Here is a 288358-nt window from a genome sequence, read left to right on the forward strand (position 1 = left end):
TGAAGTTGATGTGTTAAAACCCTACCCCCCAATATGTCTGTATTTGGAGGCAGGACCTTTAAAGAGGTCAATTAAATGAGGTCATATGAGTAAAGTCCCAGTTCACTAGGACTGGTGTCCTTACGGGAAGAAGAAAAGACACCAGGGACGTGTGTACACAAAGAAAAGGTCATGAGAGAAAAGGACATAGAGAGAAGATAGTGTCAGAGAAGAAAAACCTTTTCCCTACCCACTTTGGTTTGGTGATTGGGGCCTGCAAACTAAACAAGCAAAAGAGAGATTAACAGGAAAAAAGCTACACAATTTTTAATAATATTTACATTCAGAGAAAAGTTTAAAGAAAAGAAATAAAACAAAAAGTAGTTAGACTTGGAGCTTATATACTGTCTTAACAAAGGAAGGGGCATTTTGGCTTCAAGGGGTGGTAAATAGCAGGGAAGTGACTAAAAAATATATGGGAGAGCTAATGGGAGATAAGAGTTAGATCAACAAGATCTGTTTATGAAGACTCATGTCCACTCACTTCATGGAAAACCAGGAGGAAATGAGGAAATGCAATGGAATAAGAACTTGACGCTTAGGGACACTGCCGAAGTTATAAAAGTAGAATGGATACTTGTTTAAAGATAAATATTTTTTAAATGGGTCTCCACTTAAAGATGGGGGAAATGTTACAGAGTCAAATCCCTTACCTACACTATAGGGAGTGAACAGATACAGGCTAAATCTAATAAAATCACCAAACAGAGGAATAAATACGTGCTTTCTCATTGTTTTAGAAGAACAACAAACACGTAAACACGTCTGTCTGTGGGGAAGGCTACTGTGTGTATAGTGTGGATTCAAGCTAAAGCAAGATATCTTGATTTTTTCTTTACTAGCATTCTATTTTATTGGATTTTTAATTAATGATTTGCCCTTATTGCTTTCATAATTATAGTCTTGTTTTCTAAAAAGAAAATATTCACCAAATGTTAAGTGGAAAGAACAGTATCTAAAACAGAATACAGTCGCCTTTGAACAACACTGCACAAGTGTTGGTTTGAACTGTACAAGTTCAAGGTATACACAGATTTTTTCCGATAAATACAATACAGTACTATAAACGTATATTTTCTTCCTTATGATTTTCTTTAAATTTTTTCTTTTCTATAGCTGACCTTATTGTAAGAATACAATGTACAATACATATGACATACAAGATATGTGCTAATTGACTATGATTTTATCAGGAAGGCCTCTGGTCACCGGTAGGCTATTAGTAGGTAAGTTTTGGGAGTCAAAAGTTGTTTTTTTCTTTTTAAAGATTTTTCTCACTTATTTACTTGACAGAGAGAGGAAAAGCATCAGCAGGGGGAGCAGCAGAGGGAGAAGCAGACTCCCCCCCCTGAACAGGGAGCTCGATGTGGGTTTCGATCCGAGGACCCCGGGATCATGACCTGAGCCCAGGCAGATGTTCAACTGACTGAGCCACCGAGGTACCCTAGGAGTCAAAAGTCAGATGTGGATTTCTGACTGCATTGGGAGGGGTCGGCACCCCTAACTATCTTGTGTTGCTCAGCAGCCAATTGTACTGTATAGTATGATTCCAGTATCCTTTACATATCTGATTATAACATGTTACAAAAAATATTTGAAAGACATAAAACACTGCTAATAATGGCTACTTCTGGATGGGGACAACGTTGGCATGTTCAATTTCTGAAAGTAAAATCAGAAAAATATCACGTTGAGAATCAGAAAAAGATTTTTATCTTAAGAGCTAGTACCAGAATTTCTCTCGAGGAGAGAAATTTTCAGTGTATGAGATTTTTGAATTAGGTTTTTCATTTTCATTCCAATATTGTTCACATACAGTGTTATATTGGTTTCAAGTGTACAGTATAGTGATTCAACAATTCTGTACATTACTCAGTGTTCATGGTATACACACTTCTTAATCCCCATCTCCTATTTCTTTCATCCCCCCACCACCTCCCCTCTGATGACCATCAGTTTGTTCTCTATGGTTCTTGGATGGGAGTAACGAGTGATAACAGAGCCAGGGCATGGATAGCTGCCAATACCCAGGCAGTGGAGAGAAATCACTCCATACCCCCTCTCAAGCTGTAGAGCTCATGCTTGAAGGCCATGCCCTGGTCACAGACACATGTCAAAGCTTTGAATGACTACTTTCCCATGAACTCCCTTTCTACCAAATTCCTAGACAATAGGGTCCCCACTGTGGTCTTTGTATCTCTGTAAGAGTCTGCAGTCAAATGCTCTACCACTGAGCTATACCCCCTCTCTGTAAGAGTCTGAAACCACCCTGACTGGAGGGATGGGTGTCATGGAAGGTCTCCATTATTGATGAGGGAAATCAATGTGTGTCGATCAACATTCGACAGCTGTGTAGCTGTGGCAGGTGGGATGGGAGGTGTTGGTTCTAGTTCATAAGAAAAGTTCTAGTTCCAGACTCTTTCATCCCAAAAGTCTCCAGAGGAACCACGAAGTTTTCATGCCAGGAGGGTGAGTAGGCTAGGCGTCATTGTGGGTGGGCATGCATGTTTTGATCAACTGGATGAAATCAAAGCTGTGTGTGCAAGAAAGCCTGCCGGCAAGGCGCCCAGGTAGCTCTGGGAGGTTTTGGAAGCAATTAACTTTCTGTCCCTGTTTTGTGTGTCTCTTTGGAAGGTTCTCAGACCAAATTCATTACTAAGTTTACAGCCTTAAAGAGCGCGTCCAGGGGTTGCAAACTCATATGCCCCCAGCAGCTAGGCAGATGTATGAATATGAAAAACAGACTGCTTAAGGCAACCCGGGACAGTGGCAAGCCTCTGAGCTGGACAGATAGAACTACAGAAGCCATGGGCAGCAGGGCTCAGTCCTCTTGCTGTAGATAAGCAGCCCTGGAGGAGAATCCAAGACCCGTCTGATCAATTCAGATCATGAAGTCACTGGAGAACCGTGCCAGGACTGGAGGCATTGGCTCCAACAGAGCAAGTCAAGATTTCCAGACAACACCTTGGGCAGAAACTAGCTCTACAAAATCAGGTTACATCCGTCAGCCCTTTGCTCAATTGTTTGCTCTACTTTTTCCCCTCCTCCCCTCCCTCCTACATTTTTATTTTCAGTTTAAGCAAAACAGACCTTGAGTTTCTTGTTTAGGGAATGTTACAGAAAACAGCTTACTCAGAAATCTTGCTTTCCATAAATACACTGCTTTCCAAACGAGCGAAGATGATAACTGGAAAGTTGCAGACATTCCTAATTTGTTTTTCTTTGTTTGCTTGACTTTCTCAGGGACATGATTATCCAATGGGCACATTCTTTTTCAATCTGCATAGTTATAGAGAATTGAGCACAATTCTTTAAGCCAAAGCAGTTTGCAATTCACGATCCTTCCAGAGTCCACTGACAAAGGAAAGAGGAAAAACTATATATTACTCACATAAAGAGCACGGAGTTGATGACACTCATATTTAAATTCCTCTTTTTGCTTATGCCAAAATATGACAAAACAAAAGACTAAAGCAGTAAAAATGACCTCATTTACCCATTTACCATGTGTTGTTAGCACATTTGGAGGATAGAAAGCTCCAGAATAAAGAACTAATTGATAGAATTCACCAGTGAATGTCCTGGGCTTTTCTTCGTTGGGAAGTTTGTTGATTATTGATGCAACCAATAATTTATTTAATTCAGTCATTGATCCCCACACTAGTTACAGGTCTGTTCTGACCTTGTATTTCCTAGTGATTCAGTCTTATTAGGTTGTGTGTTTCTAGGAATTTATCCATTTCTTCTAGCTTTGCAATTTGTTGGCATATAATTGCTCATAGTACTCTTTTATGATCCTCCTTATCACAACTACTCCCCAAAAAATTGAAGAGAAGGAAACATTTCCAAACTCATTTTATGAAGCCAGTGTTACCCTGATACCAAAGCAAGAGACAGAGATGCCGCAAGAAAATTACTGGCCTATATCTCTGATAAATACAGATGGAAAAACCCTCAACAAAATTCTAGCAAATCTAATTCAAGAACACACTAAAAGGATCATACACCATGAGGTAGGATTTATCCCTGGGATGTAGGAATGACTCGATATATGAAAATCAGTTAACGTGATACATTACATTAAGAAAAGAAGGGTAAAAAATACATGATCATTTTAATACATGCCAAAAAGCCACTTGATAAAATTCAATACATTTTTTATGACAAAACTCTTAACAAACTAGAAATAGAAGGGAATTATCTCAATAAAATGAAGGACATATATAAAAAGTCTACTAACATCACTTATATTCGTGAAAAACGGAAAGTTAGTCCTCTAAAATCAGGAATAAGGCAAGGATACCCACTCTCACTATGTCTGTTTGACATAGTACTGGAAGTCCTAGCCAGAGTGATTAGATAAGAAAAAGAATCAAAATGCATTCAAATCAGAAAAAAAGAATTAAAATTGTCCCTGTTTGCAGACATGACTTTATATATAGAAAACCCTAAAGATTCCATTCTTAAAAAAACTGTTAGAAGTAATTAAAAAATTCACTAAAGTTACCGGATACAAAATCAACACACAAAAATCAGTTGTTTTGCTATACAGATGGTCTCTGACTTACGGTCCTTCGCTTTATGACTTTCAACTTTATGATGATGTGAAAGTGATATGCAGTCAGTAAAACTGTGCTTTGAATTCTGATCTTTTGCCAAGCTACTGATATATGGTATGATCCTCTCCCATGATGCTGGGCAGCAGCAGCCAGCCACAGCTCCCTGTCACACAGCTCCCTGTCAGGCCCACCGCCACAAGAGTAAAAGATCAATACACCTACAACCATTCCATATGTAGGCCACCATTCTGTTTTTCACTTCTAGTACAGTATTAAATAAATTACATGAGATATTCAACACTTTATTATAAAATAGACCTTGTATGAGATGATTTTGCCTAATGTAGGCTAACGGAAGTGTTCTGAGAACGTTTAAGGTAGGCTAGGTTAAGCTATGATGTTCAGTAGCGTAAGTATACTAAATGCACTTTGACTTACAACTTGACTACGTTTTGACTTATTGGGACATAATTGTAAGTGATAAAAGATCTGCATAATAACAATGAACTATCTGGAAAAGAAATTAGGAAAACAATTTCATTTAAAATAGCACCAAGAAAAAAAAAAGAATAAAATATCTAGGAATAAACTTAACTGAGAAAATTAAAAACTTCTGTACCAAAGCTACAAAACATTGATGAAAGAAATTAAGCAAGACGCAAATAAATGGAAAGACATGGCATTTTCATGGATTGGAAGATTTACTATTATTAGAATATCCACGCTACTCAAAGCAATCTATAGATTTAATGCAACCCCTATCGAAATCACAACAGCATTTTTTAAATAGAAAAAAAAATTCAAAAATTTGTATGGAGCTACAAAAGATGATGAGTAGCCAAATCAACCTGGAAAAAGAAAGCAAAGCTAGAGGCATCACAATTCCTGATTTCAAACTAAATTACTAAGCTAAAATAATTAAAACAATGTGGTACTGACGTAAAAACAGACACATGGATCAATGCAGCATAACTTATAGCCCAGAAATAAACCCATGCGTAAATGGTCAACTAGTACTTGACAAGGGTGCCAAGATCACTCAGTGGGATAAATGTTGTTTCCTCAATAAATGATGTTGAGAAAACTGGATATTCACACATAGAAGGAAATTGGACCCCTATCTTAAGCCATTCACAAACATAAACTCATCATGGCTTGAAGACTTAAAGCAAGATTTTAAACCATGAAATTCCTAGAAGAAAACATAAAGAAAAAGCTCCTTGAGGCTATATCAAACTAACAGTCTCCTTCACCGCGAAGGAAACCATCAACGAAGTGAAAAGGCAACCTATGGAACAGGAGAAAATATTTACAAATCATTGATTAAAAAAACAAAATCTGACCAAGTCAATTTGAAGATCTTACCGGTTTTATTAAGATTCCTGAATCAGGCAGAATCCCATCTAGAAAGCAGAGGGGAGCTGGAAGGAGCTGTACACAATGGAAGGTTTTTAAAAGAAAAGAGGAGTCAGAGAAAAGGAATTTATTAGCAAGGAATGCATTGTTTCAGGCAAGTTGCCTTCCTAGGGAGAATGGAAGGGGGAACTGCCTGCTAGTGTTGACCGGGAAATTCCAGTTTGGCTGGTTAGAGATTGTGATGTTTCTGGCTGGGGTGGGGTGGGAGGGTGGGGGGGAGGTTAGATAGGGGAAGAGGTTGAAACTATAGTTACATTAGGTAGTAAGCCTTGGTTTACTGCCATGGAGCCTTACCTAAGCGACACCATTTGCCTCCTGTGGTTTTCTTTTTAACACCATATATCTGATAAGGGGTTTATTTCCAAAATATAAAAAAACTCCTGCAATGCAATAGTAAACAAACAAAATAACCCAATTTAAAAAAAAAATAGGCCACAGAGCAGCACCTGGTTAGGCTCAGTCTGTTAAGCATCCAACTCTGGATTTTACCTCACGTCATGATCTCAGGGTCATGAGATCGAGCTCCGTGTTAGGCTTTGTGCTGAGCGTGGAGCCTGCTTAAAAATTCTTTCTCTCCCTCTCTCTCTCTCTCTCTGCTCCTCCCCACCACCACCCCCCTCACATGCTCTCTCCCTCTCTCAAAAAAAGAAATGAGCCACAGGCTTGAATAGGTTTTTTTTTTCCCCAAAGAACATACACAAATCGGCAATAAGTATATGAATAAACAATTAAGGTCACTAATCATGAAGGAAATAAAATCAAAACCACAATGAGATATCACCTCACATCTGTCAGGATGACTAGTATTTTAAAAAGAGAGAGGAAGACAGAGAGAGAGCAGTGTTGGCAAGAAACGTGGAGAAACTGGATTTCTTGTACAGTGTTGGTAGATACACCTACCAAGGAAAACAGCATAGAGGATCCTCAAACAAATAGAACTACCATACGATTCAGCATTCCACGTCTCAGTATTTATTCAAAGGATTGAAATCAGGATCTTGAAGAAATATCAGCACTTCTCTATCCACTGCAATACTATTTACGATAGCCATTGTGTGGAAGCAATCGAAGTGTTCATCAACAGATGGATGGACAAAGAAATTGTGCAACAAATGGAATATTACTCGGCCTTAAAAAAGAAGGGACTCCCGCCACATGTGACAATACAGTTGAAGCTTGGGGACTCGACGCTAAGTGAAATAAGCCAGTTACAGAAACACGAATACCCCACACTTCTGCTTGTATGAGGTAGCTCAAAGAGTCAACTTCATAGAACCAGTGAGTGGAATGGTGGTTGTCAGGGGCCGGGAAGAGGGGTTAACTTATCAGCAGGTATAAAATTTCCATCAAGCAAGATTAATAAGGTCTAGAATCTTCTGTACAACATTGTACCTCTAGGCAACAATACTGCATTGTACACTGAAAAATTTGTTAAGAGGGTAGGTCTCATGTTACACATTCTTACCACAATGAAATGAAAAATTTTAAAAAAATACCGAACTGAGCACCCAGCTTATCATGGTAAGGTGTGTGGTTTGGTACCAAACAGGGAAAGCCTGACTTTTCTACAGATTAGCTGCCTTTTCCATCCTGGATTGTAAAGCACACGGAAGTGACCCCAGCCACGCTGCTCAAACTCGTCAATGGCTGGGTGCCCAACCTTTTCTGCAGAGACTGGTTTTTGAAAGAAAGAAATAAGATGTTTTCATCTTGTTGTTTTGCTTTTATCTGATCTCCTTCCTCTACATCCTGCCAACCCTAAGGGTTTTAAAACCAATGAATTTCTTCACAACGGAAGACAAATGGTGACTCCTTGCTCAAAGTCTCGCTGATTCCTGACCAAAATAGAATAGTAATTCAGGATGCCTCTTCCCTCATGATTTTTTAGGACAAAACCCGACGATGGTGAAAACACAGGGTAAAATATTGTGCATTTTCAGAGTATGTGTGTCATACTATATACTCTTACTAAATTGCTGCCCTGTTTTTTGACACAACACAAAACCACACAAGGGTGTGTGGAGAAAGGGGGACTGTTGGGTTAGTCCTTAACCATACCCTTAGTTAGAAAGGTTCACTATCTCCTTTATCTTTTTGACTTCTTCTTTGACAAGCAGCCTCATCTTCTTGCTAAGTTAACGGTTGGGGAGTTTAATAGAATTTGCTTGATACATCTCATTTTATGGTTACCTTGTAAATCAGGAAGAGATGGCTCTGGTCCCACTTCCTCCTCGCTGTACATCTTCCATTTCTTTTTCTTACTCCCTCACCTCCCTCCCTCTGTTCTCTCCCCATCCTCTCCTCTTCCACTCCCACTTCCTCCCCCACATCCTTTCTTGGTGCTTCTCCCCTCCACACCTCCACTTCTTCTCTTAGAATTTAAGTCCACAGTTCTCCTCCTGATGGTGGAGGTCCAGCCCAAAACGACTGCTAACCTCTTCTCACCACCCACCCCTCACCACCCTGGGTAAAGGGTCAGTTCTCTGTGCTTCTGTTAAAATGTCTTCACTGCAGTACCAGTCAGATGTTGAAGACTCCGTCAATGCCAAGGTCACATCCTGTGTGTCTGGAGAGTTTCACCAGTGAATTTGTGGTGCCTTAAAACCTTCCATGTTTTCATAAGTCACTATAAAGTGACTTAGAGATTAAGGCCTCTGGTCTTACATAGGGAAGAGACTCAGTTCAAGGGGAAGTTAACAAAATATAGTAACATCTTGAATTTGTCAAATGTCACCAATTATTTTTCAACTTTTTTCGTTCAGCAAAACCAAATCTCTCCCTTCCTGCACTTACTAATTCATGTGTACTTAAGGTGAAATATAACCTCTGTGTTTCTAGTACATTTGTACTTAATACAGCCAACTTTGTTTTTTAATGTTCAAGAAACTTTCTGAGATTTTAATAAACCTCTTTTAAAAGTCTTTCCTCCTCTCAGTCCCTACACAGGAAATCATATTTTACTAAGGGTAAGTAAATTTTATTATCGCCAAAGTTCAAGTGTGGCTTCATGCCAGCTCCCAACATGATTAAAGAGGCTTCTGAGTTTGACAAAACTGCTCTGTTCCCTCTGGTTCAAAAGTGTGCATACATGAAATTCCCAAACAAGTTTATAATTATCTCGATTATTATATACATATATACATAATTATATCTTATATATAATATGCATACATGTATAGCATATAAATAATTGTATACATATTATGTACATTATAATCATCTCTGTATACATAAATATATTACATATATTAAATGATCAATATATTATACATAATATATATTGCCTGACGGAGACCATTCCCTTAGATCTTGCATGCTGGGCAGCTCAATACTCTCCTTGCCTAACAGTTCCACAATTTTGTTAACATGTTACAATTACTCAAGACCTATGTACCTAAAAACTCAGATTAACAATTTTCCTGCATAGATATACAGATCCTTGTCAAAAACCCTCAACCCTCTTTTCACCTTTCATGGTGTCTTTGGAGAATATAAAAAGCATGACTAAGAAAAGGCAGCTAGATCATCAGATACACAGCCCATCAAGACTGTCTCCTAATGGCCCTTTGCTCCCTTCAGTATTGTGATTTAATTGGAAATCTTTGTGCATCTAATTGAGTGGAGGTGGTTGTTACCATAAACTCAAAGTCTTGAATCTAACTTTACCCTTCTTTAACAATCCAGCTGACTGGCTAGCTCCTTCCTCCACAGCTCATCTCTGAGCTAGGACAGGACACACTGTCATCAGTTCAGTCCTTCTGGAAGATTCTGAGCCTCCTCCAGCAAGTGTATTTTCCTGCCAGAATCCCGTGGCTGGCAGGTTCATGGAAAGTGATTTTGGTCAAAATGCTCTTTTTATGTGTGCCAACAACACACTTAGGAAAGGGTTCATACTTAAATCCTGAGCATTCCTTTGTACTCTGGAGGCGTGTGTGCTTAGACACATGTACAAACACACACACACACACACACACACACACACACACACACAAGTACATGCGTACACCTACAACACATAGAACTTTTTCTATCCATTCCCATATATCCATGAAACCAACATGCCTTTCCCTTGATCCCACAAAAGGGCTAAAACCTGACTTTAAAATTTTAGCACAATTACTCCAATTTTTTTTTAAAGATTTTATGTATTTATTTGACAGAGAGAGATCACAAGTAGGCAGAGAGGCAGGCAGAGAGAGTGAGAGGGAAGCAGGCTCCCCACCGAGCAGAGAGCCCGATGTGGGACTCGATCCCAGGACCCTGAGATCATGACCTGAGCCGAAGGCAGCAGCTTAAACTACTGAGCCACCCAGGCGCCCCCACAATTACTCAATTTTAAGAAAGAGGAATGTTGTTGTGTGACCTGGGGCCCAGGACTATCCCCAGGTAGTTCAAATTTTGTAATCCCAGGGAGGATTTTGTTCTCCAGTCCTCAAAGAATCTAATTCTTGTCCTCTTATCTCCTCTTTCTGGTATGGCTAACAGCCAGATCTCTGTCCTCTGGAGCAGTTATGAAAAAGGACAGGCAAGGCAAAAGATGGAGAGGAGTCCAAGGAAAATCATTCACACTAGTGCTTCATTATTAACACTTGTTTCCTGAAAGTCCTGAGAGTCTTTCCCTGGTGCTTGGCAACTTTTCACCTCCTGTGTGTCTTGCCGATGACCCTGCCCTGAAGATAAACACCCTTGCTGGAAATGTCAAGAATAGAAATATAGGAAAAGGGTGAATGGCCCTTATGATAGCTGTCTGAAGATAGGAGAATAAAAATGAAGTGAAGAAATACAACTCATTTTTCAAGTTGATTTTGTATCCTGCAGCTTGACTGAATTTCTTTATTAGTTCTAACAGATTTTTGATGGAATCTTTAGGATTTTCTCTAAGATCCTGACATCCACAAACAGAGACAATTTTATTTCTTCCTCTCCAATTTGGGTGCCTTTCATTTTTTTTGCCTAATTGGTCTGGCTAGGACTTCCCAAACTATGTTGAGTTTCTAGACTCAAACTCTCTGAGAAAGAAATAAAAGAATCCCATTTACAATAGCATCCAAAACAATAATAATTCAGAAAAATTTCAAACAAGGAAATTAAAGATCTATACACTGAAAACTTTATGACCTTGATGGAAGAAATTGAAGACAGAAATAAATGGAAAAGTATTCTGTGGTCATGGATAGAAAGAATTGGTGTTGGTAAAATGTCTATACCACCCAAAGCTATCTATAAATTCAGTGCAATCCTTATCAAAACACTTATGTTATTTTTCACAGAAATAGAAAAAACAATTGTAAAATTAGTATGAAACCACAAACACCTCCAAATAGCCAAAGGAACCATGAGAAAAAAGCTAGAGGCATCACACTTCCTGGTTTTAAATTATATTACAAAGTGGAAGTAATCAAAACAGTATGGTACTGACAATAAAAACAGAGTCATAGAGCAGTGAAATAGAATTGAGAGCCTAGAAATAAACCCATGTATATACAGTTGGCTAGTATTTAACAAGGGAGCAAAGAACACTCAATGGGGAAAAATATCTCTTCAGTAAATAGTTCCGGGGGAAATGGATATTTGCATGCAGAAGAATGAAACTGGACCCCTACCTTACACCACTCACAAAAATTAACCTCTAGGGGCACCAGGGTGGCTCAGTGGGTTAATCTTCTGCCTTCGGCTCAGGTCATGATCTCGGGGTCCTGGGATCCAGCCCCGCATTGGGCTCTCTGCTTGGCAGGGAGCCTGCTTCCCCCTTCTCTCTGCCTGGCTCTCTGCCTACTTAAAATCTCTCTCTTTGTCAAATAAATAAATTCTTTTAAAAATTAACTTATAAAGGCTTTGAGGAAATGAAATCATTATCTCAAGTTGACACCTGCACTCCCGTGTTCATTGCAGCATTATTCATAACAGCCAACACATGGAAACGACTTAAATGTCCATCAGTGAATGAATGGATAAAGAAAATCAACATAAATGACCCTTGAGGGTATTTCACTAAATGAAATAAGTCAGAGAGAGAAAGACAGATACTGCATGATACCACTTTAATGTGGAATCTACAAAAGCTAAACTCATAGAAGCAGAGAAACAGAGAGGAGATAAATTGATGGTTGCCAGCAGGCGAGGGAAAGTGGGGAGATGCTGGTCAAAGGGTAAAAACTTCCAGTTATAAGGCAAATAAGTCCTAGGGATCTAATATTCAACATGGCAACTATAGTTAACAATACTATATTTCATGTTGGAAAGTTGCTATTAGAATGGACCATAAGTATTCTTACCACACACAAAAAAGACAGTCATATGACGTGATGGATGGGTAACTGATCCTCCTGTGGTCATCATTTTACATTCTATCAAATCATCACATTGTATACCTCAAACTTACACAATGTATCTATGTTAATTATATCTTAATAAAGCTGGGGTGGGGATGAAGTAAGGATTCACAGTTTTAAAAGGAAATGAACAAAACAGGATACCAACATGGAATAATAGGCTGAACAAATAAAGACAGACATTTCTTAATGGAAACTTCTTTTGTTCAGTCCATGATCATTGGGGATGTTGGAGATCAGATCATGGGTCAGGGTTATGGATCATAGATTCGGTTGTTTTTAAAACACTTGCCTACCCACTGCCTGACTTCTTTCAGTCCCAGCCCTACATCATGGGCTTATAGGTTATAGGTTTTGATGTGTTGAAACCTAAAGCAAATATATGGTGTGTTAAAATTAGTGACCACAATTAGAGGAAGTGGTTCCAAGTTTCCAATTAATGATCCAAGTTGCTGAGATCCATTTGACTCATACTCTCTGAAATGATCCAAATACTGGTTCTACTTGACTAGATTCCCTACTGAGGACTCAGTGAAAAATCTGAATGAGAAATACGGTTTTCAGGATGCCTGGGTGACGCAGTTGGTTAAGCATCCAACTCTTGGTTTTAGCTCAGGTCCTGAGCTCAGGATCATGAGATTGAGCCCTACATCAGGCTTTGCGCTCAGCGTGGAGTCTGCTTGGGATTCTCTCTCTCCCTCTGCCCCTCCCTCCTTCTCTTTTTCAGATAAATAAATAAATCTTTAAAAAGAAAAAAAAAGAAATGCAGTCTTCATTTTTAAAATGCAAGCCTGGTGACTGTGCAATTACGACATTAAGGTGGAAAACAGCATCCAAACGCAAAATCAAGGCATACCATCTGGTTGTTAAAATACTGAAATTCCTTATCCATTGGTGACAGAAAATTTGGTAGCTCCCCAAGTGTCTCCCTGCCTTCAGGTGCTTAGGCGCTCCCCAAGAATCTTCTGACTGCCACCTCATCCAATCAGCTGGGCAGTAACACAAGAGGATCCTAGGGACACACTTCTATCTTGGTTGCACAGCCATTACCGCTAGTGTGGCAAACCTTTAATATCATTCCTGCACAAATCCTGGTGAATTCTGTCTTTGGAATCCTAGTTGTTCAATTCAAAAAAAGACTCAAAAAAGAATTGGAATCAGGCAACAGGGAGGTTGCCACATGAAGTAGAATACAACAATTAAGAATTTTCACCAAGAGAGATAAAAGTTGTTTTTAAAAGATTCAGTTTTTAAAATGTGGGCATCTGGATGCTTGAGCACAGATCATTAAGGGAAAACTGGATGCTGGGCAATAGGGTTGTAACCATTTTGGGGGCTGATGTCAAGGAAGATAGCGGCACCCTCCAATTATTAGCTTGGTACTTCTGTGAAAGCAGAATGTTGTGCTGGGAATGATGTGTGCACTTGGACGGCAGACACTTTTGCCATGTTGTTGTTGTTGTTATGAGGGTGTTCAGAAGAGGATGGGGAAATTTTTCCTAAACTAATGACTGGCATAAACTGGCAACCATTCATCCTGTTTTTCATCATGGGAGCTCCAGAAGTTTCTAGCGTAGCATACTTTACCTCCCACCATACTAATCACTCAGAGGCAACCTAAGGTTTTGGGTTGTCGATGGAAGGTAAAGCAGCAGTGCCAGAAAATGGGGAAAAGGTTGGACAGAATCCAGGAAGTAGATGTTACATTCTAATCCAGCCACTGAATCTCTATGAGGATTTATTATTTGATTAAAATAATTTTCCATTTTTTCTGATCAAAAAGTATATGGGCTCATTATAAAAAAATAAAAACCCAGAAAAGTATAAAGCATAAAATAAAAACTACCTAATTTTCCATCTTCTACAGAAAATCCACTGGATTGAATGTTCCCATTCTACTGGACCCATCTCTGGACAGCTGTCTCCACTGGACACATGGAAACACACAGCAGAGAAGACACTGTTACATCAGCAGAATCTTGATTTTCATCGTATTTTAGAATATGCTTTTTTTACTTCATATATGTTGCTGATATATATATATCATATATATATAGAGAGAGTATATATAACTCTATTTCATCTTAAGAACTGAATTATGGGGGCCCCGTTGGTTCAGTTGGTTGGGCAACTGCCTTCATCTCAGGTCATGGTCCTGGAGTCCCAGGATCAAGTCCCGCATAGGGCTCCTTGCTCAGCGGAGAGTCTGTTTCTCCCTCCTATCCTCCCCCTTCTCATGTTCTCTCTCTCTCTTCCTTTCTCGAATAAATAATAAAAATAAAAATAGTATCTTTAAAAAAAGAACTGAATTGTGTTCAAGCTGTTACATTGTTGATGTGTAGTAATTCATTTAAATAAAACTCTTGATGAGCCTTTTTAAGTTGTTCCTTCCTTTTTTCTACTTGTGGGTAAGTCTATGATGAAAATCCTTGCATCAAGATCTTTTCAAAATGATCAAACATCTCCTTAAAACAGAGCACTAGAAAAAGACTACCTACACTAAATGGCATCTCGTGCTACAGCTTAACATTGTTAAACTGCTTTCCAGAACTCTGACCTGATTTCTACTCCCACCCACAAAACACAGGGTTTGCCATTTCATTCTCATGCCATTGACACTGAGTCATGCCAACTTTTTTTTTAAAGATATTTATTTATTTGACAGAGAGAGACACAGCAGGAGAGGGAACACAAGCAGGGGGAGTGGAAGAGGGAGAAGCAGACTCCCCGCTGAGCAGAGAGCCCGATACAGGACGCCATCCCAGGACCCTGGAAACATGACTGGAGCCAAAGGTAGACACTTAACGACTGAGCCACCCAGTTGCCCCCAACTTTTTTTTTTTAAAGACTTTATTTTTAAGGAAACTCTACCCTCAGTGTGGGGCTCGAACTCACAAGCTTGAACTCGAGCATGTCACGCTCCACAAACTGAGCCAGCCAGGTGCCCTAAGTAGGACAAACTTTTGATTTTTTCCAGTCTAATGGAGAAACATGACATATCCATTTGGGTTTTATTTGCATTTCTCTTTGAGGAGTGAGTTCAGGCACGTTTAATAATGCTATCGGCTCTCCCTTTGTTGTTGCGTGGTCCATTACCAGCTTTATGGAGTTGACCCACTCTCCTGTTGGACTGTTTACCCTTTATCATATTAATCTATACAGAGTCTCTTTTAAGGATATCAGTACTTTGTCATATTGATCATAAATATTTCCTTCAGTTGGTGTTTACCTTTCAACCTCCATATATAGTGTTTTCTGCCACTCAATGTTTTCTTCTACAGTTTCAATTTTTCATGTGTTCCCTTATCTCGATAGTATGAACAGAGACCTCCCAGATGAGTTTCAGCACCCAACAATTAGTTGGACATCCAGCTTTTAAATTCAAAAACTGTGTGTTTTGCTTGGTAACTCACCATTCATTCTCTTCCTTGTCTCTTGAAACCAGTCTCCACTCCAGTCTGTAAATTCTCTTCATAGCGCTAAGCAGATCAAAATAAACCTATTCCTCTTGCCATAGTTCTAGAAGCCCGCCATCAGGGCTTGGCCAGGCTGGTGCCAGGGCCTGGGGTCACAGATGCCAAGAGTGACTGCAACATGGTCACAGAAAATAAACATCAGTTAACAGAGCAACAGCTGTTGAGTTGTGTTTCCAAGACTTCTTTCCCACTTGGGTCCACACATCTCGAACCACGCACATGTGTTGAGCACAAGATGATGTCCAGGATGGCAGTCTGAAAGGTTAGCACTCCTGGGACTTTAAAGCTGCCAGTTCAAAGCTCTTTGCTTCTTGGTTAGCAGTTTCGGCTACTTGAGATGATAGTTTCCAAATGAGACTAGACCAAACTTTTCATTCTATTCCACCGAAGTGAGAAAGAGTGAATAAAGAGAAAAAAAGAGAAAAGGTGATTCCAAGTCAGTCGGGGGTGGGGGTGGGGGTCAGGAATGAATCACTAAAAATGGATTTCATCTGGAAATTTCTCCTTAATATGGCAAAAACAGATTTAGAAGCTAAGAAGTCACTGTGCAAAATGAGTGCGGAGGGTCATGTGTAACGACATAGCAACATGAATGAATTTGTTGAATGAATGAACAAATGACTGAAGGAACAAAACACTCCAATTATGTTACTATTGGATACATTAAGGCTTCAGTAATGTACCTACAGTAGTTCAAGATAAAGGAACACGAGGGATTCTGCTCTATAGTTTTTTCTTACGCAAGGATTGTTTTAACTGCCTTTGAGAGTAGTTCTCTGATGGAGAAGTTGAAGGTGGCAGCAAAGATTCATTAGAACCACCTTAGCAGCTTTTTTCAACTCAACATACTCTTGTTCCTTCCAGAATCATGGTCCCACCTCCCTGTTCCTCCCTAATTTGGGATACATTTAGCTAATTCCTCCCACAAGGTACTAGTCACTGATTAGGCTAAGAAAGGGACTGGCCTTGTCGAAGCGTTTCTCTCCTGTCTTGCAGAAGGAGGAGCTCACTTAAATAAGAAAAAATAAATGAGGTTGGCTCAGAGGACTGGGATACATTTTTAGTTAATTTGTCCAGATATTTGTATATAATGAGACTTTAGTTAGCAGAAAATGTGTGTCCTCCTCAAAACAGTTTAAAAGGCCCAAGTTGGAAAGCAGAATCTCCATTAAGTAATTTCAACAGAGGGAATATAATGCGGAGGGCGAGGGAGGAGCTGAGACTGGACTGGGATGGGGGGGACGAAGACGCCGTGGGCCTTTGTAGGGCGCAACAAGAAGGCGCCCGGGAGCTGCAGACGCCCAGCAGACGCTGGGACAGAGAACAAGAGCTGCAGCTGCTGCCTTCACAGGCATGGGGGAGAAACACCTGCTCTCCCTTTCCGCAGCCAGCTCCCCCTGCAGCCGGCTGCCCCCACCTCTTCCTGCAGCCGGCTGCCCCCACCTCTTCCTGCAGCCGGCTGCCCCCACCTCTTCCTGCAGCCGGCTCCCGCCTCCCCCAAGCTGAGCCCCTTGAAGCAGCAACAACCATAGACAGGAGCTGGGAAAGGCCCCTCGAGAACTGGAGTGACCAGCTCTGGTGTTGCAGAACAGAGCTAGCAAGGGAAGGGTTGAAGAGTGGGCCTGGGCATCCAGCCCCAGCTCTTTGCCTGGACCAATGCGGACAACAGGCTGTGGGGCGCTGAGACCACAACAAGCTCCCTGAGCTTGGGGCCAGGGCTCCTCCCGGGTTCGGGTTGGGCCCCTGGACCTAGCAGGGGGCCAGAGAGCACTCTGTCTGTTGGTATGAAAACAATGGCGGTCTCACCTCCCTTTGCACAGTACTCACGTAGGCAAGGTCTTAGAAAGAATGCCCCTCACGGTGTGTCTTTAAACAAACTGATTTCTGTTCCCTAACTGGTACTGGAGACTTCAAGGTAGGGAAACAGTCTCAAAACATCCCGTCTTCTAACAATCCTCCAAACTGGCCCACAAAGGTGGAACTCTTCTGATTCTTAAATTATATGCATGCATGTTTATTCTAAAGACTATGAGATTGGGGTCTGCGGGTAGCTCGGTCAGTTAAGCCCCCGACTCTTGGTTTCAGCACAAGTCATGATCTCAGGGTCCTAAGATCAAGTTCCACATACGGCTCTATGCTCAGTGAGGATCTGCTTGAAAATGTCTCTCTCTCCATGTCCCCCAAATAAATAAATAGATAGATAGATAAGTAAATATAAGGAGTATGAGATGACTTAATGAAGAAAACAAATATTTACCTCATGCCACCCAAGTAGCCATCCACCAATGAGTCGATGGACAAAAAGTGCTCTATCCATACACTGGAATGGTATTCAGCCTTAAAAAGGAGAGAGATTCGGATGCCTACAACACAGATGAACCTTGAGGACCATATGCTACGTGAAATGAGCTGCTGTGTTTGTCCCCCAGCTCTTTGTTCCCTAAAACCCTTGTCATTTCTAAGTGATACCAGCTAAAGGAGCATCTTTCCTTATTAAATTTAGTTTTTTGCCCTCAGTTCCTGAAATAGCTCCTTTGAAGCATCTTTTTTTTTTTCATAACCAGTCCCTTTCAACCACACCTGAGTTCAAGTCAATGAGGTGACTTTTGGAAAGCCCCTAAGGATGGTGGGAGGAGGGGAGCTAGTTGCCAGGGGAACCCACCAGGGGTTAGTGGGTTAGAACTTTAAGCCCCACCCCCAACCTCTGAGGAGGGGGGTGGGCACTGGACCTTGACTGAATTCCCTAGGGCCATGATTTAATCAATTGTGCCCATATAACAAAGCCTCCAGAAAAATCCAGAAAAAGGATGGGGTTCAGGGATGTTCTGGGGTGATGCACACGAGGAGGTGCTGGGAGGTTGGTGTCCCTGAAGAGGGAGGGCAGGAAGGTCTGTGCCCTTCCCACACACCTTGCTCTATGCATCTCTTCCATCTGGTTGTCCCTGAGTTGAATCCTTTATAAGAAAGGGATAAACGTTAAGTGTTTCCTTGAGTTCTGTGATCTGTTCTAGCAAATTCTAGAACCCAAGGAGAAGGGCATAGGAACTTCTGAGTTACAGCCTGTGGGTCAGAAGTTAGTAGGTAGCCCAGCCTTGTGACTGGCATCTGATGTAAGGACAGTCTGGTGGCACTGAGCCCTTAACCTGGGGGATCTGGCATTAAATCTGGGTGGACGGAGTCAGAACTAAATTGGGTTGCGGGACACTTGGTGGGTGTTACAGAGAATTGGGGGACTGGTTGGTGTGGAGAAAACCCTACCCACCTGGTGTCAAAAGTAAAGTGCTGTGTGAGCATATAAAGGAAAAAAACAATCAGTTTGTTCCCTCTAGGCAGTCGCTATAGGATTCTGTTTGTATGAGGTCCTGAGTTCAGGAACAGAAAGAATAGGGACAGAAAGAACAGTGGCTGCAAGTGTTGGGGGAGAGGAACAAGGGGCGGCGGGGAGGGGCAGTGGTGGAGGTCACTGTTCAGCCAAAAGTTCTGGAAGTAAATGGTGGTGATGTTTGTACAACAAGGTGAGCCTTGTCCACTTAAAATGGCAAATTTCATATTATGTATATTTTGCTACAGTAAAAAAAAATTAAGATTGAAAAATATATATTTAATGTCCACAATAACCAACTATGGAGAGAGCCTAGAGGTTCATCAACAGATGAATGGATAAAGAAGATGTGGTGTATATATATACAATGGAATACTATGCAGCCATCAGAAAAACCAAAATCTTGCCATTTGCAATGACGTGAATGGAACTAGAGGGTATTATGCTAAGTGAAATAAGTCAGTCAGAGAAAGACAATTATCATATGATCTTTCTGATATGAGGAATTTGAAAGGCAGGGCAGGGGATGGTGGGGAAGGGGGGAAATGAAACAAAATGGGACTGGGGAGGGAGACAAACCGTAAGAGGCTCTTAATCTCAGGAAACAAACTGAGGGTTGCTGGGGGGTGGGAGGAGGGATGGGGTGGCTGGGTGATGGACATTGGGGAGGGTATGTGCTGTGGTGAGTGCTGTGAATTGTGTAAGACTGATGAATCACAGACCTGTACCCCTGAAACAAATAATACCTTATATGTTAACATAAAGCCCTGCTGGAACAATATACATATTGTCCCTGCAGGGAGATACGTATATATATATATATATTTTTTTTTTTTTCTTAATCTAGTGGTTTTCCCCTGGAACTTGCCTCCATAAATCCCAGCATTGGGACTTTTCAAAATAACCTTTGGAAGTCCAGTATGAATCCAGAGGGTCATCGTGCTTTGAGTGACTCATAAAACAATCTTGCTTTACAATCGATGGGATACTTTGGCCTTTTGAAATAAGGTGACAGACACTCCCCCGGACCCCAAGGAAGGCAGACCCACTCCGGTAGTTCCGTCGCTCGGGACCAGGAGAGCGGGCACACTTAGACTGACGCTGCGTTGATAACACTAATAGCACATTAGTCATCTGGGAAGGGAGTGAGGGAACAGGAGACAAATGATTCTTTTCCTCACTTCCTTTGTGCTGTTTAGTTTCCACTTTATGAGTGAGCAGCACCCAAGGGTCGGCCAGCTCAGTGATGGGAAAGTGAGCGTCTCTCCACTGAGGGGTGGGTTGGCTAAAGGTCCGTTGTCTCTCCCCTCTGCCTTTTCTGCCCGGGAGTCGGGTTTTACAATGTCAGTCAAGAAAATAGAAGATTCCCAGGGGCCTGGGTAGTGTCCGTCGACTCGCCAGCTTCCTGCTCTTGGAAACCCCTGTCTTTGGGGCCAAGCTGGATCTGCCTACCAAGTCTCAGATTCCTGCAACTTAGAAGCCCCCCCCCCGCCCCCTCTGGAGGAAGAAGAATAAACAAACAGAGTAGCATAACTGTGTAGTACTAACATTGAACATTAACCCCATGCTTCCCAAAGATTAGTTTACCGTGACAATTGTTAGAGGTGCTCCACATGTCCACCAAGAGAAGGGGACAGACAACATGGCATTTGCAATTGGGGGATGTGGGTTTCAAGGCCACATGTTCCCTGCCCCATCTCTACCACATTCCAGCTGGACCCCTGCCCCATAGACAGTGTCTCACACAGCATAAGAGCTCCACAAATGGCAGTTATGTTATGATTAAAGCATGTGAGTATTGAGGTCTAGAAAGGCAGGTTACAAGAAATATGGCCTGATCTGCCTTAAAAACAACTTCATTAGGATGCTGGGTACCCACTGTCACCGTCCCTTGGCGTTACTGGCTTGTCCCCTGTCCTTCATGCCATCAGAATCTGGAAGCTTCTGTGGCCCACGCCGGGAGTGCCAGACAATCCTATCCTCCAAGGCAATCTCTTGGCCACATTGGTGGCAGCAGCACAGAGGTCCCCCCACCTCAGAGAACCCACATCCACACCCCTTCCATTCACAGCTTCATGGGGTAAGGGCTAGGGGTGGGATACGGAACTAAGTCTCTGTCTCTAATGGCTTTCAAAGAATTTGATCTGTTCCCTCTGCACGTGCTGGGGACCCACTGGGGATCCAGGCAGAAAGAGATGCCACACCCAACCAAGGTAACTGGAGGAGAGTTTTAACAAAGGAACTATTTACCAAGGTATGGGCAGCATTTAGGGAAGCTGCTGAGAGATGGTGCAGAACCCTGGAGCCGGCAATGGTGGGAAGTCACAATGCCCTTCATCCTTAGGTCAAGGACAAGAAACTGCTACCAGAGCCCAGAAAAAGCCCCAGCAGGTGCTATGGCCTTTCCTAAAAGGGAGACAACTAATCCTCAGCATCCCTGTGGGGAAGATCCAAGCATCGAGGACCTAACCTCCCTGTCCTGTCTTCTGATGTCTTGCTGGTTCCTTCTATTAGCCAAACCCAAGCCGAAGCCAGAGAACAAAGAAGCCCTTTGATACTTGCTCACATCAGCCAACTAGATGATTCTAGAATCATAGGCTTGCTGGCTGGATGACAGCCCATTACCTACGGCAACAGATAGAGCACCCCTGGGCGCGGCTTCACGTATAGATACGGGGGCTCAGAAGGCCCCCTAATTCTCCTTCAGCTTCTAATTAAGACTCGACCTGTCACTGGTTAAAGTTTTGCCCCTTTCATTGAAAATATCGATCCCTACCGGAGCACAGGTAACTTTAGGCAAAGAATAGCCAAGCTGTTCTTGACAATGTGCGCCATGGGATAAAGATGCCAAGAGCAGACCTGCTAGGAACTTGGGGGAAAGAAAGCAAGCACACGGCATCTGAAGTGTGGGGGGCGATGCCAGCCTGTCTCCCGGCACTGTTGCGCTGCATTCTGTGTGTATTTTTGTCATGTGTCTTGAAGCAGAGTGATGGGCTGGATCCAGGGGATCTTAGCTGAGAAGAGTGCAGGCTGGTTCTCAGTCCCCACGTGCTTTCTTCTTGCACTTCTGCGAGCCGATGGGGCCCTGAGACCCTAGTCGCTGCTGCATTCGCCTCCTGACTGTGTAACTGGGTTTCTTCCAACATCCAAATTCGTTCAGCATAAGCCAAGGTCAGAATGAAGAGAGGCCTGGACTCTATCACTTCAACAAATGGTGATGCTATTTTTCAGGTTGAAACTTTGCAGAGCCGTTTGCAGATGTATTTATACCATGGGATGTTTCTGCAGCCTTTCTTGCCTGTTTACGATTCTGGGAAGTGCAGACGGAATGTTTATGTAGAGATTTCAGTGATAGCAAATGGAGTAGTTAGAACACGAAAAGTATTCATTTGAAAACAAGGACATGGTAGCCCGTATCAGGCTCATCAGCCTTGCTTCTGTGGATAAACACTTCGGAGGCAATACATTTCCTAAACCACTCTCCGTTGAACCCCTGACACACTGAGTCGGCATCTGAGGGCATCTCACGATGGGAAAACAGGGGTCATTCCCCCTTGCTCTTCCCAGCTACAAGAGTTGATGCTGTTCTGTGCTCTCTCCAGAAACCGTTCTCTCCAGACTTCTGCCTCTCCTGACCTGCTTCTTTGTCTCCTGATCTCCTCGTCCTTCTCTGGCTCCCTGATTAGCTCATCTTCCTTGGTCACAGAATCGACTAATCCAACAAGGGAAAAATCTGTGGGGGGTGAAAACGACTAGCTCTCTCCAGCTAGAGGCAGGTGCTTCTGCATCCCGTGCCTTCCCACCCCAGGGAGGGTGAAGAGGAAAAGGCAGTTCCAGCCTCAATCAGGCTAGGGGGGCCTCACTGGCCCTGCTCACACCAGAGGCACATACTTCCTGTTCCAGGCTCCACAGCGCCAGGCTCAGCAGCAGGGCACATCCCACTTACAAAACTCAGCTCTAGTAAGCTCCAAGAGTAGCAGAACCAGCGTCACAGAAAAATCGAGCTGTCTAACATGAAGCAAGGAACACTGGTGACGATGACTGTGGGACAGCACAGGAAATGACATCTACAGTGACCAGGAGGGGAAAAAGTTCCAGATTCAAGGTCTAGGCTCACATGATGTGTGAATACAGCACATGATAGACTGCAAGCTCCTCAAGGTTCTTCTATTTTGTCCAGAGCTGAGGCTCTCGGATCTAGCCATCAGGCTTGGAACACGAAAGAACTTCAATGAATATTTATTTTCTAAAAAGAGAGAGAGAGATTAAATAGTACTGATGGATGAATGAGTTTTCATGACCCTATGTGCAAAAGCCCTGTAAGCATGGATGAGGGAGCTGAGATGCCCTCACCCAGGCTGGTGGCCCAGGGACAGCTCCTAGAATGCCCAGGCCATCTGGGGTGCTCCCTTCTTCTTTCTGTGCCTTCCAGTTCCTGCTTCCTGAGAGGAAGACTCAATGCCTATTTGCTGAATTGAATCAAAATGTTTGTTCCAGATCCATATGTCCTTTGGTTTGGCTCTCTGAGTTTTTGGCAACAGGACCGAGAACCCCCTGTCAGCCTTTTCTCTATGCTATTGTGGAAGAGAAGCAAGGCTTGCATCCATGACAATTCTCCCAGTCACACCTAGTCCTGACTGCAGCCCAGGTCCGGGGCCACAGCCCCCGAAAGCAGATGCTGTTCCCACCTACACATGTCTGCTTCGTGGGTGGCTGTCAGCAGGCACGGTACACCGTGTCCCACCCACCCCAAGACCGCGTGCTTGCAGTAGGATCCTGTGATGGGCGGGGTGAGTCAGCACGGAGGCAGGAAAATGTCACGCTGGGATGCTTCCAGCAGCTCTTCCTGCAGTTCAAGGGAGAACCCCACAGACGGGTGGGCCCATACACCAGCCTTGACAGGCCACCTGTTATGGGGGCCTCAGTGCCTGGCCTCAGGCTGGGCTTTGTCCAAGCGTAGCCCCTTCAAGCCTCCCTTGCAATGACCTCTTCCCTTGTGTAGGGAAACTGTATGCCCCCACACCGGGGCAGACCTTTTCTATCCAGGAAAATCTCTGGCACCCCAAGTTCCAAAGAACAGTCCAGAGAGTTGCTGAGCCTTCAACTCCAGGCTCTGTCCCTGGGTGATGTTTGATATAAACAGCAAAAAGCTTTGAAGCTATGGCATCATGGGCTATCAACCAGGTCATATTCATAGAGGGGACACCCCCCATCTAGTGTTTGGATGCAGAAGGGTAACCATTAGAGCATTAGGGTCCTTCTATATACCTGTAGCCCTGGGAGCCCAGTGGGAGGGGAGCCTCTCTTCCAATTGTACCCATCAGTGGTATGTGCTCCCCTATCGCATACTCACGGTTGGAGGTCATTCCTTAAGTCAAATGTAATCAAAAAGGAAGGCATCTTCAGGACATACATATTCTTTAAATACACACAGAGCCTTTTTTATGTTCTGGCCAGAGCATAACTTGGGGCACGTTAGGACAGATAAAGGTATGTGATCTGGGTATATGGGTATTTTCTGTCACCTCTACTCCTTAAATTTTCTTATTTCAGACTCCTCTCTCTCGTTGTGCTTTTCTTTTCTTTTCCTTTCATTTCGTCTCTTCTTGGCTTACCTTTGCCTCGACAGGAGCACTCAGGACTCCATGAGCCTTCTACAACATACCGTTGATATTGGCATGAGGGAAAAAAAAGCTGCTAACCCCAACATGGGTCTTTCCAAAGCCTGGGGAGACCCCCAAAGAATTCTGTAATCTTAAAATAAATGTGGGTCCCTTCATGAAGAAACACAGAAAGTTCTCTTCTGAGTTTCAGAAACTTGGGTTTTCAATGAAATTAATGTTCTTATTATAAAAGCAATGCAAGATCATTGAGAGTAATTTAGAGATGACATATAAGCCGAAGAAGAAAATAACATCAGCCATAATCCCATCAACCAGCCAGAAGCACATTTCCACACCTGGACGCTTATCCTTTCAGAGTGTATGTGGGAGGGAACTATGTGTCCATCGAGTTTCCCTTAAGGTTGATCTGCATTTTTACTACCATTTGTCATAATATGGTTTCTACGTTATTAAATATTCTTCTATGGCATTCCCAAAGATTGCAGTGTTGCCTTCATGGCAACACTATTCCTCGTTTTACCAGTCTCTGTTGTTAGTCATTTGGGTTGTTTTCAACTTTCTCCAATTATTGAAGGAGCTGTGAAAGTTGTCCCTGGAGTTGTATCTCTGCCCATGTTTCTGATTCTTTCCTGAGAATAAGTTCCCAGACATGGAACGTCTGTTGGTAAAGCAGACAACAGTTGCCAAACAGCGGACCCTGCTTGGCCCTCCCCCCCTCAACCTCCAGTCACGGATGCGGTGCATTCCAGAAATAAGAAATTGAGGGGTGAATCAGGAATGGCAGCTCCCACAAATTAGCCTTCTGTCTCCCCTTCTAGCATATGGTTTTATTATTTTTTAAAATATTTTATTTATTTGAGACAGAGCACAAGCAAGGTGAAGGGCAGAGGGAGAAGCAGGCTCCCCACTGAGCAGGGAGCATGACTCAGGGCTCGATTCTGGGACTCTGGGATCATGACCTGAGCTGAAGGCAGACACTTAACAACTGAGCCACACAGGCACCCAAGCATATGGTTCTAAAAAGCTCCGTAAGAGTTCTGTGATTTGTAGCCCCAAAATCCCCCCAATCATGCATGAGCGGGGAGAATGGGGAGAATGGGCATCTCCAAGTACATTCCACTCCCAGCTTCCCTGATGTCCAGCATGCAGCCAATCCCTTAGAATCTTCCCTAGAATCTTTTTCACCCAAACAAATGCCCTGAAGCCTGGGTAGAAGGTCAGCGTGCTCCTTCCAAGAGGCTGTTCTGAAAATCCACACCACACCACAGAGGCCCTGTGTGGGCCTGGGGTGAATTTCCTCCCCTTTCTGTGCTCAGTGCCAGCCTCCTAATCTGAGGGGCTCCCTGCAGTGAAGCCATGGGCAGCCCGCCCAGAAGCTCTGCCACTTGTCTGATCAAGTGAGATCCCTTCCCAGCGCTGTGGTTTTCCCCTTCCCCGGCTGTTTGGGATAGCTGGAGTATGTGTGAGGCCTGCGATGTCCTTGAGGCAGGCAGGCCAAATGGGGAGCTGGCAGCCCCTGCCCATCTGGGGACCGAGGCTCCTTTAATTTGGATACCTTAAAAGGCTCTCGGGAGCAAGGGGCTGAGTTCTTATCTCCAGAGCTCTGGACAGCGCCTTATTTATAGCCCTGCTGACAAGAGGCGGCAGCTGGCCAGCAACTGCATACACAGAGTGCTTGGCCCTGCACTGCCGCTGTCCTCTTTGGTCCGGCTGGAGGGCAGAAGACCGGGCAGGTAAGCTTCCTCCTTTCTCTGGCCAACCTTCCTTCCCTGCATCTGCACAGGCTTCGCGGCCAGCTGTCAGACTTTGTGCTCTGGGAGGGAGCTCTCTGGCACTGTGGACCTGCAGGCCCCAAGCACAGACCCAGGTGACCCAGGTAGGGGGCTCCTGCTGCAGTCAGTTCCTGCCCCATGGCTGCGGGGTGAGGGGGGGGCGGGGTGATAGAACCTGCCCTCTGCAATGCTACAACAGGTGCCTCCGGAAATAGGAAGCACCCGGAGAGGACCCTTTGTTCCCCTGACCCTCTCTGAGTGCGAATCAGCTATGACACTAAGTTATGAACCCCAGAAAGCTTCGTTTTTAAGAGGAAAAAAAAATTATAAAATGAACATTGGAAGGGGGGAAACCACAGTGCTTGGGAGCTTTTGCTCCCTGACAGAATTTCTGGATGACCTGGGGGTAAGAAGTCAAATTACTGGTGGGTCTGCTTATGCTGGGAAAGTATGTTTCTACAAGATGACTTGTTCCGGCTGATGGTTCAAAAGGGCGGACAGCTGTTGTGTGCTTAAAGGAAATGTATTAATAATTCACTAATTTCTAGAGCAGGATATGAGCAAAGGCACAGTACTGAGTAATTCTAGGGCCAATTGCGTCATAACATTAATACCGATAGGATGACATATCATACATAAAAATGTCCTCTAGACCTACTCTCTGCAAAGCACCTTATCAGGTCCAATCATATATATATATATATATATATATATATATGCATATATATATATATATATGCATATATATATATATATATGCATATATATATATATATATGCATATATATATATAAAATAGATCAGTTATTTTTTAATAATTCTGAGGTCAAAAGATAGTATCAACACCTGCGTTATTGGCTTGGTTGACTGATGTCGTTTTATCACGTACTTGATCTTATAGATTTGTTCTTGTTCTGTTCCTTTCTTGAGGAATGTTATTTGAATTTTGTTTTATTGCTAGGTTCATAACCTGTGCTATCACCAAATATATTACATTTTGAGCCCCATCCAATCTTACAGGAGTTTTTGTTTTTAATGAAGGAGCCAACTACTCAACTCACATGATGATGTTTGTCTTGTCTAATATTAAGAAAATATTTCAATGTATAACCTCCACGAAGAGTTGCATCGTCTCCCCAAAAGATTCCCTCAATCTCACTTATTTTTTAATACATTTTGCACTATTAGAGTTCATCGCCCTATTTAGGGCTTCCAGAGCTCGCCATTGGTTCCAGATCCCTGAGGCTGGGCCATGACATAGTTCTCTCTGTAATCTCATAGCTCTTAACACATTATCTACTGGTATCTAAAATATTTCATATTTAAAATAGGTGGCCATGAAACTGAGTTTAAATTGTCCTCTCCCAGAGCACAAGGTGGCTCAGTCGGTTAGGTGTCTGCCTCCAGCTCAAGTCATGATCCCGGGGGTCCTGGGATCAAGCCCCATGTCAGGCTCTCTGCTCAGTGGGGAGCCTGCTTCTCCCTCTCCTTCTCCCCCTGCCTGTGCTCTCTCTCTCTTTCTCTGACAGATAAATAAAATCTTAAAAAAACATAAATAAATAAATCGCCCTCTCCCCACTGTCAAAAAAAACAAAATTCAACTGAGTAAATTGGGAAGATATTACCGATTCTATTCAATGATTCATGAATTGGGCAACATTCCATCCAGCAGGTAGAAGGGAGCTCTGAGATGCTGTGCAAAATGGAAAACTTTCATAGACAGAAGGGGACAGGAACAGGGAAGTTACACCAGACAGAAAAGTGGACTGGTTATTGCAAGGTCACTTTCCTTTAGAGAATGGCAGGAGTCTCTCAAGCAGATGACCTAACGCTGATCAGGTGATTCCTAGTTAACTGGTTCAAAATTCCATTTCTGGAAAAGACCAGAATTATAATGAAGTCAGGTCTGTATGGTGACACAGAGTTTAGTGTAAGTGACTCCATTTGGGCCCTGTCATCTTGTTTTTAACACCACGCAAGAAAGGTGAAGTTATATTCATAATGTTTATATTTTCTTTTATTTTTTCTTACTGTACAAATACATGCTCGCCATAGAAAATACAGACCAGCAGAGAGAAGAAAATGAAAAATTATGTGTAGTCTTACTACATTTATTGTTTTAACTATTTATTGATTCTAAGAGGTCCTTGATTTTAAGAAGAACCATTAATTTAATACTAGCTTTATAAGGGTGGGAAAAAAATTCTCATTATATTGTCCAGATTGCTGTGTTTTAAGATGAACCCAAAAGCAAATTACATGGGGAACTACAATTATAATTAAGAAAGAAATATATATATAATCAGGTTATTTGTTAATAATCTACTTCTTGTTCAAACTGTAATTCTTTGAAAATTAGTTATCTTTATATGACATTGTAACTTCCTTCCTTTAGCCAGAATACTTACAGACACGTAATAGTTGGGAATAATACTGATGGGATGTTAAAAAACATAAAACTGAGCTTTAGATAGCAATTTTTATCAGAATAAAACTAGTTTTAAAGTACAATCTGCTAACTTCTACACTATTAATGCGATCTACTGCATAGTAAAAATTACATGACCGTTTTGTGCCTTGACCCACATGACCCCTACAAACTTATTTTTCTGATCTTTTTCATTATCACTGATTCATCAGCCTTTTATCATTTAGTCTCCAATATCCCAAAGCAAGGATGAAAAATAGAAAGGAACTAACATAAGTCCTGAGCAATTTGATATTTGACAGCTGTATTTCATAAATATCATTAATTATCTTAAGTGTAAGCTTGCAAAAATCAATTTTTAACTCTGAGTACATGTTTGTAATTCGGGGCTTTGTTGAATTTAAAAGATAAATTTTAGACAGAGAGAAGAGGAATAACAATTCATTCTAACAGAAGAGTTTGGTTACAGTTAAAAAGTAATACTGAAAAGTTACACTGAAGTGAAACCATACCAAGCCAAGGACTCATAAAATATAGTCCATGTGTTTTACCGAAAAGGCGTGTATAATTAGATTTTAAGGGGAAAGTGCAAGAATTTTGTGTTGGTTTTTAGGAAGTGAGCCTTCTTTCCTTGCCCGGACCCGTCTAATCAGCATGAATGCGTAGGGGTATCTGAGGGGGAGGTTGGGGGGGGTGTAATCTATTTTAACCTTAAGCAAAAGGCACCAGAGTGCTTTCGGCCTGGGCTCAGTTTTGTCTGATAAATCTAGGCAAATTTCAAATGTTAGTTCATGGTTTAGCATGAACACCAAAAAGGGAAATCCGTGATGTTGATTATTCTATTTCTCTCTAATTCACATACCTTGTAGTAAGACCGACTGGCTCATAGGAGGCACGAAGGGGAATTGATAACATGTGTCTGATTAAAGTGATGGACATTGCAACTGCTCGAGTACAGGGTGGGTAAAAATAGTGATACAGCCATTGTTGGAATACATACAATCACTGGAAATAAAGGTTGCAAAGAATTTTTAATTTTTAAACACAAAGCTATATTTATAATATAGGATCTTCACTGTGTAATATACATGTATACATACATATAGAAACAATACACCAAAATATACAAAATTGTTGTTTTTATGGGATAAGATTACTTGTAATTTTATATTTTCCCTACATTTTACAAATATTTTTCAATTTTTTAAAAATTTATTTATTTGGCAGACAGAGATCACAAGCAGGCAGAGAGGCAGGCAGAGAGAGGCAGGGAGGCAGGCTCCCCGCTGAGCAGAGAGCCCGATGCAGGGCTCGATCGCAGGACCCTGGGATCATGACCTGAGCTGAAGGCAGAGGCTTTAACCCACTGAGCCATCCAGGTGCCCCAATATTTTCCCTACATTTAAAATAGTTTGCTAAATTCCTATACAGAGACAAATCATGGACTTTTTTTTTTTTAATTGCAAAAGTCCATGCACAAATAAAACACTGTAATTTTTGCTGCTGATTATAAAAACTATAAATAAACAACCAGAAGGGTAGCCTTTCAAAAAACAATAGCTACAATCTATTGAATGAACACTCTCTCTGGGAACTACTATTAGTTCAAATAACATTCCCAGCCACCCTTCAGGCATTATCCCTATTTTCAGGGGAAGAAACTGGCTTAGAACACTGCTGCCCATGGCAAAAGGTGCAACCGAGCTTAAAGGGGTCTGGCTATCGAGACCCTCCAGTTGGCATTAGAATAACAAAACAGCAGTCTTCCGGCCATAGGCAATGAACAGTGTGGTCTGAATGGCAGGTGTGCACCCTATAGGAATGAATGGTGAGAGGTGTTCCTATAGGAAAGATATATAGGGGTAAAGTTTGTACTGACAAGTGTATGGAGCCAAAGGAAGTAAGGAATTATGAAAGTAGACTCCGATAAGAAGATGGACATAAATGGGATTCACCCTCAGACTGAAGGGCGTGTCCTAGAGTACAAAATGAGCTAAACGTGTGTGTTGGGCAAGGAGAGGTCACAGTAATGATTTAGGGACCATGCTTCTCTTTGTTTTCTTTGAATATTTCTATAAACCACATGTTGTAAGAGGAAATGAAGATGTGTCCTGGGGCGCCTGGGTGGCTCAGCAGGTTAAGTGTCTGCCTTCAGCCCAGGTCACCATCTCCTGGTTCTGGGATTGAGCCCCGAATGGGGCTCCCTGCTCAGTAGGGGAGCCTGCTTCTCCCTCTCCTTCTGCCTGCTGCTACACCTGTGCTTGTGATCTCTCACCCTCTCTGTCAAATAAATAAATAAAATCTTGAAGAGAAAATGAGGAAGAGGTATACTGGCTCCTGAAAGTAAAAAAAGAAAAACAAACCTCTCTGCAAAGAATCTGAATTGGGACTAATGTCAATTCCAGTCTTAAAACAGAGTGAAGCTCTGGACTAGAGAGGTGCTAGGAGCTGATGTTGGGTGCTCGCTGTGCGCGGGCTTGTTGTAAGTACCACACGTGTGTGCACACGCCCGTGTGGTCCGGGGAGCAGCTCCGGGAGGAGTGCTTCTGGTTTGCGGCTTAGAGGTGAGGACAGCCAGGTGCTGAGAAGTAAAGTGCTCAGAACCAATAGGTGGGGAAGCTGGGATCGGAACCCAGGCAGTACAGGGCCAGGACTGACAGACATCCCACCCGAGATTGCTGGAAAAGTCCCCACTATGGAGAAAGAAACTTGTCTTAAAAATGAGTGAGGGAGGGGCGACTGGGTGGCTCAGTAGGTTAAGCATCTGCCTTCAGCTCAGGTCATGATCCTGGGGTCCTGGGATCGAGCCCTGCCTCGGGGATCCTGCTTCTCCCCCTGCACCTCCCCCTTCCTACTAGAGCTAGCTCTCTCTCTCTCTCTCTCTCTCTCTCGCAAAAATAAATAAAATCTTTAAAATAAAATGAGTGAAGGCTTTCCACTTACCTCTTATTTTTCTTTTTAAAATTCTTCCTTTATTCCCAGCACCTTCGCAAGAACACGGGAAAGGTGTTAATCTCCTTAGTCAGACCCTGAAGGCTAGCACGGTACCTTGCACACAGCAGGTACCTAATAAATATTTGCTGGACTAAATTGCAATGTTTAATTCAGGAGTAAGAAGTGTTAAGATACATAGGAAGGGAGCCAGAAGTTTTCCTTGTTGGCTAGTACTTTTCCCTTCTGTGGTACTGGCTTGGAAACAAGTTTGATAGTCCTTTTTCATCCTTGATACACAGCACAAGGACATAACTCGTGATTCAAATGATGCCTCTTTAAATGGGATCGTCATTGGGCAATAAACACTAATATTTGATGAAAATACATCCTTAAGGAGTAAATTCTTTGATTTGGAAGTTCTTATTCACCACAGTCTGTGTGGTGTGTGGGTGACGAGAGCACGTGTGTGTAAGTGTCTGGTGTGTGTGTTGAGGGAAGGGAAAGAGGACTGGAGATGCTAAATGAATTCTAGACATAAGGTTCCTTCTTCGGAATCTTTCCAAATTTGATCAGAATCTCATGATTAATTTATTGGGAAACAACAACAATTCTGCTCACTTTAAATATAATTTAGTGAACAAAAAGTGGGTGAAGAGAGAACCTTCTCCTGACTTTATTTACACTGAATAACAAACCGTTTATTATGCCCTCCAATCCCTAAATCAACAGAGACTCTCCAGTTAGGTCCTGTGAAAAATAGAGTGATATGCAAGCAATATCAAGAAAGCCCAGAGATTTTTCAAAGTGCCCAAGACAGACTCCTTTAAGGCACCCCTCTCTCTACTCCTGCAAATTGAAAATATAAAAATCCAATGAACAGTTTTGCTCATGTGTGGTTGCTCAAATTAATCAAATTAATCCTGGGTAACCAGGATCACCCAGGTGAGGGAAGAGATGCTCACAATGTCATGTCTAAAATACGCTCAGATGGAAAACTCAGACGGCAGCAAGGAGGGCAGACTGAGAATGTTCTCAATAAAAGAGAATTCTCAACAAGCCAGAAGATTTGGAAATTCACAGTGGTGTGTCCAACATCAGCTAAAGAATTGAATTCGGGTAGAAGTATTGATAAACCCTTCAGACACCATTATTAAGAAGCCGCAGTAGCGAACCTCCAGTCTGGCTGTGAATGAGCTCAGGCAGGATCCTGGCAGCCCGCCCTGAGCTGTTTCTACTTTCGAACGCGGCACTTCACTGTTTCCTGGGAAACATCTGCAAACCTCCTCCAGCCTCCGGCAGGAGCAGCTCAGGCAGTTCCCGAGGCCAGCATGAGCTCACTTGGACCACGAGGCTCTTTTTAAAATTTATCTTTTTTTGTAACTTAAATTAGGCCGTGTCTCTTGCCTGCCCAAAACCCTCTGGTGGCTTCCCAAATCAAAATAAAATCCTGTTGCTACTTAACCTACAGAGCCTGGCATGAGCCGGGCCCTGAAATCTGACCTCATCACCTGCCTTTCTTGCCTCCATGGAGGATGCTCCAGTTACCCTGCCTTTCCACAACTGCGCCAAGCAGCTGCCCCACCCCAGGGCTTTTGCACTAGCTGGTGCCACCAATGGGTCAGGTGCTCCTCCCAGAAAACCCCACACCTCCTTCCCACCAATTCCAGAGCCACCCCTGAGCAGCCCATCTGAAATTATACTCTCTAGCTTATTGCCCTGATTTATTCCTGATTGACTTTTTTCTTTTTTAAAAAAGTCTTTTTAATGCATTTTTATGTATTTGAGAGAGAGGAGGAGTGGGGAAGGGGCAGAGGTAGAGGGAGGAGCAGACTCCCTGCCGATTGAGGAGCCTGACCCGCGGCTCCATACAGGGCTTGATCCCAGGACCCTGAGATCATGACCTGAGCCTGAAGTCAGATGCTTAACCGACTGAGCTACCCAGGTGCCCCTGATTTACTTTCTTTGCAAAACCCTTATCATCTCACACATATACACACCCACAAAAGGCCATGGATATTGGTGTCTGTCTCTCCCCTAATACCACATGAGCTCCAATGAAAGCAGAGGCTCTTCGTTTCGTTCACTGAGGTAGCCCCATCATCTGTAACAGTAGGTGGTATACAGTAGGTGCTTCATAATTGTGTGTTGAAGGATGGAGTCTCCATAACCCCATTTTATGTATTTCATTTGAATGCTTAGAAATGCTTTCACTGTAATTCATGCCATTAGTCATCATCAAGCGTTCATGTTAGGGGTTAAGTCTAGTTCTCCGGGTCCACAGTTTATACGTCCTTGCAAAAACTCCCAGCACACCTGCATTTTGTTAAGGGAGGAGAGCAGGTGCAGGGCAGTCAGGCTGACTTTGCTTGGCTTTTAACTCCGCCCCTTGCAAGGAGCTCAGGCAAGATTGCAACTCCTGAAACCCCCTCTGTAAAATGGGGCTAACAGCAGTTAACTTCTTAAAGTGCTTGTAAGGATTGAACAAGGCAATAATAATAGTAACAGTGACCATTAATTGAGCACATACCATGTGCCAGAGAGCAGACCGTGCATCTGACTTGCTTCATGTTGTCCTGTCTTCACAACAACCACGTGGTGTGGGCAGTTTACAGATGAGAAAACACATTGAAATTCAGATGAAAGTTGATGTATAAGTTTCTTCTCGTTGCTGTAACAAATTACCCTAAGTTTATTGTCTGAAAGCAAGGCAAATTTATGATCTCACTGTTCCAGAGTTTGGGAGTCTGATGTGGGTCTCACTAGGCTAAAATCTGGGTTTCTGCAGGGCTGTGCTCCTTCTGGAGACCCGAGGAGAGAAATCTGTTCCTTTACCTCTTCCAGCTTCTGGAGGCCGCCTGTATCCATCTGTTCATGGCCCTTCTCTCCACCTTCAAAGCCAATGATGGAACATCTTCAGTCTCTCTTTGAGTCTGACTCTCCTGCTTCCTCTTCCCGTTATAAGGACTCTTATGATTACACTGGGCTCACTTGGATAAGCTGGGATAATGTCCCCATCTCAAAACCCTTAACTTAATCATAATCTGTGAAATCCCTTCGTATATTCTGGACATTAGGGTGTGAACAGGTTCGGGAAGCCATGATTCCATGTACCAGTTACAAAGCAGCAGACCTGGGATCTGAATCCCAGCTGATTTCTTGACCATCACCCTAATACAGTACATAGCAAAGTCTTTGGTATTTAGCAAAACTTTTTCCTCTGCTGTAATGAGGGGAAAATGGGAAGTTTGGGGCCCAGATTCAGGTTTTGTATAGGACATGAAACAGGAAGGTTTGCCCCCTTCTGCCAAGCTCCCCTGAGATGTAGGATGCCAAAGAGTTCACTCTAGTCATTTTCTCTTAAAAATAATCAGTCTCACCTCGTCCTCAAGCATATTATTGACTTTCAAGAAACCACAGACATTTGATAAAAGTAGGTTGCAAAGTGGAAATGAAAGTCTTGAATGGAGACAGGCTGAACCCACCCCATGGGGATGAGGGCCCCAGGCAGTTCAGGATAGACCTGGAGCCAGGACGCCCCACAGTAACAGGGCAGGTGAAGAAGAGCCTATTGACACCCCACAGGTGCTGGGCAGCCAGGGGGGACCAAGCTCAGCGTGCTCCAATGAGGCACACCCCGCCCATGACACAGATGACCTAGGACAGGAAGGGAGGTGGCCCAGGTCTCAACAACAAGGACCGTGGAAATGTCAGCAAGCAGCAGAGCACCAGGAGGCAAAGGGACAGGCCAGTGAGACCACGTGTCAGCCACACGAGGAAATCATGGGCAGGCCCCCAAATAGGGCTGGTGGCCTCTGATAGTTTCTACCTCTCAGGGTCTGGAGGGAGCTGGCAGGCAGTTCCACGGCCCTGCAAATGAGACAGTTCAGGACACAGCCCTACTCCACCCAGGAGGCAAGGACATGAGGCAGAAGCCTTCTGTGGGGAACAGAAGCAGCAGCATTGCGGGAGGAGACTGGACGTTGGGAACGGATGGCAGTTTGGGGAAGATGAGGTAGCCACAGCTCAGCAAGACTCCCAAATCTGTGGCTGTTGAACTATGTCCAGACCTCACCTCGGGGGGCACAGGGCTGTCCCTAAAATATACTGCATATTCCCTCCTTCCGCTTGAGGCCGGCTCAGGGGCTGTGATGGTAGGAAGGGCCCAGGGCCTCCAGGTGGGCAGGACTGAGGAGCAGGCCGCAAGCACACTTCCACATGACAGGTCGTGACCACCATGACCTTGAACTTTAGAAGCAGGTACCCATTTGCATTATTCTGACACTTCAAATACACTTAAAGTATACATCACAAGTTAGAAATCAGTGGTGAATAAACACATAGACTCTATGGTTTTGTGACATCATCATCATCATCATAATATAAATTATCCATCTTGGGCTGACCGTAAAAATTATGGTCCAAACTGGGGCACCTGAAAGGGAAAGAGAGTGCTTTTACTGAGCACACCAGGTCAACAGCTGTAAGAGAGATCCAGCCTCTGAACCCCAGGCTTCAGTCACATGCACCGAGGTCCCTGTGGGAGCTGCCTTAGCTGGAAACATAACCCTGTAGAGGGATTATTCAATGTGGAGAGGCTTCCTGAAACCTCAGACATTTTTATTCCTTTCACCGGGAAGATAAGAAACCCCAAAGTGGGATTTCTTATAAGGTACCAGGATGTGGCCTAGATACAGCCCACTGAGTTAAAGTCATATGTGTTTTTTCTTTTCTTTTTTTTTTTTTTTAAAGAGAGAGACACAGCGAGAGAGGGCACACAAGCAGTGAGAGTGGGAGACGGAGAAGCAGGCTCCCCACTGAGCAGGGAGCCCCACAAGGGTGGAGCTCAGATCCCAAGACCCTGGGATCTTGACCTGAGCCGAAGGCAGATGCTTAATGACTGAGCCACCCAGGCACCCCAGTCACAGGTGCTTCTTTCTTCCAGAGATGATTAGCATTTGAGAGCCCCAGACCCCACCTTGGAGCTTGATTTCCCTTTGTGACATTTTCCTAAAATGAGTGCCTGTCTTCTCTGTTGTCACTCCCCAAGTTCATATGAGAACCATGAGTTCACAAGAAATTCTCCCTTGCGTGAGTGTGCTCTAAATGCAAGTTGTCCAAATGAGGGTCCGTTTCATAATTTCATAGCGAGTCATGATACCTTTGTAATGGATTGAGACCTGTATATTCCTAACAATGACATAACGTTGACGAGATTTAAAAAGAAAGAAAAAAGCAAAAGAAAAAGATCATCTCACATCATGAGGATAAGAATTATTTCATGGCATACTTTGTCATTTGTGGTTAGGACTTAGAAATGCACTTCCTAGTGTGGGTTGTTATCAAAGCCTTAGAGATTCACTGCTGTAAACCATATTTGCAGAATTTCCTTTCTCTTACACCCTCGCAGTGCCCAGGGCACCTCCTTTCCTCCTACCAGCCTCTCAGACATCCTTCTCTCTCTGCAGATGGCTACATAATCCCTTACGCTAGAACCAATGAAATGGTTACCTACCAGATCAGTTGTACTAATGTGAATCCTTGTGAAATAAAAGAAAAATGAGGGGCGCCTGGGTGACTCAGTAGGTTAAGCATCTAAATCTTGATTTCAGCTCAGGTCATGATCTCAGGGTCATGAGATTGAGCCCTGCACTGGGCTCCACGCCCCCCCCCCCCACATCTGTGTCTGAGTGAGGAAGTGCAGATTGTTCGTGCAGTGTGGTCAAATCCCCCGCCCTTCCCTGCCACAGAATATGTAAGACAAATCACAGCCTGAGGACCTGGCTCCTTCTGCCTTGTTTCAGGGTCTCTGCAGCAGGCCCTGGGCTTCCAGCCTAGTCCTGTAATTTGGCGGAAGGGCTGGGGGGTGGGTAAGTGGTTAGCCCCACATCAAAGGCTGCTTTTCATGACTGCTGCCTAAAGAAAGGGGGAAGAGGGGATGTTGGTGCAGAGCAGAAGGAAACCACTCTAGGCAGGATGTCTGGAAGGAGAGATAAAGCAAATTGCGAAGGTATTTTAATAGACGTGCTGTTTCCATTCTCTGCCATATGTTTTTCATTCTGTTTTTGGTTACTTTTGACTTGAATTATGGGACTCTGTCTCTTGGTGAAGGGAGCCTAGATGCCGTTGCTTTCATACATCAGTGTGAATACTGACTTTTTTGGGCGGGACCCGGGATGATGTTAAGTGGCCAAGACAGAAAACATGTTGGCTTGAAACGTTTTCTGTTCCCTCTTCCTTATGGGAGTGGAGAATGTCTGTTTCCAAGAGTCCAGAACACCATGCATCTGTTATGAAAAGGCAGCGCGAAGCATAAAATGGTGTGGCCAATTTACTGCCCAGGAGGGAGCAGACGGAGGGACAGGACGTCAGATAACCAGTCTTCCTGCTACAGAACGCGGTAGATTCATCTGAGCTCAGCAGCAAGGATTTCCTCTCTTTGTACCGCAATCTCTATTCCTCTAACCCGCAGATAATTATACTGGAAAAAAGCTATTGTGAGAGGTTATGAAAACTGCTCTGGAACTCTTCCAATGGCGTCTAAATACTGAAACTGAAATAACTGAAAGTTAGGCTACCATTTCCAATCATTCAGAAGCTGTCCCCGGCCTTTTGCTGGAGCTGTGTGGCTCCGTTGGCCCTTCTCAACATCTGGGTACCACCCGCTCCCTCCATGCTGTCGTAGAATACAGAAGAGTCCTCCTTCCTCTGTGGGCAGAGATCAGAGAGAGAAGGGGAGGGGAGGTCCTAGGCTTGGGTCTGGCCCAGGGCAAAACCTTACCTCGTCCCCAACTTGGCGTCAGCCTACAGGGGGACTCCGCGGGCTTCCCAGGTCATCCAAGCAGCAGGAAAAGTCAAGAAGAAAGAGAAAAAGATCAGTGCCCCAACACTGTTAACCAAAACCATTATTCTGGTTTCCTAGTTGTCGGGGAAGCATGGCGTCTATTGAGTGAGAAAAATCAGAATGAAGAAGAGTCCTTTTGCAATGGTTTTGGTATTTGGCCCTGGCGACAGACCAAGACAATTGTTTTCTCAACCAATCAATCAGTCCATCAAGCAAAGAGGACGCAAACAGCAACCTAAAGATGTCATTTGGTGTCAATATCACATTGCAATCTGTATTTCATCTCATTGAGATTTCTTTCATCTGGGCCATTAGGTTATCAAAGATAAGTCACATCTGTCAGGACAAAAAAAAATAATCATCAGAAAAACTGATTTTACTAGTCTTGATGTTTTTAATTGGCTTGTGGTTCAGTTTCTAGATTCATGTCTAATCTAGTGTTACAATCCCATAATAAAAAAAGAAGTAAATCAAATCATGAGGAAACTATAAATAAAAAAAAGATCATGCTTGTCCTTGTATGTGACCCATTGTTCCCATAACAGTTTTACTCTCTTGGTAGCTTTATGTTATCTGAGAAGCACCTGTCCTCCATCTGCACTGGGCCCCAGCAATCCCCGAGCACGTGGCCGTACATATCATTCATCTCTACACCCCCCTGGCCAACAACCTGGGAAAAGCCAGGAATTAGCTATAGTTCAGAGGACTCTGTGTTATTCTCGCCAGAGACATGGGGTCTGAAAAAGCCAAAGGAAGGGGGCGCCTGGGTGGCTCAGTGGATTAAGCCGCTGCCTTCGGCTCAGGTCATGATCTCAGGGTCCTGGGATCGAGCCCCCGCTCTGCTCCGCAGGGAGCCTGCTTCCTCCTCTCTCTCTGCCTGCCTCTCTGCCTACTTGTGATCTCTCTGTCTGTCAAATAAATAAAAAATAAAAAATAAAAAAATCTTAAAAAAAAAAAAAAAGCCAAAGGAAGGAAGCAGGCAAGTCATACATGTGAGCATACCAACATGACTTTAAGCCAAGACAGCCATTTCTTGCTATCGCCTGTCCTTTTCGATCCTGCTGGGCCTGGCCCACTGCTGGGCCGACCTGGGGCTAAGGACATTGCTCCCGTGCTGGGAGGAACAGCACTGTTGTTCCACGCTGGGGCAGGTCTTCTGGCTCACACTCACTCAGCAACAGGGCTCTAGGAGAAGCAGCAAGCTGATGGTAACAAGAAGATGGAGTATCTAACTCTGGTCCAAATATAAAAATAGTGTGGTGAGGAAACAGGCATGTATTTTCCATTAAATCAAAGAAACAAATCTGGAAAATTAGATCCCAGCACGTTCAAGTCCTTGGTGACAGGGACTCTGGTTTATGAGGCCAGCACAGAGCCAGCCTTCTGCACGGTAGATATGCATCATATCCAGGGTGCCTGGCTGGCTCAGTTGGTTAAGCTCAGGTCATGATCCAAGGGTCCTGGGTTCAAGTCCCACGTTAACCTCCCTGCTCAGTGGGAAGTCTGCTTCTCCCTCTCACTTTCCCTCTGTGCTCTCTTTCTCTCTCTCAAATAAATATATAAAATCTTAAAAAAAGGTATCATATCCACATAAGGAGGTACGGATACGTTTGCCTGCTGCTCAAATGTACTGGCTTTCTTTGAAGTTGCTGTGACCGTTCTCACCCAACAGCCTCCATCCAATGACCAGGCATGCTGGTCTCCTCCTTCTTAAGCCCCCTCCTGTAACCTCAAGGAGAGCAGACCACCACCGAAAAGCTCCAGATCACCAGTACCAAATCAAATTTATGAGGACCCTGTCCGAGGCACTCCATGTGAAGCCGCCTGTTGTTCCAAGCTGCTAACAAGCTAGCTAACTCTGGGACAGGGGGACTACACGGATTGTCAATTGAGAGCCTTGTTGATCAGTGGAGCCCACACCACGTGGATTGTTATAACCAGAATCTACAACTGGCCCATGAGTGTGGCCACCACTAGCTCTGCACCACCCCAAGAGCCCCATTCTTTGAGGCTCCGCAGCTGGGGGGCTCATAGCTCTGGGAGAGGCATGCCTTCCCCTTTTTTCCCAAACTCCGCCCCTCTAGCTCCTCCTCAGCCATTCTGCTTTCTGCCCGGGTCCCTCCAATTCTTCCTCATGTTAATATTAGTTATGAGCAATTTGCTCCTATTATTAGTAGAGGTGTTACCCATTGAATTCCGTCCCTCCAGAATTCATTGCCAAAGTTCCGAACCCTGTACCTTCAATGTGACCTTGTTTGAAAATACCTTTTTTGCAGATGTGATTAGATAAATTAGGGGTAGGCCCTAACTCAACAGGACTGGTGTCCCTATTTTTTTTTTTAAAAGGCGTATTTGGACACACAAACACATACACACAGAATGCCATGTAAGCACGAGGACAGAAATTAAGGCAAAGTGTCTATAAAGCACAGGACACCGAAGATTACCAGCAAAGCACCAGAAGGCAGGGGAGAGGAAAGGGACGGATTCTCCCTCGGAACTCTCAGAAGGACCCCACCCTGCCAGCACCTTGGTCCTGGGCTTCCAATCTCTAGAACCCTGAGACACTAAGTTTCAGCCGAGTGTGCAGCTCAACGTGCTCCACACATCAGCCTAACTACAATGAACAGATAACAGGGTCTGGTTTTATGGACCCAATTCTCTTGATAACTGCAGCTCTGACCTACCTGATCACCAGATCCTATTGTTCTCTTGTTTCTTGCTGGTGTTATTGAACCCAGGGGTCCCTAGGGCTTATTTTCCATCGGAAGAAATTAGGTAGCTTCCGTCAAGGGGATGTATCTCCTGCTTTCAGAAAGAAAACGGATCTGAGCATTCTTTTTGCACCTGTTCTTTTCCAAGTGCCTTTGGCTTAAAATACTCCTTATGCGAGAGTGGTATATTTTGAGCGATTTATTCGGCCACCCTTCAGACATTAGGTCTAATCGTGAGATGGTCCACCCTTATTCTTACCCTGAAATCTATGTATTTTGGCCAGTGGTGAGGAAGCAGCACGTACTGAAAGCTGGTTCAAAGCATACATTGTACCCACAGGACAACCTCGCAGACAGCAAGGTGTTTGCTCCCACCCAGGGTCAAAATTGAGTCTTTACACGTAAGAAGATGTTCACCACCAATTATCATTGGGGAGACACAAATCAAACCCCCGGTGGGATATGACCTCAACCCTGTGAGCGCGGCTACTATAAAAAGATAAAACATAAGTACTGGCAAGGACGTGGAGAAAAAGGAGCCCTCGTGCGCGGATGGCGGGAGTGCAGACTGGTGCAGCCACTGTGCCGAACAGTATGGAGGTCCCTCCAAGAATTCAAAGTAGAGCAACCCTACGGTCTGGCAATTCTACATCTGGGTATTCATCTGAAACAGACACATTAATGCAAAACGATAGATGCACACCCATGCTTATTGCACGATTATTTACAATAGTCAAGATACGGCAACAACCGAAGGGTCCACTGACGGATGGATGGATAAAAAACTATGGTCTATATGCACAACAGAATCTTATTTAGCCATAGGAGAGAAGGAAACCTTGCCATTTGCAACAACATGGAGGGACCTTCAGGGCATTTTACTAAGCGAAGTAAATCAGAGAAAGACAAATACCATATGATCTCTCTTATATGCAGAATCTAAATATATATATGTATATTTATTATGTTGTAATTTATTTTTATATATTATATTATTTATATGTTTTGCATACATCTGAGTCTGTCTATCTGTCTACTAAGCTTATAGACACAGAGAACATACTGATGCTTGTCAGAGGTACGAGTAAGAGAAATAGGTGAATTGCTTTGGGTTTTTTTTTCTAGTTTAAATAAATAGAATTTAAAAATATTTTTGCATTTGGCTTTGTGTACAATAAATATATACCAGTACAGCCTTCAGGTTTAATATATGTAATATGACATCCCTTGAACTACAGTTGTATCACAGAAAATTATAAGCTGGAGGCTACTGGACACTTAGGAAGTTATGGTCAGCAGCATTTAGCTTAGTTGTTAACTGCTAGAGTGTTTCCAGGGAGACTGGATATTCTTCTTTTCTTTAAAAAGCAAGTGGAAATTTTGGGGCGCCTGGGTGGCTCAGTGGGTTAAAACCTCTGCCTTCGGCTCGGGTCATGATTCCAGGGTCCTGGGAACAAGCCCCGCATTGGGCTTTCTGCTCAGCGGGGAGCCTGCTTCCCCCCCCCTCTCTGCCTGCCTCTCTGCCTACTTGTGATCTCTCTCTCTGTCAAATAAATAAATAAAATCTTAAAAAAAAAAAGCAAGTGGAAATTTTTTAGAAAGAGTGGAAAGTTTCCTTCTTCTGACAAGTTTTTTAAAAAAAACAGATTTTATGCTTCTTGATCTTGGAAACTTTGTGTCCATTTTTGTCAAAGGGTGAAGCAAGAGGGAGAACCTGGAGAGAAAGGGCATCATGGAGAGGTTTTGCCTTTCACATCTGAGAGTTTGTTTCTTGTGCTAGTTAAAGAGGAGAGACTCCGAGGAGGGGTTGTGAGTGTTCAAACACTGCTCAGAGCGAAATGACTTGTTCAGGAGGCAGTGGGATGAAAGCCAGAGGACAGGCAGGACCTCAGTCAAATGTGTTCCTGATCTGAATGCCGGCCACCCCATTGTGTCCGACTTTGGGCACATTAGTTAGCCTCTGGGCCTCAGTTTCCTCACCTGTGAAACCCACCTATGTTGTTTCCTTTAGTCCCATCAGACTTTTTAACACTGACATCTCCACATCCTCAAAGGCCATCGACTGTACTAAAGCTTGGCTTTCTTGTCACTCTGTGGAAATGGATTTCCAAAGCCACCAACAGTCTCCATATCGCCTTGTCAAGCGGACCCTCGGCAGTCCCTAGCTAATTCAACGCTGTTGGCCTTCCTCCTAAAAATACTTCCGCGCTCAACATACCTACCTTCTCCCTGCCCCTCCCCGCGGACACCTCCCTGAGATCCTTTCTCAGTCTTTACCGACCTCCTCTTCTGCCTACCCCTTAAACCTGAGAGGCTGCAGGAACTTGATTTTTAACCTACTCCTCACAATCCACAAACCTTCTTGGGTGACATACTCATTCTACTTTGCTTGTCGATTATTTGTTCACAATGACCTTTTGGCTGATGGTTCTTATGTCCATATCTACAGTTCTCACCTTCCTCCTTGAATCTCGTGTCCATACACATTTTAAAAAAGCTCTTTGTATGGCTGCCCCCAGAGAGCCTCAGTTTTAGTAGGTCAAAAACAGAATTCATCAAATTTGACTTTTTCTATTTTCCTGGAGATGATGGTAGCTACGTCAGGAGGCTGAAATTATCTTGTGCTCATCTTCTGTCGCTAATCATCTATATCAATTTCTGCTGCTTTGACATCTTTAAAATATTCTTGAAACTGAGACTGTCTCCCCATTCCTACTACCTGAGACTATCTCCCCATTCCTACTACCCTGCCTTCTTTTAACAAGACCAGCACAGCAGCCTGCGGTCCTAGGTTGGGTTTCCTAGGAGCAGAGTCTTGGAAGAAGTGGGGAAATGGGACAGGGAAGAGGAAGAAGGTAGAGAAGGACATGGTTTCAGGTTGGTGCCGGCCTCAGCCTGATCCCACAGAGGCGCTCTTGAGTACAGATTCTGCCTTGGGTTTGACCCAACTTAAGGAAGGGACCTGGGCTTTCCCATTCCCACACCATACAATTGTTGCCAAGGACACACTGGGAGAAGGAGTAAAGGGCCCCAGTAGCCCAAGGGTAGCCCACACAGAAACAGTAAAAGGGATCCAAAGGGATCCAAAGGGACCCAGCATGGTCTAGGCAGAATACTGACACCGTCACCTTATGCCACCTGAATGAGCCAGTGGCAGATTTATAGACTTCAACAAAATTTATATATCAAAATCAAAGAACTGGCCAGGTCAGTCTTCCACTTAAACCCTTTCAGTGACTTCTAATCTTTTGGCAGCCCTCTGTGGAAACTGGCTTACTTCACCATCTTAGTAAGTATCAGAATCAGACAAGAGGAGGGTGTCTGTGTTAAAATACAGCATGGTCTCCTGAAGATTCATGCTGCACACCAGCTCATTAAAGCCTCTGAAAAGTCCTGCAGTAAAGAAACCCATTCACTTGTTCAGCCAGGGAATTACTAGTCCTTTCTGACCTTGACCTGAATGTTTGCTTGTGTGTCTTGTAAGAAGTACCTCTTACACACCTCTGTCTGCAGACCTGGGTGGGAAGTGTAGGTCTATAGGGTAAACTTCCTCAGCATAGCTCATAAGTCTCTCCATGGGCTGGCCTCACCTCCTCTCAGCCTCACCACTGACTCCAGTAACGCCGAAATGTGTCCCAATCCTTGATATGCACCTCGACATGTCACAGGGGCCTCTGTGTCCCATTTGTGCTGTACAACTGAGGTTTCTGCCAAAGCTCAGGCCTACTGAGACCTCTTCTAGGAAGACTTCCTAAGACCCTGAACCAGGCAGGGTTGTCCAGAGAAACTGAAGCAGATTACGGAGGCTGAGAAGTCCCAAGATTTGTAGGGTGAGTAGGCAAGCTAGACCCTTAGGAGAGCTGATGTTTCATTCCCCATTCAAGCAGGGGAAGAACAAAAAATCCTGAAGAAAAAATTCTCTCTTACTCTGCAAAGAGTCAGCCTTTCTGTTCTATGTAGGCCTTCAACAGATTGGATGGGGTCCATCCCCCTAGGGATGACAATCACTTTACTTAGACTACTGACCCACAGGTCAATCTCATCCAAAAACACCCTTACAAAAATGCCCAGAATAATGTTTGACCAACTATCCGGGACCCCGTGGCCCAGTCAACTTGACCCATGAAGTTAACCATCACAGATCTAAGGGCATTTCTTGTATTCCCAACACTTGCGGCACCTACGATTTCTCTATCTTTTTATTTTTTTTACTATCCTCACCATTTCCAAGTGTACAGTTCCATAGTGTTCAATGTGTTAAATGTATTCACATTGCAACCGATCTCCTGGACATTTCATCTTATAAAACTGAAACTCTGTACCCATTCGACAATAACTCCTCCGTCTCTTTTCCATCTGCTCGCAGCCCTGGCAACAACAAAATGTTTTTTCCATTTTGTCTATGGATTGAATGACTCTAAGAACCTCATGTGAGTGAGATTATTCAGCATTTGTCTGGCTTCTTTCATGTAGCTTTAATGTCTTCAAAGTTCATCCATGTCATCGAATGTTTCCTCTTTTCTCCTCCTTTAAGGCTGATTAATATTCAACCTTAATTTCTCCTCCTTTAAGGCTGAGTGACATTCCATTGTGTGCATACAGCAGACACCAGACCCTGTTTCCCCATTCATCCATTGACGGACACGCAGCTGCTTCCACATTCTAACTGCTGTGAACCATGCTGCTGTAAACACACACACGTAGACATGCCCTCGTACATGGCTTTCAATTCTTGGATATACACCCAGAATTGAGATACACTTTCCATACCTCAACTCAGACCAGATCTTACTGGAATGTCCTCTTGACCGAGCTGGCTCCCTCCCTTCTGGTCACACTGGACTTTAAGCTTTGGAAAGGAGGGGCTGAGCTGGAATCCTGCTGGTAGCATGAGGGTGAATCACTCAGCAAGTAATAATTTCCTGCCCAGGAGTTTCCTTGTGCCCACCCCCCATCTGATTTCTCTGAGGCGGAACGACATGGTGAGTTTTCTATATCAGAACACTCCCACATTCCAGGATCATTCACAAAGTCTCCATGTCAAAGACTGGGATTCTGGGTGAGCTGGCAAAAAGGATTCTTACTAAAACCATGAGGGAGAGACAGGGGCTATTAAGATGCGCTTGGAAAGAATTGGGGGGAAAAAAGAATGTTGCATCTTATACTTTGTTTTCCTTAAAAGTTGCTCTAAGTGGGACAGCATTGGTCTTTGATAATTCTCTTTCCAAAGTTATAATATGTTTTTATTTTTAAAAGTTACATCTTAGAACTTTAACTTAAAGACACTAGTAGGAAATTATGCCGATGGCCTCTCATTTGGTCTACGGTTTAGGACACAAAGGGAGGTGGCTGGCCTTAATTTTAGGATCAGCTGCAGTGAGCAAAATGAGAATGAATGAGTCTGAGCATCTAAAGGGATGATGAAAATATGCACACCTGTGCTCATGTGGGTCCATTTGTCAGTCTTCCACTGACATTCATATGACTGTTCCCCACCCCCTCACCACCCCGCTTTCAATTTCATGAGGATTTCATCAACAAGACCCAGGTTCAGGGCCAAAATGGTAGACGTTTTATAAATGATGAAATGGAATTTGGGAACCTGAGGATAAAAATCTCCATTGCATAACCGCGAGAGCTTACCCGATGTTGGTTTCCTCTGCAAAATGCCACTTCCCCAAAGAACGAGGCTTGCTTCTATTGCGTAAACTTTTTAAAGGCTTGAAGCTGTGACGAATGCCTCCGTGTCTGGCTGTGTAGCACTGTGGGTTTCTAGCCCATTGAATGACTCCCTTCAGTGCTCCTCTCCTGAGGGCTTCAGCCTTTCCTTCGTCCTGCGGGGACGCTCTGGTTGCCAGTATAGCAGAAGCACAAGCCCATACGAGAAGACACACATACCGTAAACCTCACTCTTCTTACCTGTGCCAAGAAATCCTTCTGGTCTGAGTAAGACAATCTAGCATGTCAGGCTTAGACACCAACATCAGCTAGCAGTGTCCTAATAGGTGACATGTTCCCCAGAGATGCACAGTTAGAATAGACTTCAAAAGGCGTCGCCCTCAGAAATCCGCGGGCCAGTGGCTACCATCTTTTGAAGGACCAGACCCACCAGACACACTCACAGGCTGTGTGGCCCCTGGTCTATCTGGGGTTATTTCCTTCATCAGCGCACATGCCCATTATTGTCAGGACCATGAAAGGAGGCCGACGGGCAGGGCTTCTAGAAGGTTGAGGAGTTGCCAGGGTTTAAAACCCCTCTGGTCTCCTTCCAGTGGAAAAGCTGTTTCTGTTTGGGAGACAAAACTCTGATGCCACCCTCCCACTTCCCTGTGTCCTGACCCTGCTGTGAGCATTCATCTCTGGGCTCTGCCCCCCAAACCACACATGCGACTCCCAGCCCCGCCTGGGGGTCCCCAACCCAGCCTGGTAACCAGGCCAAGGATCCTGGCGTTCCTCATCCTCTGGAATGTCCCTTCATTCTGGTTAACTTGGCCTCAAGCCCTTGTGGTCGGAATGAGGCAGGAGTTGGCTTGCTGTCCTGGCAGAGACATGGTGGGGGGGTGGAGGGGGGGTTGAGGCTCCTGCTGAGCTGTGGCTTTTGGCTTTCTTACCTGTTCCCAGGGAAAAGTGAGCTGCTCCCCGGGCAGCTCCGGGCCACCAGGGGAGTCCACGACCAACCAGAGGCAGCTCCTGGGGGACTCTGCTCTCACCCCTCAGCCTCCCCTTCCTGGAACCAAGAGCCTCAATAGGTGTTTAAACTATAACGTCTAATTATCTACTATACATTATAAGTTGGACTTTCTAGGGCAGTGGCTCAAACGGTAACTTTTGCTAGTCCAAACACAACGACTTGAACAAGCCTTGAACAAACTGTGCAATTTCCCATCAGCTCAGGGGCTGACCTACGAAGCCTCCCTCTGCCCTTCCCTGCTTTGCTCCCTCCCTGGGCTTGTTGTGACGTATCCTCCCTCCGAACGGCCGAAGCTAAGTGTATAGCTAGCTCATGGGGATAGTTTGGGGGTAACCTCAGCTTCTTCCTCTGAAACCATTCCCGACTTCCAAGGATTAATAGCCTGAGCGTTACTTGCCCACATGAATTAACCAGCCAAGTGCCTGTCCCGTGCCTGTTTCCCCGGTGGAAGGAAGCCTGCTTTTACTGTCTCTTTCTTCTTCTCTCACTCACTTCTCTGTTTTCTTAAGGACAGTGTCCTTTTGTTCTCACTGGGACAGTCCCTCCCCCTCTGCAGCCTCTTGTCTCTGTCCCAAAGCTTCTTTGCAGAGACATTCTCTTCCTTTGAGCCACAGCCCCCTCTCTGCCTCTTTGGCCCTTGGGGAGGTGCCCCCCACCCCCCTGGGGGCTGCCACAGGCTCTCCTCACTCCCCATACCACATGGGGTGCATGTCTCCTCCTAAAGTCTGAGACAGAAAGAAGAAATGAGTCTTCCAAAGTCTGTATATCTAAATCCACGCCCACCTCGCTTTCCTACACACACAAAAATGCCACCATATCAGCCATCAAAAACAAAAGACAGAAAGAAAAGAAAACATTTGTTGTAACAGTGATAACGAAGGATAGCTCCTCTGAACTTTGCATTCCAGAATCCGGGATGTCAAGTTGACATTCATTAACTATCAGCCCGATTCGTTCTGCTCAAGCAAGGACTCTGTCCTCCCTCTGCTTGTGCATGCCCCTTGCAAGGGAGCAAGAAAAACCCATCCAAAGGAAAGGAGTCCTCATGCCAAGCCCACCCGGCCACGTGAAACAGTGCTTCTCCCAAGTGAAAGCGTGATTCTGCAAGAACAGTGTGTTGGTCCCCATCTCGGCCCGGAGCGGGGATGTCCCCTCTTACCGCTCAATGATGTGCACGTCAAAACTAGGACCGCATAACTTGGAAAGCTGCATGGTCGTGTCTGGAAGTGTGGACGGCCAGAGTGAAGGCAAGTACAAGCTTGTGAATCTGGTCTACCTTTGGGAATGATGATCTGTTGACAATATGAGTGAATGAGGGAAATAGACTAGTTTTTCTTTCTAAGTGACTCCACCGTAAAACAGCTATGGCTCCAAAGGGATGAGCTGTGGGTTCCTATGTGGACTCATCTCTGCAGCCTGCAGATCTAGGGCCTGCTTTGGGGGGTGAGGACACCCCTCTCAAAAGCTACAGCAGAGCTGTTATCCCTAAAGAGGCTCCCGCAACTGGACCCGCCTTGACAAATAGCCTGCCAGACGCGCTCACACAGCTGCAGAGGACAGAGCCTTCACCAGCTTCCCTGGGAGACAGAACCTTTGTTTTGTATGATCCCTTTGGGGTAGACAGACCATCTTAAAGCATTTCGCATGCCTCAGCCATATTTAAGACATGAATTCATCACATTTGGTTGCTGAAAACGAAGGCCATGGTTTCCGTTGGCATGACCACTTCTAGGTCGCCCCTCAGTGAGTTGCATTCTGCATGGTTGAGGAGGGCGCAGGCAGGGGGTGGCAGGGACAGACCCAGAGCAGCAGCCCACTTCTCAGGGAGAGCTAGGCACTCAGAGGCAGAGGCGCTACCCCAAGAAGGTCCCCAGGGAGACTCCAGCTAAAGCCTGGCTCCCATCTCCTGCTGCCCTGCCCGAGAGGACAGACCCTCCACTTCGCTTTTTTTTTTTTTTTAAAGATTGTATTCATTTATTTGTCAGAGACAGAGAGATTGAGAGAGAGCGAGCGAGCGGACAAGCACTGGGAGCAGCAGGAAGAGGGAGAAGCAGGCTCCTTACTAAGCAAGGAGCCCTATGTGGGACTCGATCCCAGGACCCTGGGATCATGACCTGAGCCGAAACCAGACACTTAGACCAACGGAGCCACCCAGACGTCCCCCTCCTCTGAGCTTTAACACAAGTCGCTTGCAAGCCAGATCTCCGTGCAAAGCCCAGATAACAGAACCGCCCAAAAGGGCAATAGGGTTGATTTGTTTGGTTCAAGTAGGCCCACATGAGCCGTGTAGGGCAGCCTTATATTTGTTTGAGCATTTTCAGGTTACCCGAATTGAATCCAGTGAATACTGATGGAGTTGCAGAGAATACAGAAACGGAAGTGTCCATCCTGGCCCAGAACAGGCTCCCACTCTTTCCTTTGTTGTTAGGAACAAGGAAAAGGTGAGACATATGGAATAATCAAAAACAAGGCTAGGGAAGGGTACTCACGCAGCCTTCCCAAGGGAGATGCTTTGTCTGTGTTTCAGGAGTTCATGGGACAGAACAGAGTATCGAAAGCCATCTTTGCTCAGAGGGGAAGGCAGAGCAAGTGGGAACCAAGAGACCGGGTAGGAAGGGGTTTGAAGGTTCTCCTGACTTAGGTGGGAAGCCCCTATTATCCTGACTTGATGACTTTCCAAACATACTCTTCAAAACAGAAAACCTCCAAGCATTTCCTTCCTCTGCTTTCAGCCTGACCTGGGAACTCAAGGGACCTGTGACAATATAGGGAAATAGGCATGCCACACAGACAGGGTGGGAGACAGAACCGGGTCCCTAACATGCTAACAAGGTCAGGGAGCCAGGTTGTGGTAAGGCCATCGGCAAGAGGAAAGCATAATTTCAGATTATTGATAGTTGATATGAAAGTGGAGAAAGACAAGAGGAAGGCAGGATGGAAGAAAGAAGGAAAGAGAGAGAGAATGGGAGAGAGGGAGGGAGAGAGAAAGAAAGGTGGCCAGGCAAGCAGGAAGGGAAAGGAAGAGGCATTTACTGAGTTTAAAAAGACAGCTAATGAACAATTTGGGTTTCTGACAATGATTTGCCCCTGGAGCCCCTCCATCCCTGCAGGAGGCAATGACTAATCTGGAACAGTTACAGAGTCATTCCTCAGCATCTCTAACTGTGCAGAAGTTTCCAAAAATATGTGCGGTTAGGATGGCCCACAATTTGAAAAGATTCTTCGGGGGGCAGAGTATTGCCGGCATCCTGAGAAGATCAGACGTTTTAGGAACATGTGTCCCAGGAGTCAAGGACCATTGCAAAGCTGTCCGACAAAGCCTGGCTGTCCCAGAAAGCCCAGTCATGACTCTCAGGTCCCATGTTAAAGCACCTTCTGAAACAGGTAGAAGACAGTCTTTCACTCGTGTTTTTAGGAGAGCAAAAAGCCACATAAAATACAGCTCATTGTCACACACTACCATCACATACCACACTTGCACAATCGTTTTTATGGTATGGGAAATTTTAGGAATTTTTCAGGGATGGATGAACCATAAAAATGACTTGAAGAAGGATTAAATAATTTCAAATAACCCTTTAAGGTGAGAGGAGAGGCCATCCTCTGTTTCAGAGGTTAGTAAAGAGGACGCACCAAGGTGGTGTAAGGAGTGCCTGGGCTGGAGCCCTTCCCTCCCCTCCTGGTTGCGGGGGCTCTTCCTAGCTAGACCACAGGATTTTCTGTTAAGGACCCTGATCCAAGTGGAAATAGCACCGAGAGGACTTGAGTGGCAGGGAGGGCGCACTGGGGATTTAAAAGTTACGGTGCTGACTCATAAAGTTAACTCACAAAGAATACTTGTGACTTCAGCGTGGTTCAAAACCCGCATTCTGAGAACCAAGTGGGTATGAGATGCTCCCGTTTTAGGCGCTCTGGGAAGAACCAGCAGAGGTCACCCGGAAAAGAGCTTCAGGGACTTTACCGGCACCGAACACGGTTCATTCAAAATAGGATTTTGCTAAGTTTGAGCAGACCTCAGGCATTTGCACTTCTTTTCAATGGTTTTGGAAGAGCGGACAGAGGGAAAATAGAGTAAAACTGTTGGCAAACAGAGAAGCGACTGGGTTATTGCAGACAAGGGCAGACATCAGAGACAAAAGGATCTCAGAGAAGAAGCAAACGTTTCCAGGGACCCCATGAGAAATTGTTTTCATCTGCAACAGTCCAGCAACGTTTCCTGATCCACAACTGGCCTCCCAGCCTCCCAGAAATGCACCGCAGTGTGAACAGTTTCATTTCATTGGCTGTGAGGCTGCCAAAGAGAGCCTTTCTTAAATGAGTTATCAAAGCCGCAATGGAAACTTTATGAAATGCTCCAAATCAGCTTTCGCCAGTGATGGTAAACTCAGAAAATCATGGAGTTGTTTGTGGCTTTGGCTCAAAATCAGGCATGTTTTTGAGGTTTGAACACGGTGACTATTTGCATCCATTAAATCAGTTTGTGAAAAAGAGAGAACAAAGAAATGGGATATGGAAACTCCGAGTCTTAAGAAAGAGCCAAGCTTTTCCCCCCTAACTGGTGGGGGGGGGGGCAGGCAGGGAGGGGAAGGGAAAGAGTTTGCTTATCCTGAAGGGCTGGACTTTTCCTGAAAGTCTTAACAGCCACAGGGGCAACGTTTGGGTACCTACAAGAACAAAGCTGTACCCAGACCAAACTCCTCTGATTTGCTCCAGGAGACATGGGCACCAAGCTCAGGGTCCAGGAAGTGAGCACCCTATCTGCAGGTCATCTTTGATAGAAGTGTTCCCTCTCCATCCAGGCAAATCATGCTTTTAGAAAAAGTGAGCCCAGGTTGTCTGAGACAACATACTGGGGTGGTGCTGTATCATGGGGAGGCGTGCACAGGCCTGCCCCCCACCCGGATCCCTTCCCGGGAACAGAGCAATAACTCAGGGTTTACCGCCAGTTTTTATGATCTTAGACACTCACCCTCCAACCATTTGAGGCAATTAAGAATGTTTACCTCTGAATCAAGGGCAAATCATCCAACAGCTTCCTGCCCAGGGTTTGAGTGGGCAGAACTGCCTGTGAGAAGTTCTGCTTCTGAAATGGGAGGAGGGCTGTGAAAAGCCTCATTGTAATGGTCAGTTAGGGTAAGGGACATAGGGAGGTCTGAACTTCCGCCCCTGTTTTCATGTGTTCCCTTTCTTCCCGGGTGTTGGTGCGGTCTCCTAGGACCCGCGAGGTGGCCAAGGTCAGGAGGAGATCCCGGCCTGATGTCCCCCTTGCCCACCAGCTCCCCCCCACACCAGGTCTGACCACACCAGCTCTGCCTTCCTCTCTGGGCTTCTCGGAGGAGAGAATTAGGTTTCAGCATTGGTACCACGGAGACACGGGCTGCAAGGATTTGCCTTTTAGTTTTCTAATTGGTGCTTCCCCCCATGAAATACAGGGCAGAGTAATACTTAGGATTGGATTTTAGAGTTCATTTCTACCTGTGCTTCCCTCTGGTGAATTACCTGGGAGAGTAAGTAATACTTATAATTGGATTTTAGAGTTCTGGAGCCCAGTCTGTGTTTAGTGTATCGTTTTCCATTCCCCCATCCTCCCTAGAAACTAACATTTTAGGTTTCTGGTAAATTACTGAGTCCAGAGTTGGTATCCTCGGGGAGTATTTTACCTCAAAGCACTATTAATCATCAGAACTACCTGCGGGGCTTGTTAAAACACAGGGAACGTTTTACTTTAATAAGTTTCTGGGTGATCCTGATGCTGCTGGTCCAGGACCTCACTTAGAGAAACACCAGCCTATGCCATACAGCCATCCTTTTCTTTCCCTGCTTCCTAGCTACCCCATCCCTGTAACCGCCCCCCATAAGAGAGGAAGAAATCAGGCTGGTGCTGGCTGCTGAGGGAATTACAGAATTGAAATTAACAAGAGAAGCTTGAATTACCTGAATTTCCTATCAGAGTTTTCTCTATGCCTTTCCCAGGAAATAGGATTTCTTAAATTCTGTGCTTCCACGAATCAACGTTTTACCCATAGTAGAGAATTCTTCTGTCAAAAAGACAATCTTTTATCTTTGGAATACAATCTCAACATTAACCGTTCCTTCTGATGAGAATTAAGTCTGTTTCTTTCCCTTTTTTATTGAGATACAGTGAACATATAATAGTATGTTAGTTTCAGGTACACACCATGATGATTGGATAATCGTAGATATTGCTAAAAGATCACCACAGTCAGTCTAGTTAACATCTGTCACCGTTCCTTTTATTTTCTTGTGATGAGAACTTTAACGATTTCCTCTCTTCGCCACTTTCAAATACACAATACCGATTTATTAACTACAGTCACCATGTTGTACATCATTTCCCCAGGACTTACTTATTTTATAACTGGAAAATTGTACCTTTTCACCACCTTCACATTTCCCTCTTATTTTGAATTCATCTCCCCTTTACCATCAAACAAAATACCATGGAATAAAAGCTCATATTTACTGAGGGCCTACTATGTGCGAAGGACTTTACTAATACCATTCAGTGATTTACATGAGCCATATCAAAGGATCTTCCCAAGAATTTTGCAAAGTACATGTTATTCACCCATTTTACATACAAGTAGATTAAAGGTTAAGGAGATTTTGTGGTTGCCCAAGGTCACCTCAGTAAGTCCTAGGTAGGACAGAGATTCAAATCCAGACCTGATTCCAGAGATTAAGTTATATTGTCATAGGGTTCTATTTTCTATAATAGTCTATCTGCTATACTATAAAATAGTCAATTACAAAATGAAAGACTTGCCATATATTAAAAAAGCCTTCTGTGATCCCTTCATTCATTACCTGTTTTTATTAAATACATACTATGTGTCATGCTCTATAGTCTGGCCCTGTGAATACAATGGTATAAAACAACTTTTCAAAATACATTTTACCAGACTAGCTTATAAAAATTTTTTTAATTTTATTTTAAAGATTTTATGTATATTTTTATTTATTTGAGAGAGAGAGAACAGTGGGAGAGGGAAAAACAGAGGGAGAGGGACAAACAGACTCCTGGCTGAGCAGGAGGAGCCTGTAATGGGGCTTGATCCCACTATCCAGATATCAGGACCTGAGCTGAAATCAAGAACCCGACACTCAACCAAATGAGCTACCCAGATGCTCCTAAAAATTTGTTTTTTTAAAGATTTTCTTTATTTATTTGAGAGACAAAGAGAGAGCATGAGCAGGCGGAGGGGCAGAGGAAGAGGGAGAGAAAGAATCCTCCAGCTGATGCACCTCTGAGTGAGGAGCCCACAGGGGCTCGATCCCAGGACCCTGGGATCCTGACCTGAGCCATGACCTGAGCTGAAAGCAGATGCTTAACCAACTGAGTTACTTAGGTGCCCCAAAACTTTAATTTTAAAATAGTTTGTCCTCGGGGCGCCTGGTGGCTCAGTGGGTTAAAGCCTCTGCCTTTGGCTCAGGTCATGATCCCAGGGTCCTGGTATCAAGCATCAGGCTCTCTGCTCAGCAGGGAGCCTGCTTCCTCCTCTCTCTCTGCCTGTCTCTCTGCCTACTTGTAATCTCTGTCTGTCAAATAAATAAGGAAAATCTTAAAAAAAAAAAATAGTTTGTCGTCTGATTCAAAGTCTTCCAAAAAGTACATCCATTCAGCTCAGAATCGTATTCCTCCCGCCTATATTTCTAGCAAACTTCCTCGATTTTCTTTATTTTTTTCCTCGATTTTCTATAAAGTCAGTTTAACAAACTTTGTTTCTTATTTGTCCTGAAGAAGCATGTGTTGCTTTAATTTTTAAAATATTTTTATTTTTTGAATGAATGATACATAGCTCGAAATTTAAAAGAAACAAAAAGGTATAGAGTAAAACTTAATCTCCCTTTTACTCCTGGCCCCCAGCTCCCCAGATCTCCCAGACGCAACTACTATTGTATGTATACATTGTCTTCCTCCCTTCCTTTCTCAACACAAATCCTTGGTTACTATCTACTTTTTTTTCCCATGGACATAACTTGGACATTATGCCAAATCAATAAATATAGTTACTTTCTTCTTTTTAATAGCTGCATATAGAAATAACTCTAAAACGTACCATATGATATTTAACTCATCCCTGTTGATGAACATATAACACGCTCCAATATTTCTCTGTGATTAAGAATTCCACAAGGACTGCCCTTGTATGTATATCAATTCACACATGAGCAAATCTATTCGTAAGATGATTTCCTGTAAGGGGAAGTGGTGGGTCCAAGTCAAATGGTATGTGCATCTGTAATTTAAAAGTGTTCCATTCCAGAATTTTTCAAGCATTACTAAAGAAAAGAGACCAGTATAATGAACCCCCACACGCCCATCACCCAGCTTGCACACACCATTACTCCATGGCTGATACTATTTTATAAATATATCGGCCCTATTCATTCCCCTCACCTCAAATTATTTTGCAATGATTTCAAACAATGTTATCTTACTGGTAAATATTTTGGCACTATTTCTGAAAGCTAAGGGATTTAAGAATATGTGTGTGCATGTGTGTGTGTGGGTACCATTTCATTATTACACCTCAAATAAATTCATAATAACTTATCAATGTCCTCTACTACCTTGTTAGTGTCATACTTCCCCAAACTCTCATGAGAATTTATTTTTGAAAGTCTGTTCTTTGTTTCAGAATCTACTTAAGTCCATCTTATTCACTGCAGCTAGTCGAGTCTTTGGATTTTCCCCCGCATCTCTCTCTGTGGGAGATCATTCTGTAACTTGCAACTATACAGACAACAAATCCAGAGAACTGTCAGAGGGAAGAGGCTTGTCTCCACACACTTTGCTCAAGATACTGGCCTGCTTTGACTATCAGTGGGAGTACAGGTCTGGAACCCATACTTCTGTTCTTGGTGAGAACCTGTCAGGTTCAAGGAGGAATGGGGGGGGTGGCAAGAAGTCTGGATTCCCCACATCCAGTTCTAACTGGGCTCACTGCTGTGGCCGGTCTCAGCCTTCTAGAAGGCAGTGGAGTGACTAGTGGGATGAGGAGCCTTTCCTGTCCTGCAAGCACCTGGCACAGCTTTGCCATCCGACACACTCCAGGTCAGATCTCAGCTGGTATAGTTAGTCTCAGGAGGCCTAGAGCCAAGCTCTCTGAGCTGAAATGTCCTCACCTTAAAACTGAGTGTTAATCCTTATCTTCAAGGAGTGAGAATCAAACGATATAATACATAGAGCTAGTGCTCAATGAGTGTAACTAATATGATTCTCCAATCCTGTGATGCCATGATGGAGACTCACGGAGAGGCTCCAATACCCCCAAACCAGAGAAAAGAAACAGCTCTTGTTTCTCCGAGGCCCATTGATTGTTAAATATAGCATGCCTATCCACGGTATCCTAGCTCTCTTGCTGTCGTCCCATCAGCTCATCTCTCCCCCGTCCCCAGTCCGCAGGGGAGCCTGGCCACCCACTCAAGACCAAGCATTTCTATCCTGGTGCCATCTGTCCCTACTAAGTGTGGATTTCAGGCACAGGGGCTGGGCTTTCAAGGCGGGAGACACTCTCTCCGGCTCACCTTTGTTTCTCGCCCTGAAGGGAACAACAGAATCACTTAAACAGCCCCCGGGCCCTGCCTAGTGGAACAAAGAGCCTGGCATTATCTATTCTTTCTGGCCAGCTGCTCCGCTCATTTCGCTACGCAGAGGGGTCCGCAAAGCCCACTGTGCAAATAGATCCCAGACGCGGGGCTCCCGCCGCTGCCAGACCCGATCAGCGGTCCGGGATCCGCACTCCAGCCCACCCCCCACCCCCCACCTCTTCAGGCTTTGGCTGGCGTCGTGTTCCCCGGACCCCCGGCGGAGAGTGCGGGCGTTGAGACCCCTGTCACTCCGCCCTGGCGTGGGGCCCCTGGCCCCCAACTCGGCCCTGTGAGCCCACGCCGGCCACGGAGCTCCGGCAACCCTCGCGCGTTAGAGACCCAGGGGGATCGGAGCCCAAAGCACACAAAGGGTCGGGGTCCGCGAGGGCCTGGGCCACCTGGAGGCCGACGGGCGCCCGCCCCCCGCGCCCCCACGCCGCTGCCCGCGCGCCGAGCCCGCGCCGCAGGCGTCACGGAGGCGTGCGTCTCCTTATATGGTCAAATGACACGGCGGGGGTTCTCTCGGGCGGGAGCAGCCGCGCTCCACCCGGCCCGCCGCCCCGCCGCAACCCTGCGCCGCCGCCGCCGCCGGCCCGGACGCCCGCCAGCCGCCCGCCCGGTCCCCAGAGCCCGCCCGCGCCGCGCGGTGAGTGCCCTCCGCCCGCGCCCCCCGCGGGAAGCCGACACCTTGGGGACCGGGGGAGAGCTAGCCGCGGGAGAGCCGGGGAGACTGGAGCCGAGACGTGGGGGAGACCCGGGAGAGGGGAGAGGAGATGCGGGCGAGACCCCGGGAAAGGGGGACGGAGCCGAGGGGCGACAGGGACGGAGGGGAACAGAACCGTGGGGACACCTGGGAGGGGGAGCCAGGCCTTGGAGGCGACCCGGAGACCGGGGAGACCCAGGAGAGGGAGGCTGAACCTTTGGAGAGATCCGGGGAGAGGGGATCGCAGCTGCGGGGTGACCCGGGCAAGGGGGGTAGAACCCCGAGGACACCAGGGAGAGGGGAGCAGAACCTTGGGGATACCCAGGGAGAGGCGAGCGGAGCGTCTCGGGAGACCCGGAGAAAAGCCTGATAGAGGGGAGCAGAAATGTAGGGACACCTGGGAGAGGGGAGTGTAGCTGCAGGGTAACTCCGGGAGAGGGGAACAGAACCGTGGGGATACCCAGGAAGAAGGGAAGACCCACAGCCAAGAGAGAGACCCCTAGAAGGCAGGGGGAAAGGGAGCTGAACTGATAGGACACCTGGGAGAGGGGAACTGGCCTTGGGGACACTCGGGGAGAAGGGAGGTGAGCCTTGGGGGTAAGCCCCGGGGAGGGGAGCCTAACCGTGTTGGGGAGAGCTCAGCTGGGGCGGGGGGACGCTGTAAGTCTGGAGGGACACACCACCGCATGCCGCATGCCTGGAGAGAAGACCAAAGTCTGGGTCTTGGCCAGGCTGGTCACCTCGGAGTGGAAACGGGGTCACTGCCACCCACGGGAGAGCCCTGGGCAAAGGCTGGCCAAGGGTCCAAGCACGGGGAGGTGACTGCCCCTGTCCTCCCTGGGGGCCAGGACTTGGGAGTGTGTGAGCAGGGGTTGCCATCTGCCTGGGGGGGTGTTGGGGCATTTCCCTTGGTCCAAAGATATGGAGCTTCCCATGTGGCCTGGGGCATTGACTGGTGTAGAACTTAAAAGACTGAACTAGCAGATTTTAAAATTGGGTCTTATTTTAAAGGAGAGAAATTCTGATCTTCTTAAGTGACAGATGGGTGATATTTTAACATACCTGCAGTTTGGGGAAGAAAGGGTTAAGTGTCGTTTCCTATTTAAATCAAGAATCAGTCAAGCTTCTTTTCAGATCCCAGTTCGGGTTTCCCTGGAACTAGTCTAACCCAGGTTAAATGAAATGTATGTGGCTGCCTTCCCTGGTGTGCGATGTGCGCCTGCCCTGTGGAGTCCCTTGCCTTTGGGACAAAATAAATCACAGATGGGGCTTATAATCAGGAAAACTGTGTTCGAAACACCGGCCATATACTTCTTGCGCTTTGGCTAGCTCTGCCTACCTGTGTTTTGTAATAATATGTTAGAGGGGGAAAGCTCTGATGTCCTGAAGGTGATTTACACCAAGCCACATCTGAGGCAGGTACAGGGATTTCTAGTCTGACTCTTAAACTTCCATAGAACCAATCGCAATGAAGAGCAGTTCATTGTGCATTTTTGTAAAAATTTTTTCAGTGTTTTCTTCTGAATTTGCTCACTCTGAATTTTTAAGATGATCAATTAATACATTTGACCCGTGAACAACGTGGGAGTTAGGGATGCCCACTGCCCCCCACCCTGTGCAGTTGAAAATCCAAGTATAAGTCTTGGGGTGCCTGGGTGTCTCAGTGGGTTAAAGCCTCTGCCTTCAGCTCAGGTCATGATCCCAGGGTCCTGGGATCGAGCCCCATATCGGGCTCTCTGCTCAGCAAGGAGCCTGCTTCTCCCTTTCTCTCTCTCTCTCTGCCTGCCTCTTTGCCTGCTTTGTGATCTCAGTCTGTCAAATAAATAAATAAAAATCTTAAAAAAAAAAAAAAAAGAAAATCCAAGTATAAGTCTTTACTCCCCAGAAATGTAATCACTGTTGACAGGAAGCCTTACTGATCGCATAAAGTTAATCAAGACATATTTTATGTTATATGTATTGTACGCTGTATTCTTACAATAGAGAAAAGAAACCATTATTCAGAAAATCATACAATACATTCATCACATTCATCACAGTGATGTAGTTATGTAAAAAAAAAATTACATGTAAGTGGACCTGCACAGTTCAAACCCGAGTTGTTGGAGGGCCAACTGTATACAAAACTGGGTTTCCACAGTGTTTATTATCATGCTGTGCTATAAAATGCTTTTTTACACAGCAGCATATTAATAACGGCTGAATGGGCTTCTTATAGACCAGGCACTGTTTGGGGCACTTACATTCACAGTCTCATTTAATCCTCACAAATACTCTATGAGACAGGTGTGAGAGGCTAGTGGGCATGCATGCCTGGAGCAAGGCTGCCTGACGTCACATTCCTCCACGTCTAGCTGTGCAGACTGAACTCAGTCACCTGATCTCCGGGTACCTGGGTTGCCGTTGGGAAACAGGGAGATGATCATGGCTTGCTTGAAGGGTTGTCATCAAGCCTGCATGTTATAAGTAGTATACATATTGATACCATCCTTGTCTTTGCAGAGAAACTGAAGCACAACAAAAGTAACTTTTGTTCAAGGTTTCCCAGCCGGTAAATGGCAGCTTGACTGGAAAGCCTCAGTGCTGATCACTAAAATACTGGGGATGTAACTGAATATTTCACAGAGGCCTTCTGCTGCATATTTTGACCCACAATTGCTTGTTGAACCTCCTCTGGTCCGGAAAGAGTTTGTCTGAGTTTGTCTGAGTTGCAGACAAAGCCCTATAGGATATCGGAAAATAATTAGGCCGTACGTCTGGAGGCCTGGGGTCTTCCCCTCCACCACCCCCAAGATTTATTTATTTATTTATTAGAGAGAGAACGAGGGGAGGGAGGGACAAAAGGAAATGGAAAGAATCTCAAGCAGATTCCCTGCTGAGCCAGGAGCCTGACATGGGGCTGATCTCATGACCCATGAGATCATGACCTGAGCTGAAATCAAGAGTGGGTTGTTTAACTGACTGAGCCCCCCAGGTGCCCTGGGAGGCCTGGGTTCTATCCCTGTTCTGCATCTAAGGATGCACTACCCAGCCTCTACGGCTAGGGCAGCTTCATTTGTCAACAAGGGGTCTGGAGTAGGTAAGCTTCTCTCTGCCTCAGAGGCCAGGAGATACGAAGTTCCTTGAGCTTGAGTGAATAGGTAGAGCTATTGGATACTTCCTGTGTAGTTTTCTTAGGAGAATTCCATCAAAGCTCATTGATCCTGTGGAACTATACTGAGAAGCCACTTCTTGAACATGACCACCTTGAGCAAAATGCCCAAGATCATCTCTTGGTGACCAAGAGCCTGGTCTTCCAGGAGACCATGCAGGCATTGTGACTTTGGGGTGAGTCACCAGGCACTTCTGTTATCTTGAACTGTGGATTTTTGACTTTGGCCCCTGTGATGGTTTATTTTATGTCAACTTGACTGGGCTGCAGGATGTCTAGACAATTGCTCAGATATTACTTCTGGGTATATCTGTGAGAGGGTTTCTGGATGACACAACATCTGAATCTGTAGACTGAGTGAAGCAGATTGCCCTTCCCAATATGGGTGGGCCTCGTCCAATCAGTCGAAGATCTCACCATAAAGGCCGAGCAACTGGGAGTTCCTCTTTCCTGACCGCTGGGCTGGGATATCAGCCTTTACAGCCTTCAGCCTCAGACTGAAAAGGAAAACTTCCCCAGCCTGACTGCAGAGCGGGGACATCGGTCCTTTCTAGCCTTTGAGCTCGAACTGAAACTCAGCTCTTCTTGGGTCTTGGGCCTGCTGGCTTTTGAACTGCTAATTTACACTACTGGCTCTTCCGGTTCCCCAGCCTTCTGCAGATCTGGGGACTTCTTAGCTTCCATAAGAGTGTGAACCAACGCCTTGTGATAAATCTCTCTCTCTCTCTCTCTCTCTATATATATATATATATATGTATGTGTGTATATATGTATACATATGTATATATCCTGTTGGTTCTATTTCTCTGGAGGACCTGACTAATAGAGTTCTCTAATAACCTCGCTTAAAAATTCTCCTGCCAACAGGGCACCTGGGTGGCTCAGTCAGTTAAGTGCCTGACTCTTGGTTTTGTCTCAGGTCATGATTTCAGGGTCGTGAATTTGAGCCCCGTGTCCGGCTCCACTCTCAGCACGGATTCTGTTTGCGATTCTCTGACTCTGCCCCCCCCCCCCCCCGACTCGCTTACTCTCTCTCTCTCTTTCTCTCAAATAAATGAAATCTTTTAAAAGAAATTCTCCCACCAGCCATCAGTCTTGCCTTTTAAAGATGCCAAGACTGCTTTGCCATTGGTGGCATTGCCTTTCCTTTTAAGTTTAAGAAATGTAGCTGCCTTCCTGGAGATCTAGTGAGAGGCCCGGGCAGCACCTGGTGTCTCTGCCGTCAGCGCTGTTGTCCTGAGTGGTTCTCACACCAAGTCTGAACTTGAATGTCCGGTGTCATCACACTCGTCCTTGGCCCTCGTACACCGTGCGCTTACTTCCCTGAGTCAGTCTGTGACTTAAACAGCCTCAGGCTACGGTACTAAGTGAGGCAGGTGATGTCTGCGCCAGTGAGAGAAGCCGCTGCCCTGTTTTTATGGGTAAAGAAAATGAATGTCACAGGGCATCCTTGAAGTCTGGAGATACTTAGTTTTCTAATCAAAAAGAAAATGGATCTGTCCATGCTCAATGATACGACTTTTGGAATCACAGACAATTAGCGAGTCAATGAAGAAGGAAGCCAGGGATGTGCAGGACGGTCCTGACAGGATCCCAAAGCAGCACGCTAAAGCAACACCATGAAGGAACAGGACCGGGAGAGAGAAGGGGCCAGTCCCTCAGGGATGTCGGGCGTCACCATAGGAAGAGGCCAGTTGGGACTCTTGATGGAAGGCCAGGCAGACAGAAAGTAAACAATGAGCTGCCTTTCGGAGATTGGGGGAGACTGCTGAGAGAGAGTGAGCTGATTTCATTTTGTTTCTGTGGAAACAAAGAATAAATAATGTGTTCCCATGTTCCCAGGAAGGTGGTGGGTAGAGCTATAGGGTGGGGGTGGGGGGCCTTCTCTAAAACCCCCACACAGGTGAGTTACCAGCCTGAGTCAGCCCGCCATGCTAGCCCGATAATTATACTTATCTTGCGTTGACTGAGTTGACATGTTTTGATATTAAGTGACAAGAGAGTCTCTTAAAGGTGATTGAAATTCTTTGGAGCTAGAACTATTCTGGAATCCTTTTAGAGATCCTATGTTTTTCCCCAGTCTCCCAGGGCCTAGAACAATATGCAGAGAATAGTGGTCACTCAATATCTTCTTACTGACTGGTTTTAAAAGCCTATAGGACGTCAAACCAGCTTTATCATTCTTGTATTCATGGACGTAAGGTGGGAAACCTTGCATTTATTATTTTCCCATTTCTTGTCACTATTCAGTGTTCCAAAGATAATTTGGAAGATAGTGGTTTACATTAGTCAAGCATTGTCTCTTATACAGAACATTCCCTTTTTTTTTTTTAAGATCTATTTATTTATTTTAGAAAGGTGGGGGGTGCCTGGGTGGCTCAGTGGGTTAAAGCCACTGCCTTCGGCTTGGGTCATGATCCCAGGGTCCTGGCATCGAGCCCCACGTCGGGCTCTCTGTTCCGCGGGGAGCCTGCTTCCTCCTCTCTCTCTGCCTGCCTCTCTGCCTAGTTGTGATCTCTCTCTGTCAAATAAATAAAATATTTAAAAAAAACCCAAAACCATAATTTATAGAAAGGGGGGCACTCAAGCAGCGTGGGGGACAGAAGGAGAGGGAGAGAGAGAATCCCTGAGCAGACTCTCTGCTGAGGGCAGAGCCCAGCGATGCTGTGGCTGCATCCCAGAGCCCGGAGATCATGACGTCAGCTGAAATCAAGAGCAGGCGGCCCAACTAACCTAGCCACCCAGGCGCCCCTCCCACAGAACGTTTCATAAAGCCATCAGAGACAAATCAAGATTTTTTTTTTAAGGTTTTGAAAGTTACCTGTTTTTCTGCATCAGATTATGAAACATCCCAGACTCCTGCCCATATACTCAGTAAAGGCTCATTAAATCAATCCAGAAGTTTAACACATAGTAGTCGGCCTAGCCAATCTTGCACCTTACCAAACACCAAAAAATCAACTTCTAGGGGCGCCTGTGTGGCTCAGTCTGTTAAGCATCTGCCTTCAGCCCAGATCATGATCTCAGGGTCCTGGGACCGGGCCCTGCATTGGGCTCCCTACTCAGCGGGAAGCCTGCCTCTCCTTTCTCCTTCTGCCTCTTCCCCCACTCATACTCCCTCTCCCTCTTTCTCTCAAATAAATTAATTAATTTTAAAAAATCCATTTCGAATTGGTTCTAAGTGCATACCTATATTCTTTCAAATAGCAAACTCCTTGAACTTGCACCTCTCTTTCATGCACCGGAACTTTTGTCTAAAAGAAACAGTTGAGCTAGACTAATGGAGTGTTAGTGGTGAGCCCTGTGTGTGTGTGTCCATACTTCTCTGTGCAGGAAAGCAAAGTGTGCAGGGTGCTCTCTGGCGACAGTCACAGAGGGGAGAGCCCGAGCACTGAGACAGAGGGTCTTGGACTTCTAGGCAAGCTGTGTCCGTGCAGGGCCTGTCCCAAATACCTGGAGCCTGTGTCAAGGGCTCTAGCACGTTCTTCGCAGAGATGCTTGGAAGCATCTGCCTGGTTTTTGCTCCTTGGGCTGACCAGGCCTCTCGTGGACGGTGCAGCTGTGTGTTCCCCAGGGTGCAGAGTCCAAACACAGTAAGAGAGAGCCTACCTGCTGTGGAAGCAGCAGTTTATCTGGAAGAGGGAAGAGGCCAGAGACACAGGAGAAGGAATGAAGCTCGGGGTCTGTTACATGAGAAATCTGCAGAAGGTCGGACGCCAAACCACATTACATTGCGGGTTTGGTATGCAGAGGGGACGGTGCCCGTAAAACATGCCTCGTTTTCATTCTTGATTTTTGCCCACATGTTTGTACTCCTCCTCCATTTGTCCTTTCATTCCCCAAGTATTTGTCAAGCGGCTGACCCTGCGTCTGTCAGCGGGTGGTGAGGCCACAGCAATGTGCCCACCTTCATAGGGCTTCTGGTTCCGTGGGGGACACAGGTGGTTGCCGTGTCACATGGTGTTGTAAAAACGTTGCCTTTTTAAATACATTCTTTGAAAAGAGCCCACGTGCAGTGGGCCGATTTTCTGAATTCTCTCCGAAAAGTCCTGACTATTGATAAGCAATGGAATTTTCCACCTGGGTCATTTATTTATTTTTTAAAGATTTTTATTTCTTTATTTGACAGATTGAGAGAGAGTGAGCACAAGCGGGGGAAAGGCAAAGGAAGGCAAAGGAAGAGGGAGAAGCAGGCTCCCTGCTGAGCAAGGAGCCCGATGCGTAGCTCAGTCCAGGACCCTGAGATCATGACCTGAGCTGAAGGCAGAAGCTTTAACCCACTGAGCCACCAGGTGCCTCTCACGGGGGTCATTTAAAGATGGTTGTGGTTTGGGGCGCCTGGGTGGTTCAGTGGGTTAAAGCCTCTGCCTTCGGCTCAGGTCATGATCCTAGGGTCCTGGGATGGACCCGCATCAGGCTCCCTGCTCAGCATAATAAATAAATAAATAAAATCTTTTTTTAAAAAAAAAGATGGTTGTGGTTTTAGCAGAGACTGACTGGCGGATTCTGCTGTTTGAGTTGTGGGAAGGAGTTGGGAATATTTGCAGATTTCTCTTTAAGAACTGACTATGTTAGAAATGGCTTCTAAAAACAGGTTGATACGGAGAAATACTTGCATCTTTTTTTTTTTTTTAAATATTTTATTTATTTATTTGACAGACAGAGATCACAAGTAGGCAGAGAGGCAGGCAGAGAGAGAGAGGAGGAAGCAGGCTCCCCGCTGAGCAGAGAGCCCGATGTGGGGCTCGATCCCAGGACCCTGAGATCATGACCCGAGTCGAAGGCAGAGGCTTAACCCACTGAGCCACCCAGGCGCCCCCGAAATACTTGCATCTTGAGGAGGAGAAGAAAATGGCCTCTCTGGGGTCAGATCAAAGTCAGTATCTGAATAAAGGGAGCTGTGAAGATGATGCTTAAGGGAGACCTCTTTTGCAACTCTGGCCTGTTTAGGCCAGCCCCTGGGGCCCACCGGGCTTCCCTCTGGGAAGGGCAGGGCAGGTACCTCACAGTCATGGGCTGGCCAGCTTGCTAGCCTCCTCCCTGTATACCAAGACATCTCTTGGGTTTAAAGAAAAAGAAAGAAAGAAAGAGAGAGAGAGAAAGAGAGAAAGAGAGAGAGAGAAAGAAAGAAAAAGAAAAGGAAAGGAAGAAAAAGGGAGTGCATGAGCTTCCTGGCTCCTTAGTGTGCTTGTGTTTTTCTACCTTCTTTACCCTCCTTTCTTTCTCCTGCCTCTTCCCATCTCTCAACTTCTTCCTCTCTCCTTCCCCCTCCCCTTCTCTGTGATTCTCTTCTGTGTTCCCAGCTCGACACTTCCTCCCTCTTGAAATTTGTTTCGCGGTTTTTAAATCTGCAGAGATAAAAATAACCTTCATTTATAAGCCTGAGGACTTAAAATAATAGTAATGTCTGTAGGTGAGTCTATGCATCACAGTTCCAGGGGTCCGGGAGTCCTTCTTTTCCTACCTGCCCCAAAGCTGGGCCCACAGGAGACCCTGAGAAACAGGCGCCTCCCTGCCTGCAGCCCAGTCCTCAGTGCCCACCCTCCCAACCCCCACCCCACCCCTCCACTCCCCCACCCCACCCCTTCACTCTCCCACACCCCGCTTCCCCCACCTCACCCTCCCACCCTGCCCACCCCCACTCATCTCACCCAGACCAGAGCCAAGCCTGTCCCCTACCAGCCAGCCTTGTCAAATATCCTGCTCACTCAGAGCCGAAGGGGGAATGACATCAGAGAATGAGTTAGTCCTGTGCAGGGAGTTGGGGGAGGAGAATTCCTGGACACAGTCATTTGGAGCCAGTTCAAGGAAATAGCAAGTCAGCAGCCACACCTCGCCCTCAGGTGGCTCCTTGCCCGAGGTGCCTGCTCACTTCTCGAAGCCCTTCTGGGTCCCAGGTGATGGCCAGTGATGGCCAGGAGCCAGGTCTAACCCGTGAGGAGGAGGCAGAACTTCGGACGGGCGAGGCCATAGCACCGAGTAGGTTGAAAGAGAATCTTTACAGAGCCAAGATGTCCGATTTTTATTGAAAGAAATGACTCAGACGTAGACCCCGACACCCTGGAAACACCCTGAGTTTTGTCTTCCTCACCTCCACATGGCAAAACTGGAACTTCACCCCGTAGACTCTCAGCTGAGCCTCACTCATGATGACACCCACTGCCTACAGGGCAGAGCCAAGTCCACGGTCAAGAGTACAGGCCCTCTTTTCTTTGACTTTGACTACCGTCTCAGCTTCCCCGGGCTCACCTTCCTCTGCTGGTCATCAGGCCTCCGCCGTCTGCCCGCTGGCCCGCAGCTTCGCCTGGCTTATCCTTGTCCAGCACAGGCAGATACCTCCGGTGAGCCTGCCCTGCCTTCCCATAGGACCCTCTCTGTCTCTCCCTCACTGCCCTGAGTGTGGAGCTTTATAAGTTATCTCACACAGCGCTGATCCTTCAGCAACAGGGGCTTGAACCATGCGGGTCTACTTACACACAGATTTTTTTTTTCCAGTAAACATAGTACCCTACAGTAAATGTATTTTCTTTTCCTTGTGATTTTTCTCAATGATATTTTCTTTTCTCTAACTTTATTATAAGAAAACAGTACATAAGACACATAATATACACGTACGTGTTCATGGACTGTCTGTGTTTTTAGCAAGATATCTGGTCAACAGTAGGCTATTAGCACTTAGGTTTTGCGGGGAGTCCAAAGTTACACGTGGATTTTGGACGGCTTAGGTGCTGGTCTTTCAAGGGTCAACTGGGTGTCTGTCTTCCTCCTAGACCGTGTTCATCTTTGTATCGCCTGCACTTTGTGCACCATCTGACACACAACTGATGCTTCTGGAATGAATAAATAATCCGGTGTTCTATAGGATTAAAAAAGGCTAAGTTGTGGGGACCTTCTAATGTAGCACTATAGATAGTTTCTTCCCATTTAAAAAAAAAAAGCTTAAGATCGATAGTTTACGTTTCAATACACACTTTTTGAAAAAGGAATGTTCTGTTTGGTAGACTTGGTGTTAAATATTTTGTGATAGAAGGGAAGGGAGACTTGGTGTTAAATACCCTGTGATAGAAGGGAAGGGAAACCCTTCGTTTTCTTTTTAGCTTTTGGTCTACTTCTTTTGACTCTCAGGGTCTGTGCTTCGTAAAGTTCTGGGAATCCGGAAGAGGACCTTCTCCGATCAAGCATATTCTGCTCTGTTCCTCCTCAGGAACGGGTGCTCATTTTACACCTTAACCCTTTGGTTTGGCAGGAATGCTCTCCTAATCCTTAGGGTTGCCGTGACTTCTTGGAGAAGACAAGGAACCAGATGGGGGAGAGAGCCACCGTCATAAGAATCTCATTCAGCTCCTGAGGGCAGGTGGCCGCCACAACACCAAGTCCTGTCAGGAGTGATGACATTGGTCCCCGGAGAGACTCCATCATACTTTGACCAGATGCAGAGCCTTCCTTGTTCTCAGAGTTTACTCCCATATATTATTTCTGTCCCGGCTCCGTGGAACAAGGAGGTAGAAAACACACGTATGCCGGGCACATGAGCAACATCGTGATCATGACGTTGATGGAAAAAGTTCCCCGTTTCACTGGCTCGAGAACGTAGAAATGGTCACTGAAGAGATGACCATGTACAGTCTGTATCCTTCCCCTAGCAGGATTTGCACTTTGTCTGGGTCTCTACGGAACCGCTTGTTAGATCTCGGGTTTGTGTTTTCTAAACAAGATGACTTTTGGGGGAATGCTCACGTGGGTCTTCTTTTTCACTAATATTCTTGGGCTCTGGTTTCTCCATCCATTGTCGTGGATAATCTTGAGAATGGTTTCCAGCTTTTAAAATTCCACTTTATAGTTCTGTCTCCTTTTGTTAGTCATAGTTCAAATTCTCAAATCATTATTTATGCATTTTTGTGAGAAGAACAGGCAATCAGCATCCTGTTCCCCAACAGGTAAATGGCGATCTTTATTGGAAAAATATATATGGTGGAAAGAGAGCTCTCAATTGTGATGACATAAACAATTGCCACTTTCAAGGGCCAATAACTAGGGAATGACAGGAAAATATTTGCATCTTCTGACAATATAGCTGCAGCAACCCAAGATGGCCTGAGTACAAAGGATATTTATATGTTGGGTTTCAGAAGGATAATTCAAATACACAAGAGCCTCATCTTGTAATGTTATCACAAGAATATCCAGACAATGTTTTCTTTAACTCCGGGAAGAGCAATTTAGAAGGCCGGATCCTGCCACATGGGTCCAGCTGCATGTTTAATACTCTTGGAAAAGAAAAAAATTGTTCTGTAAACACAGAAATCACCAAGTACCGAAGCCTGAAGGATGTTTCTTTCTTTGCTTACCATTGTCAGGACCTTGTAGACACAAGAGCACACAATTAATAAACACTATCAAATTTGCTCTTGTCATTAATCGGGCAGCCATACTTTATTTGCACCACGGGCTATCCTGGAATTCACTCTTAAATGGTTTGAAAGCACTGAACATCGAACCGAGTGTATTTAGAGTTCACGAAACATGGCTCAGACAGTGTCCCTAGTTAACAAGTTCTAAAAATTTTCACTTTTAGCAAATGAAATATTGCCACTTGAGAACGTATTCCTGAAGAAGACTGAGTCCGTGCTTTGAGCACGCGGAGGCCCGTTTCCACACCAGGTACGCCCACGGTGGCCTCGCTCTTTCCACCTGTGCCAGCATGTTTGCATGGGGACAGCACCTGAGACTGAGAAGCTCCTCCCCCTTCCCTTCACCTCCTTCTCATATCCCCTCCCCCACCCAAATGGTGCACACCATGCGCACACTGGAAAAAATGCAGGGTGACTGGCACGGAGATGCATTCCTGTTCCTCTCTGAAAGGCTGGAGGTTTTGCCTCAAGAGCCATTGACCATGGTCACTGCGTTTCCCCCTGTGTGATAATCTCTGTTCTTGGAAGCCAGCCTTCCCCTTTATCCTGTATCTGGACACCTGGGCAGCTGAAGGGTCATCTTTTCATAGAGAAGAAGTGACCCGCCCCCAGGGACATACAGCAGTTTTTCTAGTGCAAGTGTAGGTTGCACTTCCCAATGTCACATCAAGGTCAAGGGTAATGTTCTTTTGGCCTCTCAGATTTACCAACTCCAATACCCCCTCCCTCTGGACACTGTGGTCTTTTTACTCTTCAAACTTAAGCATCATAAAGGGGAGCTCATGGAAAATCTTTTTATAGAAATGAACATATTGTTTCTATCCCGGCCTTTCTATTTTGGGGACAGGGAGAAAGGGAAGATGTAAGGCAGGGTCACATGTTTGAAGAAGACACACAGCCCTGCCAGGATGAGAGCTCTGGAGCTGGTTCTCCCGGTATCCAAAGTCCACAGCAGCCAGGCAGGGGATGGACTTTTAAGGAAGTGAAATGCATGCAAAGCACAAAACTGCCCCCAGGCTAGAAAAATTTTTTTTGTAAGTATCACTGAAAAATCACAGCTAATGAAAGGGTGAGTTTCAGTTCTTCACCCAGAGGGGATCCCACCCCTTGGCTAAAGAGGACAGCAGACAGCAGGACAACATCCCCGAGTGCTCACCGGAATGTTCTTTCTCTTCTTGCTGATAGGCTGTTGAAGAGCTTGGGCGTCAGGATGACGGAGCGCTTTGACTGCCACCATTGCGAAGAATCTCTCTTTGGCAAGAAGTATATCCTCAGGGAGGACAGCCCCTACTGCGTGGCGTGCTTTGAGGCCCTCTACGCCAGCACTTGCGAGGAGTGCGGGAAGCCCATCGGCTGTGACTGCAAGGTACCCCCAGGCCTCACCCAGGCAGTTCCCACTACTCCAGGGTCCCTCCGTGCGCCCCAGAAACCACGGGCTTGTGTGTGGTGTGTGCCAGAGCTCTGACCCTTAACGCCCATTGAAATTCCGTGTCTTGAGCCTCCTCTGATGGGCTTGTCCCCTCTGGCCAAGAAGCCTTTCTGAGCCTCCTCCCTCCAGCTGCTCTGTGCCCACTCCTAATCCTGTAATGCTTGGTGAGTGCATTTCCAAGATGCCTACTCTGTGTCCTGTGCATACTTCTTACGCTGTGGCTGTTGGTATCCTGATCAAGCACTGCACTCCCCCACCCCCACCCCACCTCCCAGTACTGTGACTTTCCAGACAGCAATGCTGTCTCACTCGTGTTTGCCCCGTGCACTGGGTGAGTGAATGGGCACATGAATGGCCCGGGACAGATTCCCAGATAAATGGGCTTGTAAAACACTAACTTCATTGGAACTTTAGGGGCTCTTTTCTTCTCAATGGGAGAAGATCAGGATTGGTAGTGTTTCTTTTTCAAGGGAAAAAGCTCATGCCTGAGGGCTGATGGCCAGCTTTCCCACTGTGGATGACAACAACAGGTTCAGTGGAGGCCACGGGTCATTCATGCTGATTGGCCGGAGCTGAGCGCTGAGGACCCTGGCCCGTGCTTCTCAGCCCCTCTTATTCCAACCTGGACCACCCAGAAGTCCCCCTAGAGGTTTACCCAAGTTGCTAAGTTCTCCGACATCTTTACCTGCTAACCAGTTGCTAAAACACTTTACAAGACTTTAAGGGACTGTCCTCCTCAGAGCCGTGGAATTGGTACATACTGGGGTCCCTTGGGGACCTCCAAAGGAATTTGAAGCTTAACGGGCTTCAAGGCGATGCGGGGCATCTTGGGGTCTCTCTCCCACTCTTTTCCCTTGCACTCTGCGGGGGGCTTTGCCTGTCTCCTCCGTGGTTACGAACATCAGTTCGTAGCTGCTGCCAGATCGGGTCGGGCCATGCCTGCCACAGGGAGGCGGGTGTGACCCAGGCAGTGCATGGGTGTGACATTTCTTTCCTCTATCCCGTCATTCCCAGGAAAGGCGGGAAGCGGAAGGCAGTACAGTCCTGTTTGTGCTGCTGGGTATTTGGTGATGGTTGGGGAATGACTTCCATCCTGTGTGGAGGGAAGCCTTTGCCCAGAGCAGAGACAAAGCTTCTGCAGAACAGGCCACCTGCAACCAGGCTGCAGCCACGGAACTTCTGGCTATGGAATAGGGGCGGCCTGGCTAAAAGAAACCGAGTGGCAGCAGGCCTGCCTAAACTTCAGAAGGTGCAGAGGCAGGGCCCCCTGAACAAGAGGAGGCCGATCTTGCTTGTCTAAAAAGGAGGTACCGTCTTATCTCTAGCATTGTCTGATAAATGATTCGCTCTCCCTCATGGGTTGTTCGAAGGCTCTTAGTGCCTGTTTCTTTATTTACGAGGCCAGGCATAAGTGTTCCGACCCCAAACTGCCCCGTTCAGTCCCGGCTCTGTGTCTCACTAGCTGTGTGAGCTTGCGCTGATTACTTGACCCCTCTGTGCCCGTCTTCCCCTTTAGGAAAGGCAGATAAAACAGGTGCCAGCATGATGGGGTTGTTACATACTGGATAGGAGCCTCAGCACTCTGAATAGCAGCTGATGATCTCGTAAACACCATTGGACTACTTCCCTATTCTTTCTGCAGCACGTTCCCTCCACACATACCCTCCAGGAGCCTTGCCCTGTCTCTCGGTCTGTTTGCATTATGGGAACATCAATAAAAATGTCCGGTTGGAGGAAGAACTGAGAAACAGAGAGGGGAGAAATGATCCCTTATAAAAATTTAACCTGGAATGGGCTTAAGTAGGTGAGAGGCTCATGTATAATTTGGACAAAGAACGAGGCTGGTTTAGAGGACAGGATTTGGATATCTGGGGCTACTCATCCTTGACCAGCGGCTAAAGCAAAAACAAAGCAGCAGTCCCTTCTCATTTCTCCAATACGATTTAGTGCCGAGACCCTGAAAACTAGTTCCCTTCGACACACACTTGATGAGCAGATAAACAAGAATCCCGTGATCGGGGCCAAAATCAACAAGACTATTGCAAAGCCAGGCGTTAATCGTGCTGAACTTGTCAACCCTGATGCACGGTTACTATACATGGAGTTAGGCCTTGTGGTTTTCTGCATTGTGGAAGGAGAAGAGATGCTTTCTTGACTTGGCTTTTCAGGGCTCTTGAATATTTGGGATGGTTTGCTTGACTTTCAGAAGTCATAATGTCGTTGACTTTGGGGAGGGAGCAAGGATAGGAAAAGCATTCCTGTTATGTCGCGAAGCAAAGCCGAAAGTCCTGGCAGGCGGGGCGTTCTGCGGGGCCACGGAGCTGTCAGATCTGTTGGCCCTTCCCTTGGCTTAAAACAGCAGAGGCACCGGGAGCCCCGCTCAGCTCCTCTTCTGAAGGACGTGCGCTTGCGTAGAGATTTGAAATCTTGGCATGCGGATGGGAATCAGGCTCAGTTTGCCGGCATCGAGAGAATTTTATATTATATAGATGGGACTTGAGGACCCATTCCGGTAGTTAGCCTACATAGGTTTGAAAACGTTTCTACGCACTCACTCTGTTGTATTTGCTATTTCTATTTAGTAACTCTGAGGAAATATGCTCTCAAAGTGGAGAAATCTTTCTTTTTAGGACCAGTGGAATAGGTGAGAACAGGTCATGCAAATAAAATTTCATGCTCCTCTAATATTACCCTGTTCCTGAAATTTTTCTTGGACATTTGTAGATACGAGCAAAAGAAAAAAAAATTTGGTCTGATGACAGATATTTTTGGATGGGTCTACTTAGGTTCTGGGCTTTAAAAAAGTCGAGAAACTAAGGACCATGTATGGGGGGCCCATAACTCAGAGATGGCTGCCCGTACTGTTTGCTTCACAAATCAGGGACTTGAACAAACTCTGGGATGCATGGCTAGCTCAATGTGTTTCCAGGACATACTTTCCAGCTTTTACATCATTACATGGGAAACATCGAATGGATACTCAGTTTGGCACGTGCCTACCCGCCGAACTATAAGTTTCTCTGTGGGCATCTATAAAGTTCTCAAGGATCAGAAAATCTCTGGGTTCCTTGGGCAGAAAGCAGCCAGGGCGCTGAGAGGGGACTCTTCCCCCTCCACGTGAAATCTAGCTGTCTGTGCTGTACTTCTCGAAGGCTCCTGACCACAGCCAGTGCAGGAAGCTTGAGGTCTGATTGGAAACACCTGTTCATCCTGCCCTGGCACAGGACGCAGGCCTCCCCCGCCCACCGATGTGGGAAGGGCTGCTCTTCCAGACATGTTCCAGACACGTTCTCACCGTCCAACTCCCACACCCAGCACTTTCTTACTTGTTGAGGTGATTTTTAAGTGCTTAGTGAATGACTCATCTTTGTAGAGTTTCCATGTAATTTGTCCGCAGAGTTTGGAATGAGCACTGAAAATATGTCTATGTCTTTGGATTTCCTCCCGTAAGAGACAAATCTGTTTCTCGAGGGAAACGAAGGAAGCAGGATCCTCAGAGCTGGGAACAAGGCTGACCAGGTGGGTCACGCAGAAAGGACCGCTCAGGCCGTGAAAAACCAAAGGGGTGTGAGGGAGGCACACCCCCAAAGGCACCCCACACTCAGCAGCAACACCTCAGCAACACCTCCCCCTCCCGAGGGTTCACCTGGGTTCACCTTCCGCCAGCTGAGGTGTGGAGACATTTATGTCGCCATGAGCCTCTTTTCCCTCTTCTGAAAACGGGGTTGCCTGCTTTGCGACTATGGCAGAAATTGAGTTACCACGGCTGGGACGCCTGAGATGGGGTTCCGCACAGGGAGTGCTGTCCTTTCTGCCACCGTCCGTTCCTCGGGACCTTTGTTCTTAAGTAATTGAAGAAACATTCGGTTGAAAACATGACACCCTGGTGGTCTCAAAGCATAGGACATCTGTTCAAACTGCAGTGTGTGAAGGGCTCTGAAAATCCATTTATCAAGTGAAATCGCGTGGATTTGAGAAGGGGTGGGTTTGGGAAATCCGCCCCTGAACTTGCCCCCAGCCCAGGAGGGGTGGCGCCAGCATCAGCCTCAGGGACAGCCACTGTGCTGCCTGGGGCCACCTAGAGCCAGTTGAGGGGGCGGGGGTCCCGCCAGGCCACCAGCCCCTCCCGCTGGTTCAGCTGGAGTCTCAGAGAGGGCAAGTTCAGAGCCAATGAGCGCTTCCCATATTAGGAATGTTTCCGACGTGGAAAAATAATGAAATCACAAAGGAAGTGTTTGGGCCTAATCTTACATTATCAACATTTTACTGCAATTTATGACATTTCCGTGAGCACAAAATTAGCCTTGGTATGTTTTCTGGGATGTGTAAAAGATCTATCCTTCTTTCTTTCTCTCTCTCTCTTTTGCTCTCTTTTACTGTCTTTCCTTCTCCTTCCCTCTAGAGGACTTTAGAACCATGATATTTCTAGGACATTTTGAGGTTCTTCAAAGTCAGTGAGTCTATACGTCTTAACCTTGTACCAACAGCATTGAAACCTCTGGGGACCGCACAACGTACTCCACAGGTAAGAGAATTAAGCTAGATGGACTAGGTTGGTCCTAAGAACCAAAACTCTTTGTCTCTTTGAAGCTGTGTACACAGGAAAGGAGACGGGCCTTCGGGTACCAAGGCTTTGAGAGAAAGATTCAGTGTGACGTGAAGCTCAGGGCCAGGCACACAGAAGTGGTCCAGGTCTTTAGGTGGTAGTTGCCAGCCCACCTCTCAGCTCTGGGGACCCCTGTAGCTTAAGTCCTGCCCCACGCCAAGAGTCAGAGGAGAATGTCGTCTTGGCTGGAAACCTCAGCGTGCCCTCAGAAAGCCAAGCCGGCAGTGTTGAGTTACCTTCCTCTTGCCATAAAGTCTTTTCTCACTTCCTATGTATTGTGGGCTTTCTTAAGAAGTGAGTCCAAGAGGAAGCTGTGACCTGAGTTTATTAGCTTAGCTCTGACTTCCAAAGAGAGCCCAAGCCGAGAGCCCAAGGAGAACTACAGGGAAACCTGATAGCATAACGAGTTAGATAAGGGTTTCCATGCAGGATTTTGAAAATGGTGTGGACGCAGGCTGGCAGTCGCAGCGTGCTCGCTGGGGGGGGTGTGTGACATCCCCCCTGTCCCGGCTGGGGCAGCTCACGGAGCAGGTGGCCCACCAGCTGGGCCATACAGCTGAGCAGGTTCCGCCAGCTGGAGAGGAGGCGAAGGGCCTTCCAAGGCCAGGCCCGGCGTGGGCCATGGCGCAGAGGTGTGATGGTTTGGGCACCAGGCTTTGGAAGGTCTTGCGTTGATGCGCGAGGTCTAGTGAAGCCACGTGGCTGGCCCCCCGCGTGGAAAGGAGCACGTTTTAGTGTCTCGTGACTGTCAACCCATCCGTTTACCTGTAGCTGCCATGCGCTCCGGTTCGCTGGAGGAAAAATGGGTTTCTGCAGTGCTTCTCACCCATGGGAGCGTGGAGACGAGCTTCTCCACGACTGTCCATGCACACTGCCGACCCTCCGCTACTCTTTCCTTCCATCTGGGGCCTGGCTGAGCAGGGTGGTGGCTTTGCTGTCACCGTATCGCCCGCTGAGCTTCCTCTCTCCGCTTTTTTGAAGATCAGCCTAGGAAGGCTAGTTTCCTTGAACCCGTATTTCCTTTCCTTCTTGTTTCGCTAACAGGGTGTGTAGCCGCTGTCTGTCGATGCCAATGTCCTGGGCAGAGCCCACACGCAGGGCTGGGCCCGGGACAGTCTCCCCTCAGGCCTCGAGCACTCCCTGGACTTCTCCACTCAGCCAGGCTGTGGGCGAGTCACAGCATGGAAAATGCTAGCAGCTTTTCCATAGGGGCCGTCCTTCTGAGGTGTCTGGTCTGCACAGAGGGAAGCCACCTACCATCGGCAAAGGCTTTCCCACCTGCTGCATAATAGTCAAAACCTATTTTTTTTAACTGTGGTGAAATACACATAACCTGAAACATACCAACTTCGCCCTTCTGAAGAGCGTAGGTCAGTAATGCTACACGCATTCACCTTGTCCCGGGGCCAACCTCCCGGAGTCTTCACCTTGCTTTTGAAACTCTGTCCCCAGGAAACACTAATTCTGTCCCCGTCCCCCAGCCTCTGGCTCCCACCGTATGAGTGTCCTCCTAGAGCATTTGTCCTCTTGTGTCTGGCTTAGTTCACTGAGCGTAGTGTCCTCAGGTCTCCTGCACGTCAGAATTTCCTCTCCTTTGTGGGGCTGATAATATTCCCCCGTAGGTATGTACCATCTTTTTCTTATCTGCGCATTCTTTGATGGACATTTGGGTTGCTTTCTCTTCTTTGGTGACGGCGAATAATGCTACTATGGACACAGGTCTGATTCTTTATGCAAATGCCCAGATGTGGAATTGCTGGATCATATGGTAATCCTATTTTTAATTTTTTGAGGAACTGCCAGTACCGTCTTCCGTAACAAAAAAATGTTAAATGCCTTTATTCCGTAGTTCAGCAGTATCACAGTGATAACGATCAAAACCTCCCAACTCTTCTCACAGGAGGCTGACTCCTGTTCCTATCGCACAAGGAATTAGTGGCTTGTTTGACTTTATTCAAAATCTCAACAAAGGCAATGCTGAGCTGCATTCATTTACGTACAAAATGTGGTATTATTTCTGAATGTTTTCAGTGGATATGTATAGATCTCATCAAGGGTGCGGTTTTTGAAAGGTCGACCACGGGTTCGACCAGGAGTTTACCTGGAGTAGCTCACTGCCAATAGCTTCTAAATCAAAGGGACGTGAACTTGAACCTTGCTTGGCTCAGCTACGTGCGCATGTGTGACTGTGTGCCTGTCACTGAGCTCCTCTGAGCTTCCAAAATAATACTTACCTTGCAGGGCTGCAAAGTGCCCGAACTCACAGTGTGGCAATGAGTATCCCTGACTGGTGTCCCAGAAAGAGAGAAATAATGATTTCTTCCTGGAAAAATACAGGCTTCACGGTTTATAATGAGTTTGCCTATACAGTCTCTAACTCGAATTATAGCAATTTATACTTTGTTCCATTTGTCAAAATAACCAGTCAGGCACAGGGTGATTTTCCCCCTCCCATTTAAACAGTTCCTCCCCTCTCTGCTGCCTTCAGAACCATATTAATCTCTGTGCAGAATTATAAGGGCCCTCTGGCCCCCAGTCTGGGCTTGGATTCCCCTGCTGGGCCCTGGGCTGTCCCTCCAGCCTGACCACACCTGTCAGGGACCCCTCTCTCTCACCTCTCTGCTGTGTTCATGCTCTGTCTCTGCCTGAAAGTCCCTCTCCGGCCCCTCCACCCACCTCCCTGCTGTCCATGGACCATACACACTCAGCTGGTGTACCAGAAGTGTCTTCTGATCCCCTTTCCTCCAACCGAAACCAGAGTCCTGTCCCTGTCCTCGCAGCTGTTTCTCTGTCCTGCCCGGTGTCCCTGTGATTCTGCTCTCACACTTGCTTTTGCTGACTTCCTTCCGAGCTAAGCCCTGCGCTCTGTTTCTCTCTCACCACTTTGCCATGAGAAGCAGTAATCAGTCGCATGTTCTGTGTTCCTCTTTCTTACAGACCACACCTAAGGGAAATCCATGTGTTTCTGGAAAACATGTCTTTCTGACACATAGACACACACCTCCCCGCATCTCAATGGTTGTTCCAAAATGCAGCCAGAGGAGAGCCCTGCCCTCCACGTTTCACAAGCAAGGTCATGGTCCAGGCAGGCCCACGAGCCTCAGCCCCTCTCTGCTCCCTCTCGGCCCTGGGATGTGTAGGACTCCCCGGGGCTGTGGGTTAAGCAGAGCAGCTGCGACCCCCTCCCCCACCCTCTCACTGTGTCACATGCTCTGGGTCTACAGGACTTGTCTTACAAGGACCGACACTGGCATGAGGCCTGTTTCCAGTGCTCTCGGTGCAAGAGCTCGCTGGTGGACAAGCCCTTCGCTGCCAAGGAGGACCAGCTGCTGTGCACGGACTGCTACTCCCACGAGTACTCGTCCAAGTGCCAGGAATGCAAGAAGACCATCATGCCAGGTCAGGAACGCGCCCTCCTTCCTCACGGTGCCACAGAGCATGCTTACTCTTTTCTTCCCTTCCACTTGCCGAATTCGTCCTCGCTGGGCTCTTTCAGCAAAGAGGCACTGGGCCCCGCTGCATGCCTGGTGCTGGGCTGGGAGCTGGGAAGTCGCGAAGTAGTGCGCCCAGGAGGCACACCCCGTCCCCTGTCCTCCTGGACTCCGCGTGCTAGACAGATGTTCCTTCTGCACGCACGCAGCCTTGATCACAGCCGGGTCAAGTGTTAAGACAAGTAATAAGGAGATTGGCTGTTACAGGGGAGGATGGCATGGTGTCCTTTGTTTCTTGGGCGAAGTTGGCTGGTTCTGTTCTGTGGGAGAGAGGAAGCTTTGATTTTAAAAAACTGGGTGAATGAAAGTGTATAGTATTTTTAAATGTGGCAGCAAAAAGTCTTGATAGGCACATCTAGAAATGAGGGCGAGGAGACTAACCACCCAGAGAAGGGCCTGAGATGTGAACCATGGGCAGGTGAGAGGCAGGCATGATGGCTACACCTGGCTCACCGGCCACGGACGACCCATGGTCTCTGTCGTCTGCGTGACCAGTAAATGCTACCAGAGGGGAGATTTGCCGGAGTCAGCAAATAAAAATACAGACTTGCGGTTCAGTCTGAGTTATAGGTAATTTTTTAGTCTCTGGCCCACGTGGGACGTTTTGAAGCTGGCATCCCTACCAGGGTGTCCTAGGGACCCCGAAGAAAACGCTGCGCAGTGCACATCTGCCAGAGATGTGGTCCTCGCCAGTGGCAGAGTTGCATGAAGCATTGGCCAGGCCCCTGGAGTCCAGTCAGGTGGCTGGGGACCCAGCCGTGAGTAAACGGAGGGCTCGGAGAGATGCGGCCCTGAGGCCGCTGGTCGCTGGGCACCGGCCTAGCTTCTTCCATATCAGGCTCACGGGGGCAGGAGGGGCACCGGTCAGGCCCAGCCTTCCAGCTGCTGAGAAGCTCCAGTCAGTTCGTCTGGGGGTGAGGTGGGGGTGTCCACTCACAGGGCCATCCCTGAGGACGCAGCAGGGAAGCATCCTTCATCCCAAGGAGGCCTGGAATTAAGGGCGGATGTCGGAAGAAATCAAACCCACAGTAATAGGGTGTTCAATCTGATGAAGCAGGTGTGAAGGTTTAAAAAAAAAAGTGGTCTAAGGAGCAAATTAGAGTGTATGTGATTTAGGCTTGTGATTTCGAATGGGAATTTCCTTAATTTACCGCCTGTCGTGATGTTCAGGGTATCTGATGATTTGTCTTATTCACAAGCTTAACTTGTTTCAACAACAATCACTTAAGACCTTGAGGTTTGGTTTGTTGGTTGAGGTTTTTTTTAAAGGGGTATCAAACACGTGAAGCTTTCAAGTGTCGTTTTAAAGGAGTTGAGGTCTGGAGGCGCCTGAGTGGCTCAGTCGGCTGAGCATCTGACCCTTGATTTGGGCTCAGGTCGTGATCTCAAGGTGATGAGCTCGAGCCCGGTAAGATTCTCTTTCTCCCTTATCCTCTGCCCTCCTCCCCGACTCGTGCATGTGTACATACACACACTCTCTCTCTAAAAAAATAAAATCAGGGACACCTGATTTTATCGGTAGGTTTAATGTCCATTTCTTGGTTTGGGCTCAGGTCATGGTCTCGGGGTTGTGGGGTTGAGCCCTGCGTCAGGCTCCAAGCTCAGCGGGAAGTCTGCGGGAGTTTCTTTCCCTCTCCCTCTGCCTCTCCCCATGCGAGCGCATGCACTCTCTCTCTCACTCTGTGCCTGCTCTCTCAATCTCTCTCTCTCTAAAATAAATAAATAAACCTTAAAAAAAATTAAGAAAAAGAAAAAGGACTTGAGGTCTGTACCTTAATAAATACAAGTAAACACAGAGGTCCCTTAGGAGTGATTTTTAAAAATTCACCGTTTCTGTGCATGCCGTGATGGATGTGTCAGAGGAGCTGGGGTTGAGGGTTTTGAGCTGGTTGCATCATCAGATTGAATGCTGATTTTTCAAAACCCCGGCAGCTAGCGGAGCCACAGTATTTCACGCAGTAGCTGGGTTCACGCCGACGTGTGACAGGAATTGGGGCTTCCCTGGTCATTTAGAGCCACACTCTTGAGCGGAAGCTGCTTGCCAGGGCCCAGAATTTTCCTTTGATTTTCGGTTTGCTTGGTGTTTGGCAGTGAAGAGATGCTGAAGTGTTTTTGAGCGAGAGACTGACGTGCGGGAAGTGTTATTTTAGGGAGGTAAGTTGGATAACAAAGAATACGTTTCGAAAAGGCAAGGGCATAATTAGGCCTTCAGTAAGACGGTTTCTTATGGCCCTACATTTTGCTGCCGAATACATCTTAAAGATAACTGACTCCACGCTACTGCAAGGAACAAAACCCCCCAGACCAAGGCCTCTCAGCAAGGCGTAGGACAAGGGCCCAGCGTGGGGGCTGTGAAATGGAAACAAAAGCTGGGCTGGGCCCTGGTCCTGCCCCACAGGGAGTAACCCAGAGACAGAGTGGTCCCGATATAGTGAGAACCACAAAATTAATTAAAAGCAAAGTAAATCTTTACCGAGTTATCACGACACGAGCCCAAGGGAGTTTCCATTCTGCCTCACAGCGGACTCTCTCCATCCCCTTTCACACCTCCAGGCTGCCAGAGACTTCTGCTCCCCAACAGTGGGCTCTTAGGGCCCACATTTTTCTTGCTCGCTGTTTGCCTTTTGTTTGGTTTTTGTTGCTCGCCCGTTTGCTCCCCGTCAGCAGTGCATGGCCTTTGGCAAGGAGCCCTTCCCTCTCATCTGCCTCCCTCTTCTCTCATTGGCAGACCCGGAGGACCAGGTAGGGACAGGCTCCCACCCCACTAGAGCTCTGGGGGGCAGTGGGAGGTCATGCGTATCCCTGACGCCTGCACCCTTGGGGCTGGCCCAGGACCCTTCAGACACCTGAAGGAGCTTATTGTTTGGACAGTGCACCATGGGGTCCTGAAGCCTGCCCCCCGCCCCAGCTCAGGCACTTGTCACCAGAAGCAGCTAAATCACACACCACGGAATTGTAAGAGCATTGACAGTTTTATGCTTAAAGGACCTTAAAGTTCACCTTTCTTGTCTCGGCAGTGAAGGACCAGAAGGTTTAGGGGTGGGCCTCTGGGCTACTGTCAGTGGCCCAGCTAGGATTAGGACCTTGTCCAGGACTCTGGTCTCAGAGCTTCGAGCTGCCTTCTCAACTAGATAAGAGAAGGTGGGCCAGGAGCTGGCGGGTACGGGTGATGGTTCATTCACAAGGTGGGATAACAGGACACACAGGATAAGCCTTCACGGAATGGGGTGCTCAGGGCCTCCCTAAAGGAGGACAGAACATCAGTGTTGGCATCATCCCCCGTTCAACACCTTCGTGCAGTCCAAGCGAGTTGGATGCAGGCATCCAACAGGCAGGCGGGGGGTTGGAGGGGGTCCCTCTTTGCTGAGCAGTAGCTGGGTGAGCACAACCACTTGGGAGCTGGGGGCCTTGTTTCCCCGCCCCCACCCCTGCGGTCTGCGTCACTTTAAATTCAAAAGCAGCCCTACAGATGTCATTTTCCTGCTGGTGTCACTTCCTGGCTCCCCCCTCACTGTGGCACTCCTTCCCTGAACCATTTCTCAGGGAAAACCTAGAAACTGACAGGTTGGGGTTTCAGCCTTCCCGTTTCCTGGCTGTGACTTTTCACCAGTCGTTGCTCCTCACTGAGATTTGACTAGAGAAGACCGGCTTGTACCCGCCATGACGGAGGCAAGGGCCCAGGGCACGGTCGGGAAGGGACCCTGGGGCGGTCACACTGGCGCAGTCTCGGACGATGAGCTGGGTTTCTTCAGCCAGTGAGGAAGTCTCCAAGGGAGGGCCTCTAGCAGAGGACATGGGCAGACTGGGTAGAAGAAGCCTGGTGAGACAGACTGAGACAGAGAGAAGCTGGGCAGGGGAGGGAAGGACGGGGGAGGGGGGGAGCGGGGAATGGAGAAGGAAGGGCTGGGAAAGAAAAGAAAGGAAAGGCAAAGAAAAGGGGAAAAAATGTGCTGAATCATAGCATGTGCTCCTTTTCTTCCGTCTGATTTTTGGAAGGGCTACCAGGAAGTCACGATGTGTGGGCGCGCAGGTCGTGGGCTTGGCTGTGGCAATGAATTTAGATAAGACAAAACAAGAGGCCTGTGCTGAGTGACAAACTCAAACCTGACAAAAGCCCCCAGAAGTAGCCAGGAACCTAGAGACCGCCACAAGCCATAGGGTTGAGGCCCCCCGGCTTCTCGGCTACTAAACGAGCCTCTGTTTGCAGAGGACCCTTGCAGGAGCACTACTTCCTCTGAGCAGACTCACAGGAACTCACCCTTTACCACTGTTGTCGGTTCCTCACTTGTTTGTTTGAAACAGAAAAAGACCCCTTCATCAGGACCCTGTACTCCCATCTGCCGGAGAAGCGGCAAGGTCTCTTAGAAGAAGGACCTTTGCTGCCCCCTGCTGGCCGTGTCGTACAATAAACTCTGCAGGTGTCTGGAGTCTGCCGGAAACCACCCATAAGGGCCCCAAGTGACATCACCCCACCCCCCGCCGCTCCCCAGGGTTCCTGACTGGTGTTGATAAAAAACCATTATTCCCCACCACGCCAAGAATGAATTCACGCGATCTTGCCTGCCGTCTTCAGGGAGCGTACGGTTGCCCTGTGTTCATTGACAAGATCCTTTGGTTTTTGAGCTGCTTTATCATGGGAAGGTCAGAGAGTAAAAGAGCAAGGGGCAAAAATACGCATGGGGAGATAAACCTCTGGAGACAAAGAAAATCATTCTAGGTTTAGATCACTAATATTCCACTATTTTTACCTGACATTCCGTTGCTCAGTGTAATTCTCCTTGTGTCAGGGCTCATCACCCCGCGACTGGACTCCGCAGCTTTGAGGACCATTATGTGCCTCCCCCACCATGAATGCCCCCCCATCCCTAGCTTCCAGCACCTGCACACAACCTGAGTATTGTACGTACCCTATGGGAGGTGGTGCCCAAATGCCCTGGCTTGGAAATACAGGAAGCGGAGAAAGTGACCCAAAAGTGACAGCGACTAAATAATCTTGCGACGATTCTCTGCACATATCCTAATTTCTCGAGAGATGGACAGCTCTTTGTCAACCTTGCAAGCAGACAAAATGCAGCCCATAAGCCCATCATTTTGACCATATATATCATCTTTGGACTTAAGCTAAAGTTTGGCGCATTTCTAGACTGTTTGGCTGCTTGCGTTATGCCAGGCAGCCCTGGTTCAAAGCCGGCGCTCCTGCTCGCTGCCTCACTCCCCCATGGCCTGATCCCACTGTGACGTCTAACTGTTGGGTCTTAATGCCTCAGCCCCAGACTTGCAGTGAGCCCATGGGTTGGCTAACATGTTTCCAGAAAGAACCAGACAAATATTTGGGGTCTCGAGGGCCATGGTTTCTGTCCCAATGACCCATTCTGCCATCATAGTGTGAAAGCAGCCACAGACAATTGAAGTAAGGGAACAGGTGGGGGCTGTACCCCAGGAAAACCCTGATTGTAACACGAGGTAGTGCAGACCGTGCATGGGCCGCAGGCGAGTGCCTGGCCCGGAGCCCACTCAAGTATTTGGAGAACTTTTGGGTTTTTTTTCACCCCTTACCCTCCTTATCCTCCAACAAAACTTGCCTTGTGTTGCATGCAAAGGGGGGTTGCACACGGACCTGTCTTGAACCATTTCTTTCTGTAAATACACATACTTTTATTCTCTTGAAAATGTATGGAAAAACATTAACAAATACTGAATACTGTGACTCCAGCTTGGTGGTGGGGGATGAGGTGAGCCAAACAGCATTTCCGGTTCTCTAGGACTTCCTGAGCTCCTTGAAGAAATCATGTAAACATATTAAATGATAAGTTACTCAAAAGGAAATGCGATGTCACAAGATCAGATCAGAAAATTGCTAAATGGGATGTCTGAGTCACATGTGGCTTTTATTTATTTTTTTTTAAAGAATGTATTTATTTGAGAGAGAGAGGGCATGCAAGCAAGGGGAGGGGCAGAGGGAGAGGGAGAAGCAGACTCTCTGCTGAGCAGGGAGCCCGACACGGGGCTCAATCCCAGGAGCCTGGGATCAGCACCCGAGATGAAGGCAGACGCTTAACAGACTGAGCCCCCCCAGGCGCCCTACATGTGGCTTTTAATGATAGCACTCAGTCATCACTTTTAATGATAGCACTCAGTCATCACTTTTAATGGTAGCACTCAGTCATCACTTTTAATGGTAGGGCTACAACACATCACGGCTTGGTTTCCATGGCAGGTCACATGAAGTGCCATGTGCCATGGAGGCTCCTCGCGGACTCTGGCTTGCGACTCCAGGTTCATGTATGCACCACCGATTTCCATCCCATTGCAAAACAGAAGGGTATTCACTAATGGTGCACTGAGCTCTGGAATTCCCACTCTGTCCGGACGGTCTGAGCCCTGCCAGAATTCTCTGTCTCCGGAGAGACAGAGACAGATACTTTTTCTACTTTATGTTCCTAACCTCCTGCGGGACAAATTACATACTGAGTACACACAGAGGTTGTTCTGGAAGCTGGTGTATAGCGGCGCACCCAGAAACACAGAGTCCCTGCCCTCTCCAAAACAGGCCCATTTCGAGGCAAGCCTTTGAGAGCTAAAGGGACTTGCTGGAGTCATCAGACTAGCCTGGGCAGGTTCTCGATGCGGACGGCAGGGACTCTGAGCCAGCCGTGTCATCAGCTCTCTGCCCTTTGCTGCTTCCTCCCAACTCTCATGACAGGTACCCGCAAGATGGAGTACAAAGACAGCAGCTGGCATGAGACCTGCTTCGTCTGCCGCCGCTGCCAGCAGCCCATCGGCACCAAGAGCTTCATCCCGAAGGACAGCCAGAACTTCTGCGTGCCGTGCTATGAGAAACAGTACGCCTTGCAGTGTGTTCAGTGCCAAAAGGTATCTCTCATCCTCCCTTGGACCTTGTCCGCTACAGTCCATTTGCCTCCACAGCCCTTGGCTTCAGCCCTCCTTCCCCCAAGCGACACCTGTGGTACCTGAAGGGTACAGGAGTCTTGCCGGGCTGGCCCCCCCACCCCAAAATTCTCTTGCACGCGTGCTCATTTACCCCCGGACGGACCCCCCACTCCAGGCCTTCTTCCCACAACGCGACCAGAGATAAAATCCTGTGTCCCTCCCTCCTTCTAGAACATTGCCAAATATTTGCTCCTGTTTATGACATAAGTTAAAGCCGAGGAAAACCTATATCCCAAAGCGGTCCCGTTACCCTGCACTCCATCAGTGAACAGGAAAACTCCGGGGAGGGAGGGAGGGAGGGATGTGAGGAGCAAAGGGAGGCTGTGCCCCACGGACAGGGCCCAGGTTGCTAGCTGCACACTTGCCCCCTCGGTCTGGTGCCGTCCTGTCTCGGCTGTTGGGTTAGAGGGAAAAGGAGCCCACTGTAGAGCGATTGCACACTATTTGGCTCCGGCCCTATTACAGACTCTGCTGTTGGGCCTGTGGGGGCCCAGCCTGGCCTCTGGCTGCTGTTCCGCGCGAGGGTCAGCGGGCCGTCAAGTGCCCGTCCTGCCAGCACCTCTTCCAAGGGCAGAGTGGTACACGAACTACAACCTTAAATTCCCCTTCCCCAGTTCCCGCGCTAAGATTATACTGTTTATCTACTGTGTATCCCTGCCTCCTTCAACGAACCTCCTGCGTTTATGTCAGCAAGCCTCTTCTCCTCTCACTCCCTTTCATCAAGAGCCAAGGAAAGTTCATGTCATTTGCTTTTCTTCCACTGTGTTCCTCCCAACCTTATGGCCGCCTTGCTTGGCCGCGGAAGTGAAGGTAGTGCGTCCTCTGAGAAGCATGGCCTTGTGTGTGTTCATCGGGACGCATGAAAGCCTTCATGCCAGAAACATCCACTACCCGCTAAGGGAGGGAGGCCCGCTGGGCTACTAGGGTCTGGGGGGAAATGCAGTCCAGTGGCAACATTCAAATGCTTATCAACGAGTGTGCCTTGGAGGAGAACAGAGTCAGCAGAGTGCATACGGGCATGATCTGTACTAATTGGGAATGGGAGCCAGGCTGGTGTTTAGGGAGGGATGCTCTGAGACAGTAACACCCAGGAGCAGGTCTGAGCTAGCCGGGGGATTGGGGTGGGGATGGGGGACATGGAATCCAGACACAGGGAAGACAAGGGCGTGTGCCAGGCAGAGCAAACCTCTTATTATACCCGCCCTCTGTATCCAGCAGATACTTTGCAGCCGAATTTATTTTGCATACATTCTGATACAAGGGGGATATTTATAGGATGATCATTATTACTATATAGTTTAATGAAAAGAATATACAACAGAAAGAGTCCTGAACCCTGGCACCTGCTTTGTCTTTAGCTATGAATTCTTAGGCAAGTCCCTGCATTTCTCTGGGTCTCAGTTTACTCACCTATAAAATGGAAATCATGTCTATAAAATGTAAGGGCCTTAAATAGTCAACCCTTGAACAACAGGGGGTCAGGGGTACCAAGTCTCCTGCGCAGTTGAAAATCCACATCGAATTTTGGACTCCCACAAAGCTTACCTACTAAGAGCAGGTTGTTGGGGTGCCTCAGTGGCTCAGTTGGTTAAGTGACTGCCTTCAGCTCCGGTCATGATCCCAGGGAGCTGGGCTTGAGCCCACAAGGGCCTGGCTTTTCCCTCTCCCTCTGCTGCTCTGCCTGCTTGTGCTCCCTTGCTCTGTCAAATAAATAAATAAAAACTTTAAGAAAATTAAGAGCGGGCAGTTGACTAGAAACCTCGCTGATGGCATAAATAATCGATGCACGCATTTGTGGTAGGTTCTGTGTATCCTATACTGTCTCCTTACAATACAGTAAGCTAGAGCAAAGAAAATGTTAGGAAATTATAAGAGGAAAACCACCAGGCAGTCTCACGCTGTGCTTAGTGTAAGTGCACGCAGGCGGCCTGTGCAGTTCAATCCCTCGCTGCCTGCGGCTCCGCGGCACCCTCTGCACGCACTAGGGGCAGCCATGCAGTTTCTCCGTGCCTTTTCCCACACACCCGTCGGGTTCAGGAAGGGGATCTCGCGCCACCCAGAACCACCCCTTCCCCGGGGGGGCCCTGGAACGCTGACTGTGGCCTCCTTGCCTCCTCCAGCCCATCACCACCGGGGGTGTCACGTACCGGGAGCAGCCGTGGCACCGGGAGTGCTTCGTGTGCACCGCGTGCAAGAAGCCGCTGTCCGGCCAGCGCTTCACGTCCCGCGAGGAGTTCCCCTACTGCCTGAGCTGCTTCTGCGACCTGTACGCCAAGAAGTGTGCCGGCTGCACCCACCCCATCAGCGGTGAGTGTCCCGACCCGGGCTCCTGGGCGAGGGTTCCCGCTGGGCTCTCGGGGCAGCAGCCCTTCCCCATGGGGCCACCGCCAGGGTTGGACCAGAGGCACGACTGCAGCCCCTGACTTTGCCCCTGCTCCGAGACTGAGACTCAGGGGCCTCCCTGAGGTTCCCGGTGGGAGCTGGTGTTTCTGGGGCCGCGCTCGCGCCACGCTCGCCTGGCCTTGTGACTTGGCGGGGGGACCGCCGCAGCAGGTAGCACTGCCCTTCTAGCTCAGCCGGTCCCTGGAAATCACGTGGCCTGTTCTCAAGGGGTCTTGTTTCTGCCCTCGGCTGGGTTTTCTCCAAAACCAAGATCTGTGCGCATATGGCCCGCAGGTGAGCACCCTGGAACTGGCATTTCCAGGCTGAGCCACGAGACCGCGTTTCTAAAGGGGCTTCCTAGGGGCTCCCGACTCCTGCTTTTGGCTCTTTGGTTTGGCGATCTCATGGTGGTGAGATCAAGCCCCATGTGAGGCACCACCCTCCGTGCGGAGCCCGCTTTAGATTCTCTCTCTCTCTCCTACTCGTGCTCCCTTTCTCTCTCTCACTCTCAAAATCAATGAGTAAATCTTTTTAAAAAGGATAATAAAGGCGCTCCCTGCCATCTTAGAAGGACTTGTCGACCACAAGGCCATAGCTACATGAGGGCAGAGGACAACATTTTAGGCGATTCTCTCTTATCCCCCCAAGGCTGGGGCCGACCAAGAGCCCAAAGCCTGGTTGGTTGCAGTCTGGTTGCAGACCGGGTTGCACCAAACTATTGGACTTGCCAAGAAATCGAGCGTGGAGGGCAGACGGCTGGTCAGACTCCAGCCCTGTAAACGTGCACCACGCATCACCACACAAATCCGTGACTGGGCCAGAAGGAAAAGAGAATTCCGTGAGGACACAGGAAGAGTCTGGGCCGTGGATTCCCAGCTCTGCCACTTTCAGGTGACTGGCTGATCCCAGTCAATGGCAAGTGGCCGACAAGTGTCATCTAAGCACCACAGCCTGGAATGCCTGTGTGGCGCCACTGTGTGGTCACACAAACATTTTACAGCCCGTGTGTGCTTGTCCCCGACTTTCTTTCTCCTGGGGTCTAGAATTGAGCGCATTCACCTCAGCCAATGCCCCTGATGTAGGAAGCCCCAGGTCACTAAAATCATCCTTTCCTGGGTAATCCAGAGCTCGTATTTCCATAAGGAATTAAAATACAAAGAAAAGAAGCACAACATTTAAATTTTTCCGTTAACCTGATTCCAGCCATTTATATACCAGACTGGAATCATTCAGGGGGAAGAAATGCAGTCTTTTCCCCTAACATATGCTGTTTTCATGGTAATGCCTATGAAAGTAAATGTTTATACAATTAAACCTTATAAAGCAGTGTAATTTAGATAAAAGCACTTTTAAATGTAAAGTATCAGATATGTGTTATTCCCGTGGTAGCACTAAAAAAAATTTTAAAAGAAGAAGAAAGAAAACAACACAAGGAAAACAATGGACACTTTCCTCCAAAAGAGGAAAGTTACTTCTCTGAAACGCAGAGATTAATGTTCTGGAACCTACAGCGGAATTTTGAAATTGCAGTTAAAATGTACTTGTAGCCAAATCCCCAATTATATGAGATCTTGACTTTAGATTGGATTTTTAATAGATCCTTACTTAGCACTTTCTCTTTAGCAACATTTAAATGATTTTTGTAAGTAAATCTGAAGTTCTACTTTCCTGCATTCTGTGCACAGTGATGTAAAATCCACACACAAATACAGTCAGTCTTCATTACTCAGAGTCCAGACCTGCAAATTCGCCTACTCACTAACATTTATTTGTAACTCCAAAATCAACACTCGAATTGCTTTCTGGTCATTCCCAGACACCCACAGAAGGGCAAAACATTTTGAGTTGTCTGACACGTACGCTCCCGGCGGAGGTGAGGCGAGGGGACACTCTGCCTCCTCATTTCGATTCTCATCTTGTAACCAAGGGTCCTCTTCACGGACTATTTACTGCCACGTTGTTTGCATTTTTGTGCTTTTTGTTGGCAGTTTCGCTGCTGAAAGTGGCTCCCAAGGGGCAGTGCGGACAGGCTGTCTGTGTTCCTAAACACAGGCAGGTTAGGTTGTGAGGTGCCTTACGGAGAAAATGCACCTGTTAGATGAGCTCTGTTCAGGCTGGAGTTCTGGGGCCGTTGGCCGTAAACCTCAAATGACAATAGTGGACTGTGTATGCCTCTCCCCTTTAGGAGGATTCGTCCTCCTTGGGCGTTTTTGGCTCTCGTTTCTGTGACTTGCCCCATTGGTTCTTATTTCAAGGAAACAGTGGAGTTTCTAAAAGGAGGCTATCCCCCGGGACGTCACCCGACACAGCACCTCCCACTAACATCCTTCTTCATCCTCTCCCTGCCAGGGCTCTTCCTGGCCCCAGGTCTCCAGAGTAGCAGGACTTAATCAGAGGTGAGACAAAGGAGAGACATGGAATGGCAGAAATGCTGGGGCGTCCCAGCCGCTTCTCGGCTTTTCAGTTTGCTCAGTGCTGAGAAAAAAAAAAAACAATGACCTTTCAACTGTTCTGCAGTCCCTGCCGCTAAATCAAGTGTTGCCAAAAAAAAACCAACTCTGGTTTTCAGACTTGGCTACATATTTGAAACATCTTGGGGAGCTTAAAAAAATGACTGCTCCCTGGGTCACGATTTTATTGGCAGGGGCTATGACCTGGGTGATAGTTGAAGTCTGAAAAGCTTCCCAGGTGATTCAGATCTGCAGTAAAGTTTGAGACCCTTGGGCCTCAAGCACAGGGTTGGTGCCCCTGCAGGCCCAGCACAGAAGCTATGTGGCCACAGCCCTTAGGGGTCCGGGATGCGTAAAGACAGTCAGTGTTTTAGTAGCTGTGAATAGTGAGGGCACCTCTGCTTTTCAAGCTGTGGGATAGTCAGGAAAAGAGAGTCGAAAAGCTGTGCTAGTGCATAACCCACCAGCCACAGGGCTAGGGAGACACTGGAAGGAGCACTGAACTTGAACTGAAGCAGTTTCTAACCAGCCAGGGAGTAGGGGTGGGCGCTAGCTTGCAGGTCTCCCCTAGGTGAAAGACTGAAAGCCCCATGTCAACCTAGCCAGCTCTGTTACCTGTTTGGTGCATTAGACTTTTCAGGCTAGCCTGAGACTTCAAGCCCTTATAAATGGAGCAGTCAAGGCTGTTGCTTTCTTTTTACTGTGGTAGATTGAACCATTATTTCTGGAAAGAACTCTTTGTAATTGGAATTCATGATCCAGAGTTCAGCGGAATGGATCACAACTCCGAATAACCCTGAGTATTTGGTTCCAGTTGATTTCAGGTGGCTCAGGGGCGGGACCAAGCAACCATGTGGTAATAGGTGGCCGGTGTACCTTAAGCATTTGATGAAAATTTGGCATCAAACAAGAATCAAGCACCGAACCAAGTTATTACTTCTCTTGTTTAAAAATATAAGAAGCTGGCCCTCTCTGCTGCCCACACGCCGGAATGCGCTGCCACCCACTGTAGCAGGCCCACCTTCCCCCTCTCACACTGAAGTTCATACTTTATGGCCTATCTCGTGATAATCGCTCTTCAAAAAACGGCCACCCCCCACATCCACATGCCATTTCTTTAGGGAGGCCTTTCCTGACCATTCCAGAGAAAATGCGTATTTACCTCTAATGTCCCTTCAGCACTTCATTCATGAAATCACAAGATAATTGAGCGCCAGACCCGAGGCACCCAGGGAAGAAATAAGAGAAACCAGCTCCAGATCTCCTGGAGTTTCGTTCTGGTGGAACAGACAGACAGACACAATCGTCCCTCCATGATTAGAGCTCTCTCTGATCATGTCGTTTTGGAGCTGGTTTGTGTATCTGTTCCTGCTCGTAGTACGAGCTCCACAGAGTGTTTAATTGACCTGTGGATCGCCAGCCATTAGACACTCACACGCTCCGGACTACACAATCCAGCTTTGAAATGGCTCAAACCAGAATTCCTTCGTGGGTCCCGGAGGCCTGGTTCTCCCCAGCCATGGTCCCTTTCTCTTTCCACCCTGGTGTTCTTTCTTCTCTGTTAACAGGACTTGGTGGCACAAAGTACATCTCCTTTGAGGAACGGCAGTGGCATAACGACTGTTTTAACTGTAAGAAGTGCTCCCTCTCACTGGTGGGGCGAGGCTTCCTCACAGAAAGAGATGACATCCTGTGCCCTGACTGCGGGAAAGACATCTGAAGCCCACACGGCTGCTTGTGACAGGCACGGATTTAGGCACTCTCATTCTCCACCAGGCAGTGTTGTGTCTGGTCCCACCGGCCATGCTGAAAGTTCCCTCTTGTGCTTCTCAGTGATATTCACGTTTGTTTAAACCCTTTAATCCTTTGTACTAGCTCAATCCCAGGGAAGGAGGAAACCCTTCTGTAAACCCGTGGTGGGAAGATGATGTTGAATTTTCATAATCAAGCAGGGCAATTCCAAGTGTAAAAATCCTTTTGAATGACATCTTTATACATGTACCTGTCTTTCACTACGTATTTAATTTTTAAGTGCAATTAAGACATCACGAACTTGAGTTTCCCGAACTACATGAGATAATGAAGAGTGGGCATTTACAACTGTGTAGCTTCCTGTCATGTAAGACCTAGAGCAAGATCATATAGCTTACAATAAAGTTATCCAGAACAAAATCCTTGGCCACACACAGCGCGTGAAATAATGATTAAACATCGAAGTTCTGAGCATTGCGGTATAAGGCACGTGATTGTACGTTCCACTGATCACTGTATGAAGTACAAGTTCGGACAGGCTGGGGCAGCATTCACGGAGATCCGTCACACCTTTCACTTCCAAGAAAGCCTTCCGTCAGCACCACAACCTCTTCCGGGCTCCCTTCTCTTTGTTCCTCTCTCCCAAACTCTCTCCCCCAGAATTTAATGCTCTGCATTGGATGCGGTAACAGAAACTCCAGAATATGAGCTAATGACAGTGAAGGCAGTTGGGGGATCACTTTTCCTAAAAGAGCTCAGCGCTTTCCCATTGCCATGGGTCCCTATCCTACCCCAACCTGCCCTCTCGTCCAGAAAGGGAAGGATCATGAAAGGACACCAGCACCTCGAGGTCAGAGATGGCCTCTTGCTCATCTGTGTATTCCCACTACCCCAGCAATTTAGGGCATTGCTTTGGAAGCCTCTGTTGTTTCTGAAAGGAGAGGAAAGAGAGAGAAAAAGAGAGAGACTCCCAGCTCTCAAATCTTAATGATTTGAGCTCTTAGCTTGGCATTCATCTGTAAAACCATCCGTGAAGGCATGGTATACACTTGGAGAGCACTGAGCCAATTTGTGAGCTAGGGCATTGCCTGTGCCCCTTTCTAGAATGCTAACAATAGCGACTTTTGTCCTTAGTTTTCTAAGGTGGTGTAGTACCATAAAATGACTTCACACATGCTCAGCATGGCTGGGACTTGATTTCCACCAAAGTCCCAGCCATGCCGAGCATGTGTGAAGTCAGTTTCTTCATCTGAGTGCTGGACCACATAAGAAGTGTATGATGATGTCTGAGTCAGGCCTTCTGAGAACTCCATGGCTCAGTAGTTCTCTTGCCTTCTAAGTTGTATTATAAAAGTGAAAGCATTCTTGGAGTTGTGCTTTTTAAAGTGAAAATAACAAAATTCAAGACAAAAAGGTGAAAGCTTTGGAAATGTCATTGTGGAGCACCTTACCTGTTCCTCATAAGAACCACAGATACACTGAACACACCTGACCTTAAATTAATGGAAGGAAGGGGGAGCTCTATTTCTAGTAAGTAGCTCCTACTGGACTCCAGTAATCTTCTGGAAAAAATATTTTAAGAGTTTTGAAAACACCAGAGCATGATCCAAGACAGGAATACTTGAGAGAGGAGTGGACACCTGAGGAAGGGAAAGGCAATGGGTAGGTTTCATATTTTTATGGCTTTTAGCCAAAGGCAGGCCCCAAAGGGGGAGCTAAAACTCTTGTTAGAAAGTCTGCAGTCTTACTGGCTTGAAGAACCAGAGGCCAGAGCTTGGGACAAATAACATCTGGAAAGTTAAGGGGGGAAATGCTATGAAAAAGAAACCCAAGTTCTTTGTATGAAAACCCTATCCATCTCTGGCTGACAACTGAACCATGCATTAAGAGGCTAGACCCCAAGCAGTCCAGCCAAGGCTCAAAGAACAAAGTTGGGGGGCTGCAGGGTGGTGGTGTGCAGAACTCAGTGACTGTCTTCCCAGTGTGACAACCATTTAACTGGAAAAACTGTGTTTGGGGGAAGGTGGGTATATATGCATACCAAATAAATATGTTCAAATCTTGGAAAATCGCCCTAAAGGTGTGCAGCAAATGGAGAAACATTTGGGGAAATCTACATGTTAAGAAGAAGAGTGAGAGTCTATGGCACTTGAGCCATGGACTGATCCCATTCCCCAACCCCCTCCCAGTTTCCTGGGACAGAAGCTCTACTCTGGGCCAAGTGCAGCCAAGAAGGGAAGGGCTCCTCCTACTGGTCTAGGGCTGTGCCCCAAGCATGACAGTCTGCAAATCTTGGGGCTCCGATCACTCCTGTCCCACACTGCCCATAGGGTGGGGGATCCAATTAAGAGGGGCTACCTGAGAAGACCCGAGGCTACCATGCTCCTAAGAGTAGGATTGCGTGAAGACATTTATCAGGATGATGTTGGCATGTTCTGCTAAGGATATCAGTCTTCCCTATCCAGCATTTAACTCATGGAGGAGTGTTGCTCCAGGACAAGCAGGACACTGTCCAAGCCCAAGGTGTGGGTTGGAGGGGCAGCTCTGTGAACTAGTAGCTCGCATCTCTGCAGGAAGGGACTGCTTGGTACCAAGAATGGAAGAATCTGTGCTACGGGGATTATGAAAGACAATGGGGATTCTGGTGGCAAGCAGTAGAGAGGGGGTTGCTAGCTATGTGATAGGAGCAGCAAAAGGCAAAATGGAAGAGCAGCCAGAAGTTTAACTGAGAACCAGGGAAAGAGAGATAGGAAGAGCTGTCCTGGGATCCCATTTATTGCTGGGGATCCAGGAGACTGTGGGCATGGACTGGGTCATACCCACTCAGGAGCAAACAGAGTGGGACATGGAGCAGACCTGAAAGCATTCTCTACGCCACACACAGATCGTCAGCAAAGAGCAGAAGTCTCATTAGCTCAAAGAGCTTAGGCAGAAACTCTAACCAATCTCCAACACTGGCCAAACATATAAACATGTTCAAAGAATTAAAGGAACATGTATGACAGCAATGCTCACCAAACAGAGAACACCAAAAAGGGATAAATGTTACAAAAAGAGCAAATGGAAATTCTGGAGTTGAAAAGTACAATCACCAAACAGAAAATGTACTGGAGGGGATCATACATTTGAGTTGAGGGAAGAAAAAAGAAAAAAACAGTAAACTTGAATAAAGACCAACTGAGATTATAATTTGAAAAACGGGGAAATGAAGAAAAATTAACAACCTCAAAGCAATGTGAGATACCCTTAAGTGAACTAACATATGTATAATGGAAGCATCAGGAGGAGAGAGAAAATGGACAGAAAAAAAAAAAACAAAACATTTTAAGAATGGCTGAAAACTTCCCCAAATTTGATGAAAAAAATTTAATCCAAAAACACATCCAAGAGGCACCGGGGTGGCTCAGTCTGTTAAGCATCTGCCTTCTGCTCAGGTCATGATCCCAGAGTCCTGGGATAGAGCCCTGCTTAATGGGGAACCTGCTTCTCCCTCTCCATTTGCCCAGCCCCCGCTCATGCCTGCTCGAAATCTCTCTCTCTCTAATAAGTAAAATCTTAAAACATGCACACACATGCATGCACACACACAGATTCAAGAACCTGGACAGACCTAGAAGAGAGAGTTTGAAGTCTGAGTCCATCCACACACAAAATCTGAGTCTGTCTCCAGCCCGACCCTACTCACTTAGCCCTCTATCGGTTGGAAATCATGACACTGCATGGTTATTTCTGACTGGCTCTATGATAATCCTTTTTATCAAGCAAAACTTTTAATTAAATTATTAAATGAAATGTACTCAGGGGTGCATCACACAGGTGTTAACAGGTAAAACCAAACTACAGAGACAGAAGTAAGAATAGTAGTTACCTTTCTGACTGGGAAGGGACATGAGAGAAGCTTCTGGAATGCTGGAACTATGGTCCAGCTAAATCCTGCCCACTGCCTGTTTTCCTAAACAGTATTTTATTAGGACGCAGCCATGCCTATTCACTTACACATCATGTGGCCCATAAGACATTCTTCCTATCTGGCCCTTTACAGAAAGTTTGTCAACCCTTGCTCTATACCTTGATTTGGACAGTGGTTACATAGCTATAAGTTCGCTCTGTTTAAGATTTTCAAAACTTTGTCGTATTTTATGATGCTCTCCATAAAAACATGTATATTCTATAGTTGGCTGTACTGGACAGATATTTTTTTTTTTTTTTTTTTTTTTTTTTTTTTTTTTTTTGTAATATTTTATTTATTTGACAGAGAGAAATCACAGCTAGGCAGAGAGGCAGGCAGAGAGAGAGGAGGAAGCAGGCTCCCCGCGGAGCAGAGAGCCCGATGCGGGGCTCGATCCCAGGACCCTGGGACCATGACCTGAGCCGAAGGCAGAGGTTTTAACCCACTGAGCCACCCAGGCGCCCCCTGGACAGATATTTTAAAATTTACCTTTTTCTTGAAATAAAGCAAACTTGCTTGATCTTTACTTGGTTATTCCAACCGATGAAAGCTCTGGGAGTCAGTCTCTACCACTGACGTTTCTACTGACCGTCACGCTTGGGATATGTTTCCTTGTATGCTTGCATAATTTTGACTAGTGCTAGTCACTAATTAAAAAAAAATTACCTGTGGGCATTTCCTCGGGGTCAGGATGAGCCTGTCTTCCCACAGAGATGACTTCTATCGCCTCTGCCACTCGCTTGAAGCCCTGCCAAACTGGGACGACTTCTGAGTCACTTGCTGTGTTTCCTTGGCCGTCCTGGGGGGTCAGGTGTGGCTGGGATTATGAGAGAGCCAGCTTGCATGTTTCTAGCTTCCACAGCAATTCTTCCTTCCTATCTTCCTGTTCTTTCTTTTCCTTCCCTCTTGTTTTCCCTCCCTCCCTCAGCAGGGCAGGCTTACTTCTCTTTACCTTTATCTTTAGCATAGAATTGCTCTTTGGGGTTGTGGCTATTAGGTTTCCTATCTCTGGGGGTATGGGCCTTTGACTTCTCTGCACTTTACATCATGGTCACCAAAACCCTGGCTCGCTTTCACCAGGGCATCAAAGTGGCCTACTTCTCTGGATTCCTGGATTCTCTTAGATTCTTGACTGTTGGCTCTTCAGTGCTTTTTTCCCCTTATTTTCTCCCAGCAGAATTGTCCCTTAACATCTTAAAAAGTGAGAGCTTTTTTTCCTCTACTGTTTGGCATAAGAAAACCTAACTATAAATGTTAATTCCTCTCTTGGTGACACATTCTACAAAATTGAGACTTACACTGATTTTACCTCTTATTTTAGTATCTTGGAGCTTTGATTTAAAAATGCATAACTACCTTGTAGAACAAATCATGTATTTATTAGAATTATATACCTAAACTTCGCAGTAATTTAAGATATTGTAAAATTCTGATTTTTTTTTCTTATGTGATCGGTGTGTATGCGATTTGGTGGTGGTTCTTGTTGTTTTTAATTGTGTTATGTGAGTCACCACAAAATACATCATTAGTTTTTGATGCAGTGTTCCAAGATTCACTGTTTACAGTGCTTCATGCAGTCTGTGCCCTCCTTAATACCCACCACCAGGTTCACCTGTCACCCCCATCCCCCTATGATATTGTAAAATTCTTAGTTAACTAGTCTACCTTCAGCCCAAACCATAAAAATCCGGTCACTGGGGGCACCTGCGTGCCTAGTGGGTTAAGCCTCTGCCTTGGGCTCAGGTCATGATCCCAGAGTCCTGGAATCGAGCCCCTCATCGGGCTCTCTGCTCGGCGTGGGGGCCGGCTTCCCCCCACCCCCTGCTTGCCTCTTTGCCTACTTGTAATCTTTGTCTGTCAAATAAATAAATAAAATCTTAAAAAAAAAAAAGGTGATCTTGAAAGTAATAGGAGCCCACACACCTACCCCATGGGCTGCTTGTTATTGCTGGCTAGGAGCCAAAAAAAGAGAACAGTTACAGTTAGGAAAAAAAAAAATCCAGTCACTGAAGTAACCGAAAGTGAACAGTTTTCCTTCCAAGGCAGTCCCCTGTTGGGGAAAGTCATCAGAAAGTAGTGATTGCCAGCTGACATGTGAACCAGACCCAGGCGCTCGGAGGCTCCTCACCCAGTCCTGTCCACAGCCGATGGGAATGTAGCTTGCCTTTGAGCTGCCTTTGAGTTGGGAGATACCAGTATGAACTCACGTTTGGCTTACTGTAGAGAGTTCTGTATGGAAATATTTACAGACGTGTGTATATAGGGTGAGTATACACACATTTGTATTTCTTTGCTCTATCAATTGAGATCGAGAAGCAATGACACCCCCACTCTTCGCTTGCAGATCTTGCTAATACCAGTCTTCAGTAAAAGGAATCAAGGCTTTGTGGAGAAGTGGCTGCGTTTAGGACTGGGGTAGGAAACAGACAAGATGAACCTGGAGCATCTGGAAGGGCTAGAAAGTGAGGAAGTGCTCCGAAGCAACCACAATGATGAGCTAAGTCAAAGGGACACAGGGGCCAACTGAGAGAGTTTCCAATGGCCAAAGCTAGAACAATTTGCGGAAGAGGCCATCAGATTATAACCCAAAGATAAGATTCCGAGTGCAAGTTGGAAAACAGTGTGGAGATTCCTCAAAAAATTAAAAAGAGCTTCCCTATGACCCTGCAATTGCACTACTGGGTATTTACCCCAAAGATACAGATGCAGTGAAAAGAAGGGCCACATGTACCCCAATGTTCATAGCAGCAATGTCCACAGCAGTGATGTCCACAATAGCCAAACTGTGGAAAGAGCCGAAATGCCCTTCAACAGATGAATGGATAAAGAAGATGTGGTCCATATATACAATGGACTATTATTCAGCCATCAGAAAGGATGAATACCCAACTTTTGCACCAATATGGATGGGAATGGAGGAGATTGTGCTGAGTGAAATAAGTCAAGCAGAGTCGATTATCATATGGTTTCACTTACTTGTGGAGCATAAGGAATAACATGGAGGACATTAGGAGAAGGAAAGGAAAAGTGAAGGGGAGTTAAATCGGAGGGTGAGACTGTGGACTCTGAGAAACAAACTGAGGGTTTTGGAGGGGAGGGGAGCGGGGGATGGGTGAGCCTGGTGGTGGGTATTAAGGAGGGCACATACTGCATGGAGCACTGGGTGTGGTGCATAAACAATGAATTTTGGACCACTGCATCAAAAAACTAAGGATGTATTTTATGGTAACTAACATAACACACACACACACAAAGAATAAGATTCCGAGTCCACATTGACATAAATTATTAAATAAATTAAATAAAGGAGACTAGATAAATGTGTACAGAATTACAAGTAATTTATGTAGATACTTGGCCCATAAAGGTGGAGCATATTCCCTACTCAAGTCTTCTCCTTCCAAAAAATACAGTGGGAAGAGGAGGAAAAAGAGTAGTTCTCTATGTGGGGCGCCCAGGTGGCTCAGTGGGTTAAGCCTCTGCCTTCGGCTCAGTCATGATCTCAGGGTCCTGGGATGGAGCCCCACATTGGGCTCTCTGTTCATCAGGGAGCCTGCTTCCCCCTCTCTATCTGCCTCTCTGCCTACTTGTGATCTGTGTCAAATAAAAAAAAAATCTTTAAAAAAAAAAGAGTAGTTCTCTATGAACCCGACTGACATACAGTCCCTCAGCCAGGTGACCAAGATTAACCTCAAAAGCAGTTAAGTCACACTGATAGTATATACTGCTAATATGGGTTGAAAGTCACACTTTACCTCTGTGACGTTCCCTCCAAAATCCATAACCCCAGTCAAATCATGAGGAAAACCTAAGACAAATTCAAAGAGGGACATTCCACACATCTAATCAGGATGGCTCAAAACTGTCAAGGTCATCAAAAATTGAAGGAGAGTCTGGGAAACTGTCACAACCAAGAGGAGTCTAAGGAGTTCTGCAGACTAAAAATGCAAGGTGGCGTTCTGGATGGGATCCTGGGACAGAAAAACATTAGGTAACAAGTAAGGAAATACAAGTGAAATTATGGACTTTGGGTAACAATAATGTGCCAGGATTGATTCACTTCCATGAACATACCATACTAATGCATATCAGTAATGGGGGAAATTCTGTGTGTGATGCATGGGAACGCTCTGTACTATCTTGGTGATTTTTACAAACCTCAAACTTCCCTAAAATAAAAGGTTTATTTCTTAAAAGCTTATTTTAAAAAATTACACAGCAGGACAGATATAACAAAAAGCTTAGCTAGATGCAATTCTATAGTTATGAAAAATAGCTTTTGCCATAATTGGTGTTTTAGTTTCCTAACGTTTGTCAAAATATTAAGTATTTTAGTTCAAATAAATTGGAAAAGAAAATGAAAAAACTAGGGTAATTTTACTAAAGAAAAAAGGTCAGGGCTATTACACACTTACTTAGCAAGTCGTCTTTTTATCTTTTGGTTAAACTAAATGTCTGGTTAGGTCTGAAACATAGTTAACAGCTTTCAACTGCTTGTAGAATCAAATCAAAAGTCCTTACCATGGCCTAGGTAAGATCCTACGTAAGCCGGCTCCCGCCTACCTGCTTTGGCTTCATTTTATATATTCTCCCTGCTCTTTTCACTGATCATGGAGCCACACGCTCTTTCTGTTCTCAAATCCTAGTAAGCCTCATGGCTTTCACTCTGTTCTTGACTAGTATGTTATCTAATGCTTGGTAGCAAACCATCCCCAACACTTAGTGTGGCTTAATACAACCCCGATTCTGTTCACTCAGGATGCTCTGAGGCAGCTATTTGGGCTGGCCTCACCTGGGACACTCATGGAGCTGTGGTCCGCTGGCGGCTAGCAGGGCGGGGGTCGGGGGGTGGTTGCTAAGTCACGTCTGGTGGTTAGTGCTGTTTGCTGATGTTTTTCTAACAGGCTTTTTCAGGCGCCTGCAGCAGGGGTTCCAGAGGGAGAGAAGCATTTATTTGATGAAAGCAAAGTACAATGCCATTCCATATTCAAGCAGTGGGAACAGACTCTACCTCTGATGGAAGGAGTAACAAATATGTAGACATTAAAAATCTACCATATGGATGATGCTTTTCCTGAAAGCTTTCCAAAACTGTCAACCCTTAAAAATAATTTCTTCAAAGAGGGATTTCCTAACCACTACATTTAAAGTAGCTCTTCGCCTTCCCTTCCCCATCTCTATTTCATTTCTTGGTTTGATTTGCTGTCATTACAATTATCCATTATTTCATTGAGCAGAAACGTACCCATCTTTGTTTTTTTGGCACACCAGGATAGACAACTGGGTTTAACAGAAACTGGAAGAGCAGAGCACTTCAGTAAAAAGTGCTTTAGTAAAAACAATGAAAACAAATTTTGTCTTTTCTGTCCGGACCAAAAAATCACCTATTTTTTAAAATTCAAGGTAGAAAGTAAGCTGAAATTTTCCAAGTAGTTAAATTCAGGACTTCGGTCTCCAACATTAATATCCCAGTTTAGAAGTGTACTTTTTAAAGATCACCGCAGACACAAATAAATAATCCTTCAACTGAACTGCTCGTTTGCTCCAGTATGTAAGAGAGCTTACTCCGGATAAGGTTCGAGGGACCTGTTCCCATCTGTCAAAGCATAGCGACCTCAGGCTGTCCAAACACCTGACACTCTAGCCCATCGCCGCCTCACAGCGGGAGCCCTGAGACGTGGCCGGACGACCAGCATCATGCCTGATCCCGATCAATCCTCATACAGAAGGCTGTACTATATAAAGCATAACACTTTTCCGCTATATACTCTGCTCAAATAAAATGAGATCAAGTCATTACAGAACGTTTTTCCATTTTATTTTTTTATGAATGACAGACCTACTCAATCATTTTATTCAGTTTATTTAAATAAGGATAAGGCTACTTCAAAGACCTTTTACATACAAAAATGTACATTACAAGGTTGAACTTTCTGTACCGAATTACAAAACCTGCACAAGCATTTAATAAAAGAGCACACTTAGAAACACTTTGACCATTCTGTAGCCTCTAAAAATTACTGAAGTGGCACAGCAGTAAACAGAGGAAGCTCTTACATACATATGATTTAATCCACTGGCAGTTTTACTTAATGTAAGTTTTTAAAAAGGTCATTGCTATTGAGTGAGTCTCTAGAACAGTTTTAGAATCCTCTCTCAAAACTTAAGTCAACCAAAATATTATTTCAAATAATAATTACAATTCTGAAGAATTTTAATTCTAGCAAAAATATTATGGCCTCCTAGTAGCAGTTGAACCAACTTTCCAAAGTGCCTGGTAGCTGTCAAGATTACTAAAGCGATTGTGGTAAACTGTACTGCCTTTACAGCCACGGGGAAGCAATTCGGGGCCCTTGGTGCTGCAGGGGCTTGAGATTTCCAGAATTCACACAGCAGTCTATGATCCCTCAAATATAAGAGGACCGGGGGTCATCCTGTCTTCACTCCTCAATGAATGCATAGGGCCAAGCATTATGACGTGCAAACCTAAGCCTGACGCTTAGGGTCTGCAAAAGGAGGATGGAGAATGGAAGCAGAGTAAGTTAAAACACGGGAAAGGAGAACAAGAAAAAGAAAACAGATGGGCCATGAAGAAGGGGAAGAAAAGAAGACCTCTGCCAATGGCAGGAAGTGGTAAAGCGCCTGTTAACTACACCTCAGAACCTCCTTGCTGACCCGACCACTCAGCTGCCTACCGAGATAATAAAACAGGTGGCTCTGTTGGAACGTGAAATCAACAGCAACAACATTAACCCATGTTCCTAAAATTCATCGACGGTATTCCAAAGTTGTCTGCCACTCCAATCAAGTCCTTCCAAACTTTAAAGCACACCAAAGCAACCCTTCAAAACCCAAGATGCTCGACACTTCTGCTTCAGATTCCCCTCATTCTGGAGGCGTCATGACGTGGAGGAAGACATTTCAAGACAAGCTGTATCTATGCACCTTGAGAAGGCACAGTGCTCCAAGATGTCAGGATTATGGAATACACAGTACGTGGTTTAGCACTTCTCCACACACAAACTCAAAATAGCTCAATAATATGCTGCTCTATGAGCATTGATTCTGAATGTTCATAATATAAACTTCAATTTGAAGCAACAATGTTACACAGTTCAGCTGTTATTACCAACCTACTCTGTAAGTTAAATATACAAATTAAAAATTAATTTTATTGAGTAACTAAAAATAAGTTTCCACTGACTTAAAACCGTCAAATGGCTAACTCTCTCTTAAGTAAGAGAGGAATGCAGATGAAAGCAGAAGGGACAACTGAATTATCAAATAGAATTTGTCATTCTACCCTAAAATCTGTACTTTTAAAATATCCCTTAATATACAGTTATGTAGAGGATTACTGTTGTCCTTCAGTAATATTACACATACCAGCCATGCAGTTAACTCCATATTCACTCACTTGGCATAACATCAGTAATTTATGCAACACATAGTATGTATTGATTTTGTCTTATCTGTACAGATTTATAGTCTGGATAAAGGCAGAATGGCTAAAAACTGGAGGGTTCAAGTTTTAGTACAATACTTACCTGCCAGGCTGAATGAATTTTTTGTAAGGCTATTTAATAGCGGAACTAAAATACTTGTTTTAACAAATCAGAAGAGGAAAGAGACTGCTGTAAAAAGCTAATGAAAAGGAGAACCCCAATGTGAAGATCAGTCATAAGGAAAAAAGTACAAAGTATCCTCCACACTTGGTTAGAAATACAAGGCAAAAAAGTGGACAGGAGAGCGTGTGGCTAGAAGGTCTACCGTATGTTCCCACTGACTTCCATTAGACTGGGGCAGTAACACTGCTTTAACACGAACACAAAACCTCCGTGGGTGATGTGTGTGCGGCAGCCCTGTGGGAAGCTGCCTGTTACCCCAGCAGGGACCCCTGTCCGGCTGGTACTTGTCTCCTACGAGGTCACTCTGCGGTGACTGCCGGCTTCAGCATCTCCTCTTCTGCCTACTCCAGGTCATGCTAAGCGTCCCATCTCACCACGATCCCTCCTGGACTCTCTCAAGTGCTGGAACTCCTTCCCCCTCCTCCTATTCGCCAAACCTTCTGCCATAAGCTACCACCTCGAACATGACTACGTCACCTGAAGATTTTAAAGTCGGCTTCTTTTGGAAAGGATGAAGCTCCTAGGAAGGAGTGACACCTGAGCTCCCAGAACGAGATCAAAGACTGCTCATGAAAATAGTGAGGAGTGCTGCATGACAGGGACATCTTAAAGGGGGGACCAGCTGTGAGATTGACCAGTCAACTCCTAATACACCAATTCTGTTACAACTTCAAGGGAAGGAGCAACAGCAAGCACTGATGTCCCTTCTTGATTTTTATGGGAAAAAGTAATGTAAGCACTTCAAGAACAGCAATTTCATCTGTATATTTGGAATAGTTTATTGGCAGCACTACAAATATGCTTTTCTTGGTGAACCTTGAGGAGGAGTTTGGCAGTATTTACTAAAATATTGGGATAAACTGTTAAATTCTTTTGCTAGGGAAAATAAATAAAAACTGTGAACTTCTAAAATATTTTGGGTTTAAACAAAAATCTCAAATTCCCCCAAACACTGAAACAGAGTAATTAAAATAATTCCTAAAATTCACCAGATGCTTTGTATCAAATTTGCAGCTAATGATTGACTGGGATCAATATAAATGACTTACACTAAGTCACCTGGTTTAAAAAGAAATTTTTTCCTAGTAAGGGCACAAAAGGCAAAAATTAAAAAAAAAAAAAAAAGACAGGGGAAAGGAAAGACTATTTTTTTCAAACCTAATTTTAAACCTCTTAAGAAAATTCCACAATAATCAGGATCTCCGTAAATACTGTCAATATATGCGAACTTGCTTGAAAAACTACAGTTACAGTTATATTTACATTTTTGGAAACTTTCCTTCAGGGCCATGTAACATGCTGTATCTTCCTCTTTGTTTCTGGGGGCTTCAGGTTATTCTGAAAAGACATGAACAGAAACCAGTTTACACTTGCAGGAATGTCAGAGAGTAGCTTGAAATGAGCACTTAAAACCACCGAAGTTTTATTACTAATATACGAATGGCAGATCACTGCTGCCATCTGGTGGGAGAAGATTTTAGAAGACTGGGAAATGCACGTCTCCCCTGCCACCCATTTTTTTCCAGCTGCGGTTCTCAAATCTCTGCATATTAGAATCACCCACAGCACTTTCAAACATGCCCAGACCTGGGTCTTATCCCAGAACTAATTAAGTCAGAATCCATACAAAGTGGCAGGGATGAGGCTCCGATTTCTGTCTGGGTTTTCTGGAAGCTCCTCCAGGTAATCCTGAAATGCACTCAGAATTGAAAATGACTAAGGACTCCAGACCTGCTTCTTTCCTGCCTACCGCATCGCCTTCCTCAACATCACAATCCAAGATCTTAATACTAGTAAATTAAAAAAAAAAATTACACCTCTGAAAGAGTAAAATTTTTCTGAGTACAGAGATGTGCTTTAAGAGACTGAAAAAAAATCCTCAAGGCTAACTCTTTTATTATAATATTTGAGGTCTAGATTATTCTTCCTACTTTTTTTTTTCCTCCTTCCCACTCTTCTCTGACACTCTCCTCCTCTGCCCCACAAAAATGACTGAAAGAAGTGGAAAGGCAGCTTGGTGCTGATAAAAGCTCATGCAGAGGTCAAATGGGTCTGTATTCAAATAGCAACCTGGCCACTTACTACCTCGGAAACCCTGGACAAGTTTATTTAAACTATCTGAGCTTCCATTTCCTTATCTGTGAAATGAGAAAAAGAACTGTGCTATTGAACAGGGTAGCTGAAAGGATGAACCAATGAAAGAACCAAACGCTGGTCAGATTTACGGTAGTCTTCTTTCTGGTACTATTTTAGAACGTTTGAACTACTCTGAGTTTTGATCCCTTTGACACACAATTTGAAGAGTATAATAAAATCAAAGTATACCATAGGAATGCTACAGACTGAATGCATGTCCCCTCAAAACTCATATGTTCACACCTAGTCCCCAATGTGATGGTATTAGGGGATAGGGTCTTTGGAATTGCTTAAATCACAACGGAGGTGCTCTCATGAATGGGCCCGTAGAAAAGAGACCTCAGAGAGCTTACTTGCCCCTTCCACCACATGAGAACACAGCAGGAAGCAGCCTACGGTGAATCAGGAAGTGGGTTCTCACCAGACAATGAGCCTGACAGCACCTTGATTCTGCACGTGCCAGCCTCTAGAACTGTGGGAAATGCATGTCTGTTGTATAAGCCATCGAGTCAGTATTATTTTTTGTTACAGCAGCCTAAATAGACTAAGACAAATAAACTAAGACAAGGAATAATATAAAACTGCTGGATGTTTAAAGTAAAATCATTTTCTGAGAAGCCCAGGGAAGAATCAAGTATGTATATGTATATACATATGTATTTGTACATATAAGTGTATATACATATACACACAGGTATGCGCCCTCTCACAAATTAAACTCTAAATATATTGCCTATCAGTAACAAATTTGCCAGTATGAAATCCAAGCATCCAAATGCTTAACTATAATTCAGTCCAACACAGGACACTCCCCTACTTCCCCTATCTCTCCAAGGACAGATAAATTTGAGGGAAGGGGAGGTCCATGATAAATTCTGAATACTCTAGTGTGGTTTAAGGTAAGTATAAAACAGAATGAAGGTCAAAATGCTACTGAATAGATATGTGACTCTGGACAAACTACTTAACATTCTGAGCTTTACTAACAAAGGAATATTTTTCTGTTTTAGTCCCCAAAATGGTTAAAGGATCGGAATGACAAAAGTCTAGGGAAAGTACCTAAGACATTTTAAGTAGAAATAAGTTTGGTAGACTTGAAAAAAACATTAGCTTATCATCACAGATTTTATGATTCCAGGAGTCAACACAAAAAAGGACAAGGAAGAGTCAGACCATTTAAGAGTTCAAGAACTGCCTGTGGCCCGGCTCGCCCACCCCCACTCCACGAGGCCTCCCTACTCAGAGACTCCATTCCTCTCTCTTATTAGCACAGAAGCCGCCCCACACTTACCACAGCCTCAGCTTCTTCTTTAGGGGCTGCTCGCTTTAACTTCACAGGAGTAGCTCCAACAGGGGACAAAGGTGGGGACTTCACAGGACCCAAAGGACTTTTCCTATGCGTTAAGTCATGGTTCTGTTTAGTGTCATTATTATTGTGTTCCATTTTATTGTTCATAGGCAAATTGGAAGACAGAATTAGGGGTGAAGCACTTGAAGAGGAATTTGACAATTTTCGAAAGGCATTACTGGTAAAGCTTGCCTGAGGGGGAGGCCTGAGCCGGTCATTATCGCCATTCTCTGTCTTTCTCACTTTGATGCTTGTACTTGTTGAACTTCCATCAAACACGATGAGGGGTCTTTTCCTTAACCCATCTACAGTGCTAGTCCTGAAATCAAAGAGATAAATTCTTGAAAAATACCATCTGCAATGCAAACCAGTCTGCAGGAACTCAAAAGAAAAACAATGACCGGAGAACATTTACTGGTAAGACTCATCTATTTTAAGGAGGACTCCTAGGAATGAAATTTTCTATGTTCACCCTAAATGAAGTGACAATTTTCTGATGTTTAAAGTATAAAATATTTATTGACAAGAAACTTAAGTTAGTTTTAATGTACAAAATAGATTTTTTTTAAACATTAACCAACCAATTAACCCTAGAACTTAAAACAAGATTTCCTGGCAACTAAAAAAAATTTTAAGTTTTAAAAATCACCCCATCTAATTGATAAGGTTACCTTGACTATGTATCAGTTATTATTTTAAAAAGATAATGAACTATTAATAAAACTATAGCAAAACTACCACAGCGACACTCTATAGACAATGAGAATATTCTCTTCTATTTATCAATGGTCTCTAAAGCCAAGGCACTCTCTAAATTCTACCTATAATATTAGTGTAATGTTAATTTTAAAATTTGGCAAGTCTTCATGGTTAGATTCTACAAAACCTAACTTTCACTCTGAATCATAAAGATAAATAATAAAAACATTCATTTGTCTACTATTCATTATACCTCAAGTGAAACAACAGATTTATGGGAAAAAAAAAACTTTGAGTTAAACATGTAACAAGAACTTGAGCAGTCAGTTACTAGGAAGAACATTTCAGCCTTGCTACGCAAAGTGTGGTCGAGGGACCAGCAGCGTAAATATCACCTTGGGAGCCTGTTACGAAATGCAGAATCTGGGGCTTCAACCTGTCATTTTAACGAGATTTAACCAGACTGGCCAAACTCACCAATTCTTAGGTTACCACTGAACATCATCTGGTAGCAGATAAAAATGACTTTCCTACATACACTGTGCCGCTGCCAAAGGGAAACAGAGGGCTCATCAGAGAGAGCAGGGCTCATCAGCTTGTGAGAGTTCAACCTAAGATCCCAGAGGCACACTGAAGTTTGAGAAGCACTGCACTGTTAATCTGGGCCTTGCTCTGTGTGACCTGGGGCATATCACAAAACTGTTAATTCAACAATACTGGACAATCTCTTAGATCCTTCCAGCTTTAAGGTTTTGAGTCAAGAGTGAAATCTGGGGGCGCCTGGGTGGCTCAGTGGGTTAAAGCCTCTGCCTTCAGCTCGGGTCATGATCCCGGGGTCCTTGGATCGAGCCCGTCGGGCTCTCTGCTCAGCAGGGAGCCTGCTTCCCTTCCTCTCTCTGCCTGCCTCTCTGCCTACTTGTGATCTCTGTCTATCAAATAAATAAATAAAATCTTTAAAAAAAAAAAAAAAAAAAAGAGTGAAATCTGTGGGGAGCCTGGGTGGCTCAGTGGGTTAAGCCTCTGCCCTTGGCTTAGGTCATGATCCTCAGGATCTCAGGGAGCCTGCTTCCCCCTCTCTCTCTGTCTGCCTCTTGCCTACTTGTGATCTCTCCGTCTGTCAAGTAAATAAATAAAATCTTTAAAAAAAAAAAAAGAATGAAATTTGTGGGTTTTTTTTAGAACGTCACAAATCCGGGGTACCTTGGTGGCTCAGACGGTTAAGCATCTGCCTTCAGCTTAGGTCATGATCCCAGGGTGCTGGGATCGAGACCCACCTTGGACTCCCTGCTCAGCAGGGAGTCTGCTTCTCCCTCTCCCTCTGCCTGCTGCTCCCCCTGCTTATGCTGTCAAATAAATACATAAAATCTTTAAAAAAAAAAAAAAAAGAAGTCATAAATCCTTTCCAAAAGGATACTGAGGAGCCTAAAGAGATTATCATACGAAGTAACAGTACTGAAGCTTTGCTTAGGACAATATGCATGAACATGCTGATCACGAAGAAAATACTTTCTTAAAAAAAAAAAGAATCAACAAAAGTAAGGGGTACCTGGGTGGCACAGTCAGTTAAGCGGCCAACTCTTGGTTTTAGCTCAGGTCATGATCTTAGGGTCCTGGGATGGAGCCCATCTGCCTATTAAGGCTCCATACTCAGCTGAGGGTCTGTTTCAGGATTCTATCTCTCCCTCTGCCCCTCCCCCTCCCACCACTCACTCAAGCTCTCTCTCTAAAATAAATTTTTTAAAAAGATGAATCAACAAATGTAAACTGAAGGTATATTTGGCATAACCATAGATTTACAAAAGCTAACAATAATATGTAGCCCATACCACTATATAACCATCAAGCTAAAATGATGTTTAATCTGAACTGAATGTGTTCCTGATCAAAAGAAAGACCATTTTCCCAAAAAAAACTAAGAGCATTACATGTTACATTCTTCAACTATTTTCATACCTGGGGAATACTCCCTCTACCAATCATGAGTTCTTCTTTGTAACTAGAGATTAACACCCCTCATCAACTCGGAGCCACCATTCGCCCTCACGCCCAGCCCTCATTCCACCTTCTCCCACAATCACTAGTGCGCTGCCAATGACAGTACCATACAAACAGAAGGCTCTAAAAATAAATTCAGTAATTACTCAATAGCGCCCACTTGTGATAAAATAGACACAGGAAAAGAAATAACTAGCCCACTCAAGGATCTTAGGACACTTTGTCCTCATTAAACCAACTATCACTGTTACAGAAACATAACCATTTAAGAAGGAAATTCATTTGCTTGTGGTTTTATGAAAACTTTTCTGAAATTTAAAAATCTTAGTGTCCCTGAAGCTATATGACAGTTCCTTCTGTCAAGACCTTAAAGTCTTGACTCCACATTTTCTCACAATTCAGCAAATCTTGTTGGCTCTACCTCCAGACTCCAGCCACTTCTTACCAAGTTCCCTACTTCAGTTGAAGTCCCCACCATTTATCACCTGGATCACAGTACAGCCTCCTGATTGATTTTCCTGTTCCCCTCCCCACCTTAAATCACTTCTCTGCACTGCAGCCAGAGTGACGCTATTAAAATGCACATCAGATGATATCACCACTTTGCTCAAAATCTTCCAATGGCTTCTCATCTCAGAGCAAAGCCAAAGGTCTTACAATGACTTACAAAGTCTTACGCGATCTAACCCAACAAACTCCCCTACTTACCTCCAATAAACCTCTTTTCTCTACTTTCCTTTTGACTCTCTCTACTTTGGCCTTGATGGGCTCTTTATTGTTCTTAATTTATCATGGGCACACTCCTGACCCAGGCTCTACTATTCTGTCTGGAATGTAGCTTGCTCTCCACCATCTACAGGTTTCTTTACTGAAAAGTCATTTTCTCAGTGAGGTTGTTCTTGGCCACTTTACCTAAAATGGCAATCTCTCTCCCTGATTTACTTTTCTCCTTAGCATTTATATGTATCACTATGTAACATACCATATATTTTACCTAATTTTTAAAATTATGTTTCTCCCAATTAAAATATGAGCAGGGGATTGTTGGTTTTAGTCATGCTATAAGCACAGTGCCTGATGCTCAATAAATAGTTATTGAGTAAATGAATTTTTCTTACCTAGGTTTATTTTACCTGGAGAAAAAAAAAGAAAAGCAAAATTGTTAAGTCATATGAGATAAAAAACCAGAACCGTTACCAAGTACCTTTTAGTCTCATTTTTCATCTCATGTTGCTCTCTTTTCTTTTCCATCATTTTCCCCCACCTATTCTTTGGCAAATCTCTTTGAGGCAACGGAATTGCGTGTTGAACATAAAGATCAGTGAGATTGTCTTTGTTTATTCTTATGTCATTTTCAACAGCTATGTTCTTCTGTGGAAAAGGAAACAAAAGTAATTTCAAAATAACATCCTTCATGGTAATTACTACCTACCTAACAGGGTAGAACATTCCTGCTTAAGTAACAAATTTTATAATTACAAAGCTTAATAAGTACCTATTTTATAACTTATTTTCCACAATATAATTTAATACTTAACTTATTATTTTACTTACAATTTAAAACATATAAAATTTAATATAACTTAATTCATAATTTACATTTACAATTCTATAATTATACCATTACTATGTGTTTATGTAATTACAGAATTTGTTATTTAAGTGTGAGTTTATTAAAGTCGCATAGGAACTTATAAGGACTTCAAGTACACTGCGATCCCACATAGTACTGTAAGTAGTATTTCAGAGGTTAACCTCTGCAAATATTAAGTTCAGCCTCATCTTAAAAGACAATGGTCATATATTTTCAGTGTGACAAGGACTGCAGTCCACAACTGGTCAGCCAGTCATCAGGCATGGAGACCATTTCCAGTAGCACCATCTTAATCCAAGTAAATTAATCAAAGTACTTAATCAAAGTAAATTGAAAATGGGAGACTTCCTGGGGAAATCAGACCAAAAGAAAAAGCCAACAACGATAACTATTACCACATGCTGTCAAAAAGTTACCCAGAGTGTGACTATCATGATCAAAGTAGTGGGCTGGAGGTCTCACCCCAAATACTGTTTCCCACGTCTCCCTAATAATGCTTCTTAAATTGAAGTCAACTACCAAGATTTCAAATGGCCCTACAGATGGACACTGCAGTCCCCTTACTAATGACTGTACTGATAAGAGTGCATCATTACAAACTGCCCTTCATATTTTCACCAGTCTTTTCAAGTAGCTTCCAGTCACTATCCAGGCATCCCTCTCTAAATTACCTCATCCTCCCTCACTTTCCAATTTGCTCTCAACATCATGGAAAACATGCAGCATAAGGAAAAGGAGTAGCTACAGATAAAGAGTTTGGATTTATCTGTGTTCAGTTTAAGTGGCAAATCAAGTCTAACCTATGTACTCTGATAAACTTATCCTGATTACTTTTTTCTTCTAAATTTAAAAGTACAAATATTACTTTTCTCTGTTATACCTGACCACCTTTTGTTATCAGTTTTCACCCTCTATTCATTCAGAGGTATGAAAAAACGCTGGAGAGTCCCCTGGATAACATTTCCGGAGAATTCCAGACGTACTGCTCCAGGGTGGTAGTTCTCGAGCTACGGTCCCTGGGCTAGCAGCAAGAACTTGTTGAAAATGCCAATTTTCAGGCCACGCCTTGGACCTACTGAATCTGACACTCTGGGGATGGAACCCAATAATTTGTGTTTTACCACGCTCTGCGGGTGATTCGTGATTCTGATGTGCCTAAAAAGTTTGAGAACCTCAGGGGAAAGGTAACCTCAATAAAGCTACTCAGTAGGGCTGAAGAAAATTAGAGAAAGAGTACTGAGGCGTAAACATATGGAAAGCAACAAAATATGGTACTTAAAACCACAAGAAAACTTTGAGTAATTCTCTCCACTTTAAACCAAGTTCATCACTTCTTTTGTCTTATTTTTTGTTGATTGTGTGAGGTCACATTAGCTCGAAAAGAGGAAATGCTGCATTGAGAGCCAGGAGTCCTGAATTCTCCCCCACTTAGCAATGGTGTGACCTTAAATAAAAGTCACTTCACTTCTCTGAGACTGCGTTTCATCTTTAAACGAGGTGGGGTATGAACAAAGGGCGATTTCTCCGACGCTTTCCAGCCCTGACAGTCCTTGATTACTATCCTTCATTTCTACTACGATTCCGCCCCCCGGCCCCCCGCACACACTTGGACCGCTGGGGTCGCCTAGGACTCCTCTGTCAGAGCCATCAAATCCCCAAGAGGACGAGTCCTAATTCTCAGGAATTCCTGATATTCTAAGGACCTCTTTCTCGGACAGAGGTGTGGGAAGACCTGGTCCGTCCGTGTGGAGTGGAGAGTGACACAAACCCGGCGGGAGGGGCGACGGCGGCGGGTGTGTCCGTGTCCGCTTGCCACTGAGGATTACTTGGGGCCAGCTCAAGTCCGAACCCCTCTCCAACAAGGCCCACCCTCCCCGGCGCGCCCGACCTGCTCCAGGGTGAGGAGAAGGAACTCCTGGGACAGCAGCTCCGGGTGCAGCAGCAGCTCCGAATCCGTGCAGCTGCGACCGCCCACATCCCCCGCCATCGTCGTCGCCAGGAGACCCCGGCCGGCTACCCACAAGCCTCCACGAAAGAAGCGTCCCGGAAGTGACGTGAGGGCGGGGCAGTGAGTGTGACGTCACTCCTGGTGCGCCGGGCGTGCCTCTCCGCGTCTGGTGGCGGACCGGCGTGCTGGGACAGATCTTGTTAAGGGAGGACTCCTGGGGCCGAAAGAAGCGGAAGGGACGTCTGCAGAGAAAACGGTTGTCATTTGACTTCTTACAAGAAGAGTCAAGAAAAACGAAGGTCCCGAAGCGGGCCACGATTGGTCGCGCTTCCTGTGACGTCCAGGGCAGAGGCCAAAGGGATTCCTAGGGCAATCTCGCGGGAAAGAGGCGGGGCAGTTAGATGTCCTTTACCTCTGTATAGGGCTCTAGGCTCTTCTGAAATTTCCTTAGTATTTTTTTTTTCAACCTGTTTCTGTTTCCTGATCCTCCTTCAAGATGATGATCTTAGGTCAGAGACTTTAATTCTTTGTAACCCCATGGCCTCACACATAGTAGGTTCTCAAGTATTCCCTGAAGTAATACTCTGAATTAACCTGCTCACGTATGAAAACAATAACAAAACCACTAGTGAAAAGGCCAGGCATTTGTTGGACATTAACGATGTGCCAGGCACTGGATTTAATATGGATAATCTTGCTCCTCAGAGCAGCACTATGAGGTATATGTTATGAGAATGTTTATTTTCCAGGTGAGGAAACTGAGGCATTGGGTAATTTGCTGAAGATCAGAGGTTGAGGAAGTAGCAAGCCAGGCACTTAAGTACATTTTCTCTGCTCTAATAACTACTATGAAGTAACAGTTTTAAACGTATTCTTGTAGGTTTCAGCGATGATCTAATCCTTGGCAATTCACCAAGAAATCTCTTCTACTTCTCTCTCATCTTTTGTGGGAGAGATACACATCCCAAAATATTAGGCACATTTAAAACTTGCAGGCTGTTCTAAGTGTTTAATGTTTGCAACTCTATGAGATGTATCCTCTTACGGGAAGTTATTGCAGTAAAACACGTGAACACCTCCGAGGACGCTAAAAGATAAACCTTGAAGAAGGATTGGAAAATAAGTGAGATCCTAAATCAAAAAGATAAAGTAAGGCTAAGAGGTGTTTTGCAAATTTTCTTTGTCATTTATGTATATGATACCTTATCCAGAAATTGAATTTCAAAACTGGGCAGAAATTTCAGTTAGTCTGGTTTTTTCATTTTATTGTTGAGGAAGCTGACCTGAAAGACATTGAAATGACTTGCCCAAAATAGAACGGAGTTTTAGACCTGAGCTGAGGGAGGTATTTGGATGTTCTAATTTGCAGTTAAGTGCATTAAGTTCATGGTATTGGAATCATGGTATTTTATATCCAAAATCTGATTACATTTTCATAACAATAGTGAAATTAGTGTGGTTGGTATTATCCTCATTTCTCTTTCTAGAAGGCATGTTGTTTTAATGGCAAAAGCAGTTGTCTTGGAAGGAGCCTGGGCTTGAAAACTAGATCTTAGTTCAGATTTTTTTCCTGCAGCAAAACGAGACCATGGGTGAGTTCTTAAGTCTCTCAGCCTCAATCTTATCAGAAAAAATTGCTGTGCTAACATCTGTGAAGAATTATCAAAGGAGTACAGATTATATAACACGCTTGGCACACAGCAGGTGCTTATTAACTGGTAGCTGTTTTTTTAGAAAGTATTCAACCATAATTATGAGGCAGTCTACAAAACTGGTGAAAGGGTGGGCTTTGGAGTGGCCCAGACTTGGATTTTAACCCTGGCTCCAGCATTCACCTAAGACAGATATTTCATGTCTCCCCACTGCAGTGTCCTCACCTGGGAAATGGACACTGTAAGGCTACCCCACAGTGTTGTGAGGTTGGAGCCAGAGGATGTAAATGCCTCCTCTTGCCTTGGTGTTCCCAAGGAAAAGAAAAGGAAGGAGCAAATGATTGATCTGCAGAACCTCCTGACTCTGTTGCCTCTAACTGGAGATTTGTTGTAGTCTATTGATTGTCATCAAAGGAAGCAAGTGGCAGGATGGTGGTGTGGGTGGGGGGAAAATTGAGTTTAAGAGTCTGAAAATACGATTTTACATCCTTGCTGTGCTCTTTTACCCTGTGGTTTTCTCGACCAATCACCTAACCTAAAGCCTCAAGCTCTTTATCAGCAAAAACGTTTTGTGGTAGGTAAGATCTGTTCTTTTGTCCCCCCTCTCTGTTTTTGTTAATTTCCCAAAAGTACTTCTCCGCTTTAAAACTAAATCCATTAAGACAATTCCAGTTGCCTCTGAACCAAAAAGCTCTAGAGGGAGTGTCTCCTGGGGCAGGAAAAAACATCAGATTCAGAGAGGAGGAAGTAGATTCAAACACAAACACTCCCCAAAGGAAAGACTATTTGATAAAGCCTGCCCCCACTGCATCCTGGGCAGAGCCTGGGAGAGTGGAGAGTGGAGCCTGAGAGAATTTGTGGTCAGGTGACTGTGCTTTCATCAGAATTTCTGATGTAGGAAATTGGGGTGAGGGAGAATTTGCATTTCTAACAAGTTCTGAGGTAATGTTTCAAACATGTGTGGGCAAAAGGGCCACCTCACAGAAATTTCTGTCACATCACAGGGCAAGGAAGCCACAGACATTCCCCAACCCTCAAGCTAGGCAGTTGCCTTGATTGGAAGGACCAGGCCTGTCAGCACCGGAACAATGAGACTGAAAACCAAACACTAGAGTGGACAAAGAACATCTCAGAACCCTGTGGGGACCAGTGATGCTAGGACCTGACATCTCCGGCTTTCTATCTTGGCACTTTAGAAATTCCCTGACCTGATTAACACAGGCCTGGGGAAGAGGGAGAGCCTCTGTTGATGAGATTATTGTCACTGATGCTGAGTGGGGGCTTGAAAAAGAAATAAAGCTCAGTAATGGAAAAAAATTCTATTTGTTACACATTTGAGTTTGTAGACTGAAGTTCATTCCTGCTACTCTGTTATCTGTGAGTATTCTATAGTAACCAACAGTGTTTATGGTTAGTATTTATAAGAATTTTCTCTTTACTCAAAGATCATGAGGTTTTATTCTTTAACATTTTTATTTGGTGCCTGTACTTGAGAAAAACAAACTGAGGGACACCAATAAACACTTCCATGCCTGGCATCATTGCCTCACTAGGTTAGGAGTTCCTGTAGGACAGGGTCCACACATTTCCTTTGACTCTCCCATCTGGTTAGGAGCACACACGATGCTTGTACTTAGTAGGTACTCGGTAAATGTTGAATGAATGAGTCATGAATAAAATATGTACTGACGACTTTGGGCGTTGATTCTCCTTGTTGGTAGTGTTATATTTAAGATAGTTATGTTATGAATATTTTAGTGTTCTCAAAAATATATTTGAGCATAAATAAAATTAAGAACTTCAGGGCGCCTGTGTGGCTCAGTGGGTTAGGGCCTCTGCCTTCGGCTCAGGTCAGGATCCCAGGGTCCTGGGATCGAGCCCCGCATTGGGCCCTCTGCTTGGTGGGGAGCCTGCTTCCTCCTCTCTTCTGCCTGCCTCTCTGCCTACTTGTAATCTCTGTTTGTCAAATAAATAAATAAAATCTTTAAAAAAAATTAAGGAACTTCAAAGTGAATATAACAGTTTGAAGAGTTCTTCACATTTTTGACCTGGGTTTTTAGGTGTTTAGAACAACAGTTCTGCTTCAAGTTTCAAATAACTACTTTCAGTGCTGCAGTAATCATTAATGGTTATATTGTTATTACCATTTCTTATTGTTTTTACAATCAGATCATAATAAAGATGCATATGTGGACTTCAACTACTCATCCCATAGGTAACCCTTTCATGAGCTTCTTCAAACATTGTTTTGTCTTTGGGTTTTGAGTACCCAGCAAAACGCCTCGAACACAGTGTGAGACCAGTAGCATGTACTGAATGAATATGAGCAAACCTTTCCTGATTCTCCGGCACTTCCTAACTCAGCTCTCCTGTGACCAAACTTCTAGAGCACATTACTTTTTGCCTTAGGATCGGATTAGGTGGGTCTGTCTTTCACATATTCCACTAAATCGGGGGTTCTCAAAATTGAGTGATTATTAGGGTCAACTGGAGAGCTTGTGAAAAACTCTTTGCTGGGCCCCAGCCCACAATTCTGATTTAGGAACTTGGGAGTAGGGACATGGGAATTTGCATTTGCAGGTTCCGAGATGATGTTGATATTGTTGATTATAGACCATACTTCATAAACCACTGCACAGAAGTTGCTTGAGGGCGGGGGCTGGGTCTTCCTCATTTCAGGATCCCCAGCAGCCTCTGCCATAGTACCTGGGACATGGGAGTAGCTCAAGAAATAGTGGACTTGGGGGCACCTGGGTGGCTCAGTGGGTTAAGCCTCTGCCTTCAGCTCAGGTCATGATCTCAGGGTCCTGGGATCAAGCCCCACATTGGCCTCTCTGCTCAGCGGGGAGCCTACTTTCCCCTCTCTCTCTGCCCCTCTGCCTACTTGTGATCTCTCTCTCTCTCTCTCTGTCAAATAAATAAATGAAAAGTCTTAAAAAAAAAGAAATAGTGGACTTGAATAATAGTTCAAAGTTTATTTTACTGAATCTAGATTACAGGTATATGAATATATGTACATACATCCTTAAATGAGCTAATACATGTAAAAACTCTTAAAACATGACATGTAGTGAACTAAGTTTGCTTAAAAAATAATAAATGTGGGGCACCTGGATGGTTCAGTGGGTTAAGCCGCTGCCTTCGGCACAGGTCATGATCTCGGGGTCCTGGGATCGAGTCCCACGTCGGGCTCTCTGCTCAGCAGGGAGCCTGCTTCTCTCTCTCTCTCTGCCAGTCTCTCTGCCTACTTGTGATCTCTGTCAAATAAATAAATAAAATCTTTAAAAAAAATAATAAATGTGACCTTTCTTTGCTTAAGTTCATCGTCTAAAATGATATCCAAACATTCAAGAGATATGCTCTTAATAAGACTGCTTACAAACGAGAGTAGCAGAATGTTAGCATTAAAAGCCTCTTTTGAAGATAGCCCGGTTTATTAATATTGAGCAGCAGGGATTTTCAGAATTGGTTATGTGCTTCCTACATGCAGATAGAAACAGTAAGAACATGACAGGCACACTCGTTGCCCTCACGAGCTGATAGCCAGTGAGGAACTGAGGAACCCAGAGGAAGTATGAGGAAGTGTAAGTAGAGGATATTAAGTTTGGGTAATGACTAGTAACTATGAAAGGATTCCCTTGTATCTTATAATTCCTGATCATTATTAATCTGTCAGAAGTCATCTTTTGCATATTCTATAAAATTTTGCTCTTAACATGTTTAGTATGGGCCCAAGGGATAGTTACTAAATATTAATAAATGAAGTTGAAAATTCTTTTGAAAAACATATGACTTTGATATTTCTTCTTTCGTGTAACCAACACTAAACAACACGAGGAATTTAGAATAAGCCTGATGCAGATATTTGCACATTTATGGAATAATTATTTGTATCCAGGTGTCTGTCATATGTGAAACAGACTTCTCAGAAAGTTCCAGAAAGAACAGATATTTCTAGGTGGAATCATGTGCACATGTGGAACTTGCCTTTTTAAGAATCCTATGGGAAATCCTTTCACAAAGGAAATAGTTATTTCTGAATTATCTTTTCCCCCCTCTTTTTTGTTAATACACACTTTGACTTCTAGATTATTTAAAGCAGAACACAAATGCTCCATCAACTAACCAATCAATAGAATTTAACTTAATAAAAAAAATTTACTGTGGTGTTGAATTCCGGATTCTTCTTCCTGCTCTATTCTTAACACCATGGAAACTGGGACAAGTCTTTGGGACTTTGCCCCAGTCAACTCACTTATAAAATGGAGACATTACTAGTGCCCACTTCATAAGGATATAGCAAGGCTTAAATGAAATCATTGCTGTACGACCAGCATCTGATATTCAAGAGATGGTCACCTCTGCAACCAGTTTTGCACAGCTCTCTGTATGATGTAGAGTAGGGCACTAACATGGAAAAGCACAAATTCTAGGCTCAGCTGGGTCAGTGAGTGATGGTCACTCACATATTCTCCCAGAGCCTGGGCAGAATGAGGCAACTGGGTTGAATTTGCTCTGATGCCTTTCTGCTCCCTGGCTCCACTGGCTGCAGGCCTCCTTGGATTTGAGTCCATTCACTACAGCTTGCCCTTGAAGTGCAACTGCTGGTCATAGCTCTACCCTTCAGGGAAACCTGTTCCCCATACCAATGCTAATCTGGTTCCACTGGGCAGAACTGAAGCGCTCCTTGGGGTCGGGGCACGTGTGTGGCCATGAACGTAAAAGTGAGATGGGGTAAAGGACAGGCCACCAAAGATTGCTTCTTGGTGTTTCTTTATTTCCTTCATTTAACTTTATTGGGGGAAGGGGTCATTGTTTCTTAGCCCTTTGAAACAGAAGACTGCAGAGGAGAATCCAGTATTTGCTTCCAGATTCAGGATAACAATTGTTTTACAATCTCTTGGGGGCAGTGGCAGAAGAAAACGGGCCACAGGTCACCGATGGGTTCTAAAGCCAAGGAAAACCATTTAGAAAATTTGCCGTTTATATGCCAATAATTGAACGCTGACAACTCTGGAGGAAGCTTCCTAATTGTTTCAGCTTAAAACTGGATTTTGACTGTATATTGCAGAGAGAGGTTCGTGGATTTATAGTATCCCAGGATTCTTCATTGTAGCTGATGACGCAAAGGAATAGCTACTGATAGACTTTATTAAAGAGAGTGGGTAAAACAGACCCAGGACTCCGCTTTAAAATAAATGCGTCATGCAAATGTACAGCCCTCTCTAGGGATCCCGTTCGGCCCCAGGGTCTCTGGATTGGCCAGGGGCCTGGGTGTGGTGGGCAGCGCCGGTCCAAAGGGACACTTCAGCCCCACAGCGGGAACACCAGCTAGCCAGCTCCCCGAGCCCAACTCTGTCAGATGGCAGCGCGGTCAAGCCTTTCCAGGACCCATTGACTGAGTGGTCCATTCATTCATTCACTCGGCAGGTATTCCCGAGAGCCTTCCCTCTGCCCCGCGCCGCGTCGGTGTTAGAAACTGAGCGGCGAGCAAATCAGGCAGGGCCCGGGTTTTCTCGAAGCCCTCCGTGCCGCTGGGGGAGGAGGAAATACCTTAACTACAGCAGTCCCCGCCGGCGCTTCTGGGGCACCCACCCTGTGCCAGGCGGCGTTCTAAGTGCTTTCACACGAATTAACTCATCGGACCCCGCGCACCGCCCCGAGGCGGGCGCGCTGTAGTGATCCCGGCAGGCGGGAGGAAACTGAGGCCGAGGGGTAGTCCACCAGGGCGCAGCTCGCAGTTTAGAGCCGCCCCGGGTCCGGGGCGGCGGGGTGGCGGTGGCCGCAGGCCCGACTGGACCGCGCTGGGACCGCGGCGCTCCCGCCCTCTGTCGGCGCCGGGCGGCCGCCCCACGTGACGGGAAGCAGCGGCGGCGGCGGCGGCGGGGCCGGGCCAGCCCAGGAGCGGCGGGCCGGGAGCCGGCGGCGGGCGGCGCGGGGCCCCAGGCCGCAGGGTCGGCGCGGGACCGCGGAGGCCGGCGGGCGCCGCGCGGGTGAGTACCGAGGGCGGTGGCCCGGCTGGGCCGGGCATCGGGTGCCGGGGGCAGCGAGCGGAGGGGGTGGGGCGGGGGGCGGTGAGGAGGGGGTGCCTAGGGGGGTGGGGGCGGGGCGCGAGCCGGCAGGTGTGTGTGAGCGGGGAGGGGGACAGGTGTGTAGGCATGGGGGGGGCGGGGGCTTGTTGGGGTGAGCCAGTGTGCACGTGCGTGTGGGCTGGGGCAGGTGTGCCGGGTCTTGGGGTCCGCGGGTGTGGATGATGTGGCGGGTGTGTGTCTTTAGGCGGGTTAAGATCCAAGAAGACCCAGTCCCGGGTTTGGGGTAGGCTTTCGGTTTTCTGGCGGGGAGGAGCCGAGGACTCCACCCCTGCGCCCCTAGCCCCGCCACCCTGTGTAAGGAATGGTTTTGTCGCTTTAATTGATGTTTCCTGGAGCTCTTGGGATTTCAGAGTTCAAATTCCGGGTTACGGTCGGGCCTGAATTGTTGCCCCTGAACTGGCAGACTGGGCAGGGGTGTGCCGGGGAGAAGGGAAGAGACCTCAAGGGCTGGAAGCTGCCACCCCTATGGGATTTTTTCCTTTCCATTGCCTTCTGGAGGTGCAGATGGAAGTTGGGTTCTCAGCTTGCCTCTTGTGGGTTATATGGGTACGACTTTAAAGACAGGAGCTGTGGTCTCCGTTTGTCTGCCCCTGTCATTGCTTCTTCCCAGGGGATGTTGGGTGAGCCTCTGAAAGTACCCCCCCCCCCCGCCTGGTTTTCCTGGGGATTCTATCTGGTGCTGGAAATTGGGGTTCATACAGCTTCTTATTGCTAATGGACTGTATCGGGCGGGCACTAGGGTCAAAACCTGTCGGAGCAGGGTTTTATCCCTGAAGTGCTTGTGGTTAGCTTCCTGTCCATCCGGAGTGAGGACAGGCAGCTGCTGGTGTGATTTTAGTGACAGGTGAAGGAACTGACAGGTGTATGACGAGGGTCTTAGGGCAGTGTGAACATGACCTGAGTCAGAACTGAGGTTGTGGGTGGGCCTGCCAGTGCCCACTGCTCCCTCCTGATGGGGACTTGCATCTCTCTGTTGGTCAGCAGGAAGCACCCAGAGCTATGGTCAGTTAGATAGGAACTTCTGGCTGGCTACCTCCCTTGCTTTTTCCTTCCATTTCTGCTAGCCGGGCAGATCAGCAGTCATTGAAGTGGCCTCTTTGATGTGTGGCACCGGAAAGAGTACTGGCCAGAATCCCTTGGAACTGCCTGCAATGAGCCTTCCTCGGGCTCCAGTTCCTTACAGAACAGGGACAGTGCTGCTCCACGGTGGTGATGAGCATGGAGCTTTGGGTTCATACCCTGTCCCTGCCGCGCTTCCTAACTGTGAGCCTTGGGCAATTGACGGAAAGTTCTGCATCTCGATTTCCTCAATCAAAACAGTAGTCATGGGGTGCCTGGGTGGCTCAGTGGGTTAAAGCCCAAGCTCAAGTCATGATCCCAGGGTCCTGCCTCTCTGCCTATCTGTGATCTCTGTCAAATAAATAAATCTTAAAACAAACAAAACAAAACAGTAGTCATATTGGAAAGATGCATGTGCTCTAATAAGAAACTGCATTTGGCACAGGGCCTGGCACTTAGTAGGTGCTTGATAAATTATTAATAAATGTAAATGAGGCTACAAAGCTGTATCCCAGCTCTGAAAATCAGTAGTTTTATGCTCTGAGAAGTTTTTTTTTTTTTTAAGATATTATTTATTTATTTGTCAGAGTGCGAGCAAGTGAGCATAGGCAGGGGGAGCAGAAGGCAGAGGGAGAAGCAGACTCCCCGCTGAGCAAGGAGCCCAATGCAAAACTCATCCTGGGGTCCTGGGATCATGACCTGAGCCGAAGGCACACCCTTAACCGGCTGAGCCACTGGGGGCCCCTGCTCTGAGAAATTGTTAACCTGATGAATACTTTAATCTGGAGTCAGACTTGTAGTGGGTTCTGAATTCCAACTTGCTGTACACATTCGCAGTGTACATTTTACAAAGATTTCAGGTGAAAGGTGTGGCAGTGCCCGTCACTTTCAGGTCCTCTGCCTTTCCTCCTGCAGTCATGCCTGGGAACAGCGGCCCTTGGTCCAAGGGCCTGTGGAGAGCTTACCCACCACCAAGGGGCTAGGGAGATGGGGTGTGGGGGGGGGGCTTCCTCCAGCTTCACCCAACCCTCCAGCGACAGCAGTTTGTAAGAGGGCCTCTTCCTCTAGTGGACCAGTTTTAAAAGCCCAGAGCTCCCTATTTTAAAAATGCTTTTTCTAGACCCGATTTGCAGCTAGCATTTCTGTTTAGGGAGGAGGAAAGAAAAAGTAGTTGTTATGGTTTCTTCCTTCACACCAATATTAAAAACGTGCGATCCTTTAAGAAAGCGTGAGGACATTTTTCTTACTGCGTTAAGCCTCTTCATCTTGGTCTGAATCCAGTCCTCACTAGAAATACATTAAAGTAAAGGAATCCTTTGTGGCGGCCAGATGTTTGGATACTGCTGGAATAATTTGGCCGGGACTCTACACCTCATCTCCTCTGTGGCCCACCTGACCCGTTTGGCTTTATTAAAAAACACGTAATCCCTAAATGAACGCAGAAGTAACAAGGCAGTTCGGGGCCTCCCCAAACGAGCTTTAGTGTCTGGTGCAGAAGAACAGGAGCACTCGTGGAGCACGTTGTGCAGATCTTGTAGAGGGTTTGAGAGCAAGATCTTTTCTCCTTTCTCCAGAGTCAAGTAACTGCTTTTGAGTAAATGAAAGACTCAAGGAAATACTGAATGTAAAAGAGGACAATGGCCTAGCTTCCAGCAGGCACTCCGCAATTCTTTGTGGCTCTTTGAAGGTCCAGTATTGAGGAGATGCGCTAAAAGAGACGCCCTTGAGACCTAGTCCCCCCCCCCCTTCTGCCCCCTCCTTCCCTTCAGTTGTAACTGCTGACAGAATATATAGGATGTATATGAAATACACATACATAGACATACCATGTATATGCTTATGGTATTGTGTTTGTATACGTACGTAGTGTATGCATACTTGAGGACGCCTGCATATCATACGTATGCATATGGAGTGTGTGTTTATATGTAAAATATGCATAAATAGTGTATTTGTGTGTGTCCACTTACGTATGTGTATTTACATGTACTTGCCAAGGAAAATGATACCAGCTGTGAATAATTACATAAACGTATGAGCCATGGTACTATCAGGACGACAAAGGGGACATTCGACATGAGCTGTGTTTTCTTCTTCTTCGAGATGCACTTTCGGCTCCCTGGAGCAGATTCCTTGTGCGATAGCTAGTCTTAACACTCTTTGTCTCACATGAGGGCAAAGATAACATGAGGCACTTCTCCAGTCGGGTCCTTATCAAAAGAGGGAAATGTTGTCCGTGGGACAAGTCAGTACTTCTGCTGTTGATTCCTGGCAAATTTAAGATTGAGGCACAAAGGAGACGGCTGTGAGAAAGCGGAGAACACGGGAGGGGGGGCCAGCCTGGGGTACCGTTCCATGAGAATTTAAGTCACACAAGCAGATATGCTGTTTTGATAAAGTTACTAGGTCGGTGGGGCGAAGCGGGCGTATATATATCATTTCTGGGTCTGCAGTTTGCTGTGGTGGGGCCTGGCACTCCACCCCATTCGGTAAGAGACATTTATCTGTGACTAAAGTTGCTGAGGGCGCCCTGGTGCCAGGGGTAAGCTGTTTGGCAGCAAGAGGGTAAGCTGAAGGATGATAATAGGCTTCCTCTTCTGGACTCAGCATGGGAGAGCCAGGGCCCTGCTGGGAACAAGTGTCCCCGAGCGGGAGCTGTGACAGGACATCATCTGAAGGCCTCTACCGTGGTGGCCTCATGCTTAGAATTGTCACTTCCTTCAGGAGGACAGAATTCTCAAAGAGGATCTGAGAGCAGCTTGCCCGCTTCGGTCCTTAGAGTGGAAAGAATAGGGCCATGGAATCAGAAACAGGAACTGGGGTTGAAGCCAGTTTCCTCCCGTTGTAGCTGTGTAACCTTGAACAAGCCACTGAAAAATGTCTTCGCGTCCATAACAGTATCCACCTCTCAGAGAACTGTGGGAGTGGAAGAAAATCATTTACTTCACGTGTGGGGTATCCAAACCCAGGGCTTTAGGGACTCTCAGGGGGTGGATGTAAGGGCATCTGCCCGGGCTGTCTTTGGTTGGTGCCCCTCTTCAGTCCACACTTGGAGCAGTCTTTACCCCCAGGCAGGCTGTGTGTGCATTGCTTAAGGGGGTGGGTGCTTGAGTCAAGCTACCTGGGTGAGAATCCAGCTCTCCATGGTCATTTTGCTTTTCTAATCTGTTTCCTCCTCTGCAGAATGGAATAATGATAGTACTCACCTATATGCTCCTTGTGAGCCTGGAGATACCACTTAACAGAGAATCTGGCGAACAATGAGTCTTCTAGAAGTCTTTGCTCCCCTATGGCACTGTTATTAACTACCCTTCCTCCAGAGGAGTTAGAGAGGAGTACAGTCCAGTCCAAATTTCTGTTTTACAAGGAGGCAACAGGTGCAGAGGCTGGAAGTGACTTGGCCAAGTTCATGAGCAGGTGTCCAAGCTGTGGAGCGCAGGATCCCCAGACTGATATTGAGAATGCCTGCTTTGGACCATTCCTGCTTGACCACAATTCTCTGTGTTAACTCTGGGGCCTGAATCCTTACCTTGGAAGCCTTCATCTCTGTTCTTTTCCGGCTCTGCTGACCCAAAGCCCTACTGTTCTCCCTCAGAGTCCTTTGCCTGCCTGCTTCTCCTGAAGCTCATAGTATATCAGATTTTAGACCCAGTGGAATCAGCTCACATTTGCCCCAGTTCAGTCTGAAGTTGTTGGTGGGAAGAAACCCCTCACATGAGCAAAAGTCCCAAACTCTCCTCTTTGAAATGCATTCTCAGGAGGCAAAAACAAAACAAAACCAACAAACTCAATTTGTAGGTATTACTGATACCTGTCATTTTAAGCTAGGACACCAAACTTGAGAAAAAAATCACTTCCAAAAGTAACTCAATAAAGCAGCAAGTAGAATCGCCTCACCATAGCCTTCGACTCTAGGGAGGTTCTGCTGGACGGCTAGTCACTTCGTGCTCTCCTCTGTCCTTGTGGGTTAGTGACACCCAGATCATTCTGAGCATCTCTTCTCCAGTTAACAAAGGAGATTCTTGGAGCTCCCTTTTCTCTGTCCAATTACTTGAAGGCAAGATAATAAATCAATAAACCATGATTACAGTTATCTTTTAAACTTTCTATTTTGAAGTGCCTGTGGGCTTACGGAAGAGTCCGGGAAGAGTACAGAGCTCACGTATGTCCTTCCCCAGCTTCCCCTTTTGTGAGCAAGTGTGGTACAGTGATCAAAACTAATACGTTAACATTAGTATTATTAACCAAATTTTATACTCTATTTGTTTTTAGTGGGTTTTTCCACTGACCTCTGTTTTCTGTTCCCTAATCCTGCTTCTGATCCATTTTCCCACATTGCATGTGGTTGTCATGTGTCCTTGGCCTCTGATCTATGACACTTGCTTAGTCCTCGCTCTTCGTGACCTTAGTAACTCGTGAAGAGAGTCAGGGATTTTGTAGTCTGTCCCTCAGCTGGGGCTCGGCTAGTGTTTTCTCATGATTAGGTTACAGTGATCGATTTTTGTCTAAAATACGCCAGCAGCGACATGCCTCAGTTCCATTTTATTTATTTATTTTAAAAGATTTTATTTGTATATTAGAGAGGGAGAGAAAGTGAGTGCACAAGTAGTCAGGGGGGTGGAGGAAGCAGGCTCCCCACTGAGCAGAGAGCCTGACACGGGTCTCGATCTCAGGACCCTGATATCATGACCTGAGGGGAAAGCAGAGGCCTAACCCACTGAGCCACCCAGACACTCCCTCAGTTACATTTCAATTTATGGCTGGGATGCAGTCCATGGCCATGCCTTCCACCCCTGATACAGCAGGGGCAACTGTGCTGAAACTTTGCCAGGTCCCTAGCACTCTCCCCAAGCTCGCCCAGTATTCGATTCCTCTGGCCATGCCCCTGCTGAGCCGGAACAGAACTTTCTTCTTTTTCTGCATCATGTCTCTTCTTGCTTCCATGTGCCCAGTCCCCTAAGTACACTGGTATATTCCCTCGAGAATTTAGGGGAGATCTGTCAGAGGACCCAGTTGCAGTTTAAGAAGCAAAATGTCAAGCTTTCTTATCATTGGAAAAATTGTGACTACTGAGTCTTTAAATCCTACCAAGTCTCATCTGACTTTCAAGATAAATTCTCTATTTTTTCCTTTGGATTTTTAAAAAAAGATTTTATTTATTTATTTGACACGGAGAGAGAGGGAGAGTTATTTCTGCAGACTGAAGGCCATTGTGAGCGCCCATAGGAAGTAGGGATGTTTAGCACTTAGTTTTTGTGGTTGGTTGGTTTGTTTGTTTTGCCAGAACATGTTCTGCCTTTATTTTCTTTTATTAACATGTAATGTATTATTTGCCCCAGGGATACAGGTCTGTGAATCGTCAGGCTTACACATTCCACAGCACTCACCATAGCACATACCCTCCCCAATGTCCATCACTTGGCCACCCTGTCCCTACTCCCCTACCTGCCAGCAGCCCTCAGTTTGTTTCCTGAGATTAAGAGTCTCTTATGGTTTGTCTCCCTCCCGATCTCATCTTGTTTCATTTTTCCCTCCCTACCCCCAACGACCCCCACCCCGCCTCTCAAATTCCTCATATCAGAGAGATCATATGATAATTGTCTTTCTCTGAATGACTTATTTCGCTCAGTGTAATACCCTCTTGTTCTATCCACATCATTGCAAGTGCAAGATTTCGGGGGGGGTTTTGATGGCTGCATAGTATTCCATTGTGTGTGTGTGTGTGTGTGTGTGTGTGTGTGTGTGCATATATATATACGTGCACCACCTCTTCTTTACCCATTCATCTTTACCCATGTCCATCTGTTGATGGACATCTAGGTTCTTTCCATATTTTGGCTATTGTAGACATTGCTGCTATAAACATTCGGGTGCACGTGCCCCTTCGGATCACTACGTTTGTATCTTTAGGGTAAATACCCAGTAGTAGCACTTTGTTTTTAGGAGGGATTTGATTACCATTTTGTTTTGCTAATTTAGCACAAAGCAGGCATCTGAAGGTAGTTTGCAGTGGAAGAATTTTTGGTAGCAAGATTTTCCTCTTCCCACCCAAGAGCGAGTTTTGAGTCTGTGACTTGGCTGTTCATTCAGTCAAGAACATAGCATAGGAAATAGAGGTTTCCAGATCAAAAGAAAATGGTGTCCAGTCCCACCTACCTGTCCTGCTTGATGCCCAAAATGAGCGTGTGGTGGAAGGGAGGAGGACAGGCAGGTCAGAGCCCAGGACCGCCAGGTACAAAAATGGTAGCTGGACACCGGGCAGCAGGTTCCAAGCCACTACCCACACTGTTTCTGCTTTCTGTAGTAAGCTGACCAAGCTGGCTGATACCAACTAGCCAAGCCCATCTCCCGACGTTTCTGGCTGGCCCAGTGCCAGTGTGGGTCAGCCTCCATGGCTGAGATCACAGAAAATGGGCCCCCTCACTGGTTTCTAACTTTTCCCATCCAAAATGTCTCTCAGGACCAGCCTGAACCTGCATGGCAGTCAGCAGAATGTTGTTCTGTGTTGCGGGGCCCTCCTTTCTGGATCCTTCTTCCCCACAGTGATGTGCTGTCAGCTCTGCCCTCTGTGTTTCTGCTGCCCCACCTGATCACAGGGGACATGTAACAACCTGTTGACATGGAGCCAAAAACAGCTGAGGGAGCCCAGGAGGCTCTGTGTTCCCTCCCAGCCCTTTCCAAGAGCACGAGGGCAGATGACGGCTTTGCTTAACTCCCTTCTAGGTCTGTTTTTTAGAGCTGGTGTTTTCAGTTTTCATGAAGATTTTCCCCTTTAATGGATATTGGTATCTGTTTATGGATTCATAGTAAGTATATTTACCCAGGGTAAGTGAGAAACTTCTTAAGAAACATTTTTTTTCCCATAAAAGGCAAGTCCTTTATTAAAATGGCAAAATGCAAACTTTTTAAAGTCCTTGTTTTGTATAGAAATATTGCAGGTCACATGACAATTCAGGAGAGCAGGCACATTTCTACCTAATGCCTGATTTCCTGTGATCAGCCAGTGTGGGGTTATGGGTAAAATCTGCAGCCCCCCCATGCCCGCCTCCAACCCCAGCTTTGACCCTCAAACATGACCTCTTTCCATATGTACAAGTGACTACAGTTGGCAGATGTGAGTGATGCAGTGTTTTTTACTTTAGGGATTGCTAGGCTGTTAGATTCAAACAAACCATTGGGGTTAATGGTACCTCCTGACTCATGGTTTCAGACCCTTGAAAAGGTGCTCAGAGAGTGGTTTTGGCTTAGGATCCCTCTTCACAACTGGTCAGTTTGTAAAGTCGCTTAGATACTTGCAGACTTAGATCTTGGCACTTTCCAACTCAAGCAACTAGCAGACTCAAGAATTTGGAGTTGAATGTAGCTGGGTAATCAGGAAACAGGGTCTACCGGGGTCTGATGTGAGGAAGTCAGTAGCTGTAACTCGTCTTTATACTAGGAGCAGGAAGGTTGCCTGAGGTTGGGTTTTGAGGCCTGCCTATCTTATGCTGAGTTTGGAGTTTATCTGTGAGGCAGCAGCATACTTTCCGAAACATTTTAAGGACGGTGACAACATGATGCTGTTTTAGGCATGAGCTCCATGTTCCTGCCTGTCCTCCTGTATGGCTTTGAACCTGGCCTGACTTCAGCCCAGACATTGGGATGACTGTTTGATTTCTGTTCACTTATGATGGATTGTCAAGAAACTCAAAAGAAATTAATGTAAATTGAGAAAAATAGCAAATCTGACTTTTGACAGGGTGTCCTTTTTAAAATGTAGATGAAGAATGAATCTTTAGCTTGTTACAGGAAGGCACCTGCTATAATAGGGCTGTCCTACCCATTGGTGAGTTTTTGAGTTTTAACCCTCTGACGTGATCTCTGGTGCACATAGAGCTGACAGGGCTCTGAAGTGGTTTCATTTTATTTTGTTTTTTAAAGAATTATTTATTTATTTATTTGACAGAGAGAGAGAGAGAGAGAGAGAGAGAGCAAGCACAAGCAGGGGGAGCTCCAGAGGGAGGGAGAAGCAGGCTGCCCACTGAGCAGGGAGCCTGATGGGGGGCTGGGTCCCAGGACGCTGGGATCATGACCCAAGCTGAAGGCAGACACTTAACCGACTGAGACACCCAGGTACCCCGAGTTTGTTTCATTTTAAAGTGTTGCTGTAATTCTCCAGTGGGAGATTTTTTTTGCAGACACATGGGACACCTTGTCCATCATGAGGTTGCTTTCATATTCTATGTACATTCTGTGACGGCAGCTAGCAGAGTGTCATTCTTTTAGTTCAAGAATAATAATGAGCGGTAAAGATCTCACCTTAATCAGTGTCACTTTATCATAGCGTTCTTACAGCAGAATGTATTTACTTCTGTCTCCAATCAGGGGTCCATGATTGTGGTTTTTACCTATATAAACACACACAGATGTATTTTTTCTTTAATCTTACAGTGTTGCACTACAAGCCTGTTTCTACATCAAGATAATCTCTTTCAAACATTGTCTTAGTCCATGTTTATTCTTTCTGTGTGACTTTTTTAAATGAGTCCTGGCCTTGGTGGGATTTAGTACAGAGAAAATGAAGAGGGAGCAAGGTACTTTGCAATTCCAATCTTGAACTGGTTGAAAAATAAGAGTGGAGATACAGTTGACCCTTGAAAAACATGGGTTTGAACTGCATGGGTCCACTTATACTTGGATTTTTTTAATATAAATACAGGACTGAAATTTTTTTCTATAAATGCAGTACTATAAATTTTTTCTATATACACAGTACTCTTCCTTATGATCTTAATAATATTTTCTCTAGCCTACTTCATTGCAAGGATACAGTGTATAATACATGTAACATACAAATGTGTGTTAGTCCACTGCGTACGGTATCAATTAGGCTTCTGTTTCACAGTAGGCAACTAGAAAGTTAAGCTTTTGAGGGAATCAAAAGCTACACGTGGATTTTGAATTGTGCGGGGGTTGCTCAAGGCTCGGCTGTGCTTACGTGGAAAGTGAATTGAAGCTGGGGGGAGGCCCGGGGGGAAGAAGCTGGCCTCCTGGGAGGTGGGAGCCCAGAGGATGTGTCTACATTCTTGGGCATCCCATCATGTGTTAGTATTTTCCTCTGTCTTTAAGAATCTAGGAGGATTTGTGGGAATCACCAATAGGCTGACTGACCTATATTGGACTTTGTAAATATGGGTACAATGTAAAGTAAGCACTGGATTTAGATGAACAGGAAATTAGAAGTAAACCATTTATGTCTATGATGAATGTTTTCATTCAGTGAAATTTTATTTTTTTAAACTATCTTTTAAAGCTTTTATTTATTTATTTATCTGACAGAGAGAGAGAGAGAGTTCACAAGTAGGCAGAGAGAGGAAGAAGCAGGCTCCCTGCTGAGCAGAGAGCCCGATGCGGGGCTCAATCCCAGGACCCTGAGATCACGACCTGAGCCGAAGGCAGAGGCTTAAACCTCTGAGCCACCCAGATGCCGTCATTCAGTGAAATTTTAGACAAGGAACGTGCATTTTGTGAATCTTACCAAGTTCATTAGACTGAGCTTCTAGGTCTGTTTCCACAGTAGGCTGGTTTGGGGAAATGGGTGTGTGTATGCACACATATAATTTAATTACTGTTCAGTGCACTTAAAGGAGTATTTATAGTCTGCATTAGGATATAAGGAATAATAATAAAAGCAACCTCAGTTTGGGGCACCTGGGTGGCTCAGTTAGTCAAGCATCCGACTCTCAGTTTTGACTCAGGTCATGATCTCAGGGTCTGGGATCGAGCCCTGCATTGGGCTCCATGGTGAACAGGGTGTCTGCTTCAGGATTCTCTCTCTCTCCCCCTGCCCCTCTCCTCCAATAAATAAATAAATAAATCTTAAAAAATAAAATAAAACAACCTCTGCTTAAGAAGCAGGACATTACTAATACTTTTGAAATCTAGCCTATCCTTATTCTCTTATCCTGCCTCCCTGTATTTGTGTTTATCATTCCCTTACTTCGCTTTATGATCTTAGTGTATATGGCTAAAACCCTAAACAGTATATTAGAGGGACTGTCATATTTTTTAGTCTTACAGAACCTTGCATATCATTCAGTGTAGAGTACTCTGCAGTTTACCCCTTAGCTGGAGACCTGTCCTTGTTATAGATGCAGTTCTTTCTCTCCGGTCGTTCAGCACTGTGTCCTGTCCACGGATCATGAGCTGCTCCCAGAGTCCCTGTCTCAAACGAGATTGCAGCCAGTGATGTTCTTGCTTATCACCTGGTGAACATAAATTCTATAGACCACGTGCCTAGAAGTGGGATCGCTGGCTTACGCCTAATGTCAAGGTCTTCTCCGTAGTGCCAGAATGGTCTTGGCAAGTTTAGAAGATTCTACCAGCTCTGTAGAGAGCTCTCATTGCTCCCATGTTCCTGCAAGCAGCTGACATCACTGGACATCAAAGGTCTTGTCGGTTTCACGGTATAAAATGAAGTCTCATGGTCGTTACAGTTTGCAGTTGCAGATGATGAATTACGTTGAGCATTCTTTCATGTCTGTTGGCTGTTCATGCTTCTTCTGAGAGACACCTGCTCACGGATTTTGCCTATTCATCTGTGAGATTGTTGTTACTTTCTTTCTGCAGGAGTTCCCTGTATCATCCAGGGTTTTTTTTTTTTTTCGTCATTTTCTTCACAATGTCTTTTGAAGAACAGACGTTTTACATTTTAGCATGAACAAAGTTAATCTTTTTTCCTGGTCTTTGTACTTTTTCTTGCACCTTATTTTGGAAATTCTTCCCTACCTGAAGGTCATAAACATATTTTTTCCATATTTTCCTCTCAAAGTTTTTAAGTTGTGCCTCTCATTCTTAAGGATCTTAATCCATCTGGAGTAATTATGATCCATGGTAGAAGGTAGGAATTGAGTTTCTTTTTTTTTTTTTCTTCTATGCAGGTATCCAGTTGTCCTGCACTGATGATTGTTGTTTTTATTAACATATAATATATTATTTGCTTCAGGGGTACAGGTCTGTGATTCATCAGACTTACACAATTCACAGCACTGATCATAGCACATACCCTCCCCAGTGCCCATCCCCCAGCCACCCTATACCTCCCCCCCACCCCCAGCAACCTTCAGTTTGTTTCCTGAGATTAAGAGTCTCTTATGGTTTGTCTCCCTCCCTCGTCCCATCTTATTTCATTTTTTCCCCTCCCTTCCCCTCACCCCCTGCTCTGCCTCTCAAATTCCTCATATCAAAGAGATCATATTATAATTGTCTTTCTCTGATTGACTTATTTTGCTCAGCATAATACCTTCTAGTTCCATCCACGTCGTTGCAAATGGCAAGATTTGGGGGGTGGTTTTGATGGCTGTATAGTATTCCATTGTATATATGTACCACATCTTTATCCATTCATCTGTTGATGGACCTCTAGGTTTTTTCCATAGTTTGGCTATTGTGGACATTGCTGGTATAAACATTCAGGTGCATGTGCCCCTTTGGATCACTACGTTTGTATCTTTGGGGAAATACCCAGTAGTGCAATTGCTGGGTTGTAGGGTAGCTCTATTTTCAAATTTTTGAGGAACCTCCATGCTGTTTTCCAGAGTGGCTGCACCAACTTGCATTCCCACCAACGATGTAGGAGGGTTCCCCTTTCTCCACATCCTCGCCAGCATCTGTCATTTCCTGACTTGTTAATTTTAGTCATTCTGACTGGTGTGAGGTGGTATCTCACTGTGGTTTTGATTTCTATTTTCCTGATGTCGAGTGATGTTGAGCACTCTGTTGGCCATCGGGATGTCTTCTTTGTAGAAATGTCTGTTCAGGGGCACCTGGGTGGCTCAGTGGGTTAAAGCCTCTGCCTTCAGCTCAGGTCATGATCCCAGGGTCCTGGGATCGAGCCCCACATCGGGCTCTCTGCTTGGCAGGGAGCCTGCTTCCTCCTCTCTCTCTCTCTCTGCTTGTCTCTCTCCCTGCCTGCCTCTCTCCCTACTTTTGATCTCTATCTGTCAAATAAATAAATAAAATCTAAAAAAAAAAAAAAGTCTGTTCATTTCTTCTGCCCATTTCTTTTTTTTTTTTAAAGATTTTATTTATTTATTTGATGGAAAGAGACCACAAGTAGACAGAGAGGCAGGTAGAGAAACAGGAGGAAGTAGGCTCCCTGCTGAGCAGAGAGCCCCATGCAAGGCTCGATCCCAGGACCCTGAGATCATGACCTGAGCTGAAGGCAGAGGCTTAACCCACTGAGCCACCCAGGTGCCCCTCTTCTGCCCATTTCTTGATTGGATTATTTGTTCTTTGGGTGTTGATTTTGATAAGTTCTTTCTAGATTTTGAATACTAGCCCTTTACCTGATATGTCATTTGCAAATATCTTCTCCCATTCTGTCGGTCATCTTTCAGTTTTGTCGACTGTTTCCTTTGCTGTCCTGCACTGGTTATTGAACATGAAAGATTCTGCATACAGCCCATGATAGACAGTGCCGCTCTTGTCACAGTGGGAGGTTCCAGGTGCACACATCTGTTCCTGGGAGCCTGGACATGTTTTCTTGGGTTCACTTCGTACCAGTACCCCATTATCTTAATAACCGTAGCTTTGTGTCACACTTTATCTTTTGAGTCAAGTCTCCTTATCTTTTCCAGAAGTGTCTTGCTTTCTTTGAAAGGCTCTTCTCTGCCATATGACTTTTATAATCTGCAAGTTGAGTTACACACACATTTACCAGTGAGGATTTTTACTGAAATTGCATATATAGACCCTAAGTGCATAGCCCAGTGAATTTTGACAAATCTATGCACCTGTGTAAGCAATACCGAAAACAAAATCTAGAATATTTCTGTCATCCCAGGAAGTTTCCTTGTGTCCCTTTCCATTTGGTCCCCCTTTGTTTCCAAGGTTTTCCAAGGTAAACACTGTTTTGATTTCTGTTGCTAGAGAGGAGAGTTGCCTACTTTTGAACTTCATATAAATGAACATATACCGAATGTGTCTCATTTCTTTCATTCGGTGTTTTTTATTTCATTCATATTGTTGCTTAGCAGTAGTTTTTTCCTTTTTACGTCCAAGTTATGTGAACACCCCATCTGAAATGGATACAAATGAGTAAAACTGAGCTGTTTCCTGTTTGGGGCTATTATGAGTAAGGCTGCCGTGCATGTTCTGGTAAAAGTCTTTTTGCAGATATTGATTATATACTCAAGAGAACTGGAAAAATTCAGAGTGGAATTATGGAATAACAGCATAAATGCATGTTTAACTTTATTTTAAAAAAAGTCAGATTTCCGCAGTGATGACACCATTTTGTTTAATTGAAATGTAGTTGACATATAGTATTATTAGTTTTAGGTATATAACGTAATGATTTCACAATTCTATACATTACTTCTTGCTCACCATGACAGGTGTAGTCACCATTTTTTGCCATACAGTGTTACTACAATATTATTTTTTTTAAAGATTGTATTTATTTATTTGAGTGGGAGAGAGAGAGGAGAAGGAGCAGAAGGGGAAGGAGAGGGACAAGTGACCTCCGTGCTGAGCAAGGAGCCCAGCATGGAGCTCGATCCCAGGACCCTGAGATCATGACTTGAGCTGAAGGCGGACACTTAACCGACTGAGCCACTCAGGCGCCCCTACAATATTATTGACTATATTCCCTGTGTTGTACCTTTCATCCCTGTGACTAGTTTATTTCTGTAACTGTAGATTTGTACTTCTTAATCCCTTCACCTATTTCACCCGTCATTCCAATCCCCTGCCCTCAGGGAAGCTCCAGTTTATTTTGTGGTTCTATCTCTATTTTTTTTTGTTTGTTTGTTTTGGGGGGGGTTGTTTTTTGTTCTTAGTTTTGTTTTTTTGATTCCATGTGTAAGTGAAATCATATGGTATTTGTCTTTCTCTGTCTCGCTTACTTCAATTAGCCTAATACTCTCTGGTTCCATCTGTGTTGCTATAAGGTACTTTTTATGGCTGAGTAATATTGTAGTATGTATATTTTATATAGATACATGCACACATATATGTAACATATATACATATCATGTCTTCTTTATCCATTCATGTATCAGTGGGTGCTTGATTCCTTCCATGTCTTGGTTATTGTACATAATGCTGCCGTAAACATAAGGGTGTGTATATCTTTTTGAATTAGTGTTTTCATTTTCTTTGGGTAAATACCCAGTAATGGAATTACTAGATTGTATGGTATTTTTATTTTTAATTTTTTTTTAAAGATTTTATTTATTTATTTATTTATTTATTTATTTTTTTAAAGATTTTATTTATTTATTTGACAGAGAGAGATCACAAGTAGGCAGAGAGGCAGGCAGAGAGAGAGAGAGAGAGGGAAGCAGGCTCCCCGCGGAGCAGAGAGCCCGATGCGGGGCTTGATCCCAGGACCCCGAGACCACGACCCGAGCCGAAGGCAGCGGCCCAATCCACTGAGCCACCCAGGCTCCCGTTTCTCATAGTAGTTGCATCAATGTACATTCCTACCAATGATCCATGAGGGTTCCCTTTTCTGCACATCCTCACCAACATTTGTTATTTCTTCTTTTGATACTAGCGGTTCTGACAAGTGCAAGGAGACATCTCATGGCGCCATGATTAGCGATGTTGAGCATCTTGTCATGTGTCTGTTGGCCATCTGTACTACTTTGGAAAAATGAACGGTCTTCTCATTTTTCAACCATATTATTTGTTATTTTGGTGTTAAATTGTCTAAGTTCTTAATGTATTTTGGATATTAACCCTTTACTGGATATATCATTACAGATATCTTCTCCCATTCAGTAGATTGCCTTTTCATTTTGTTGATGATTTCCTTCACTGTAAGAGCTTTTTATTTGGCATAGTCCTAATAGCTTATTTTTGCTTTCATTTCTCTTGCCTAAGGAGACCTATCTAGAAAAATGTTGCTAAGGTTGATGTCCAGGAGATTACTGTCTATTTTTTCTTGTAGGAGTTTTATGGTTCAGGTCTCACATTTAGGTCCTTAATCCATTTTGAATTAATTTTTGTGTATGGGTATAAGGAAACGGTCCAGTTTCGTTCTTTTGCATATAGCGGTCTGGTTTTGCAACACTATTTATTGAACAGACTGTCTTTCCCCCATTGTATATTTTGCCTCTTTTGGCCATGTAACTGTGGTTTTATTTCGGGGGTCTCTGTCCTGTTCTATTGGTCTATTTGTCTCTCCTTGTGCCAGTGGCATACTGTTTTGATTACTACAGCTTTGTGGTATATGTTGAAGTCTGGCATTGTAATATGTTCAGCTTTGTTCTTCTTCCTCAGGATGGCTTTGGCTATTCAAGGTCTTTCATGGTTCCATACAAGTTTTAGGATTATTATAGTTCTATGGAAAATACTGTCGGTATTTTAATAGGGATTGCAATGAATCTGTAGATTGCTTAAAAGTATGGACATTTTAACAATATTAATTATTCCAATCCATGAGCATGGTATGTGTTTCATTTGTGTTATCTTCAGTGTGTTCTATCAGTGTTTTATAGTTTTCAGAGTGTAGGTCTTTTACCTCCTTGGTTAAATTTATTTTTTGGTATTTTATTTACAATACAATTGTAAATGATATTTTTTAAAAATTTCTCTTTCTGCTACTTCATTATTAATGTATAGAAATACAACAGATTTCTGTGTATTAATTTTGTACCCCGTAACTTTACAGAATTTATTTATCCTAATGTTTTGTTTTGGTGGAGTTTTCAGGGTTTTCTGTTTATAATATGTCATCTGCAAACACTGACAGTTTTACTTCTTCCTTACCAATCTGGATGATTTTTATTTCTTTTTCTTGTCTGATTGCTGTAGCTAGGTCTTCCAATACTGTGTTGAATAGAAGTGGCAAGAGTGGACATCCTTGTTTTAGTCTTAGAGGAAAAGCTTTCAGTTTTTCACCATTGACTATGATGTCAGCTGTGGGGATGGTACCATTTTATACAGCTTCCAACAATGTATGAGATTTTTAGTTGTTCTGCATTCTCATTATCATGTAGTGTTGCCAGTCTTTTTAATTGTAACCAGTCTAATAGGTGCGAAATGTTATTTTATTATGGCTTAAGATAAGTTTTTCTGATGACTAATGGCGGTGAACATCTTTTCATGCTCTTATTGGTCACTGATATACCCTCTTTTTTTCTTTTAAGTTTATTTATTTTAGGTAATCCCTACACTCAACATAGGGCTTGAACTCATAACTCCAAGATCAAGAGTCACATACTCCCCCAACTGAGCCAGCCTAAAGCCCTTCATATACCTTCTTTTCTGAATTAAAAATAAAAAAAGTTTGTCTCTTTATTGATGGTTTGTAGAAGTTTTTATATATTCTAGATATGAGCCCTTTGCTGGATATATGTATTACAAATTTTCTCCCAGTCTGGGGCTTGCCTGTTCATTTCTTTAATGGTGTCTTTTAGTGGACACAAGTTTTTAGCTTTTATGAAATCTGGTTTATCAACTTTTTTTTATGGTTAGTGCTTTTTGCATCCTAAGAAATCTTTATGTACCCCAAGGTCTCAAAGATATTCTTCTGTGTTTTCTTCGAGAAGCCTATAATTTTAGCTTTTACTTGTAAAAATAATTTGATGCAGCTCAAATTAATTTCTGTATATGGTGTGAGGTAGGAATATTTAAGGTAAATTTTTTCCCTCATAAGGTTATCCAGTTGTTCCAGCACCTTTTATTGAAATGACTTTTGGTATTTGGTACTGGTGCCTTTGTCAAAAGCTAATTGAATGTGTATGTGTAGGTCTAATTTTGGACTTGATCTTCTGTTCCATTGATCTGTTTGTCAATCCTAATATCTTAATTACTGCAATTTTATAGCAGTTTCTGAAACAGTTAATGTAGGTCTTTCAAGTTTCTTCTTCATTTTCAAGATTGTTTTGATGATATAGGTACTTTAATAGCCATTTCAGTGTTAAAACCAGCTTGTCAATTTTTGCAGAAAAGTCTGCTGAGGTTATTATTTAGTCTTTCTTAATGTCGGTCAATAAGATTTTATGTTTTTCTCCATAAAGATCTTATACATCTATGTTAGATAATTCCCTCATATTTAATTTTTTAATATTATTGTAAGTATCCTTTTTGGAAGATTAAGTTGCCTAATTGTAGATGGAAATGCAGTTTAGTTCGATATGTTGATTTTTTTTTAATTAAACAAAATTTCTAAAATTTTAGTTATTCTAATAGATTATTTGTGAGTTTCCATATAAACAGTAATAACATCTCTAAATAATTACAGTTTTATGTCTTTGTTTAGAGGTTTTGATAACTGTTCCTTAATTGGCAGAAACTCCCAGTACAATGTTGAATAGAGATGGTACATTAGTTTGCTAGGGCTGCCATAACAAAATACTATAAACTGAGTGACTTAAACAACATAAATTTAAAAAATAAATAAATAAATAACATTTAAGTTTATTGCCTCACAGTTCTGGAGGGTAGAAGTCTCAGTTCAGGGTGTCCCCTGAGTTAGCTACTTCTGAGGGACTCTGAGGGACTCTTTTTTTTTTTTTTTTTTTTTAATTTTTATTTCTTTGACAGAGAGAAATCACAACTAGGCAGAGAGGCAGGCAGAGAGAGAGGAGGAAGCAGGCTCCCTGCCAAGCAGAGAGCCCGATGCGGGGCTCTATCCCAGGACCCTGGGACCATGACCTGAGCTGAAGGCAGAGGCTTTAACCCACTGAGCCACCCAGGCGCCCCTGAGGGACTCTTTTGTAGGTCCCTTGGCCAACCTTCCTGTAGCCTCAGGAGTTCCTTGGTTTGTCAGTGGTCAGCTGCCTGTGTTTTGACGTCTTTCCACTATGTCTGTCTTGCCTTGTATCCAAATTTTCCCTATTATGTAGTGACACCTGTTATATTGGATTACACCTCTCACCAATGACCTCATCTTAACTTGATCATCTTCAATGACCTGGTTTCCCCATAAGGTCCTATTTACAAGTAGTGGGATTCAGGACTTTAATGTATGTGGGGGCTATAATCTACACATAACAGATGGTAATAGTCTTGTTCCTTGTTTTATGCTTTTTCTCTTTTATTTTGTAAATGTGAATTAAACCAACAGATTTTATTACCTTAAGCCAATATCACTTGCCAGCTTATTCATACTGTGTCTGTGTGTGTTCAGTGTGCTAATAGTTAATACTTTTGCATGTTGATTTTTAAGTAAGAATGATTAGGATTTTCTTTTTTCTATATCCTTATCAGGTTTGGATAGTGAAGTTATACTTTATACTGGCTTTATAAAATGAAGTGGGACATATACCTCTCCTATTTTTTTTTAAATTCTCCAGAACATTTATTATTTCAGGTTGGTATTATCTGATTCCTAATTGTTTGGTAGAACTTGCTGGGAGGGCCGTGTGGACATGATACTTGCTTTCTGGGACAGAGTCCACAAAAACGGGATATATAGCTGGTGTTGCGTTGCTTATAAACTCATCTGAATCAGCTCTCCTCGGCTTCTGGGAGCCTCTGGAACTTTTGTAATGGATCTTAAGTCAAGAACATGGAAAAACATTTTTGAAGCTCACGGTTAACCTCAGAATTGCTGCTGCCCTGCTTGGTGTGTAGCAGAAAGAATGGAACTGCCATTTTTTGAGCTGAGATTTAAGAAACGTAGAGAATAGGAGGGAAGATGCCGGAGCAGCAAGAGACTTTCAGAGGGGCTGCAGGCGTGAATGGAAAGTTAATGTTTTCTGTATGCCTGTGTGTAACAAAATTTGGATTTTCTCATTAGCATTTTCAAAGACATTCACTTAGATTCTAATGTCACCAGCGGTGGTGTGTAGGCTCTCAAGGTGGTAGAAAGTCATTACTGATATTTTAACTTGGTCCTTAGTACATACTGTTTTACACTGTTACTTGCTTATTTTTCTAGTCTTTCTTCCGTAGTGAGATTGGGATACTCCCGGGAAATGGAACAGTGCCCTTTTTTTTTCCACACATAGAATTGCTTATTGTGTATGTAATGTCATCCTTACTTAAATTGCTCTCTGTGTACTAATATTTTTCAGTCTCTTTCCTTCACCAGATTTTGCAGTTTTGAGAATTGCAAAAATACAGATTTTGCAGTTTTGAGAAAAATATTAAAATGTTGCACTTTCAAATGACCATACTTTTAAGGGGATGTTCTATCAAAAAGTCTTAAGTTTGAGATCACATAATAGAGTATGAATTGTACATCTTGGAGAAATTTTCAATTTTATTACCATGTTAAATCCTCTCTGGCTTCAGACCCCACTAAGTTGGACTTAATGATAATACAGAGAGGCATGACCTACAGTCTATCTTTTTATGATTCATATTGTTTCTAAGTGAGTTTATCCCGTAAATTAGATCATGGAGAAAATTTCCCTGCTGCTTAAAGGAATAAACCACTTTGAAGTACCAGAATATTATTTTGTCAGCTTTCAGTTACCCCTGTGTGATTCTGTTTTAGCAACTGTGAAGTTTGTAATACATTGCTGATAATTGGGAGGCTGTGCATTAGCACCCCAGGACTTATTTATCCCCTAGTTCAAGTTGGTACCATACACAACATCTCCCCAGTTGCCCTCTACCCTGCAACCTCTGCTAAGCACCACTGAACTCTATTTTTATGAGTTTGACTTTTTAAGATACCACATGTAAGATCATGCTGTGTTTGTCTTCCTCTGTCTGACTTATCTCACTAGCAGAAGGCCTCTAAACCCACCCACCTTGTTGCATTTCTTTCTTTCTCAGGGATGAATAATATTCCATTGTATATACACACCACACCTTCTTTATCTATTCCTCAGGGGAAAGATACTCCTGGCCTGTGAGGGAAAATGCAGAATCTCTGGACAGCCTAATGGGATTCCTTTGAAGTTTACAATGTTCCCTCCCTCCCCTACACACCTCCTCTGCTTTTAGAATTCATTCTTTATCCTTGATTTCTAACAGTTTTTTGTTTTGTTTTGTTTGTTGGTTTTTTGTTTTTTGTGGGGTTTTTTTTTGCATTGAGATAATAGGGTGATCTGTTAGCTTTGGGAACTTGGATGTTCAATTCTCTCCCCAGGTTTGGGAAACTCTCAGCTATTATTTCTTTAAATAATTTTCTGCTCCCTTCTTCAGAAACTCCAGGCATTCCAGCATTTGTTCTTTTGATGGAATCCTGTTGATCGCTTTGGCTTCCTTCACTCTTGATTCTCTTCTCTTTGTCCTCCCCAAGCCGGGTTGTTTCAAAATGCCCATCCTCTCACCACTTATTCAGTCCTCCAGACACTTTACTCTCCCGCAGGTGCTCTATTGCATTTTTCATTTTACTCATTGAGTTCTTCAGCCTCAGAATTTCAGCTGGTTTTTTTTTTTTTATGATTTCTTTATCTTTGGTAAAAACCTCGTTTTGCTCATGTATTTTTTTTCAAGGTTTCATTGAATTGGCCGAGTTTTCTCGTGGCTCACTGAATTTCTTCAGAGCAGCTACTTTGAAATTTTTACCAGCTAGATCACACATTTCATGCCTTTGAACTCAGTTTTGGGGGAGTTCTTACTCTCCTTGTGATGGCACGTTTCCTTAGTTTGTCACGTTCCTTGTAGCTTTGCGTTGCCACGTTCACATTTGTGATCCTGGCAGCTCCTTAAATCTGTACGAGTTGCCTGGAGATGGGTGTTCTGGGCCGCCGCCGTGGTACGCGGGTTCTTGATCCCTTGGCATGGAAGCGTCCACTCTGCTCCCTTGCTCCCTCTTGTGGTGGGATTCTGAAGCTTTTATGTCTTCTGCGGTTCTTACAACTCACCAGCCGGCTCCTGGAAACCTCTCCTTTGTTTTCCTGAAGGTGGCGCTGTGGCTCGTTTGTGGTTTCTCCTTGGCCGGCAATCTAGGCCTGCTGTCTGAGGGGCTCTGGGTGTACTGGGCTCTCTCCCATGCTGCACATGCGCAGGAGCTGCTGCACGGTGGGTGGAGGTGTGGGTCTAGTGCTCAGGCTTTGGGGGTGCCTGGAGACGCGCTGGTGAACTCCCTGGGTGTGGTGCTCCCACCGGCTGGTTGGGGACTTTCTGCTGCACACCGTCTCCTTACTGCCCTTGGAAATTCCCACTGGCCTCCCTCCCAATCTCCTCCTTTCCCGCAGCCACGGACATCCAGCCTCTGTACTGTGGGCCCTGCTGGAGAGCAATGGGAGTCCGTCGCCGCATCCCACACCGCTGGGGTGGCCCAGGCTACCGCACCCCTGTCCTACCCCCTGCGGCAGAGACCGCCCCAGTCTGACAGATCAGTCCCCGGCAGTGTGTCCTTGCCAAGCACAGCCCTGGGAAGGTTTCTCTTAACGCCTCCTCTGCGGTGACTGATTGGCCAGTCTGCTCAGATTGTTGTGTGGCCTTGTGTGGTGTTTGCTGCAGTGGCATGCTGGAAGCTCCCCTGGGGAAGGCTGGACTTGTGCACAGTCTGCCCCTTGTGTGCATAGCCACGCCCATCGGCATCGTGCAGGTTTCTCCCCAGCTGCAGGGACAGGGGTCTGGCAGGGTTGGTGGCCATTTGGTGGCTCCACTGGTTCCACAGCCCACGCTGAATTCTGCCTGCCTGTTGCCAGGTGTGCGAGTGGGTGAGGCTCCCCTGGGTCCCATGGTGTGCGGTGCTAGATGCTAGCACCCGGCGTGGGGCTTTGGTCTGTGGATGGATGTCTAATTCCTTGTGAAAAGGCAGGATAAAAAGGAGGAACATCTTAGCCACCATGATGCTGACATCAGTCTCCTTCAGCTTCTTATAAACCACATTTTTTTTCCAAGGCCTATAGTGGGGAACTTTAGCAAGACTTGAGTAGTTGTAGTTATCAGAGAGTAAAACATTTCTTCTTAAACACTCATACTACAAAACTTTTAAGTAAACCAGATGCTTGTCTTACAGCTCTAGCTCTCCTCTGCCTCGTCCTCTGTCCCCCCAGTCCTTAGACTAAATACGCCGTGTTTGCATATATTCACCACAGACGTGTCTGCTCATCTCTCACGTGAAGCGAAGACACCACACCTCGGAAGAGTTAAGTAGGAATTTGCTTATGAGTGGCGGCAGCCTGTCTCTCTGTTCCTTCTGCAAAGGGAAGGGTACAACTGACCCTTCGAACAGCAGCGTGACTCTGTCATGCAATTCTAAAAGACAGCCATTACTGATCAAACAGGGAAGGCAGCGGTATTTCATAACCCCTCGCTTTCACAGACTTAGGATTTCTCCATGTCTACATCTTAATACCTGTGTTTTACACTTTGGCACTGAAATGGGGAAAAAAAACATCATCTAGGTTAGGTTTTGTGGTTCTGTTTGGTCATGACAAATAGGTGGCGGTCTTTAAAAACAGTTGGCGTCAGACTCTGAAGCTTACTTTTCCCCCAACCCTCGCTTTCCCCAGGACCCTGCAAGTTCCGGCGGCCCCAGATAGATGGACAGGATTCCTTCCTCTGTGATGCCTTCCGAGCCTCACGCCCCACTTTCTTGCCTCTTTTCCATAGTCTCTGTTAGGGCAGCTCATGTAAATGAGTATGACGGTGCCTGGGGTGGGGGAGGCTGTGTGTGAGTGCGTGTCCGGCTTACATTTCAGTCTGTCCTTCAGCATCAACAAGGTGGACACTGGTTCCCTAGCTAAGGGCAGAAGACAGCATTGTTTCATCTCTCGGTACCCAGCATGGGAAATAAAGCCCGAAAGTGGGCTGGGGCTTTGAGTCAGATGTATCGAAGATTATTAGATCATAAACTTTTATTGGGTCCTTGTTATGTCCTCAGACATTAAGTATTTTATATGAGCTCACTGACTTAACCCTCAAAATATTGTTATGAGGCAGCTGCCCTTATTACACTCATTTTACAAATGAGGAAACTGAGGCATGGAGAAGCCACCAGGTGACTTTCCAAGTCACATAGCCAGCAAGTGACAGGAAGGAACTCCGATGGTGTACAGCAGAAATGGCTCATCACCAGACCTGAGATACCATCCTTCCTGGGGATTTTATTGGCAGGAGACTGGAGTTCTCCTTGTGTAGCTGTTGCTGCCCCAGTAGGCAGGGGAATATAAGAAATGATAGCATTCTACATTCTTTCTTGAATATTTCAAAGAGATCTTCTAGCTTTGGCTAGAATGCCTGAAAGGATTAAGGAATTTAGTCTCTCTGGAGGCGACCCTACTTCTGGACAGCTCAAAGTGACGGAAGAGTCCAGCGGGCCTCCCCTAACTTCCGTGAACCTTCTGCAGACCTCTGTGGAGCTCTTTCTCTCTCCTGCTTCTGTGGAGCGGGGAGCCTGTGTGATTGCCTTCCTGCGGGCTGAGAAGTCAGGGAAAGGCCATCTTGCTCATTTCTGCTGCCTCTGACTTGGTGGTGTTTGAAACCAGAGTCCTCTTCAGAGGCTGGGGCAGTCGGTCTTCTAGCGGGAAGCATCCCTTAACTGACATGTCAGTGACCTTCTCACAGGTCTCTAGATCTCTCCTCCCCTGGTGGATGTAGAGATTTGAGGCACATCTTTACCACGCACGAACACCTCTCCTCGGAGAGCCAAATCCGGTGCTGGGAAGAACACCATGTGCCAGGTGCAGCCCCTGCCTCAGTGTTTCTGACAAGATCTGTGGGGCAAGGTTTAACCAGCTGAGGCAGCCGCATCCCACTGTTCACTGAAACACTCAGCCAAGTGGCCAGAGAAGCTCAGGGGAAGATCAGTGAGGACCCTTGTTGCCTTTTTCCAAATAGTTTCTGTTATGTTGTCTTGGGGCAGATCTGTGTGCTGGTCTTCTGTAGCACACAGAAGCGCTTGGTCCTCTCCCAAGAGCAACCTGAGGAAACTCCATGGACTTCTCGGCTCCACTGAGAATGGGCGGGATGGCCTTTGTCAGGAGCCCACACAGGTGCCCCCCTGCTGCGGTCTCCCGTTGCCTGGTGGAAGGAGACCCAGAGGGAGAGCTTTTCACCCCGGTACCGTTTCTTAACAGTGTCGGATAGTTTCTTTCCACTGAAATCATAACTGAGGAAGGAGGTATATCCGTTGTGACCTGACATGCTTCTGCTTGGCGTTTGCTCCCCTGAATTAACGTCCCGGTCCCTCTCCCCGCAGGTCACCAGCAGACATGATGAGCACCAAGGCCTTCACGCTGGTCTCTGCCGTGGAGTGGGAGCTGCTGGCGGGCGACAAGGAGCGGGTGCACATAGAATGCGTGGAGTGCTGCGGGAAGAACCTTTACGTGGGCACCAGTGACTGCGTCGTCTACCACTTCCTATTGGAGGAGCGGGCGCTGTCCACCGGGACGGCCACCTTCTCTGCCACCAAGCAGCTGCACCGACACCTCGGCTTCCGGAAGCCAGTGAATGAGCTGCGAGCGGCCTCGGCCCTCAACAGGCTGCTGGTGCTCTGTGACAACTCCATCACCCTGGTCAACATGATGAGCCTGGAGCCCGTGCCCTCGGGGGCGCGCATCAAAGGGGCCGCGGCGCTGGCCTTGAACGAGAACCCTGTGAACGGGGACCCGTTCTGCGTGGAAGTCTGCATCATCTCGGTCAAGCGCAGGACCATCCAGCTGTTCCTGGTGTATGAGGACCGGGTTCAGATCGTCAGGGAGGTGTCCACGCCGGAGCAGCCCCTGGCTGTGGCTGTGGACGGCCACTTCCTGTGCCTGGCTCTGACCACGCAGTACATCATACTGAACTACAACACGGGCTTCTCCCAGGACCTGTTTCCTTACTGCAGCGAGGAGAAGCGCCCCATTGTCAAGAGGATCGGGAGACAGGAGTTCCTCCTGGCAGGTCCCGGAGGACTGGGTGAGCCTCCACCAACCTCCACCTCCCGTCTGTTCTGTCCATTCCTTTTGCCTTACCTCCGTGAGCCCTAGCTGTGAGAGAACCCAGCTGTGAAAATAGGTACTCGTGAGGAGTATTCGCCAACACTAGGGATGCATGGCGAGACACAAACAGAATTCTGGACCAGCGTGTACTCTAACGTTCCCCTAGATGTCCAGGGAATATAGGGCCCATGGAACAAAACTAGGCCAGTCACAAGGTAGAGCCAGCTTTCTTCTGTGCTAGCAGAGCCTCGAGATGACTCGGGGAGAAAATTCCTTTAAGTAAATGACTACAAAATAAAAATCCGTAAGCCTTCCGTATAAGATTTTTTCCACGTGGGCGGGTTTGTCAGGTTGTTTGTATTCTTCGTTATGGAAAGGAGTGGAGCTCACTTAGACATAATTTCAAGTGTGACACCCATTACTGAACGGACTGCAGTTTCATCCCACCACACTGTCTTGTCACCAGCCCCCGAAAGGGCTTTGGCTCTGTCGTTTGGCCTCGTGAATTCCCTGTGCTGCCTTCTCGAAATTCAGGCTCAGAGCTATTCATGGTGTGGGTGACTTGTATTTTCTTTCAGTCACGGACGGCTCATTTTAGGGTTCGTGTGTGTCTGTGACACACAGTGGGTGCTGGGAGGGTGAGCACCCCCCTCACTCCCAGTGCTCATTAACCATAGTCTGTGTGTAGGCATCTCATTTCAGGTGAGGGGTACAAACGTATCTTCTGGTTACAACAAAAGTTGAGTCACAAACTCTAGTCAGTGAACACTTACAGATTTTTACTTTTTTAAATCAGTTTTATTTTTTTGATCCATTTTGGGTTCACAGCAGGATTGAGCGGAAAGCGCAGATTTCCCATATACCCACTGCACAACCCCCAGACACACACATCCTGCTGCACCATCCGCATCTCCCCACCAGAGGGCCGCATTTATGATAATGGCCGTATCTACAGGGAGATGTTATAACCTCCTAAAGTCTGTAGTTTACATCAGGGTTCACTCTCAGAGTTGTACGTTCTTTGGGTTTGGACAGATGCATAATGACACGTATCCATCATCGTGGTACCATAGAGAGTATGTTCACTGATTCTCGGTGTTCAAAATTCTTGTCTTCTACCTGTTCATCCCCTATACCCCCAATCTCTGGCAACTGCTGATCTATCCAGAGCGCCGTGTAGTTGAACTCATACAGTACATTACCTTTTCATATTGACGTCTTTCACTTAGTAATATGCATTTACGGTTCCTTTGTGTCTCTTTGTGGCTCAATAGCTAAGATTTAAAAAAATACATATATATATATATATATATATTTATTTATTTATTTATTTGAGAGAGATAGAGAGAGAGCGCGCACGTGCACAAGCAGTCAGAGCGACAGGCAGAGGAAGGAGGTGAAGGAGGCAGAGGGAGAAGCAGGCTTCCCACCGAGCAGGGAGCCTGACATGGGGCTCGATCCCAGGCCCCCGGGATCATGACCTGAGCCAAAGGCAGATGCCTCACTGGCTGAGGCACCCAGGCACCCCATGATAGTTCAGATTTTTACTTTTTAGAGAAAATATTCTTTCCCCAGCCACCTTTTTTTCTTAACAAAAATTCCCAATTTTAATAAAAATTTGTGTTATGGAAAACATAAGTAAAGAGAATATTATAATGAGCTCAAATGTACCCATCGCTCAGCTCCAGCTGTTATGAATTCCTTGCCAGTTGTTTGATTAATACACCTCCCCGTTTCCCCTGCTCAGTTATCATAGCATTATGGGCCTGATAGCACTTCTCCTAGAAACCATTCAGTGTGAAGTTCTAAGTTCCTTAAAAAAAAGAAAGAGAAAAGGAAAGAAAACCACAATAGCATGGCATACCTAAAGAAAATTTAACAGCAATTCCTTAATATCATTGAACATCACGACTGCCATGCTTCTCCTACTATCACACGTATACGAAGAGACATGTAAATACTCACCTACATAAATTTGTGTGTCAGGATATGTGTGTTTTCCAGTTTGAGTCAGATCCCTCAGGAGGCCTGTACATTGCCGTTGATTGCTCCGTTAAGCATCTCTCTGTCTCTTAAGTTCTCTTACGGTTCCTTCTCCTTCTCTTTTTATTTTTCCCTAATTTTTTGTTGAAGAGGTTGGGTCATTTCACCTGTAGCCTCCCACAGCCTGAATTTTGATGATTTTTATCCCCCCCTTATGTTGTTTACTATCTCAGGTTGACTTTTGTGTTTCCTGCCAGCTGACAATTAGGATGCCAGGTGTTATCAGATTCAAGTGTGGGATGTTTGGGGATTTTTTGTTGTTTTGTTGTTGTTGTTGTTTTTGCTTGTTTGGGGGAGAGGCCAGACTTTGTCATCGGGGTGGAGGCCTTGCATCAGGTTGTGGAATTTCTTTCTCTCTCTGCGTTGTCAGTAGCTGTTGATGAGTGATGCGTACAGTCTTTCAGTCTTGGGGCTGCCAGGTGGCAGCGTCCTCTTTCTGTCCCTTCCTCCTCCATGTGTTAACTGGACTGCTTCAGTGGAGAGGAACTTACTGTATTTGGTTGCCCCCAGGTGCATTGTTAAGAAAGGCAGAACGAGGAGGTTCTCAATAAGGTGATCCCTTCTGTCTTCCAGAAGTGACTTTGTAAAAGATATCAGGATGCATCATGGATTCAGACACATATGGTGCGTTTCCATCTATTTGTGCTTGGGTGGGGCTTGTCCATGTTCACTGCCAAGCGCCTTTCACATGACCCTAGAACTCAGCTGGCTTCCTTGCCTTCTGGTGTGGAAGGTGTTCCAGGTTCATTGTGCGCCTTTCCTGCCTCAGATCTGGTTTCAGCCATTTCTCCAAGGACCCCTGATGTTTAGAGACCACCAGCTGGTGCTAGATCTGCTCGTTGCCCATTGTGTTTAGGCTTCATCGTTGAACAGAGCTGGGAAAGAGGCGTTTCTATAAAGGTAAAATCCATGGTGAGGCCCTACTGATAGAAACAATTCATGGCTCCCAGGTGTTGACCTCATCTGTCTCTATGTTCTGTCTGCTTTCAGCCACATCGAGGGTCTTAGTAAACCACTGCTGACATCATTGTTCCTTTGACTAGTCCCACGGTACACAGAACGACAATGCTAACACCACTGTTCCCACAATGTAGTGACCGAAAACAATTTGATTGTTTATGGTTCTTTTTGTCTTGAGGACAGGAACTGACTGGTCACATTACTGTGTTCTGAAGTGACTTGGAAGAGTCCCCCTCTGTTTGGTTATGCCCCCAGCTGGATACATAGTTAATCCGTCTTATTTTACTTTTGATTTTTAGGAATTGCTTTATTTTATTTGATTTTATATTTTCACTGTGTAAGTACGTGCGATGTTCCAAGTCATGTGGGCTACAGCAAGGTATACCCGAAGAGCTGATTCCTGGCTTCTTTCCCCTCAGGCAACCTTTATTTTTATGGTATTTTATGGTTTATCTCCCACTTTTTATTAAAAAATACAAATAAATATGTAAATATTAGCATCTCTTTCTCAGCACTTTTTTTTTTTTAGCCTAACAATATATTTTGGAGCCCCTTTTGTAATATAATCCAGAGATTTCACAGCGGCATGCTACTCCATTGTATGGAGGTGGTGTGGTGTTTTATTTTATTTATTTTTTTATTTTATTTACTTATTTGACAGAGAGAGAGAGATCACAAGTAGGCAGAGAGGCAGGCAGAGAGAGAGACTCCCCGCTGAGCAGAGAGCCTGATGTGGGGCTCCATCCCAGGACCCGGGGATCATGACCAGAGCCAAAGGCAGAGGCTTAACCCACTGAGCCACCCAGGTGCCCCTGGTATGGTGTTTTTCATCAGGCCCCTTTTAGTGGGCATGTGGGTTTTTCCAGTTTTACAGTTTTACTAGGGCCTTATTTTTTTTGTACTTTCCTGGAGGATCTCTGGAAAAGCCTTTTGTAGGTGGGATTGTTGAGTCCAAGTACAAATGCATGTGAGTTTTGCTAGGTATTGCTGTATTCCCTCAATAAAGGTGTGCATTTTCTGTTCTCCCCAGCAACATATGACAATGCCCGTTTCCCCTCAGCTTTGCCAAAGGAGTAGGGTATGTTGCTGAGCTTCCTTCCGTGTTGTCCCCAGTCCTGTACACGAGAAGTGGAATCTCAGCATAGTTAATTGCATTTCTCCTGTGATGAGCAAAAGTGAACATTTTTTTAAAAAGACATTTGTCATATTTGCACGTTGACAGCACTTGGCTCCCACAATATGGAAACAGTAGTATTTGTCACCTGCTCTGCAGGCGTGTCATTCATCGGGGGCGTTAATAACAGTACCTCCATGCCTAAGTGGTTCTGGGCACCTTCTAGTGCCCGACCTGGCCCACCAGCCGCCAGTGGCCACTCTGCTCTTTGTTCCAGTGTTATCTTCTGCTTTTTGCGTAAACAGAAGCCTTTGTTCTGGACCTCTGCTTTCTGCCCGTTCCGGTACAAGAACATCCATGTCAGGGTCTCTGCACCGCACGTCTCCTGGGCTGGGTGGCACCCAGCCTTACATGGGTAAAGGCAGTCACCGGGATTTAATTCCAGGAGGAGGCTGGACAGTATCTTACAGTCCACGTCCCTGGGGGAGTGTGCTATACATGGTTATTTAACCCGGAATTTGGCAGCGTCCTTGGGCTTACGGTTTACGATTTGCCAGGCACCCCGGGGGAGCGGCATGCCTTCAGGTTATTCCAGCCGGCTGGCTCTAAACGCACAGAAGGGTCAAGAGCGTGCTAACCAAGCTTCCTCCTCCAAAGCTCAGTCCTCCTTCCAGAGTCTTAATGCTTCCCAGAGCCTTGGGCCTCGCTTTCTCCCCACCAGTTTATAATGCTGCCTGAACACCTGGGTGGTGCTGTTGGTAGGCTAGTTCCGATGGTAATGACGTCCTCTCTGGTACGGTAAAACACTGGCAATGCCAAACCCAGGGCCTTGGGTCCCAGGTGTTGTCCGACCTCGGCGACAGAGCCAGCCTACCCTCTTTATTCTGCCCCACCAGCCTCGGGAGCAGTCCTCCCTCACACTCTGCAGGTGACAGTCCCTCTCGGGTCATCCTGTACTCTGCTGTGGCTTCTGGTGTGCTCCGTGGAAGCATGGTGTGTCCCCCTTTCCCGCCTTCAGGAAGCATGCTACCCCCACCCCCTGAGAAAGCTCTGGAACCCCAGGCTTGCGTCTCTCCAAAGTCTGTGACCTCCAGTTCCAGGAAGTGCCTACTGCCTCTCAGCCAGCTCTGCTTCCTGGTCCCTGTTTCGTTTCAGACTCTGCAGTCTGTTCGATCCCGAGGCTGACTCTTGCGTGGTGGCCCTTGACTCACCTTTTCTCTTGTTCCTGCTGAGTCTGTGGCCAGGTTCCCCGATTCACACCCAGAAGTGGCTGCCCCCTCTGTTGTGCCCCAGCCCTGGCCTGGTCCAGCCCGTCTCCGTGGTGGCAGGCAGCCATCCGGCCCTCCCCTGTGTGGCTCCTTGCACACAGCCTTCACACTCCTGCCCAACTGGCCTTCAGAAGCCCCTGCGATCTGTAACAAGTGCGGGCCGCACTCCTCAGCCTGCCCAGGGGCCAGCGCTGCCCATTCCAATGCCAACTTGACTTTCAAACAGGGTTTGTCCCGTTCTGGGGACACATGCCCGCCCCACTGCTGCCCCCTGCACGTGTCTCTTCCCTGTGCAGGCTGGGGTCTGATCACTCAGCTCTGGACTTGACCTCCAGCAGCACTTCATCTGCACTTGGAAAGTTTTTTGTGCCTTTCTGTGCCCTGGTCTCCATCTCTTGTGTGGTCATTGTTTAGGCATTTCCCTTAACCCCTTCACCACCGTGAACCCTTGAATCCATTGTCCGTCTCTTGGTAGTGAACTCCGTGCTCCATACAGTGAATGTTCACTGAACTGAAATCACTGCTCAGCACGCTCATTTGTAGTAGTTCTTTTTGTTTGTACTCATTTAAGAGAGAGAATTCTTTTCTGTTCGTGGTGTGTTCACCCAGAGCCACATCATCTTTTAATGTATTATACTTCATTTTATACTGTTACTAAAAATATCGCAGAGACCACCCTTGTACTTATCGGTTGGCAATACACTTAAAAGTAGAAACAATTAAGTTCAGTTTGGGTAGATAGTACCCAAATTATTCTTCAAAAAATATTTCCTTATACCATACCAATACTTATCTTTATCGGTCTATAACATTTGGCCAATCTGATGAGTAGAAGTTGTTTTTACTGTTTTTCATTTAAACATGTGCCCTTAGTTATTGGTGAATATGAGGCTCTCCATATATTTATTAGCCATTTGCATTTTGTCTTTTGTGATTTACTCATTTATAGCCTCTCTTTCTGTATTGAGTTATTGGTCTTTTTCCTAATAATGTTTGGAGACTCCGAAGGGCCAAAGGGAAATGCTCCAGATCAGAATGGTTTATGTAAGGCAATTGTGACTCCTTAGTAGACGACATGTACGCAAACACACACACACACACTCTCTCTCTCTCTAGGCTTATTGTGCCGTCATCTTTTTTTTTGTTTTTTTAATTCAAGGTAGCTAACATATAGCGTAGTTTCAGGCATAGAACTCCGTGATTTATCAGTTGCGTATAACACCCAGCACCCATCACGCAAGTGCCGTCCTTCATGCCCATCCCCCATCTAGCCCACCCAACCTCCCCCCCAGAACCCTCAGTTTGGGAGTTCCAGTTGTTGCTCGTGCATGCGGAGCACCCATATGTAACTTGTTAAGGAGGGCGTATCAGGGCTCTGAGCACAGCGTTGTTCTTCAAGGAGGGCCTCGCCTGTGTTCGGCAAGAGCTGGGCGAGCACGCATGCATGAGGTCCCACGTGCTACCCAGTTTCAGGAACGGCCTAATTTAGAGGAAAAGAGCTATGTGTGTAATTAATTGATTAGCTGTAGTGTATTTTAGTCTTTGTAGCTACAGAAAATTTCGGTGCGTTGATGATTTCACAGTTTAGGAATTTTGCACGTATGTTACAGTTGAGATAACCTTCCCTTCTTTAAATCTTGAAGTTCTCTGCACCTCTTTGTCTCCCCTCCGTTCTCCATCCTGTACAGCAGAGACCCGGTGTCGTGATGGTTTGCAGGCAACAACACGCTGTTTCTAAAGGTGTTTTACATCAACTAGTTTGAAAACTAACTTATAATGGGCTGACTTTACTTTGCAAATGTATTAATTTTGGTAAACCCCAGTATCTGCAGACTATATAGCTCACCGAGAAATGGCTGGTCTGGTACTTCATGCACAAGACAGATAAGCTGTCACTTGTTATGGAAGTTATTGACAAACACTCAACAGCAGTGTGTCTTGCAGTGCAAAATTGGTTCTGTCCCTGTGTTCAAGGTGCGTGTATCCAGTATTAGACTGCAGCTCCGAGCAGGGGCAGTTCCTGATAGGACGCCTTGTGCAGTCCTTGTGTAGGAGCTCAGTAAATGTTTGAGGGAATGTATTCAATATTCGTTCAACAAGGAAGGGCTATAACTTAGGCACGCTAACCAGCTGGAGGACTGGATATGGGAAAGACCTTGCAGAGCTGCTTACATTGCTGGGAAGTAACTTTTTCCACACAGCTGAGGACACATCACATGCTTCATACACCTTCCAGGGGGTACATGGAAACCCTGGAAAAAACCTTTTTTTAAGCTCATTTTTAACTGGAAGTAAATGAAAGATACACATTCAGGGCGAGGTAGTTCTCGTCCTGATAAAGCCATGTAGGCTTCTTCACACCTGCAGCATATTCTTTTTTTTTTTTTTAAGATTTTATTTATTTATTTGACAGACAGGTATCACAACTAGGCAGAGAGGCAGGCAGAGAGAGAGGAGGAAGCAGGCTCCCTGCCCAGCAGAGAGCCTGATGTGGGGCTCGATCCCAGGACCCTGGGATCATGACCTGAGCTGAAGGCAGAGGCTTTAACCCACTGAGCCACCCAGGCGCCCTCTGCAGCATATTCTGTCATCTCTCCGATCTTAAAACACAAGGAAGAAGGGGATGGCATTCTGCCCCCAGACCCATCTACAGGAAGGAAAAACACCACAGGTCTTCGGAGACACACCTGACTCTTCCTGTTTTTACAGGCATGTTCGCCACAGTTGCTGGTATATCTCAGCGGGCCCCTGTGCGCTGGTCAGAGAACGTGATCGGCGCAGCCATTTGCTTCCCGTATGTCATAGCGCTTGATGACGAATTCATCACGGTGCACAGCATGTTGGACCAGCAGCAGAAGCAGACCCTGCCCTTTAAGGAAGGCCACATTCTACAGGATTTTGAAGGTACTAGTTTGCACAGAAATCTCAATGAAATTGAGTTACCAATCCGTTTGTGATGTTCAGTAGATGTCAGTAAGGATCCATTCGGAGCTGGACCTCAGGCTAACCTTCGGAGCTACACAGGGGCTGGTAATGCAGTCTCTGGGCTCCAGGGCTCCAAGGGCAAAGGGGAGATAGACATTTGGACAGAGAGATGTAGCAGTGGAAGAGCTTGATAGGCATGAAACAAGGCCAGTTGGGAGAGCAGAGGAGGAAGTGTTTCTTGGAAATATCAGGGAGGGCTTCCTGAAGGAGGTGGTATTTTAGCCAAATCTGTAAGGATGAGTAGGAGTCAGCCAAGCAGGTCTGGTGTGAAAGAACGCCAGGTAGAGGGAAAGGTGCCTGCAGATCTGCGCAAGAGGGAGCCCTGAGCTTTGGACCACGCGAGCAATTAAGGATGACTATAGCATGTCATGTGTGAGGGGGGCCGGCCTGAGATGAGGCTGCAGCAGACCAGGGCTGTCCAGACAGACCTCCCCTTGTGTGCACCAGTGAGCCAGGCAAGGGATTTCTTTCACTTTTCCTAAATTTTATTATGAACATTTTCAAACGTACTGAAAAGTCGAAAGGAAAACAAAGTGAAGCGCCGTATACTGTTCAGCTAGACTCAACACTTCTAAACATTTTGCCAAGCCATTCAGTAGTAAGAAAAGACATCATGACAGTTAATCTGAAATACTTCAACATGCATCTCTTAAGATTGAGAGCATTTTCCCATGTAACTGCAAAGCCCTCGCACCCCTTAGAAAATGAACTCTAATATCCTGGCCATGTTCAGATTTTCCCAGTTGTTCGAAGAAGATCTTTTATGATATTTTCCTCCAACGGGGAACGAATCTAGATTTATATGTTGCATTTGCCACTTAAGGAATTTAGCTCACCAAACATTGCCCTTCCTGTTCGAGATGCGACAGATATGACTTACTAAGACTTTTGGCCCCCACATTAAGCGTGTCACACTTCAGTCGGGGGCCCCAACACACACATCAGAAGAGCATGTCTCGTAACAATATCCTGGTGCCATGGATGAATGGTAGGGGTGGGCACGGGGTCATGGGCACATAGAGGCTGCTGATGTAACCTCCTCTGTCCCCGGTGCAAACAAGAGGAGGCTTCCCAGGAAAAGGGACACCTGTGTAGAGAAGGGACAGAATCTTATCTGAGTGTGAGAAAATGACTTCGCTTGTGATATAGAAGACACGTAATCTGGGCAAGAGAGCAGACTGGGAAGACTATAAGGTAAGGAAGGATGAGGCCTTCTGTGACACCAGACAGTGGGGCTGGAGTGGAACGATGGGTTCCTAGGAGAGAAGAGTGGAGGATCTGGGAAGACTTGGCTGACCATGAGTCATCCTTCAGACAGGAAGGAAACATCATCTCATTGCTTCCTGTGCACAGGTGATAGTTTTCTTTAAAGAGTGTGTCTGGAAGGGAGCAGAGCCCAAAGCTTCATAGCAGGAGTGTGCCTTGGCTTAGAGCTCCAGTTCTGTGGACTGTCTGTACAAGGTCTCACAAATCCCATGAGGGTGATGGCCACGGGTCAGGTGACCTCACAGGGCTACGAGGAAGTGATAAGGTCAGACCAAGACTTGGTAATTTGGATGGTAGGTGAATATGAAATACCTCATGGTTCAGAGCGTAGTACTATAATCTTAGTTTCCTATAAACTAACATGGAAAGAAAAGAATTCTTAAAAAATTTTACAGGAAGTATAGCATAATTCTCATAGATCACCATAATTGATCTCTACAACTTCTTTGGATCATATGTATCTACTCAACTGATTTTATTTTATTTTATTTTATTAAGATTTTAGTTATTTATTTGAGAGAGAGACAGAGCATGAGCAGAGGGAGAGGGAGAAGCAGACTCCCTGCTGAGGCCCGAGCCCAACACGGGCTCAATCCTAGGACCTTGGGTTCATGACCTAAAGTGAAGTCAGATGCTTAACCAACTGAGCCAACCAGGTGCCCCACTACTCAGCTGATTTTAAATTAATTAGCACTTTTTTTTTTTTAAGATTTTATTTATTTGAGAGAGTGAGAGAGCATGAGAAGGGGTGGGTCAGAGGGAGAAGCAGACTCCCCGCAGAGCTGGGAGCCCAATGTGGGACTTGATCCCGGGACTCCAGGATCACGACCTGAGCTGAAGGCAGTTGCTTAACCAACTGAGCCACCTAGGTGCTCAGCATTTTCAAATAAATGGCAGAAAAGCATATTTTTTACTTTGGAAATGTGGTATAGCATCCGCCCTTTTCCTGACAGTTAACAGTATGGGAGGAAGAAAAGAAAAGCATTGCAATGTATAATTTCTTTAGGAATTTTGTGTTGGGAGCACTACAATGAAATTAGCTATCAGACCGGATGACAAGCCCGTTTGGGGAGAGCAGTGTGTGTCTGTGCAATATGTTCTTTCTCTTCCCAACACTGTTGAATTTTTTTTCCCAGGAAGAGTGATTGTTGCCACCAGTAAAGGAGTTTACATCTTGGTTCCATTACCCCTGGAAAAGCAAATACAGGATCTTCTAGCAAGTCACAGAGTGGAAGAGGCTTTGGTTTTAGCAAAAGGAGCCCGGAGGAACATTCCAAAAGAAAAATTTCAGGTTTGGAATCAAGTTGGTCCCAAGAATGCGTGCTGCCAAGCCACCAGCTAGCGAACATTCAGATCTCACTAACATACGTTGGCCGTCTCTGTGTGCCACGACCTTGCAGATCGCTTTTGGCTCTGGTGTTTTGTTTTCACAGCCTGTCCACATCACACAGGTACAGAGGCTGTTTGCAGAGCAGTCCGGGACAGCTGGACTGAGGTCTCACTGTCCACCGAGCCCAAGTCAGACTATGAACCTCTGGTTTGATTCCGGGGTCTCATATACACACCAAGTAGTATTTCTAATCAACTGTCTTCTTCAGTGGGCCTTCAGAGAGGAGTCAGGAGCATAGTTCTCATAAACCAACAGAGTAACTGTATCAGCAAATCATAGTTAAATATTCAGAATTGGTAAATACAACAGAGATAGGAAGTTTAAAATATCAGGAAGAAGTAAAGACGAATTTAGACCTTGGATCAAAAGAGATAAAGTCTACTTGAATCTCAAATAGGGAGATGGTAGAAACTCATTCATTCAGTCTTTTTTTTTTTTTTTAAGATTTTATTTATTTATTTGACAGAGAGAGACACAGAGAAAGGGGGAACACAAGCAGGGGGAGTGGGAGAGGAGGAAGCAGGCTTCCCACCGAGCAGGGAGCCCGATGTGAGCCTCGATCCCAGGACCCTGGGATCGTGACCTGAGCTGAAGGCAGCCACTTAACAGCTGAGCCACCCAGGTGCCCACATTCAGTCTTTCTGAACAGAAGACAGTATGGTCTAATAAGGAGAGTAGGGGAATAGATGAAATGCCCTAAAACGGGGCTGGATATCTTTAATTTCTATGATTATATAAAAAAGAGTGGACTTTACAGATAATGCTATAGAAGCCAACATTAGTAAGAAAAAATCCCAGCTGGTTCCTGTGGAATTATAAATAATTCCACAGTGAAAGTACAATAAACCTCTTGTTCAAATTAGAAAAAAAAAACTTTTTTTTAATTCTAAATTAGGATTTGTCTCCTGATTTAGAATTTGTATATGTTGGGATGGGTTGAATGTTAAAAGTTTAGACTTCTAGTATCTATAGGAAAAGCTTTGTTAGCCATACTGATAAATGGCCCAATACTACAGGAATCCATCTAATTATTTCTGGAGGAGAAAACTTTTAATGTACTTGAGACAGCAACTTTAATGTAGTTGGGGTGATAAATAAAACTGATCCCCCCCCGCTCTGCTTGCCTCTCTGCCTGCTTGTGATCTCTATCTGTTAAATAAATAAAATCTTAAAAAAAAAAAAACCTGATCCAAGAATCACAAGTTATTTTTAAAAGTCTAATGAAATCAGGTTCCCTAAAAATTGCTGCATGATCGGTTGTTAGGTTAGTTCATGTTACTCTATTTATTTGAAAGTAATGAGACATCCTGTGGGCATGTGTATGCTCTACTGAATATTGAAACTGATCACGCAAAGTTCTGTGATGTAATCATGATCCCTTGACAGTTACCAATCAGTCTGATTTCCACACGACTCACTGATTGTTGTGGAATGAAGTAATGCCTTCTAACCTCACTTGCTTTCTGCTGCCAAGTGATAGAAGACCAGACATGTAATTTATGGTTATGGGTATGAAAGTGGGCATCTTTTTTTGTCATTTTTTTCTTTTTTTGTATAGTTGACACACGATGTTATATTAATTTCAGGTGTACAGCACAGGGATTCAATGTCTCTATACGGCATGCTATGCTCACAGCAAGTGAAGAGGGTGTCTTTTCTGTATTTAAAGACTGATAAAATGTTCCTTTTTGTTCTGGATTTTTTAAGATGAGACTTATCTATTTTCGTTCAGCAGGGGGCAGCAGAGGCAAAAAGAAGAGCTGTTTAGGGGCCTTGCTAAGCTGAGCGCACTTCCCTCCACAGCCTGTAGGTCAGAGCCAGGTGGGGTGGCCATGCCTTCCATAGAGTCTGAGGTCTGTCATTGCCCTTTTTGCTCTCCACCCCATAAGCCTCCTGTGGACATGTTGGATGTTTAGGTGGGCCACATGTTGGGGAGCTGCCCCCTCCTTGCACACATGCTTAAAGTGTGCAACGTTTTCTTACAGAAACCTCCAGTGTTCCTTGTCTGATCTTTGCCCATCCCCTCTCCTTTTGCTGAGTAGCTATGTGCAGATGGGATCTTATTAGTTGTCATCTTGCTCGGACATCATCTGAGTGTCATCTTGGTATCGTTTCCTTTCCTTCATGCTCCCTACCTTCTCCCATTTGCTGCAAACTCCTATATCCAGACCTGGAAATACACCCTCAGAATGATCTTGAATTCAGCCTTCATTCGTTGTGCCCATTGCTATTGCTGTGCAGACCCTTCTGTTTTGCCTGAGTTATTATTTTAACAACCTCCTTGCGTGTGTGTGTGTGTTTGTATAGTCCCTCCTCCATGCCACTGTGGGAATGTTCTTTCTGATTTACAGATGGACACCTTTGCTTACAGTACTGCGGCTTTCCAAGCGCTTTGTGGTCTGGCCCCGCCCACTTCCATGACCCACCTGCCGCCTTAAAGGCTAGAGGGCAAAGGAGCCAACAACTCCTGAGCCCTGCAAGGTGCCTGAGCTCTGCTGGGCCTTTCAAAACAGTTTTAATCCTCAGAACGATTTAGAAGTAACCAGCACTACTGTCCGAAGATGGGAAGTCAGGAAGCTGAGCTGGTCCCACGCATGGACACCTCTCTAGTTGCATGGGTGCCAGCCCTCAGAAGCAGCATGACCCCCTGACCTCCGCCCACCCCGCCCCCATCCCTGCCCCCACCCCGTGCCTTACCTCCCAGTTAGCAGAAGGAGCCCTGGGCTTTCACACCCCTCTCTGCCCTCCCCTTTGCCTGATGCCTGATATATGCAGGTTTCAGTTACTGGGGTGTGCTTCCGGACTGGACAGTGGTTTCCTCTCATCTGAGTCCTCCCCATCCTCCCAGGCAGAACCAATCCCTCCCCTGCATTTCTGCGGTTTGTGTGTCAACATTCAACACAGGAGTTTGCACTTGGCTCAGGCCTTGCCTGCCCGAGTTCCTAGGTGGACTCTTCCCTCTTTTTCCCCGGGCACCCTGATCTGGACTGGGCAGAAACTCACTGCTCTAAAAACAGAGCCGGTATATAATGGATTGTGGAGCAGATGGTTTGTGTTAAAAACAGAACCATAAGGGAAAAATAATATTGACAGCAAAGGAGAGAATTTTCCTGAACGTGTACGTGTTTTTGAGGATGAGACGTGACTCTTGTGATGATGAGGTGCATTACTTATTTTAGCTTTCTGGTGCTTCTGACCAAATGCTGGACCCTGGCTTAGAGGAGCTCGAAAAGGAGAGGAAAAGGGACCACAATCCAGTGGATGCCTTGTCCCTCTCCTCCTGCCTTCATTTAAAGCAAGTATCTGTTTTGTGTCACTGACTCTTGAACTAAGGAGGGCTTTACCTAGAAGTTTAATTCTGGGACTGGGATTAAAGGACTAGTGTTTCCAGAGATCCAGGGGTCAGAGAGTTTAGATCTTTAAGGAAGCTGGGCTTGCATTATGTTAAGGCGTAAGATGTCATAAAGAAAGCCGCAGTAAGGAGACCTCTTGCATTAACAAAGGCTTGTGTCAGGAAGTTCTCCGGATTTTTGTCGTGTACATGGAAAGTATTCATATTTAAGCTTGAACTCTTCAACCTGTGGGGTACTTTTTCCATTTCACCTAAAACTATTTGAGTATGTATCTTTAAAAGGCACGATTCCCCTTTTAAATGTAACCACAGTGCCGTCTACAGAGCTCCCCAAAGTCATCAGAGAGTCCTTCAAAGAGCAGAGTCCCATCAGTGTTCACATCTCCCAGGTGTCCTGTGAATGCTGCGTCTTGCCGTTCTCTCTGTCCTCCAGGGAGGTCCCAGGCAGGCTGTGAGGTCAGGCGACTGTGCCCAAGCCGCTTGGAAGCATCCTCTGGGCAGACCTGCTACCACGTCTTTCATTTATGTCGTTAGGGTCCTTTGTTTCATTTGACTTTTGTTTTCTAGGGATCGCTCTTTGGAATTTAATTTTGTTTTTCTGATTATGCAAAATATTTACAGAGTTCGAAGGAGTCTTTCCTCCCTTCACCTCTCTTCCTCCCCACCCCAGTCTCTCTCTCTCCCTTCCTCCCTGTCCCCCGGGTCTTTTTTTGGTGTGAAACTTGTGATTTGTGTTCTAATGGTTACCCTAGTCCTTTGGTTTTCTCTTCTTCTTGCGGGAAGGTGGGGAGAGCTCCTGTTTTCTGTTGTTTCCCTCCTTTGAGCAGCACTTGGAATTAGCTGGTGAGCTCTTAGTGCCTTCCCCTCTTCTTCCGCAGCATCTGTATGAAAGTCACATCCCTTTATCCCCAGCATGTCCGCGAGCACATTGTCCTTCTGTGTCATTTCCCCGTGGCCCCCTGGTTTTGATGGTCACATTGTCTCTGCTGTTGCATGCATACAGCCATCTCCTGTCTTCCTTATATTTGTCCATCTTCGTTCAGGGCAGATGCGTATGGAACGCTCGGGGCACATTTTATGCTGCCGACTCTCCGGGCCTCTGGTTTTCCGCAGCCATCGATCCTCCAGCAGATGTCCCAGCAGGGGCGTAGGGAGCACTGTCCCTGCACATTGACAGCAGTTCCTCCACAGCCTTTATACGTGAGGGCCCATGTGGCTGGCTGTAAAGGCTTTGCCTCATGTTATCTTTCAATGAGAAACTTAAGGAAGTTCCACCATTACGTTTTGCCATCGAGAGCTGACCAGTATTGGGTGACAATCTGAATTCCTTGCCCTTCTAGCGACTTAGCTTTTTGCCTTGAATGCCCAAAGGAGTTTTTCCTTGTCTTTCAAGCCCAGTCTCTCCTTGTCGCCTGGCAAAGTGGAGCCGGTGAAGACCCCTTCCCCGGCCGTCAGGCTTTCCAGTGATAGTGGTTTGGGAACTCTGGCTTTCGTGGCCTCACAGCCCCCTTTTCCTCTCTCCACTTCTCCCCCCATTTTCTAACACCACCTGGTTCCTGTAGTTGGTGGTGGGTCCCCAGTGGCTCGTGCTTTTGGGTTTGTGGGCATGCCCAATCACTTCGTGCTGTTACAGATGTTGGCAGCAGGTTTTTGGTTTTGTTATCCCCAGTTGTTTTGTCTGTTTTACTTGTGGCAAAACACACAGTAACATAAAATTTACCATCCTAACCATTTTTAAGTCTACAGTTCAGTGGCGTTGAGCATGTTCCCACTGTTGGTCACCCATCACCACCACGCATCTCCAGAATGTCTTCCCATCTTGCGGAACTCAAACTCTGTCCTCATTAAGCACTAGCTCCCCATCCCCCTCCTCGTGGCAACGCCACGCTTTCTGTGTCGATGATTTTGACTGTCCCAGATACCTCATGTAAGTGGAATCATGCAGGATTTGTCCTTTTGTTCCATGGCTTGCTTTACTTAGCATGATGTCATCAAGCCTCATCCATAGTTGTATGTCCAAATGTCCTTCCTCTTTAAGGCTGAGTAGTATACTCCATTGTACACATGTACCGCATTTTGTTTCTCCGTTCATCCACTGAAGGACACTTGGGTTGTTTCTACCCTTTGGCTGTTGTGAACTGCTCTGAACTAATTGTTCTGTTTTATGAGAAAGCTGCAGGATTAAAAAGACTGCCCTGCCAGTCTTCCCAGATACCTTGGTTTTGAAACATTTTAAAGTAATATTTAAAATTTTAGTAAATTTATACACTCACAAACGCGTTCTACTTGGCGAAACCTACTCTAAATCAATTAAAAACATAAGTAACAAAAAACGACTTGCACTTTAAAGCACAGAAGGTAGTCTGATTTCTCTAACACGTCAGGCCCTCCTTCAAAAAATTTTTAAAAAAAGAATGGCCCCATAGAAAAATGAATATGAACAGATATTTCATAGAAAGTAAAATCACCTGCCTTATGAATGTATGAAAGGATATTTTGTCTTACTCATACAGAGATGTGCAAACTAAAAGTTCATGAATTTCTTTTCCATTCAGACTGTTAAAATCAGAGGGTTTGAGGATACTCTGTTGAGGGTGTGGGGAAATGGACTCTTGCAGAAGTCACTTCTAAGAATGTAAATTGCCTGCAGGAGGACGAACTGAGAAAGAATCTCTCTCCAACTTACAGGCTATAGTTCTCCTAAGGGGTATTCTATGGGTCTAGGCACAAAAATGCCAAATAACCAATGGAGAAGACTCTACACTAAGAAGAAACCCAACGACCCGGATGCTGCCGAGGGAGGAGTGGTTAAATGCGCTGTGGTCTAGCGGGCTGTCAGGACACCGCGCAGCCAGGAACAAGAGCCAAGGACTTTGTGTGTTGAGGCGGATGGTTCTCTGAAAGACAATGAATTAAAAATGTAGAGAGTGCAGACAGTGGGTATAGTGCCACTAAAATGGGGGACAGAGTTAACTTAAAAATACATCACGTATTTCTGCAGCTGCCCAGAAATTCATAGCATCGATTACCTCTGGAGCGCCACTGGCTGGGACTGTGGTGGGAGGGAGACTCTTCATTAAACCCCTTTGAATGTTTGGAAATTTGAGCTCTCTGAATGCATCACTTCCATTATAAATCTTAAAAAATACAGGAGAAAAAATTACATGCATGTGCGTGAAGAAAAAAAATCGAAGAGCAAGGGGCTTTTGTCCTTAGAATGTCATTTCTCTTCTTAAACAGCTGTGTGTTCCTGTCTCTTAGTGTATCCTTTGCAAGAGTCGGGACCTGTGCTCTGGGTAGGGCTCCTTGTGCATGTTGAGTTCCTCGGGCCTCTTCTCCAGCCCCTGCACCTGCTGGCCCCCACCACCCCCGTCTGTGGAACTGACCCCTTTTCCTGCTTTGCATGCATATCTGTCACACGGCTGATTCCGGAGCAGGGCTTCTAGTTTGCATGTCACCAGACCCTGGCTCTGGGATGGGGTTGGGTGCAGGGTGGAAGGGTTCTGTTTTACACAGTTGCATTACGTAGGTTTCTTAACTGGAGGATTTCTCAGAGCTTTTAATACACTAATATCTATTGTGATCCCTAAGAGGCCAGATAGCATGTATTATATTTTTATTACTATCTTTCTGTGAGTTCCCGAGAAGGGGTATATGTAAAATACATTATTTTATACAGTATGGATTTGTATTACATATGTAGGTGTGTGTATACATGTGTGTGTCTGTGTGAGATGTAAATACTCTTTATGTATATTTGTGTATATCAGTATTTACAGTAAACACACACTCATGTGCATACACACATACATCTGTGTCCAAACTTAATGAGGACGGATTGCCTTTTGAACAAGGAGAGAATGTCATGGCCATTTAGGTGGGACAACTGTTTCACCCAGTGTATTTTCGGAAAGGGCTTTCTATTTAGTCAGTAACTACGTGAGCAGAGTTTTAAAATAAGTTTTTTAAAAGCCTAAAACCCACTGCTGCAGTATGTATTATAAAAGAAGGTATGAATACAATTAAAAGTCCAACATTCATACCAATTTTTGTTGAGAGTTGGGTTGTACTCATTTTACGGGAATGATATGTATGTACCAGATGGCCCTAGTCTTCTTGATCTTACATGGTCTTATAACCCGAATCTTATGCGTAGTCTCATGTCGAGAGTAGGCTGTACTTCGGATTTGTAGTGGTTTGTATGTGGCATGTAATGTCCACACCTGGTGGTTTCTCTGCACCAGATCTGTGGTCATCCTTGGTAGGAAGCGGGTGTGCCCGTTGGCCCTGCTCTCCTGGAGATGGGCCCACTGGCAAAGCCAAAATACTGTGCCCTTGAGGGGGGAGGGGGATCCAGGCCTGACCCTAGAAGTGGGCTTTCTGCCCTTTAAAAAGAAGCCTCTCTGTAAATAGAGTAGAATAGAATCTTTGCTTCACAAAATTTCTGGTTACCCAAAGCATGACAGAAATCTCAATTCAGAAGCAGAATAGTAGAAACAGAGGTCTTGACTTCACTTTGACCTTGCTCCCAGAGTACACGTGACCTCTTCCACCTGGCTGGTGGGGCCTCTGTGCCTCTTCTCAGAGCTCTGTTGGGCTAGTTTAGGCTCTTGGCCTGGGACTTCTGATAGCTGCCTTACGCCAAGGGGCAGATCAGAAAGTTGAAAGGACAGCTGAAGACTCCATTGGGTTAGCTCTGCCACTGGGGACATAAACAGACTCTCTTGTTCTCTCTCCTCACATGGCCATCTTTCTCGTCCTTCTGCTGGCCGCCCTGACTCCAGGTCTGTAACCCCGCCTCACCTGTGTGGAGGGCCAGAGAAGCTGTCAGTCAGAGCGGATGGTCTGGCAAGGAGACAGTCACTTTCAGAGCACCAGGAATGGGCCGTGCTTGCCGAAGCTTCTGATCAGGTGCCTGTGGGTCTGAGTCAGCGGGTGTTGTGTAGCTTCGTGGTTCCACATCTAGGAGCTTCTGTTCAGGATGACGGGATCTCTTTGCATGCTTCTTCTAAGTCTGCCTATAGCATTCGCGGACTAGAATACAGAAAATAACCCCATATTCTTGGAGATGGGGAGTGTTCGCAGAAGTGGTTTTTTTATTTCCCTTTAGGAAGGGAAAGAGTAGATGGTGTTTGAATCCTGCAACCACGTGGAGTAAATTGTGATTCGGCTGATTTCTCATCAGAGGCCAGAGATCAAGAATTCTTCTACTGCAGATGATGGCTCCTTCTTATCCTTCCTGCTAGGTGGATGGTCTCCATTGTATCTGCTTCCAGAAATGGAGCTGTCATTCCCGTACAACAGAACCTTGACCCACTCCTGTCTGCTTATTGCTGGGGGGTATAAATAGGCCAATTTTTAGGCCACACATGGTTGCTGTCAGGGAAGAAAGGTAAAGGCAAGTGGTAAGGAGATGGAAAAGCCACCTGCCTTTTCTGACTTCTCTCAAGGAATGTCTGTGGGGAGAGGGAAGAAATGCTATACTTTTGAGAACTTTTCAAAACTACAGCGAAAGCCCCTTTAAAAGCTGGTTTAAGGGAACAGAACTAATGGTCTCTAGGTGCCAACTGTCTCCACTTTCCTCTCTTCTTCAGTGGGTAACAGTGTTAACTGCCTGCTCTATACCTGGGTGACTCAGTGAGTGAAAAAAATTCGGCTTTAGAATCAGAAAGGTCTGCTTTTTAAATCCCAGCTCAGCCACTTATGACTTCACGAACTTTGGCTAAGATCTTAACTGTCCCTCCGTCTGAGTTCCCAAATACCGAGGAGATAGCTCTTCAGATCCAGAAGGCCTTCCTGAGTGGCAGGTGTCATGCTGGGGTGTGGGGCTACAAAGAGGAGTAACGTACTTGCCGTACCGCCAAGGACTTCATGGCTCACAGGACAGCACAGTGGTTGGAGGGTGGAGGAATTGAGCTCCCAGGGTTTGAAACATGATTGGAGTCTTTGATCTTGAGGAGGTGACCACCTGACTGTGGGATGGCACCAGTATGAACAGAGCAAAGAGGCATGTCCAAGAGCGCCTTGAAGCGAAGGATGCTTGCAGCTCCAGCACTGACCAAGCTGGACAGCGACAGGAGGGGGCGGGGTTAAGACACTACAGGAGAGCTCTCTAGAGTGCCCTTTGCTCTTGCTGGATGTCCTGAGAAAAAAGTTCCATGGTCAAGGAAGTCTGGGCAATCCTGGTTGAAACCGAGATCACTGGCAGCTTGATGGCAGGAATTCTGCCAGGGAGTGTGACCGTGGGCACTGCCAGGAGAGGGACTAGGAAAGCATGTGGATTTATCTGTCTCCTGACTAAATGGCATTGGCCCTGTGCTCTGAGGGATACTCAGAAGTGAAGTGTCAGTTCCAGAGGAGTGGAAACGCGGGCAGCAGCTTCTGGGCCTCCGGAGATGCTGGGGCTGTTGCTCTCTGTCTGAGCCACCAGAAGTAGAAGCTGTCCCCCTAGCCCTATGAGTTAAGGAGGAGGAGGACAGAAGATAAAAGGACACATTGGGAAAGGGGATGAGATTTATGGGGGAAGATCCTTGGAGAGGGAAGAATAGTCAAATAGAGAAGAACTTTATTTCAGGAATGCGAATTTAGTTCATTGACATGCACATGCACAGAAATATATTTGTGTTGGAAACTATTTCATGTATGCCATGTTTTTCCTTTGCCTTATAACTTCTGATTTCTGCATAATCCCAAACACTGGGTTTGCGTTCTGAACAGAGAGTTTCTCCCCGTTGTGCTGGTTTTACGGGGTCTCTCAGAGATGAATTCAACCTTTCTTTCCTTGCAGGTAATGTACAGAAGGATCCTGCAGCAGGCCGGGTTTATACAGTTTGCACAACTTCAGTTCCTGGAAGCTAAAGAGCTCTTCAGGTAAATTTGAGGTGTTGACAGCAAGCCTTCCCACGTGTCCCTCTGTGGTCAAGACCATCTCAACCGTGATACCATGAGGGGAATTGTTGCTGTGGTTAGATTGTGCTTCAGGGGGAGGGGGGGAGGCTTGTTGACAACAGCACCCACCAACAGTGCTCATTTCTCTCCCCCACTCCCTAGCCTCAGTTTACCTGCCCTGTGTCTCGAAGAGGGTGGAGGCTGAGGAGGAGGAGGCACCCATAACGGTCCTGTGGAGAGAGAAGGGAGTCCTAGAGTGAACTCAGTAATACAGAGGATTCCTAGAAAAATGCTGTTCTTGCTCACTTTTCCTTCTCTTCAGAGATTTCACGGGAAATCAGAAGTTTAGGAACAGAGCAGGCGCCCCTGGGAAGACTGGTAGAAACTGTGCGCCTTCCAAGACTTCACAAGGAAACGTTTGGAAGGACAAGCTAGGACCTGCGTTTTCAGGCCATCTAACTAGACTAGATCCTGCACGTTTTAGAGCCGTCTCAAGGGTAAAGGGTGTATAAAGCGTCGAACAGATCCTTCACATCTGGGGAGGGCCGGAGCAGGCACGGCTCAGGAGCACGCTGTCCACCGCCCGTTCCGCAGCTCTTGGACCGCTCCGGCCTCCTGCTCTGTCACACTGGGGGCTGAGGGAACAGGGTTTTGAGTCCAGAAGGAGTCACTTAGTGAATAGCGATGCCCCCTCTAACTTATACTTAGGTCGTATTCTGTGATTCTGTGTGGTGTTCCCATCTGTTCTTGGCAGGAGCAGTAACTGGGGGACTCACGAAGGTTCTTTGTCCCTGTGGACCTCACTCTCTTCTGTCCTGCCCGTTCTGTCCCTGCAGCGTCAAAAACCCTCTCATTTGGGTCCATCTTCTCATGGGTTAATCTGGAACAGTGGGCAAATGGTCATAGCCTGTTCCTAGAACAGTTCACAGATTTTTCTAACAGAACAGCTGTAGCTTCTGTCAGTCATTAATACAAGGCTCCCCGTCTTTCACGCTTCAACCCCTTCACAGCGTAAGCGGATGGCTGCCCCGCTGTCGAATGTGACTGGGAGAATTGGTCTCGAAGCAGGCAGGCCCAAGGCAAGCGTTCCCTTCCTGCGCCCACGGCGGACATTGCGAATAATGTGGGATTTTTTTTTCTTGTCATTGAGGTGGGACTTGTCGTTGCTTTCCATCTCAGTTCGGTGCTAGAAGCCACAAGTGCCAACACGTTGTGGTCCGCACCCAAGAGAGACCTCTGTGGGACTCACGCTGTGGGCCCCTCCGCTCTGTGTCAGTCCCCCCAGACGTGATAGAGCCCATCCTCGTGTCCAGTCAGGTCAGCACTCCTCCCGGGAAGCAGACCTGGCCCAAGAATCAGAGCCAGAGTGCGGGGTGAGACTGCCGCCTGCTTTCCTGGCATACCCGTGCGAGTGTGGACGGCGGCCGTGGCCCGCTGGGCAGCAGCATGGGCAGCACCGCTCTGCAGCGGGAGTGGGGCGCTCTGAGGGCAGGTGCAGAGCACGGGCTCGGATTGGGATTTGGCTGCATCCTAGATGATGGGAAGCTTCCCAAATTGAGAATCTTACAGTCGGGACCCCTTGGGCTGGATAATTTGTTAGGGGTGCTCTCTCAAGCGTCGGAGGAACCCTGGGCCTCTGTCCACTCAGTGCCAATAGCACCTGCCAGTGGTGGCCGGAAGTATCCCCAGACATGGCTCGGTGTCCCCCAGGGAGCACAACTGCTGCCACGGAGGGCTGTTGCTCTAGGCAGAAGGGACAAGGCAGCAGAGGCCAGGCATGAAGTGTGTAAACCGGAGAGGTGATGGGTGAAGCTGAAGCGTCAGAGTGTGGGAGGGATGGTGGAAGCCGAAGCTGTTAGGGCATTGGGAGCAGTTGGGAAGGCCCCAGAATGCTGTGCTCAGAGATCTGGGGTTTATCCTAAAGAGGCCCAGCACCATGTCAGGAGTGGAAGGAAGGAGAACCAGAGGATGGAAGTCAGGGAAGAGGAGAGGCCGTCCAAACTTGAAGGAAGGTGGATGCAGTGAACATTGCTGGGAGTGAAGACCCCCAAGCCCAACCTGGGATTCCCATTCATGCCTGGGAACCCTGCGTCTACTTCCGCAAGAGGGACCCCCTGGTGGGTCTTCTCCAGGGCCAGCATTGAGGTCTGCAGCTCCTTGATGCTGCTGCTGTTATCGCAGTGGACAGGACGAGCAGGCCAGGGGGCACAGTCGGGGACGGGGCCAACAGGGAAGCAGAGGTGGGATGTAACCACATGGGCTCTGTGGCCTTGCACGGTTAGGATACCATTGGAGTTGTGGTCTAACCTTCTGCTCCGAGTTGTGGCCTAACCTTATGCTCTAAGAGGCCATTGAGAGTCACCACAGAAACAGCCTCACGAATGCTCCCGCAGCTCCCATCATAGGATCTTTGATGAGGAAACTGTAGGTCACCTTCTGGCAAAGTCCCTTGTTTATGGACCAGTGAGCAAACCTGTTTATAGTTTGGTGCCAGGAGAAGCGTTGGCTTCAGAAGGACGGTCCTTCACCATTGACCAGACAGTGCTGTGTTCCCTCCACGTTCCTTTCTTGGCCTTAGTTTCCAGGGAGTCTGCTGCTCCCTTGGTGTTAGGACCCTCTCAGGGGTCTCGATACTCATGTCAGCACCAGCGGTGCGTGTGTCTTTCTGCGTGGCCCCCCTGTGCTTCCTTGGAATTGCGTGGGGGCGCACAGTGCACCGTGCTCTGCCACGCCCGCCCACACATCCAGCTCCCCGCGAGCAGGTGCGGACATGCCCACCCCCCGTGTTGTTTTGTGTGCCTATGTGTACTCTTTCTCTCTTTTTGCTTCATTTAGTTTGACACTGTAATTGCAGAAGCGGCCAGCTTGACGTCCGGGAGCTGATCTCTCTCTACCCCTTCCTGTTGCCCACCTCCTCCTCATTCACACGGTCCCACCCTCCTCTCCACGAGTACGCAGACCTGCACCAGCTGACCCAGGGGGACCAGGAGAAGATGGCCAAGTGTAAGCGCTTCCTCATGAGCTACCTGAACGAAGTCCGCAGCACGGAGGTCGCCAATGGCTACAAAGAGGACATCGACACGGCCCTGCTCAAGCTGTATGCGGAAGCCGACCACGACAGCCTGCTGGACCTCCTGGTCACTGAGAACTCTTGTCTCCTCACCGACAGCGCTGCCTGGCTGGAGAAGCACAACAAGTGAGTGTCCCCTTCCCGCGTGCGGCCAGGGCCCCATGGAGGTGCTGCAGCCGCCGTGCCTCAGGCCCCCTGAGACTCCTCTCGTGACAGCTGGGCACCCCCCAGCTTGGACAGCCACCTTGGCATAGTCTGCAGACCACCGGAGGGGTCTTGGAAAGCGTGCGCTCTCACAGCCTGTCATAGGCCCAGTTAGTGCATGAAGTGATTCTTAGCACCCCCATCTGTACTGTTCCACGTAGGGCTCACCCGTGGACGTCGCCATGTGGATGTTGGTAAAATTCACAGCGTGCTTAGTCATTGACGACCAGATTGCACAGATAGATAGACAGCTGGGTAAAAAGGTTAAAAGGGAAGCTTCTTGATCTTGTTGATAAATGCATATGGCTTAAAACTCTGCCTTCATCATGAGCATGAGTTTGTCGACAGCCGTCCCCTTGCCGCACACACAAGGGCAGTCACCCACAGTGCCTGACTGGGTAGGAGCCCATTACTGCTTTGTCCTGGGCAGGTACGGGGTTCGGCCGGGGGGGAGGGAGTTCTTTAGAAGGTTGGATGATCCCAGACTCCTCTAAGCAGTAAGATTCTTCCTTTGTCATTTTTGTTACATATTTGGAACGGTAGAAGGACTGACAAAGGCCCACAGGAACCACGGGCGGCACAGACCCAGATCCTGTCTCTGTGCGGGTACTGGCTCTTCCCACAATTTCCCTCAGTTTCTCAGACAGGCTGTGGAAGGGAGTTGCTTTGTTCAGGAACCAGAAAATACACCGATGCCTTATAGTAGTGGTGTGGCGTGGTGGGGTCCAGAGAGTTGGCATAACCCCCCGAAAGGCTGAGGAGAAGAGGCGGACTCCAGCGAAGAGTTCGACACCTTCAGAGTTTGCTCTCAGAGGGCAACCCAACATGCCCCCCGGGTCAGCTTGTTCCCGTCACCAGCTGGGGCTGGGGAGGACGGGGTGCAGGGCACCCGTGTGGACCTGAGGAGGCTGGAACAGCCGTGCCATGTTCTCACCAACGTTTTCCACACACAAGTGAGAAGATGGAGGGCCGGTAGGCATTCCACTTGCTCAAGACCATACAGTCCCAAAATAACGGAACCTGAATTGAAACTTAGGGCCTAGCACCCTGGGTGCCCTCCCTGGACTCCCCCTGACCTGATCTCTGCGCTGGCTGGGTACCGCGGGCCTGTGTTGCTCTTGTTCATGTTCAGACTCCTGACCCCGTCTTTCAGTAATAGCTCGGATGACACACCTTCTGGGTATTCTTTGAACACTTCATGTTGGGTTAACGGTAATCACCTGAAGAGATACGAAATTATATCAATATTTGAGGAAACTATAAAGCAAATCCAAATAGAATTTTCTGTAGTATAATTATGATTTTATTTTTTAGCTTGTCCTAGACTTGAGGATGATCCTTTTTGGAAGTTGATAGGGCGTACATTTGATTGATTTATTTTTTTAAGATTTTATTTATTTGAGAGAGAGAGAGGAAGTGAGAGGGTGAACACTAGCAGGGTGAGCAGCAGGCAGCGGGAGACGCGGACTCCCTGCTGAGCACAGAGCCCGACGCAGGGCTCCATCCCAGAACCCTGAGATCATGACCTGAGCCGAAGGCAGACACTTAACCAACTGGGCCACCCAGTAGGGCATATGTTTTAATACCAGAAGTAAATAAACAGAAATGAGGATCTCCTTGTCATTGAAAATTTGTTGAACTCTGAGTTGAACCAAGTATAGGGGACCAGAGGGTCGTCCAGGGGCCTGTCACTAGGTGCCAGCCACAGCAGGTGGTTGGGAGAGAGCCTACTCACCGCCCTGTTCTCTTTCAGGTATTTTGCACTTGGACTACTCTATCATTATAATAACCAAGATGCTGCTGCTGTTCAGGTGAGTTCAAAAGCATTTTAGCCTGATTTTTAAACATCACTATCCTTTAACTCGGTATTACTTGGAAAAAAATTTCCCAAGTTGATAGAGACGACTTTTGCCTGACCTATAATCTTCTCTACAGAAGGAAATTAATATACTCTTTTAGAAAGTGAATTCCTTGAGAAATGTCAGCCAGCGGTTTTCTTTTCTTTGTCTTTACAGTTCTTTCAAAGACGTTATCAGGACTGAGTTTTTGAAAATGTAAGAAATAAAACGAATTGATTGCTGAGTCCTAAGGCCTGTGACATCACCGCCTTACTGGGAAATTAAGCCTGGGGACAGCTGTTTGCTTGTAACTTCCACTGTTGATGACAGTAACTGTTGCCAGTGGGCAGGGTACATCATTCCCCCCATGTCACCTGTGACAGAACTGAAGCCGATCGAGGCCGGTCCCTTGCCCGGGGTCCCAGCCCTGCTCAGCGGTAGGACAGGGATGTGAACCGCTGTTCCGGGTGGCCCCTGCGGAGATATTGTGCCAGAGATAAAATGCCACAGTTATCTCTTGTCTCCTGTCTTGTCTCGCCTCTCTTGTGAGGCAGCTTGTGACTGGTCAGAAGACATCCTCTCCTTCTGTCACTTGTTCTCCACTGGAGTCCATGCTATAGTTTCCTCAGGGGCCTTTTTGTTTTGTTCTGTGAGTGGCCGGGAACATTAGCCACCGTCTCCAAGCTCAAGTCAGCCTTCGGCTGTCACTGTCATGGTAACATGATTGCAGATGAGGTTTAAAAAAAAAAAAAAAAACTGGTTTCCATCAAAACGCACCCCAGTGGCTTCGAGTAGATTTGGACGTCAAGGGCAACCTTTTTATACTCTAAAACATGCAGCTGTAGGAATTACGGCCTGATGTAAGTGTGATATGACATCAGCAGAGCTATAGAGAGAGGAGGGACTGGCAAAATCAAAGTGATACAAAAGAAATCTGTATATGTGGCAGAATTCTGCTGTAAAAAATAATGACACCTTCCATGTGTGATTAGCTTATTTGGTGTGAGGAAGTCAGTGTTAAGGAAACTGGTACCATAGGAAGGGTTCCCATGCTGATACCAGGATCACAGGGTCGACATTTTTTGGGCTTCTCGAGAGTGGCATTGTCCTCAAGTGCAGCGTGATGGACCAGCAGATGGGGTACAGGGGATGTGGTACGGGCTGTGGGGCAGCCTCCGCCTCCCGCCCCCCTGTGATGTGGCCCCATTCTGGGTTTCTGAAAGGAAGGTTTGGTTTACACAACAGGGAAGTTTCTGGATGAAATAGCAAGGGACTGTTGTTAGCAGCTCTCATGAGCCCCCATGCACCAGACAGAACACTAGAGGGCAGAATGACCAGTATTTTTTTTTTTTTTAATATTATTTATTTATTTGACAGAGAGAGAGGTCACAAATAGGCAGAGAAGCAGGCAGAGAGAGAGGGAGAAACAGGCTCCCCACTGAGCAGTGAGCAGAGAGCCTGATGCGGGGCTCGATCCCAGGACCCTGAGATCATGACCTGAGCCGAAGGCAGAGGCTTAAACCACTGAGCCACCCAGGTGCCCCATGACCAGTATTTTTGAATGCATGGTATCTGACTGTCACAGTTCACAAGGGACATCAATGTCAAGGGTTCCTGTGACGGAGGAGGTAGAAACAGCCCTGTGGATGGAGGCAGGTGAATTTCTTGTTCTGTGTCGAGATGCTGCCAGTGATCGTTTATTTCACGAAGACACATTTGTGATACATCTACCTTTTCCCGTATGATGTGTTTCCTATTTGTATTACTGCGCTGTCATTAGAAAGGAAAGACAAAGAATCCGTGGCTTTATCTCCTTGATTTCCTGGACCACATCTACTACATACATGGCTTTTTTCTCTGAAAACCTTAAAATTGACTTAGGCATTCAGAATTTTCCTACCACTTTCAAGTATCAAAAGGCCAAATAAGTAAACATATGCCCCTCCTTAGCTAATTGTAAAGGGTATGTAACCTTCCATTTCTTCTTCTTTCCTCCTCTCCAGCTCTGGGTGAACATTGTGAATGGGGACATTCATGACTCCACTCGCTCGGACCTGTACGAATATGTCGTCGACTTCCTTACCTATAGCTTAGACCAGGAACTCGTGTGGAAGTATGTCGATTGGGTCCTGCAGAAAAGCGAAGAGGTTTGTGCATCATAAGTGCTCTTTTCTGGGGGGTAGCTGCTAGCAAAAATAGAAGGCTTGATTTTCAGCAAGAAACAAGCCGCCAGGCTACAAGCCTCACCCTGTCTGTAGTTTGCTCCGTTCTAATACGTCTCCTTGCTCCACCGGAGTCCTGGCTCTTAGGAAAGTTCTGCGTCTCTGTCCTTCTGAGATGCACTGGTCTGCCTCTTTGTCTGGGGCAAGCCATGTTTATAGAAAGGGAGAAAGCATAGCCAGGTCACATTCTTAGCATCTTCTGAAAAATGTGTGTGTCTGTGTGACTCCCCACGCCTGACCAAGTGTGGCACTTCCGTGTCCAATGCACTGTCGCCTTGCAGAGCGTGGGGACGAGGCCACTGCAGACCCACCCTTGTCCTTTCTCTGCGCCACACCCCCTGGTGTGGAAGTTGTGGGTCTGGAGGAAGGAGGGAGCCCTGTGCAGGACTTGCTGTCCAGGAGGCTGAGAAGGGACAGCAGGGAGGAGACACGCCGAGGAAGCGCCTGGCGGCTGCTGTGACAAAAGAAAAAACACAGCAAGCTCAGGACTCCTCAGCGAAGCCCCAAGATGACGAGAAAACATAGTCACAGCATTTCCGTCCTCACTGTTGAAAACAGGCACATTTCTTCGGCTCCCCTTGGAGAGACAGACTTAGCTTCGTGACGTAGGACCTTCATCATAAACGTAGAATTTCTGTCACATCTGCTGTTCTGTGATCTCCACTGGCGTATGTCCTCCATGGTGCTGTCTGACGTGGAGGTCTGAGCCCGTGTGCTCACGTACTTCTTACCCCATCGTACTTTGCCTTTGTGCACACCCAAAGCTGTTGATAGATGGCATCAGCAAATCATTCCCAGAATTCTGTCTATTCTGATAGATGGTATCAGCCTGATGATACGCCAGGCACTCAACATACGTCGTCTCTGTTAAATATCCCAGCAGGGTCACGGGATAGAGATTACAGGCGAGGAAACGGAAGCTCAGATCTGGAAACTTCCCTAGGTTGTGCAGTTGGTACAGCACAGATCCAGGCTTCCAGAACTCAGAATTCACACTCAGGGTGGCTGTGTGGTGTGACCCATAGGGTGCACGTCTGCGTGAGCTACAGTGAGCACGCGTCCGTGACTGCCCAGGGGAGGAATGGCGTGCGTTTACTCCCCTACTTGACCCCTTCGCATCTCCTTGGAAGACGGGTCTGCCACAGCGAGCTCCACTCGACAGGCACGGGAAGGCCGTCCGGAAACTTGCCCCGGTGGATGTGCACCGATGAGCCACATAGTGGGGGGGTGTGCAGAGCACTGGGTTTACAGGACGTCCAGGACTGGACGCATTCTGTCACTCACTGCTCAGCAAGTGACCCTCCTTGTTCTCGGATGATCTTCATCGTGCAAAGGATGTAGCTTCCTGGGTTGTCAAAACCTGCTACCAACAAACGTTTCTTTCTTTCATTTCTGACCCTTTGAGAATAAAGAAGGAGGTTTCAGAGTTTAGGTCACCTTTCCTGTCTTTGTGTCATGCTCTGGTCTTTGTCAGTTCCCACCCTGCCTGTTTTGTCTGTATCCCCATGTTTTTGTTTTTGCTTTTTAGCTTTATTTTAGAAGTGGAAAGAGGCAGAGGAAGAAAATCACAAGCAGACTCCCCACAGAGCATGGAGCCCAATGCAGGGCTCGATCTCACAACCCTGAGGTCACGACCTGAGCCTAACTCAAGAGCTGGGCACCTAACCGACTGAGCCACGCAAGCACCCCTGTGTAGCCCCATGTTTCTGACAACAGTTTTACCCAAACATAAACGGGCAGTGCCCTCATAAAAAGTAACAGCTGACTGCTGCTCTTCTTCCAGGTTGGGGTTCAGGTGTTCACCAAGAGACCTTTGGATGAGCAGAACAGTTTCAATCCGGACAGAGTACTCACTTGCCTTAAGAAGTACCCTACAGCCCTTGCCAGATACCTGGAACATCTGGTCATAGACAGGAGGCTGCAGGTGAGCCCACGGACTTGGACGAAAATGGGAGGGCTGCCATGCCAAGTTGTGCCTTCGGAAACAGAATGGGACTAGGAAGCCTGTTAGCAGATGGTTCTAATGTAGTATTTTAAATGGAGCTGTTTTAAACGTTCTAATGTATTTTCAGTGCCTTGCGCCCTGGGTGCTCAGCCTGTCCTCTTGGATGGGCTAGGGCACTGGGGGTTTCCGAAGAGTACAGGAACATGCGGCCTTGTCTTTACCCTCCTTTTAAAATTATCCTTAAGGGAAATGAGAGAAGCTGCACGTTTTTGGAAAATACCTAACTCCTGGGGCCCTCACTTTGCAAATGAGTGTTTTTTCTCATGGATGTGAAGTCTGCCTTCTCTGGATGGCAGTTTCTAGATGTTTTCCATCCAGTGAGCGTGTTCTATTCCCTGCTCCCGAGACCCTGCCCCGACTTGCCCCCGTGGTGCCGTGGTCCTGGTCTGGGAGCTCCCGTGGGCTGGGGGAGCTCCAGGTTCCCGCCTGTAAACACCGTCGGCTTGGAATCCCGTCTCCCACAGAAGGAAGAGTACCACACGCAGCTGGCCCTCCTCTACCTGGACAGGGTGCTGCAGCAGAGGTCCGGCACCGGCAGCGAGGCCGCAGAAACCACAGACACACAGCTGAAGCTCCAGCACCTGCTCCAGAAGTCCGACTTGTACCGAGTGCACCTGCTGATAGGTGAGGGGCAGTTCACTGGTCTCTCCTCCATCCCCGTCCCCAGCAAGGAGGGAAGGAGCTGATGAAGGCCCGGAGTCGCTCCTTGTCTTGAGTCCGCCCCGGGGGGGGGGGGGGGAGTCCTTGAGCCTCTTTTGGCCCTAAGTCAGCCTGCCTGCAGGGTGGAGCGAAGTTTCTCAGGCCTCCGCCCTTTAGAAACAGACGTGGGCTCTTCAGCTGATGACACACTGCCCAGGGAGTTTCAAAGTCTGTTATCTGTCGAGCAAGCTTTCGTTTAAACTGCCTGACTCGGCTTGGCACTTGAATCCCAGTTCATTCTGATGGCACCAGTGTTTGGGTGAGGCTGTGCCAGCTGGCACTGTCCCCAGCTCAGGGCTGTCACCGAGCCCTGAGCCATAGGAAGGCAGGCAGGTATCTTGGACGGGAGCCTGGTTTTCATTTCCTTGGGTTGCAGAGTCTATGGTTTTTGTGTTGTAGAAAGTGCCACAAGGCAGCACACTGGGCACACCCAGTAGGATTAGGTAAAAGTTTCTTGATGCATTTGACATCGTAGAATTTTCAGATTTGTTCTTACTGGGATTAATAATGTATTTCTCGGTCTTTAATGGCCCTGACAGTTTTTTGACCATTACCTACAGTCCATTCTCCTCATTCGCCATAGTTACATTCTATAAAGTCTCCACAAACACTGAATTACTGAATCCTGAACGATTGCTCCCAGGAAAGTACAGGGTCAGTTCCTGCAAACCGCTGATCACAACACTTTCATCAGCCCATCAGTACATTACCTTGTTTTAGGAGTGCTTCTGTTTAAGACACCTTATTTACTAGGAACTGTTGATTGGTTAACACTGAACTCAGAGCCAGCAGAGCTCTAGCTCAGGCTGACACACACGTTTCTCCATAAGGCCCGTCATAGTCCGCCTGTGCTTGGAAGCACGAGGCCACACCTCAGCACTGTGCTTGGGGCCCATTTTAAACGGCAATGGCACCAAGAGAAAAAGCACGAAAACTCAAAAATCATGGCACTGAGTAAACCACGGAGAGGACTATTGGCAGAATGAGGGCTGCCACAAGAAGGCAGTGCCTCGATGGCCTTACGGGGCCTCATCTGGGACCGTGCATGGCCGGTGGTTCCAATTGTGTGCCAGCCTGTGCGTGTCCGCGAATAATCCTGAAAGCCCTGTGACTGCTGGTTTGGGGATTCCATGGGAATTTGGGCAAGCAAGCCAATTCATGAATATGGAATCTGAATAACGAGGACTGGTGGCTGTATGTGCCGGGCCCAGGTCAGTATGCTTAGCGTGCATTACAATGCTTTCCACAACGACCCTGTGCAATAAGTCCTATTTTTAAAAATTATGGATTGGTGCATTTTCCATACAGCCTAAAAACTCAGATTGCAGAAGAAACAAAAGAAGAGTTTAAGAGTCATATCGATAGGGATTTTTAACAATAGGAACCCACACTCCTTCACATGAAATATAGTTTAAGTTGGAATAAAGGGGTTCACGGCACTTTTTTGCCAGGAAGAGTTAGTGTCTGAATTTAAATCAATAAAGTGCCTTTTTGCCGTAGTTGAAAGATCCCGTACTGGGAAAATAGGAATGATGCCGGATTAATTGGAGGCCTGCGGCCGTGATACTCAGGTTTCACCAGGGCCTACCAGGATGACAGGTCATTTGTTCTTTTCAGTCACTAAGCATTATTAAAAATGTGTATTCTGCCATTAGGCTCTCCCTGTGAGTAGGGACTGGCTTCCCCTTTGGGAACACCCAGCTCTGTGGCACAGAGGTCCAAGCAAGCCTTGTGTGAACTGCCTAGGTGGCCCAGCGCGCTTTGCCCTTTCTTGAGTGGACAGCACCGGGCAGCGGGGGGGGGTGGGGGGACAAGCCGGGGCTGGCTCTAACCACAGGCTGCTGCCACGCAGATAGAACCCGGGGTGCTGGGCTCCCCATGGAGAGTGCCATCCTGCACGGGAAGCTGGAGGAGCACGAGGAGGCCCTGCGCATCCTGGTGCACGAGCTGCGGGACTTCGCAGCGGCCGAGGACTACTGCCTGTGGCGCTCTGAGGGCAGGGACCCGCCATACCGGCAGCGGCTCTTCCACACGCTGCTGGCCATGTACCTCCAGCCCGGCCCCGCCGCGCCTGAGCTGGCCGTGGCTGCCACGGACCTCCTGAACCACCACGCGGCTGATTTCGACGCCGCCCGGGTCCTACCGCTGCTGCCAGGCAGCTGGTCGGTGCAGCTGCTGCGCCCATTCCTAACTGGGGCCGTCCGGAATAGCGTGCATGCCCGCAGGACCACTCAGGTGGCTCTGGGCCTGGCCAAGTCCGAAAACCTGATCTACAAGTACGACAAGGTGAGAGCTGGACCCGGCCGGCCATGCCGGCTTCTAGACCCTGGCAGGGGGGTGGGCGTGGAGGGGGCACGTTCTATTTCAAGTAGTTCTGGGTGCATCTTCTCTGCACCTTCAGCACCTCAAATACCTGATTCTGCCCACATAGAAGCCCAGGTACATGGAAGCAGAGGTGGGAGCTGGGCTGGCAGGTGCCGTTCTTCTTCCTGGCTGAACGGTGATGCTTGGATGGTGTTCCAGGCAGCGTCCTACGCCGGTCAGCATGGGTCAGCTCATCATCTCTGCTGTCTCATGCAGTGTCTCCTGCCATTCTCCCCGTGTCCCAGAAGGGCACCCTGAGGCCCAGGGAAGTCACATAGCACATGAAGAGCCCAGACGTGGGTTCCAGGCCAGCTCACATCTCTGCTTCTAGGTCCCTGGCCGGGGGGCTGGGCTGCAAGAACCAGTGCCACGGACAGCCGTCTTTCACTGTGTCCTCACCTGGCACAGAGAGGGCAAGTGCTGGTCTCTCTTCTTCTTTTTTTTGTATTAGTCCCAGGTGTACAGTACAATGATTTGATATTTCTGTGTGTGGTGATGTGATCATCACACCATGTCTGGTTAACCCCTGTCACCACACATAATTACAGGTCTTTGTCTTGTGATGAGAACTTTTGAGATCCGTTCTCTTAGCAACTTTTAAATATACAATACGGTAGTATTAACTGTAGATTCCACGGTCTACGTCACATCCCCAGGGCTTACTTATTTTATAACTAGAAGTTGGTACCTTTCGACCCACTTCACCCATTGCCCCCACCTGTGGCAACTGCCAGTCCATTCTGTTTCTGTGAGTTGGGCTTTTTTTTTAATGATTCCACGTGTTAGTGAGGTCACACAGTGTTTGTCTTCTGTCTGACTTATTTCACTTTGCTGATACCTTCTAGGTCCATCCACGTTGTCACAGATGGTGAGCTTTCCCTCCTTTTTATGGCCGAGTAGTTTTCCATCATATAGATACACTGCATTTTCTTTATCCATCGAGGAACACCTAAGCTTTTTTATGCCTTGGCTGTTGTGACTTATGCTGCAGTGAACTTGGGGGTTAGTGTTTCAAGTTAGCGTTTTAGTTTCCTTCAGATAAATACCCAGAAGTGGAATTGCCTGATCATGAGGTAGTTCTGTTGCCTTTTTTTTTTTTTTTTTAAAGGCAGGCAGAGAGAGGAGGAAGCAGGCTCCCCGCTGAGCAGAGAGCCCGATGCGGGGCTCGATCCCAGGACCCTGAGATCATGACCTGAGCTGAAGGCAGAGGCTTTAACCCACTGAGCCACCCAGGCACCCCTCTGTTGCTGTTTTGAGGAGCCTCCATCCTCTTCTACACGAGTTTGCTTTCCCACCAACAGTGCACAAGCGATCCTCTTCTCCACATCCTGGCCACTTCTCTTTCTCTCCTTGTAATGGTCCCAGCGCCATCCTGGGAGCCCCACCCAATTACCTCCCAGAGGCCCCAGAGACCCCCATTGAAAATCAGAGCTTCAACATAGGGATTTGGGAGGTGGTGGGGGATATAAACATTCAGTCCACAACAGAACCCCAGTATGGACCCCCTTCTGGAGACTTCTCTCTTGTGAAGCCCACACTCCATGCATTCAGCCCAGGGATCTTTCCAGAGTGGGAACCTGATGTGGCCCTCTCACGTGGAAGCCTTCATGACTCTCTAGAAGAGGAGTTGAGGCCTGGAACGTCCCATCTCCCCTCCTTTGGCCTGGCCTTCTCCATCTCTCCCTGCTTCCCGGGACACTCGGAACCTCCTTGATGTGACTGTTTCACACATACGGCCTTGGTACCTGCAGTTCCCTCTGACACAGTCTTAACCTTTCCTTTGGTGCCTGCTACCACCTGCTCACAATGCAGCCTTAGTACTTCTTCCTTTGTGAAACCTTCATGTCCCTTCAAGCAGGAAATCCCCTCCTTTGCCCACCCACACATTCCGTGTACATGTCCATCATCGTCTCCCTTTACTGTGAGACTCCGGGTTCTTTTGGGGCAGGGAATTCAGCTGTGTAGCTCGGTATCCCTAGAGCCAAGCCCAGCGTCTCAAAGGTGTTAAAGAAACGTTTGTTGAAGGACTGATGAAAACTGAGGAGTACAGGGTGACTTCCCAAAGTTGGGTTTGATCCTGCCAGTAGGCCAGCTTGCCTGCGCAGACACCAGTAAACTGTGCAAAAAGGCTTCTTCCCTTGCAGAACTGTCGTCTTTTTTATCAGACAGGGTCTGGGGAAGTACATCCTGGTTTGGTTAGTGACCTTTAAACAAATGCAAGGATGTTTCCCAGAACCAGGCAGGGCAGTACCACCAATCGACCATATATGGCTTTGATGGAGTCCCTTCATTGTGTCTTACTTTACTTGTTTGCAAATGAGAGGACCCGGGAACTAGATCATCTATACGGGCTTACCCAGCTCGGACGCGACGTCACTTTCCGACAGACCTTGCGCAAACGCAGAGCTCAGGAAATGTTTGAGAGGGTCTGCATAGAATTGCCTGGGTGAGGCAAGCAACAAGTACTTTTCATGAAACAAGAAAGCAGTTCCATAGCAATTAAAAAAAATTGGGGGGAAGGGGGTGCCTGGGTGCCTCAGTCATTAAGTCTCTGCCTTCGGCTCAGGTCGTGATCCCAGGGTCCTGAGATTGAGCCCCACATCAGGCTCCCTGCTCAGCGGGAAGCCTGCTTGTGTTCCCTCTCTTGCTGTCTCTGTCTCTGTCAAATAAATAAATAAAATCTTTAAAAACATTTTTTTATTACTATTATTTTTTACTTCTCCAGTTACTCGGGACATTTTTGTTTATTTTCACCTCTAATGTTCTATTTCGAGAGGTCGAGGGGAGAGCCTTCCTCGTGAGGAATAATAATCTGTGGGGCGACACATGTCTGCTCTGGTATAACCCTTTTTTTTTTTTTTTTTTTCAGATGAAGTTGAAAGGAAGCTCAGTTCAGCTCTCAGACCAACAGCTCTGCCAGATGTGCCAAAACCCCTTCTGTGAGCCTGTGTTTGTTAGATACCCAAACGGCGGGCTCGTCCACACCCACTGTGCCGCCAGCAGACACACTAACCCCAGCTCCCCCGGCCCTGGTGCTCGGACTTGAAGAGGCCCACCCGAGGGCGCGAGGAGGACCCTGATTCTGTACCGAGCCTGCTGGGTGCAGGGAGCGGAAAGCCGCTGCACTGGTGTCAGCCAGGGAGTGACATCTGGGCGCGGGGGGACTGCAGTCAATGTGAAACAGGGGCTTTTCGCTGCTGACCGCTCCACCCTGAATGTTCGCCGGAAATCCTGGAAACGGACACATCAGGGTTCACCCGTCCCGGGACACGGTAATCCCAAACAAATGTCTACTTTGAGAGAAAAATGAGCCTTCCCCATGCCGTCCAGACAATCTGGATGCCCCTGCCCCCGCCCCTGCGCCTCGGTCTTCAAAAATGCATTTGCACTGGAAATGTCTGCTTCAGGGTGGCCCAGAGATGGAACTGTCACCGGGCAGGGTGAGGAGCACAGCCTTAGGGGCGCGGGGAGGGGGGGGGGCTGTTTCCAGGATTACCTCGTGGGCTCTGCCTTTGCCCTTAGAAACGGCTGACCTTGGGGGAGTCTTTGTTCTTGCCTACTTCCCATCCGGCTCTCAACCCCTAAAGGATTCTGCCTTGTTTACCCAAGCACCCCCTCTCGGGGAAGTTGAGGACCCATCGGAAAGTGCTAAAGCCCAGGTGACACGCTGCCGCCCCCACCACGTGAAAGAGGACAGCAGACAGGAGGCCTGCGGCACATTCCTGTCCTGTCACGCTACCTGCTGATTTTGAAACTCCATGATGGCCATGTTTGACTAAAAATTGTTATTTGAAGTTCTGTCATCTCTGCAGTTTTTCTCTTCTTTGGAAACTTATCTGTTGTATCTGTTAGGGACGTTTTTTTTTTTCCTGTTAAAATGTACCTCCTACTGACTGCTCGGGAAATGAAAAGGGAAACGTTATGAGCACAAGCCACGTGGAGTTTCACGAGAGGCCGGTTTGAACCTCACACCCTCAGCAGGGCAGGCAGTGGGTGGCAGCTGCCCTTGCCTGTGACCGAGACGTCATCTTTCCTGCCAGGCGCTTCTGCACACCCCGATGAGGAAGTCCAGTCAGGCTGCCTTACCTCCCAGCACTTTACACGCCTGCTCTGAGGTTTCCTGAACCCACGGGAGGGGTCCCCCTTGTTCACCACAGACTGGGGGACTCACTGTGTTTCTGCCAGACATCGCGGAGAAGCCGAAGCTGTCCTTACTTCACTGCCCTCTTTCGAATTTCTTCACTGGGATGAATGATTCTATCCGGAACTCACACGAAACACTGTACTCCCTGCCACAATGCCGGGAAAGCAAGCATTAGCTTGTGTGTGTCACAAGGGGAGGACCCTGGGATGCAGCCCCTCGCCATCACCCTGAGCCTGACAGAGTGGGGGCCAAAGAATTCGTGGTCCGTTCTCGAAACAGTGTTCTCCTGTACTAATCATGGTCAGTCTTCTTCTTCCTTCGGTGATTCTAACTGGCACAAGAAAGCAACAGCGTGCCTGCATTCTTCCCTAGCTGCGTCTCCAGCTAAAGAATCAACGATGAAGAAGTTCTCCTTGTGACTCAACCACATACGATGCTGACGGAGGCGAAGTCGAAGCCTAGTCGTGAATCGACCCTGTGGGTGACTGCTACGGAATGGTCCTGTGCATGCTACCATGACAACTGGCGAGGTCACGTTTCTGCCTCAGAGAGCAGGTCCCTAGCACGCGCCATATCACACCGCTGAAAGCACTGTTTCATTGGACACAAAGTGGGTACAATCTGGAGAGCGCCTTGTGATTGCTCATTCCTAAAATGGGGACACTAGTCTCCGCTCTCCCTCTGAACATGGGTCAGTGTTCTGAAACGTTTGTCATCCTTTAGAGTGACGGGGATTAAAGTCAAGTCGTCTCCTGTGTTCAGAACCGTACCTTGCTCTCCTCTTTGTCTGACTCCCACGGGCCCTTTTCACAAATCAGATTTTTAAAATAAATACATGGTTCTTTCTAAAGGCCTGCTGTTTTGTGACTGTGGCGTTGACTAGAACAATTAGAACATTGCTCAACCCTTTCCCCCCTCATTAGGTTCTGTGTAACCACTCTAGTTAAAACAGCATGAACCGAACCCAGTTGGCATTAATATTCTATGGGCAATAAATACTGTTGAATTCGAGGAACTGTTTCTCTGCCGTTGCCTGTCAGGTGTTGACATGGCAGTACCCCCGAGGGCATGGTGCAGTGGGCCTGAGAGCCGAAGGGTTCATGCCCACGAGCTTGGTAAATGTGCTTGCTGAGGTCAGGAGTCCAGAGCAGCTCGGGTGGCCATGGGGTCGCGCTGTCAAACCGATGCCCGTCACACAGCTAGGGTAGCCCTTGCTTTTTGCTTGCTTTCCCCCTCTGGAAACCTTTGTCCTTGCAACGTTATCCTTTACCCCTGGTCAGGTCCCAAATACACAAGATGTACAAATGTAAACTTGTTGATTTTATTAAAATTCTTTTAATTCTTTGTTCTTTCTGTAATTTTTTATATGTGTTTATAAAAATCATCTTGGCCGGGTGATGGCTTCCACCTGCACAGTACCTTGTCATAGGAGCTTTGGAACCTACTCACCCGGACCCCATGGCTCCTCCTAGCACCTGAAGCCGACATTCCCTGGCCGCCCCTCAAATTCTTTGTTCCTACTTGGCTGAACTTTAAATGCTCTACTTCTGAAGGTACCTCCTGCATGTTCTCAAGGTGCCCCTTGACATTTGTTACCGTCACAGCAGTCATTACCCTAAGGCCTTTAGCAGAGAAGATTTCTGGTCGCTTCTTCCATTCCTCACCTCGCAGCCAGATGCCCTTTAAGTAAGCCTGCCGGCCTTGGATTTCTAACTCTGAACAGAGTCAAGGACTAGAACTTTAAAAGAACCTTTTTTTTTTTTTTTAATTTTTTTTTTCTTTTTTACAGATAGAGAGAGAGAGAGAGAGATTACAAGTAGGCAGAGCAGCAGCCAGAGAGGGGAGGAAGCAGGCTCCCTGCCAAGCAGAGAGCCTGATACGGGGCTCGATCCCAGAGACCCTGAGATCATGACCTGAGCTGAAGGCAGAGGCTTAACCCACTGAGCCACCCAGGCGCCCCTAAAAGAACCTTTTAAATTTGACTTCTGTAGAATCTTGTTCATAGCAGGTCTGTGAGAAACGCTGTGGAATGAATTTCACAGCACGTTGCCGTGCTGGGTTCTGTTGCCGTGGCAGCCCTGAGGAGAGCCCCTGGCGGCGGTAACCCTGTTGTGCCTGCCAGTCAGGCTGGTGGAGTCCAAATCCGTGTGGGAGACAGTAGAGGCGAGGTGTCAGGTGGCATCCATATCTCAAGTTGCAGGAACTGAGGCGCAGGTTGGTGAGGTGATTTTCTTGGGAGGACAAGGCCACGAGCTCCGGTCCCCCCAGCTGAGTTCCCCTCCTGGTGCTTCGCCAAAACCAGCAACCAACCCACGGCTGACTGGAGTACTCACACCGCGGTGTTGCCCCTCTCCGAAAGTCACACAGCAACGAGTCGCGTATCCTTTTCTTGTTCTGTATTATATCGTGTGGCTCATTGGCATATCAAAGATTGAAAGGGGTCTGGTCAGTCGGTTAAGCATCTGACTCGCTTTCAGCTCAGATCACGATCTCAGGGTGGTGAGACCGAGCCCTGCGTTGGGCTCCATGCTGGATGTGGGGCCTGCTTGGGACTCTCTCTCCCGCTCCCTCCACATCTCCCCACCCTGCTCACACGCTCTCTCTGAAAGAATGAATGAATGAATGAATGAATGAATGGGTGCTTAGGCTTCCAAACCTGACTAGAAAGGAAAAAGCGATAGATCCCCACTGCCTCCCAGAATATTACAAGGACAAGCAGCTGCGAGAGAAAAAGAGTGTAAATCGATGTCCTAAATGTGACTTGGTAGAGCAAAGACTGGCGCCTGACTCCGTGAAATGGGCCGCGGCTTGTGTAGGATTAATTAGGTACTGACGCCCCATTTGCTCCTGGTGGATCTGTTAGCCTTAGCGTCTGGAATGAAAAGGTACAAGAATCTAGACCATATGGACCAGAGGCCCTTTCACCTCGAAAACGCTAAATGGCTGGAGTGCCATCTAAAAGCTTGTTAATACCTTGTTCAGTTGTAAGCACTGGAATTAATGAAGCCTGCTTTTCTTTAGCTTGCAGCTGGGGAAGGGAAACAAATAGCTGTAATTCAGTCTGCGGTCCGGAGCCGTGTATCAGTTAAACAAGACTTGTGGCCAGCAGGGGCTCAGAAGCACCACAGGCCACTCGGCAGGCCAGGTGAGGCTTGGGAAGGAACATGTCACTAGACGCCGGGGACCCTAAGTCGGGCTCTGACATACCAGCTGGGGGCCGGGGCCAGTCCCATCCCCTAGACCTTGGTGGTGTGCTCTGTAGACTGGAGTCGGAGCTGTGTGGTATCTGAGGACCCTTCTGGAAATCGGGGCAGAGGAATGGAGTCAGTGTGGTCTAGCCTTTGAGACCAAATGCTGCCCCAGCGGATTGTGGGTCTCAGGCTGTGCCCAAGCTTTCCCACAATCCTTCACTGTCAGGGTCATCTTCTAGCGAAGGTTTTCCGTTTTCTCACTTGACCAATTTTTCCTTGGTGTCCCCAACTGAGCTGGGGAGACCGATACCCAGCCTCATCTCACGAGGCTTGTGAGCGTCGATACACAGCACATGGCAGCATTGGAACCCATCTGACTAACTCATCCTAGCCTCGGCCTCTTTCATCCACACCTGTCAGTGATTTACCTGGAGTACCAATTTGCACCATAAAATTAGCATAGTGGGGCTGCCCCTACCCCCTCCTGCCTCTGCTCTCAGCTCCCTGTCAACCCCCACAGCTGTTCTAAAGTGTTTCTCAATGCATTGCTGATTGACCGCCAACTGTCAACTTTAGCTTACAAATAAACCAAAACACGAAACTTTCCCTTTCTTTAGAATTAGCATTTCCCATTGTACATATCTAAAGGCATTTGAATTTTTTGTGCTTTCACTTAATTTACAAGACTGTGTTCATTTTTTTTATATGAGGTATAGTCAAAATCGATTTTCGGTCAAAAAAAAGTTACCATAGTACTAATATGGTTGTATGAAAATACATTGTCTGTGGGTTAGTCTTCTTGCCATTTTCATGGATTTTTTTAAGTAATAAAATATACATAACAAAATTTGCCATTTTAACTGATAATTTTTCGGTTAAATTCAGTGGCATTAAGTACCTTCATGGTCCCTCACCACACTCTCCAGAACTCGTTCCTCTTCCCAAAGTGCAACTGTGTGCGCAGGAAACACTTACGCCCACTCTCTTTCCCCCAGCCCCTCAGAACCCCATTCTACTCTGTGGCTCTAAGAATTGCCTTACTATGGACCTCCTATAAGTCACAGTATTTGTTCTTCTGTGACTGGCTTATTGCATTCAGCATAATGTCCTCAAAAGTCGCCCATGTAGCATATATCAGTATCTTCTTCGTTTTTAAGGCCGAGCAGTACTCAGTTTCACAGCTTTTATACAGTATACTTACTTGCACAAAGCATGCGTACGTAGGCCATCTGCTGATATGTATTTTATATAAAATTAGAATTGCTACTTTATATTATTCTTTTTTCGACTTTATTTTCTTAGTGTTCCAAGATTCATTGTTTATGCATCACATTATTCTCATCAACATGTAAGATATAACCCTGTACCAACCATCGAAAAGTTGTCTGTTGTCCTACTCTCTCCCACTGGGTTAAAACAGATCCACGCACAGAGCTTCCAGATGGCCTTATGGGGGACCTTTGAAAATGAGTCCAAAATCAGCACAGATCTTGTCAACAAGGAAAGACAACGAAGCCCAGTCGAGTGTGTGAGCATCGTCTCTGCTCCCATAAGGGCGGTCTCACATGCTTGAACGCTGGTATCCTGCCGGTGCTGTGCCACATTCCGATTTGTGCCCCTACTGATAGAATTTCCAGATACCTCGTGTTGCTGGAAATACTGGAAAATGAGCTGCTTCTTCGCAGCTGACGGAAGGTCAGCTATTCCCAACCCGACAGGGGCTGTGCCTGGATGCCATCCAGGGGACGGGAGGATGGCTGGCTGGCTGCAGGGGAGCTGGCTAGAGCTGTCCTCCGTGCCAAACGGCTACCGTCCCTCCCGGGGCAGCCACTGCCACTGTGACTAGCTGCACGTTACTCTCCTGTTCAAACAACTGCAGAACTAGAACCAACCTTGCCGTAGAGAAAAGCAGCGGAGGGGGCTGAAAGACTCGCGTTACCAGAAATTGATTTGATGCCAATTTAATGTGGTTTTTCATGTTTCAGTTCATGCTTTCATTTAGTCATATATTCAATCTTTCCTTCATCCCGCAAGCATAGGCTGGAAGACTGCTATGTGACAGGTATTGTGCTAAGTTCTGTGGATAAAACGGTGAGAAAGGGGCACCTGGGTGGCTTAGTCCATTAAGCCTCCGATTTTTTGGTTTCGGCTCAGGTCATGATCTCGGGGTCCTGGGGTCGAGCCCCACTTTGGGCTCAGCACTCAGCAGGGAGGCTGCTTGTCTCCCTCTCTCGCACCCCCTCCCCCTGCTCGCATGCATGTGCGTGCTGTCTCTCTGTTAAATAAATCTTTAAACAAAAAACATTCAAAAAGACACATCTGGTCGGGCCCTGCTAGAGCTCACCTTAGAGATAAAGACAGCGCAGTGGGACAAGGGCCAAGAGGAGACAATGCGGGTACACCCACAGCACAGACGAGGAGCCCTCGGAAAGGAAGTGCTCCCGGCAGAGGGAAGAGCAGAGCCAAGCCCTGAAGTGAGTAGGATGGTAGCCCCTTGAAAGCAGAGACTCAGTTTGACTGCAGTCTGGAGAGCAGGCAGGGGTGGGGATGGATGAGGCCGGGGGAGGGGCTGAGGCTTCAGCCTGCTTCTGGGCAGAAGGAAAAACACAGTGCTTGTGCTGTGGGATGACCCACTGTCCCCACCCGCCGGGGCAGCCATGGGCAACAGCTGCACCTAGGATTTTTGCCTCTTCATCTTTACATAGTTTTTAATCTCAAGGAAAGGAACATCCCGCGCCCCCCCCCCCAACAGAAAGACACAATACAAACTGTGTTAGCCAGTTTATTTGAAGAATCCTTTGCTTTAAAATGTGTATTAATAGACACGTCAAGGTATCGGAAAGCCCGCAGACCAGGAGAGGATTGCTGTTGAAAAGACAGTTCTTCTGCTCAGGTCCCAAGAGGAGGGGCCGTGCCGTAGGACCAGCACAAGGAATCCTGGGGAGGGGATCAGAATCAGGTAGCACAGGGAGAGGATGGGTATGTGTGCAAGAGTCTTTTTCTGCGGTTTCCCAGGGAAGGAATAGGTGTGGCAGGGGAAACGGGCTTAGGGGTGGGTAGTTGGAATGATTTCAACAGGCTCTGGGGTGTGTAGAGGCCGTCCCTGGTTGTCTAGTCCCAGGCCCCAGTCCCCAGCAAAGGAGATGGATAGTGGCTGAGAGCATGGGAGCCTCAGACGAGGTGGTGGGTGTGGGCCCTGGACTGGGGTCTCCTATTTGCGCAATGCGCTGGTAGGCGAGCTATATACTCTCTCTAGGAATTAGCTGGCCCTGGGAGTGGCATTCTGTCCATGGGTGGCAAGGCCGCAACGTCAAAGAATCGCAGGACAGAAAATGAGAGAAATGGCTAATACGTCCTTTGGATCAGGCCACCAGCGCAGCCACAATTATATTCTACTCTGCTGCCCAGGTCAGGGAATTGGACTTAAACACTTAATACGCTTTGAACAGCAGGGTAGAAAAGGTCGCAGAAGTGGAGACACGGAAAATAGAATGGTCTGGAAACGCTTCCTGGGACCAGCCCACCAGCCAGACCGCTGCTGTGTTTGAAGGGCTGGCTGACTCCACCTGGCCTGCCCTTGCCACAGATAGTCCTCTCAGCCCAGGTTTCTGGAAGGTGTACTATCTGAAACAATTATTTCTGGGACTCCATTCTATAGGTAATCAGTGAATATATAGTAATTGGCCTTTAGCTTTTCCAAAACTGTGGAGCTCTCGTACAATGCCTCCTCAGTCACAATGGCTTCCTGTTTTCTCCCCCTGAAACCTCAATGACCCAATTCACGTTCTCACTGGAGGCCCAAAGGGGTCTCTGCCTGGCTTGTTGGCAGAGGGCCCATTAGTGGTTAATGGGAAGTGCTTCATGACCTGCCCATACACTTTCTCAAGTTGTTGGTAATTCTTTTTTTTTTTCAGATTTGTATTTATTTATTAGAGAGAAAGTGAGAGGCAAAGCACAAACAGAGAGAGGAGAGGCAGAAGTGGGAGGAGCAGAGGGAGAGGGACAAGCAGACTCCCTTCGGAGCAGGGAGCCCCACATGAGGATCAATCCCGGGACCTGGGATCATGACCTGAGCCGAAGGCGGATGCTTGACTGACTGAGCCACCCAGGCGCCCTCAAGTTGTTGGTAATTCGTAAGCACAACTGATGAAAGAGTAAATTTCCACAGACTGCCTCAAAATCAATCAATCAATCTATCTATCTATCATCTATCTATCTATCTAATTTCTCGGCAGAGAAATTTATGCCAAGAATGTTCATTACAGAGTTGTTTAAAAGATTATGAAAAGTGGGGGAAAAGTACACAAAAAACAGAGAGTACTTCAGTTACTTAGCTTGTGGTACATCCACACAATGGAAGACTTCCAGCCACCAGAAAGCACTTTGAAAAAACAAAAACAAAGTTAAAAAAAAAAAAAAAAAACAACGAAAAAACTAGGCTATGAAGTTGTGGTGTGGTTTAGCATGATCTGAACTTTGCAAAAGGAAATACACATTTTTTAATATTTCTTACATACAAATACAATTGTGGCTTTTTATTATGAAAGTTTAGAAAACGTTCCATTTTCTTTGTTTTGGGGTTGACAAATCCAATTATTGTTTTCATTTGTATAAGCAGCAAATTATAATTTAAAAAATCTATAATTTAAAAAATTAGTAGATATGATCTTTACAATTTTGTTTTTTAGAGAGAGAGAGTGTTTGGGAGTGGAGGAGAGAGAGAGAGGGAGGCAGAGAGAATCTTAAGTAGGTTCCATGCCCAGTGTTAAGCCCGATGTGGGGCTCAGTCTCACGACCTTGAGATTGTGACCTGACCCAAAATCAAGTCAAACGCTTAACTGACTAAGCCACCCAGGCACCCTTCTCTTTACAACTTTTCTTAAGACTAGATATCATTCATTCATGAGGATGGAGAATATACCATTCTTTTACATCTAAATCTAAATTTTAGGGGTGCCTTGGTGGCTCAGTCAGCTAAACATCTGCCTTTGGCTCAGGTCCTGATTTCAGGGTCCTGGGATCGATCCGCAAGTTGGGCTTCCTGCTCTTCAGGGAGTCTGCTTGTCCCTGTCTCTCTGTCTCTGCCCCTTGAGACTCATGCTTACTCTCTTTCCCTCTCTCTCACTTTCAAATAAATAAATAAATAGAATCTTAAAAAAAAAAAAACACCTTAATGAATTAGTGTCCCCTCATATCTAATTAAAAGCTTACCTGTGTCTCCTTATGGCATTATCAGAAGGAGAAGGGAAGATCCAAGAAAACTGGAGGACTGGTCCAGGGAATGAAGAGAACCTGTAGACAGAAGAGGCTTGTACGAAGTGTAACAGAGATCGGACTCCTTGTGGCAAAATCTTGTGGGGCAGCATCACCACGCAAGGGACTAGGGGAAACAGGTAGGAGTCTCATCTGGGCTGAGTGAAGTCCAGAAGTACCTACCTCCAAAGTGCAGGTCTTAGCTGGATGCATGTCAGAAGCCCCAGGGCTCCCCGCAAGGGAGGAGGCACATTCTGAATAGCCTGGACTGACTGCTTCCAGAGAGGCCCAGCAAATTCCAGAAAATCCGGGAAGCCTTGGGAAAGAGCCTCCTCTTTCCCCATAATGTTTGCCCGTTGCCTCTGTTCACACTTCGAAAGCAAACTCAGCTTTCCATTTTTCCGTATGCATATTTGAAATTGTTCAGTCTTGTTTGTCTTTTATGGCGAGGTGAGTGACACTCTCTTCATGGTTTAATAAAACACTGTAAGACTTCATGACAGTACAGCAAAATACTGTGACCAGGAAATAGGGCAGTGGCACTTTAATGAGGGGAGAAATAAGAAATACAGTCCCCACAAAGGACAGTTAATAGGGAGCAGCAAACCTGTGTTAAAAAGGCTTCCAGAGGCTCCTGGGTGGCTCACGCAGTTAAGCGTCTGCCTTTCATCGGCTCAGGCCGTGATCTCAGATCCCTGAGATCAAGAGCCCTGTGTGTCCGCCTGCTCCTCCCTCTCCCTCTGCCTCTCCCCTCCCTGCTTGTTCTCTCTCTCAAATAAATAAATAAAATCTTCTAAAAAATAAACGCTTCCAGAAGTGAGCTTGGCTATTTTCCCTCTCAACTGCAATGACTGGCAAAAGCATAGCCATTGCCGGAAGCACAGAGAGGGTACAACGCACAGGTCCAGAGCAAGGGATCTCTCTGTTCTACCCACCTGGGCCTTGGGGGAACTTCAGGCATTTATCGGAGCACCTCAGAAGGCTGAACTTGCTTATTAGTGTCCTCAGATCTTGATCGCAAAAAGGTAAAGTTCTGGTCCTACAGGTAAGTAATTCCCGTTGTTATCAGACTAATGAGAAAAAAGAAAAAAATCTGTGCCGCAGCCCCTCCGGGTTGGCTAAGTCGGGCAATCTCGGGCAAACCTCTTGTCCCTAGAACACCTGTCCCCTGCTTCTCCAAGATGAAAGACAAGAGAGCAGAAGGTGGGCAGCAAGGGTCTGCTGAAGGAACCCGGGACGCCAGCCCGAAATTAGGCGGGTGCACGTGTGCACACACGCAGACACGCGCACACTTTGCCTTTGCCTTCAAACCTCTTTATTGTTGCAGAATCCAGATGTTAACCTCCCAGCTGGGGGCCGCCACGCCCTCCCTTTTCATGAATAGTTAAATTGCCGCAGCCTGGCCTGAGCCCCCTCCCACACTGCCTGGTGGTCCACCTTGCCATGCGGAGGGAACCTGTCTCCTCCGTACCATAGGCAAAACCTTGAAATTATACTCTTGCCTTGAACATTAAATTCTTGGGCAGAGTTGGTTTCAATCACTGTTGACTGTTGTTTTAAATAGTAATTTAAAAAAAAAATCTAGGCCGAATTCATTTCTTTGTGACTGCAATTTTCAAATGGCTAAACTTTGTTTCCCTTCTTCTGCGTCTCAAAGATTAAGTGTGGCGGCTTTAACTCTTAGCCCAGGCATAAATGCGTGCAGTTTTTCTCTGCAGATGTGGGTCCCTGTCTGTTGAGGGCTAGAGGTGAAGAGGCACCCTCTTGGGTTGATGGCCAAGGGGGTGTTTATTTTACAAGGAGCAAGGCTCCCTTATGAAATTTGTGCTTAGGATTTCAGAATTGGTATGTCTGCTAGGATCCCTTGTTTTTCAAAATCTTGGTTTTTGGCAGAAACTGCTGGGAATCCACCAAGTCCTCTCCCCTTCCGGGCTAAGAAAGCTGTAAGTGATCACAGGTTCCCCGGATGGGGACTCCATTTCCCCCCTGCTCCCACCCAGCCTCCATTTCCCAGCCTCCTTTGCAGCTGGCTGTGGTCACGTGACTCAGCTCCTGGCTGCGGAAGACCGGGGGAGTGTGGGTGTGTCGTGTCCCAGCTTTCCTTTCCTGAGGAGCCAAACACAGCCGTGGCCACAGCCAAAATGCACCACAAAGAGGAAGACGGTGCCCTGGAGAGTTAATGGGAAACTGCATGAAAGGAACCTGAGTGGAGCAACCCCATGAGTGGAGCAACCCCATGAGTGGAGAGCCCACCTCGCTGATGTGGACCTCAACGAGAGGGAAACAAAGTTACTGTTTTAAAGATTTTATTTACTTATTTATTTATTTTTGAGAAAGAAAGAGAGAGTGTGTAGGAGCACAGAGAGAGCCTCAGGCAGAGCCCGAGGCGGGGCTTGATTTAATGGCTCTAAGTTCATCACCTGAGCCAAAGGCAGACACTGAACCACCCAGGAGTCCCCAAAGTGGGGTTTTTAGTCCAAAGCAGCATGTGCTGTAATTCATGTTGGGGAAGATAGTCCCAGGGGTCGAAATAGCCAAGTAGGAATTGATCTAGAATTTCATTGCTCGGCTTGGTTGTCAGAATGACCTAGAGAAACTTTGCTTTCATTTCGTCCCAGCAACAGGAATCAAGATTCAAGACAAGAAGGTAGTGGATTTTTAGGGGTAGTCAGGATTCAGATAACACTTCTGAGGCTTATTTGTGTCTCACTTTCTGGGGTGAGGCTCTCCCACATCGCTTCTGGAACAGTTATTACCATAGTAGCTACCCAGGCCCCACAGAAAAAAAAAGTCAGGTGCCGCAGGGCTAAAGAGAAGATGTAAATCAAAAACCAACAAGCACCACTTTCCCTGCAAACCTCAGGGAAGGAGATGAGAACTTGGTAGCTGTGCGCGGTCTTAGGAAAGCAAAGCTCGTTAGAGATTCGGGGAGGCTGGAGAGCGCTCTGAAGGTGGCAGGCGGGAAGTGAGAGGTGAAGACTAACTGGCTGGAGTTACTTAGTGGGGCCATGATTGTTTTCAAAAGTGGGCGCCCTGGTTGTGACCCCCCATTGTTCAAGTAGTCTCCCCATTGTCATATTAACTTCCTGTGGTCATTCCAGCTTGGTTACTAACATCAAGTTCTAGATTTCCTAAAGTTGTTTTGTCCTAGGAGGTGTTAGATACCAGATTTGTGGCTTACCCTTCACCGGCTTGGTGTTAATTTTGGTAAGAACATAGCCTTGTACACTGAAAGAGCAATAATACTTTATTTAAAATATATACAAAATTATTACTTTAGAACATATATACGACTGTCCAACATACAGCATGTAACACTGGCTGACAGAAATTTGGATACCTTCAATCATTCAGCTTGTGATTTCTTTTTTGCTCCTGAAGAACATGCTCTTAAGCTCCCACCAGAGGGGAGGGCCCAAGGGCCTGTTACCCGGGGTGGTCTGACTGTGCTTCTGGACACCACTGAAACCAAGCAACTCGTCTTGAGGGAGCTGAAGGCAAAACCTGGCCCTGCCTGATGCACTAGGGACACGGAGTTGACCGGACCCACGTCAATCAGTCACATGCCAACTGCCAGTCTTCATGTGCGTTCTTTCTCTCTCTCTCTCCTGTGCTCTCGTCTGCATATAAATGGGTGGGGGAGTTGGTGAGAAAGTGGCAATTATTTCCTTAACAGACCTTCCTCAGGGCTTAGGTTAATGTAAATCATGTTCTCTTTCTTTCCCTCTGTCACTGGTACTGCAGGAAAAGAGCAATAGAATGGAGAGTTGGCCTCTTAACAGTCTTGGAAAAGAAATGAGAAAAGAGAAAAAAGAGACCTTCTGTGCTGTTAGACCAAATTCAAGTAACGATTATCCTGAAATACGCTGGACAACTGCTTTTTGTCACAACCCATGCATTATTCGTCACTATTCCCACAGTGCCTTGCATCTACTAGGCACTTAATAAAAGCTCATTGCATGGATAAACAAACACACACAGGGGATCTGCTGAGTCCACGTAGGAAAGGAAACAGACACACTTAGAATCTGAGCATCTGTGAAACAGGGACATTGCACTTATCTGGACCTCCTTCCTTCCTTGGCAATTGGGGAAACTGAGACCCTCGCCGGGTGGTGTGGTGAAATGAACAAGTTCACAGGACTAGCCCCTAACAGAGTTAGACTTGCAATCAGATTTTTGGAATCTCCTTGAATTTCCCACTCTCTTCAGATCTGAAACTGTAACGAGAACTCAGTGGCCTCAGGGGCATGCCTGAACTTGAAAATCATCCCCTGACTTCAGAAGCTCCTGATGGTGATGGGTGTCCCTGGGCACAGTGGCCAAGTGGATAGCACAAGCAGAAAGGTCCCCTCCAGGCAGCTTTAGTCCTGGGCTCCTGGTCCCAGCTGGGGTTGCAAGCCCCAGGTTCGGGCAGGTGGCCTGGACAGCAGCAGTCAGACTGCGGATCTGAATGAGGTAGGAGGAAGGCAGAGCTCAGTGGGGAACCGCCCAGAGCTCAGGAGGTTGGGTGTTTATGATGCCCTCCACTCTAGCCCCTGTGCTGAAGTCCATGCAGCAGCTCACCAAGACAGCAGCCTTGGGCACTTGGGAGAAAACATAAACCAAGCCCATTGACCTCTTCTGAAACTGAGAACAAGTCACTATGGATACTTACTGAAAAGATGAATTACAGAAAGAATGGGTTTCTTCTGTGCATGGGCTGGATGGCATGAAACAAAGGGAGGCATGGGGAACAGTGGAGGGAAAGAGAGAAGGGGCAGAGGGACTGTCATGGCCCACAGGGAGGGCTTCAGGGCCCGGAGACAGGGTTAGGCTAGGGAGAAGTGGTTGGATACCTGCAGGACCACTTGGGTGGGCTTCTCATTTCAGCTGAGCTACCCCTGATCATTCTCTGGGCTTTGAGCCATGGACACCTTCCATGTGTCCCACTGAGCAACTGAAAAGCCCAGGGGCTCACTTTACTTCCTGGTGCGATTTTGGTTTATCGAAAGGAAGATTGTGCATGATCAGAAAGGCACACCCGACCAACATCAAGAGCCTTGTGTGTTTCCCATGCTCCACAAACAAATACCTATGAAGAAGGCTGGCGTCAAACGAAAGGAGTGGTAACCCATGAGATGATCCCTTCTGGGTTTCCCATCTCAGAGCAGTCCCCACAGGGCTGCTCGCAAGCAGGTGCACAAGCAGCTCTTTTGAGCCTTTCTCCAGCCCCATACTCAGTCTCCCTGCCTTCTCCCTAACTTTCTGCCCCCATGTGACTACCCCATTCCCACTTTATCTCAACTACCTTCCACTTTCCATCAGACCCCAAAACAGCTTTTCTCCAGTGAGAAACAAAAATAATTCATCTTGCAAACCTGGGAGCTGCAACCCATCCGGGAACAGATGGTACATTTGTGCTTACAGGGAGGGCCACCAAAAATGCAGACTACTACCAGCGCCGCCAGGACTCAGAGCAGAAGGGCGCATGAGCTCCTTCCTGCGGGGAACTAGCACGCGGGGCTCCTCCTGGCGGGCATCCTCCTAAACAGCGGACTGGTTTTCATTGCACACGTAGACTGTGCTGGGCTGGATTCTCCTCCGGATCCGCTCAGGCACTTTGGGGAGGATTTGGACGGTCTGGGGCAGCAGCTCAATGCAGGCCTCGCGGAATTTTTTGATTCTCCAGCAGTAGACGATGGGGTTGAAGACGGACTTGAGGTAGCTGAGCCACAGGACGCAGGAGCTGGTGGTGTAGAAGGAGGAGCTGCAGTAGAAGCCCCGGCTGAACACCGACAGCAGGCTGTAGACCGAGTGCGGCAGCCAGCAGAGCGAGAAGCCCACGAAGAGGATCAGGATGGTGGTGCAGGCCTTGGTCTTGAAGCTCAAGTCCAAGCTGACCTGCTGTTGCCGCTGCAGCCTCCGCAGGCCAGCCCTGGTGAGCTGTCTGAGGTCCAGGCTGTCGGACTCGTTGTGCACGCGGATGACGTTCTTGCGGACCGTGTGCAGAATGCACAGGTAGGAGCACAGCATGACGCCGAAGGGCACGAAGAACACAGCCACCATCAGCGCCACCACGTAGGCGCGCTCCGCCGGGAACTCCGTGTAGCCCAGTACGCACTGCGGGGCCCGCGCGGGCACCTCCATGAACGTCCGGCCCGCCAGCGAGGGCGCGGACACGCAGAACGACAGCGCCCAGGAAACGGCGATGATCCTCTTGGCCCGCCGCGGGTTCAGCTTGTCCTGGCGTTGGACGATGATGAGGAAGCGGTCCACACTGATGATGAGCAGGATGGCCACGCCCTCCAGGACAAAAAACCAGTACAGGGTGGCTGAGAGCCGGCAGAAGTAATCCCCAAAGTGCCAGTGGACCGTGATCAGGGTGACAGCCGTGAAGGGCATGCAGCATAAGGACAGCATGATGTCGGAGAAGGCCAGCGTGGCCAGCAGCAGATTGATGGCGGAACGCATGGCTGGCCGCTGGTACACGATGATGCAGACCACAGAATTGCCGAGGAATCCCACCACGATCATTAGCATCATGATTATTGCCAAGGATATCCTGAGGGGGGCGGGGGGTGTGGTGACCCCAGAGGCCGACACGTTGCTCCCATTCAGCAGCAAGTACTGGTAAGTCTCAGTGGTGGAGCTGTTGCAGGCCATCATGGAAAAAAACTTGGAGCCCAGACGGAAAGGACTGGAAGGACTCCCCTCAGCGCTTCGGTGCCTGCCATTTTCTGTCTGCCGGTTGCATGTCTGGGATCTCTAGGGCATGGGAATGGTGGTGAGCAGAAGTCTTTCTTTGGGAGCGGTAACCAGGATTTGCAATTCATGGATCACAGCGTCATCCTCTGCAGACAACTGACTGTGTCTGCAGCTTCCGGCTTGGATGCTCTCCGTAGCCTAGAGCAGAGAGGAGGAGGGGAGAGAAGGGAGTGAGACTTTCCAAGCACGTTTTGCACACAGCAGTGTTTAGATTTTATAGGTATTATAAACATGGCGGTGGAGAGAAAGAATGACTTATTTGGGATAAAGCTTGGAAGTCGCAAATACTGTGTGCTTTGTCGAGTAGCCCAGGGAAATCCCATCAGACCTACTTTGTGGTGGGATGAGGAAGGGAATACTCTGTAGTCCATATTTATTTAATGAGCATGCATTTGATACATTTTATTGTAAAGAACGTGACCAAATGAAACTTTGGATAAGCCAAGTTCCTTTAGCATGCCAGCTGCTTGAGGGTAGGGATTTTTGTGTATCTTGCTCTCTGCTGTATCCCCAGCACTTAGAACGGTGTCTGGCACAGAGAAGATGCCCAATGTTGAGTTGAAGTTCATAAATACATGGAAGTTGATGATGTTGCTACAGTATTTTTAACTTTTTTTTTTTAAGATTTTATTTATTTAATTGACACAGAGAGAGAAAACAAGCAGTGGGAGCCACAGGCAGAGGGAGAGGGAGAAGCAGGCTTCCCGCTGAGCAGGGAGCCTGATGTGGGGTTGGATCCCAAGACCCCTGGGATAGTGACCTGAGCTGAAGGCAGATGCTTCACCGACTGAGCCGCCAAGCCCCTGGTAATTTATTTTGAGATAAGTGTAGATTCACATGCAGTTGTGAGAGAGAAAAAAATTCAACGAGATCTCATATACCCTTCACCCACTTTCCCCTAATAGTAAAGTCTTAAGTTAAAGTAGTGTTGCCTTGCCGTAGGATTACTTTTGGAAATGCTGATGGAAAGGAAGAAACTCTATCCCTAAAGATAGGTTCTTTTAAAAGATAATGTTGATTTTTCTTTCTTGTCTCATAGGCGGGGTAAGAATGGTGTCCAGTAGCCCACGTGTGGACTCAAATTGCCTGGGCTGGGTAGACTCTACACCCACTACTTATCTACCCCTGGGCACCCTCCAGCAGGTGGCTGAGCCTCTGCTGATAGGACCACCTTGTCTGTAGCCCATAAGTAATAATTAGGCCTACTACAGAGGAGCTGCAAAGATGAAATGGGAGAATACCCACAGTGATTTAACCACACCTAGATCATAGATGGTATTCGATAAATGTTAACTGTTGTCATTGGAGCCCCAAGGAAAAGCAATCACAATGTTACAATGGCTATTGTTTCATTTGTATGTATGTAATATTTGCATCTAGACCAGCGGCTCTGGGTACCCCAGGGAGAGGGTGTTTGTTCATAATACATTTCCCGTTCCCCCACCCCTCAGCATTTTCAACACAGGCATACCTTGTTTTACAACCCTGCCCTTTGCCGTGCCTTGCAGATGATTGCATTTTGTTTGTGTGTTTGTTTACGAACTGACGGTGTGTGGCTACCCTGGGTCGAACAAGCCTATCAGCACCCTTTTCCCAACAGCATTTGCTCTCTTAGCATCACCGTGTCACATTTTGGTAATTCTTCCACTATTTCAAATTTTGTCATTATCATTCTATTTGAACTGCTGCAATCTCATGTTAAAACGTTAATGTGTGAGGAGTTGCTTCTTATAGATGAGTAAAGAAAGTGGTTTCTTGAGATGGAATCTCCTCCTGGTGAAGAGGCTGTGGAGATTGTTGCAATGACAGCCAAGCGTTCCGACTGTTGCGTGAGCTCCGTCAGTAAAGCAGTGGCAGGGTCTGAAGATAGACTCCAGTTCTGGAAGAGGTTCTACTGTGGGTAAACTGCTGCCAAACAGCTTCGCCTGCTACAGAGAATCACTCCTGAAAGGAGGAGTTGATCTGTGTGGCAAATGTTATCTTTGTCTCATTTCAAGAAATTGCTACAGGGACCGGTGTGGCAGTGGTAGGGGACAAGGAGAGACAAAGAAAGAAGGAGAGAGGGAGGGAGGGAGGAAAGAAAGGAAGGAAGGAAGAAAGAAAAGAAAGAAGGACATGGCCATACCCAGCCCCCTGCCTTCAGCAACCACCACCCTGATCAGCAGCAAGACCCTCCACCAGCAAAAAGATTACAAACTGCTGAAAACTCAGAAGGTGGATAGCATTTTTTAGCAAAGTATTTTAAAATTAAGGTATGCATGTGCTTTTTTGAAGATAGAATACCATTTGACACTTACAGGCTACAATTTAGTAACTTTTTTTTTTAAAGAATGTATTTATTTTTTCAGAGAGAGAGCAAGCACAAGCAGGGGGAGCAGCAGGAAGAGGGAGAAGGAGACCCCCCACCAAGCAAGGAGCTTGACGACGGGGACCCGATCTCAGGACCCTGGGACCACAACCTGAGCTGAAGGCAGACGGCCAACCAACTGAGCCACCCAGGCATCCTGTAAGCACAACTTTTATATGCGCCGGGGAACCAAAAAAGTCATTTGACTCACTATATTGTGACGTTCGCTCTATGGCAGCAGTCTGGAACCCAACCAGCACTATCTCCGAGGTGTGCTTGTACAGCTGATTGGACGTGCAGCTGACCCAACGGCAGCTAATGCATAGCCTGGCCAATGACAGCAGAGCCCAAATGCTCTCACTCACTCAGCCTGAAATCTGAATTAGGAACTACTAAGCCACTAAAGCAGCTGCCTTGAGGGATGTAAGAGAAGGGGATAGAGAGAGAAGTCTCAAGGCCACAAAGGTATGAGAGATACTCTGCCTTTGCTTCTCCGGTTCTCCTGGCTACTCTCTCCCTTGCCACTGTGGGAAGGGAGGCAGGGGAGGGCTTTTTTGCTCTGGCCCCCTCCCACCTGGTTGTGGTTGGCAGTGGTTTATTCCTCTCCAAAGCTCTCAGTGCCTCTTAGGGAGTCTGCCCTACAGCCCAGCACCCTCCTGGCTCCTGCCTCAACCTGCAGGCTTAGGGGTGACAGGGCTTCCCGATGCTGCTAGCCCAGGGTGCTTCTCCAGCCCTCCTGGCTCCTTGAACCCGGCTACTCCTTTGACAAGAATGCCTTATTAATCAGGGGCTGATCTCCTTGCTATCTACAGCCTGATTGATGTATGGCCAACCAGAGCTATGAGGAGGCAGAAACTAAGAGTAAGTAGCTATGAGGAGGTAGAGGAAAGTGACATGTGTGTGGTATAACGAAATAGAAACACAGGGAAACCTACCTCAGTTCATGACAGGTTTCCAATCAGAGTTGCATTTCCAAATGCAAATCAATATTTATGCCTTTGTTTTTAATTGCATTCTTAGCTTTTTGCTTTCATGTAGCTGTTGGCCATTGGTACGTCTTCTTTGGGGAAATGTATAATCAAGTCCTTTGTCTATTTTTTTCATTGGATTGTTTTTCACTCTTGGGTTGTATTTCTTTATATATTTTGGATATTAACCCCTTACAGATCCATGGTTTGCAAGTATTTTCCCATTCTGCAGGCTGTCTTTTCATTTTGCTGATGGTTTCTTTTGCTGTGCAGAAGCTTTTTAACTCGATGTCCTCTAGCTTCTTTATTTTTGCTTTTTTGTTGCTTGTTGATGTCATATCCAAGAAATCATTGCCAAGACCAATGTCAAGGAGCCATTTTTCTATGTTTAATAGTTTTGGGTCTTACATTTAAGCCTTTAATCCATTTCAGGTAAAATTTTTTGAGTGGTGTGAGATAGGGGTCCAATTTCATTCTTTTGCTTGTGAATATCTGGTTTTCCCACCATCATTTATTGGAGACTATCCTTTCCCCATTAAGTATCCCTTGTCAAATATTAGTAGACCATACATGTATGGGTTTATTTCTGGGCTCTCAATTCTGTTCCATTGATGTATGTACCTGTTGTCATGCCAGTACCATATCATTTGGATCACAATAGCTTTCAATAACGTTTGAAATTAGGAATTGTGATGTTTTTAGCTTTGACCTTCTTTCTCAGGATTGCTTTGGCTATTCAAAATCTTTATGAGGTGGTGGTGTTTTTGTTTTTGTTTTTTTGGCTACTGTCATGTTTCCTTGATTTTTTATGATCTCTGTGGTCATGGGTTGGTGTCTGCCCATTTGCGGAAATATGCACTTCTTGTAGTCTTTATAGACTGACTTCAGCATCCAAGCTGGTCTAGAGATTCTGGGTGGGTCATCTGGTGATGTCTGGGTCAATAGGTGAGCAGCCCTGATGCTTGGGTACAATGGGCCAGGCTTGGGCCTTGAGCCTGCAGTTATAGGCCTGAGACCTGGTCTGTGTGGGTGGGCCTGGATCCTGGGTCCCCAGGGGTCAAGCAGGCTCCAGGGATCACTGAGGTGGGCCCCAAGTCTGGATTCACAGGCTTGGTCCAAAGGCTGAGGACATGAGGGTGGCCAATGACCTGGGGCTTCAGGGACAGACCTGGAGAGGGTCTGCATGGGCCTGTGTGGTGCTAGAGTAAGCCAGGAATCTAAGTCCGTGAGAGCTGGTTTAGACTCTGAGTCTATGGGGGCTGGTGGGTCCTGGGATGGGCCAGTGGCCTGGGTCAGTCCATAGTGATTGGCCTAGAGCTTGGGCTGATTGAGAGCTGGAGGCCACAGGAGTTACTAGGCCAGAGGAGCCAGCTGACACTGGGGTGAGCAGGTAGCCTGAGTTCACAGGAGCCTCTAGGAGCTTGGTGCCCTGGAGCCGCCTAGGGCTGTAGGAATTGGCATGGTACTGGGGGTCCCTGGTGAAGTCAGGTGCTCATTTTTCTCCTCCCATGGAGACAGGGTGTCTCTCTGTGCTGGGCTGCCAGGTTTGGGGTAGGGGATGATGGAGGGAATGTGAATCCATCTTTCCTTGCCTCCATTGTTATTTCCAGGAGAGAGGATTCATTTAGCTTGGCAAATGTTTCCATAAGATGGAGTACACTTTTGAACTGCTAAACAACGTATCATTGCTTATGTACTTCATTTTAAGTCACCAAATAATGATATAAAATAAACCTGCAGAAGTCTGTTGTATTTCAACACACTAGCAATGAAGCAGCAGAAAGAGAAATCAGGGAATCGATCCCATTTACAATTGCACCAAAACCCATAAGATGCCTGAAATAAATCTAACCAAGACACAAAAGATCTGAACTCTGAAAACTATAGAACACTTATGAAAGAAATTGAGGAAGACAGGAAGAAATGGAAAAACATTCCATGCTCATAGATTAGAAGAATAAATACTGTAAAAATGTCCATGCTATGCAAAACAATCTACACGTTCAGTGTAATGAATCCTTATCAAAATGCTATCAGCACTTTTCACAGAGCTCAAACAAATAATCCTAAAATTGGTGTGAAACTAGAAAAGATCCCAAATAGCCAAAGTAATGTTGAAAAAGAAAATAAAGTTAGAGGCATCTCAATTCCAGAGTTCAAGCTGTATCACAAAGCTGTAATCATCAAGACAGTATGGTACTGGCACAAAAACAGACACATAGATCTGTGGAACAGAATAAAGAGCCCAGAAATGGACCCTTAACTCTATGGTCAACTAATCTTCAACAAAGCAGGAAGGAATACCCAATGGCAAAAAGACAGTCTCTTCAACAAATGGTGTGGGGAAAATTGGACAGCCACATGCAGAAGAATGAAATTAGACCATTTTCTTACACCACACACAAAAATAAACTCAAAATGGATGAAAGACCTCAATGTGAGACAGGACTCCATCCAAATCCTAGAGGAGAGCATAGGCAGCAACCTCTGTGACCTCTGCCGCATCGTCTTGCTAGACACGTCTCCAAAGGCAAGGGAAACAAAGACAAAAATGAACTATTGGTACTACATCCAGTTAAAAACCTTTTGCACAGCAAAGGAAACAGTCAACAAATTAGAAGACAACCAACAGAATGGAGAAGATACTTGCAAATGTCTTATCAGATGAAGGGCTAGTATCTAAAATCTATAAAGAACTTATCAAACTCAAAACCCCAAAAACAAAAAGTCCAGGCAAGAAATGGGCAGAAGACATGAATAGACATTTCTCCAAAGAAGACTTACAAATGGCCAATAGACACTTGAAAAAATGCTCAACATCACTCGGCATCAGGGAAATACAAATCAAAACCACAATGAGATACCACCTCACACGTGTGAGACTGGCTAAAATTAATAAGCCAGGAAACAACAGATGTTGGTGAGGATGTGGAGAGGGGGGAAATGTCTTACACTGTTGGTGGGAATGCAGGCTGGGGCAGCCACTCTGGAAAACAGTATGGAGGTTCCTCAAAAAGTTAAAAAGAGAATTATCCTATGACTTAGCGATTGCACTACTGAGTATTTATCCAAAGGATACAAACATAGTGATAACATAGTGATTTGAAGGGGCACATGCTCCCCAGTGTTTATCGCAGCAATGTCCCCAATAGCCAAATGATGGAAAGAGCCAAGATGTCCATTGGTAGAAGAGTAGATAACGAAGATGTGGTCAGTCGGTCTGTCTGTCTGTCTATCTATCTATCCATCCATCCAATGGAATATTACTCATCCATCAAAAAGAATGAAATCTTACCATTTGCAATGGCGTTGATGGAACAAGAGGGCATTATGCTAAGCAAAATAAGCCAGCTGGAGAAAGACAAATACAGTATGATTTCACTCATATGTGGAATTTAAGAAACAAAAGAGACGAACATAGGGGAAGGGCAAGACAAATATAATAAGACAAAAAGAGAGAGGGAAGCACACCATAAGAGACTCTTAATGGTAGAGAACAAACTGAGGGTTGCTGGAGGGGAGGTGGGTGGGGAAGCTGGAGGGATTTGGGTGATGGGCAAGTGAGGGCACTTGAAGTAATGAGCACAGCTTGTTATATGCAACTGATGAAACACTAAATTCTACCCCTGAAACTAATAATATAGTATATGTTAACTGAATTGAATTTAAATAAAATAAAAAAAATTGCCTAACAGTATAATAAAATTTTAAAATGTAGGAGCTAATGAACCAACAATTTGACAAAATGTTCTTTTTACAGGCCCAGGTTGTTTTTTTTAATTCTGGGAAACAAATGTGTAATAATTTCCATAAAAAGAGTGTTGTAGCTATAAATACAAGGTGAATGGACTGGTGGGAGAACCTGCTGGAGGGGAGGCAGTGGCTTCCCGCCACACCTCGCCTCCTGGAATCTCTGTTGCCATGGCGAAGGATCACGTGGCAGAACATCCCTGGGAGCGGGGAGGTATGTGCAGGCGAGGCCTGAAGATGAGCTGTAGGAGCACAACTGACCCACACCAGACTCCCTCCTTCCATGGTAAAAGGCACCAGAGCGAAAGCAATAAAAGGAAACTAGAATTTTCTTCATTCTTTTACCTTCCACCAGAAACAAAACATGGGAGTCAGACAAGAATTAGACTTGACAGAGACTTCCAGAGACCCCGCAGGGACACCCTTTGACCTCCTGCTTTTCTTCTTCAAAAGCCCTCTTCCTGCTTTCCACTTAGCAAGACCCACTTCTTCCTCTGCGCTTGCAAGAAAGCGTCTTTCTTCCTAAGCTCCTTGTGGTCGGTATTATAGATAAAGGGATCCCCTGGTTTTTGAAAGTTTTCCGTACACCACTTTGCTTTTAGGTGCAACCTACATTTGTCCTGGTTTTCACTAACTGAAAGAAATCCAAAGAGGATTTTTGCTTTTTCCAAAAAAAGGGCAAGAAGTGACAATAGCCTTCAGCGTCAGTTTTACAAGGAGCCGCTAGAGAAACAGTGTGCACCCAAGCTCCTTCCTGGGGATCTATGCTCAGCATCTTGGCATCACACTGCCAGTACTCTGACCCGTGTCTGTGAGCATCTGGGCTTTATCATCATTTAGGCTGTGCATCCGCTAGCAAGATGTGTCTGCGGGTATCAGAAAAGCCCAACAGAGCTTATCTTTTAGGTCTGGGAGTCCTGAATTTCTTTTCCCCATATAATTAATGGCAGTTGCTTCTTTGCTGGCTACCATTTCTTTTCTTTTCTTTTTTTTTATTGTGTTATGTTAGTTACCATAAAATACATCATAAGTTTTTGATGCAGTGTTCCAAGAATCATTGTTTATGTACAACACCCAGCCCTCCATGCAATATGAGCCTTCCTTAATACCCGCCACCAGGCTCACCTATCGCCCCACGCCCCTCCCCTCCAAAACCCTCAGTTTGTTTCTCAGAGTCCACAGTCTCTAATGGTTTGTCTTCCCCTGCGATTTGCCCCAATGCACTTTTCTTTCCTTCTCCTAATGTCCTCCATGCTATTCCTTATGTTCCACAAGTAAGTGAAACCATATGATAATTGACTTTCTCTCTTTGACTTATTTCACTCAGCATAATCTCTTCCAGTCCCATCCATGTTGATGCAACTTTCTGGTGGAGGCATAATACTCCCTAGTATATATGGACCACATCTTCTTTATGCATTCGTCTATTGAAGGGCATCCTGGCTCTTTCCACAGTTTAGCGACTGTGGCCATTGCTGCTATGAACATTGGGGTACATGTGGCCCTTCTTTTTACTACATCTGTATCTTTGGGGTAAATACCCAGTAGTGCAATTGTAGGGTCCTAGGGTAGCTCTATCTCCACACTGTTTTCCAAAGTGGCTGCACCAACTTACATTCCCACCAACAGTGTAAGAGGGTTCCCCTTTCTCCACATCCTCCCCAACATTTATTGTTTCCTGTCTTGTTAATCTTTGCCATTCTAACTGGTGTCAGGTGGTATCTCAATGTGGTTTTGATTTGAATTTCCTTGAAGGCTAGTGATGAACATATTTTCATATGTCTGCTGGCCATTTGTATGCCTTCCTTGGAGAAGTGTCTGTTCATGCCTTCTGCCTATTTGTTGACACGATTATCTGTTTTTTGGGTGTTGAGTTTGAGAAGTTCTTTATAGATCTTGGATATCAGCCCTTTGTCTGTAGTGTCATTTGTGAATATCTTCTCCCATTCCGTGGGTTGGCTGGCTACCGTTTCGGCTTGTGGAAGTTTTCACAGGAGCACTCTACTCTCAGATAGTGGGCGACACCTGCATCTCAAATTGAAGGGATTTGGTGAAATAAAAGTTTGGGAGACTGAACACCAGGCCAACTAGCCTAAAGTTTCTGCAGGTGGTGATATATTCATGATGTTACCTCGGTTTAGATACAACCAGTCCCCAATGTGATAGGCCTAGAACTTGATTTAGCCAAGCATGCCCAGAAGGGGTTCGTCTCTCAGTGGTGGGTCCAGTTATCGAAACTCCTGGAGGGCAAGCTATATAATCAGAAGTCTTGTGTGTTATTCTACAAGTGAGTGATATCCCTCATGCAGACCTCAAATGCTTGCATTAGCGTGATACGGTACTTTGGTGTCTCAGTCTTCTGCTCTGTGAAATGGGGATAATTACCTATGTCTTCCCAGAATTTTAAAATACATGTGCAATGCCTGGGCATTACTAAATAATTAATAAACTAATAATTAATCAACTCCACATTTCTCATTATTTCAAATTCACGGGTTTGTTTCTTGGATCAGAGTAGAACTGTGACACGCAGATAAGAGGCCCTCATGGATTAAGCTTCTGCTAGAGCATAGAGTAAGGGGCACTGAGTAGAAGACACACCCTTTTGGGTCCGCGTGCCTTTCAGTCCCAGCTAGTAGCTAGTCCTTCACCCACCCCCTTGTGGTGCTCTAAGATTGGACTCTCCCTATGTGATAGTGACAGACAGCAATTTCATGCTTCACCAAAGGAATGATAGTGTGGAGAATTTTTTTTTTTTTTATGTGTTGTGTCTTGGGGTTGAATCAGATTAAAATTGCTTGGGCTTCCGGACAACAACTTGTCTTAGATATTTTAATTTAGTGTTTTGGTCACAGTCTTGTTGTTACTATCCAGATCAACAACACTTTTATTACCGGACACTTTGGCAAGTTAAGATCAAAGTAAAATGTAACAAGTGAACCAGGAATGTTGCACTATGATGGATCCTCCAGGATGAAACATCGCTCAGTATCTCTCTGGTGCTTTTCACTCCGAGGAATGGGAGCCGTGAATGATAAGCCAAGGAAGAAGCCAGCTGGGAACAGAACAATTTGAAAGTTATAAGAACTTATAGTTCTTCCTATCCAAACCATCTCACTCTGGAAAAGGGAGGTCGCTCAGGTGCTGGAAGATAAAGAAGCTAAGGAAAGGACCATCAGCCTGCGCATTGCCTGCGTGCTCTGGGGTAAGCAGAAGCATGCGGACAATGTCCTCGATGAGCTGACTCCATGCAAAGGATAGAAGGTCCTTTTGACCTTGAGCAAGGAGGAAACACTGCCATCCATACACTGCATTTACTGCAACGCTTCCTAAAACTTCTTGCACCACCTCACCCCACTGTCCCACCACCTAGCTTCTGCACACCAAGTACTCTTTCCCAAGCTCCCGACCATGCCCCATCCTGCCATCCTCACAACTGGAAGAGGGAGCTCAGGAAATGAAAGGGATACTCTGATACAGTCATGACACCTCCAGGTCATAAAAGCAGGAAGAACATGGAGCCAGGGCTGGAAACCAGGTTTCTGGTACTGAGACCCCAGAAGGGGGACCAATCTTGGTTTGGACCATGAGGGAGTGAGGGTGGTTTCAAGTCTATGATTCTCACAAGCATGGGGAAGAGGAAAGCAAACCCCCACCCCAAACCATCCAAGAGGAGGTCAGACAACGTTGAGATGAGATCACACCCTGTTCTCCTTTCCATAAGGTAAAGAATGGATGTTTACAAACAGAGCTCTGGTGGTTGAGAACCTTGGGGGTGAGGGAAATAATCTTCTCCTCTGCTCTTTCTACAGGACAGCTCAGGGTGGGACCACCACCTGGTGCCCTGAGGGATCACCCTAGGCACCGACCAGCCACAGGCTGCCAGGAAGCACTGAGGACTTGCCAACATTGTCACTCCTGCTTGCCTGCCTTCTTCCTCCCTCTTCAGTCCTGTCCCCTTCTTTCTTTCTCTGTCTTTCCTTGATAACGTTGAAAACCTTTCTATTTTAATACATTTCAAACCTATAGAGACATAGAAAAACTAGTATACCAACCTCCATTTGACCAAGCTTCTGAGATATGTTTCTCCCACTTCCTTTCATTTATGCGCACAGCAGCTCTACAATTCCTTGTCCCTGCACACCTGCTCTTTGGGCTTTGTTCCCAATCCGCTGAGGAGATTCTGCCAGATTTTCTTGGGGTGAGAAAGCCAGAGTATGAGGTAGAGGAGTGCCCTGATGGACAAGAAGAGGAACACAAGCCAAGCAGAGGGTCCCTAGATGACACGAGGGCTGCAGGGGGAGCAAAGGTTCCAGAAAGTGCCTCTCCAAGCCTTCCCAAGTATTTGACCCAATCTAATAATAGTGGACCTAACCCAGAGATGAGTCGGATAGGCTGCTTCCTCTATTTTGAAGACCTCTGTTTCAGGCAGCAAATCTTGTCTTCAGCTGGGGATATGTCTGGTCTTAAATTGATGGGCCGGATGGAGTTCCAAATGTCTTTTTTCTTTCCTCATCCTTGAGGTCAGATATGAAAAGAACCACCAGGCTATAAACCTGAAAGTCGGTGAGCCACAGAGCCTGGAGGGAAGGGGGAAAGCAGTGTGTGGGCAGAATGCGAAAGACTGAGCAGAGGATGGTGGGAGTCAGAGGAAGTCACCACGTGTACTAGAAAGATGGAAGCTGGGGTGACCAAGGACCAGTGTGGGTTTTCAATGAAGGACTCACATCTCCTCTGCTGCCTCTAAAACAGAATGTGTCACAAAGTGACAGTGAGTCCAATCCGATCCAGAAAGCTCATGTCACTGCCATTATGGTGTCAGGAAGATGAGTGAATCTCCCCACATGACAGTGACTCCGAACTCCGGAGGTGAACTCCTTTGTGACATGTGCCTGTCCTTCAAGCAGGGCAGTCATTGGCCCTTCCCTCTCCCCACGTAGCTCTGTACCTGTGCGTAATGGAAAGTCTCCGGTGGGCGGGTTCTTGCGCACCTGTTTGCCCACGAGACTTGACTGCGTGGTTGAGGCCCCGCCCAGTGCATGTTCCTGGGAGCGGGGCCACCACCTTCTCAGAAGCAGAAGGCTCCTGGTGCTATGCCAGGGAGTAAGTAGTTCTTTTGCAACTATTTTACCCAAACAGTAAAGAAGTCAGGTACTCACTGTATGCACAGGTACAACTACATTTTAATTCACAGATTTAGAAAGAAACTATACACATTAACATACGTACACATATGTACATATGCATATAATATACATTATAGCATGTAGAGAGGTCGCCAATAGAACTTGCTGGTTTCGCTCGTTCCAGTCAAGCCGAATGGCGGGAAATTTGGTGAGCCCTTTCTCCGGAGTGGTTAGTATTGCTTCAAGTAACAACTGGTGTTTGTAATATTGGATTTCTAATTCCTACTCCAGAAGAACATATCGGTTCCCAAATGCTAAATCTAAGAAATGAAGTCAACTTTGGCAGATGGGACGGTTTGCTGTTGAAACAGCTTGACTCTGTCATTACCTACCACTCTGTCACCTGTCTTTTTGATACAAACTCTCAGCCAGATGGTATATTTCAATTTCAATAACTTTATTGGCAATGAAAAAACAGGCAAGAGCCGCCAAAAGTAATATGTCAAGGAGCTGTGTTTAGAAACAGGTGTTACCCCACGTGTCTGAATTTCTAAGAAAAGTGAGCTGAAGAAGACCAGATTTTTTATTTCTCAACTCAGGCAGGACTCTTGGGGGGAAATTTTTAAATAGAACAGAATTGGGAAGCTTTTTAAGGGAGTAAATCTTTATTGACTGTTTTCCTTAGCAATGCCTAAAATTTATGGCGCACTTATTACGTGCCAGCCTAAGCCCCTTTCAGAGTGCAGGGGTTCTCTGGACTTGCATGTGCACTCTCCATATCACCAAGGGATTTGTTTCAAATGCATCTTATTGGGGCCAGGCAAGACCTCCTGAATCAGAGCTCCGGGAGCAGGGATGTGGCCGGCTCCACAATCTGTTTTGACACAAGGTCCGGGGAGTTAGACATTCTCATCTGTGGGGAACCACAACCATAGCTTATCTCCCTGAACGTGGCCATTGACCCAGTTTTGCTGATGGGGAAACAGGTGGGCTGTTCTTTACCTAGAAAGGAGATTCATTGCATTAGGAGCCAGACGTTCTGGTTTAATCCCTGGCCATGCCACTTCCATAATGCTATAAGGGATGGTTCACTGAAGACTTATATTTGCAATGAGCCAGTATTGTAGAGCAAGAGCAAGGATGTCTTTCAGCAGGAAGAGAGAAGAAACACAGGGAGTGGATGGAGAGACCCTTGGTAAGACTGGCAAGGGCTGGAGTATAGCAGAGCCACAGGCAGCTATGAACACCAGGTTGCCCTCGGACCTGGATTACACTTTGTGCCCCAGATGGATGGGCTCTCACAGAGGCTTTTGGGGCCAATGTGGATGGGACCTACTTGTCCCATCCCTTGAAAAATCTGCTGGCTGTAGAGGAGGTGGGATTTAGTGCTAGGTCCTTGGGAGACCCAGTGTAACATGGGGATTCGGCCACTAACCAGTCTCTGTTCGATGCTTGCTTCTTCCCTGGGACATACACACAAAATATTTAAGTGACATATTAGAATGACAGTCAGAAGGCTGAGGAGAGGGTTAATTCCTTGGACAGGCCAGTAGCCCATTCACTGTTCCAGAGCCGTGCACGTTTGTTGGGAAACTCTAATCTTTTTTTTTTTTTAATTTAAGATTTTATTTATTTGACACAGAGAGAGAGAGAGAGAGGGATAAAGGGAACACAAGCAGGGGGAGTGGGAAAGGGAGAAGCAGGCTTCCTGCCAAGTAGAGAGCCTGATGTGGGAATCGATCCCAGTACCTGGGACCATGACCTGAGCCGAAGGCAGACGCTTAACGACTGAGCCACCAAGTCACCTGGGAAACTCTGATCTTAAGTAGCTGAATTATAGGGCTCTACACATACAGAGTCTAACATAGACTGAATTTTTGATCTGACCAAAGAAACAATAATAGTATCTAATATTTGGAGAAGATTTTTAAATATATAAAATGTTCCCCCCCCCCAAATTGTTCTTCTTTCTTTCTCCTAGCCTCTGTTGATATATTCTTGTTACCATTTACAGATGAGGAAACATACATGGATTCGGTGATGTGTTTAAGATGGGACAAGTGGAAGAGGATATCTTCTACTCATAGGCTCTCATCCCCTTTTCTTTGTCCTGGGTAGGGCCCAGGTCAGGAACTCTTACTACCACTCAGGATTGTGTTGTGTGTACAAATTCCTTTTCACAGGAACTATGATTATGGCTCAGGTCAACCCATTAACTGACTACCCTTGATCTAGTTATAAAGAACCATTGGTATTTTAAGTATTTATGGGAAGTCCAAAATAACCCCCACCCCCAACACTCACAAAGTGTCTGTTTTTATGTCTATGCATGTTACCACTATCCTTTGGAGGAAACCACAGGACATTACTTACTTAGGATCCTTAGTTTCCAAGTGCATCTTTGAGAATTTTATTTGTGCATTTAACTGTTAGAGCCAACTTTTTTTTTTGTTTTCGCTTTCAGAACTACTTTAGAGGTGTTACATCTAAGGGTTTTTAATGTCTCTGAACCATGCCTGAAAGATTTTGCTAGAGGCACAAAGCATATGGCGCTTCTTTAAAAATGGATATAGCTTGATATTTTAATGAAATCGGAGACACTTAGCACTTTTTCAAGATGCAATAAGCAAGACCTGTCAGTGCCAAGTTCTTCCAGGTAGAACATGTGACGTCCCAAGTAGCCTCACCTGGGGGGCTCCCAGGACAGCTGTGTCTTCCTCACATCACAAAAGAACCTGATGCCACACCTCCAACTTCTCAGGCTGCAGCCCAGCTGCTTTGCAAAAGGTTTTTCCTCCTTGAACGTCACATCTACAGGTGCCCTTCCCCCACTTTTACTTGACTTTCTCAAAAACCAGTTTTAAACTTGCTTCCGTATCTTTTGCAAATTTTCTAACATTTCATGCCTCTATTTTGGAAAAAGAAAAAAGAAGAGCTAAACCTAGTTAAAAATATGCCTTTTCGTTTGTAATAAAGACTGACACAGCTTATGTATTTGCTTCAAATTATTTTTGATGATATCTTAATGTTTTCAACAGCTTTATTGAAAGAGAATTTGCTTACCAAAAAATTTGCTCATTGTAAGTTCATAATGCAGTGATTTTTAGTCAATTTATAACGTCGTGCAACTGTCCCCACCATCAACTTAGAGCATTTCCACCACCCTAAAAAAAAATCCCTCCTATCATCTGATTGAATAGTTTAATAGTGATTTCAGTTAATTTTCCAAAAATGAGTTCCCCAGACCACCCAAGGACTTGACAATTCTAATGGGGGGCTGGTCACTCTAGAAGCTCCTGACCTTAGGTTCTTGCCCAGACCCATGACATATGGAAGAACGTAGCATTGAAGACGCTACCTTCCTAATAAAGAGGAAATATCACTGAAATCACTTCAGTCCTTCAGCGTGACCCATCTTGACATTCATGACCCTGACTTTACAAGTGGGATCTGGGTAGGGAGCAGGACAAGCTTACCTGATTCACCCAGGCCTCCACAAAATCCTAACCAATTCGCATAAGGTCAAGATGAGGGAATGAAGTAGAGGAGGGGACAGGGCCTGGGCAATTCCCAGGGCAACTCTTGTGGTCCCAGCTCTGCTTCTTAGCCTTGTCACCTGGAGAACAGTTCCCAAATTTTCAGCCTCTGAGTCCTCTTTCGGACCTACCCCCCCCCCCCCCCAAACCCCGGTCCCAGCCCAGGTGCTGTTGTGAACATTAAGTATTTATAAAAGCAGCTTGCAAATCACAGGGCACTAGGCAAAGTCAGGGAGGGACCTCTACCGGGGAAGATGGCAACAAGCTAGATCTGAGGGACAGTCCCAGCCAATCGTGGGTATGTGGGTCCCCAGGAGTGATGTCCTGAGGTTCTCCTGAGGGTTTTGCTTCTAAGTACATTCCATTTCAAATGTTTGACATTTATGCTTTGCTAAGCATTTCATGACCCTGCTACTAGTGCCCTTGAACTCCGTATGAGGTCACAGAGGGTATACATAGTAGAGCTGGGACACACAGCACCTGGGTCTTCCCTTTTAAGTTCCTCCAAAGTTGGACCTCTGTGATCTTTCTCCAGAAGAGCGTGAGAACCCCCACTTGGCAGAAAGGACAAGGAGGCCCACTCTCACCACTCTTGTTCAACACAGTATTAGAAGTCCTAGCAATGGCAATCAGACAACAAAGAGAAATAAAAGGTATCCAAATTGGCAATGAAGAAGTCAAACTCTCTCTCTTCACAGATGACATGATTCTTTATATGGAAAACCCCAAAGACTCCACCCCCAAACTACTAGAACTCATACAGCAATTCAGTAACGTGGCAGGATAGAAAGGATGACTCCAGAATTTAAACCCTTTCTCTTAGAAGAGCTTAAGCCCACTGGCTTTTAAGGTGCATACTGTGACACGAGCCAATTTGTCTGTGACTTGCTCATTGTTAATGAGCTAAGAGGGTCTATTTAAAAGTAAAAGGACCACAGAGGAGTTTTATTTGGCCCCTTATAAGGAAAACATAAAATCTAAGGGGGAAGTATGCTCACTTTCACTTTTGGGAGTTGTATGTTAAAATCAAAGTCTCAAATCTTTAGAGAAGTATTCATTAAATTCTTGGGTTAAAAAATAATTATTAAAACATCTAGGGGCTCCCGGGTGGCTCAGTCAATTAAGTATCTTCCTTTAGCTCAGATCATGATCCCGGGGTCTTGGGATCGAGCCTTGCATTGGGCTTCCTGCTCAATTGGGAGTCTGCTTCTCTCCCTCTGCTGTTCCTGCCCCCGACCCCCAACTCGTGCTCTCGTTCTAGCTTGCTCTCTCTCAAGTAAATAAAGAAAATCTTTTTAAAAAATTATTAGAACATGTAAGACGGTATTTGTCAACCTGTAAGTTTTTAAGCCCTACATAAATTTCTTGTGGACAATTTCAAATGAGCCAGCTTGCATATGGCTCTCCTGCTGTTAGACAAACTGAGGCTATCTGTACAGTGGCTATGAATACAAAGGCGATGTTTCCTGGCTTCCTGGGTTGAATGCATGTAACAGCAAGTGCCAAATTGGAAATGTTCCTGCTTGAGTAACGCGTTGGATAGAAACTCATTGTGTCCTGAGAAGCAACGCCTCTCGGGTCCAAGATGTTGGGGAGTGACTTGGGGGGAGGGGGTCTAAGTGGAATCCTCAGAGTGGGTCAGACTCAGCATTTAGTCTTCCTGTGAAGTCGTTTGTCAGTAGCTCAAAATATTTCTATTTTATGAGTCTCAAAAACCTTATCTGTGAAATGGGCATAATAATGCCTATCTCTTCAGCTTGTAAGAGCTAAATGAGAAAAAGCATGGAAAACATACACATTTTCTCTTTCACTGACTCTGAGAGCCCCTGATTTTAAGATGTTTCATTATCTTGCATAGGCTAAGGAGGTAAAAACACTGCCGTGTGAACCCCAACTCAGTCGTAACAGTGGTCCTACACCAAGCGGGAATGGACCCCAGTGCCTGCCCTTGCTTTGTGATTTCTTTTCTCTATTACTCTGCTGTGTAATGGCTTCCTTTTTTTTTTTTTTTGGTCATATGTCTTCGTAGCAAAACACAGCTTCATATGTATATTACAAATACTTAAAATTTTCTATATATTGTGATGTTTTGACATCTTATTTTTTTTTACTTAGTGTTGGATTCCCCCCTCCTCAAATTTTTATTTAACTTCTAGTTTGTTCTTTAAAGACCTTCCCGGCTGGGGATATATGCCTCTCTGGGGCCACCCGCTTCTTAGAGACAGCGAAGAGCCGGGCAGATAAGCAAACTGACTGATCCAGAGCCTTCTATCTGGCCCCTACAGCCCAGGAGGCAAGATGCCTCTGCCTTAATTATATCAGGGCCAGGTGCCAGGCGATGAGAGACCACCACTAGAGCCCAAAGCCCACGAAAACTATTCAAACTAACCAGTCCTCTGGTGTCCGCCTTGCCCTGCCTTGCCCATCCTGGGGAAACCCAATAAAGACCATGGTCTAAAATTCCCCCGTCTTCTGCCTTCTGACCACCTGCTGCCTTCTCCATGTCACTCCTCATGGCGTGCCTCCACTGTCTAGGACCTGTGAGTATAATAACCTGTTTTCTGGAGCCTCTCTGTCTCCTTTAGTGGCCACACCTGACTGAAATTTTCTTAAGGAATACAAAGCAATCTGTGTGTAGGTTTCTTCCTTCCAATGGTCCTATTAAAGCATTTGGTTTCTATGTGATGAAAAAATGTGGAATTCAAGTAATTCCTGGGATGACCCATCTTCACTTTACTCGTGTGAAATGTACACCCCACTGTGCTGTTTTTGTGTGTAACTTAGCATGCGTGCCTGGAACTTTCCATTGTGGCATAGAATTAGGATGTCATCTTTTTGAAAATGGTTTAAACGGGGTAGTAGCAACACTGCTCATTACTGAACCATACACTGAAGTGACATGAACCACTGTGACCAGCTCCCCCCAGCACACACACATCATGGCACATAGATGACAACCACCCGGCCAAAAGCCAGGTAAGATGCACCCAGTTTTAGAGATGTTTAAATGTGGGGGGGGGAAGCAAACAAATCAAACTAACAAACAAAAACTGTGTGTCTTAGTACTGACAGATTGTTTATTTGACCAAACTCTAGTCAGGCTCCTGAACCTTCTCCAGCGCCCATCTGTGTCCTTCATGTCAAATCCAGTTTTAGCAAGAACCTGGCTAAGTCAGTTCAACCAGAAACCCCAGCTTCGATATCTGGTGACCCTCAGTGTCTGACCAGGTTCCTCACTCTCCACCTTCTCCAAGTGATGATGTTTGATTGTCCCAAACTGCCTTCAGCAGGATTCCTGTTAGGTGGGCTTAGCTAGAACCCCCCCTTGGCACTAATGTTTCCTCTCAGTAATTTTCTCCTTGTTGCATGAGAGGCTGAGTGCCCTCTCTCTCCCCCATGGCAAACTCCCCCTGCACCGGGCCCTGCCCCCAACTCAATGGTCCTCAAAAAAGTCTGCCTGACTATCTTGAACAAGCACCATTCAATATACCATTGAACCGAACAATACAGGTTTGAACAGTGAGGGTCTTTGTAGAATTTTTTCCATAAATACAGGATAGTACTGTATATGTGTTTTCTCTTCCTTATGCTTTTAATAACATTTTCTTTCCTCTAGTTTATTATAAGAATACAGTCTATAATACATATAACATACAAAATATGTTAATCGATTCTTTATATTATCAGTAAGGCTTCCGGTCAACTGTAGATTATTAGTAGTCAAGTTTTTGGCCAGAGTCAAAGTTATATGCACATTTTTTAGTGCATGATGGGGAGGGGGTCAGCTCCCCCGTCCGCTTGGCTCTTCAAGGGTCAAATGTATGTCAGTTTCATCAGTACACATGAGCAATGTTAGTAAGTGCTCTGTACATGTTAGAAAGAGACAAACTTGCATTTTCACTATGCTATTTTCTATTTCTGTCAGTACACACACACACACACACACACACACACACACACACACAAGAACTTGGATATAAATCCTGCCTTTGGTCAAATTTCTAAAGCCATGGGCAAGAAATTAATATATTCATTTATTTAAGAAATACTTAATGAGTGGTTGCCATGGGCAGGTGTGAGTCATTCAATGGTGATCTCTGCCTTTTGGGAATTTATAGTCTAGTCTGTTTTTCTCCAGATGTGGTCTGCGGATGAGCTGCACTAAGCTGGCACGGGCTATGTGTTAAAAGGGCAGATCCTGGGGCCCAACCTCAGACCCATTAGAGCAAAATCTCTGGTTGGGAACCAGGAATCTGCTCCCAGGAGACTTTCAGTGCCCCAATCTTTGAGACACGCAGTGGATCGTAACAGATAATAATAGAGAAGCTGACGAGGGACTTGGCTCTGAAACATTATTGCACCATCTGCCTCCCCTCCCCCACCTCCAGGACCAAGGGAAACTGTGATCAATGATACAGTCACGTACCTGTGCCAGACTCCCGAGGAAATGAGAAGATTTGAAAGATCATAACTTACAAGGTTATGCTGGGGCATTCATCACCTGCTTCTCCTGCACTGTGCATTCAGCACAGGCGTGCTGAATTCTACTGTGCATGCTGTCACTGGTTAAACACAAAATCTTAGCTAGAAAATGCTCACATTAGGCTGACATTTGGGTGTTTGCTGATGGCAGGAAGACCACATCCACCAGGGAGTTCCCCTACCATTCTGACTCTCCAGACACACTCCAGCTAGCGGTGGGATTCCCTGTAGTCTAGCGCATCAGATGGTCATCTGAAATCAACCAGAAGCAACCCTAGCTACACGGTTTGCTGCTCCAAGGGTTAACATGGGCAGGCTGCTTTGGAAAACCTCTGGTAGCATTGCCCAGTGGGCTTTGGAGTTGGTTTTTACAAAGCTGAGTGACTGCCAGAAAGCCCTTGGGTTCCCCAGCCTCATTTCCTGCTGTATAAAATATGGACAGTTAAATTCATTATCCAGAGTGTTATAAGGAATCAGTTAAATAAGGCAGCCTATAAAATGCTTAAAAGAGTGAATAACTTTGTGACTACTATTATGATGATAGAATTTCCTCGTCTCCTCCCCTTCCTGCTCCTCTTCATCCCAGGCTCTGAGGTCCTTAAAGACCTGGTGCTCTCAACCTGCCAGGTGATGGGGCTGCTTCACTTAAAGCATCGACTGACTTTGACCTGAGGTCCTGTTGATGCCCCTTTGGCTCTGGGGCATCTATTAGTTTCTGTGGCCACTGTAGCAAATTGCCACATGCTCGGGTGGCTTAAAACAAGAGAAATTTACCCTCTCACAGTTCTGGAGGCCAGAAGTCCACAATCAAGTTGTCAGCCAGGCTATGCTCTCCCCCGCTAAAGGCTCTAGGAAAGAATCCTTCCTTGGTTCTGCAGTTTCTGGTGGCTCCTGACGATCCTTGGTGTCCCTTGGCCTCATGAGGCTACATCACTCCAGGATCTCCCTGTCTTGAGGCTACGTCTTTAAATGTGTGGTTACTCTCTTTGGGGCTCAAACTTCTGTGATTGCCACAGGTATTAATCAGCATTTATTTTTTGTTTTATCAAGTTTTCAGGAAAACATTTGATGTCCTGTAGGACCTTGATTCAATTAGGAAGAAAGCAGAAAGCGTGAGGGACAGGATGGAACAAGGGGTGTGCTATTTATCTTTTATGTAGTGAGGTATGCTTGGCAAATAACACTGCATTTGTTTCAGGTGTACAAATAATGATTTGATATTTATATATGTTGCTAAATAGTCGCCATGTCTAGTGAATATCCATCAACACACACAGCTGCGATTTTTCTTCTTGTAATGAGAATTTGTAGGATCTATTCTCAGCAACTTCCAAATACAGGTGTCCCCTGCTATCTGAAAGCAGTGTTCGAATGAAACCTTTCTTAAGCTGAAATAATGTAAAGCTTAGAAGTCATTATTGCTTTATATGAAAAAAAAGTTGACCATTCTTAGCGCCTCCCCCCCAATAGCCTCTATTAGGCTTTTCTGACACATTAGGAACAGATCTTGCTAATGAAATCAGAAAATAAATCAAGATAATGCACAGATGCTCACAGACACAGTTCAAAGCTCTGGCCGCTTGATACTGAGATACTGAGTACAGGTCTGGGGAAGGAGGTGGGAGGTGCCACCCTTCCCAAAAGGGCAAAACACTGTCTCTGTAGTGCTGCAAAGCAGACACTGTCCACTCTCACCACCTTTATTTAACATAGTACTGGAAGCCCTAGCCACACCAATCAGACAAGGAAAAGAAAGAAATGGCATACAAATTGGTAGGAAGAGGTAAAACTGTCATTATTTGCAGAGGACATAATACTCTATATAGAAAATCATAAAGATTCCACCCAAAAAAAAAAAACCTACTAAAATGAATTCAGTAAAGTCGCAAGATACGAAATCAATTTACAAAAATCTGTTGCATTTCTGGACATTGCTAATGAAGCAGTAGAAAGAGAAATTAAGAAGACAATCCCATTGACAATTGCACCAAAGATAATAAGATACCCAGGAATACACCTAACCAAAGAGGTAAATGACCTGGACTCTGAAAAGTATAAAACACTGATGGAAGAAATTGAAGACGACATAAAGAAATGGAAAGATGGGGCGCCTGGGTGGCTCAGTGGGTTGAGCCTCTGCCTTCGGCTTGGGTCATGATCTCAGGGTCCTGGGATTGAGCTCCACATCGGGCTCTCTGCTCAGCGGGGAGCCTGCTTCCTCCTCTCTCTCTGCCTGCCTCTCTGCCTGCTTGTGATCTCTGTCTGTCAAATGAATAAATAAAATCTTAAAAAAAAGCAAAGAAGAAATGGAAAGATATCCCATTCTCATGGGTCGGAAGAACAAATATTGTTAAAATGTCTATACTACCTAAAGCAATCTAGAGATTCAATGAATGCTATTTTTGCTTTTCACCTTTATTTTGTAAAATGGAAAAACCTCTTCAGGTTTCTTTCAGTTAATGAAAACGGACTAATACCAATATTTCGTAAAAGTAGAGTGACGTACCACAGACTTGAAAGCAGGGGATTTTCTGTATACGATATGGTATTATTAACTATGTTGTTACATCTATGTACTATGTACTATGCTGTACATCTTCAGGACTTATTTTGGGTAGTTTTATAAAAGTGCATTCCCCGGCAAGCCCCAGCCTCTGGGATCAGCACTTAGGGTGGGGTCCAGGCCCTGTACTTCCAGCCCAACCCAAGTGCCTTGGTGAGATCTCCTGGCCCACATTATTCCTACAGTTCCTGAGGCAGATCTGCAGTTTGCTCTGCACTAGAGCTGACCCCCCAGTTCTGGGAAGTAGCAGCCTGAGAGTTATGGGAAGAGAAGCAAAATGGGAAGAGGGTGGTTCTAGAAACCAGGAGGGGGTAAAGTTCAATATTGGCTGCACTTTGATGATGGTGCCTCTCCCCAGGAAGACATGATAGGCCAAAGGTATGGCCTGGACACTGGGGTTTTTACCACCCTCCCCCACGCCCACCCTACCCGGGGGGATATCTTGGGAGGTTGCCAGGAATGAGAACCCTGTGATAGCAGATATCAAATAGGGTGAGAGTTTGGAGCAAAACAATGGATTTGTCCTTAGAAAGCAGCACGGCCCCATGAGAGAGGGGAATCAGTTCAGTTTGGAGAAGGGGGAACATATTAATTAGATTTTCTTATTTTCTATATTCTGATGCTCTGACACCTGGCGCCTTGCCACCCTGGGGAAGCTGCCCCTCCCAAGGCTGGCCAGTTCCTAGAGATACTAAACAATTCATACTAAACAACTCACTGGTAAACATGCTTTTCAAATACAAATCACTCATTCAGAGCCCACTGCCCCTCCTTTATGGGGATCCCACACTATGGGCTACTGTCCACTTGCTCTGATTACCCCAGCCACATACTGGACAACCAGGAACAGCACTTGTGTCCCAGAGCCCAATCCTAAGCCTGCTCACCCTGTCTTTCCCATGTCTTCCCATGGAAACCACAGTCAAAGCTCTTGCCCACTGTACCCCTCTCCCTCTACCTCCTAGCTGACCCTGGTACTTTCCTAGGAGGCCTCCCTTGGTGCAGTGTGCCCTTCCTGTTGGGAACCGAGAGCAATAAACTATCTTTTCTTTTTTTAAGGAAATAACTACTTTATTTGACTCTAAAATATAGGAAACTTGACTACATAATTTATTTGTTACATGTAATAATATATGAAAAGAAAGAAGCCCAGACAGAGGTTTACCAAAACTACCACAGTATTCATCTCTAGAAATGGGAATTGGAGAATAAACTATCTTTTCAATGGCAGCCATCTCTTCATCTGTTGGCCTCAACACACCTGATAACAAAAATACCCCTATATCTTAAAATAAGGAGTTGCAAGCTCAGTTCTCAGCACGGCCTTTGCCCCAGACACAAAATGAAGGGAGCATGACATCTGTCTCCTATGGTTGTTGTGGGACCACTAAGTAGATGGCCATGATGGAGCTTTGGAAATTAGAACCAGAAAACATAAAGTGCATTCATGACTTGACCATCGAAATTAACAACACAATGGAAAAGATACGATATTAAGCACATCATTTCCTTTAAAAAATATGGTAAAACACACAACACATAAATGTTACCACCTTACACATTTTTAAGTGTATAGTTCAGTAATGTTACCGACAAAACTAACTCTGTACCCACCTCTCCATTCCCCCCGCCCCCCTCAGCCTTTGGCAACCACCATTCTACTTTGTGTTTCTCTGAATCTGACTACTCTACGTACTCTGTATAAGAACACTATTTTCTTCCAATGCATATTTATGTTCTCGTAGGAGTGGGTTGGGTGGAATAAAACAAGCCTGAGAAGAAGATTGAGGGGCTCGGGATTTATTTATTTATTCTTTTTTTTTAAATTTAATTTCTTTTCAGTGTAACAGAATTCATTGTTTATGCAGCACACCCAGTGCTCCATAATATCCACAACCAGGCTCCCCCAACCTCCCACCCGCTGCCTCTTCAAAACCCTCAGATTGTTTTTAAGAGTCCATAGTCTCTCATGGTTCATCTCCCCCTCCAATTTCCCTCAACTCCCTTCTCTCCATCTCCCCAAGAAGAACTGAAACAATTCATGGAAACCAATGAGAATGAAGACACTTCGGTCCAAAACCTATTGGATATAGCAAAGGTGGTCCTAAGGGGGAAATACATAGCCATCCAAGTCTCCCTCAAAAAAACTGAAAAATCCAGAATACACCAGCTGTCTCTACACCTTAAAGAACTGGAGAATCAACAACAATTTAAGCCAACTTCACACACAAGAAGGGGAATAATCAAGATTAGAGCAGAGATCAATGAGATAGAAACTAGAGATACAGTAGAACACATCAATGAAACTAGAAGCCGGTTTTTTGAAAGAAGATCGATAAACCATTGGCCAAACTAATCCAAAAGAAAAGAGAGAAGGCCCAAATTAATAAAATTATGGATGAAAAGGGAGAGATCACAACTAACACCAAGGAAACAGAAACAATCATCAGAAGTTATTATCAACAGTTATATGCCAATAAGTTAAGCAACCTGGATGAAATGGATGCATTCCTAGAAAACTGTAAAGTTCCAAAATTGAACCAGAAAGGAACTGACAACCTGAATAGACCGATATCTAGTAACGAGATTGAAGCAGTGATCAAAAACCTCCCAAAGAACAAGAGCCCAGGACCTGACAGATTCCCTGGGGAATTCTATCAAACTTTCAAAGAAGAAATAACACCTATTCTCCTGAAGCTGTTTCAAAAAATTGAAGCAGAAGGAAAACTTCCAGACTTTTTTTTATGAAGCCAGCATTACCCTGATCCCCAAACCAGGCAAAGACCCCACCAAAAAGGAGAATTTCAGACCAATACCCCTGATGAATATGGATGTTAAGATTCTCAACAAGATCCTAGCAAACAGGATCCAGCAGCACATTAAAAAGATTATCCACCATGACCAGGTGGGATTCATCCCTGGGTTGCAAGGATGGTTCAACATTCACAAATCAATCAATGTGATAGAACAAATCAATAAGAGAAGAGAGAAGAACCGCATGATCCTCTCAATTGGTACAGAAAAAACAGTTGACAAAATCCAGCATCCGTTCCTGATGAAAACATTTCAAAGTATAGGGATAGAGGGAACATTCCCGAACTTCATAAAATCTATCTATGAAAAACCCACAGCAAATATCATCCTCAATGGGAAAAAACTCACAGCCTTCCCAGTGAGACCAGGAACACGACAAGGATGCCCACTCTCACCACTCTTGTTCGACATAGTATTAGAAGTTCTGGAAACAGCAATCAGACAACAGAGAGAAATAAAAGGTATCCAAATTGGCAAGGAAGAAGTCAAACTCTCTCTCTTCGCAGATGACATGACAGTTTATAGGGAAGACCCCAAAGACTCCACCCCCAAACTACTAGAACTCATACAGCAATTCAGTAATGTGGCAGGATACAAAGTCAATGTACAGAAATCTGTTGCTTTCTTATACATTAACAATGAAAACACAGAAAGGGAAATTAGAGAATCGATTCCATTTACTACAGCACCAAGAACCATAAGATACGTGGGGTTCAGGATTTAAATCTGAATGAGGCTGCTGGCACTATTGGCTAGAATTTTCCCCAGAGCCTGGATTGAGCCAGCATAGCTGACTGTCTCGTTTAACCCTTACCACAAACCCCCAGGTGGGAGTCATTTCTACTTAGAGAGATTGAATAACTTCCCTGTCCAGGGTGGAAGGGCTGATAAGTGGCTGAGTGGGTCTTTGAATGCCTCTCCAGTTGACATGCTGTTTCATCCCTGGGTGGAGGGACACCTAGGTTGTCATGAACTTTTTCTTGCCAGCACTGGCATCGTGCACTGTAGCCACTCAGGAAATGCCTGCTGCCTGGATCTCTAAGAGGCAGTCCCTGGTGTGAACACTGCCACCAACGTACTGGGGTCTCCTTGGAACAAAGGGCTGAATCTGGAGAAATGCCTACTAATGCTTGTCCAAGTTCTTGTTCTGGAGAAACCATGTATCCAGGGAGTCACACTTCAAAGAAACTGCATCAGAGCAATGGTAATTATTGCTTTGAAATTGACTAACAGCCATTGTGTTCAATATCATACATGGTCCCTCTGAGCATCTGGGACAATTTGCTCATACTTGTTTAATTTACAAAACAAACATAATCTGTTGTCACTCTCAAAGAATTGACTTAGAAATTCCTCCTCTAGGAATTGATTCTTGGGAAACAATTATTGACACTTGCAAAGATTTAGCAACAAGGATGTTTACAGCAGTAATATTCATAAAGGGCAGAAGTGGGTTCTAAGTTCCGTGACAGTAAGGCGGTCAGAGGGGCGGGACCTGGAGTTAACCAGCTCTTGAGTTAAATATTAAATATTAACTCTACCATTCACAACTGTGGTGAAGTTGGATGAGCCCGTGCCTTTGGTTTCCTCATCTGAAAATGGGCACAGTGAGATTCCCTGTCTCCCAGTGCTCTTGGCAGAACCCCACAGCACCTAGAATATGGTGAGTGCAAGTCAGGCCAGTTTTTATTACTTCTGCTCCGCCATATAACATCCCAAAACAGAATTGCATCAGGCATAAAAAATCACACTGGAGACTCATATTCAATGGCATGGAAAGGGAAAGATATTCATTAAATATCATGTGGGAAATGAAGGTTAAAGGATAGTTTATAGAGTTTGATCCTTCATTTATAAATGTGTGCATTAAAAGAAAGACCATTCGCAATGGTTCTCTCTGGTCACCTCCCTGCCTCTAGCGCCCACTTTCATAGCAGCCAGGGGCTCCTGGTAAAGTGTAAGTCAGAACAAGTCACTTTTGTGCTTCAATTGTTCCACAACTCCAAACTCACTCAGAAATGAGAGTGAAAGCCAAGCATGTTACTGACCCTAGAAAGACCAACCTCCATCTCCACCTTCCCTCTTATGTCAGCATCTCCCTCTTTTCCCTCCTCTCTTCCTCTGCTCCTCCACATTGATTTCCTCATGGTGCTGCCAACAAATGGGGTATCCCCCTGCTTCAGGGCCTTTGCATTTGCCTTTCCTTCTATCTGAAAAACTCCTGCCCCTGCTATCCTCATGTCTCCTTCCCTCACTTTCTTCAAAATCACTTTGGCAATGGTTCCTTCCATGTCCATCATATCTACAATGTTAACAACCATCTCTCTGATAGTTCATATCCTGTCTCCCTTCTAAGCACTTATCACAAGAAGACAGGGAACCTGTCAATGTGGGTCACTGTTGTGTCTCCAGCACCAACTCCAGTTTCTACAACTTAGTAGTGGTTCAGTAATTGTTCACTGAATTTTCCTTTTCTTCCATTGCTAATCTATATGCGTGGTGCTTTCTGTGGGTGACACACCTTATTTTCTCTAATAAGAAAGGTCAGTTTGAAAAATGAGTAGCATTGTGCCTGTATGTGTCAGATTTGAACCCTAGAGACATAGATGTGTTGGGCAGGGATGGAAGACAAAGACCGTGAGATAGAGGGAGGGAGAAGGAGACCGACCAAACCTACGATTTCAGGCCACTTCCTAGACGGCAGCCAAGTCCTTTGCTAAATCAAGGGGCTGGAATTGAATACTGCTTCTTACTCAAGAAAGCCAGCTCACTGATTTAAACCTAGGGCCAAAAATATTTCAATACCAGCCACTCCAACTTCTAATAATTTTCAACATATTTTTATTGTTCAGGTTTCTAATAAAATCAAACACATACCTTCTCCAGCATGAGGAATAAATTTAGTTCAAAAGCGGTCAAGATGGAAAACATTTGAAGTTACGTGGCCCAGCCACAGGGGTGAGTCAGCCCCCAGGTTAGTAATTCCATGTGGGCTGTCCCCACATTCAGCCAGAAGAAGAGTTTCATTTACTATAACAGAGGCTCAGTTCAGATTTCTTGAGATAATGTTTAACAATCAGCTCGAACACACAAACCTGGTGTGTGTTAACCTCATCTGAGTAGTATTATCCAAAGGTCTGGAGTGTATGGGAGATGATGGCTTGATTCTTACTTGGAGACAAGGATTATTCTAGAAAAGAAACAGGGAATGTCCCAGGATCTGTCTTTGCTTTCCTCATATATCTTCCCTAACAGATTGCCTTTCTTCCAAGATTTCAAACACCCTCAAGACACTATTCAGTCTCAGCCACAAATCCAATTCAGCATCATTCCTTGAGCAACAAAGTCCATGGAAAAATCAACTGTTGGGTGTCTTATATCCAACATACCCAAACCAAAACTCAGTGCCCTCAGCTCCAAGTGGGACTCTCCCCCATTGCTCTGTATCTCAACAACCAGTGCCATGGTTCCTCCAATTACCAGACAGAATCCTGGAGTCCTCCTTGACTTCCTGTTCTCCACTTCATGCCACCAACCAGTGTCTGTTCTCCATCTTAAGCATCTCAAAAATCAGCCCATTTCTCTCGGCTCATATGGCCACTGCTTGCATTTGGGGTGTCTTCCTCTCTTAACCAGGTCATAACAATCAACCAGCCCTAGGATGCCCCTACCCTCCTCACTCCCATCACAGTCCACCCTCTGCTGCAGCTAGAACATCATTCCACAAAGGAAACTAGGCCAGCTTGCTTCTTGGCTTAAAGCTCATCCATGATTCCTACTAACCTTAGGATAAAGTCTAAGCTCCCTATGATTATTTACAAGGGTGTGTAGAGACTCATTAGAAGATTGTAAAATCAATTTTGAGGGTCATAACCAGCACTGAAAAAAACAGAATAGAAATAGAGTACTTTGTTCGTGGTAAGGGTAAGTGTTCTGTGAACATTGTTTCATACACAAATGTATCCTGAGTTATGACTTAAGTTGTATTTCTTGCTTTGTGTTGCAGTGAAGAATAGTTTGAACAATACCAACTCTCCAGATTCCCTTCTGCCTTCTCCTTCTGCTTGCAACATTCTCTAGGTACACATAGTAGTCTCCCTGAAGTTCTTTGCTTGCCCTGCACCCCCTACATACCCGACCTTAGCTTTGCATGGCTAGTTATTACTTTTTGGATCTCAGCTTAAATGTCCCTTATTCATGGAAGTCTTCCTTGATCCCTAGGCAGGGGGATACGTCATGGACCTATGTCCCCACAAAACCCCATCTTTCCCCATTGTAGCACATTACACTGTAGTGCAATCCATCCCACTTTGTGTCTGGTTTCCTGCTGTTGACTCCGTGAAAGTAAGAATTCCAACTATCTTTTCATTTCTGTGTCCCTGGCACACAGCAGAGTGCTCAACGTATAACAGATTCTCAATGACTATGTGTAGAATAAACACACAAAGGAGCCCATTCATTAATTTCAGGGCCATCTATCAAAGGGCACTTGAGCCCCTCTGATGTCCAAGACCCAATGGACATATAGAAACAAGCATGGCAGCATTATTGTCTGGAATTCAAAGATAATACATCCCTGACATCTACAACAGACTGCATCTCCCCTAGAGAATGGCTCACAACCAAGTTCATGAGTAAACTATCCTACAGGGTGCTTCTAGAGGAGGAAGGAAGATTCTATTGCGCCCCCAGTAAAAAGCAAACCTCCTCCAGCTCATGTTTCCAGCATGAAAATAATTTATTTTATATGAAAATTTTCTATGAAAATTGTATTTTTATTCCATAAAATATTACATATGAAATAAAGAGGAAACCCATGGTTTACTCTGAACCTTAATGTTTTGGGGGCAATGACAAGGTGTCATTAGCCCTAAGCCAGACACGGGAACTTTGCCAATCTTCTAATGCATCTACCCAAGGAAAAAAAATACACTATAAATATCAGTTATTCATACCTCATTAATTCATTATTTCACAGTCATTCCTTATTAATTCTTTCTGAAATCAAATGGTATTGAGCAGAAAGCAAAGAGATTACAGAATTCTAGCCCCTAGGACTAGGAGTCTGAGAGCAGAGCCAGAGGAGGAAGAGAGCCTGGAAGGACATTCTCCAACTTCTGCCTCCATATAGTGAGACAGAGGGCTTTGGGGTCAGCTGGGCCCAGTCCTGAGCCTCGCCCTGCCCTGCTGCCTAGGTACCCTGGTCAAGGCACTTAATTTACCAAAGTCACATTTACTTAGTAAAGAGGGGCAATAAGGTCTGTGCCCGATTCTGCTGGGAAAGTAAAGACAGAACTTTAAGGCTAACTGTAGTGTAGGTTCTCAATATGGTGCCCATAGCAAGCAGAGTGGCTGGGGAAGTACACTTAATGATGATGAGACATGGAAAGTGGTCTCTCTAAAACAGACAGGGTGGTCTCCCAGATCCCCAGAAAGCTTCACCAAGTGGGGCCCTAGGTAGGGGTGGGGAACTAGGATCAGGAAACTCTCACAAACCCGGGGAAAGTCATGGGTCAGAGCATCCGCCATTACAACGAAAAGTCACACTGCCCAGGACCAAGGAACTCAAGAGGACTTTTTAAAATCATTAAGCCATATGACATACTTTTTCATTTGTTTCTTTTTCTTTTTCCTTTATGTGTATTGTGAGCTTCTGTGTCTGGTAATCATCCCCCCCAGCAATAAAAGTTTTCTTCAGTGGCTGCATCAATTTGAGGAAATAATTATGGAGTGAATAACTCATGCTTTATTATTCCCTGTCAGCCCTCCAGTCAAGTTGCTTATCTGATGTAAATGCACCACGGGAGAGTCCCAGGATGGCGTGTTCTCCATTTCCTGCGGTGCTGGAAGCAGGGAAGGAAATGAGAGGGGAAGGCCGGGCCAGCTGGACCCAGGGAAATCGAATACTCATCGCCTTTGTTCAAAATAATTTTAGCCGATACCTTTGAGAAAGCTAATATAAACCATGCAAGGGAGGCTTTGCATCTCTTCAAACATCTAATATAAAACATGCACAAAATCATCATCGGGCTTTGAAAGAAAGGTGGTTTGTTTTCCTCAGAGAAGTCTGGAAGTCATATTTTTAGGGAGTTTCTATAAGAAATTTGTGAAAGTGAGAAAAGTGAGGGACCCACTTGGCCCTTCTAGTTTTAGGTGAGGATTGGTGTAAAGTGGGGCTGACTGTATTGGGGGGGGAGTAGAATGAGTGGGTAGGTCTTCCCTTCAGTTTACCAAAGTGGGTGTGATAGTAAATTTTGTGTGTCAGTTTGACTAGACCATCCCAGACTATGGGTTGAACACTGTTTTAGATGTCTCTGTGATGGTACTTTTCAGATGAGATTGACGTTTAATCCAGTAGGCTTTGAGTAAAGCCGATTAGTCTCCAAAATGTGGGTGGGCTTTATCTAATCAGTTGAAGGCCATAAGGGTAAAAGACTGACCTTCCTGAAGGAGAAGGCATTCTGCCTCCAGGCTGCCTTCAAACTTTAGCTGCAACATCAGCTCTTCCCTGGGTCTCCAGCCTGCCATCATGCCCTGCAGAATTCAGACTTATCAGCCCCAACAACTGTGTTAGCCAATTCCTTAAAGCAAATCCACCCCCCACCCCTCACCCATGCATCCTATCAATACTGCTTCTCTGGAGAACCCTGATTAATACGGGAGATGAACAGTTGCCCAATCCAGATATGAAGAAGGTAGTCAAAGTGAGGAAGGAGCCATCAAGGGGGCCCTGGTAATTATAGATCTCCCAGAATATTTGTTGATGAGGGCAAGTAGAGTTAGGCTAACTTCTGAGTAGTGAAAGTCAAAAGAGATGCTTGTGCGCCCACCAAGCTGACGGCAAGCTGGTTCTGAAAGGTTCACGGTCTCACTTCTGTGCCTTCACCCATTCATTCACATAACAAAATCTGACTACAAGACACTCTCTGGGTGCTTGGGATTCAGCAGTGAACAAAGCAAAGCCTGCCTTCCTCAAGCTTGCAGTCTAGGGGAAAGGAGACCATAAATAGATAATTAAGGATAAGAAGAGAAATAAAGTAGAAGGATGGAGTTTGGTGGATTGCTTATCCTGAGGGTTTTCGATGCTGCAGATCCTGTGCTAGGACAATGAAATACTAGCCCTACCCTCAGGGAGGATACAGTGTCCTCCCAGAGGCCAACTACTTAACAGGCGGTTAGAGCATCAGCTTTGTAGGACGCCAGGCAGCATCCTGTGAGGCCAAGAACCCCCCGACACTTAGGAATTGTTCCCGAAGGAAGTGGTCTCTGAGCTTCCCCACAGCTGTACTGCTCCTCAAGCCTTCTCTTTAAGGAACATTAGTGCACCTGTGAAGCCCTCCCAGGTGGGCTCTGGGGGGCTCCATCTTGGCTCAGATGCTCTCTGGGCCCTGCTTCCTAAAGTCTTTACCTATTGAGTTAATCTAGACCAGAAAGTGGCCTCCTTCCTGGATGTAGATTCACATAAGTTTGTATTGTTTGTTTCTAGTCAAGGTAAGAAACATGTTTGTCCTGTACAGAAAAGCTCAGGGGATGGTGAAGAGGGGGGAGTCTAAAACTGGGGTTCTGGCAAGGAGGGAAAATTGGGCTGGGTTTCCACCTGCAGAACCCAAGTAGTTCAACGATGGTGGTCTCTGCGGTCGCCACAGAAATCACCAGAGGGAAGAGTCTGGAGCTGGTTCTGCAGCAGAAGGACTCCTGAGCTAAAAGAAAGTGTTCTCTATTGCCAATGGCTTAATGGAAATAAGGGCTGCCCACACTGAGTGGAAAGCGATGGCCCTTCTCTGCCATTATTAACTGTTCCTGAAAGGTGAGGCTCCATCCAGCATTAGTAACATTTGTAATTGGTGTGTCTTCTTCAGAGTCCTTTCATTTTGCTCAAGTGCCTGATGGAAATGCCCTCTTAATTGCTAGAGTTACAGTGCTAATAAGGCACCTCTGCGTCTCACGTGAAAGGACTGTGGGGGAAGCCCAGCTGGACACACGCTGAGCATTAGTAACACCTGCAAATGGAATTAATGATTGCACCCCGGCAAGAGCAGAGCCAGCAAGTGAGCAAAGAAGTGGCATTGTGAATATTTTATCTTCTGGACTAGACATTATTTGAGAGGAGGGGGTTGTGTCTTTCTACATTTATATTCCTGCTACTGTAATTAGTAGAAAGATTTATATGTGAAAAAGCAACATCAGTATCTATTAGATTGAAATGCATGATAGTGAGCTCTTAATTTTCCACATCGATGGCAGGAACATTTGTGGATAACATGAGTAGAAGTAATAACAGTAACATAAACAATTACTACACTCTAAAGACCTAAACAGATGACCCGAAACCATAAAAGTCCTAAAAGAAGACATAGGGGAAAATGTTCATGACATTGGATTGGGTAATTATTTCTTGGATTTGACACAAACAGCAGAGGCAACAAATCCCAAAACAGACAAATAGGACTATATCAAACTTCAAAATCTCTGCACAGTAAAGGCTACAATCAACAGAGTGACAAGGCAACGAATGGAAAGACAGAATATTTGCAAATCATTTATCCGACAAGGTTTTAATACTCAGAATATATGGAGAACTCCCACAACTCAACACAAAACAAAAATAACCAGATTAAAAAATGAGCAAAAGATTTGAATAGACAGTTCTCCAAAGAAATATATAAACAGCCAACAAGCTTATGAAAAAATGCATAAGATCACTAATCACTAGGGAAATGAGAATCAAAACTATAATGAGATATCACCTCGTGCTCATTAGGATGGCTATTATCAAAAACCAAACCCCAAACCAAATATAACAGAAAAAAACAAGTGGTGATGAGAATGTGGAAAAATCCCTTGGACCCTTGAGCACTATTGGTAAATGATGTACTTGCAATGGGAATCAGGATGGAGGTGCATCAAAAATTAAAAACAGAATTATCATGTGACCCAGCAATCCTCTATCTGGGCACATATCCAAAAGACTTGAAAGTAAGATCTCAAAGAGCTATTTGCACACCCGTGTTCACTGCACCATTATTCACAATAATCAAGAGATAAAAAACAACCCAAATGCCCTTCGATGGATTAATGGAGAAACAAAATGTGGTAATATACATACAATGGAATATTATTTAGCCTTGAAAGATGAGGAAATCCTTTCATAAGCTACAACATGGATGAACCTTGAGGATATCATGCTAACTGAAGTATGCCAGTCATAGTAAGACGAATACTGTATGATCCCACTGGCATGAAGTATCTAAAACAAACTTGAAGAAACAAAGCAGAATGGTAGTTGCCAGAGGTAGGGTGGAAAGGGAAATAGAAAGTTGTTTGATGGGTATGGAATTTCAGTTTTACAAGATGAAAGAGTTCTAGAAACCTACTGCACAAAATGTGAATGTACTTATCATGGTCAAAATGCCCCCCCCCAAAATGTGTAGGAGGACAAAGTTCAAGTTATGTGGTATTAGCACAATTAAAATTGGAAATATTTTACAATGAAAAAAAATACTACCATTTGTTGGTCGCTATATAGCAGGTGACAAATTAGGCTCCTTACCTACATTATTTCACATTAATCACAGCAATGCACACTGCTGAGGTTGGGACTATTAACTTGATTTGCAGAGGAAGTAGCTAAAGCTGAGAGGGTGAGCAAAGTGCCCAATGTCACATGCTTAGACTGTGTAATGGACTCTACATGATCCCACTAATAAATGGCTGGGCTGGGTGAGACCTCACCCCAAACCTATTCCTGTAACTAATGACATATTGTGTGCCAGTCAGAGAAGCAGGGCTCAGGCACAGCTGTGACGCACGCTAGGTACCAGGGAAGGAGGCAGGCTTCTTTGTTTGCCAGGGAGGATGAGTGACAGCTCTTGGGCACTCTGAGGAGTGCACATTAAAAAATTTTGACTTACAGTATCATATTAGTTTTAGATGTACACATAGTGCTTTAACACCTGCAGGGAATATACATTTCAAAGTCAATAGAGAGGGTCTGGGGAAGGCTGGTGGAAACACCCCATTCCCCTGGCCCACTCAGCCTCCTTCTCTCCTACAATCTAGTTTCCTCTTCCAATCCCATCATTCCTGTGACCTCACTTCCTGTTTCCTGCTACCATTCAGCGGAAGTAAGGGGAAGAGAACCTCCCCAGGCCACCTGTCAAACCCACACTGCTCACTCTCTGTGCACAGACTATCCTCCCATTACCGGGGCTGACCTGTCCTCGGTTTTGAGGTCAACCCTTCCCTATAAGAGTATACTACGCCCAGTAATTCTCCTTTCTGTCTCTTGCAATGCCCAGTTTCCTTCACTACTGAATCATTCCCACTTAAGCAAAACTGCTTTTTTTTTTTTTAGGACACCCAGTGATCTCTGCAGAAAGGTGTTCCTAGCATGTTCCATGGCCAAATGAATTGTTTTAACAGTCCTCCTCTGTACCACACAATTATACTCAGTGATAATAACTGTTTTCTTGATTCATTCTCTAGTTTTAAAGAAATTAACAATTTAGGAAAAAGAAATTTCCATTGTAAAGCTAATCAAATTCAATATATTTGGTGACTAAAATCTGCACTTATCAAACCAAAGTGATACACCTTGCAGTTTGTGCGCTATTATACTGTTCTAAATGTTCAACACAAAAACTTCAGTTGGGCTCATAAAAATGACAGAATTGAAGTAATGCAAGGTCTGTTTAGATAAGTATACATTCCTAAGTCAATGCAGATTTGTTTTGACAATCTCCCTGCCACTGTCTGAGCTCAAGGAGAACCCAGAGCCACTGTAGAAAAACTCCTTTTTAAAAGCAACAAAAAGCTCCCAAAAGCAGGCGCTTGATTTTGCTCACTTTCATCATGAAAAATGACCAGGAATGTGCCTGATTGCTTGACTGAAGATGTCCTACAAAGCTTTGGCCTGCAATGGCAAATGTGTAGCACAGACTCTCCACCGTGCCCTTCCGAGATCTGGGTAGACGTCACTATTCAGTCGTGGCCCCAGCTGTGGTCTCTGAGATGTCCACGACTCACCAGCAACTACCGTTGATTACTAGAGTTGGCATGTGAAATGACATTTATTTGCCATCCTTCATTTAAAAATATTCAGTGTACATATGTTGATCCCATGTTGAATTCTGAAGCTTAGTTTGTAATTTATCTGAAGGCTCAAGAGACTTAGATGTGTTGATGTAACGGGAAATGGCAGCTCTGGGGCCCCTAATTGCGCCCCCCCCCCAGTGATGGCTCACAGCACTGGGTTCCCCAGAGGCCCTGAGGGCAGCTCGAGACCCCTCATTCATCTCAACTCTGCAGAAGAGTACTCTCCCTGGAGTTCAAAATTCTCTACTCCTTTTAATTAATTGACTAGTTAATTAATTACTTTTTAAATTAAGAATCATCCAGCTTCAAATGTCAACAAAATCTCCACTTCCGATTGTCATCTCTGCTTGGCTCTTTCAGAGGCTTCCCTTACTCAGCACGCCTTAACCAAAGCCGTGTTCTTCCCTCTGGGTCTCGGCATGGCCCCACCATCCACCCAATGCGTGAGCCAGAGGACCTTGGGGGCAGGCTGGACACCATATTCCCTTCTAATTCATCACCAGTACTTGTTCATTTTATCCCCCAGTCTCATTTTGCTGCCCATTTCTCTCTAGACAACAATCATGGGGTGAATCATAATCTGAATTAGCATATTAAAGTCCCGAGGAGTTCTGTACAGAAGAAATCTTCTAACTTGGTTAACTGAGGCTTTCCAAATCATATTTGACCCTGGAGAACTTGATATCTGCACCCCATCTCCCAAGACTGTTCTTTGGGAGACATCCCCTGACTTCTCTCTGGGGAGGCCTATGGCATTTCCACTCTGTCCTGATCAGGAGCAAGGCCACCTACCAAAGCTATGTTGCTGGGCCTCAACATGCTTCCTTGGCTCTCTTTTCCTTCCCTTCCCTCATAGAAGGAATGAGGCCATTGAATCCATTGAGCATGGAGCATACTCTTACCACTTACCATGATGACTGTGAGCAACATCAAGTGTTTGGAAGCTTCTTGCTGTTTTCAATCAACAGCATTTCAACAGTGGCACCAGGAAGTTCTCTTTAGGCTCCCAGAGAGCAGGCCTGAGCACTCTTCTAGAGAGTATGAACAGCATCAACATGTGGCCAAAAAGAGACCACGTGCTATTACAGGCTTCGGAATTCACCTATTGGACGATTTACTCAGATGCTTCTGCCTATGTTTCCTTTCCCTTCCTGCCTACGTTGCTTTTTCTTGTAGGGATACATTTAATAAGGCCCACACCAACCCCCAGACCAGGGAGGTGGCCCGGCCATCAACCACATTCTCCCTTATGCTCTGTGAAATTTTTGGTGCTCTGATCTCCAAAAATCACTCACTTGTTTGGTGATTGTTAACTAGCATGTTCATTTAGGTTTCTATTCACACACAAGTTTATTTATTCAACTTATTGTGCTAGACACTGTTTTAGATGCTGGGGATTCAGTGGTGAATAACACCATCAAAATCCCTGCATTCAAGGGGCAGGGAGATAGACTATAAACAGATAAATAACAAAAACTATGAAAACCAAGTCTGACGGTGGTAAGTGCCATGAAGAAAAATAAAGCAGGGCTGCAGGCTGATGTACGGCCTTTTGAATCGGGTCATTGTCGAGGGAGGCTGTATAAACTGGTTGCTTGGGGTTGAACACGGTGAGTGTCTCATGAGGGAACTGGAGGCCCCTGTAGGTTGATGGGCCACACGCAGGTACCGTGGAAGTGCACCACTGTCTAGGATTGGCCTTTTAACAGGTAGAAGGCATTGGTAGTGGCCTCTTCTATCTCTTTTGTAAATAGGCATACGCACAAATATGGGTCAGGACTCTGCCGTGTGCACAGAAGAAGAATCATGTGCTTTAAAAAAATGCCTGTGTTAGCAGATAAGCTTAAATCATTGCCTGTGCCTAAAAATGTGCATGTTTTCTGAAATAAGCTTTTCAAGAAATGTTTACTTCATCTTTGAGTTTAAATATAGAAAGTGATTCTTGGAGACTGGCTTTTTTCTAACTTTGGCTACAAGATGGCTTTGAGAGGGACACAGGAATGGAGAAGTGAATGACTCCTTTGCACACCCACTTCCAAGTAGGATCTGAGACTGCTGCGCGGATGTCCTCTGCACCAGCAGGGCCAGGAGCCAGGCTCCCTCCTGTCACCTGAGCTGTCTTCACAACCAAGTACTGCTTCCCTCTACAGGCACTCACCACATCATAGATCAAATGTTGAGCTCCAGGAAAACATGGTTGGGCCGGTTTATGGAGACCTTAGTAGCTTCTGTGTATGGAGATAGTGGGATGGTCAGACAAGAGGGATGGTTTGGTAAAATTGTTTAAATGCTAATGGATTTGAATCCAAACTATTCTCTATAGGTTCTACCTTCTTAGGGTAGATTTCTCTGACCATCCCAGCCTTAACACCAGCTTCCTTCTCTAGAATCCCAGATGCTCTCTGTCTGGCTTCACTGATTTCACTCCCATAATGCCCTGCAATATACACTTCCCCCACTCAGTGGTGGTTGACCAAGTGGGTGGAGAACAGAACCTCTCCAGCTTCCCTTGGAACCACCTGGGGTCTGGTTGTACGGCAGAATCAAACTTACTAGATCTGGGGTGAGGCCCGAGATTGTGCACCTGGGAGTTACCAAGCTCCCAGGTGAAGCCTGTGTGGCTGGTCTGAGGAGGAAGAGTTTGAGGGCCACTCAAACCTAGGTTCAAATTCTGCTCTTCCCTTATGTGGGCTTAAGCTTTTTATAACTCAGTTTGTTTGTTTGTTTGTTTTATTTAAAATGGGCATAGGCACCTGGTAAGTTTGTGGCTAATGGCTATTACCCATGGTGTTGCGTATTCTTTTATGAGATGTCCGACAGGTGTGGCCACAAGAGAAGACAAAGAAAAGTGCAGAAAAACGTGTACTTCACTCACATGTCCTAGAGACAGAAGGCATGCCAATCAAGGTCACACAGGAAAGGCGCCAGGGGGGTTCAGGAGGAAGAAGACAGGAGTGAAGGTTTGGGACACAGTCTTATTGGGGTTTCCACGGGAAGGACAAACAGGGCAGGGCGAATATCCTAGAATAGCTAGTTTGAATAATTTTGGCTGACTCTGGGCTCTGGAGGTGGTCTCTAGTTGCTTGACACCTGGCCCTGGGATGATTAAGGCGGAGACATGTAGCCTGTTAGGTGAGGTGGGACCAGACAAAGGAGGTCTGGCTCCAGATTGGTTAGCTTGCTCAGCAAGGGCTCCCCCCTGCCTGGCCTTTTGCCGTCTCTAAGCATTGGCTAGCGGTAGGAGATGGCGGCTCTCTCCAGCCAGGAAGATCTTTGAAGATCCCAAAACATCATAATATAAATAGAAAGTAAAATATATACAATACAAACATAAATAGGACTTCTAGGTCATGATTCCTCACAGCTTTCATTGCTTCCTTTCATCATGCTCATGCTACAGGCCAATCCACCATCTTCTGACCCTCCGCACAGGGCTCATTGGGGTGTCTGGCCGTCATGACGGCCATCCAGGTTGAACACGCTGTCTGGCACGTAGCGCTCCCTAAATGGCGGCTGCATTGCTCTGATTATTTCCCAAATGCATATGACTAGCAGAAAAGAACCACTGTTATTTACCAGGCAAACTAATTAGTACCTTTGTGTGCCGACTTTGAGGATGAAGCAGGATGTCCGCCATAATCTGTGTTTATTCTGAGCAGCATGAGCTGAACGTCAGCATTCTGCCTCCTCACTGGAATCTTAACCCTGAGCCAATCCGTCAAGACCCTTCACCGAGAGGAACAAATGGTAATGAACTTGGTATGAGGCAGTTTAAACTTGCCTTGCTGTTGCTTATAAACCAACTCGCAACCCAAACTGAGGAGAAATCCCCACCTGTCAAGATATTTTTCTCCTACTTGATAAGAAAATGCTCAAAAATAGAACCGTCATCTGACAAATTCTGGAACTAATTGCCTTACCCATAGCAGGCTGCTAGATGTGACCTGCATTCTCCCCTCTGCTCAGTGGTTCCCAAGGAAATGAGGTTAATACATTCACGACTGACATTTGCCTTGTGAATCCCAGTTCACTGCAGTAGGCATAGAGCGTGCAGGAAAAGTGCTGAGAACATCGTTTCATGCATGTCCCCCCTCTGCCTGAAGTGCAACGTATCACAACCAAAAATTAAACAAATGCTCAGTCAACCATCAAGAATTAATCAGCATCTACACTTGCCCCATACTTTAAATGCCTGCCTGGGTGTTCTACTGCTAATAAAATACGGAGGCATTCAAAATCCCAAAGGGTAATTAACCCTTTAGTTATGAGGAGTTAAATGTTCTTTGGTGCATTTTGTAATTTCTTCTTTTTCTTCTATGGATCTGTGTTACTTCATTAAAAAAAAAAAAACAACAACAACTACAAAATACCAGTCCCCAGGAAACTGTACATATTAGTAAGATGAGCACTCATGTACGTTACCTAGATCTTGTTTCACGTTTAGAATCAGGAACAACTGTAGTAATGACAATAAAATCCCTAAATTCATCCACATCTCTTCCAAAATCTGTCCTTTCTGACTTCTGGTTTCTGACATGGACAACACTGTGGTTCAGGCCGTCAACATGAAAACCTCAGAACTCTGATTGAAGGTTACCTACTCTTTAGGTAACCCAAAGGGTGGCCCCTTGATGGCACCACCAAGTTCCTTGAAAAAAATCCCTGTTTGTTCATTCCATTGCTACTTTGTTTCAATAGCCTTAATCACCACCCTCTTCCTCATTCTTGTTATTTCTAGGTCAACAGTTTTAAGACCTTGAAGATAACATTCCATCATCTCCTTGCTTCATTACAATCTGAGAAGTCAACCGAAAGTCTGATTCCTTTGTGTATAATCTATTTTTTTAATCTCTTTCACTGGATGATTTTAAGATCTTTTTAAATTTATTTTTTTAAGGTAAGCTCTCTGCCCAACATGGGGCTTAAACTCATAGCCCCGAAATCAAGGGTCACATGTCCCACCAACTGAGTCAGCCAGGTGCCCCAGTGATTTTAAGATCTTTTATCTTTGGCATTTCTCTGTTATGATAGTTATAGATGTCTCTTTTTTTTAACGTTTATTTATTTTAAAGAGGGGGGGGGGAGGGAGAAGGAGAGAGAGAGAATCTCAAGTAGACTTCCCACTGAGCACCTGAGATCATTACCTGAATCGAAATTGAGTCAGACACTCAACTGACTGAGCTACCCAGGTGCCCCCAAATGTCTTTTTAAATATGCTGCTTGACATAAGTTGGGCTTCCTGATACCAACAAGGAAGGTAATTTTCTCATCATTTGTAAAAATTCTCAAGTATTATGTCATCCAATGTTCCTTCCCTTTCATCCTTTTTTTCTTCTTTTTGCAAATTTAGTTAGACATTTGAGAGGAGTTTTCTCTCTCCTTCTAAAAAGATTTTATTTATTTATTTGAGAGAGAGAGCATGCTTGAGCAGGGGAAGGGGCAGAGGAACAAGCAGACTCCCACTGATCATAGAGCCTGACACGGGGCTTGATCTCACAACCATGAGACCATGACCTGAGCCAAAATCAAGAGTTGGATGCTTAACCAACTGAGCCACCCAGGCACGCCTTCAAAGCAGGATCCTAAAGCAGAAGCCACACTGAAGTGACCAAAAGCCAACAATGAGACAACATTTCAATATCTCAATTCCTCTGCCTTTTCACCATCCGTTCTAAGAAAAAGTTGTAGTACCAGGTTAACTTTACTAAAGCAAAGTTTATAAGTGGGCTGAAAACAGAATTAACCAACTTCGATTTAGTAAGTAGAATTCTACACCTGAAATTGGAAATATTAAGCCTGCTCTTATACATACATATGATATATATTTGATATATATAGGATATACATATTCTATATATATTACTTTCCTCAAGTAATAACACCATGAATGGCAAGAGCCCTAAAATACAAATTCTCTGCAATTTAGCAAATGCAGGGACAATGCAAAGTCTAATATTAAACTTGAGACAGACTAAATACTGCATAATTAGCACACTTGAACCAAAGGCAGAAGAAAAACATGTAATTAAATCTGAATACTTTAGGAAGAAATAAAGATGGTCCAATAATAGCTAAATCAACCAGAATGAGAGCGATTATAAAAAGCAACCTCCGATTGATTTCCCCAATAAGATTTGAGACCAAATAGACCAAACTGGAAGAAAGAGGGGGAAATACACTTACTGATACAAAAAAATGGAGATGATGTCATTTCAAAGAGCAAATGGTTGCTTTTCCAGCAGCACCCTCGAAGGCCGAGTTCCCTTATAGCTGGTAAGAGCAAATAAACAAAATTGCATGAAGTTTGGTTTACGTGTGCTCATTAAATAATTACCATGAGCAAAACCCAAGGTTAAGAGCTCTGGGGACAAAGGTGTAAGGGGGTTGGTCCCTGCGCCGGCGCACTTAAGAAACGTGGTGGCAGCCCCTTCAGTGAGAGAAAGGAAGGTGGGAACTAGAGCCGAATGTCCGAGTTCCTCTGCATCACACAAGATCGGAGCTGTCCATGCTGTTGCTGAGACCAGGGCTCACCGCAAGGACTGCTCAAAGGGCAATGAAAGGTGCTCCTGCTGGGAAACCTAGCCCAGCCCCCTTTTCAGTCTGCAGTTTCCCCAAGCCCTTCCTTCCAATTCAGTCACTGTAAGTCTAAAGTACAGAACTCCCTCAGCCTAAGACACTTTAATTATGATCTTATTATTATGATTTTTTTCAGAGAGGGAGTGGCAGAGGCAGAGGGAAAGAGAACCTTAAGCAGGCTCCAAGCCCAGCAAGGAGTCCAATGCAGGGACACAGATCATGACCTGAGCCAAAAATCAAGAGTTGGATGCTTTACCAACTGAGCTACCCAGGCGCCCTAATTATAATCTTATTTAAATGGGCATAAATAGAGACAATGGAGTGAACGACTTATGTTGTGACTCTTAACACAGCCAGAAAACCCAAGCAAACTACAAATTCAATACAGACCAAATGATAAAATTTTAGAAAATCAAAGGAAGAGCAATAAGGCTTCTGCTCACGCCAGTGCCAGGCACAAAGGAGACACACGATGTGAATGTGTGGAATGAATGCTGGAGAGTGATTTTATCACTATAGTGAGGCTTTGGAACTGATGTTGTAGAAACATAGGAAAAGGGGGCGGCTGATGCTGTGATGGAGCATCTCCGAACTCTTGTGGAGACGGCAGAACCTTTCCTTGGGAAGGAAGGGGAAGGTGCTCAGCTGGGGTGGGGAGCTGTCTACCCCTGGCCGAGAGGCACCCCAGAGTCAGAGATTTCTACCAGTCTAGTTCTGTGGAACCCCTGCCCCATGGATAGTGTGGCACGGAGCAGAAGCTGAACCCGTGCCTTAGCCCCTCTGAGCTGCTATAAAAAATTACCGTGGACTGTTAACTTATGAACAACAGAGATTTCTTCCTCATGGTTCTGGAAGCTAGAAGTCTGAGATCAGGTCTCAGCATGGCTGGGCACGGAGAGTCCTCTTCTGGGTTCCAGACTTTTCCTTCATCTTCATGTAGTAGAAAGATGGGAGAAAGCTATTGGAGCCTTTCTTTACAAGATGACTAATCCCATCTGAGAGGATCCTCCTTTATTACGAAATCACCTCCCGAAGACCCCATCTTCTGATATCATCACACAGGGGATTACAGGGTTCAATGGCTGTCCAAACATGGGAAGAAAAGAGGGGCATCCCTTACCCTGAAGAAGGGAATACCTTGAAGGCTGAGGAAGGCTCAACCATCCACTGGTTTAGAAATTCTGCTTCTAACTTTTCTGGCCTTCTTGTCTTTCTTGTAACAGAGAAAACAGAAAAGCTAAACTCCCAGCAGTTCACCTGATTGCTGGGAAAAGAATGGTCAGGAGAAAGGAGAGTATTGGCTGTAGCTTCAGCAAGCAAAAGCGGCCCCCCTTTCCCCGTTCTTAGCATCAATGAGCCCCACCCTTAAAGCCAGGCCCTACAAGGTTCAGGTAAGTGTTCTTGGAGGTGATGTACTTTCTGGAGCTGGAGGATGAGAAGAGGATGGGCAGAAGGTTTCTGTGACTGGGGCAGAGCCCTGTAGACCCTCAGTAGAGACCTCTCTAGCAACCTTCCCCCCTGGCCTATGCACATGTAATTCACAAAGCTTTATCAGGCCTTTTTATCTCTAGTAAATGCCCACTGCCTCCACTTCCTTCACAATCTTCTAAGGCTTCCCATTGTACTCAGAATAAACCTCCAGAGCCCAACTTCCTGCCATATTCAGCCCACCTCCCCTCACTTCTCAGCAGCCACATGGCTCTATGTTTCTACCCCAGGGCCTTTGCACTGTGGCTCCGTGCCCGGAATGTTCTCCAGATGAAGCCGTGGTTCCTTCATACACTGACAGCTCTGCTCGAATGTCACTTCCACCAAACCCTTGGCAAAAATCACAGCCCTGGGCCCACTCTCTCTCCTATTCTGCTCTATTTTCCTCAAAGTACCTCCCTTAACCCTCTATCATACATTTGTTTGTTCTTCGCCTTCTTCTCTGCACATGCACTGCAAGGGGTGGGCCTTCCTCTTTGAATTCCCACTGTTGTCCCTTGTGCCCAGAACGGTGGCGGCTGGGAGTGCGGGAATAAGAACTACGTATTGACTGACCAGATAAATATAGCTTCCCAGAGGTCGATGCACTGAATCTACCCCAAAGCTTTACCAAATGCTTCTGCAGGAGTTGTTGACTTAGCTAAAGGAATGCACACATTCCTTCTTCACTATCGCTGTTATAAAAATTAGCATTGAATAATAGCAGCCCTCCTTTTGGAGGACTTAGCCCACGCCAGGCACTCGGAATGCTATTTGCATGACATTTGTTTTTCACGCACACCTTACTAAGGAGGTGTACTGTCTCTGGGAGAGATGGGGACACTGAAGCCTGGGGACCTTAATGACCTGCCATGGCGAGGCAGGTCTGTCTCAGGACTGTCCAGGTGGGCAGCTGGGGGAGCGGGGGATGTGCCGGCAGGCAGCCTGTTTCTTCAAGGAGGCTCTCCAGGAACCAGTAAATCTCGGATTGCCAGAAAGACTCCTGGCATTTTGGCTCTTCTCCAGTGTCTGCGCAGAAAAAAATAAGAGCATAATTACTTGCTTCTTCCTCTCTCTGCTAAGAGAGCCCCCAGAGGAGGGATGGCTGGCTTTCCAGGGAACCCACCAGGCTCTGGCGGTCCCTGTGATTCCCAGGCTGGGTGCATCCTAAGATTATCTGGGGAATTTAAACAATACAGATGCTCAGGCCCCACCCCCTGACATTCTGTTCTGGTCAGCCTGGGGGTAGGTCCGGGCATTCTCATTTTTTTTTATAGAAAGTGCAACAATTATTTCCAATATGCAGGAGGGAACCACCAGAACCCCAGAGGAGGTAGGAGGGAGGGAAGACCGGAGGCAGGGGATGGAGCCTTCATTTTTAACTAAAGATGGGATCAGAACTAGGGATTTTTCCTTTTGCCTCAGGCTCCAATATGACCCAGGACTGTTAATGGTGCCATCTTTATTTAAACATTTTGCTATTTTGCTCATTGTGCATTTTTTACATTAATTCGGCTTTTTAAAAAAGTTTTGCCTTAAACTATTATTTATGTTGATTCTTTTTATGGGGAGACCACCTTAAATTTTGAAGCCTCACCCATGGGAAGGGAGTGGCTATTTACTGAGAGCCTGCCTCCCCTGGGCACTTGGCAAGGCCTATGTACAGTTCCCCTGAACAACTATTCATTCATTTATTCATTCATTTGTCCATTTGCAACAACAGGTACTATTTAGTAGGAATTCCTGCGTCAGGTTCACTCTGGATACTTTCGGACCGTTTTGTCTAACCTTCTCAAGGGGGATAGCATCAGGCCATTCTGCAGATGCTCAGACAGATTTGTTGAGTGACCCGCCATCCCCAGAAAAGGACATAACTTAGACCTCTCCCTTGCCCTCTCAAGCTCGAAGTGTTTGTTGTCTTAGCATAGCCCCTGTCCTTGACGTTAACATCACCTCTAATCTTGATAGCCCTCCATAAAATGTGCCATTGACTCCATTTTACAGATGAGAAAATTGAGACTCCCCAAATCACACAAGTAATAAATGCCAGAGCAAGGGCTCTTGGTCTCCTTCTCCTGTGCTGGTCCACGCCGCAGGCTGCCTTGCCCAGATCCCTTTGCTGGAACTCTACACTTTTAAAATATATCATTTTAATCCCACCTGCTTCTCTTAGCCAGTCTCTGTCTCATCAAACATCATGAAGCACATCACCTTCACTTCCTCCTCCTCACTCTATTTCTCACGTCATTTGCCTTGGTTCTGGAGTCAGCACTAGGCCGGTGATGGGGAAATTGTATCACTTGGGAAATCAAGGGCCATGGAGGCCTTTGGGAGAATTGGGGGAAACTGGAAGAAGCTTTCTGTCAGCAGCCAGACCCAGGTTGTAGGGGTCACAGGAGAAGCTTTCTGTCCGGGCGGCTGGTGCGCTGAGTCCCTAGAAGTTTCTAAGGAGATACCCCTGCTGCCCTCTCTGTCCCGCTCACCTGCGACAAAGCTCGGGACACTGGCTCTCACTAGCTCCACCTTCGAGGTACCATGATGACTGTCATCCTGAGCAAAGCCCGGGTTCCATCCAAACGGGGCCACTAACAAAATGCCCTTTGTTTGAGGAGGGAGTAAAACAGAGGCAAGGCCCACATTTTGCCCATGGAATTTGCCTGAAGTGGTTTTGTAAAAGGAGACGATCCTCAGTGAGTTTTATTTTTCCACGGGAAAGATCCTGTTACTAACGCTGATTCTCCCTCAGGGAAGCTGTGGGTAGGACCAGCTTGGCCCAGCGACCTGAAGCCTCCTCACCAGTGTCTCTTCTGCTGGCAGCAGACCTCGGGTTTGGTCCAGATGTACCTGGGCACCTGGGCAGGTGAGCTGGGCACCGGTTTGGGGGTCATGGTCAGTGCAGTGTAAGGGGAGATAGCCGGAGCGCTTGTGGGAAAGAGATGCGCTCCCATATAAATGTCAAGTGCAGGAAGGGTGGGAACAAAGCTGTTTTGTGCCCTTGAGGCTCCAAGGGACTGAAAAACCAGAAAAGCACTGAAGAGAAGAGGAATATGATGTCCTAGAGGACGCTCATAAGTGGCCATTCTCACCCTGGATGGCGGATATTTTGTTCCCTTAATTAATCAAGCGTCTTGATAGCTAAAACCACCTTTAACTTGCTTTTCTCTTCCTTGAAGCCAAACATACAAGTAACGGATAGGCCAGCACCAGCTGAAAAAGCAAGGGTAAAGCTCTACTTAGTGATGTGTGGACATTACCGCCCGAAGGGGTCTCTGGTTCATCCAGCCCGACACCCTCATTTAACGCATGAGGGACCTAGGGTCAAGGAGGCCGAATGCCTTGCACCGGTGCCCTGGCTGGGGAGCTGAAGAGCCAGGAGGAAGAAATACACTTTGAAGGGTCAGAGTTGCAGACACGGCCCAAATCCAGTCCTGCAGCCCATTCCATTAGCTTTGTGCGTCAGCCAACCCCAGCACCCTGCACAGGACAGGAAAGACTTTGGGGATGTGTCTGTCTGAACCCACCCCTCCTCCAGGCTCCCTTGTGGCCCTTAAACCACCCAGAGCCTTCTAGTCTTAGAGGGGAGCGCTCTAATGAATTAATTTTCCCTAGGGTGATGGGGGCTGATCGAGTTACCACTTTCATTTTTTAAGATGCAGGTGCAAAGCTCAGGACGAAAGGAGTAACTTTCTTACAGCAGAATTGCAGGAGATTTGTTTAGAATCCCCTCCTAACATGATATCAGGCCCTGCGAATTCGGTCCTCAGCGGCTCAAGGGGCAGCTTCTCAAGCCAGGTCATTTTCTTCCTGAACTCAGAGAAGACAGAATCATCTCCTGCTTTCTGAGCGCAGCCTTGGCAGCTGTTGCAATACTTTGAGGAAACCAAGAGGTTCAGCCACCTGGGATCCCCTTCCCACTTTGGTTATTCAAAGCAGAAGCAAGGTGGCTCAGTCATTTAAGCATCTGCCTTGGACTCAGGTCATGATCCCAGGGTCATGGGATCGAGCCCTGCTCTCTACCTCTCTCAAATAAATAAAATCTTAGAAAAAAAAAAGAAGGCAGAAATAAGGCTTCAATGTGCTGGGCACTGGGCCAACATTCTCACAAACCTTTCTATTTATTCCCGTGGCAATAGCTTGGAATATAAAGGGTTAATCTTCTTGTACAATTGAGGGGGAAAAGGCTCAGAGGGGAGAACCAGCTCCCCAGAATCCAAATGCATTGGCTGAAGTGGCCTCACAGGAGAGGGGCTCCACTCCTGGTCTGTCTGGGGCCAAAGCTTGCAGGCTTTTTCCCTTCAACTACAACTTCCTGTTCCAGAACGTGTGACAGGGGTTGAGTTCTCTCAACTGGGCCCAGGCCACAGCTGTTTACAAAGGGCTGTGTGACATGAGGGCAAAAGACAAGAGAATGACAGATCCAGTATGATTGACGGTCTTCTATTTTTATGAGGTACCAAATAATACCTCCACATATGACGAGAAGCGATTAACAAGCTCAGGAAGGATGAGAGCTAATGTGTGAGGGGAAAAGAAATACCTAATTCTCAACTTAAGATAGAGCATTTCTTGGCTAGTGTGCTCATTTCCTAGGGCTGCCCGAGTAAATTCCCGCAGACTGAGTGTCTCAAAACAACAGAAATTTAGTCTCTCACAATTCTGGAGGCTGGAAATCGGAAATTGAGCTGGCAGCAGGATTGGCTCCTTCTGGAGGCCCGAGGGACAATCTGTTCTCTGCCTCTTTCCCAGCCTCTGGAGCTTGTCAGGAATCATTCCTGTTGCTTGGCTTGTCCACACCTCACTCGTCTCTGTATCTGCCATCATGTGGCCTTCTCCCTTTGCGTCTGTGTGTCTCTGTGTCCAAATCTCTCTCCTCTTCAAAGGACATTAGTCAGTGGGTCAGCCCCACCTAATCCAGGATGACTTCACATTAACTTGATTATATCCACGGAGACCTTATTTCCAGGTAAGATCATGCTCAAGGGCATCAGGGTTAGGATTTCAACACATCTTTTGGGAGGACACATTTCAACCCATAACTGATGGTGTTGTGATTAAAAATATATTTAGAGTCTTTATCTTTTTAAATTAATACTGGAACATATGTAGATGAAAGAATGTGGTGAGACATAGGGGGTTTGCTTCTGAATATTTTGAAGTAGGCAGCGGTCTAGACTGGCCAGGAGTTGATCACTGTTGAATGTGAGTGATGTGGTATGTGAGGTTTGTTATACACGTAGTGGTTTCCTATTGCTGTGGAAGACGTCACCACAAGACTTAGAGTCTTGGAATAGCAACCTTCATTTTATTATTGTCTTTCAAGGTGCTAGAGGTTGACTGAGCTCAACCAAGATGGCCGCCGCTTTGTGTCTCTCATGCAATTACAGTTGTCAGATGGTGGGTAGACTGGAAACAGCTCAAGGTTCCCTCATGCGCATGCCTGGTCCCTGGGCTGCGAAGACTCCAAAATCTGGGGCTCCTTGGACTCTTTTGCCTACTCTGTCTGTCTGTCTGTCTCTCTATGCATAGGATTCTCCCAAGACAGTGAAGTGTAGCAAAATATGCCACTCCAAAATAAGCCACTTTGGTATAAGAATTATTTGAGCTGAAAGCAATGAGAAAAATGCACTTTCCCCTCCACCTAGTTGCCTACAAGCAGGACAGAAATTTGTAAAGGTGTTTACCCTCCCTTTTTTGGCAGGAAGGACAGAAATTAATCACCAGAGATCATTCTTGACTCTTATAGGCCCAAAGATGGGACAAGAGGAATTGACATAAACTTGGCTAAAACTAGTCCGTATTACCACCAGTTTACCCAGAAATTTGCTTTCCCATCATTCGCTGCCCCTAGAAGTTCCAAATCCTTTTCCTTTGTCTTGCCACTTCTCTATAAAATTATTGGTCTTTACTAGGATGTTCTCTAAGCCCAAGTTCAGCCACCCCCTTGAGTGAGTCATCCCTGAGTTGTTGTGTGTGTGTGTGCGCGCATGCACACTGCACACATTAGTAAACTTGTTTGTTTCTCTTTTTAATCTGTCTTTTATCAGCCTAATTTATAGGGCACCAACCAATGAACGAGAATGGGTATACAGAAAACTAATTTTTTTCCAACCCTACAACAGTTCTTAGTATTTTTTTTACATGGGCACCTGGGTGGCTCAGTCAGTTGGGCATCTGCTTGCAGCTCAGGTCATGATCCCAGGGTCCTGGGATCATGTCCCCAGTTGGGCTTCCTGCTCAGTGGGGAGTCTGTTTCTCCCTCTCCCTCTGCCCTCCCACCACCTGTATGTTCTGTCTCACTCAAGTAAATTAAAAAATCTTTTTTTTTTTTAAATAAAAAGGGGTTCCTTTTACAGTAGTCAGGGGTCCCAAAGTACACATCCTAAGAGAGAAGCCTGGGCAGATTCTGCACTGCCTTCCCTCATCTAGCTTCAGAGTCATGCAGCATTATTTCCATCATACTGCTGGGCGGAGGCAATCACCAATGTCCATGTGGGTATAAGGGGAGAGGGACACAGATAATGAGAGGGATATCAATGACTTGCAGACACGTTTTTAAACAGCCACAATACTCTTCTCTCTACTTCTGTCTGTGTTCGACATGTTTCCATAATAACACACACACACACACACACACACACACACACACACACACATAGAAACTTATAAAATACTACCTGGGGAGTCCCTTTACTTCCTAAAATTAATTTCAAATTCAAGTAATGTAAAACTTTTACATGCATTTTGGAGGCAGGAAAAAAAAAAGAAATAGACTAGAAAAGATTGCTTTTCCACCACCATATATCATGCAGAAAAATAAACCTTAATGTCAAGATCTGGGGAAACACAAACACTATTTTCTTTTACCATATAGTCTGTACCTTTAGTTCTTTTCACATATCATCTTTCAGCGTTGGGGTCCGGTAATGTTTGCCAGCATAATGATATTCATATAAACTGCCATAGATAAAAGAACAAAAACTTTGCTCTCTCTCAACCAGGTAGATGGAGGTACCCTGGGGAAGCAGGAAGGGCCATCTCCTGTGGGTCTCCAGCCACACTGTAGGGTCGCCTCCTCTGCTCCCTTGAGGTTGGGTATGACAAGCAACTTGTGTTGGCCAGCGAACTGTGAGTTGCACACTTCTGGACTGATTTTAAGGGCAATGTGGGTTGATAACCTCCTCTCTGCTCTTGGCCCTTAACTATAGAGCCGCCCTCAGGCTGGGTCCCTCCTTCTTCCCTGAATGAAGGTGATCAAAGGCCCTGGCCAATCTGTGGCGATCATGGAGCACGAGCAGTAGTAACTCTGTTGCTCTTTGAGGTTGTTGCCACAACATAAACTTGTTCCTCCTGACCGAGGCAGCAGGCAGGGACTCACGGTTTAGGTCAGAACTCTACCTCCAACTGGGGGTTTGGGCAAGTGTGTTGCCCTCACTGAGTAAGATGTATGTATCAATGCTTCCAACAAGCTACAGAAAATATTTATGAGGATTCAACGAAGGACATATGGGGGAGCAGATAGCACATGGCTGGGCACATAATAGGTACTCAGTAAAAGCTCATTCTCTGATGTGCTGGTTCCCTTCAAGGCCTTGACTTCTTAGTCATTAAAATGAGGTCATGAGCTTGTATTGGTTGGTTGCCAAGGGCTGTTCCTGCTCCCATTCTATGATAGAGTTAAAGACTTATTCAGTCACATTCTGGAGTCTGACATTGGACTTGTCTTGACAATGATGGATTATTTGGAGGAGGACACTAAGTGCCCAACCGTGCATTTCTCCTTCTTGGAAGAGAGGCAGGATTGCATCTCTGCTCTGAGAATCATTTATTATATTCATAAAACACTTGGCAGTCCCTTGCAAATAAATAAGTGTTCAGAATCATTGGACGTCCCCATGAGGCTTCATGGATGTGTACCCAGAAGGTGACTGGCAGACCTCGAGGGAATCACATACATTCATTTTTTTTTCCAGCTTCTGATTAGCCATTCCAGACATTGGCTGTTTATTTTTCACTTGCTTATGTGATTAGATCTGCTTGGCTGACTGCATTTTAAAGCTTCTTTCTCAGTAAAACCGTTCTGCCATTTAATAAGCCTAAGGGTAGAGGATGGTTGGTAGAAATCGTAAGAAGCCAAGTTAAAGTTGACCCCCCCTCCTCCCTTCAGCCCCTTTCTAGCAAATTCTTCTCCATCAAGTGCTCTTCCGTGGCAACAAAAATATTTGCAGACTCCTCCCCCAGCAGACCTTACAACCTGACATGATTCCTTTAAACAACAAGTAATTACCAAGCACCTAATTTGTGCGGGGCTCAGCATTCGGTGCTAGGGTTCAGCGTTGGGTCTGCCCTCATGGAGTATGATGGGAAACAGACTTTTAATGGAACAATCAGCTAACTAATGGAAAGTGACAAGGCTGGTACGGTCTCAGAAAATACTGTCTATGGTGCAGAGACAACAGCTGCGCAGGGACAGTGGGTTCAGAGGAGGCCTCCCCTCCCCACATCTGCAGATTCTCCAAGTGTGTGCTTACACTTTCCGGCTTCTCCTTTGGGGATCTTACATGTTCCCACCTTGTTGCAAGGGCTCCCAAATCTTTACCCTTAACCCCCACTGGAGCTTTCGACTTGCATTTTCCAGCTGCCAGTTACCTAACTTGTTATCCTTTCTGGTAATAAAATCACACATATAGCAAACACTCACAATGTGCAGGTTTTACACCCATTTATGCAATTCTCCCTATGAGCCCTCTTATTATTCCCGTTTTATTTCTGAGGACACCAAAGTGCAAAGTTGTTGTAATACCTAGTCGGGGTATTACAACATGATTTAGAGGTGGCAGAATTCAGGGGCGCCTGGATGGCTCAGTTGGTTGGGTGACTGCCTTCGGTTCAGTTCATGATCCCACAATCCTGGGATCGAGTCCTGCATCGGGCTCCCAGCTCCATGGGGAGTCTGCTTCTCCCTCTGACCTTCTCCCCTCTCATGCTCTCTCTCTCAAATAAATAAAATCTTAAGAAAAAAAATGAAGTGGCAGAATTCAGATTTGAGCTTGAGCTCTGATACCAAGCCTGGGTCCTTCACTGCCCATCTCCGTGGCTCTTGGCAGCTCATATTAAAATATCGAAAACCAACTTTTCTTCCTTCTGTGATCTGTCCTTCTTCCTGCTTTTCCTGTACGTGACATCTTCAGTCTTTCAGGTACTTGGACTTGACACCTTGTGTCATTTTTTACTCCCCCCCCCATCTCCTCCACCCTAATTACTTACTGAGTTCTGTGCCTACTCCCTTGCAAAGTCTTATAGATCTCTGCAACAACTCCCATGTAACCCACTTTCAGCCTCACTGCTTTCCAAGTGATCCCACAAATGACGTGCAACATTTGCCCTCCTAAATGCTGGGTCCGTTTCGTTCCTCCCTTGATCAAGTGCCTATGGCTCCCTAATGAAAATCACAAATCTTAAGTCCAACTTTTCCCAGAGAACCCTCTTCTGAGTTGCCCTAGAATTCACCCATGGGCACTCAATATGCCTCAAACCAAATCACACCTTCCACTGCAAAAATTCCCCTCTTTACCCCCTCGATTCTCCCTTTTTCCATCCCTAGAGTGTTAGTTGGACACAAGACAATGTTTGCATTTTTCCAGCAATGAGGTATGGCCACGTGACTAAGGTCTAGCCAAAGAGAGGTGAGCAAATGGGATCTGGGAAACTTGTGGGTTGTGACCATAAGGAAAGAGGTATTCTCTACTTCCATTTCACTGGAGCAAAATAGACTTGGTGGTGAGCCGTCACGGATAATGTTAACGACAAAACAAGGTAGAAGGAGACTGTGTCCCAACACCATAGAACTACCATATTAGTTCTGAAATGCTTACGCTTGCACACCTATGTAGAAAATAAATACGCTCCCCTTTTAAGTCACTGTGTGTTCATCTTGTAGGGGAGGGAAATTTGTTTTTCTTCTATCCTTCTAAGCTCTTGACTGGGACCCCTGAAACAGAAGATTAACAAGAGAAGAGCATACAGATTTATTTAACATAAGATCTACATGACACAGGAGCCTTCATAAGGAAATGAACACCAGAAGACACGGTTAAGTCTGAGTGTTTTTGTACTAGCTTGATGAAGAGTGGAAGGTTGTGGAAAAATATGATTGGACAAAGGGTATGAGCCAAGTGTACTAAATTGGAGGAGACTTAGCGAGGCCTGTTCATTAAGATTCCTGTGTCTGAACCTGAGGGTTTTGAAGGGGCGGGGGTGGGAGGTTGGGGGAACCAGGTGGTGGGTAATAGGGAGGGCACATATTGCATGGAGCACTGGGTGTGGTGCAAAAACAATGAATACTGTTACGCTGAAAAAATAAATAAATTAAAATCAAAAAATTAAAAAAAAAAGATTCCTGTGTCTGTCTCTTTTTTATCTTCCAAGATGAAGATGCTCTTTTCCTCTGCATGTAGGGGGAGCACTTCTCACATAGGGGTTTTATGACCTGTTTTAGGGAAAGGTGGGAAGGTCCTTCTTGTACATGTCATTTCTTAGCTTCTGCTTGAAATATTCAATATGTCAAGGAGCCACAGTTTGGAGTAGTGTCCTGAACCCCATCACTGTGCATGTGTGTGTTTCATTTTGGTCTTTATTTAAATACCCAAATGTGTATCCTAATAATACATTGTCCCTTCCCCTCATCCAAATCCCTCCTTCTGATAGTGACACTCCACACCCCAGGCTGCTTACACCAAAAATCTGGGTGCCACCAGCTGACTCCTTCTTTTCCTCGCCCTCTACCTCCAATTCCACTTCTAAATAGTTCTCAGACCTGTGCTTCGTTTTTAGCTTTACCGCCTCAGTAACTTTGACTTAGTTGAATTTTGGGTTTTAACAACGGGGACAACACTGTTCTAAAAAAGACACTAAAATCAGGGCACTCGGGTGGCTCACTCAGTTAAGTGTTCAACTCTCAGTTTCAGCTTTGGTCATGCTCTCCGGCTCCTGAGATCTAGACTGCCATCTGGCTCCCTGCTCAGTCCGTGCTCAGCACTCAGTCTACTCGGGATTCTTTCCCTCTTCCTCTCCTTCCCTCTCTGCCCCTCCCCCTGTGTACACACCCTCTCTCTCTAAAATAAATAATAAAATCTTTTTAAAAAGACACCACTCCTGGTTGCCAAACTTCTTTAAAAGGGAGAACAGGGGCACCTGGGTGGTTCAATGGGTTAAAGCCGCGATCGTGATCTCAGGGTCTTGGGATCAGGCTCTCTGCTCATTGGGGAGTCTGCTTCCTCCTCTCTCTCTGCCTGCCTCTCTGCCTACTTGTGATCTCTCTCCCTCTCTCAAATAAACAAAATCTTAAAATAAATAAATAAATAAACAAATAAATAAATAAAATTGAGAACAGACCACGAAAATGTCTCTGCGGGGAATTTGTTTTTCCAAAATGAAGACTAACAACTTTCCCTCCTCCTGGAAGCCCCTGGTCACTATGGGCCTTGTAAGAGGCAGGTGGCCTATGTGTCCTCCAACCCGAGCCCTCTGGACAGGGTTAGCCCCTCTCTTCTGTTCTGTCAGCAGAAGAAAACTTCTGAGGAGCAAGGATGGGAGGCTCCCACCCTCTGAACTATAAATATCTGTGGAGACAGATTTCTCCATAGGGAATAAAAGCAGAGAAATTTGTGATTAAAAAATATGGAAGGGCCTCCTATCTCTTTGGCGAACAGGATTCCAATTATCCTCACTTGCCTTTGGGCTCCACAGGGCAGTCTGTTTCTAATTTCCTATAAGTCCTTTAAGTCTGCAGCCAACTTCTCCCCCCAAATGTTGCCACGTCCCTCGGAAATGGTATCTAGAGAAAGCCATTCCATTCACTTCCTGTCATACTAAAAGGAAAGAGAAAAACGAAGCGACCAAACATGCCGTGTCTTGCCTCAGTCTCTTCTCGGATTTGGGACTTGAGAGAGAGGAGACTATATTGCACTAGATGAGGAAAAACCCATTATTTCCAGGATGCCGGTGGGCGGCCAGTTGTGACTGGTGACAGCTCTCTCGATGGCGTGCTAGGCGCAGGGGTGCAGCCCTGACTGAAACCCACAGAGCCCACCCCTGGAGCTTACAGTAACGTGGGGAATTCTGACAGTGATCCATGTGGCAACAGCAGCTCTCCCAAACCAGCCCAAGTATGTGGGGACAGTCCGTGAAACCTGACCGTTCTACCCCAAGAACACTCTGTTCAGCCTAACTGAATGATGAGCCTGTTTTGCAGGAAGTTGACCGACTGTCATGAGACCAAATAAGACTGGAACAAACTGGCAAGAAATCCTACAGCCCCACAGACCGCGAGATCTCCTCACCACGCTCACACCCGTGCCGCCATCTTTTGCGCATACGGGCGTAAGTGCCCGGATGTCACTGGATGGCGCCTTGCGCAGAAGCAGTTGAGATCGTCCCCTTACTTCACCTTTCTCAATGTCCAATCACCTGCTTCCACGTTTCAGATCTCCACCCCCTTGTAAAATGCATAAATGCTCAGCTCCCCTTATCTTCTGGAAGGCCGATTTTAGAAATTCCCTCCCTACTCCTGCAATAAAACCGTTTATCTCTGCCGCAAGAACCGCTGTCAGTGTTTGGCTTACTGCACATCAAAAAAGAGACCCTTGCCTGGTGACATATGGAAATAAGTCACGGAAGAAAAAGGGAACTGCAGATCAGGCCACGCGTCTAGGGACAAGCCCGGTTTTCCATCCTTCTCTGCCACCAACTCCTTTTTCAAGCGCACATGAATGTTTGATGAAGAAATGTGTGGATAAAGGAGAAGATGCCTTGTAAAAAAGGAGAGTCATTTTTCTGTCCACAGGGCCTCGGTCATGGGGTGTACCACTAGTCTGTTATTTAAATTAGGAATCCCCTAACAAGTAAGTCCACCCTTAAATTGCTACGTCCACACCAATGTCACATACAGTGGGAGGGGCATGTAGGGAGCTATTTATGGAGCATATGCTCCATGCTTTACACGTGCTATTTCGTTTAATCTTATAGCAGATCTGTAAAGCATTTTCCATTTGATTCCTCTCATACAGATGAGCAAATAGAGGCTACATCCGGTTACATAACTCCTGCAAGATCCCACAGAGAGAAGGGGACAAGTGCTGCAAGGATTCACATCTAGGTCTGAGTTCAAAGCCCTGCTCTTTCTAGAATGTTCATGACTTTTCAAAAACTTGCTGCAGTAAGATGCGAAGGACAAGCTTGACTGGGATGTTCCTCTGCTGAAATAAAATAATTTATAATGATAGTCTTTTTCCAATTTGCACAAAAAGTTAATTGGGAGAATTTTCATAATTTCATGTTTTTCGCCTACTATTATTTTCCTGAGCTTTGGTGCCTGTTACCCCCTTATCGGCGAGTGACATCAGCAATTCTAAAAGGAATGAAAAATTAGAAAAGGATAATTAACAGCTATTCAGGCTTCATTCAGTAGATTTTATTTTAATTTGGAATGAATGCTCCCAATTTTGATTTTATATTAAAACTGTGTTCCAAGAGCCTTGGGGGCTCACGAGAGAATTACGTGCACAAAGTTCATTAAAAAGGTGTTTAGATTGAATGTCCTGAGGAGGGCTGTCCATTTGAGGGAGAACACCAGGATGAACCCAGCTCCAAATTAGCAAGGACACACCAGGGGCGATGAAATTAATTTCCTATTCAGAAATAGCTGGTCATGTTCCTTCCTCACCTTCAGTAAGTAGCTTATCTACACTGGTTTCTATTAGGAATAGAAAAAGTCTTTGGTCCTTCAATAAATCACTGATTTCCCACCGAAGACATGTCCCTTTCATTAGAGAAGGAGGAAAATTAGGCCACTGCTTCAGGGCTATAGAACAGTATTGTTATCCTGCAAACAATTATATAAAAGCCAGGTCCCACTGAGAAGCAACCTCCCAGGACGATAAGAAAGGAAAGAAATAAAGAGCTTTTGAAAACAGTCAGGTCTGAGGCTCTGTTGCCCCACTGAGAAGCCAATTTCTTCCTTCCTACAGCCATTTATTCTGTTACCCTGATATTTACTTATCCAACATTCTTTCAGCCCCTCCCTGTGCTGTGTAGCCTTTTACCTGGCCCCAGGATGAATAGAAACTTCTACCATCGGGAATTTTGTAGTCTGGTGGCATATAAGAGTGGTAGAGAGAATGGACACAGTACAGGGCCCCCACAGGCTCTGCTGGGTGGTAAAGGGGCACTGTGTTGGGGCCCTAAAGGGGTGTGGGTCCTACTGAGAAAAGATGTCATATTTCCACGTGTAGTAATGATGCTTCCCCAAATCTACAGATTTGATACAGCAAAAGAAAAAACAGACAGTTTGGACTTCATCAAAATTTAAAACTTTTATGCATCAAGGGACAGTATTAACACAGTGAAAAGACCACCAGTGGAAAATATTTACAAAACATATATCAAACAAGGATTTAGTATCCTGACTATGTAAAGAACTCCCACAACTCACCAGTAAAAACAACCTGATTCAAAAATGGGCAAAGGACTTGAATAGGCATTTCTCTAAAGAAGATTTACAGATGGGCAGTAAGCATCTGTAAGTGTGTTCAACATCACTAATCATTAGTGAAATGTAGGCCATTCGGAGGGCTACTATAGAGAGAGAGAGAGAGCAAGCCAGACCTTGTGAGTGGCTCACAAGATATAAAATGGTACAGCTGCTGTGGAAAGCAGTATTGTGTTTCCTCAAAAAGATAAATGTAGAATCATCATATGACCCAGCAATTCCACTTGAAGATCTAGACCCCCAAAATTGGAGAGCAGAAGCTCAAGCTGATATTTATACACCCACATTGATGGGAACATTATTCACAATAGCCCAAAGATGGCAGAACCCATGTGTCCATTGGTGGCTGAGCAGATAAACGTGGCATATCCACACAATGGAACAGTATTCAGCCTTCCGAAGGAAGGATATTCGGACACATGCTACAACACGGGTGAAACTTGAGGGCTTATGATTAAGTGAAGTCAGTCAGACAAAAGGAAAACGTTATCATCTGAAAGAAATGCCTTATACACAGTACCTGAGGTAGTCAAGTTCACTGAGGCAAAAAAGTAGAATGATGGTTGCCAAAGGCTGGGGCGTGAGGAATTCATGTTTAATGGGTACAGGGTTTCAGTCTGCACCTCATGATGGATGCTGATGGTGGCACAGAGATGTGAATATACATCGTGCCCCAGAACTGTGGACTTGGAAATGGTTAGACGGCTATAATTTGAAAGAGAAAAATGTCTCTCCTGGTCCAAGATAATGCCCCTCTCAGGTGTTTTACCCTTTCCACCTTGAAGAGCACAACATTCTTCTCTCATTCAGGTAACAGAGGCAAACACATTCTGTGTGAGACATAGTGTTCATTTTTCTTCATTTGTTCAAGATCCACTGAAGTATTTATTGAGCACCTTCTATGGGCTGGGTTCTTTTCTAGGCACTGGGGTTATGGCAGTGAGGTGAACAAAAACGGGCAGAAATCCCTGCACTTTCATGGACCAGTCTGGAATCGAAAGTCGTGTCAGTGAGGGTCCCAGCAGAAAATACAGGACACACTCAAGTTAGGGTCATTTGTGGAGAGGTTAATAAAAGGAACTCTTGGGGCACCTGGGTGGCTCAGTGGGTTAAGCCTCTGCCTTCAGCTCAGGTCATGATCCCAGGGTCCTGGGATTGAGCTCCACATTGGGCTCTCTGCTCAGCGGGGAGCCTGTTTCTCCCCTCTCTCTCTCTCTCTCTCTCTGCCTACTTGTGATCTCTGTCTGTCAAATAAATAAATAAAATCTTTAAAAAAAGAAAACCAACTATATTTAACAAATAAATAAATGAATAAAAGAGACTCTTGATAAAGATATGAACAGATATAGGGAAACCACATGAGGAAAGTTCAGAAACCCAGAAACAGTAGAGTTGTTACTGCCTACAAACTGAATAGTAGAGGGGAGGATGTAGCTACTCTCTAGGGAAAGGAAATGGTAAGAAAAAACTGTCATGAGAGCATCACTGAAGTTAGAGGAGGGACACAGTCCCCCAAGGTTACCCCATGCTCAGTCCAGAGCTACCCCACAGTTAGGTCAGAGCTATCCCACAGTTACCCAAGGCTACCCCATAGTCAGCCCAAGGCTACCCCACAGTTGGCCCAGGCCCATTTACCCCTACAAGGAGTAAATACCCAACCTCACCCCGTCCCTACTCGGATCCCTTCCTAGTTCTGTAGGGCCCAAACCCAAGCAGATAACAATGCAAAAGAGCCTTTTGCTACAGAGTCCAAACACAGCAGGGTAGGAAATGGGGAGGGGGAGTAGAGGGCCGACAAAAGAAGTTCCATACTGTGAAGAAAACATCAGGTTGGAGACCACCCTGGGCCTCAACTCCAGAAAGCTAACTCAAGGTCAGGAGTTCTCCTAGGAAGCAGGCAAAGCCAGTCCAACAGGAATCTGGGAATTTTCCCGGCTTGAAGCCATGACAGAAAACCAGGTTCAGTTGAGATTTGATGAAGAGACCAGCACAACTGTATATCGGTCTGAGCAGGCAGGGTTGGATTGTTCCAAGCAACCTGAACCCAAGTTTGGCCTAACGCAAAGCTCAAACCACAAGACCAGACTATTCATTCAGCAAATACTCACTTCTTATCCCCATCCACCTGGAGTGGCACACTCTTCCCCACCCTCCATGTCATTTGTCACGTGTTTTGCAAGAGAAATTTAGTAGACATGAACAAGCAGAGGCTTACAAGGACCTCTGGAGGGGCACCTCGGTGGCTCAGTGGACTGAACCCGTGACTCTGGATTTTTGGCTCAGGGTCCTGGGATTGAGCCCTGCACCTGACTCCCCACTCAGTGGGGAGTCTGCTTTTCTCCCTCTCCTGCTTTCCCCCTGCGCACACACACACACACACACACACACACACACACACACACAGTCTCTTTCTCTCTCTCTCTCTGAAATAAAGAAATAAATCTTAAAAAAAAAAAAAAGTGCTCTGGAAGTCTGCCTTGAGAAGATGTGTCCAGGGTAGCTGTGGCCCTCAACCTGGGCCCCCAGATGAACACAGGTGGGGCAGATCCAAACCCCAAACTACCTGATTAAGAGCACTGACTTCACAGTTACTTAACAGTGACTGACTCACTGTTCTGCTAAAGAAATGAGACTCGGGGGCGCCTGGGTGGCTCAGTGGGTTAAAGCCTCTGCCTTCGGCTCAGGTCATGATCCCAGGGTCCTGGGATCGAGCCCTACATTGGGCTCTCTGCTTGGCAGGGAGTCTGCTTCCCTCCCCCCCCCCCCGGCCTACTTGTGATCTCTCTCGCTGTGTCAAGTGGATAAATAAAATATTTTTTAAAAAAGAAAAAAAAAAGAAATGAGACTCGGGAATGGAGTGGTTTGTCTAACGTGATATATCTAACTAATTTATTCCAGATCTGGTTCTAGAATCCAGTTGTTTTGATGTGCAGTCCAATAGTTTGAAAACCCTTGTTTTCTCTGGTGGAATAAAAGGGCTCCAGGAAGCCACGCCTATGTTAATATCAATTCTGCCCCAGTGACAACCCAGAGCCCATGTTCTTCCTGCCACCAATTCTTCCTCCTCTTTCCATCTCATAAATATCCTTATTCTCTTTTCATTCCCCTCTTTCCCTTAGCAACCACACTACAGGCCTGCAGCTTAATTTAGCCTCTTCTTGGGTTCAGATGCTCTCAGAATTCAGACCAGTATTACAAGCTGTCTGTTTATGTCTCCATCCAGTGATCACACCAGCTCCTACGACTGAGTGTGCTCCCCATCAAATGCTATCATCTCCAAACAGCTCTTCTCCAAACTTCTATATTTCTTTAAAACACTTTTTGTGTGTGTGTGGCGTGCCTGGGTGGTTCAGTCAGTTAAGTGTCCGACTCTTGATTTTGGCTCAGGTTATGATCTCAGGGTCATGAGATCGAGCCCCATGTGGGTCCATGGTGCGCATAGAGCCTGCTTCAGATTCCCTCTCCCTCCCTCCCTGCCCCGCTCCAGCTCTCCCTCTCAAATATATATACATATATGTATGTGTATAATGTGTATATATATGCTTTTTATTTTTAAATAATTATGTAGAGATTCATAAGAAGTAACAGAGATAGTACACAGAAGTCCTTTGTACCATTTACTCAGTCTCCCCTAGTGAGACTGCATGGCTGTAGCACAGTGTCAAAACCGGAGACTGACCTCTTATAAGCATCACCACACTCAAGATACAAAACTCGTCCAACAACACAAAGATCTGCCCCTGCTACCCCTGTATGATCACACCCACCTTCCTCCCTTCCCCACCCCTAACCCCGCCAACCATTAGATTATTCTCCATTTCTATATTGTTGAGAATATTATTCAAATGGAATTCTATAGTATGTGATCTTCAGAGATGGGCTTGTTATGGTTTGGCGTATGAAGTCACTAGAACAATGCTAAGAACAATGGTGTGCAGGTTCTTATGTGGATATGTTTTTCTCTTTCTGAGATAAAGGTCCAGGAGGGAGGCTGTGGGGATGTATGTTAAGTGTATGTTCAATTTTTTAAAATTTTTTCTTTCCATTTTATTGAGATGGAGTTGTCCTCCAGCACTCTGTAAGTGTATGGTATGCGGCGTAATGATTACCACAATAACTTGAGTTAGCATTCTTCATCTCATGTAGTTACAAGAAAGTTTTTTTCCTTGTGATGAGAACATTTAGGATTTATCCTCTTAGCAACTCTCAAGTATACCACACAGTAGTGTTAACTGTAGTCATCGTTTTGTACACTACATCCCTAGTAGTTATTTATCTTGTAACTGGACACTTGTACCTTTTGGCCACCTCATCCAATTCTCTTACCCCTCAAACCCTCACCCCTGATAATCACAAGTCTGACCTCTTTTCTTTTAAAGGTTTATTTATTTATTTTCAGAGAGAGAGACAGGGAGTGAGCACAGTGGGAGGAGCAGAGAGAGAAGGAGAGAGAATTTCAAGCAGACTCTACACTGACCACACAGCTCAATGCAGGGCTCAATTCCATGACCCCAGGATCATGACCTGGTGGAAACTAAGGGTTGGACACCCAACTGACTGTGACACCTGCGTGCCCCCAATCTCTTTTCCGAGCATAAATAAATACACACACACACACACACACACACACACACACACACACACACTGAAAAGGATGTATTTATGGTAGATAAGCACATTAAAAAAAAAATATATGTGGGGCGCCTGGGTGGCTCAGTGGGTTAAGCCTCTGCCTTCAGCTCAGGTCATGATCTCAGGGTCCTGGGATCGAGCCCCGTATCGGGCTCTCTGCTTGGCAGGGAGCCTGCTTCCTCCCCTCTCTGGCTGCTGCTCTGCCTACTTGTAATCTCTCTCTCTCTCTCTGTAAAAAAGAAAAAAAAATTTTAAAATATATATATATATATATATGTTATATATAGGTTAGATCATAGAGTATCAAACAGTATTTTTATCTGTCTTTGTCTGGCTTATTTCCCTTAAATTGTTAAAGAGACTACAAACCTTTTCGAGAATGGCGGTAACATTTCACATTCCCATCAGCAGCACGTTCTCTACCTCTTGCCATAATTTGATACTCTTAATATATTTTATGTATCTGTTTTGATAAGTGTGTGTTAATATCTCATCAGGGTCTTCATTTGCGTTTCCCTGATGGTTTGTGATGCTGAATCTTTTTTCAGTGCATATCTATCATAAATATGACCTCTTCAGTGAAATGTCTCTTCATGTACTTTTTTCTGGCAAGATTGTTTTTATACTGTTGACTTCTGAGAGATTTTTGTACATGCTAGATAAGAGTCCTTTGTCAAACGGGTGGTTGCAAATATTCTTTTCCTGTCTGTAGCTTGTCTTTTCAATTTTTCAACAAGGTCCTTTGCAAAGCAAACATTTCAAATTTTGACATAGTCCAATTTATTGATTTTTGTCTTTTATGAATTGCACTTTTGGTGTCGTGTCTAGGAATGCTTCACTGAGCTCTTCTACATTTTCCTCTAAAAGTTTTATATAATTTGATGTTTTACGTTGAAATCTATGATCCATATTGAGATAAATTTTGTGCAATGTGTGAGTGTTAAGCCAAGATTCTTTTTAAAAAATATTCAGTTGCCCTAAGACCATTTGTTGAAAAGACTATCCTTCGTTGCACTGCTTTTAAATCTTGTCAAAAATTAGTGCTATATGGAATGCCTAAGTGGCTCAGTTGGTTAAGGTCTGCTGCTCGATTTTGGCTCAGGTCATGATCTTGGGGTTGTGAGACTGAGCCCCACATTGGGTTCCATACTCAGTGCAGTGTCTGCTTGAGACTTTCTCCCTCTTCCTCTGTCCCTACCTGCCATGTGTGTGCATTCTCTCTAAAACAAATAAATAAATAAATCTTTAAAAAAAAATCAGTGCTGTACTGGTGTAGGTCTCTTTCCAGGCCTTTTACTCTATACCACTGATCTATGTGTCCATCCTTCTGTGAATACCACACAGGCTTAAATAAATCGTCACACAAGCATACTAGTCTTCAAATTGGGTAAACTAATTTTGTCTGTTTTACTGGTTTTTTTTTCTCCAAAATTGTTTTAATTATTGTAGTTCCTTTGCCTTTCTGTATAAATTTTAGAATAACTCTGTCTATACCCACAGAAAATCTTCCTGGGATTTTGACAGAAGTATTAAACATGCATATTGATTTGGAAAAAGTAGTCATTGTTACTAAGTCGAATCTTCTAATCCATGAACACAACGTGTCTATTTATTTAGATTTTCTTTCATTTCTTTCATGGGCTTTGCAGTTTTCAGCATATTGGCTGGTATATGGCTTTTTTTTTTTTAATATTGATGCCTAAGTGTTTTATTTTTTTTGAGTGACTATAAATACTCTTATATTTTTTCATTTTAATTTCCAAGTGTTCTTCACTACTGCATAGAAATATATACGACTTTGGGGTCGTTAATTTTATATCCTGTGATGTCACTTATTAGTTCCAGAAATGGTTTTGGAGAATTTGGGGGACATATCCCCCTATATTCTATATACATACATATGTGTGTATGTGTATGTGTGTGTGTGTGTGTGTGTGTGTGTGTGTGTATATATATATATATATATATATATATATATATAGCAAATGATGTCATCTGCAAATAAGGGCAATTGAATTTCTTCTTTTATGATCTGTATGTTTTATATTTCCCTTTCTTATTATATTGGCTAGAACTCTCACTACTTTGTAGAATAGGGGTGGTAAAAGTAGATATCCTTGCTCCCAATCTTAGGGCAAAGGCACTCAGTCTTTCATCATTAAGTGTGATGTTAGTAACAGAGTTTTGGTAGATGTTTTGTCAGGCTGAGGAAGTTCCCTTCTACAGCTTGTTTTCTTGGAATTTTCATTGTGAATGGGTATTAGACTTTGTCAGACATCTTTTCTGCATTAATTGATACCATTATGTGATTTTGCTTCTTTAGCCTATTAATATTACAGATTACATTGATTGGTTTTCATATATTTAACTAGCTTTGCATATCTGCAATAAATCCCGCTTAATCATGATATATAATTATTTTTATATATAGTTGAATTCTATTTGCTAATACTTCATAAAGGAATTCTGCACCTGTATTCATAGTGTTTGGGTTTCCTTTTTTGTACTATTGTTTTCTGGTTTTGATATCAGGGTAATAATTAATTCATAAAAAAGAACTGGGAAGTGTTCCCTTCTCATCTATTTTCTGGAAGACATTGCCTCTTAGACTTTCCTTCTTTCATTCTTTCTTTCTTCTATTTTCTCTGTTATTCAGATTGGGGAATACCTGTTTCCTTATTTTCAAGTTCACTGATTTTCTCTTCTCTTTCCTCCATTTTGATGTTAAATGCATCCACTGAGATCTATCTTTTATTTCTAGTGTTTTTTAGTTCTAAAATTTCCATTTCATTTTTATTTATATCTTCTATTTCTTCATTGAGATTTTCTTCTTTTTCACTCATGTCAAATGTGTTTAGAATTGATCATCCATTTTTATGACGACCGGTTTAAAATCCTTGTCAGGTAATTCTAAGATACATACCATCTTACTGTAGACATCTATTGTTTGATTTCTTTCACTCAAGTCGAGATTTCTTTTTTTATTATTCTTTGTATTATGAGTGATTTTTGATTTAAGCTTAGACATTTTGTGCCTGACGTCATGAGACTTCGAGAAAGAAGAGGCAGATGAAATTCAGGAAACTCAGCACCATGCCATTCTTCAAGCTCTGAGATCCCTAGTGGGTCTACCTCTTTCTCTCCACTTTTCAATCTTCTTGTCTTCATTTTTTATGTAACGTCTGGCGAATTTTAGTTCTATTTAGCAGGAAAGGACAGTTACTTGTTCTCTATCTTTCTAGAAGAAGAAACCCATATTTCTTTTAATTAAGCCATCTTTCATCATTTTAGGAGTCATATCTGGCTCCTTCATTTCCCTCTATTTCCGATACTGGAACATTGGTTCCACCCCTCATTACTCCGTGAGTTAAAAGTATAGTCTTTTCCATATTCTATGCCTTTGTCCTGTTCAGAAACTGTTCATTATCTCTTGCTTGAATTATTTAAGTGGCTTCCTAATTAGTCTCTAAACTGACAGTCTCTCCCTTTCTTGCAGTCTCTACTATTCTGTAGATTGTGGCCAGGTTTATTTCCTTAGGCATAAATCACTGTGCTTTCTTTCTCCTCCTCCATGATCTTAGACAGCTCATCAGTGGCTATTCAGGAAAACTCAATCCTTAGCTTGGGGTTCAAAGCCATCTATGTTATGGCTCCTCTTTCTGTTTACAGCCTTATCCTCCTCTGCTCTCGCACACAGTCTGATGCTGCAACACAAGGGCATCACTTTCAGATCCCAGACACACAATGTGCAGTTTGACACTGGGTCTTCAATCATATATTCCCCCTGCTTGGAATCTCCCAACCCACCCACTCAGGTCAGATCCCACTGACTCAAGGAAACCTTGATCACCCAATCAGAACCAATACCTCCCTCCATCACTGGCTATGGCCTTTTGCTCACAGCTCTCTTTAAACATATTTTCAATCCAGGGTGCCTCGGTTGGTTAAGCATTCAACTCTTGGTTTTGGCTCAGGTTCTGATCTAAGGGTCATAAGTTTGAGCCCCACATCAGGGTCCACACTGGTCATGGAGCCTACTTAAGAGTCTCTCTCTCTTTCCCTCTGACCCTTCCCCTGGCTTCTCTCTCTCTCCCTCTCTCTCTCTCAAAAACAAAACAAAACAGAACCTAAACAAAGACAAAGCAAAACATATTTTCAATCTATCTCATAGCTACAAGACAGAATGTACAGTTTGTGCAGGGTCTCTCCTTTGGTACAAAACCAGGCCTTCTTAGCTTAGTGGTCTAGGGAAGAGAGCAAGCCCATCAGTGGAGAGCAAGACTGGAGATGGCCCCATCAGGAAGCAAGAGGTATGTCAGTGAAACATTTGCTTAGTTCTGGGAAAACGTGCTGATTTCAGGAGATTTTGTTCTATCCTGGGTTTCTCTGGAGGTCCAGAGAAGGAAACTTTAGAGATATGTCTACCATGCTTGTCATGAAATCAGTTTTGGAGACATTCTAGATCAAAGCTCCTCTGCCTTTCCTTAAGTCTACCTATCACGTCTATAATCTGGACTGTTCATCTTTTGGGGTGCTGGTGCTTTCTCTGTACAGGGGGTGGTGGCAGCAAAGGGAGCAAGGGAAAATAGAAATTGCTTAAGTTTTAGCTCTGCCCCTTACTGGCCATGTAAATTCTGGACATATTATTTAGCTTTGTACCTCACATTCTTCATCTGCAAAAAGGGGGTAATTATAGAACCTACAGAGAATCACATAAAAATGCTTAGTACCATATTTAGCACTCCAAAATGTTAGCGATGACCATTTTCAATGTTTTCCACCCAGGTATCTTGAAGAGTAGAATATTCGTGAAGCCTGGGACCATACCCCCAAAGTAGCCTCTACTTGTTTGAAAATTCTTTTGGGCATAAATAAATATTTCTGCAAGTATTGCACTCCCCTCCACTCATAGAGTTTGTTTGTTGAGTTTGTTTTAATATCAGGCTATTTCTTCTGTAAAAATGTTTAAGAGAAAGGTAGATTCTAGAAAGAAATATAATTCTATGTTAGAGCCTTGGCGCAGGGCGGAGCCTCTCAGTGACACACTCCTAAAAGTCAAGGTGAACATTCCCAGTGGGCTTTGGTTGCACCAAAGACACAGAACACTGAAGCCCATACCAACACCACAGAGTATTCCTCACTGATGAGTTCTCTGTGGGACTGACGAAGCCCCTATACCCTCCTTGACTCACCCTCCCTAAACTGTGATTCACAACCTCAATCCCCCTTTCCTCATCTGGGAGAGCTGGCCACTTGTTGGATGTGTGGAATGTAAGCAATGTGGCATGGAGATAAAAATCTTGGCTTCTGTTTCCTGGGCTATGATCATCAATAAAATAGGGCAGAAGAGAGCTATAATCTCATGCACTATATTACTGTAATTAGAGCTTCATGCATAGAGCTCTCTCCCGCCCTCCCTCCAAAATAATGAAACACTTTAAAATAAATAGTAGTGACTTTATTCTCCATCATGTGGTGTTCAGTGATTGGATAATTATGGTAACAGCATACAGTTAGTGGATGTTGAGTTCAGAATGTAAGAAAAAAGATTTGGGGAAACACACACACACACACACACACACACGGGAGAGAACCAGAGAACCGTAGCACTGTGGAGCTAGGAGGCATCCTGGCAATTGTGTACCTTATACCCCCACTCACAAAAGAAGAAACAAGAGACTCAGAGACTACAAATGTGAGGTATTTAGGCAGAGGTGGAGTTAGAACGAAAACCCAGGTTTCTCTCCCTTGTTCAATATTCGTTTCAAACCACATGTTGTTTCAGGGGAAGCACACAAGGCAGAATATTCTAGAAAGCTTTCCGCATGGCAAGTAGACTTGCCCCCCATATCTGCTGAGGTAGAGGACAACACTTCTGCAACTTAAGAGGTTGTCTGTCCTTTCATTGTCTGTGGACTCTGAAAAGTCATGGCCACTGAATGTCAACAGCAAATAGCCCCGAATGTTTGAAACATTTTTTTTTTGTTTTGTTTTCTCCATTTTGTTCATTTGATGTAGCAGAGAGGAAAAATTAGCAAGTGCACAAATTAAGATTTTGTTTAACTTGCTCTTGATGAGGCTAATTGTTTATTTTCGGTTAGATTTTATTTCTGTTATTACATTGGGAACATCAGATAAATTGTCGAATTTCTCATAAGAATGTTTACATTTCTCAGTCCTGCACCACATGTAAGAAATTCAGGAAATGTCAATGCTTTTTGTAATGTTTTTTTGGGATTTCCACAAAAAACAAGCTAAGGGTCCTCTTGGAACAAAATGAAAATGGACTCCAGCCTGCAGAGAATGACACAAACATGTGCATTTTCCCCCCTGATGTGTTGAACAGAAACATAATCATAGCCAAATCCCCCACATGCCCCTCTCTCTCCTCTTCTCCTCCTTCCTGCAGAAAAGGAGAGATGGATGTAGCCAGAGGGAAGGGCATGAGCTCATCCCTGCCTCAAATCATCACTGACTCTGTCATTTGCTACTCAACCCCAGAAAGGCCGTACCTAGAACCTGGGGGAAGGGACTTCCTCCTTCCTACCGTGTCTAGTCACCACCAGCAACATACATGGGCCCTGCCATGGCTAAGCCCAACCTGAACAAGGTGGACATGGGAACTTCTACTCTGCCTATGATGAGAACATGTGCCACCCCGAAAAGAGCAGAGCCAGTCACTGGTGGTTGCTGGACAGGAAGCAGCAATGCAGTTGGGAGACCTTCTCTACAGAAGTAAGATTCATGCTTCTGCAACCACAGATACAGATGCCACTGAGAAGCAAACTTCTCATCCAAGATAATGTTCTCTATTTTCTTTCTTGCTCCAACTCCAACTCTCTCTGAACCCTGAAATGGAGCTGGGGCTCATAGGTCTTGAGGAACAGAGTCATTCAGATATCAAGGTGAGATTAGGAAGATGTCAAGATGGCTGTTGAGACCAAGGATGGAAACATGGGAAGACCCCCTCTTTGTGGGTAGCTCTGCCTTCTCCTTAGGGCCATCAGATGGTGCCACCAACACATGGCCCAGTATGGGAGGCAGGTTCACCCAGATGACATACTATGGCCATATGCATTTCCACAGTCCCTTCCCAACACAAAGTGTTTTGTCAGTCAAATTTCTGTCAATTGCCCTGTGGTAGGGCAGCTGCCATTGTCTTCACTCACTTGTGAGGAAACTGAAGCCCAGGGGCTAGTACACAGTGAGTCAGCTCATAGAAAATTCTAGATTGTGTGCTAAATTTCTGAAGGCTGCTCTCTTCCAGACTTTTGATGGTTCCTTACCTAATTGGTTGTCTTGTCTGTAAAATGGGTTGAAGAATGGCACCTCCCTCATATGGTGTCATAAGATCTAAATGAAATGACATTGCAGAAATGTTTAGCGTGGTGCCTGATGCACAGGAAGTCTTCAAGTTAAGGGTTAGGGGTCCCTGTAACATCCTTACTAGTATCTGTTATAACCTCCACCTTACAAATCAGGAGACTGAGGCACAATCAGGAAAATGACTCACTCAGTTAACCAGCATGGTAAGTGGCCTAGTGAGGCCTCAGAGGCAGATCTGTATGACACCAAAAGCTTTCCAGTCAAGAACACAATGACTTCCAGAGCTCGTGTTGCCTGTTGGCAAGTTCTGTGCCATTTCACAGACCTGTTCATCCCTATTTGAGACCAACACAGAAAGTGTTGAGACCTGGTTTGACAAGCAAACACAAAGCCTTCTACCTCAGAAAATACATAACGATTTGTCATTGTGCACAGACATCCAAGCATCATGTTCCATGAAGACTTTGATGACATCAACAAAGAAGCCCTCCCCAGAGTTCCCAGGGAGGCTAAGCGCTTCTGAAGTAGAGTAGGGTGTCTGAGGCCAATAATTAACATGAGGGTCCAAAGACTGTTCTCAATAGCATTTCTATGACTTCAAAAATTCTCTGTCGTTATTACATAATTCTTAACTCAGTTTCTTTCTTTCTTTCTTTCTTTCTTTTGACAAAATGTCAAGTAGATTTAGCAAAAAATTGGGGGGAAACCCTTTCTTCTAGCTACAGCTTCTCACATGCCGTAGGTATTTCACACACGTACAATGTATGAATAAATTGATGATGAAAGAATGAATCTATTTTGTTCTTGTGAATTGGCTTAAAGAGCCAGTTTTACAGAGGTTAGCTAAAAACTACCTCCCTGAGGTCAAAAGTGTCCAGTAATGCTTTGCCAAAAAGCTCATAGTCTACATTTTAGATGCCTCTGATGCAAGGATGTCCCCCCACGAATGTGGCCAGAGCCTCAGGCATGTGTTAGAGCAGCCAGGCGCTCTCACTTTCTTTGTAAGCATCCAACCTGAGCTTGAGTGGAAGGCACCCATGCTCCCTCCAGGACCCACAGCTTGGGCAGGGAACACACCTTCCTTTGGTGTTACAGCCATTCAGTGCCACTGGCTGGGGACTGGCCAGTTCTGATCCCATTTCCACCCACCAAGGATTCTTCAAAAGAATCAACACACTAACAAGACCAATAGGCCGGCCGCTCTGCGACATGGTACATGCTTTGCCAGGAGCTCCATTACCGAGAAGTTCTCACGTGGAAAGAACAGCTCTCGTTGGAACATCTGAATCAGAGTCTTGGCTCTGTGGTCTCAACAGGGAATGTTTCTCCCCCTTCCATAACTATAAAAGTGACAGTGGGGATCCCACTAAACAGAATCCAGGTGCACAGAAGTTTGTGAGAGCACTTTGTAAACAATGAAGAGATAAGCTGGCCCGTCTCCAAAGACCATTACCACCAACACAGGGGCAGAAGAAAGTTCACTGGGTGCAACCGGATGGCCCATGGCTTGGAAAGAAAAATATATGCTCTGTCCTCAGCAGCCAGTAACTTCAGATGCTTTTATGCACCCCACTCTCGGATATATTAAGTTGGAGTTGCCCCAAAATTTGTCATTTTTGTGCCTGTCACCTTCCCACCTGTGTTGCCATAGACAGCCAAATCTCGCCTGTTGTAATTTACCTATTTCTTTTCACATCAAATTGAAGTTAACTTTCTTGCTGTACATTTTCATCTCATTTTCAACAATAAACCACAGGTTTGACATGCTGGTAACACGTACTTCTGCGCTGCATCCCATATATGGGGAGACACTGTAGTTAGAAAAGATCATTCCATTGCTCAACCCAAGACAGGAGGAAAGGGAGCCGACCGAAACCTCGTATGAGTTGGCACAAGGAATGACTTGGATGTTCCCTAAGCTGAGCAAAAAAGGAGTCCTAACACACTGAAAAGCAACTTTGAACTCTAATTCATTATCTATCCGTATACAATAAGGGTTATTTATGTTCCCATCACACTTTACAGTTTTAACAATACAGTCATGATAATTTTACACGGGGTCCTGACCCCAAGTGTGGCAGCAGGTGGGGTGGCTGATACCATCTTTTCACACGAGGGACTCGGGGGTGTTGGAGGATTTTTATGAGATCATGTTAGAAACAAGGAACAGCACCAGTAATCCCTTTGTCTTCAGCACATTTCACTGCACCCTCCTCAGGGGGAACAATATTTTCGCTAGGACTGCTCTGCCCTCTTTAGGCAGGACAACTCTCCCTGCCAGATTTTTTTATCCATCTGCTCTTCTACCTGCACATCCATTTATCTGTCTGTTCATCTGTCTATCCATCTTCCCATTTATCCAGCCAGCCAGCTACCCATCTACCCACTTCTCCATCCGTCCATCCATCCATCCATCCATACATCCGTCCATCCATCCATCCATTGCTCCAACCATCCATTCTTTTACTAGCCCTTCTAAGTAGGTACCACGTCCATCCATTCATCTACTCATCCATCCACTGATCCAACCAACAGCTTAACCACTTCCCCATCCATCCATCCATCCATCCATCCATCCATCCATCCATCCAGTTTTGGGGGACCTTCTTTGTGCTTGTCACTCACTATACAGAGCACTGGAACTACCTGCCAGTTTTTATTCTCATAAAATGAAGAATGTTCATGGTGAACTGGGATGGCAATAAGAGTAATACCCACATCAATTTCTTGTGATGTGAAATTCTACTGCAGATTTTCCCCGATCGTAGCAAAACATAGTAATACGCTCTACTTCTTCCTGTCAAATGAAAGAAAATTGGGAGTGGGACAACAAAAGAAGCAGGAAAAGATCTAGTTAGTAAGGGTCCTCTCCTCCATAAGTACATTGGAAATACAATACTTATGGTTACGTGGTTGGATCACTTTAGATGAAAAGGGCACACTACCAATTACTTCACACGAGTATGAAGTCCAAATAATTAGAAATATACCCCTGATAGAGCCTTGGAACTTTCTGGAAGAACAAATTTAAGCAACTAGGTGTTTTCTCGGCAGCCTGTTCAGAGTCAAGACTCACTTATCTTCATGATTGCCCTCTGTTTTGGAATTTTAATTCCTTCATTTCAGAGCTGAGGACAGCAAACCAATGATCAATGATGCAGGTGGCCTAACATATTGAGAGCCCGTAAAGGGATGTGTCTCAAAGCAGATAAAAATAGAACTCCAAAAATCATGTAGAACAGAGTGAGACAAAACAGGAATCTATTATCAACCAGTATATAAAAGAAAGAAAAAATTCAAACATGCAAAAGAAAGAAAGAAAGAAAGAAAACATGGGAGATTTCCAAAGAAAAAAATAAAACTTGAACACTCCTGTGAGAATTTTTTGTTTATCCCAAATAGCTGTAACTTCAACCCACTTGTTTTCATCACGCTTTCCCGTCACTGATGAGTTCCTTATCAATGAATGAAGGAGGGCAATGGTTCTCAAACCTCAGTGTACATCAGAATCACCTGGAAGGCTGGTTAAAACACAGCTGGCTGGGACCCACTCTGAGTTTCAGATTCAGTAGGTCTGGGGCAGAACTCAAGAACGTGCCTTTCTAAATTCCTGGGTTATGCTGCTGCTATGGTTGGTCTGGGAACCCCACTTTGAGAAGCAGAATGGACCATCTCTAGTCCTCATCTTTTCCGCTGAGTGTGACCCTGGGGACCACTCCCCAGTGAATGCCATTCTGAAAGCCACATTTCTCTTGCTTTCCCAGCCCTCTTGCCTCTCCTCCATCTTAGAAACCTAGAGTTCCTCAGGATGCTATGCTAGGCTTCTCTGTCCTTTCACTGAAATATTCCTAAGCAACCTCGTTCGCTCTGAACCCTTTCGTTATCCACGGGCATCTGGCAGCCCCCAGGCTGCTGCTCCAGCCTGACACCATGTGAGCTCCCCCCGGGCACAACATGTTGTCTTGTTCAGTGTCCAGAACACGCCTGGAATATAGACTGTGCCCCATAAACACCTATTACAACTTTCTCATAGATATTTCCACCTGAATGTCCCACCGGCTAGCCCACAACCGACGTTAAATATATTCGGAAAGAAATACATCAAAGAAGGGTATTATACAAACTAGATTCCTTCCCCGTATTTGTAGTCGTACCACCATCCACCCATTCTGTACCATCTAAGAGATCGATGGGTCATCCTCGCAGTCCTGCACATCAAATCCCAAGTTGTGCTGACTTCACTTCTAAATCTCTTTCAGGTCGTTCCATTCCCCCCACGTCATTCCCATTGCCACTGCCTCATCAAAGCCACCCCAGCCTCACACCCAATCCCTCCTCTGATCTTTGCACCGGGCAGTCGGCTGAGAGATGGGATCTCATTCTGCGCTCCGTGACAAAAGCCAGCCCTGTCCTCCCTGATGTGTTTTTGTTCCTCAAACACTCCGTGTGCTCTCATTTCTGAGCCGTGGCTCGGGAGATTCCTTCCACCTAGAATATTCTTTCCTTTCCTTCCCCTACATGTCCTTCTACTCATTTTTTAGTTCCCACTGCAAACATTCAGATCCTCCAAAAGCTTTCCCTTCCTCTGTCATAAAAACAGAACAAAATCCCCAAATTGGATATGGCTTGCCTTGAGTTCCTATGACCTCTCTGCCTACAGAGACTGTATTACCCCTGCTTGTTTAGCTACTGGCCTTGTTTGCTCTCTGGGGGGAAGGCTCATGTCTGTGTCGTGCTGGGTCCAGGGCCTGGATCTGATCGTATTTGCCGAAGGAATAGGCCAACCAGATTTAACAGGGAGAGACATAAAAGAAATTATTTTTCTATGTTGAGAGCCATCAGAGAAGCAGTATGTCGGGAACGGGCACGGGGGAACACTCGAGGATGACGGGAATATTTTGTACTTTGTTCTGGGCGGAGGTAATATGAGGGTATACATACATAAAAATTCAAGCTATACACTGAAGAGTAATGCATTTTACATATGTAAAGCGTACTTCAATAAAAGAAGTGAATTATTTTTAAATTGTGGTATAACTCATATGGGGATATAAAAATTCATATAGGTTAAAACAATTCATGTGGGATGTGACCCTGGAATTCAGTTACAACCCAAGGCACAGAAGTACTGAAAGATGCTAATTATTTCCCAAAGATCCAGAACAAAAACATGGTGAGGGGTTTTTTGTTTGTTTTGGGGGTTTTTTTGAGAAGAGGAGAGAATGGAGGGGGAAAAGGGAGAAAGAGAATCCCAAGTAGGCTCCAAGCCCAGCGCAGAGCCCTAAGGGGGCTTGGTCCTATATGCCCCATATCATGACCTGGGCTGAAATCAAGACCTGGAAGCTTAACCCACTGAGCCACCCAGGCACCCCTTCCTTACGCCTGTTCTAAAAATGTAATTGCTTTAGATTAACTACACTTTACTTAAATTTGGAGGCCTGAAATATTTTTAGGGAAAGAGATGATTTCAAAGTCATTCTCCCCAGAATCACAGATACCCTTTAAAAAAAAACCCATTTCGCAGGTGCGCCTGGGTGGTGCAGTCGGTTGAGCATGCAGATCTTGGTTTCCGCTCAGGTCGTGCTCAGGGTCATGATCTAAGGGTCATAAGATTGAGCCCCATATCAAGCCCCATGTCAAGCCCTGGATTGGGCTCTGTGCTCAGCACAGAGTGTGCTTAGGACTCTCTCTCTCTCTCCTTCTGCCCCTCCCACCTCGCTTGCTCTCTCTCTCAAATAAATTAAAAAATAAAAATTTTTAAAAAGCCCATTTCACAAATTAGAGAGACCATAGTGTAAAAGGGAACATGGAAAAGTTCGAGATTCATTTTCTAACTAATGGGCAAAAATGCAGAGCGTTTAGGACCTTGTGTTCTGCAATTTACTTTTCATAAGAAGATCTCTGTGCTTTGTCATGCCTGGCTTCCTAACAGCCCCTCTGACTCTGTTGTTTGTCCTGACTGCTCAGCAGTCCTTTGGACCAGGTAAATGCCAGTTTTGAAACACAGCAATTAAAGCATTCTTCAGGTAGGGTGAAAAGCACCCAGGGGAAGCACGATGCATCCAAAAATAATGACATCTATAGCCACTAACCACTAAAAGGGCGCTTTCTACACTTTAGGCAAAAGTCATTGCCTTTAGCCCTTTTGGGTGATTTTTCTACAAACGCACATGCTTTGCTTCTGTTCTTGGTATTATTTTAGTCAAAGTTTCATTTTCCTTATGCCTCTCTTTGCTAACGGTATGCTTACATTCAAAATTTAAAGGAGAGAAGGATTTAAAACTCCTGATTATTTAATTTAGTGAAGATATGACTTTAGCATCACGATCCTCATTATTCCCAAGTGAGAGGGGAAAAAATTTTAATATACAAAACCCTTTCCAACGCCAGAGTTGAAAAACTGAAAGCTTGCCAGTCATCCCAGTCTGACTGTGAGGAAGGGCGCACCGCCGTGGTCCCTTTCCTGGTGGGAAAGCCGAGGTAGCTAACTGGCAAAGGAAAGAGGACCCAGTGTCCCGGGGCAGGGGTACTTATTCCTAATTTGCAGCACTCTGTCGCGGTTTCAAAGTATCACCCAGGAAAAGGAAATAATCCGATAAAGTTGACGTTACCCGGGGAAATGGGACGGGAAGGGAGGTCGGGGGCCGCCGGGATGGGCGACGGGCAGAGATGGTGATGGTGATGGTGACGGTGGAGGCGATGGTGGCGGTGATGGTGATGGTAATGATGGTGACGCTCGCCGGCTCCTCTCCAGTTTCTCCATCACTGCCTGTCCTCCCTGCCTCCTCCGTCCCCGCGTAGCCCCGCGTAGCCTCTGCCCGGAGAAACACAGCCGCCAGGATTTGCACCCAAGCCGCACGTCCTCGGGCGCAAGGCTGCGGCGCCCGCCACCCCGGCACCCCGCCGCGCCCCCCGCGGCCGCAGCTCCTCGCAGGGCGCGCACCGGCCCGGCTCCCCGCCCGCGCGCCCGGCCCGCCCGGCTGACCCCGCGCCCCCCGGCCCGCTCCCCGCCGAGCCCCCGCGGCCCGGGCCGCGGTCACTTACGCCAGCGCTGGGCCCCGCCGCCCCGCGGCCCCGAGACAAAGGCTGCGCGGCCGCTGCGCCGCCGGCTGCTCCTCTGGCCGCAGCTGCCGGGGACCCGGAGGAGGCGAGGGGGAGGGGACAGAGGGGAGGGGACGGCGGGGAGGGGCTACCCGGCTGCGGCGGCCCTACCGCGCTCCTGCTGCCCCCGGCCCGCCGCCCTCCGGGGCGCCGTCCTCCCCCAGTCCTCGGTCCCGAAAACCTCCCCCAAGGGACCGGGGAACCGCCCCTCGGGGGGCGGGGTGGGAGGAAGAGGAAGGGAGACGCGCGCGCGCGCCTGTGTGTGTGTGTGTGTGTGTGTGTGTGTGTGTGTGTGTGCCCTCCTCCCAGTCATGATCCTCTCCATCCACCCCCGCAGCCCCGAGCCATCTCAGGAAAATGCCAGCCTCTGCCGCACCTTACAACCCTAGAGATGCTCACACGGACCTCCTTGCCGTCCACGCACCTCTCCTCCTGACGTCCAGCCATTTTATGAAGAGCAAAACTGAGACCTGGGAGGTGAAGTGCCCAAGGACGCAAGGTGGGAGGAAAATGCCAGGACCATGAACCCTTTCCGGGTGGGACCCACATCTCACCTGTTTTCCACGTCCCCGCTCCCCCACCTCGCCCCCGCCGCTTGCTTAGCTCCAGTCGCTGGCTCCCAGCAGGACCCGGCAGGCTGGCAGGTGGGCACCAGGGAAGGCGACCCCCTCATGCACCTGCAGGGAATGGGGAGGCTTCCCTTTCCGGGAGAAGTACCACTTTCCCTTGGCTCAGTCATTTGCATCTTGTTAAGAATAGTGGCTTTGATTTGCTTTTATTTTTAAAACTTTTCACTATGGAATTAAGAAAAAAAAATCAAAAGTAGACTAGTACAAGGAAGCCCTGAGTGCTTAGCTCCAGCTTGGAAGGTTGTAATCCTTGCCATTCTTCCGTTTATTCCCCACTCCTGTCCATTCCCAGGGCTAAGGACTATAAAATAACACAATCACAATTCCATTACCCCACCTTACCAAGTTAAGAACAATTCCTTGACACCAGCTAACTGTGATTTGTTAACAGCTGATGGTTATCTGTTGAGAACTTATCACCAAGCTTGTGTTCAGTGACTCTATTGATGCTGCTCAGTTTCCAAGTGGGCCCGAGGGTCTCCAGAGCCGGTGATAGACAAGGGTTGTCTACATTGTTGCTGGCCTCTGGTGACTGATGCAGCAGGAGTTCCATAGCTCTGACCTAGCAAGGGTGGGTTCTTCTTATGGAGTCTCAGGCCCTGGAAAATGTTGATTGCAGCCCATCCTTCCAGAAAAAGGCACACACAGAATTCTGATTTAAAGTTAAGGGACTCGGGGGTGCCTGGGTGCCTCAGTGGGTTAAAGCCTCTGCCTTCTGCTCAGGTCATGATCCCAGGGTCCTGGGATCAAGCCCTGCATCGGACTGTCTGCTCCATGGGGAGCCTGCTTCCCCCTCTCTCTCTGTCTGCCTCTCTGCCTACTTGTGATCTCTCCCTGTCAAATAAATAAATAAAATCTTAAAAAAAAAATAAAGTCAGGGGACTCGAATGTGAGGGCGATCTTGCTGCAACACCTGTCGCCCCATTGAGCACCAGGATTGATTCGGCTGATCTGGCTGGCTACGCAGGTGTCCCCTTCCTCTCTCACCACTCCACGTGCTTCCCTTCCGAAACTGCGTGCTCGGTCGAAGAGGACGACCTTCCCCAATAGAGGAGAGGACCGTTTTTCAATCCAGGGTATACGAGTAGCTGCCCTCCCCTGCTGGAACCTCCGAACAAGCTCTCAGTGTCCATTTGTAGGAGAACATAGGGTAGTCAAGCTTCTAAGACTTCAGGCACATCCAAATGAGGCGCTGCACGGGCAGTCTGCCTTTCTAAAAAAATAACAAAACAAACAAAAACAGGGGACTCAGTTCATTTCTCACAGGGTGTCTGAATCTAACTACAGGTTACAAACTACAGAAGTGGTCTGATATGTCCTTTGCAGTCCCTTGGAGACCCCGAGATGGCATCCTGAGTCTTCAGCTGGTTTCCCTCTTATTTGCTGAGAGCTCTGGGGCCCAGGGACAGGAGGGGAATGCTAGGGTATGGGGCCTTTCTCCTCTGGGAGGAGGCTCTGTGTTAAGTCCAATGCCAGTGTGGTATGAATCCAGTAACTCTTGCTAGCCTTGTGATCTTGGGCAAGTTACTTGACATCTCTGTGCCTCTTTTCTCACTGGGGGCAAAATAGGGTTGCTGTTCAAACCAGCCTCGCTGGGCTGCCAGGGGGCCTTCAGGCATAGTCAGTGTCTGGATCCTAAAGGTTGAGAAGGTGCTCAGAGCATTCGCACCGGTTGTGCCCGCAAAGTGGGAGGACCAGTGGTTGAAACCTAGGAGGACCAAGGCTGCTGCAAACAATTCCCAGTCTCGGGGGAAGAAGACAGAAGGGCCCCGCCTGCTTTCGGCAGCAGTAGAAGCAGAGACGGCTCTCTAAGCGGCTCTTCCCCCGCTACCTGGGGAGGCAGTGCAGGTGCCGACTGGCGGGCTTCGGTGGAATTCCTAACTACTATGGGTTTCCTTACTGACATGGCTCGGGAAATGGTCTCTGAGATGCTCAAAGGATGCGCTCATTCTCTATCCACCCACCCCAGAGCAGTCTGGGTCGGTGGAGCTTGACGTTCCCCCTCCTATCTTCCCAAGCCTTCCCTCCCTCCTCTGTGACGTCGCCCTGGTAACTTCAGGCAGTGGGAAATCTCCCCAGTCGGAACTCCTGGGCCTGCCCTGCATTAGTGATCTGCCCCGTCGGTTGCTGTGTGTGTCCCGTGGGCCCGTCTAGGGTGGAAATGTGTTGAGAGAGATTGTCAACAGCTGTCTCAGCACTGCCCATAACAACCTGCTGATTGCCCAACTCAAATCCGTGGGAAGAGCCCGTCTTCTTTTTTTAAAAGATTTTATTTATTCATTTATTTATTTTTCAGAGAGAGTGAGAGAGCGCAAGGGCACACAAACAGGCAGAGAGGCAGGCAGAGGTGGAGAGAGAAGCAGGCTCCCTGCCAAGCAAGGAGCCGGATGCGGGATGTGATCCCAGGACCCTGGGATCCTGACCTGAGTCGAAGGCAGCGGCTTAACTGACTGAGCCACCCAGGCGTCCCCAAAGAGTGCTTCTTGTAATGTACATAGATTATTATTCTCCCAAGAGGGTTCAACCCAGGCCAAGATTTCCGTGTCCCCCAGAGAGCCCCGCAACTAGCAGGTCACTTGATCCTGCCTACCTGCCTGCCCTTCCCCAGGGCAAGGCTGGGCCTGAGGAGGAAGGGATATGCTTCCCATTCACCCTGATTGTGACACATTGTTTCTGAATCTTCATCTCCCAAGTGCTCTGTAATCTCTTCCCGGAGCTGGCAAGGTTACGACCTCCCCTAGTGCAGGTCTGGATTTCTACAGCGAACTGGCCTTTCTCTTTTCTCTGTACCTTCCCCTTTCTCTCCCTCCTCTCTCCCCCTTCCTTTCCCTCACTTATGCATCTCCTCCTTTCCTATCTCATAATATGGATCATATTGATTTTTCAAGCCATCCTTGGCCAGCATCAATCAGGGAGGAGGTAAGTGAGTAGAATCAACTGAAGCTTTTGTAGAATGAGACGGACAGAAGAAATATAGTGTCTAGCTGTGCTTGGGGGAGAACGGCCGAACTGCAGGTCCTCTTATAGGATGTAGAATATTTTAGCGATACTCCGACCTTATGGGAGTATCTGACCGAGGAGCCCTCAGGGTTAAGATGAGACCCAGCAACGAATATTATTAGCCTCCATTTGTTATTTGTAGACGATCTGACGCTCTCTGCCAACTCTAAGAGAAAGCTCTCTAAACTATTAAAATGACAAAGAACTTTAGTCCCGATAAAGAAACAGAGTCTGGTGTAGCTAAACGGAACGCCATACAAATGTGAAGGACAGCTTGGGGTGATGAATGGATTCACGACTATAAAGATGAACTTACCGAACATTAATAGCAGGGGAGATGTCTAATATCAGGGCTTCCGGCTGTTGATGAAGGCTGGACTTACTGACAGTGAAGATCAGCTCAGATAACATGGAGAGAAAAATACTTCAAAATAAGCCTAATGCTAGCAGCTAAATGAAGGCAGTAAATGCATCTGCGGTGGCAACCCATTTGTTGTGATAGGACTACAGATCATTATAACGGACAGCAGATTAGTAACTACCAAGTGCCCTGTGCTTCCCAAGGAAATGGGAGCCCTCGCTCCCCCACATCAAAGGAAGTCCCCCTGTCCCGACAAGAAAGCTTTCACAGGTGGAAACGAAGAAGACTGCGAACATCACACAGGGTGGGCCATGTCCCCTCCCACCGAATCTGGATGGGCTTGCTTCTGCTTCGTCTTCCACCCACAGGGAAAGGTGGGAGAGTCTGTGTTTATGAATTTCACATCGTAAAAGTCACAGAGCTTCCGTCTGGCTTGGTCGGAAGGTTTGCCCTCCAGTGTCCCCTCTTGGGATATGCCTACTCAGAGCTTCCAGATGATTCCAGCGTCCAGCCTTCAAGTCACCTCCAGCTGTTTGTCTTTCTAGATGAGACCTCAGACATCATGGAGAAGGGACTAGTCATCCCCTCTGTGCCCCATCCAAGTTCATGCCCAAAGAATCTGTGACCATAAAGAAAAATGGTTGTTGAATGCCACTAGGTTTAGGTATTTGTCTTGTAGCAATAGATAACAGTAATATTAAATAAACAAAAATATGCCAGATGTGGTAGGACAGATTTTGCCTTCAAAAGGCTTATAGTCTTCGGGGCGCCTGGGTGGCTCAGTGGGTTAAGCCACTGCCTTCGGCTCAGGTCATGATCTTGGGGTCCTGGGATCGAGTCCCGCATTGGGCTCTCTGCTCAGCAGGGAGCCTGCTTCCCTCTCTCTCTCTCTCTGCCTGCCTCTCTATCTACTTGTGATCTCTCTCTCTGTCAAATAAATAAATAAAATCTTTAAAAAAAAAGGCTTATAGTCTTCACAGAAATCAGCAGGATATAAGCTGAGCAAGAAGGTTGGGATCTCACTGAATTCCAGGCTGTCCTCTGCCCTTCCCAGCCACACGGGCAAGGGACCATCTCTGTGCCCAGTGTCCCCACCTGTAAAATAAGGATGTTGTAAAAAGTGAACACACATGAGACATTTAGAACATGGTGAATGGCGCAGAAATGCCAGCCACTGTTAAGGTCATCATGTAGCAGGACATATTTACTCTATGACACGAAGCAGAGAAAGTGTCTCTATGCCTTGTCAGATCATCAGGCGGTTTCTTTTTCAAGAAGAGTGGATTTATGTAATGGATTTGATGAATAGGCTCCATGATTTTTTAAAATTTTATTTATTTGGAGAGAGAGGGAGAGAGAGAGCACAAGCAGCAGGAGGGGCAGAGGGAGAGGAAGAAGAAGACTCCCCACTGTGCAGAGATCCCGATGTGGGGCTCCATCCCAGAACCCTGGGATCATGACCTGAGCTAAAGGCAGACGCTAAACCGACTGAGCCACCCAGGCCCTCCTCAGACAAGGATTTTTGAATCAACCTTAGAACAGGGATACTAACGCTATTTTTCCGCTTGGGTTTTATGTGTGCTAAGCACTTAGTCGGTTCTCAGATGATTTCTAATTTGATGATAATGCAATGTAAGTGTCAGGGAGAAGAGACTGGGCTAGCATGCCGTTCTTAGATGTTCCAAGGAAACATGCGCACAGTTCTAAAACCACGCCCTGGTCACACGCCTATCTTTTTTGAAAGCTCTTCTTGCTTTATAACCACAGGACATTTCAAGCCAGATTCCAGAAAATGCCTTGCAATTAAAATTTTACACTGCCTGTTGCCACACACCAGCTTTGTTATTGCTTTTTGTCACTGCCCATTAGAAATAATGACCCTGGCATGCGGTTTGTTACTGGAGTCATTAACACACCATGAAACATGAAACATGCTACATGAAACAAACCATGCTTCTGCTAAGGTGACCTGGTAGATCGTTGTGGTTTTGTTTTTTTTCACCCGTCTTTCTTTTGTTTTTCCTTCTGCAGAACCTAATGATAGACAATAAAATGAGCAAATGGAGATTTCACGGAAATGTACATTCAAGCTGCAGATGCTGCACGGGGCTAGCTACAGTTGGCTTAGAGCCCAAAACATGTTTCTCTACTCTTGGGGCTGCTCTAGTGACAAAATGGGATCGTATTTGCACAGGGGTGTCCCACCTCAGTTTCCTTTTATCTGCAGATAAAAGGAATTGCCTTCTCTTCATGGAGAGCATGTGATGGAGTAGAAAGAAAGTGGGGTTTGGCGTCACACAGACTAGGACGTTGACTCCAGCTCTGACACTCATTCACTGAGCAACTGGAAGCGGGTTGCTTTAGATCTTTGGGCCTCAGTTCCTTCACCTGTACAATGGGAATAATAATGGGGCTAATAATACATTTCTCAAGGGCATGAGAAAAGTCCATGCAATACAAGTGGTCAAAGCTATTGCTTGTTCATGTGAGTGATGCTTTTCTTATACCATGGCTTTCTGCCTTCCTGGCCAAAACTGAAGGGGCCAAGGAATGACAGTCAAATCCAAGGCCACTCACTACAGGCTGGCCAGTGGCCCTGCTGTGGCCTAACTAAAAATTCAATGGCAAGCAATGAACAGCCTCGATCAATGTATTTTAAAAACAGCTTTGTTCAAAGAAATGATTACCTAAGAAGCCCAGAGAGTGGGTGTGGTGGGCAGAATAGCAGCCCCCAAAGATATCCATGCCCTAATCCCTGGGACTTGTGAATTTGTTCTATTTCCGGGCAAGAGGGACTTGGCAGATATGGTTAAGTTAAGGGTCTGGAGATAATGTGGTCACCGTGGGTTATTGGGGTAGGCCCCATGTCATCACAAGGGTCCTTATAAAAGGGGATTGAGGGTCTCAGAGTCAGGAAGGAAATGTGAGGACAGAAGTAGAGGTTGGGGTGATGGAGAGCCAGGGGCCAATTGTTGCCCCTGGGAGAGGCTCCAAGCCTCTAGGAACTGGGAAGGCAAGGAACTGATGGTCTCCTAGAGCCTCCAGAAGGAATGCAGCCCTGCCCATGCCTTGGTTTTCACTATGATAAGCACTTTTTAGACTTTCAAGGGTCAGATCTATGAGGTAATATATTTAGGTTGTTTGAAGCTACTGAAATGGCGGTAACTTGTTACAGCAAAAACTCATCTGTAAAGGGAGGAAGGGGATTGTCATGGGGAAGAAATATACAAGATCAAGTAGGCTTCTGGAGGGCTGGCCTCATTCTGGTTCTTGACTCGGGTGGGGGTAACCCAGACAAATGGTGTTCAATTTATAACTACATGTTCAATTTAGATTAATGCTATGTACACTTTTCCTCATGTAAGTTATTGTTCATAATGTAAACATCGTTTCAGTGGCTTTTTTACTTGGAAAAATCTGGGATCCAGCAGGAAATAGATGAGATCCTCCCACAGGGCTATTGAAGAGCGTATAAAGGAGCAGATATTTACCAAATGATGGCCAAGGTTAGGAAAGAAACAAAGGCCAGTTGAGTGGCCTGAGACCAGCAATGGAGGGAGGCTGGAAGAGGCAAAGGGGAAGGGCATTCCCCAACCAGGGAGGGGTAGCTCAGTGGAGAGGAGTGCCAGACAGGAGCTGCCAGGGGAGGGACCTCCCAGTGGGGGACAGAGGGGGAATGAGCAGCCCACCCTCCAGTGTCCTACTCCTAGCCCATTGGCTGATCCCAACCAGAAGCCAGAGCACAGGGGCCTGGTTGATGCCTCCCATCCGAGGAGCAGAGTGGACAAGTTTGGAAGGTGGGTCTAGAGGGCCAAAGGGAAATATCCTGGACAGTCTATCCCCTCTTGTCTTTTGTTGGTGTAGAAGTAGTCATGGCCTCTGCAGAGAGGACATGCCAAATTTCATCAGATGTGGTATCACCATGGGTGAGGTCAATTCAGCCATACGCCCACGAGAAACATAACCTTTTAGCCCTAACAGCGCTCTTCTGATACCAAAATGTAGGTGATGGGGAAGAGGGAGAAGGAGAACAATGAACAGAAAGAGATCCGCTGTGTTCTCCTCCTCTTCTGTAGCTGGTGATGAGGCTTAAATGGCATTATTACCCGACTTCTCCCTCCTTCCACACTATGTCCCTCTTCCTATCTGCCAGCATCTCAGCTGGGTGACGAGCTTCTCTGATATGTGATAGTGACCCAGACCTTCATTCCTGAATGAATGGAATCCTTGACTTGACTGCAGTTTTCCATGGATGAGAACAGTTGGAGAGAAGTACCAACAGGCTGTATCCCCAGGAATCCCTTCGGCCAAGCCCCTAATCCTTCCTGACCCTCTGTGTAACCATGATCCAGTTTTCCCTGGTAATTAAGATCTGTCGCCCTGCTCAGACTCGTGACCCTTTCTTGGCTGTTGGCTCAACAGCATGAGGAGACCCAAATGGCCCGGGGCCAGTCTCAACTTCTAGTTTAACAGTGCTATGACTAGGTTCCCTGGTGACATGGTCCTCTGTCAGGTTCTGGGACTTCCAAATTTACTTGTTCCAAGATCACAGGATGAAAAGGAAAAAGTCCCTCAATTGTTTTTTGTGGTGAGGGATTAGGTATAAGAGACTCAGAGACACCACCAACTCGACCTTTTGATTCCTAGACCCATGGACCAGGCGACTGGGATAATGGAGAATTCCATTGCTTGGAAGCACATGTTACATCCTATAGGACATATTCCAACAATTCTCAGGGTGTTCCTCCCTTCTGCTACCATAACTTCAAAAGGCCATTCTACCCTTCTGTTGATGCAACTTCTGGGTTGTGGTGGGCCATGGGGTAAGACTGGCCTATTTCATGACCTTCCATCATGGGAAAATGTGTCCTGGGTGGAGAGAAAGTTGTAAGGGATGTTATGGCTACAAATGAGGAATTCTTCCAGCCCACATTTGGGGAACTGGCAGAACCCTGAGGACAGAACGGGTGAATCCATACCCAGGTGATAGTTTCTCATTCTGAAGACGGATCGCTGCTTGTTACATCATGACAGAAGCCCAGTGTCAAGAATCTCTTAAAAGGTAACTCCCCACCCCCA

General features: G+C 45.8%; 4 protein-coding genes across 9 annotated transcripts; 2 read left to right on the top strand and 2 right to left on the bottom strand.

Moving 5' to 3' along the window:
* Positions 1 to 26377: 26377 nt before the first annotated feature.
* On the top strand, positions 26378 to 96204 carry FHL2 (four and a half LIM domains 2). Of its 3 annotated transcripts, none has more exons than XM_045981162.1 (7): positions 26378 to 26501; positions 70193 to 70278; positions 71214 to 71394; positions 79288 to 79462; positions 86258 to 86427; positions 88626 to 88812; positions 92906 to 96204. In XM_045981162.1, exons 3-7 carry the CDS (start codon positions 71239 to 71241, stop codon positions 93055 to 93057), a joined length of 840 nt encoding a protein of 279 aa, XP_045837118.1. In that variant the 5' UTR covers positions 26378 to 26501; positions 70193 to 70278; positions 71214 to 71238; the 3' UTR covers positions 93058 to 96204. The 3 variants fall into 3 exon arrangements, with proteins under 3 accessions (XP_045837118.1, XP_045837121.1, XP_045837119.1); XM_045981165.1 differs by lacking the exon at positions 26378 to 26501 and adding an exon at positions 26626 to 26644; XM_045981163.1 differs by lacking the exon at positions 26378 to 26501 and adding an exon at positions 58363 to 58409.
* A 6630-nt stretch (positions 96205 to 102834) lies between these two features.
* C16H2orf49 (chromosome 16 C2orf49 homolog) lies at positions 102835 to 114468 on the bottom strand. Of its 3 annotated transcripts, none has more exons than XM_045981613.1 (5): positions 114327 to 114468; positions 112049 to 112215; positions 108343 to 108469; positions 108094 to 108216; positions 102835 to 106004 (listed from the first exon to the last, which is right to left on the bottom strand). In XM_045981613.1, exons 1-5 carry the CDS (start codon positions 114423 to 114425, stop codon positions 105948 to 105950), a joined length of 573 nt encoding a protein of 190 aa, XP_045837569.1. In that variant the 5' UTR covers positions 114426 to 114468; the 3' UTR covers positions 102835 to 105947. The 3 variants fall into 3 exon arrangements, with proteins under 3 accessions (XP_045837569.1, XP_045837568.1, XP_045837570.1); XM_045981614.1 differs by having other exon boundaries at positions 105974 to 106004; positions 108094 to 108196; XM_045981612.1 differs by having other exon boundaries at positions 108094 to 108469.
* Positions 114469 to 121946: 7478 nt separating this feature from the next.
* TGFBRAP1 (transforming growth factor beta receptor associated protein 1) lies at positions 121947 to 187115 on the top strand. The gene is made up of 12 exons (XM_045980980.1): positions 121947 to 122031; positions 147236 to 147936; positions 156054 to 156248; positions 158732 to 158886; positions 169125 to 169207; positions 172080 to 172421; positions 174253 to 174310; positions 176341 to 176484; positions 178343 to 178483; positions 179029 to 179188; positions 181116 to 181549; positions 184497 to 187115. Exons 2-12 carry the CDS (start codon positions 147249 to 147251, stop codon positions 184671 to 184673), a joined length of 2577 nt encoding a protein of 858 aa, XP_045836936.1. The 5' UTR covers positions 121947 to 122031; positions 147236 to 147248; the 3' UTR covers positions 184674 to 187115.
* A 10396-nt stretch (positions 187116 to 197511) lies between these two features.
* Positions 197512 to 279418, bottom strand: GPR45 (G protein-coupled receptor 45). 2 transcript variants are annotated; one of them, XM_045981190.1, is made up of 2 exons: positions 279233 to 279418; positions 197512 to 201100 (listed from the first exon to the last, which is right to left on the bottom strand). In XM_045981190.1, exon 2 carries the CDS (start codon positions 200861 to 200863, stop codon positions 199742 to 199744), a length of 1122 nt encoding a protein of 373 aa, XP_045837146.1. In that variant the 5' UTR covers positions 200864 to 201100; positions 279233 to 279418; the 3' UTR covers positions 197512 to 199741. The 2 variants fall into 2 exon arrangements, 1 of the variants encoding a protein (XP_045837146.1); XR_006815322.1 differs by lacking the exon at positions 197512 to 201100 and adding an exon at positions 278566 to 279002.
* Positions 279419 to 288358: the final 8940 nt, after the last annotated feature.

The sequence above is a fragment of the Meles meles genome, chromosome 16, assembly GCF_922984935.1.
Source record: "Meles meles chromosome 16, mMelMel3.1 paternal haplotype, whole genome shotgun sequence".
Taxonomy (NCBI): Eukaryota; Metazoa; Chordata; class Mammalia; order Carnivora; family Mustelidae; genus Meles; species Meles meles.

Excerpts from the sequence above, each read along its gene's own strand:
- FHL2 (XM_045981162.1), top strand. The coding sequence starts at position 71,239 with ATGACGGAGCGCTTTGACTGCCACCATTGCGAAGAATCTCTCTTTGGC. Across the intron at positions 79,463-86,257 it reads CAAGAAGACCATCATGCCAG|GTACCCGCAAGATGGAGTAC; the intron begins GTCAGGAACGCG and ends CTCTCATGACAG. Across the intron at positions 86,428-88,625 it reads AGTGTGTTCAGTGCCAAAAG|CCCATCACCACCGGGGGTGT; the intron begins GTATCTCTCATC and ends TGCCTCCTCCAG.
- C16H2orf49 (XM_045981612.1), bottom strand. The coding sequence starts at position 114,425 with ATGGCGGGGGATGTGGGCGGTCGCAGCTGCACGGATTCGGAGCTGCTG. Across the intron at positions 112,216-114,326 it reads TTCTCCTCACCCTGGAGCAG|AAGAACATAGCTGTTGAAAA; the intron begins GTCGGGCGCGCC and ends CCTTTTCCACAG. Across the intron at positions 108,470-112,048 it reads ATGAAAAATGAGACTAAAAG|GACTAGCACTGTAGATGGGT; the intron begins GTACTTGGTAAC and ends CTTTGATTTCAG.
- TGFBRAP1 (XM_045980980.1), top strand. The coding sequence starts at position 147,249 with ATGATGAGCACCAAGGCCTTCACGCTGGTCTCTGCCGTGGAGTGGGAG. Across the intron at positions 172,422-174,252 it reads TGGCTGGAGAAGCACAACAA|GTATTTTGCACTTGGACTAC; the intron begins GTGAGTGTCCCC and ends GTTCTCTTTCAG. Across the intron at positions 174,311-176,340 it reads AAGATGCTGCTGCTGTTCAG|CTCTGGGTGAACATTGTGAA; the intron begins GTGAGTTCAAAA and ends CCTCCTCTCCAG.
- GPR45 (XM_045981190.1), bottom strand. The coding sequence starts at position 200,863 with ATGATGGCCTGCAACAGCTCCACCACTGAGACTTACCAGTACTTGCTG.